The following is a 247,493-nucleotide window of genomic DNA, read 5'->3' as shown; positions in this document are numbered from 1 at the left end:
ACCATGTAAAATGACAGAGCAGAGTCAGCAGATGCTGATGCGTGTAGTGTGCAGAAGTCACCAACTTTCTGCAAAGACCTCCACGCTTCCAAAAGACGCTTTTCCGTCTGGCAATCTGATGGATGACTGGGTTTGGCATGGTACTTGTCTGACTGTATTGTGCCAAGTATAAAGTTTGGTGGAGCGCCCCTTAGTTCCAGTGAAATGAACTCTTAATGCTTCAGCAGACCAAGAGATTTTGGACAATTTCATGCTCCCAACTTTGTGGGAACAGTTTGGGGATGGCCCCTTCCTGTTCCAACATGACTGCACACCAGTGCACAAAGCAAGGTCCTTAAAGACATGGATGAGCGAGTTTGGTGTGGAAGAACTCGACTGACCTCAACCCGATAGAACACCTTTGGGATGAATTAGAGCAGAGACTGCAAGCCAGGCCTTCTCGTCCAACATCAGTGTCTGACCTCACAAATGTGCTTCTGGAAGAATGGTCAAAGATTCCCGTAAACACACTCCTAAACCTTGTGGAAAACCTTCCAAGAAGAGTTGAAGCTGTCATTTCTGAACAGAGTGTGTCGACCTACTTTGACCTACATACATTTACAGTCAAATTCAAATTGTGTAGTTTCAAAACTAAACAAAGTTATTTAAATGTAAATTTTCATATTCAACCATCTTAAAAACACAAATTTGTTTTTTGGAAGCCTGTATCATTGTAAAGATATCTGCTTGAGGTAAGTTTCTCTGCAATAACCCATTTTTTATAACCCAGAATTTTATTTTGTCACAGTGCCTATAATCAAGATAAATCTTTAAAGGCCGTAGTCTATTACCTTTGTGCTGGTGTAAAAGACTAAAGGGAGATGCATTTGACCAAAACATTTCCTCAGTGCTCTTTTGTTTCAGTTATTGTCATGATCAGTGGGTCAGGCCAACTTGTCTTCTGCTGATTTTAGCACTGATAAACGTATGTAGATAACCTGTTATTCTGGTAGATTTCAATAGTTTTGTTCCTTTACAATCGAATAGTTTCCTGTAAGTGATTTTATTAGTGTTGTCCAGTTTCCCAGTGCAAACGTTCATTTTGCCTGCAGGAGCAGCTTGGTTATGGACTGTTGAGTCGATTCGAGTTTTCAGGCAGGAAAACACTAAAATGTGCAGCGCATGAGGATTCCATGACAAGGTTACAAATCTAGGGAAAGTGGCTTATGGGCTATGAATGCCTTAGTGTGTCTTAATCTACACTGCAAAGTTTTTCAGTAGTTTGTAAATTTATATACACTTCTGTGCAATAAAGGAAAATCTTTCACATACAAAATTACTTTCTCTGAGCATTTAATCCTTGCTAATGTACTGACTAATGATTTGTTATGAAGACCATTAAACGCTTCATGTTTTGCCATTTTGGGCTTGGCCCCTTTTTTGCATGGGAGTAGAGTGTTTAAGCCAGTATGATACTTTACATGATTTTTACAGTTTTATGCTCCAATTTAGTTTTGTTTCTTAGTTTTTGGTGGTTTAAACTTTAAAGGGGTAAGCTGGTGTGCATTAATATCTGTAAACCAGGGTAAATGCAACAAGTTCATAATCTAATGTGAAAATAGTTTTTAACGTTGGCCTAGCTAGCTAATGCTAGCTAGTTAATTAGCTGTCTATGACTGTTCAAAATGTATTTAAGATGTGGTTTAACTATAATTTTAAAACCGCTGTTTTAGCTCATTTTATATACATAATGTATAGAAAAGATACTATTGATAACAGTAATGTTACAGTAATGCTGTCAAAATATAGTTTTGTATTGCATTTAAAACACAGTATAATGTCATTACTTATATATGTCATTAGTCTGCAAACAGCCTGACCTGTAATATCTAATTTAATATAGTTATTTAAGATATGAACACAGTGTAAAAATGTATGTCTTAATGTAATAAATTTGTGGCGAGTATAAGTGAAATGTAAAAAGCTCAGGATCATTCATCACTAAGTGTGTATATATGTATATGTATATGTATGTATGTACGTGTGTGTATGTATATGCATTTTATATATATATATATTATAAAATATATATCAGAAGGAGTGGAGGACAGTTGTTGTTTATATAAATGTGATTTGACTACAGCAACACTGGTAGATGGTAAATTAATGTGAAATATTTTAGGCAATGTTCATGTAGCAATCCAATTCCAAAGGGTCACAAACATGTTAGTATTACTCGGGTCCCCTTTCTACTACAGGTGATTTTAACACAGTGAAAAATGTGCAGGGTTATTCATTTACACAGTGAACAATCAGAAAAGCTGGAAGTTTTTTTTATCTCTTTACAAGACATTGTATGTCTGTATATGTACAGGTGAGATACAGTAGAGCAGAGGTGCCCAATCCTGGTCATGGAGAATTCATATCCAACACACCTGGCACTAACAGATGCAATGAAGGCCTTCATACCTGGATCAGACATGTTAGATATGGGCTGAAGCTGAGCTTTGCAGTTTAGATCTCCAGGACCACAATTGAGCACTCCTGCAATAGAGAAAACTGTACCAATTGATATTTTGAGAAACTGAAAAATGTACAAAAATGGTAGGAGGTCATTCTGATTGATTCAATTGCTAATAAAAATATCTGTAAATTGAAATAATTAATAGCCATGACACAACAGGTGTTTTTCATATTAATTAGGTTGAAAGAAATTGATATTTTGTTGTATTTGACTTGATTTAGGTCTATAAATCTAACATTTAATACCAATGACAGAATATAAGCTATGTCCTACATAAATACTCATTAAAATTCACCAAGTGGACATTTTGTAAAACTTTGTTGCCTTGCAGGAACCAATCTTTTTACAACATTCAAGAGATTTTGATCTTCTTTTACATAGATTTGTAGTAATTAATATTTTAATGACTGGCGGTCTCTTAGTGACCGAAACACCTGTGATCTGTTACTGTACCATTTTTTTCAGCAATGTTTTTAAGAGAACATTTTGAGGTATGTTTAATTGTTGTTTACCTGTCTTGAAAACAAACAGTCTTGGACATTTCTGGATGTTTATTTCCTGAGAATTAAGAGAGAAAGTCCAACACTCAGTGTCCAACAACTAAACAGCAACAAAGTGTAATGTAATGTTTGATATTAAGCACACATGCAGCAGAGATGTAGTAACATGTTTTCATATTCAACATTTAAACAATAACATCTAAACAACATATTTTAATATTCACATGTACTTTCAGTATCTGAGAAAAGCAGTAAAGCACACTTTCACTCAGCTCAAATGTCTCACTTTTCTTGATGTCCCACTCAACCTGAACTCGCCCTTTTTTTTGTAGGCTGTTTTTTTTTTCCCCAGACACCCCCACCTTTCGCTTACTCACCTTTTGATTTCAGAGTGACGACATCCAGTGAATGAACTCCTGACCAGTTCACCTGCTGACGCTCTCGCCCCGCCCCTACAAGCAAGGCGTGCCCTCAGGAAGCAAAACCGGTGAAATCACACACAGCCAACAGGATCTTCCTCACGCCAGCATTGGGAATGCCACACAGGACATCCTGAGCACTCACGGTACGTTCCCTTTACACTGGAAACCTGCCACCTTTCATTTCATTTTAGCCTCAAAATTGAACTACTTAGGCCTACAGTTGGGTACTGTGAGAGGTTTTTCAGTTACAGGTTCAGGTCATTATTGTGCTTGGGCAGAGCTTTGTGGTGGTTTGTTTGAAGCCCTTTATAGACTATTTACTTTTTCAAGATATCTTCTTCGCTGAGCTCATACCTACCTGAACAATCACCTCTTTCATGTCTGCTGATTGTTTTCTGCTACTGAGCAGTATCTGTATAGTTACCCTTAATTGTTCTAAGAAAGCCAGTATCAGTCTTGCTCCAGGACAATGGCTTTATGAGTCTCACACTTTCTGTTTACCTTATTGACGAAATGACATCATCCTGTAGAACTGTGAAACGTACTTCCATTCAGTTTGTCTGGGAGGCCTAAGCTGACTACCTTCTGACCTCTATGAAGAATGAATTGGCTGCAGATCCTGGCAAACTATCAATTAATTGTATTTCTAAAGAGCTCCTCACAACATGCATCGCCCCAGATGAGCTTTCCAGGAATACAAGATTAATAAATAAGCTGAGTGCAGGAAAACTTCTTGAGAGCATGAGGAAGAAACACTGAGAGGAAGCCGAGACTCAAAAGGTTAAATCATCCTCCTTTGGGCCTCCCTGAATAGTGGATGTACACGTTCAGGTTTTTGTGCCTATACAAAGTCACCTATCAGTCTTATACATTGTTGAAAAAAAAAAATCTTTTTGTGGTATTTTTCCTTTTTTTGCCACCTGTAACCTTTACAATAACCTGCTACTGGAGGTTCAATGAACTTAAACATTTATGGCTACTTTTTAAAGTTACATCAGTTTTTATAGTGCTCCTTTATCAACTGCCTTTCTTTGTGAGAATGTTGTAACCTTATAATTGAGTAACCTCATATTCAGATTTAGAATATGTATTTCATGTTTAGTCGCTGTCATAACAAAACCTTGTATCTATGGATTGGTAACCTTATAGGAGAAGGGGAAAAAAAAGATTCTGAACTTTAACATGTGTTATTACAAGATTTAATCCCAAACAATTTTGAAGCATTTCTACCAACCCACTGGTCACATAATATAAAGGCCAGCTGGGAATTTTCACATTATGTAAAACAAGCAAACAAAAACATAAAAAGGAATTACATAATTTTAATATTACACTGATTATATTTTTCCTAAATGTGTATGCAATGACTAAACAACTAAAATTACATTCAATCTGGTGGTGATTTAGAAAAGGCTGTTTGGTCAGACGTGGTTCACCAATTAAATGGGACTTTAACTGATTTTTCAAAACTTCAGGGAAATTCATTGTTCACAGTGGTGGTGATGAACCAGACATCTCTAGAAAGCTACATCAGGGAATGCTATTACATGTAATTACATTTATATAGGGTAGATTTGCTATAGATTTGCTGTTTGCTATAAGGTTTGGGCCTAAAACATCTTCAGATCCATTCAACGTGGAGATGTACATGCAGCCAAAATATTCCCAAAGAACACATTTTTTCTGCTTTAAAACCATCAAATCGTAGATGATGTGTTTGTTAACTGGAGGTTCTGGATTTTAATTAAAATGGCTATATTTGTGGTGTAGATGTTACAGTCCCATGGTTCCTACCACCCTCACTGTGAACAGTTCTGAAGTGCAGAGTTTCCTTAGAAGAGCACATTTCACATCAAATCACTCTGACAAATTTGTTTAAATCTTAAATATTGAATAATACTGAATTTTGTAAATAATTGGAATGAAATCCACTATATCCACTATGATTAGAGGCATGATGGGTGTCAGTACCATGGCTGATATCAGCAGAAAATTCTAGATTGGATATCAGAGGGGAAAGAAAGAATGAATGTGATCCTGTCCTGTAAGAAATCTGCCCTGAAATAACACACACTCGCACTGTGTGATGTGGTGTATTTCTTGCTCTGGGCTAGTAGAGTGTTTGAGTAAAGCATAATAGTCTGTTTTTAGATATTCATCTTAAGTAAAGCAATTCAATAAAACATTGCTCATTTTAAAGCTTTGTAGCTTTTAAAGATGAAATATTTAGATCAGTGTCAGCCACTACTCAAGGTTTCAGTATCGGTATTGGAAAAGAAAACATAATATCGTACCATCTGTAACTGTGACTACTGAGATGAGACTGATGAGGATAGAAGATTTGTTTTTGTCTTCCTGTCAGTCAGTAGTTACGGTCTGTGTCGACATCGGTCTGAGTGTGTTTGTGAGATAACTTGTTGATGCATCACTGTGCGTGTGTGCCAGTTTCCTGGTGCACTGCTCAGTCACCTGGCCTGATTGGACTGTCTGGTTGGCTCATGTGATTTTCCGTAGCGTAACCTTGTGGGATTAATGACAAACACTCCAGCAAGGTGTGACTCCTGACACACTCGACTGTTGTTCTTTGCGGAGAGTCTGTTTTTCTTGTTTTGATCATGGATCTGAAGTGTGAAACTATATCTGAATGATTAACTTTTGCTGAACTTTTCAAGGAAACAGAAGAAACATTGTGCTTGGGCTGCATGATATGGGAAAAAGTACCAGTTATTGAGATTTGATTGCTTCATATTACGATTGCAATACAACTAGCAATAAGGCCTGGTTCTCCGAGGGTGCAAAAAGCATACATTGCAGAGGGAGGGCAGATTTACTAAGAGACTTTTCCGAGTCTTTTATTACACTTCACTGGTGGGACTGGCCAATTTAGTGGCTTATGTGCTAAAAACTTTAATGAAAATGACCATAACCACAGCTTCACAATTAATGGATGACCAGCACAATAAAACCACATGTTTTGCTTGTGTGCATTTTGTTTCAGGTTCAAAGCATGGCTTTGTAGTATTTAAGACAATAAAACATTCTTTTGATGCGATACATCAGAAACTTCTGTTTCCAGCAGTGTTTTGGGATTTAAAAAGGAAACACTTATAAATGCACGTACAATGAGGCATAAGAGCAGCAAGGGTCCTGTTGATCTTATAATTTGTACTTAAGGGCCATTCTACATAATTAGTAAAGCACAACAGACAATTTTTTTAAACACCAAAATAGAATTAGTGGCAGAGCAAAGCCTTGGGACATCTGTCCTGTACAGTTTGTTAGAATTTTTGCACTCTTAGATAAGCTATGGGAAAAATTTGAACTCCTTCCTAAGACCAATGCCGCAGTATGCCATAGCTTGTGTGTAGGTACGTAGAACGGCTCTGGTGGGGTAGTATAAAGATTTATTAACCTACATAGTGACAGTGTATTGTGCTGCAGTTAGCATCATCTGTTGTTACCATATTGGAGGTTTGCTAACATAAAGGAAATTAATCTAACATAGCAAGCAAGCTAACTGTCATAGACAAATATCTTAAACAAATACATGCCATTGTGTTTATTCATGAGAAACAACATTCCTTCATGCTTTTTGTGATCATCTCCACAGTATGACGTATTGCAGTAGGATCATAGACTTTTTGTTTTTGGTTATATAGTCATATATAATATGATTACATATCAAAATATTATATTTTTAAATAATCACACACTTTTCTAGCCCATTTATTTTTTATTTTGTTCTGGAACCAGGCCTGCTTGAAACTATTATTATTATGGGCCCATATTCTATACTTTTTGTGCTAATGATTTTTTTTACAACCTCTCTTTATCCCTTATAGTTAAAAAGACTGTTTTTTGTTTCTGTGCTGTTAAGGCTAATAAATGTAAGTGATCTGCTTAGCAGCACTGGATTATAGGATGAAACACTCTTTATAACTTCTTTGTGAATAGGCGAAGCTAAACTGCTGGGTTTAGTGTCACTAGAATATGTTTGAGAAGAAAAGCACTAGCTTCTCCTTTTCTAATCAGCATCCTAAAAAGCAGCATTGAATTATTCTTTTCAATATGTGAAATTCAGTTGGAATGAGCACCCTTTAATCATGGCTGGTCAGTGCCAGATGCAGTCTCACAAACAAAAATTTAGCCTAATTTTCTCTCTCTCTCTCTTTCTCTCTCTCTCTCTAGAGTCTGTAGAGTGATGCAGGTGGGCCGCCGCTGGACGGAGGTTTTCAAGGACGCTGTGGCTGAGACAATTGCAGAGACGAGCCAAGAGTGTCTCCAGCCAAGAGTGCCCTGATGTCCGTGCATCAATTCACACCACGATCACGGCCCCTGGCCATCAGGAACGGCCTCAAGTACTTCTCCTCCTGCCCTTTTTTCTTTATTTAAATAAGTACATTAATGGCAAAGGTCAAAATTTTGTCTTTGTTCAACCTTCACTTCATAGAACCAAAACAAGCATTTGGTCAAAAAGTTCTGCCATAGCCTAAATAAGCTAAGACTGGTCTGATGTCTAATACGTTCCTCTTTAGTTTTGTACTGGAGTTATGAGGTGAACGTAGGTGACAAGTCATGGAAGTTTATATTAGAGAATGTGCAGTGAAGAGAACAGCCACTCAAAAATGTCTTCCAAGATGCTAGATGTTCCCAAGTGAGTCTAAATGTATATTGAACAAAATCATAGTCTGAAAATGATTAATCATATTTAGATGGAGAACAGCATAAATATTCCAACAGTGCTGTTATATTTTTAAGCTAAATTTGCACTTCAGTCATAGGACTTTCTAACACTTTCTGCACTTATTGTCTTATTCGTGACATCAGTCAGTATGAACCATTGTATTCAGCCAGTGAGCTGATCAGCTCGCCAACCAGTCAGAACTCGATAGCAGTGTTGTTAGCATCCTGCTGCCCAAAACATGTTTACAGTGTAAGAAGCTTCACACCATTTATTGAGGACTTGTTTCTGGGTGCCTTTGGCGTTTTGCAGTCATATTTTTGGTATAATGGGAGAGATACGAACTGGCCTGGCTCCCCTTAATCTAGCTCTGGAAAAAAACATAAGGTGCACACCTGGACCGTGAAACCACTGTTGTACCTATGAGGGCACGTTTACATTGTTTGTCACTTTATGAAAAATGTCTCTGCACAGCACATTTATTTCTAACAGTGTAGCATCCCCCAATCTCTGGGTATTTGTGTATTTTACTAAGTAATTGTTATTGTTGAACATTATTTTTCTTTTTTTTTCTTTTTTTTTACAGCTCTAAAGGAGAACTCAGACCTTCATCTATGCCCTCCATACCTAATCCCTTCCCTGAACTCTGCAGTCCCTCCCACTCCCCAGTTCGGATTGGCTCCCTAGTGGGAAATGCCACAACCTCTGAGGAAGACACTCATGTAAGTGGGCCTTGCCTTTTACAGACAGTTTAGAGACAGTACAGACATTTTGGTAGCTAGCTAGCTAGATAGCTAGACAGACAGACAGATAGATAGACAGAAGGAGCGAAAGTAAGTCTTGCTACATGAGACATAAACAAATCTATAGATTTAAAAATTTCCGTTTGAATGTGTTTCTGTTTGAATATTTAAATCAATATTTACCTACAATGTAATGTAAAGTAGTCATAAATGGGAATTTAAAACTGTGTATGCCAGTGAATGGCAAAGGATGTTCAGTGCTTTGGAAGTGATTTACTGTGCTTTGGAAATGATCTGGGTAAAATTCAGGTTCTTAAGTTGTTAAAATGTTCTTTTGCTTCTGTTTTCAGTATCTCATAAGAAAATCTCTCTGAATGCTATCCAACAAATTGTGACAAAAGTAAATTATTTTATGTTGATAAATTCATGATTATAGGCTAATTTTAAAGCAAATGGCTCCAGTGATGTTTGGTAAATACTTTAATACAGTTTAGAGGTGACCTTATAGTGTAGCTGCAAGGCAAACACACACTTACATGCAGCCATACATACATAAACAGTCTGTGGTCTAGGTGAGCAGCGGTTGCCCACGGTAATAAAAGTCGACAGTGGGCACAATAAGGAGACTGTGCCAGGTCAGCCTTTGGGCAAAACAAACTGTTCCAAGCACACACATACACAACCCAAGCACACACACACACACACCCCTGAGGGCATTGTTTTTTCTGCACTACTTCTCTACACACACTCAAACACACCCAGCATGGCATTAAATATAAATGCAACCCTTAAATCGCACGAAAGATGTCACTCAGACACACGCAGACAGTTCACTCAGCCGGAGGAACTGGTTAAGTTTTAGTGTGTAAGTGTGTACACAGGCATGTTTGCCTGAGAGTGTTTGACAGCTCAGGAATACTAGTTCATCTAGTTTGAGCAGGGGAGCTTCTTTCTCTCTCTCAAACAAAAACAACAGCAGCAACAACAACAGCAGCGCATTCATATGGCAGCTTTTAGGCATTGAACTGTACATCAACATGCTTTAGAACAAATAAACAACAAACATGAGAGAACAAAATATAACACTAAAAAAATTTAATTTTTAAAAGTAATATCCAAAAAAGTTTTACGATAGAAAAGGAAATAATTGTATTACATTTTACATTTTACTAAGTTAAAATTTGTATTATTACAATTAAATGTATTTATTATAGTTGATTTATTATACAGAAGTATGTTATTATAATAGAAATGTTTTTATAATAATATAATTATTTTTATTCCCTTTATAATAGTTTATTACAATTCAGCATATAATTTTATTGTATTTGTCATTTTCTTGTAAGAATTTAAAAACTGTAATGATAACATATTTTTATTATAATAAAGTAAACATTATTATAAGATCAAAGGTATTATTAGAAAAATTCTTATAAATGTGAAATCATTGGTAAACCGATTGCTTTTCTAATAATAAACATGCTTTTATTTTAATAGTAACTCCTAAATATCTTATGATAATAAACTGAGATTTGTTATAGTAGAACTTGAAAGAATAATTTTCTTATAATAAAAATAGTTTTATTATAGTAATTAAAAAAAAAATATATATATATATTTTTCTTAAAGTAAACAAGTTTGTAGTTCAGCAAAGTATATTCTCCAAAAGTTTATTTAGGTTTTTGCTCTGAAATCAAGGACATTAATAAGGGGTTTGTCCCTTTGTGCTGCAGTAACAGCTGCTATTCTCCTGAGAAGAGTATAGCTACCAAAACTGCCACTCCAGGTCATCCCAGAGGTATCAGATTTAGCTCCATCACTCCACACCCTATGCTGGGGGGCTTTATCCCCTTGTAGCTGACGCTTGCCATTGGTTATGGTAAGCTTAGGCTCATGTGCAGCTGCTCGAGAGCATCCCATTGTGTTAGCAATGCATTAGAAATTATATTATGGAGATTATACAAGCTGTGTGTGCAGTTGAACACCTGTGTCAGCAGTGGGTGAACCTTAGTCACCAAATTCACTAATTAGAAGGAGTTTCTGGAGACTTTTGTACAAAAGCAATTAAAGAACCTCAAGAAAAGATAAACTAAAAAGGCTATTTTTTAAAAATAGCATATTGCTGTTGTCGGAACAAACCTTGTATCTTCATTTTTGCCATTTTTCAGTTTTTCTCGTAATGTGAAAATGCCTGTTGGCCTTTACAGTACGTGTAATTTACATCATGAATGGACCAACAGAAGTGACCCAAAATGACTTGTAAAAAAGTCTTGTTCCATTGACTTACATTGAAAGTTACGTCTATTTTTTCCTTCTCCTGTAAAGTTACCATTTTGGAGATACGAGGTTTTGTTCTGACAACAGCGATATGTATCACTGTAAGTAAAATGTATTTAGCCTAAATTACCCCAGTAATAACGAACAATCATGTACATGCACAATATACTGTATAAAAGATGCTTGTCATTGTCTATCACAAGAAAGTCCACAAAACATGTCATGTATTAAGTGCCGTTATTAAGTAATCATCTCACTGAAAGGCTCAAGACAACAAAAAGATTTCCCATCCACCCATCTCTCTGTCCTCTTTTGTACTCATACATCTTGTTACACAATAACATACAAAAGAAATGAGACCGAGGCATTTCTGTCTCTACGTCACAAAGAGGACAGAAAACAACGAGGTGAAGAGTGTCAGACAGAAGTTGAGCTTGTGATTTTTTGTAATTCTTGAGTGTCTTTAGAAGTCATGTTGACTGATTCTTGGCTCCTGTTAAACATCTTGTCTTAACTGATGTCTTGTCAGTGATGCAGTCAAAGATTTTATCTCCTTTAACTCACTGAATTCCATTTAGTGAATTACATTCAGAGTGATTTGATGTGAAATGCTCTAATATAGAGAAGCTTTATGAGTCAGAATTATTTGCAGTGGTAGTAACAGAAATCAGACATCTGAAGCATTTGATATCTGTAATAGCTACATTACAAAAAAGGTTCAGAAGTTGGTTATGAATGCAATGCCTGATGCTTGAGGCATTGAGTTCAAATAGTTGTAAGATAGGATTTTGGCTTAAAGTATATTGCCCTATAATTGACGATATAAGACAAAACACTTTCCAAAGAAGTCGTATTTTATCAACATCACATAAAATGTAAACACTCAGATGACAAATAGATTCACTGGTAGTTTTACATAATAAAACTACCTGTGTCTTTCTCCACACTGAGCCATTCCACATCAAAGCAGCCTAAATTAGTTTACATCTCAAATACTGAATTGGGCAGAAATGTTGAAAAATCGTTGGACTTCTCCTTTAAAATCTGCCCCCAGAGTAGTTGTCATTCATGCATGTTCTTTCTAGTTAAATTGTATCAATGTGTGGAACAGCTTTGTCTGATACTGTATTTTCTATCACTATTTAAAAGAAGCTTCATGTTGCTGTTGCTTTTACTACTGCACTGTAATATACTGTGATATACTGCACCGTGAGTTCTGTGATCATTTCTGAGTAAGTGTATGTGATCACAGTCAGAACTCAATTCAGATTATGTTCTTTATGTAGCTTTGTTTGTGTGTGTAGGTGGTGAGAGTGTTTGGAGAGGACACTCATAGTCGTTCAGTGCTGGTATCATCGGGGGCAACGGTGCGGGACGTGTGCCATATTCTGGTGCAGGCAGCTCATTGCACAGACCAAGAAAACTGGGCTTTAATTGAGCAACACCCTTCACTGGGACTGGGTAAGTCTGGATCGCACTGTTTCTGCAATACTGTTATGTCTTAAAGTGCCTGGACATCTCCATGTCTGCTGCAAATCAAGGGTTTTAAAGGACACATACCCTGTATTTTCGCCACATCATTAGAAACCCCTAGCTCCACCTTGCTGGTGTACAGTTTACACCATCACATTCTACAGTCCACTTATGATTGGTGCTCCAGGACACATGTTAATGCCAGAGGTATACAGTGCATATGTTGTATCTTGGATGCTGGTCAGCAGCAACATAAGCTATAATGTTGTTGACCAGGAAAACTGGCATATGTCACGTTTTAGATACTTTATGCTGGTACCATGCTGGACCAGCTAACCCTACACTAGCAGGTATAAACCAGCATAAACCTGGAACTTAAGCTGGTCTGTACTGATACGGTACATGGACTGCATAGTGGCCAGTGAATGGAAATTTTTGGTGCATCGACACCAAATGTGGACAGCCAGTGTAGGTCAGTGGCTCTGAAACAGCACGCATCAGCTTTCATTATGAAAAAACCTAAAGGAACTGCCCAAAATTGGAAAAAAGTCTAGTTCCATTGACTTACACTAAAAGTAAAGCACATATATATAAAATGTGTTTTTGTTTGTGTGTTTATGTGCTCATGGGGCTCATTGTTTTGTTTTAGAGCGCTGCCTGGAGGACCATGAAGTGCTGGTGCAGGTGCAGTCCTCCTGGCTACAAGGTGGCGACACCAAACTGCTCTTTCGCAAAAACTACGCCAAGTACGAATTCTTCAAAAAACCAGCGGTATGAACAGAAATGCTCCTCTTGTTGTTGGTATTATTAACCTTTCACCATATGGAACCACAGATATAAATATCTGCTTACATCATTGCTGTTACAATCACTACAAGTGCATTCTCTGCCATTAACTTCAGAATAACACGCTCATTCTGAATAACCTTGAGCACTTTCACACTTCACTGTACTTCCACGTAGGCAGTCGTTTCAGTTATTTCAGTGCTCTCATGAAACGTGACAGCCCGTCACCTCCTCTTTGTCTCCATGATCCTGTCAATCCTGTCTGTGGGAAGGGGGAAGGGGTTTGGATGAGTCCAGCCATGCCTAAACTTACAAACCAAAACTGTGCCATAGACACCAATACATAAGCTACACATATCTATATTGGAGTTTTTCCAAATTTTAACATGAATTTGATCAGACAAAAGGCTGTTTTGTCACAGAGCTGGCTTACAGAACATAAAAAGCCCAACTGAAATTGAAAAGGACCTTGTTACATTCTTAGTTCAAGTCTCTGGTCAAATTAATACTTCTCAGTAGTCATAAAATAGAGTTTCTTCCACTTTGGAGTCCTATAAAATAAATTTATTGTATGTATACACTCAAACAGGGTCTCAGTTAATCTGATAAAATAGTTACAAGCAAATGGTCTGAGTTGGTTTGAAGATTCTGCAAAAAGAGGCTATACATGACAAAGCCATCATACAATGCCAATTTAAAGATAAAATGTGTCCATATTACAGTGACCTTGTGTGGAATATGTTTCCATTATTCTTAGCTACATAAGCCTCATAGCTCCTATGCAAAACAAAAGTAGCAAACTTCAGACACCAAGCATGTCTTGGCTGATTGATTGTGTTTGGTATAAGGGGAATTCACTAACAAATTACTTGTCTGTACAATGCTAATGTGCATGTGGCCACTTTTGTAACAGCTTTCCTTGTATTATTTATGCAGCAATATTTCCCAGAGAGCATGATCTCGGACAGCACTGACGCCAAGGCAGAAATCAGCTCGTCTCAGCTCATCCAGGTTGGTATTTGGAAAACATGTTAAATAACACACTTAATGTCCCTTTTCTGAAAGCACTATGTTGACTGTGTGTGTCTGTCACTTTTGTCTGTGTGTAGAGTATGTTGAAGTGCGGTTCATGTCCAGAAATTCAGGGCTATCTACATGTTAGAGAAGCAGGGAAGAAGTCCTGGAAAAAACTTTACTTCATTTTACGACGATCTGGACTCTACTGTTCCAGCAAGGGGTCATCTAAGGTCTGAAAACACACACACACACACACACACACACACACACACACACAAACACACACACACACCTTGTACAGTTTCACTGGGGTGGTCTTTGCATTTGGCAAAGGTCGGCAGGGGGGGGCAAAGGGCCCAAGGGTCTGGGTTTGGCGATTGCCAGGAGAACGGCACTTGTCTGACTGCATTGTGCCAAGTGTAAAGTTTGGTGGAGGGGGGATTATGGTGTGGAGTTGTTTTTCAGGAGTTGGGCACGGCCCCTTAGTTCCAGTGAATGGAACTCTTAATGCTTCAGAAGACCAAGAGATTTTGGACAATTTCATGGTCCCAACTTTATGGGAACAGTTTGGGGACGGCCCCTTCCTGTTCCAACATGACTGCACACCAGTGCACAAAGCAAGGTCCATAAAGACATGGATGAGCGAGTTTGGTGTGGAAGAACTTGACTGGAGTCCTGACCTCAACCCGACAGAACACCTTTGGGATGAAATAGAGCTGACATCAGTGTCTGATCTCACAAATGAAGTTCTGGAAGAATGGTCAAAAATTCCCATAAACACACTCCTAAACCTTGTGGAAAACCTTCCCAGAAGAGTTGAATGTGTTTCACACTATATAGTAGTCTGAAGCACTACACCCTGCAACTTAAAAATTTTCAGCCGTGAATGCTTTTTCAAAAACGCCCGATCGCAATTGCTGGGAAAACCCCAAACTTGGCAACCCTTTGTTTTAACATATTTTCGCTTAGAAGATAAATAAATTATGTAATTTCACTGGGGGTGTTTAAACATTTGCATACATACTATATACTATATATTATACATATGTGTGTATGTGTGTTCAGGAACCTCGGCATCTTCAGTGTGTAGCTGATCTGGAGGATCTCAGTGTGTATACAGTGTCCAACAGTCGAAAACTCTACAGCTCTCCTAAAGTGCACACCTTTTCCATCAAGGTAACTTATTTATGTCACCAGTAACATTGATTGAATATGATGTTTAGAACAGTGAACAACACGGTAGTTAACCGTCCAAAACAAACAGATTGACAGTGCGAAACCTACAGTGATTATTATGTTTATGTTCAACACCTTTCATCTCCATTTACATATTATTTCAAGATATATTACTTATTCTCAAAAATCATGATCTCAAAAAATGATCATGTCACACCCAATGGGTAGGGGTTTCTAGTCAAGTCGTGGAGTAGGTGCACTCTGTGGCTGTGTCTCAAACCACATGTACAATACTAAAAATCATGTTTAAGTTAGCACAACATCATTGCAAGAAAAAAACAGCTCCAGACTTAAATTTTTCCACCTCCTTTAGTGCAATGTGGTTTCTTAAATTGTACAAATACGTTTTGGGGCTACTGTACTTGTCTTCATGTGTTTTGTTTTGTGTGTTTCAGTCTTGTAGAGACAGATTTCGTCCTCAGGATCTTAAGCTGCTGTGTGCAGAAAATGAACAGTGCAGAACCTGCTGGATTACAGCCTTCAGAGTGTTCAAGGTAAAGACACAATATTGTAGCAGTGTCACCTGGTTTTATTCATTTTCTTATGTAATGTTGAATACATATTGCTGTAATCTATTATTTGTACTCTCACTGTCCATTTTATTGAAAACACCTACCTTGTACTTCTCCTTCAACCTTATAGGCGGTGGTGTAACCATAGGTACACCTGAGTGGGCCTGACTAATCAAGTCAAATGGGGACAGGACATTCATTAAGCTGCCCTTTTAAGACGATGGCCAATCAAATCATTATGTTTTCCACCAAGCTCCCCCTTCTTTTTTCTCTGTCCTCTATTAGCAGCTGCTGTTTCAGCCAGTGTTTTAAGTCAGTGTTTAAATGTTTTTAGTCATGGTGAAAAGATGTAATAGAGTATGTCTTTTTCAAACCTTTTCCAAAGCCAAAAACAAATTTAAAAAACGTCACCAGTTTTCTGTGAATTTAGTACCTATGATGGCAGAATGTTCCAGGTAGATCTAGGTGTGGACTTTCAGCTACAGCGTCATAACATCTACACATTTGGTTTGTCTTAATGAAAATAAAACTTTGTGAGTTGGGATCCAACATTGATGTGAAGAGCCATCAGTGTCAGTGTCACCGCTAGGCTGAAAGTGGCCACCACCCAAAAATATCCATCCAAGAGATGCTCTGTGGTCAACTGACTGCTGATGAAGGGACAGTTGATGGCTAATATAAACTGTGCAACAACAGATTGGCTACACTTTCTAACTGTACACCAGCAAGGTGGATCTACTATGTGGGAGTTTCTAATAAAATGAGCATAGATCAGGGGTACCCAGCCCTCTCTGGGAGCAGGATTCAGTACCCCTGGTGTAGATAGTTTTTAACTGTCTGTTTTTTGTGTGCATTTGTGTTTCAGTATGGGAAGCAGCTTCAGTGTAATTACCTGTTATCACAGACAAGTCCCAAACTGCAGATCCCTCCACGAAAAGACACCAAGGTACATACATACACAAGCAGCGCAAGCACAGATTCTAAATACAAATCTCACCACAACAAATCACCAAGGAACAGCATCATTTCCCACCCTGTTTTGGGGTGGGACACCCAATATTTGGAAATAGGCACACATGCTTGCTGCAAAACTTCACACTCTTAACAGTTATCCTCCACAGATCTGACATGTTGACAATTGTGCCGTTTTCTCTTTTCGCAATATTTTTCCCCATTTATGGGTTTGGTCAGCCTTTTAAAATTCTGTGTCCTCTTCCACTCAACTGTTTCTGATTTATTCATCTGGGCTCACAGTGGGAGGAGGGTGAGGAGTCAATGGTAGCAATGGATTTCTCAGGGAAGAGTGGAGGACGAGTGATCCTGAACCCTCAAGAGGCTCAGAGTGCAGAGCAGGAGGAAGGCTACAATTGGAGGGTGAGTGTGTGTGCTTGTGTAAGTGTATCTTACTGATGGTCTTCCTAAAGACCATCTTCTGCTTCATTTAGTTCATGTGCAGTCAAAAGGGTCATTAGATACGAGGTCTTCATTTTTCAACAAATAAGATTTCCATGCAAATTTACAGACATTTCAGTAACTAAATATTTTTTAAAAATCAGTAGTTAGTATGTCCACTCTTCACCTTTATAACCGATTTTATTCTTTTCAGGAGATTTGCTTTAAATTTTTCAAAGAACTCTGCAGAGAGATTTTCCCACACCTTCAAAGTTCAGTCTTAGAAGCTGGCTGTATTTTTTGCTTCTCAGGATCCAAGTAATCCTTACATTCAATGATGTTGAGGTCTGGGGAAGTCAGTCCATTGTTCTGAGAGCACCAGCAGCTGCAGATCTTCTTCTTTTTTTGCCTATTTCCTTTTCTCAGTAACAGATTCTTGATAGATACACAACTTTTCAGACTCATAGTGTTGAGTTGTCTTCTCACAGTGAAAGGATGGACAAAAACACCCGTGGACTTTTTCAAATCTGAAGAAAGAATGACTTTCTGACTTTCTATCAAAGATGAAATCTTTTGCTGTTTATCTGATAGTGACAGTTTTGGTGGTCTGTGGGGTCTTGCACAGTTGTTAGGAGTTCCATTTCCTCTATATCTCTTATTTTCCATATCATGAAACTCCTATTTTCACTTTTTTCACTTGACTTTTCCCTTCCTTATGCAACTAGATTATCTTACATCTAATCTCAGAAATATATCCTAAAAAAAAACTACTTAATGCCTGGTTTGACTGGAAATTAAGTTAATGGAGAGGGTCTCTGACTTTTGAACAGTACTGGGTATATATACAGTGGTACATACACATACACTTGTACCTGCAGCACACACACTACCATGAAGTCACTATCGTGGTGAGAATGGTTTACTTTTCAAATAATATAAGGTAAAGCAGTTCTGTGGGCAGAAACTGACCAGTGATCATTTGGGGTAGAGCAGGGTTTCCCAAAGTTGGGCATTCGAGCCAACGTTGACCCACAAGAACATTTGATTTGGCCTGCCTGTAGGTTGTATAACTCTAAACATAGGGCACATGCTTTCATACAACTTTTAACTTTTCATTTTTATCCTCTACTTTTTTTAATTTAATTTTTGCAGTACTTCTGGTAACAAAGCATGTATTTTAATATTAAGAAAATAAAATGAAATAATCAATAAGTAAAATAAAAATGACAATGAACATGAGACCCTATCTTTTTGCTGAATTGTTATCTGAAAGGTACAGGCACATATTTCATTTATTGATGAAAGAGTTGTGCACCTCTGAAGTAAAGGGTGGCTAATGAGTCGTGCAGCAAGAGATAAGCTGCAGTCTGTAACTGCACATCTGTATAGTGCAGCTAAAAGGTAGGTAGCTGTGGTCAGTAAGTGGAGGTACAAGGTAGGGGCTCCTAATAAAGTGGATAGTATTTTTTGAACAGTTTCAGAGACATTTTTATGTTGTTTATAGAAGAGAGAGGCGCTACGCTACAGCCTACCAAGCAACAGTCAGGGATCACGAACTACTGGTGAGTCTCACTAGCCGATCACACAACAGCACTGCAATACAGCTGTGGAAAGACAAATCAGAGGCTTTCAGTTCCTACATAAACGCCCAAAGAGTTCTGAGGGCAAGCACTATAGTTTAATGTTGTGTTTTAATATTGTATTGTGTCTTGTTTTTGTCTGCAGCTGTGCATCATATTCAACCTTGGTTCCATGGCGGCATATCCCGGTCTGAAGCCGAGAGGCTTTTGGAGGAGCAGGGTCAGGTGGATGGGTAAGAATGACCTTTAACCCATCGCCCTGGTGGTCAGCATGCAGAACTTTACAGCGATGTACAGGGATGATGGGATTAGTTAATGGATGTAACGTCTACCATGTAGTCCACTGCAAAACTTTTGGGTGCCCCTGATCAAATGACATGTTTTGTTGATTTTATGAGTGAAAATAAGTTAACCCATCCTCTACAGAGAACACAGTTCTGCACATTTTAAATGCATGATTACTGTTTATTTGTTGAATTTGTGCAAACATTATGGCTCATTTTTTGTATTTTGTATTTTATGTTTTATTTTTTCCAAAATGTTAAACTCAGCAAAAAAATAAATAAATAAAATAGAAATTATGCACTAAAATTAGCTGAAAAATACATGGTAAGTGTAAGTTTGTTCCCTGTAGAGGATTTGTTGGCTTATTTATTTTCAGTTAGAAAATTAACAAAACATGTCATTTAGTTACTTCAATTGGAAAGTGTTAAAAATCAATTTAAAATCAATTAAATAAATAAATAAATAATAGTAAGTTACATTTATATAGCACCTTTCACAAACCCAAGTACCCTTCACATAGCAATGAAAAAACAGTAAATAAAACGTAAGCAGTGGAGGAGGAAGAAAAATGCTCATTAAAGTCTTTAAGTCAGAATCATTCAGGTTTATTTGTAAGTACTCAGCTAGTCATCATTGTTTGTATATCCAAAACTGGTTGAAGTCGGGTACCAGTGTTTGTCATTTTCGTGAGAATAACATTATTATTATTATAATATAATATATTATAAATATAATTATAACTTAGATTCCTTAATGATCGCTCAAATTTCCAAATAGCAAAGAAAGTCCATAAACTTTGGTTAGTTAGCATGACAGTGGCTAAGAAATGATTGGTTCAGCGCTGATTTGCACCTCACAAACTCTCAATCAGACAAGGGCTACAGATTCTTCTTTATAATATTCATCTAAAAGGGAAAATCAAGCACAACATGCTACTCTTTGGATGTGGAGCGGAAAATAACAGCTCTTAAAAACCTCTTCAGTTAAGCAATCACCTCTTTTTGTGTCTAACCTATGTTCATGTTTAATCGGATTCTCTTTCTCCTATGAGGGCTGTGTCTTAAAGGGGGTGCAGCAGGAGGAAACAGACTTTTGGCTCTACTTTCAAAGTCAAACTTTGTCAAAAACTTTGTAAAACTGTAATATAAAAATATTTTTTTAAAAATCAAATAAAAAAAACAACAACAAAAAAAAAACCATTGAATTATGAAAAAGAATTTTACAGTGATGCATGCAGCTCTGTGATTTTAATACATATGTGAACCCCCCTCTCTCCCTCTGTCTCTCTCTTTCTCTCTGCAGGATGTTTTTGATTCGGGACAGTCAGATGCATGCGCAGTGTTTCGTGTTGTCTCTGTGTCATAAACTAAAGACCAAGCACTACCTCCTCATTCCTGTGAGTTCAATCTGTGAAACAGACACTGTTAAAGGAATGCTCTGGTGATCTGCCACGTCTGCAGTGTACAGTTGAATACCACAGACAGAACATGTCCAAAAGGTAGCAAAGCAATCCAGGTGCTTTCACTGACAAATCAGAACGAAATGATACACAAAAAGAGAATTAATAATGTAGTGGTCACTGGTTTATGTAGATCTATAGACTGCAGTAGTGACAGTAATGACTGTAAGAGTAACACTATCACTAGTTGTTAACAGTGACTGGTCTTCATAGATCTATTTCTCATTTGTTATTCTGACAGGCTTCCAACACTAATAACACTATTATTGGTTAATCTGAATATCTCTGTCCAATGACAGGCCCATTTATTTTCGCTCACTGTTCTCATTCTTTATTGCTCTGGTTGTAAAATAATTTTAATTGGTGTCGACCAGAGGATGAGGGGTTGCCCTCTTCTTCTTGCTCTCAGGGAATTTTTTCTTCCACCGTCACCCTCAGCTTGCTCATTTGGGACATAGGGTGCCCCTGGTGTTTTAAAGAGAACTATATGAATACATTTTATATTGAATGTCAATGTGAGTAACTAAGCCAATGAAAAATAAGATGCTTTCCTCACAAATATACATAAGGAGAAAGAAAAATATAATTTGAAAAAAACTCAGAAGTTCCTCCTACCTTCAAAACACACGGGAGGTTTTCAGAATATCTCGCTCTACTGCTGCACCACTGTAGGATGCATATAGGCATCTCTACAACAGACATATCATATGCTTAAATGTTTCATTTTGGCTTCAGTGTCTCTTTAAGTGAAGGTTCTCTCTTTCCGTGCCTGACACTCTCTTTCTCTCTCCAGTGTGAGGAGGGTGGCAGGCAGTACTACACAATGGACGATGGCGTCACTCTTTTTATGGATCTGCTGCAGCTGGTGGAGTTTCATCAGATTAACCGCGGAATCTTTCCAGTGTGTCTCAAACACCCCTGCATACGTATTGCTCTCTGACCCCGACCTCTTCAAACTGTGCCTTTTGTGCAATTAAGCATTATACACTTAAAATTCCAAACTACTGTACGCAAACTGTTCTACATCCCTGCCCCAGAGGTGTGGTCAATTTTAAACAAGTTTTATCTGTTCCTTTTCCACAGCTGTAATGAAAGCTATGGTAAACAGCTACAAAACCTAACAATGTTTTTTTAGCACTTGTTCTGATCATTTCCAGTTTGCAGGCTCTTCAGGCAAGTTTCTGTTCACTTTCTGACCACTAGGTCATGCTCTAATGCAGTGGTCACTGACACTGGCCTGGGGTGTGTGTGTGGGGGGCGAGGGGGGTAATTCCTGCAGATTATAGTTTCAACCGTATTTGGCTGCACCTGTTCTAGTTTCTGAACTTCTTCAAACGTCCCTGATTGGTGGGATCAGGTGTAGTGTAGGTAAGGAAGGAGCAGCATGTTACATGCGGGTTAGAACTAAAATATGCAGGAAGGAAGATCTCTCGGAAGAAGGTTGGTGACCAATGTATTAATTGTGTAAATAGAGATTGTATATCCAGCTCCAGTACTATGTAATAGTACTGCAAACTGCTGCACAGTTTTATGTTTTAGCTGTACCTCAGTCACATCATTAACTAAAGATCAGGTCCCTCTGGAGCTGAATCAGATGTTAGAACAGGGCAAACTGTGGATTGCAGGACTGTAGTTGGGAAGCAGTGGGCCCACAGAATTGAAGCATATGTTGCGTGAAGAATTTTGCACAATGTTTTGGATATCAGAGAAGGAAAAAGCTTTTCTCTTTAAAAGGTAATATTTATGAATGTTGTGTTGTCTATTGTAACTGTAGACTCCTATGAACAATTTACATTTATTTTATAAAAATGTGTTTTACCATCTTAATCTGCAGGCAGGTATTTAAGTCAGTCTTCCATTGTCTCTTGGTTTTGTTTTTTTTTTTTTTCTTTTATGTAATGTTGTGGAATAAATTTCAGTTTTCTCTTACATACACGTTTACTGTCCACTTCAATGTAAATACTCTTATTGTACTTCCACTAGCTATTAGAGTGTACAGTTACACACTAAAGGTCACCTACTGATGCACAATTTGTCAGCCAGCCTCTACTCCATTTATTACTGGTCACTTTCTGACCACATGACCACTGCTGATATTATTTGGGTGGTGGGTGATTCTGAGCACAGCAGTGACACTGATGTGGCAGTGGTTTGATAATCTGTGTGGTCGTGTATGAGGCAGTTTTTATACATCAGAGTCACTGCTACATTGTGAGCGAACCTCCACCCAAAAATATTCAGCAAACAGCAGCTCTGTGGTCTGACTACTGATGAAGGGCTACAGGATGGCTTACATGACGTTTTAGGTTAAAAACCCAAAAAATGAAACGTTTACTCTGTTTCTTTGTGATGAGCTTTTTTCATGTGTTTTCTCAAGATCTTGAGTTATTCATATCACCTTGACACAACAAATGTTTTCTTGAGACTTTAAGATATTTATGCCATTACCACAGTTAATAATTAATGTTCTCAATAATACAATGTTATGTTGTGATATAAATAACTTGAGATCTCAAGAAAACAACATTTGTTGTGACAGTGACAAAGATCTTGAGATCTCGAGAAAACAAACAAAAATATCCATCACAGAAAAACAGAGTTTAAAAAACAATCCACAGTCTTTTAGGGCTTTTGTAAGTTTGGGTATTTTGATGTAGATACATAACCCCTCTCAAAACCACTGAGACAGCAAAAAATTTTTTTTTTATTGCTTTCTGTTGTTTTCCCTCGCAGCTGGATTAAAGAGTAAATATACAATAAATATCACAATATAGTACTTTTTGAGTATGTATGCAACACTGTTTAAGAATAGTCCCTTTCTTTTTAGAGAATAGTCTCTTTCCCGTTGGGCTGGAGGGGGACTATTTTGCCTGCATTTTTGCAAAATTACCTCTCCGCCATGAATAGCTGTTGTAAAATGACAAACTCTTCGAAAAACTACCACAAAACAATGTATCTAGCATCAGGCAGCTATATAATCATTTCATGTGATGTAGGTTTGAGAGGCATTATGCTCCTCAAGCATCTGGGTCCCATCACATTTGGCACTTATCGCAACCGCTCTGTGTTCGAAGAGATTTAGAAAGAAATGTCTGAATGCGGCCACAGGAGAACGTGGAGTGTCAAAGGAAGGTCAAAAGACTGAAAGCAAAGTTTAAAGAAACCAAGGACACTAACCAAAGAAGTGGCCGTGGCCGAATAACGTGCCCCTTTTACAGTGAGCTTGAACGCATTCTAGGTGATAAGCCCCGCTGACAACCATTGGAACCTCTTGATAGCTCCTGTGATGCTGCCGAAGATGAAACTGATGCCGCAGACTCCGGGAGCAGACCCACATCCATTGGGAGTAGTGAAGATGGCAAGACAGGTATGAGAAAGACGTGCTTGTCGGCTATTCATAGTTGTCAACTTTAACTTCAGTTTACATTACCTAAACACCACAGCAAGTTACTGTAATTGATGAGGATGGCTAGAACATAACAAGCAGTGTTTTTCCTGTTGCAAGCCAGCAATGTTTCATGTTTGCTCACAATAGTTGGCATGTCTGAAGGTGCTAAAATCTAGTTTTGACTGCACATACACCCACCGGCCACTTTATTAGGTTGCTAGAAAAAAGGTTGGACCCCCTTTTGTCCTTCAGAACTGCCTTAATTCTTCGTGGCATACTTTCAACAAGGTGTTTTAAACATTCCTTAGAGATTTTGGTCCATATTGACATGATAGCATCACGCAGTTGCTGCAGATTCGTCGGCTGCAAATCTATGATGCGAATCTCCCATTCCTCCACATCCCAAAGGTGCTCTATTGGATTATCTGGTGACTGTGGAGGCCATTGGAGTACAGTTGTCATGTTCAAGAAGCCAGTTTGAGATGATATGAGCTTTGTGACATGGTGCCTTATCCTGCTGGAAGTAACCATCAGAACATGGGTACACTGTGGTCATAAAGGGATGGACATGGTCAGCAGGTAGGCTGTGTCACTTAAACGATGCTTAATTGGTACTAAGGGGCCCAAACTGTGCCAAGAAAATACCCCCCACACCATTACAACACCAGCACCAGCCTGAACCGTTGTTACAACGCAGGATGGATGCATGCTTTCATGTTGTTTACACCAAATTCTGACCCTACCATCTGAATGTCGCAGCTGAAATCGAAACTCGTCAGACCAGGCAACATTTTTCCAATCTTCTATTGTCCAGATTCGGTGAGCCCATGCGAACTGTAGTCTCAGTTTCCTGTTCTTAGCTGACAGGAGTGGCACCCAGTGTGGTCTTCTGCTGTTATAGCCCATCTACATCAAGGTTTGACATGTTGTGCGTTCAGAGATGGCATTCTGCATTCCTTGGTTGTTATAAGTGGTTATTTGAGTTACTGTTGCCTTCTATCATCTCGAACCAGTCTGCCCATTCTCCTCTGACCTCTCATATCAACAAGGCATTTTCATCCACACAACTGCCGCTCACTGGATATTTTCTCTTTTTTGGATCATTCTCTGTAAACCCTAGAGATGGTTGTGCGTGAAAATACCAGTAGATCAGCAGTTTCTGGAATACTCAGACCAGCTGATCTGGCACCAACAACTATGCCACATTCAAAGTCACTTAAATCCCATTTCTTCCCCATGCTGATGCTTGGTTTGCACTTCAGCAAGTTGTCATGACCACGTCTACATGCCTAAATACATTGAGTTGCAGCCATGTGATCGGCTGATTAGCTATATGTGTTAACAAGCAATTGAACAGGATATCTAACTAGAAACGCAGGATAGTTGCGCAGCGGATACTATGGAAGTCGATACAAGGAACGAGAGATGATAAAACTACATATGGAAGAGTGCGGGTCAGTAACACGGTGGATTTGATCTTGTGGACCTGCACTGAATGAGTACATGTACATTTGTGGTTGTCGGGAAAAAAAATAATAGAGTTTGAGTGGTGGTGAAAATGAATTGGAGTCTATGGGAGAAACGAGGGATGGAAGAAAATGACAAACGGATGCGTGCGGGTCAGAACAACAGTGAATTCGTGTTTCGGGGCCTGCCCTGAAGTAGTGTATGCGAAACGGTGTTGTTCGGGCAAGCAGAAATACAGTAGATTATCATGCAATTTTTCACTCAATTAATTGTCCATGTAAACTCAGTGCTACCTTTTAATTAAAGTTCCACCTTAAATTCTGTGCCTCCTTTAATTTTGTGCTATGTTAGCTGAAGTTCCACCTTAAATTTAGTGCTACCTTAAAGAGAGTTCCATCCTAAATTTTGTGCCTCCTTTAATTTTGTGCTATGTGAACTGAAGTTCCACCTTAAGTTCTGTGCCTCCTTAAAAAGGTTCCACCTTAAACACTGTGCCACCTTAAATTTAGTGCAGTGTTGTTTGAAGATCCACCTTAAGTTCTCTGCGACCTCACAAGAAGTTCCATCTTAAAATCTGTGCCACCTAAAATTTATTGCAATGTTAATTAAAGTTCCGCCTTAAACACTGTGCCATATTTATCCATCCATCCATCCATCCATCCATCCATCCATCCATCCATCCATCCATCCATCCATCCATCCATCTATCCATCCATCCATCCATCATCTTCCGCTTCTCCGGGGTTCGGGTCGCGGGGGCAGCATCCTAAGCAATGAGGCCCAGACCTCCCTTTCCCCAGCCACTTCCACTAGCTCCCTGGGGGGGATTCCGAGGCGTTCCCAGGCCAGCTGGGCGATATAGTCATGCCAGCGTGTCCTGGGTCTTCCCCGGGGTCTCCTCCCAGGTGGGCTTGCCTGTAACACCTCCCAAGGGAGGCGTCCAGGAGGCATCCTAACCAGATGCCCGAACCACCTCAGCTGGCTCCTCTCGACGTGGAGAAGCAGCAGCTCTACTCCGAGACCCTCCAGGATGACCGAACTTCTCACCCATTCTCTAAGGGAGAGTCCAGACACCCTGCGGAGGAAACTCATTTTGGCCGCTTGTATTCGTAATCTTATTCTTTCGGTCATTACCCAAACTCATGACCATAGGTGAGGGTGGGAACGTAGATCGACCAGTAAATCGAGAGCCTTGCCTTATGGCTCAGCTCTTTCTTTACCACAACAGACTGGTAAAGAGCCCGCATCACTGCTGACCCAGCACCAATCCGCCTGTCAATCTCCCGCTCCCTTGTACCATCACTCGTGATCAAGACCCCGAGATACTTAAACTCCTCCACTTAAGGCAAGAGCTCATCCCTGACCCAGAGAGGGCTCTCCACCCTTTCCCGCCTGAGAACCATGGCCTCGGATTTGGAGGTACTGATCCTCATCCCGGCTGCTTCACACAAACAGCAGTGATGTGACCTTGAGGTCACCAAACCGGACACCCTCCATCCCCTGACTGCGCCTAGAAATTCTATCCATAAAAATTATGAATAGAATCGGTGACAAAGGGCAGCCCTGACGGAGTCCAATTCTCACTGGGAACGAGCCTGACTTACTGCCGGCCATGCAAACCAAACTCCTGCTTTGTTTGTACAGGGCCTGAATGGCTCGTAGGAAAGAGCCATGTATCCGTACTCCCGAGGCACCTCCCAGAGAATACCCCGGGGAACACAGTCGAATGCCTTCTCCAAATCCACAAAGCACATGTGGACTGGTTGGGCAAACTCCCATGAACCCTCCAGAATCCTGGAGAGGGTAAAGAATTGGTCCAGTGTTCCACGACCAGGGCGGAACCCACACTGCTCCTCCTGAATCTGAGGTTCGACTATAAGCTGGACTCTCTTCTCCAGTACCCCTGCATAGACCTTACCAGGGAGCCTGAGGAGTGTGATTCCCCTGTAGTTGGAACACACCCTCCGGACCCCTTTTTAAAAAGAGGCACCACCACCCCAGTCTGCCAATCCAGTGGCACCGCCCCCAATGTCCACGCAATGTTGAAAAGGCGTGTCAGCCAAGACAGCCCCACAACATCCAGACCCTTGAGGAACTCGGGACGGATCTCATCCACCCCTGGAGCCCTGCCGCCAAGGATCTTTTTAACTACCTTAGCGACTTCAGCCTCAGTAATGGAAAAGCCTATTCCCATGTTCCAAAGTATTCCTTCCACCGCCCAATGACGTCTTCAGTTGAAGTCAGCAGCATACCATCTCCACTATATAGTGGCACACTGCTTTCCCCTTCTGAGTTGCCTGACAGTTTGCCAGAATCTTTTCGGAGCCGACTTAAAGTCACTTTCCAAGGCCTCACCAAACTCTTCCCACACCCGGGTTTTTGCCTTGGCAACAACTGAAGCCGCAGATTGCTTGGCCTGTCGATACCTGCCAGCTGCCTCTGGTGTCCTACAGGCCAACCATGCCCGGTAGGACTCCTTCTTCAGCTTGACAGCATCTCTCACCTGGGGTGTCCACCACCGGGTTCGAGGACAGGCACCAACTACCTTGCAACCACAGCTACAGTCAGCCGCTTCAACAACGGAGGAGCGGAACATGGCCCATTCTGAGTCAATGTCCCTCACCTCCCCCGATATCTGGTCAAAGTTCTGGCGGAGGTGTGAGTTGAAGATCAATCTGACAGGTTCTTCTGCCAGACGTTCCCAGCAAACCCTCACTATACTTTTGGGTTTGCCTGGTCTGACCGGCATCTTCCCCCACCACCTGATCCAACTCACCACCAGGTGGTGATCAGTTGACAGCTCAGCTTCTCTCTTAACCTGAGTGTCCAAAACACATGGCCAATACAACAAATGTTCAATACAGTTATTCAACATAGTTATGGTTTGTATGTTTTAAACATTTACAGTTGCAGTCCCTTTAGACAAATAATTGTGTTAACATATTTTAACTCTTCTTTTTCAAGCATAGCTGTGGACACTGCCAGGACATCTTGGTGAGACTGTCAAGAGCAGAACAGTTCATTTGTATAGAATACTGTGGTTACTCTGGTCATAATTCTGATGCTGCATAATTTAGATTGACCTTACACAAGCGTTTATTGAGAAACAAAAATAGAGATTGTAAGGAAATTCCTTCAAAAGAAAACTTTTGTTTTAAACGTGTTTACTGCCAAAATAAAAGTAAACAAAAGTATTTAATGTTTGCAGTGTTTTACATAAAATGGCAATAAACTGTTCTGTCACTACTGACATTAAGGCTGAATAGTGCCTGATATCTTTTGTAACCTGAAAATAAATCTTTATTTATTGCCATCACCAAAACCTATCTGATAAAGAATAATTACTTTAACTCAAAAACACTTCTAAATTAAATATTTCCGTATAAAACAAAGTAACGTCATATTTATGTATAAAAGGGTTTTGTGCAGAGTGTTACATTAGAGCAAGAACCCACTCAACGTTCATAAAAAAACTGTGCCAGTGCATCTCTGATCAGTCTGCCCAGGATCCTCACAGGCCTCACCATGCTTTTCACACACATTGTGTAGTGTGCAGCATGCACTTATTATGGAGGGGACTTTAAAAATGTCTACATCCAGGCGTTTCCCCAGGCATCTCCACCGCCCCTTTAGTCTGCCAAACCCACACTCCACTGTCATTCTGGCCCCGCTGTGTTGCTCGTTAAAGAACTTCTGCTGTTCTGTCAGGTTTCCTGTATCGGTGTACCCTTTGAGCAGCCAGCTTCGTAGGGGATACGCTAGGCCACCAAGCAGCATAGTTGGTACTTTGATGCCATTAATCTCTTCTGTGTCCTGAGGTAATGTAAATACGACATGGGTTACATTTGGGAGGATTAAATATGCTTTCACATTTCATTTTCTCTACCAAGTAGAAAAACAGTACACAGTATGATACACAGTACAACTTCAGCTGGGCAAAATTGGAAAATGTCTGTCATAATAATTTCAAATTATGAGAAATTAATCATTCAATTTCACATCCTTAATGGTTATAATCTACTAAGAGGATCAATGCTGTATTTATGTGAAGGGTATAGAAAAGAAGACGTACTTGAGGGAGCAGTTCCCTCCTCATTCTGCCATAGCATAGATTCTTGAATTTTTAAGAACCCTAGCATCATGGAAACGGCCAGGCCATCCAACATATATGTTGATGAAGCTGTCACGCGCAGAACAATTAATATCTAAGTACAAGTAAATAATTCTAATTAAAATGATTTTATGATGGGCAGCATGGTGGCACGGTGGCACGGTGGGTAGCGCTGTTGCCTCACAGCGAGGAGGGTCTGGGTTCGATTCCCCTGCCGGGTCCTCTCTGTGTGGAGTTTGCCTGTTCTCCCTGTCTGCGTGGGTTTCCTCCAGGTTCTCTGGTTTCCTCCCACAGTCCAAAGACATGCAGTCAAGCCAACTGGACATGCTAAATTGCCCCTAGGTGTGAGTGACTGTCTGTGTCTGTCTGCCCTGCGATGGACTGGCGACCTGTCCAGGGTGTATCCAGCCTTACGCCCGATGACTGCTGGGATAGGCTCCAGCACCCGCCCCTCTGCGACCCTGATGGAGAAGCGGCTTAGAAAATGGATGATTTTATGATCAAACTTAAAATCAATGTCTAATAAAGATGATATTGTACAGCTATATATTTAACTGTCCTTTTTACTTTTAAATGGCCTGCCTAGGAAGTGTAAAGAGACAGACTTTGAAAATAAAAGTGCCCTAACAAGACATTTACACAGAGCCTAAAAACTAATCTACAATGAAAACATACTGTAGTACCACATTGAGCATGCGTTTTAATAATGCTGGAATTACACGGATTCTCCACTAGAAAAAAACAGCATAGACCACCATATGATGTGTGTGACACTGGTGTGCTGGTCACCAGCTGGATGATCAGATACATCAGCACCAGACCATCACAAACTAGCATGGACTAGCTTAGAATTCTTGCTGCTCTAAGCTATTTGAAGACTTGTTGACACTTTAGAGTCAGTTAAAAGCAATATAAGAAAAATAGGCTTACCAGAACTGATGATCCACGAGTCTCTGCAGACGAACTGAATGGTATCCCTTACGGTTGAAGTAGTCGCAGTGATTGTTCTCAGGTGCAATTATGGGAATATGAGCCCCATCTTGTTCGAAAGCCTCGAAAGATGTCCTGGGGTAGGCTGATGTAGTCAGGCATGAGAACATAGCGCACAGCCTTGCAAAAATCACGGATAATCAAGCACACAGACGCCTTGCCGATGCCAAACAAGTTCGACAACGTGCGGTAACCCACGCCGGTTGCCAGACAGTACAACGAAGTCATGTGAGATACTCATTGCTTCTGTAATACACAGGACAGTCGCTGACATATGTAGCTGAAAGTCACCCGCGACATCTTGGAATTCTGGATGAATTCCACTTCTACGTCCCGATCCCACCACTCCGGCTCCAGATGTTCCTTTTCAACGAAGTAGCTGCCGTCAGTCCACTGTAGACCGATCAGTAAAATCTTGGCCCGTTTGCGTTTCCTCGCTCTCATGATATATTGTTTGCGCATTTGCAGCCGCCCTGTACTGCACATTAACATGGGCAAAGACGTTCGGCTAGTTGCTGGAACTTCTTCTTCTTTCGGCTGCTCCCTTTAGGGGCTCCCACAGCGGACAATCTGCCTCCATCTTGCCCTATCCACTGCCTCCTCTACTTTCACACCAACGGCTAGTTGCTGGTACTGCTGACTCCATTTTGATTGTTTACCTCTTAAGGAGCGTTCCGTGTTCAGCGTTGTGCGTGATCTGTTCAGACTAATATCGGATATAGGTCACATTAAAAGGATAGTGTGAACAGCCTGACAGAAAAATCGGATTTGGTGAAAAAAATCGGATTTGGTCCACTTTTACCTGCTGTGTACGTAGCCTAATGAATGCACTTCTTATAGTGGTGCACTGGTTTTGACACACTGTTTAGTGCTGTAGTGTGCGGTTTTGGACGCAGCCGTTGTCATGGGTAATCCATGCACTGTATTTCAGTGAGAGAACACTGATTGGCATCAATACTATATCTATCTATCTATCTATCTATCTATCTATCTATCTATCTATCTATCTATCTATCTATCTATCTATCTATCTATCTATCTAATGGAGTGATATATGAAGTAACGTTAGATCAGGGTCAGCTAGTAGCTACACAGTTACATAGCTAATGTGGTCCAGTCGTTTTTATTCATTACCTACTTATTGTTAATTATTCCTATTTCATGCATGCTCATATTTCTATTGATTCTAGAATGATCTGCCTGACATAGTTTTAAAGTGAAGCTCTTGCTACTTTGCTTATTATCATAAAATATTAAATTCAAATATGGTTAAATGTATAATTACATACAAGTGTAATATGCAGTAGTTCTGATAACTACATCTAAAAACAGACACTTTGGGCTTTCTCAAGAAGTGTTTGGATGGGTGACACATTGTACTGTATTTTTTTGGTACAGTATCTTTATTTTTACTGAGATATGGCTTTTAGTTAATTTCTCTGCTAATGTTTTGGTGAGCATTGGGAATAATTAACTTAAGCTGTTAAGTAGATCAAGCCTGTGACCTAATGACATGACTACTCATCCAATGGGCTTCTCTCTAGATGATTTGCCAAGTCTTATTAGTGCTTATTGGAATTGAGTGGCCCTCAGTTTTATTCATCTTGATTGCATGTAAATAGTGAGTTTGATATAGCTCATCTAGTTCTTTCAGATCTTTTTTGTCCTTTGGTTTCCTATTAAGCTGCGTGATGCACCATTCAGCCAGTCACCTTCGCTCAAAAGCATGTTGTATTATCAGTAGACGGGAGAGCCTGGTATATTTGCGTTCTTTGCTGAATAGTGCAGTCTGTGTAATTGTGCAGTTGAAGTCTTCTGTGTTCAGTAGCTTCTGTGCTCTGCAGGTTTTTCACAGGAGTAATTTCTCTATTGTCAACTGACGTAGTTTTCCTCAGCCAACTGCATAGACTTTTTCTGTAGCTTTTCCCCCTTGGGTTTCTTTCCTTTTTCTTCTTTTAAAAGGGTTTCAGATAGCTGAATTTGCTCTGGCACATTCTGTGCTCAGGTTCAGGCTTGAGTTTTCCCCTCAGTATCTAAATTGCTTCTTCTTTTTTAATTTCTCAGGTTGTTTGTTGTATGTTCTACGAAATCCATCTTATACTTTCCCAAATTCCATTTTATTTTTTCCCCATTTTCAGCTTTTCTGATTATTATCTGTGAGATAGTGGGCATAAAAATATCACAAATAAAAGCAATAATTAAATTATCTTTGACTCTTTTTATAAAGAAATATAGTAAATACTAAAACATATTATTAAAATTACATTCAGTAAAAGGAAAAAGGGATGTTTAGGTACAAATTACTTTACTCATGTGGAGCAGGCTTAAAATTCTCCGCAAGGAGGCGCTGTTAGCTTCCATCTACTTTCTGTGCAAACAGCAACAGCATTTTTTTGCAGCCCTGTGTGTTATGCAAGACATCATGTTTCTCTGCCCTGTAGACCTTTATGCTGTTCTTTACTGGACATCTGTCTCTAATGGAGAAGAACACAAGCCTATGTCATGTTCATGGGACATGTTGTAAGATCATGCTGTTAGTAATTTTTCAAAGACAAAAGTTGGTTGGAGAAAAGGTTGGCTAATAGGACTGGAACCCTGTGTGGTCCTCTGCTGTTGTAGCCCATCCACATCACAGTTTGACATGTTGTACATTCAGAGATGTTTTTCCGATAACCACTGCTGTAAAGATTGATTTGTTGTGTTACTGTAGCATTCCTGTCAGCTCTAACAAGTCTGACCATGACTCAGTGACCAGTGAGTGTTTACCTTAAATTTTACAGAATGAACCGCATACAGTACTGTGCGAAAGTCAGAGAGCATCCTTCATTTGATTAATTTTCAGTCCAAAACAGCTGTTAAAGTACAAGTTATTCATTTTTCAGGAGATATTTCTGAAAAGATTAGATACAAGACAACCCACTTGCATAAGGAAGAGTAAAGTCAAAGGAAAATAAGTAGAAAAACAGAAGTTTCCAAAAGGTGGAGTTCAAAAAATTATTAAAAGATGTAGAGAAAATTAGGAGCTGCTGGCATTCTCAGAGCAATGGACTGACCACCCCAGACCTCAACATCATGTCTTTTGAATTAATTGGATCATGAGAAACAGAAAGTGCAGCCAACTTCCAAGACTGAAATTTGGAGGTGTGGAAAAATATTCCTGCAGATTTCTTTGAAAAACCGAAAGCAAGTCTCCAGAAAAGAATGGAATCTGTAACAAAGACAAAGTGTGGACAACTAAATACTGAAAAATGTCATGATATATTTAGTAGTTGAGACACTTGTACAGTTTTATTTTAAATATACATTTTCTGCTTTTTTTCCTTGATGAAGAAATATGAATATTGTGTACTTGGGCAGTTTTACTGTAAATGAATGAATGAAGGATGGATGGTACTGTATACTCAGAAAAGGTTCTGATATTTTGTGCATTCTTTCTGCCTGTCGCTCAAGCTAATTCATCATGCCAGAAAAATGAGCGTTTTTCCCTCTTTGCCTCAATATCTTCAGACACGTGCTCGTCTCGGTCAGCATAAGCTTTTGGCATTCCCCCTGTCAGGTCTCCATGACGATGTCTCCATGGAGACAGTACTCTTTATTTTTGAGCAGGCCAGCTGTTCAGGTAAAGAAACCTCGAAAGTGGTTTGTGTGACGTGACATGAGGCGTCATTATCAGTAAGTTGGTGATATATTCAAATTGAATAGCGTACTATGAGTGATGCGATATTGCTTATGATAAGCTTCTTGTCATGTTACTGTAGTGGTTACTGATCTTCCGTAGAGCATTCAGTGAGTCATAAAGGGTTGAAAAGAGAATGAAAGTGATGAGGTAGGGCAGTTTATTAAGCCAGTTATTACATTTGTTAACAGAATACAGAGTGAAAAAAACATCATGGATGATATTTGATCATTATGGCTTAATGACATCTGATCATTAATGATTGCTGGTTGTGAGGTTTATGATGTTTTGGTCAGTGTGTATTGGCTCTGCTTTGTGAGTACAGTTTTTATTTTGGCCTGAACAGCACATCTTACCAGAGTTACTCATCTGGTCACCCATCCTCATTAAACATTTATGATGTATGATTTATTAAAGACGAAATGTTGCACACGTGACTGTACTATTGTTGTTGCACACATAAAACCCCACAGTTCTATTGCTGTGTTTGCAAAGCCTTTATGTTTTCTTGGGTCAAATGTAAATCTGCCACAACAAAATAGTGAGGTTTTTGGATCTTAATGCATGTAAACAAACGACAACCAGCGAAAAATTTTAGAGGTCACATTTTATTAGGTCTGTGAAGCTATGTGATCTGTCACCAAAACACTGCCCCCACACTCGCTTCCTCTCTCTCTCTCTCCCTCTCTCTCTCTCTCCCTCTCTCTGTCTCTCCCTCTCTCTCTCTCTCTCTCTCTCTCTCTCGCTCTCTCGCTCTCTCGCTCTCTCTCGCTCTTGCTCTCTCACTGTCTTGTATTATGTGTCAGTGGGAAGTAGGGAGTGTCGCTGCTAGTACAGGTCAGACATACACACAGCCAAACACATTCCTACGGGCTACAGCAAGGAGCAGCAGGCTACAGCTACAGTACTGTGAAAAAGTCAGAGACCACCCTTCACTAATTAAATTTTCAGTCGCAATGACCATTAATTCACTTGTAATTATTAATTAATGAGCTGATTAAAAGCTGTAGATAGAACGGGACTCCTAACACCCATGCAAGACCTGGAAGACCACCCTAACTGTCACCATCAGATTTAATGTTTTCATCTTTGAGAAAAAACAAACCGGTGTTCTCAGAATAATGGACTGGCAACCCCAGAATCCAGACCTCAACATCAGTAGAGCAGGGGTCGGCAGCCCAGATGTTAGAAAGAGCCATTTTGTCCTTTCAATAAAAATCAAACCACCTTGGGAGCCACAGCGTTTTATATCCATTTCACCATCTTGGCTGTAAATATGTCTCGGTATGTGCTGATGTACCAATAAGGCTAAAAATACATAATATAAATGAAATCACAGACTTACTTTTCTTTGCTTTAAGCTTTAGCTCAGCTGTAGTTGCCTTTCTTGCATCTCCAGCAGGACACTTTTCCTCAAAAGTTTAATATTTTCTTCAAAATGACTTTTTACACTGCTTAAGTTAGAAACTGAAACTGGCAAACGAGAAGTGTTAGTGTTTTTAGTGTTAGCATTTTAGTGTATCAGGAAACCAGTGTTAATAATGACAAATGAGTCAGTTTGTCTCCAAATTATTGATGTTTATCTTAAATCTTTCTCTTTGCCATTTTGTTAGCTGCTAGCTAGACTAGGCTTTTCTACCAACCTTTAGGGTTAAAGGGTGAATTAGCAGTTATTCATTAACTCCAGTTTTTAAGACCATTTATTGTTAAAACTGTGTTAGAACGATCACTAGAGCTTTATTTTACTGTAAAGGAAGATAATTTTTTTTACCTAAAAGTCTAAGTCTGCTGTGGAGCTGCAACAGGGCCATAAAAAAGCTGCATGTGGCTCCAGAACTATGTGTTGCTGACCTCTGAGCTAGAGCTTTTTTTCATGACGCAGGACTGCTTGTTCTGTGAGTTATGTATATTTGGTCAAGTGAGGGCTTGTGTAATTGATTATACAATTACTGTGTAGTTTTCTGTTAAATATCTGTATTTATCTGATGCTTAAAAAAGGTGTTGACAGGAAATTCAACGAAGAAAGAGAAATATCTGACTTTTACACAGTACTATACTTGAACTGTTGGTGAACAAGCAGACTACTCCATATTTTAACTACATAATTTGTGCATATTTTCACTGTACAATAGCACAAGCCTAGAGTTACATCATCTAGCTTGGACACACAGTTCAAGACACCCAAACTGTATAGACAAGCTGTGCCAGCAGAAGGCCTGCATTTCATTTTATGTGTTCCATTCCTGAGGTCACATACAACCGTATTCCTTACTCTGTCGTCCAGGTGAAATATCACCCTGTCCTGAGGAAGCACCACGTGGGTCATTTGTGACCTTCTGAGCAGATTGAGTTTCGGGTACAGTAGTAATACGGTCTGACTGATCTACCTATCTGAGTTATTTCTCCCAGGCCAGACAATGAGTCTAGTGTTCAGATCCAATTAGTTTGTGAGTTTGTACACTTTACTGTTTTAGTGAGTTTAGATAGTGGGTCAGTAATGTGATCAATATGGGTATAATTTTTGTTTTGCTTCTTGATGATATTCTATAATGATATACATTCATTGGTCACTTTTTAGAAATCCCTACCTGGTAGCTCCACCTTGCTGGTGAATTGAATCCATCTGTTGATGCACAGTTTTTGTTAGTCCTCATCAAGTGTATAAAAACTCAAGCTACAGTCCTGTGTCTGACCAGCACCACACGCACTGCCATACCACTACTATGTCACTGTTGCTGTTGAGTATAGTCCACCACCCAAACAGTATATGATCAGTAGTGGTCCTGTGGTCAGAAACTGACTGGTGAAGAAAGTGGCTGATAAACTGTGAATCAGTAGGTGAACCTCATGAAGTGGACAGTGAGTGTTCCGGCCTGTCTCATACAATAAGTCAACACATCCTCTGAATTAAACATGTTGGGGACAAATAAAATGTGACATGAAAAATTAAACTGAACATGATTAAATTATATAAATGGAAACTGTGCAATAAAATTTGCAAAACAAATGCCACATTATCTTATGTTCATAAACCATGCATATATTACTAATAGGCAATATTTGTTCTTTAAAAGCACAGCCAGAACGCCGTACAAACATGTGACGCAAACAATTTAGGGCCGCACTGGCCACCTAATTGTTTCCTAATTGCTTGCTTTAATGAGAGTAAATGGATAGACTAGAAAAACTTGTTAAAAATGCATCTCATTTTTAAATCTTTACACTCCATGGAATTGTTCATTTCTAATGGAGCCATAACTCAACTGTTATCATCCATGCACTTAATTCATTTCCTATTCTACTGTACTTCATCAAGATGAGGATGTTTATGTCTATAAAGTCTTTCTGCCCTGCCAGTCTAGCTAATCTGCTGCAATTTTCTCATCAGCTACCCCCGCCCCTTTTTTACTGACTGGTTTATTCCTTCTTTTAACTAGGCTGTGTGTGCTGAATTGAGGTTGCTGTAACTTTAAGAGAAGAGTGTGTGTGTGTGTGTGTGTGTGTGTGTGGAGGGGGTGGGGGTGGTTTGTGGGGTCTGCATGAATATCAGATGAAGTCTAGCTGTGCCATGCGGAGCTAAAACCCTGCACCAGCATGTGTTTTACGTGCTGACACACGCACACACACTCACATGCGCTGACCAGCAGACGACTGGTGCTCACCGTTTTTCCTCAGAGAGAGAGAGAGAGAGGGAGAGAGGGAGGCAGACGGATCTGAGGGACAGATGGAGGAAGAGAGGGAGAGGGACAGGGCGAGAGAGAGGGATGAAGAGATGAAAGGAGAGAAGGCGGCTGCGTGAGGGAGTGGAGAGCAAACTGGGCGCTTGGATAAAAGGAGAGAAGAGAAAACGGACAAGCGGCTTCGGGTCGTTGCGGGTACGTAGTGGTGCAGTACTACTACACCTCCCGGTAGAATATGGGACTTGATCTGTCTGTTTGCTGATCTTAGATGTTGCATGAAAAACTGCCAAACTGTTCTCAGATCGGCGTAAAGAGGGTGACTTCTAGCACTGCTTTGACCGGTATCTGTATGTTCTCTGTGTTTGTGTAAGTGTTTGGCTCTGAAACACTCTGAGACGGTTTCGTTCTCCACAGTGTCTGCTTGGCTCAGAGATGGGAACCCAATTAGGTTCAAATACAATTAGTATTCATAAGCTATTGTATGCTATGGCATGCGGAAAGAAAGAGAGGGAGGGAGAGAGAGAGAGAGAGAGAGAGAGAGAGAGAGGGAGAGAGGGAGAGAGAGCAATGAATGGATACTGTACTTATTGGGTAGATGATGTATGGCTACTATGGGCTTTAATGCACCCTAATGGACCCTGAATATGACCTGAATGTGTGCAGTAGATATGTGTATAAAGGAGAGAGATATATAGTGAGGCAGAGAGAGAGAGAGAGAGAGAGAGAGAGAGAGAGCGGGAGAGAAAGTAGGATAAGAGGGCTGGCAGGCAGTAATTGCTCTGCAGACGAACATCAAAGAGGTGATGGAGCGATATTTGAGGAGATGGGCAGAAGAGAGACGAATAGGAAAAAGGAGAGCAGACCTATTATAGATGAGAAGAGAGATGGGGAAAAGCAGGATGAACAGGATGGGGTGATGCAGTTGAGAGGAGGTGAAGAGAGGATAATGGCAAGATAGAGAGGGCTAAGATTTTGAAATAGCTATGTATTCAGAGTGGCGCAAAAGTGGCTTGGTGGGCTGGACTGGAAGGCTGCAGAATCTAATGACCTTCTCTGATCTCAGCAGTGAGCTACTGTGTCCATGAGTTCGACACTGAAACCCTGAGACTGTTCCAGGGGTGCAGGAACATGCTCCTTACCCCACCACTGGGGCATAAGAGTGGACAGATGAAATGATAGTGGGGCAGAAGATAGGATGGAGAAAAGCAAAGCAGAGAGGTGATTGGAATGTTACAACTGACAAGGGAATTAGAGGGATATATAGTGGAAGTTATTGGAACATGAGAGAGAGGCCTGAAATAAGATAAAGTAGTCTGGCCTTTCAATGAAGGCACGGTGGCTTTCATGGGCAGTGAAGAGGAAGAGGGGGAGGAAGGACGCAAATGAGAAGTGAGCTTCCCTCGATAAGGACATAATTGCAATAATAATGTCTGAAGTTATCTACTCATTGATTCACTCAGAGCTGGTGGACTGCAGCTGAATTGGACAGAGAGGACATGGGGAATTGGCTACCCTTCAGATAGTGCTTCTGGAATCACAGGCTGCCAGTGGAACCAAATGATGCCACAGTGATCAGATGAGGCCAAATTACGTTGTAGGGATCAGGTGGAGTCACTCGGAACAAGAAGTGCCATTAGGACTGCATGATGGCTTATGGACCAAGTGATGTCACTGGGATCATGTGCTATTCAAATGGCAAAGAAATCAAGTCATGCCACTGGGATTAAATGGTTCAAGTCAGACCAAATGATGGCATATGACTCTGGTGGTGTCGCTAAGATCAAATGATTTCATAGAGACAAAATGACAGCGTATGGATCTGGTGATATGACTGGGATCAGGTGGTTTCATAAGGATCAAATAGTTCCTTTTGGCACCAAATTATGGCATAGGGATCTAGTGGTGTCAATAGGATCAAATGGTTTCATAGAGACCAAATAATGGCATAAGCATCTGGTGGTGTGGCTAGGATCAAGTGGTTCCTTTGGGACCAAATGATGGCATAGGGATCTGGTGGTGTGACCAGGATCAAATGGTTCCTTTGGGACCAAATGAGGAATAGGGATGTGGTGGTGTCACTAGGATAAAATGGTTTCATTGGGAAAATTTATGGCATAGAGATCAGGGGATTTCACTGGGATCCAGTGATTCCATTGGGACCAAATGATTGTATAGACGTTTATTGACCCTGTTGATACTATTTTATATTAACTTTCGTAAGGATGTCCTGTAAGTTCATATCTATGAGATATCAACTCCCCCTTTGCATGTAATGTGCTCGCCATAACATTCTCTGCAACGCTGAGACAGCTGCAGCACAGTGGCAATCCAAGGGATTGACACTAGCTGTAGGACACACTCCTGTGTCATTTGCAGTGTTGAAACTTGTTTGGATGTAGTTAACATGAAGGTTTGTTACACCCCTTACTGCCATAACAGGATTTTTTTTCACATAAAAACTATTTAGGGGCTCTACTGTGTAAGCATAGACCCCATCATTTGGAGATTGCAAGTTTGACACATGGTGATGGGGAGGAGTCCATAAACAGCCCGATTCTGTTTGAGTGAGAAGGATAGCCCTGCCTCTCCCGCTCTCCCTCATTCAGTGTGATGCTAGCCGATGTAGCTAATGGAAAACGACACTGGCAGTGTTCTCTTTCAAGGATGTTGACCTGCCCAGTGATAATGTTAATGGCAGTGTGAGAATATGCAGTTGTGCTTCATGTGTTTTTGAGGATGCTATCCCTCAGCCTTTAAAAATTGTATTTCTAAGCTGTTTCTTCACTGACCTTCACTGTCCAGCTCAAGTCCAATGTACACCAGAGAAACCAACCCAGTGCTTTTCAGTCCTGTGGATATAAAGCTAATTGGATCTATCTGATACAACTGTGGGAAACGCACAACCTGAAATACACCAGTGCAGCCTTGTTTACCTGTTTTCCAGCCTGTTTTTGTTTGTTAATGATATGCTTCATCCCCTGGAAAGCTGTTTTGCATCACCTCCATGGCAATTAGTGGCGGTGTGTGTGTGTGTGTTGATTCTGTTTTACTGTCTGTGTGGAGGCAGAATGTTCCCATTGTTGGCATTGTGATATTTCACTTGTCCACATTTTCTGAATTCAGCAGAACATTGTTGTATAAAGTGGCTGAACGCAGTGTTCAGCTACGCAGTGAATTTTTAAATTTTTTTGTGGTTCAGAGTAGATCATACTTTCTTCTAAACCGCATCTACGAGTGTAAGTGTAAGTATGTTTTCCTTATGGAAAACTTGGATGCTGGTTTTGCTGAGTTTTGGGGACATATTTCCAAAAAAGATTTGAGCAACTATTGAGGTCTAGTGTTTGTTGTACTATAGCACCAAAGCTAAAGTTAAAAAGCAAAATTTGTACACCGAACATATATTTGCTGATGTGGAAGTGGAAAAGACATTCCTATACACCGCCATGCAGTATGAAAAACACAAGGATAGTAATTCAAGCGAAAGAGTATGTGTGTTTGTTTGTGCACACTTTTGTCATACACACTTTTGACGCTCCTTCTGTCATACATCTGTCACCCTGTCTTCTTGCCACGCAAGTTTCTAGAAGAAAACTGGATGTGAAGCTTCAGGTATCCTAAGGGAAAAGGGAGAGGGAGAGAGCGACGGAGAGTGAGAGAGAGAAAGAGAGCGCTTTCTGATTAGATCTCTCAGGCATGTTTATGTTGCATGCACACCCACACACGGCAGTTGGTATTTCTGTCTTTTGTGGATTTCTGTGGGGTCTGCATCTGTTGCATGATTGCATGACTGTTGCATTCTGTATTACTGTATGTAATATTGTTGTGCTCCACTTAACTCAGCTCTAACCCTAAAGGGCAATTGTGCTGATTCTGAAAAATCTCTCCCTAATTAAGTTGTAGAGCAAAGTCATTCAGTGTGGTTTAATAAGAAATGGTTCAGTGTAGCAAAACTTACTGGCTTGGATTTTTTTTACAGTGGTGGTGGATGCCTACAGTGATGGACCTACATGTCATCTGAGTTTTTGTATGTATTGTTGAGGTAGCTCTGGGGAGTTTTATGACCACCTCTGTGAACAATTCTGACTCTATGTTTCTCTAGAATAGAACATTTCACATCAGACCACTCTGAATGACTTGCAACGTACTCCGAATTATAGCTCAACCATTGAAGTATGCTGAAAATGGGAAAGTCAGCAGAATTTCCCTTTTACCTCAGAAACCAAAAGAACACATTTAGCCTTTTTTTCTAATAAAAGCTGCAGTGTTTTTGGGGAAAAAAAACATGGAAAAAAAAGGAATTTTCGCACATGGAGAGCAGCCAAACATATCCACACTGTTCATGTTTTCTGTTGTCCTTGGGACATTTGACACACAAATACAAACACATGTAGTCTGACCGGAGGTAGATGGAGCAGTACTCATGGTTATCATTGCTCAAAGTCTTTATTCTGCTGTGCATTTTACTTTTTCCCCCCAGAATGAAAATAATGGGTACTAGCAACTATTTATACGTTTGTCTTACATTATTTATTTCATCTCTCTAACACACTCTCTCTCTCTCTCTCTCTCTCTCTCTCTCTCTCTTTCTTTTTCTCTTTCTCCTGTGTCATGTGGGAGCTTATACGAGAGTGTAAGTTCTGTAGAGGAGTCAGACACAGACCCGCTCATTAGAGAGAGAGAGAAAGAGGGGAAGAGAGCGTCAGAGGCAGAATGAGTGCCAGGAGAGATGGGGTGGAAAAGACAGATAGAGGAGGAGAAGAGACGAAGAGAGACAGGCTCGTTTTCCGTGCATCCCTCCACACCACGCGGATTAGGAAGAGACACACACTCACATATACACACAGCGTCCACAGTGGAGTGGATTACTGCATGCCATCATCCCTCCACATCCTCACAAAACACAGAGTTCTGTCAGTGCAGGAGTACAGTACAAGTGTGCACAGTCAGAATGCAGCACAGATGCAATACAACACAGCACAGTCAGAATACAGCACAGATACAACATAGTACATTCAGAGTACAGCACAGGTACAATACAATATAGTACAGTCAGAATTCAGCACAGATACAATATAGTACATTCAGAATACAACACAGATACTATACAATACAGCACAGTCAGAATACAGCACAGATACAATATAGTACAGACAGAATACAGCACGTATACAATACAATACAGCACAGTCAGGATACAGTAAAGTCAGAAAACAGTACAGTTGCAACACAACAGCCTGCAGCACACACACACACACACACACACACACACACACACACACACACACACACACACACACACAGAGCAAGCGTAGGGATTTGGCATTCTGTTCACTAGAGTCAGGCTTTATGCTAATACATAACAAAGCAAACCCTGCGCTCTCTCTCTCTCTCTCTCTCTCTCTTTCTCTCTCTCTCTCTCTCTCTGTCTGTCTGTCTGTCTGTCTCTACCTCTTTTCTATCTGTCTGTCTGTCTCTACCTCTTTTCTCTCTCTCTCTCTTGCTCTGTCTCTCTCTCTGGCTATTTCTCTTTTTCTCTCCCTCTCTCTTTCTGTCTTTGTCTTTCTTTATCACATTGTTTATTTTTAATAATTTAATGTTTTTGAAGAATACTTGATGTTGTTTTTGTAGGTAGTCCAAATAATATTACAGTAAGCGAGGTACAGATAAATAAATGTATAATACAATTTAAGAAGTATTTTTTGTGGGAGGAATTTGATTCTGCTCAAAACACCAATATTTTGGCTAATTTTATATTAAGCTGCATGTGTGCACCGATTTTGAATGGCGCTGAGGACGACATGAGACAAAACATCTCCACCTTTGTACTATTGCTGAGTGTGGGCTTCGGCATTCTATATATATATACTGCTCAAAAAAAATAAAGGGAACACTCAAATAACACATCCTAGATCTGAATGAATGAAATATTCTCATTGAATACTTTGTTCTGTACAAAGTTGAATGTGCTGACAACAAAGTCACACAAAAATCATCAATGTAAATCAAATTTATTAACCAATGCAGGCCTGGATTTGGAGTCACACACAAAATTAAAGTGGAAAAACACACTACAGGCTGATCCAACTTTGATGTAATGTCCTTAAAACAAGTCAAAATGAGGCTCAGTATTGTGTGTGGCCTCCACATGCCTGTATGACCTCCCTACAAAGCCTGGGCATGCTCCTGATGAGGTGGCAGATGGTCTCCTGGGGGATCTCCTCCCAGACCTGGACTAAAGCATCCATCGCTTCATCCACCAACGCCACGTTGTACCACAGGCTGTCCTGGAGCATGACATGATGTCCCAGATGTGCTCAATTGGATTCAGGTCTGGGGAACGGGCGGGCCAGTCCATAGCTTCAATGCCTTCATCTTGCAGGAACTGCTGACACACTGACCCACCTGTAGAACCACTCCTTTATTGAGTGTGTCTTGCTAATTGCCAATAATTTCCACCTGTTGTCTTCCATTTGCACAACAGCATGTGAAATTGATTGTCAGTCAGTGTTGCTTCCTAAGTGGACAGTTTGATTTCACAGAAGTTTGATTTACTTGGAGTTATATTGTGTTGTTTAAGTTTTCCCTTTATTTTTTTGAGCAGTGTATATATATTCTATATAAGAATGCATAATACATTTGGTAAAATATGCTCTTTCTCGTGTGTCAGGATTTCTGTACAGAGGACTGTACAGACTGGTGGAAATGTGTCAGTGCCTTTTTTGTGTGGTTTGTATTGCATAATATGTTAGATTAATTGATGATTTTCTTCATCAGATAGACAATAATGGCATCATCAAACAAAATAAAGCATAGATTATTTGCAAAAAAAGATCATTAACGTATTTTAAAAACAAAAGGGGTCCCAATATTGACTCTTGAGAAATCCCACATTCTGTTCTCTTAAGACTCAAAAAGAGCTCTGCCGAGATACACACTGTTTTCAATAGCCATTTACATGCAGCCTAATAATATGTTAATAATCTTAATACTAAATATCTTAATTGGAATAGACTACATCCATGTATACGTCTCAGTCAGAATAGACTTGTTCAACTGAGGCCATTACGAATGCAATTTTTATTCGCTTGAACGAGGTGGGTAGTCCTGTAAATAGTCTGTTAAATAGAAGAGCAATAGCTGTGTAAATGCCTTATTACATTCCCAGCAATGTTTAAGTACGTTCCGCGTTTGCGTCATAGTGAAAGTTTATAAGGTTCAACATGGCGGGAGCAGAAAGAAACTTTGTCTGCAGAGGAGACAAGGTTTATGTATGCTTTGAACTTTAGACAGGAGTGGGATGAGCATCCAGCTTATGTGTCTCAGAGCATGATGTCTTTCTCTCGTCCTTCTTAAATAAGGACATGTAAAGTTTTCCTGAGTCCTACATCATTTTAAAGTAATTAAAAACACACATGTGCCAGCTGAAAATTCGTCTCACTCTGACTGGACTCACGTGATCCTCCCACGGTTATATCTACACTAAGCGATTGTCTATGAATGTGTGAACTTTTGGATCGAATTACTCGTCGTGAGCATGTAAACAGAGCTGTATTTGATCAGATTGTCCTTGCATGTAAACACAGCCAATGTGATGAATATCTTTTCTTCTCTGTCTCTCTCTCATTCTCTCATTCTATTTTTGTGGACAGCTATGGCCCATTTGGACCCCTTTTTGACCTTCACACTGTTAATGACCCGTTTCATAACTTAGGCGGCACACACACACACTCTGAGCTAATTGAGCCGTGGCTGTTTAAGCAGACCACTGGAGCATTTCTAATCTCATTTATCAGACATTATGTTATAAATATCATCATCTCATAAGCGGATCTGACCTTCTGTTTCATCTGCTTTCTGATCTATCTATCTGTTTATCTATCTATATATCTATCCATCCATCCATCCATCCATCCATCCATCTGTAGTGTCCAATCATCTATCCATCTGTGCATCCATCTATAGTATCCATCTCTCCATAGCATTCATCTATAAATTCATCCATCAAAAGCATACATCCATCTATTACATCCATCCATCCATAGTGTTCTTCCGTCCATAGCATCCATCCAACACATTTCCTCCTACTCTTACTCTGCACCTGCCTGTTTGTGTCTACCACTTAGTCCACCAGTCTGTCTGTCCATTAATCCGTCAGCCTCATGGTGGGTGCTCTGTGGATGCAGTACCTTTTACTTTCTCTCAGATTGAACTCATGATTCAGCTGTGAGTGAGTGAGTGGGTGAGTGAGTGAGTGAGTGAGTGAGTGAGTGAGTGAGTGAGTATTGCGAGTGGAGCTGCTCACAGCCGCGTTTCTCCACTTTGTTTCCTCTGAACATTCCCTTTCGTCGAGACTATTATCCAACACGACACGTTCCACTCCCACGAGGCCCTGCGTTTCTGACTGCGACGACGGCAGCCCAGAGGAGAACTGAGGCATTCTCTCTCTTTCTCTACCTCTTGCTCTTCCTCTCAATCTCTCTCTCTCTGCTGCTGTCTCTCACTCTCCCTTTGTCTTGCTCTCACTTTTTCTTCCGTCTCTCTGTTCCATCTCTTGCTCTCTCACCCTCTTTCCTACTTTCTCCCTCCCTTTCTCTCTGTCTCTTTCTGTCTTTTTGTCTCTCTCTGTCTAACTATCTCTGCCCCCCCCCCCCCCCCCCCCCCCCCCCCCCGCCGCTGTCTCCCTCTCCCTCCTTCTCTCGCTGTGCTGCATGGATTATGGATTTTCATATCAGCGCTCAGTTCCTTTTCCACTTTTTGAAGGCGCCTGCAGCTGCTGATGAGCGTTGTACTGTACCCATGTCACCACTGCTTCTCTCTCACTCGCTCTCTCTCTTGCCCAATTCACTTCATCCCAATTCAAAACGTTCAGCTGCGGGATTGCTGAGGCGCCATCAGAATGACAAATAATCTCTCACTTTCTTTCTTTCCTTCTTTCAGTCATGTTCTTTGCTAGGCTGTGTCTTTCTGTGTCTGTCTATCTCTCTCCCTCTCTTTCTCTTAGACGTAGCGGAGGCTCAGGCTTTTTCTTGCCTCTGGATTGTCGATGTATTTTTAAACACGTCTCAACACACACAAAATGCATCTACACACACACACACACACACACACACACACACACACACACACACAGACACACACACACACACACACACACACTTCCTCATCCTCACGCAGCCTTCTTTTGATGTCAGCCAGATGCAAGGATCCAAATCCAGAGAGAGAGTGAGAGAGTGCGAGAGAGAGAGAGAGAGAGAGAGGCTCCAACACTCCTCTATACATCTTTTCAATACGTTCATTCTCTTTCTGGAGTGAGTGCAGCTTCATTAGCATATCTATCATGCCTTGACTGATGTAGCGCTATTTTATTCGAAGGCAGCTGATTGGTTGTGAACGGTTGATAGACAGCTGCAGGAAGTCATAACATTTCTCAAATCCTCTTCTCTTCATTTTGTGTGTCATTTTATGTGTTCAGTCTCCCCCCATGAGTAGCTCTCCTTTGTGGCCTAGCAAATAATTAGGCACCTGAATTTTGCAACAAGCTTGAATGAATTGTGTGTGCACATGTGTTTGAGTACACATTATCAATGTGTGGTTTAAAAGTCAGAAACCCTTCATTTAATTTCATCTCCAGTCAAAGCTACCATTAAGTTTAATTTGTCTGGGTATATTTTAAATGAGATTAGATTAGATGAGAAGACTCACAGCTACTCAATGAGAGTCTGACAGACCCTGTGGAGGTGTCAAGTGGAAGAGCAACATTTTTCACAAAAGAAGCCATTATTGAGAGAAGAAAATAGACAAAAAAAAATGGAATTAAACACCAAAACTGGACATCTGGTATATAGAATAAAGTTTTATGGACTCATGAGTCTTTTCAGATCTTTGGAAGTCACATAAGGCAGTATGAGTGCCACTGAAGTAAAATAAGCCTCTCTATGGTCTTTTCCATCAATCAAGCATAGTGGAGTGTCAGTGCAAATTTTTTTTTGATTGAAAGCATCATGAATACTGATTAGCACAAACACATTTCAACACATAATGCAGTGTCCCATGGACAATGTTTGGCTGGGAATACTGGAATTCTAGATGACGACCCCACAAAGTCTGCAGATTTCTTTGAAATACTGAAAGCAAGTTTCTCAAAAAGCATGGAAGCTGGAATAAAGGCAAAGTGTAATTGTGATTTAGTTGTTGTGGTTCCTGGTGTACTTTTCTGTATGTTTTCTATTTTTAACTGAAGCTGGAAAATGAATAACTTAAAATAACCACTTTTTACCAGGTATAAAAAAATGAAAGGGTGGTCTCTGACTTTTGTTAGAAATCTATTTTTATCATATACAATCTGTGGCTCCAACTCCTTCATACAATTTGTACATGCAGCTTATGTGCTACAGTGGAGGCTCTTGAGAGGGAATGTAGCTTTCCATTTTGCTGTTGCAAATGGTCCAGTGTAGTGTCCAAAGTATTGCTTAAAAAGGTGCTTTTGAATGAGAGGGCAATAGTGGGTTTTACCATGATAATATATAGCACGCAAGCAGCTGGACTTCAGCCTGGACTACTAAAGATAGTAGTGGTGTCAATAAATAACTTTGATAGCCCTGATTTATACATGCAGACAGATGCTGATTGTGTGTCATTTTTATATGAGCCACAGTGTTTGTTTTGGGGAAATACTGTGTGCATATTTGGTCCTTTGGTATTTTTATTTTTTCCAGTTGCAAATTTTATTAGAAGAAGTTCAGGAGACTGGACATCAGGTGGCAAACTGGTTTAATCACTATGCTGTTTGAAATTCTTCCTCAGGTATGAGTTTTGGCATTACTGTTATACAGATTCACCACAAACAAGCTCCGATAACACATGTACAATGTTTGTTATGTACAAACAGTGCAAACCACACTAGCATTTGCCTGTTTAGTTCAGTGGCTCAACTAAGGGAGTCAGGGATGTTTCAGTCACATATTTTTCAAATGAAAACACAGCAGACTCTCAATGACCTCCCACTGTCTAATCCCTTGCATCTGAAATAGTCCACATGGTTTTCAAGGCAGCAAACATAAAGGCCAGTCTTTTGGTCTTAGCCTTGGCCTGGCATAGACACCAGACAGACACCAGGTTTCTCTCATACAATCTGAGAAGCTGCGTGACTTGGTCAGCAGCATCAGACGAAATCAGTGTGCAAAACAAGCCGGTGACCATTTTTTTAAATTCCTCTGCTGTCTGACAGTCGAGTGCACAGGTATGTGGGACACACATATGAGACAAATTCTTAACTTATTTAGATGAAGTTGAGGTTGACCTCTTGTTCGACATTCCCTTTCCACTTTACATGATATAGCAGTTACATTTAGGTACCTGTACAACTGCTGTAAAGTAACTTCTGCTAAATTTAAGGTGGAATGGAAAATTTGAACAAAAAGCCTTGTAGAAATGAACATTTAGTCCCGTTTTTGCTGACATAAGTTTATCTATCCATCCATCCATCCATTTTCCAAGCCGCTTCTCCGTCAGGGTCGCGGGGGGGAGCTGGAGCCTATCCCAGCAGTCTTCGGGCGGAAGGCAGGATACACCCTGGACAGGTCGCCAGTCCATCGCAGGGCAGACACACAGACACAGACAGTCACTCACACACTCACACCTAGGGACAATTTAGCACACCCAATTGGCCTGACTGCATGTCTTTGGACTGTGGGAGGAAACCGGAGAACCCGGAGGAAACCCACGCAGACACGGGGAGAACATGCAAACTCCACACAGAGAGGACCCCGGTCACCCGGCCGGGGAATCGAACCCAGGCCCTCCTTGCTGTGAGGCGACAGCGCTACCCACCACGCCACCGTGCCGCCCCAAGTTTATCTATAGCACAATAAATGTATTCCGATTTACTTTGGTTATAAATGGTTTGTGGCAAAAATGATTTTATATGGAAAAAAATGGTCATGCAGCAGAGCATGAAAACCCCATAAAGACAGCACTGTACACCAGTGTGTATATGTTTGTGCGTGCCTGTAATTGAGCTGTGTCCTTGGGACAATTGCTTTAGTGTCAGCCTCTGTCCAATCGGATCCCTCAGCAGGCCGATTGTCATCAAAGTCAAAGGTTAAAGAGATGTTTTCCTCCTCTGAGGGAGAGAGAGGGGAAGAGACACAGTGGATGATGAATAGTGTGTAGCCTTGTGGTCCGATGCATTGTGTGTGTTTTCAGTTCTTTCATAATTTGCTGGTGGAATACCTTTATTTCCCAGCACTGTGATTTCACAGACCTTTTATTACACAGTTTGTTGTTGGAACAAATGAAAAAATCTGATAACAGCAGATTCGAATATGAACAACTACTTGTTTGGTTTCTAATCTCTAATAGTTAGTGCTTTAGCAGTCTTCTTTCTCGGCGAAACACTGGGAGACCAAAAGCCCCCTGCACAAAGTCTGCATGTCCTGCTGTTCTGCTGCTGATGCTAATTAGAGGCCAGTTTGCCATTTACTCTCTACCAGCTGTGCCTTCTTGTCATCTTCATCATCACTGGCCCCTTTTCCATGACGTCATTGGCGTAGATGTTCATCTTCAGTCAAGGCTGTGAAAGTATGTCATGAATGTGTCATAATGCACTAAAATGAGGCAAGAGCTAATCCATTTTTGATATGTTGTGGTAATTGATTGAAGTCATAATTATATAACCTATGATATAAAGTCTTGCAGCCTCAGTGTCTTCCTTCCGGGCAGCGGGTTTTTGTAATCTGATTCTGAATATTTGCCAGCTCGGCACTCCATGACTGAGACTTTCGGAGGTAGCTAGGTAGTTGTGTGCAAAATTTGGGTGCCCCATTTCAAATTACCTGATTTTTTAAAATGAAAATATTACACTTTCCTTACAGAGGAATGCACAGATAATGTTTATTTGCTGAATTAAACATGTTGGAAAAAAAATAACATTTTGTTTATTATTCCACATTGTATGTTTGTTCTGACGTTAATAAATTGAAAACATTCACTAAAATTTGCATATAAAATAGCCCACTCATACAGACAGAATCAGCAATCTGTAATTTGTTATTTTGAATGTCAGTTAAATGGTCCTTTTCTTTAAAAGTGCATGGTAAGCTAACAAATGCATCCGACTCTTTGATAATAGGCAGTAGTCTGGCATGTGAGAATAAGGTCTGGCAAGTATCATCAACATGTAAAGTGATCTTTACAAAAGCTGGCAGAGAAGGAGGACCAGTTTATTAAAACAGGGAAGTTTTAAAGTTTTAATGTTGGCAATTGATTTGCTGCTTTGGGGCAGCAGCTATTCTCAAACTGTCTATTTTAAGACATTGCAGATTTCTGAAAACACACATTGCTTGGAGTTGAGTGTTATCTTTTGATCCCAATAAAACGATAGTTTTCTTTGACCATGACTATGAATCATTCCATGCTCTCACTCAACTGGCCTCTGATCAGGTATCATCAGACAGACTGATATTTATGACAGGTCTTATCTCTGTGACGCCATGTATTTGACAGTGTTTGGCCTGGATGGCATTACCCGAGCCGTTATGTCATCATCTCATCTTTACAACTGACTCTTCTCTGTGATGTTGTGTCTGTGAATGATGGCCCAGTTCGACATCGTCTGTCATCATTCCTTTTATGCTGCAAGAAAGTGAAAAGCGTGTTGAATTGTTTTTGGATTCTATGAAGAGGACCTTAATTTCACATGTTCATCTTAGAGTTTTAAATTCATAAAATGTGAGAATTTTAGCAATCAAAATGTGTCCCTATGAACCAATATCTGCACTTCATATTATAGTATATGTGTTCAAAAAAGGGTGAAACATTGCTGTGAAGATTTGATTACATTCATCTACAAGAGCCTTGATGAGCTCAGGTCTTAGATAATTAGTTATGGATGACATCTGTCACTCCTGCTGATGCCAAAGATATTGGATGGAACTCCACCAATCCAGTTCTACTGCTCCACAGCCCCTTCAGCTGCCACTTGGCATTGTGACCTTGACATGGTGAGCTTAGGGTCACGTGTGGCTGCTCCACAGCATCCTGTTCTATTGGCAGTGCTTTTCAATGGACAGTATACTAGCTTCAGGGCAAACCTCAGAAAAATGGAATATCATGGTATATTATGTATTGTTAAAATGTGTTGTAGTATCATGATGTTATATTTTTGCCAAATTGCCCACCCCTAGGTCGAATGACTGAAAAAATAAGAGCTGGCAAGGAAAATGCAATTTAGTTTTGCTGTGTCTCCCTTAATTGGTCTTCTACAAGTGCTTTTCACTTCATAATTGTGTGTGCTAATTGCAAATTAAGCTTGAATAAGATAAGGGGCTCTTTTTCTGATATACACTACTATGCAAAAATCAGGGACCACCTTTCATTTGTTTCATTTCTAGTCAAAATGGCAATTACATACAAATTATTCTAGTTATTTTAGGGAGAATTTCTGAGGAGGTTAGATATAAGATTGGCTGAGAAAGGAAAAGGTTAAAGGAAAATAAGTGGGGGGGAAAGTTAGATACAGAACAAATGGGACACAACTGTCATCAGTTAAACAGCGCTTAAAGCTTTTAACACACTAAATACTGAAAAACATAATATAACAGTTAGATATTGAGGCTTCAGTGTAATTGGCTGTTTTGACTGGAAATTAAATAAATGAAGGTTTTTTTGTAGAACGCTCTATTTAAGGCATGCCTTTGTTCATTTCTGACCTCCAATCGTCATTTTAACCTTCCGCTCATCGTACTGCTGTAACTCATTGGGAGAGCACTATTAGACTGAGGTCATGTCACACCACAGTAAACACTAAGAAAGGGAACTCTAGTTAGGTACCTCCACAGGCTAGTTACTGCTGTTGTAATTAGAGAGCACTGCCACTGGCCTTGGGAAATATTGTGATGGTATGTTATTAGAGTTCAAATGACCAAATTGAATGAAAAATGGGAAAAATGTACTGTGTAAAGGTTTAAAAAGCTGATTTGTGTCTGAATTGTATCTGAAGCATTGGTGAATGCTCGTAATTTAGTCAGGGTAAAAATGTTCATGCAGCCATTTCGAGAATGGATTAGAGTGATGAGTTTTTGCGATCTTCAGATTTCAGCAGTGACCTCTTATCTCCATGTTTCAGTGTTGATTTTGCAGCAGTGTTCATGAACAAGTAATGTAGATTGGACACAAATCCAGCGATACTCTGCCTGGCGGGTGGGCCCTGAGTCAGCAGCCATCCGTAATTAAACTCTCATAGCGATGATGAATCTCTTTTAAATTTACCTATTCATTAACCCAGCACTAATAATCCTTCATCCCTGTCAAGAGTCGCCATCGGCCCTCTTCTCCTCTCCTCTTGCTCGTTCTCCTAATATCTCTCTATCTCTCTCTCTCTCTCTCTCTCTCTCTCTCTCTCTCTCTCTCCGTTTCTTATTCCTCTCCTCGTCTCCCTCCTTCTTGTTGTCTGAGGAGAAGAGGATGTGTATACAGTGGTCTTGTGGATTTATGATGGTGAAGTCATTAGTAAGCACTGCTCTCCGGCTAAACTATGGCCTTGCGTAGAGTGATGTCATATTTCAGCGCTGCTAGAACCTTTACAGCTCAAGGCTGTGAGGACATTTCTCATTACGCTATAAGACCATGGCCAACCCAGAAAAGCTCTTATTAAAACATTTGTCCATCTTCCCATCTCGTAGGCCATTCCACCAATCTGGGCAGCTGTCTTTAAATTTGCTTTTCCGTGTTGATTTGTCTTACACTTTTTCTTCTTTCAGCACACTGAGAATAACCGGCAGGCCTCGCGATGGGGTGATGTAATCAACTCTCGGTGATGATGTCGGCGGCATGTACTCGATCACAAATTCAAATGCAAAGATTGCCAGTTGACAAAGAAAGCTATAGAAGGTTAAACTAACTTGAAGCTGCTTTCAAAATAGTGCTAGATAATACGTACATGTAATATTTCAGTTATTTTACTGTTAAAACAATAGATTTTTACAGTTTCAAAAATAAAGCTGCCAAATGTGTGATGCCATAAAAGAACCATTTTTGGTCCGTTAATAAATATTTCAAGCCTATAGAGAACTGAGATATGAGTGTGGAGAACCTTATTAAAGTTTAAAGAACTGACATATAATGTATAGGTTCTAGGAAGAACCCTTAAATTGTTAAAGAACCATGTAATAAACATATAATCAATAAAGAGTAATGATGTGCTAATTATTTTTAGAAATTGCCCAGGCCTAATCTATACCTCATGATTAAACTTCAAGTTTCCCTGAAACCATAACATGGTGTGCAGCACTTTTAAAAGAGCTAGCTAAAGAGTGTAAAGTGTTTTATGTGTGCCACACTACAGTGCAGATAGTCTTTTAAATTAAATTCTCAAATAACAGTCAAGTAGTCTGTTTCTGGGAAATGCGTTTATTGCAGGCACATTGAAACATTTTTTCAGACCAGTGTTTTAAGAAACTCTACAGATCATAATTCATTTTATATTCTTTTACTTATGACTCAAGACTTAAAGAGTAAGAATCCATTGTTTTAAACACTGGAATACACAAGCTTACAGATGACCTTACAGATGTAATAGTAGTTTACAGAAATGTTTATTTTTTTCAAGAAAGTCCTTAAATGTATTAGTTTTAACAGAAGTGGATTTTCTTTTTATTTTCTAGTATAAATATACTGTATGCACTATATAAGTGAAGGGTATTAACAGGTAGTTTGTCCCCGTTTACAGTAAAAGCCTCTATTCTTCTGAGAAGGCTTTATGCCAGATGTCGGAACATTACTGTAAGGATTTGATTGCATTCAGCCCCAAGTCAGGTACTGATGGATGATTGTCTGGATACTTTTGCACATACACCACACTGAGTTCAGGTGATTCTTTAATTTCAGTTGAGCCTGATATGTTCTTGTAACTTGTCCCACACTGTGCACTGCAACTAAAACCAGGCAGTGATGTACTGGGTAGGAAGGTGCAGTCCCTCTACAGCCTTTTTTGACAAATTCATTTTTTAGAATTACTGTATTAACATTTGTACCTTGCAGTTCTATTCTGTGAAATAGAAGCATATATGGACTTAAGGACCACAGATGTCAACTTTTTTGCCTCCGTTTTGCTAGCCTACCCATCTCCACCCATATTTGGGAAGTGGTGTTGATGGTGTGTGTTTTAAAAACAGGCAAAATTCACACGATAGTCCTGGTAGGAATATACCAAGGCGGAATGTTTAAAGTGACCAACACTTGTATCCGACTACCACGGTGTCAGAAACACTTCACAGTGCCAGCAGACCCTTGTTCACTGCCAGCTTGAGTGTTGTGCATTAGTGTGATAGTGTACACTAGGCTTACTACACATGGTATCAGCTGGTTTCGGATGTTAGTATCGGTGGATTTTTTGTAATAAATGAGTATGAGTATAAATAAATGACCATGTTATCGGGATGTTCCCGTATCGGTATTGATGCATCCCAACACCACTGTGATGTAACTATATTTGTAATAATCTTCGACCACTATGAACTACATTGCCAACATTGCACTACATTGTGTGGCAAAAGGATTATTTATAGCAGTTATTATCAATAATAATAGTTAAATGATTTGCTGAACTCTTACTGAACTCTGAGCTTTCTGTTTCATGCTATGCCTAACAGCACACCTTAACCTTAAATCCACTGCAACACATGACCTGTTGTTTATTTTTTTTACTGATATATGTAGTCAAAAACAAATGTTTCGTAAGCTCTGTCTCACTGCTCCTTCATCTTCTGTGAACTGTATCTTCATCAAAAACCATCAGAAACCCCAAGGCCACCTCTCAGGTACCTCTGTCTGACTCATACTACCATAATCCCCTGCCATTCACAGCCCAGAGTAAACACCTTCAGAGTGGTTCCAGGAATGTCTTGCTAGTGTAGTGTAGTGTGTAGTGATGATCACAGTGGGCCTGATTTATTTCTCTGTGGGCAAATTTTCTTAAGCTTCCTGAACGATATTCAAATTGTGATGCTGATTCATCTTAGGAAATATTTCTCAAGCCAGGGCTAGGTGTAATCTATGTCCACCGAACTAGAGCGCTCTGTAAGATGAGGTGAAACTGGGAGGACCATCCGTCTCCCTCTTTCTCCCACACACACATGCGCACACACACACACACACACAGGAGATTAGATGGTTGGGGTTCATTTTAGCTTTCAGCGCATTTATCATGCTCAATCTCTGTCAGATATTTTAGGGGCCCTGTCTGATGGGATGGAATTTAACAGGGAGGTGAGAGAAAGGAAGCCCTATGATGTATGACATGGCTGATTGGTTATTTGAGATGTGGTAGAGATTGGCCACTGTAGGAACTGTCTGGAATTCTGTGATATTGCTGACAGGTGCTTTTTTGAGTAGTTAAAACGGTCTCTGGCAAGTGAGACAGAAAGAACAAGCATGTCATTCGAAGTCCAAATGGTGCAGAATGAAGTACCTCAGTACAAAGTACAGTACTTTAAAATAATGGAAAACTGGAAAACAGTATTCAATATATAAACAAATCAGGGCCAAGAGTAGACCCTTGTGGTCCCTGTCCAATTTAAACATTAAATATTAAACATTAAAGGGTGCAACAATTTTAATATGTATTATAAAATTAAATTTGAAGCAGCATATCAAAATTTGAATTACGGTTGGGAAAGTTATTTTTGGATAACCTTTGTTATGTTTTATAAACATAAAATCTGTACAGTGCAGAATTAGAGATCCATAGAATTTTTTCATACAAAATATCAAAAATCAAATAGATTCTTTACCTCAGAAAACTGTTTCAAACCTGAAAATATGTACATCATTACACCCCTAGTGTGCAAGCATGTATGCTGCACACATGATGCAAGCATCACTTCATTAATTACATCTTCCTGTATCTACATTGATTGTTCATTTTATCAGCTTCACTTACCATGTAGGAAGTTTTACAATTACAGCCTGTTGTCCATCTGTGTCTGGACATACTTTGTTAGCCCCCTTTCACACTGTTCTTCAATAGTCAGGCCCCTTACTGTTAGAGACAGTAGCTCATTTGTTGCTGCACAGATTGTGTTGATTCTCTAGTCCTTTATCAGTGATCACAGGACGCTGTTGGCGGGATATTTTTGGTTGGTGGACTATTCTCAGTCCAGCAGCGACACTGAGATGTTTAAAAACTCCAGCAACACTGCTGTCTCTGATCCACTCGTACCAGCACAACACACACAAACACACCACGACCATCTCAGTAGTGTAAGATTAGGTCTAAAACCTCATTACTACTCTAGATGCTTTCTCTGGACTGTAATGTTTTATTCATTTAATTGAATTGTCATATAAATGAATCAGCTTTAAGAGGAGGACTACAATATCTTCTTTGTTAAATGGCAATGTATGTTATGTTGTTTGTTTTTCCCATAATTTCATCAAGTTTCATAGCAAATATCTTTCACAATGTTTTTTTTTTCCATGATTACGTTAAGATATCTGTTATTTCATCAACGTTCATAAATAGCTGTGATTTTGTATTCTGTAACTGTACTGTGAGAGTGCTTTCCTGACAGGTTGTTTGTTGCTTTTGTTGTGCAGTGTTACGAATAAAGGATTTCTCATTTGTTTGCAATGATGCGGCACCAGTTTCTAATTTGTATGTAAGTGTGCCAGTCCGAAAGCTGGTCTCCAGTCTGCCCTTGTGCTGCGAATATGTCTGGCACAGCAGGAAAACATGTTAACATGCACACGCAAATACAAGAAGCATGAGAGAGGGAGAGAGGGAGAGAGGGAGAGAGAGAGAGGGAGAGAGAGAGAGAGAGAGAGAGAGAGAGAGAGAGATGGAGAGAGAGAGAGAGGATGACGCATCTTTGGACACGTTGTTGGGATAAGCATCAGTCCAAACAAATGCTAATAGATACAATGGACTGCTTAAGCTTAACAGTACGACAAACTTAAAAACTAGCACAACACATATGGCACATTTGATCCCTTGCTAATCTAACAGTATACAAGAAATTGGAGTCCACGCATAAGCCCACAACAAATAATTTAAGAAAAAATGTTTGGGATTTGAGACAAACTACAAGTAAATGTTTCCTCAGCAACACTCTAGCATTGATGATAGTAATATTTAAAGGTTACTTTTCTCTTTTATTATGACTCTAACCAGCAGAGCTGATTCATTCATTACAGGGCATAATTAATAAGCTGAGTCCTGTGGAGTGTCTGATTTTTTTAGTTCCATTGCATATGACAGACATGCTAATTAGTCAGTTTGCTGCTGTGCCTCGTATGACCCCTAGATGTCCCTAGACAGAGAAAAGGGCTGCACATGTGGTGCCAAAGCTGAAGCACACTCTACGTCTACACCTCTACGTCCAAAGATATGAGGAGAGGGTTGGGCTGGGTAGCTTTTTGCTTGAATGCTCTCTGTTTGGATTTGTGTGAGTGTGTGTGAGTGTATCCGTTTTTGTATGGTTGTTTCTGTATGGGTATCATGGCATGCTTATTGATGGATAGATGCTTCTGTGTGTGCATGCGTATGACTGTGACAGAGAGTAAAGCAAAGACTAGAGTACATAAAATGATTTGCCATACGTGCATGTACATTGTTATTCTTATTCTCACTGATCTCTGGGACATACAGTGGGTTCCAAAAGTGTGAGACCACTAGTGAAAATGCTTCCATTTTGAATGACTTCATTTGCACGCAGGTACCAGACACCTAGTCAGCCCGTAAGACACTGGGCTGATAACAAGATTAGGCTCAGCCCATACATGACGAGTGACAGGTGAGAAAGACAAGATCATGTAGGGATAAACAAGAATAGATAGATGAGATGGTATAAATACAGTCACAGTACAGGCACACAGTCCTGAATATAATGACATGTAACACAACACTAAACACATTACAGAGCAGTACATTTCTACACTTTCTAATTTAGTACAACCCCATTTCCAAAAAAGAATTGTGAATTTTTCTTTCATTTGTCACAAAACGTTTCTTTGTTTTAAAGTTTTTAAGATTATAAACATTTCTGTCCAGTTTTAAATAAAAAATATAGCATATGTATGTATGTATATTTTTTATGGTACATATTTCCACTAAATATTGACAGGAAAAACAAGTTCTATCACAAAAGTAGAGTCGAGGCGTCCTGTATTCCCTAATGACAATAGTTGAAGCTTACAAGGTGTCCTAGGGAGCAGTACATCAACAAGCAGTGTGTATTTGCTAGACTGAAAAAGGAAATAAATTTGCTCGCTGGCATGGAACCCAGACACTTGATTTCTAGCAATGCCAGCCATTGCATATTCTTGAACTGCCTCTAACATAACGGCGATAGACAGCTCAGTGAACTTGGAGGAGAATGCTAAATGCCAGGTCTGTGATGTTACCTAACGGTTGCTAACATCACACAGAGCAATGGGTGGAGAGGGTGGGCCATTCCACCACACTCCCCTCCAGAGCCTCCCAGCCACAGATGTCTGTGAAAAATGTCATTTTCATGCTGTTCATAACATTTGGAATGGAGAATCCCTTGGTGTGGTTCTGAGAAATGCTGCAAATATCTAAATTAAGAGCCAACAGGACTGTACATTTGGCTAATAACATGCAGTCAACTTTTGTCAATTTTGTGCCCCAATAACTTTTAACATGGACAGTTCTACATGTGAAGCTGATCCTGCATGAACATTGCGTCAGCTTTTAACAACTGATTTGACAGCAGCTGTTCAAATTGGATGTCTGATATCTGATAGACTGTATGGGCCAAACGCAAAGATGATATGCCGTATGTGAAGTTAGTGTCTTTTTAACTGTATCTGTTATTATGTCAGAACAGTATCCTACTGTTGCGATCATATGTGACCATGTTGAAGAAGAATGTTTGTGTATACCTTTTGTTCTCTGTACCCCACACGTTAACATGTCTTATATCTGGGTCTTATTTTGATAAAGTTTAACCTGTTTCCATTTTATTGTCACTAAAATGCCCCAGTTTGACAATGAAATCTGATTTTGCATAAAAGCACACCGACACATATGGCATTTCCATTTGACCTTTGTTTATATTTTCTCCTGTAAGTATTTGACAAACATGGTTTGGACACTTTCATTGTACCAGAGGTGTAAGAAGGCTGTTGGTCTGGGGCTAAGTTCTTCTATTTTGATTTCCTTGTTTATTCTTTCTATAGCTAGTCAGTGCTCGGGACATTTCCACTCACGTAACTGCATACTGATGGCAGAAGCACATTTCTTTTAAACTTGTGTTAAATGTGGTCAAGATCCATCTCTGACCATATGTGATTTGAGTGATCCACACAGCGTGTTCTGGCGGGTGTTTACACTTGGCTTTTCTTGTGTTCAAGTGAAATCGGAGCATGATCCAATCACCAAAAATGTGTTAATGCAAGGTGTAAACAGGCCTTATAAAAATAAAAGGTGTCAGATCAAAATTACAGTATGTTGTCTAACAGATTTAGTTGTTTATATGGTCTCACCATCCCTCCCACTGTACTGTCCTGGAGATGGGGCCGGGTACAGACTGACAGATAGGGAGAGAGTGAAAAAAAGAAAGTATGCCCACTGGTGTCTATAGTAGGGGGATTATGAGGTGGAAGGGTCAGTTTGCCTGCAGTCCTTGCATTTGATAGGGCAGAGCTGGTGTTATCTGACATGTTGATGTCTTGCTGTCATATTGTTTTATCCTCAAGTCTCACACATGCAGAGCAAAACTTTACTACAACATGCAAATGTGCACAGTTTAGATTGCAGCAACGGCAAAAGTTCAAACCGTGCTTACTTATCACACACTTATCAACTTATCAGTGCTGTGAAACCAGTGAGGCTCAACCTGGAAATTTCAGATTTTATCTCATTATCAGACAATTTAAACCAGATTTTTCACCAGATCTCTTATCTCTTTCTCTCTCTATCTTCCACCCTCTCTGTCTTCCACTCCCTAAATCTCAACAACGTCAAGGCATCTTCGCCTTTTTCCAGCCCAGATACTGACCTAATTGTCATGCCACTGTAAAGATGGCTTTACCTTAGCAATCAAACTACACGTTACACCATATGGCCTGCTACAGGCAACACTGTATGACTTGTTTAACCTACTATAGGTCACATTGTATGACCTGTTATGGACAACAATGTATGACTTATCTCAAGCAGCACCTTATAACCTACTACAGGCAACACCGTATGACCTGCTAAAGGCAAGAGTGTATAACTTACTGTATGACTTTCTGCAGGCAATGCTGTATGACATACTACAGACAACACCTTATGGCATACTGCATGCTGCAACGTATGACCTGCTGCAGGCCACACCATATGATCTGTTACTGTCAAAACCAAATGACCTGTTACAGGTGACACATATGTCCCTTCCAGTCAACTCATCTGACCTACTAGCAGGCACCAATAAATGACCACACAGTGACACCAACACTACATTTGTGGGCAATAATCATGCTGTCTTGCTGTTTTTCTGACCTACGATTTTTGATCGTTGCCTCCACAGATTCATTGAGAAGGAAAGAGGAGTGAAGAAGGAGGTATAGAGGAGAGGAAAGGAGGTACACTGTGATGTTGCGGGGGGATCATGCCGATTACCAGCGCCAATACCACACTTTGGGCAGCACCCCACGTCGCTTCTCCAACCCTGACATGGAGGCACTGGCCAAGCTGCATAAGGGCGAAGCAGAGAGGCAGCGTGGCAAATACCCACCCCAGCACGCTGCCACACTCGTCAACACCAACTGCTCACGGCAGCAGGTATGTTCCCCTTTGTATATATGTGTTTCATGTGGAATAGCTGTGGGAAGAACTTGGTATGTTGTGGTTGAACAGTCATTGTCCTCTTTATTCAAAAACAACATTTAGAAACTGTTGCAATGCACTATATGTGCTGCCATCTTGTAGCCTTTCATTAGTGATGGGTTTCTGACCGCAGGATATTGTTGAGTGGTCGGACCCCAACAACAAAGCTTGAACCAGCTCTACATATATTAACCTACCAGTATCACTCTGTTGAGAATGTTCAACCTCCGAAATAATACCTGGTCATCAGCAGTCCTGTGGGCAAATGCCCAGTGATGAATGGGGTAGAGTAGACCATGACAACAGATGGACTGCAGTCTGTAATTGTACTCCTGTGAGGTGGATGGACCATATAGTGTAGATACCCAGTGGCAATACAAGGTGAATTTATGCACATATTCTCTCATACAGGGTGACAATAAAATCATAGATGTGGTCCTTCCTTCTCTTTTTCATTCTTTTCTGCTGTTTTTTGTGTTTTCTTTCTACATTTGTGCCTGTCATCTCTGTATAAATTCTCTCTCTCCTTGCATTGAGCCAATCTCCTTCTTCACTTTCCGTTTATCTGGTACTCTCCTTTTCTACCTCCACTTCTCTTCTCAACCTCTCAACCTTACTTGCTCTCGTTTTCTCTCTTTTTCCCCTCTTTTACCTCTCTCCTTGTCCCTGTCTCCTCTTCTCTTTCTGTGTCGTCATCTATCTCTCAGTGCCAGTTCCCCCCCTTGCTGGCTGTTTGCTCGTCGTATTTACCCTGCTGCAGCCGCTATTAGCAAGAGTGCCGGAATCGGAGGTGGAGTGGTGGTGGTGTTTGAGGGTTGGGGGGTGGTCAGGTGGAGTCTGCCGTTTCCATGACAACTCCAAGCCCATATAAGGCGATCAGTGATATCACATAGCAAGCTGGCATGAAGCGCGAGCCGCTGAGGAACAGGGACGGAGAGAGGGCGAGGGAGTGAGAGAACGAGGGAGTGGAGTGGAGAGGAGAGGAGAGTCCATAGCGAAGAGAGAGACAGACACAGAGAGAGAGAGAAGCGCTCCTGAGGCATGAGGGGATTTTCTGTGATCCGCAGTCCGTAAATGGAGAGACGGAAAGAGGAAGAGAGAGCACGAGGAGGAGGAGGAAGAGGAAAAGAAGGAGAGGAGGGGTGGAAGGAGCCGGCGTGAGGAGGAGCAAGCCGGTGGTGGAGCTAATTAATTAGCAATGGTACGGTACGTTCATTAATCAATGAAGACGTGGACAATTTACACTGAGCAAACAGAGAGAGAGAGAGAGAGAGAGAGAGAGAGAGAGAGAGATTGATCGTCTACCTGACTGCTTGTTGATATGGTTGAGGTGGAGGATGCTGCTCGTCTAACCAGGTGAGGAGCACTGAGATTTGGGGAGGCACAGCAGCTACCTTTTCGTGGCAGGTTTTTTTGCATAGCTTTAGAGTGAATGCTTGTGTGTTGTCATAACTGTGCATGTTTGGGACACGCAGGTGGGAAGCAGGTGTGGCCAAGAAGCCTGCCGCAGTGAGTGTGTATGTGTGTGTGAGAGAGAGAGATGGCAGAAAGAGAGCACGCGGGAAGGGAGAAAGAGAAAAAGCAGACGGATGAGCAATTATGCATGTGTGTGTGTTTGCATGCTCATAAGGGGGACAGAGAGAGAGAGAGAGAGAGAGAGAGAGTGAGGGAATGCCAGCGGAGAAGAGAGCGGAATGGGTGGGCATACTAGCCTGCTTGGCATGCAGATCATACTGCAAATTCATCTCTCCCTCCTCTTCCTCACACGCACACGCACACTCAGAGCGAGCCTTCACTACAACTAAAATCTCTCTGATGTGCATTTGGTTGAGTGTGCATGGTTAAAATACAGCAGGTACACGCTGTGCTAGTCGTGCCTGTTAACTGCTCTCTATGGACGCATGTTTATTGACAGCCGATGCTTTCTCTCCTCAGAACACAGAGATTTTTTCTGCCTGGGGGGCTTACGTCATCCCTCAAGGAGCAACGAGTTCACACTTTAAATGGTCCATATGATGGAAAGCTTTTTTGAGCCTGAAATAAGATTAAATAAGATAATTACACGTTGTTAAAGTTTCATAATTTACCGTCCACTTCCAGTACATATGGTCCACACAGGGAAACTAAGCTACAAAAACAGCTTGTTTTGAATTCATTTCATTCGTTTCTGTGATGTCACAAGAATCCATATATCCACCTGTACAGCCTACAGTAGTTTAGCTTGCCCACAGAGGTAGATATTCTATGGCGTGTTTAAGTTCTGAGTTATTGAGCTAACAAGCAATACCAAACTGAGCTCATTTACATATATCAGTCTTAAAAGCACAGTTACAAAAACAGTTTAATTCTAAGCGATAAAGAGATGTTGGAAAATGGTCATATAAAAATAACATGACTGCTTTTGGTGGATATAAAATCACATAAATATTCTAAGTGAACCACGAGGGAAAAAAAACAATACAAGAGAAATGTAGGATGTGGGCCTTTTAGCACTTTTCAAAGGGGAAATCCATAAATTGTTTTAAAAAAGCCTAATTCATTCATAAAGATGGCAACAATGTAGGGCTGTGAAATAATTAAAATTATTATTATTTCATGTACTTAATAAGGATTAATCACATTAGTCTTATTTGCTTAAATTTGACCTTTGTATCATGTAAAAAGCAGTGCATCTTATTATAGCTATTTGAGTGGGCAAAATAAGCTTATATAGAATGTTTTTATTACTTTCATTCTTACATACACATGATTACTTCATGTGAATGTGAAAATCATGTGATTTCACTAGTGTGAACACAGTTGATGTCTGCTTGTAAATGATAATTCACAGGACTGTAGTAGCTGGAAGTAGCTTTGACCTAGACATTCATCAATGAGACATGCTATTTAAAAGGTGTATTTAAACAACAGTGCTACATTCAGAGTCATATAGTGCCTGAGCAGCTGGGCTTTAGGCTGAAACTGGATTGTTGTGGATACTCAAATTCAAACTAGGAAAATGCATTAATGGCTTAAAACCAATTAGTGGTGTTAATTAATGTCATTAATGGGCTATTAACATGTTAACCTTGAAACCACTAAAACTGATGTGAAATGCAAAGTTCTTACAGAGCCAGAATTGTTCACAGCACTGGTGATAGGAACCAGATGTCCAAAGAGACTCTAAAAACAACATCACAGAAAGATATTACATGAAATGGTTGTGAATATGTTGTGTATACATTGTTTTATGATGGCTTTATATATATATATAAACTATTATAAAACAATGTGTCAACACAAGTATGTTTACTGGATGTTTTAGATAGTAAATAAAATGGCTATATTTGTGTTGTAGACATTATGACCCCTGGTTCCTGTCAACACCACTGTAAAGAAAATCTGAATCATCATCAAACCACTCTGAATAACTTTATTCATATCTTCTTTCTTCTTCTTTCGGCTGCTCCCATTAGGGGTCGCCACAGCGGATCATCTGCCTCCATCTTGCCCTATCCACTGCCTCCTCTACTTTTACACCAACCATCTCCATGTCCACCTTCACTACATCCATAAACCTTCTCTGAGGTCTACCTCTTCTCCTTCTACCCGGCAGCTCCATCTCCAACATTCATTGACCAATATATCCACTATTCCTCCTCAACACATGTCCAAACCATCTCAACCTGGCCTCTCTGGCTTTATCTCCAAACTGCTCCACCTTCACTGTCCCTCTGATCTGCTCATTTCTAATCTTATCCATCCTTGTCTCTCCCAACGAAAATCTCAGCATCTTCATCTCTGCCACCTCCAGCTCAGCCTCCTGTCTTTTAGACAGAGCCACAGTCTCCAAACTATACATCATAGCAGGATGCACTACTGTCTTGTAAACCTTCCCTTTCACTCTTGCTGCTATCCTTCTGTCACACATCAGCCCTGACACCCGTCTCCACCCACTCGATCCTGCCTGCACCCTCTTCTTCACCTCTTTTCTACATTGTCCATTGCTCTGGATGGTTGACCCAAGATATTTGAAGTCATCCACCTTTACGACCTCTACTCCTTGAATCTTCACATTTCCACCTGCCTCCCTCTCATTCACACACATGTATTCCGTCTTGTCTCTACTGACCTTCATTCCTCTCCTCTCCAGTGCAAACCTCCACCTCTCCAGATTCTCTTCCACCTGCTCTCTACTCTCACCACAAATTACAATGTCTTCTGCAAACATCATGGTCCATGGAGCCTCCTGCCTGACCTCATCTGTCAACCTTTCCATCACCATTGCAAACAAGAAGGGGCTCAAAGCTGATCCCTGGTGTAACCCTACCTTCACCTTGAAACCATTTGTCACTCCAACTGCACACCTCACCACTGTCTCACTATCCTCATACATGTCCTGCACCACCCTAACATGCTTTTCAGCTACACCTCACTTCCTCATACAGTACCACAGTTCCTGTCTTGGCACCCTATCATATGCCTTCTCTAGATCCACAAAGACACCATGTAGCTCCTTCTGACCTTCTCTGTACTTCTCTACCAACACTCTCAACACAAAAATGGCATCTGTGGTACTCTTTCTGGGCATGAAACCAAACTGCTGCTCACTGATCTGAACCTCTCGCCTTAGCCTTGCTTCAACAACTCTTTCCCATACCTTCATGGTGTGGCTCATCAACTTTATACCTCTGTAGTTACTGCAGCTCTGCACATCACCCTTGTTCTTAAAAATGGGGACCAGTACACTGCTTCTCCACTCATCAGGCATCCTCTCCCTCTCCAGGATTTTGTTAAACAACCTGGTTAAAAAGTCAACTGCCTTCTCTCCTAAACATCTCCACTTCCTGATCCACTATCTCTCCCCCCGTTGTCCTCCTCTCTCTCTCGTTTTCCTCATTCATTAGTTCTTCAAAGTACTCCTTCCATCTACTCAACACTCTCTGTTCACTCATTAGTACATTTCCCTCTCTATCCTTTATCAGCCTAACCTGCTGTACATCCTTTCCAGCTCTATCTCTCTGTTTAGGCAAATGATACAAGTCCTTTACTCCTTCTCTACTGTCCAGCCTCTCATACAGCTCATCATAGGCCTGAGCCTTTGCCTTTGCCACCATTCTTTTTGCTATGCGACTAGCCTCACAGTACTCCTGCCTACTTCCTTCATCTCTCTGGTTATCCCACTTTTTCTTAGCTGCCTTCTTCTTCTGAATACTCTCCGGGACTTCCTCATTCCACCACCAACTTTCCTTCTCTTCTTTCCTCTGACCAGAAGAAACACCCAACACATTCTTACCAGTTTCTCTCACCACCTTAGCTGTAGTTTCCCAGTCCTCAGGTAGCTCCTCACTGCCCCCAAGGGCCTGTTGCAATCCCTGAACTGCCTGCAACCATCCTCCTCCTTCAGCTTCCACCATCTAATCTTTGGCTCTGTCTTCACTCACTTCCTCTTCTTTGTTTCTAATCTCATTCTACAGACAACCACCCTATGCTGCCTTGCTACACTTTCCCCTGGTACCACTTTACAATCTCCAATCTTCTTTAGGTGGCATCTCCTGCTAAGGATATAATCCACCTGTGTGCACCTCCCTCCACTCTTGAATGTCACCCTGTGTTCTTCCCTCTTCTGAAAATATGTGTTCACCACAGCCATTTCCATTCTCTTTGCAAAATCTACAACCATCTGACCTTCCGCATTTCTGTCTTTCACACCATACATACCCAGCACCTCTTCATCCCCTCTGTTCCCTTCACCAACATGTCCATTGAAGTCTGCACCAATCACTAATCTCTCCTCTCTAGGGACAACATCTACCACTTCATCCATCTTACTCCAAAATTCCTCTTTCTCCTCTAACTGACAACCAACCTGTGGTGCATATGAACTGACCACATTCAAAATTACACCATCAACCTCCAACTTCAGGCTCATGATCCTGTCTGACACTCTCTTTACATCCAGAACACTTTTCACAAGCTGTTCCTTTAGGATTATCCCTACTCCATTTCTCTTCCTCTCTACACCATGATAGAACAGTTTGAATCCACCTCCAATGTTCCTGGCCTTGCTTCCTTTCCGTCTGTTCTCCTGGACACACAGAATGTCTACCTTCCTTCTCTCCATCATGTCTGCAAGCTCTCTGCCTTTACCAGTTATTGTCCCTATGTTCAGAGTCCCTACTCTAACCTCCACACTCCTGCCTTTCCTTCTCTCTCGCTGCCTTCTAACCCGCCTTCCTCCTCTCCTCTTTGATGGTCTTCGACCATGAACTTTATTCATATCTTAATGACTGAAATATACAGGAATTGTGAAAAATGACTGGAATATTAAACTGCCAATTAAATAAAACTGCCTACCTTGATGCTACATCCAATGCTCAATTTATTAGAAACAATTTACAGTTACTGCCTGTTGCCCCTTTGTTGCGCCATTTATCAGCCCCCCTCTAGCCCATTCATGAATGGAACAGGACCACCACTGTCCATATATTATTTGGGTGGTGGCTCATTCTCAACCCAGCAGTGAGACTGATGTGGCAGGGGTGTGGTAATGTGTGTGGATCAGTTTATCAGACACAGCAGTGTTTTAAAGCCCTTTTAAACACCTCAGTAACACTGCTGGGTTAAGAATAGTCAGCCAATCAGAAATATCCAGCCAAGAGTTGCTCTGTGGTCAGAAACTGACCACTGAGGCATGGCAAGAGGATGACTAACAAACTGCACATCAACAGATAAGCTACAGTGTCTAACTGTATACCAGCATGGTGGATGTGTTGGCTGTTAAACCTCAATTGCACACTTTATAAGAATAATGTTTAAAAATGTTTGAATTACTTTTCTTGCATAACATGAATCTGTTGAACTATGAATGATACAGTGTCATATGAAAACCAGGATTTCTTTTAAATATTCAGAACTAAAGGTTTTTTTTTTATCTTAAATACTAAAAATGCTTAAGGGAAAAAACAGGCACTGATGCATATTGTTTACAAATAAACCATGTTAACATAACAATATTGTGAAGGAAAGTTTTGATTTCTCTCATTCCAAAAAGTCATTTAAAACCAAAAATAATAGTAATCACAAAATCTGTCATTTTCAGGCAATCAGATCTGACTTTTATTGTCTAAACAAAGCTGATGACACTGCTGAAATGTACTACATGCAAAAGCTTGTCATCTACAAGATGCTCCATACCCAAAATAACCCCCAGGAGAAAATGGAAGCCTGTAATTGGTTCCTTTAAACTCCTTCCTTTGTTTTTAACCATTTCATTGTCATTAAATAAGTATCATGTCACTGAAAGGTGAAAAGCTAGGAAAGCGGGTTGTTTACCCTAAGGCAACACTGTGCATTAGAGGGTTAGATGCCTTCAGCAGGTCTTCCAACGTTGACATTTGGTGTCTGAGAGGATGATGACATAAGGTTTACATCCTTTTCATGCTTGACAAATCCTTTGTGTCTTGAGGCTGGGTGGCACTATTATCCTGGATATCATTTCCGTTCTGATAGAAATTCTTTGAAATAGGATTTTATACATCCTGAGCAGGATGGAGCATTTCCTTAGCCAGCAGCTTTTAAAGAACATTTGGCCTTTGTTTGAAGACGTGTTCCATCATTTTGGAGGTTTCTTGTGGGCTTGAAACTTGCTGTTGAAGTTTGGTTACACCTTTGAATTTACTCGTTCTACAGATTCCTGCATCTTTTGCAGTAGTACTTGCCACTAGGGTCTAATCTGGAATAGCATCTGTATAACACATTGCTTTCAAATGGAAATACCCCAGTGTTTGTGTTCTGTAGGCTGTGTGGCTAGTAATTCAACTCTCGCTAAAAGTCATTGAGTCTCTCAGTTTTCCAAATCCCTGCTGAAGGTGGAACAATATGCTATTTCCTGAACCATGACTATGTAAATGCTTATTGGTACCGTCATGTTTTGAGTTATTGGCCCATTTTGAGATAAGCAGAAAGTAGAAAGTGTTGTGTTTTTGAATGTTCCAGGAAAACTGACTTACTGGCTGTTCCTTGAGAATGAACAGCAACCCTACTCTCAGCATCCACTACATCAGACATTATCAGTTTATTTATCATCATTCATCAGTTTTAGTAGTTTTCAGCAATCCTTTTTTTGGCTACAGAACTGCACTTGGCTGTACATGATAGATGTTTCTTAGTGGATTGAGTGTATGGTGAATATACAGCAGTGTGCAAATGTCTTTATTATTTAAAGCCATTTATCTTTGCAATAAGTGTGTTTTTCTTGTATAATCACCATATAATCATTAAAATATATGCAGATATACAGAAATCCAAAAACCTACCAACATTTAAAAACAAAAACATTTAAAAAGTTGATATCTTTTGAGGCAGTTTGTAGAACAAAGTATGGTTCTAGATTTCTCATTAATGCCCCTAGTCATTGCATAAATTTGTTCAAATCCATCACCAGCACTGTTAATTTAACATAATAAAGCTGTAATTAGACAAACCAGGTATTGGATGATAACTACAATTAATACTGGACTGCTATGAGAAGAGGTTTGGAAATGGTTAAACAAATGATTATTAATGTTTATTGACTGGATCAATAGCTTTTGAAATGTTTTTTCTCTTAGTGCTTTTGCTTTTGCATAGTACTGTATGACTGACTTTCAGTACTCAATTGTCATGGACTGCTTTCTTGGATAGGTTTAATAAAACTTTCCTTGCAATGTTCTCCAGATCTCTTAAACAACTTCTAATATCTTTAGAAAGTAGGGAGCTTATACCAACACTAAAGTCATATAAATTCTTTACTTTGTTCTAGCACAGCTGTTACTGTTCCCCCATAGGAACGGTCAAATAATCATGGTTTGGTGAGTGTCATGGATATGTCAAGGTCCTGCAAGTCACTAAAGGCTATATATATGCTGTGTTAGCTTTCTCACAGAGAAGCCCATAATGGTTCTCTTGCAAACCTGTTGGCAGGGGTGGGAATTGAAATCACCAAATTGTTCAGGACTTCAGCCCTCGGATTCTTCACCCCTGCTATTAGGGTGCGTGATCTTTGAACAGACGTTTTCTGCCTGTTTCAATTCTCATTTTAACAGGCCATTGGAGGGGTGAAAGACCAAGTAAACACAGCTGCAGAACTTGCCCAGAAATCATGGCCAACTGACAGACAAAGCCATTTTTAAGCCATAGTACTACTATACTTAAAATGCTTAATATATAACCTAGAATATTCGATTTGTGTTCTTACTGGCGTTTTAGTAGCAAACTCCTCCATCTGTTATTCATGACTACTGAAACAACATCATTAAACTGCTAGCTTGTGCATCATCTTCAACAGTAGTGGGCTAAAATTTACAGGTTCTAAGAAAAAAAAGACAATTAGTGCTAGTGTATGTTTAGAACCCTGGGTTCACAGAGTTCCACCAAAGTCCTTACATTATGAAGGAGGAGGAGACAGCTCACTAGCTGGTCCCGCCCCTCAATGAAAAATTCTGCTCATTATAAACAACATGAAAACTTGTTTTTTGTATCATTCGAGCCAAAGGCTTAAAACTGTTTATGTGATTTTTGTCAGATTTTTACCAGCGATTTCATTTACTGTTTTTAATTGTTAACATGGCATTGGGTTTGCAGCTCTCTCCCCTTTCAAAGTAATAGAAGCTGGTTTATAAGATTGGAAATAAAATCCCTCCTTATAATATCTAATTCTTATCAGAAAGCAGGCTTTGCTAGCTGATGTCTTTTAAGACCATAAAATCTTAGTTTAGCAGGGCAGCAGTAAGAAATATTTAGTGACATTTAGTGAATTTCACAGTATGGAAACATAAACTGTAGCCAGGTGTATTAGTTTATGCATTGCAGTAAGTACATTTCACTAAATATGAAATTACAAAGGTCCCAGTATTTGGGAAATGTCCTGCCCCCAGTCTTGAATAGCTCTCCGTCTTTTTATGACTATTAGTTTTTATTTTGATGAAAGCACGAGGAGCGCAATAAAAAAAAGTTATACTTTGAAAACGGGGGTCTAATGCCCACTCACTCCTATGATTCAGTCATTTTATGTTCAGACTTCCAAATTCAGAATTCCATTACAAAGTTAGCATGGCTGACTGATTAGCACACTGAAGCTAACCTAGCAGAGGTTAGCATATGTGTCCCAATTAAGGATCCCATCCTCCCATTGTGCTAGGAGTGGCCACTTGTGTAACATAAGTCTCACTGTCACTATTGGCCCCTCCCACTCCTCCATGTGCTTTTATTTACCTTTTAGTCCTGTCGTGTGCTTTTGTTTTGGTTTTGGTCTGGTCCATGGGTTTCTTTGTTTTTCTTCCTGGTCCTGCCCCCTTGTTTCCAGACCCTGCCCTTGATTGTATCCACCTGTGTTCATCACCTGTGTCTTATTAAGCCCTTCGTTGTCTCTGTATTTAAGCCCTGTGTTTTTCCCTAGTTGTTTGCTGGTCTTTGTGTTGTTTTGTATGCTAGTGTGGTGTTTTGTTCATTTCTGGCCTGTTTGGATTTCTGTGTTCATTTTTGTCATGTCTGTCCCTTGTTCTCTTTATGTTGGCTCGTTGACCCTTAACTGTCTAGACCCTGATTTTGGATTTGCCCTTAATAAATCTCGCTCATCTCAGCTTGTGCATCCGTCTCATTGCTCCCTGACGTTACAAGCGCACTTCCCAGTTGTGAGTCAAAGTTGGGGAGGGTGTGTTAAAAGGTGGGCTGGGGCTTTTTTTCCCATAAGTCAAGACTCTACAGTAAGTTTGACAGTACAGTACATTAACAGTGCACTAATTGTTTATTTCAGCAGTAAGTGTATCTTTGTCATTAAAACATAGAACATAAGTATAAGTATGCATATACATAAGTAAAATTAAACATATTTATTGTTTTTTGATGGGTTTTTAAATTGTATCAGCAGCACAACTGATTCAGTTTATTGAAGGATTAATTAGTTGAAGCAGGTCTTGGATGGTAACTGTCTCTTTTCTCAAGGAGAGGTTTAACAGTTGTAAACAGTTCATTTGTACCTATTGTAATGTTATTATTTTTTATTTTTATTTTTAACAAACACTTTCTGCTCAGGTAAGTAGCTTTTGCATATAATGTTCTCAGATGCTGTTTAGTCCTTTTATTTTGGTATATGTTGTTTTATTCATGCACTAGATCAAATTTGTGTAGTAGATTTTTAATCATTAATTGGGGTTGCTTTTTCAGCGCTAGCCCTGACTTTACAAATGGTGTTATATATTTTAGAGGGTGTGAGCTTCCAGCATTCCTTTGGTTTTAGAGGCTATGTTGCCACAGTAACGGAAACTGGCCAGCCAGTCTGTGCTTCCTGATTTGGTTTTAACGTGATGTCAGAGAACAGATTAATTTTTCTGTTTTAGTGGCTCTTTATTTAGCATTACGATGCAAATGATTGAATTCAGCAGCTAACTTTCTGGCTCTATTTCATCCCACTAAATCCATATAAACCCACCATAAAAGCAAAAAGAAGCATTAGTGAAATGTTGCTCCCCAGCAGGGAAAGCCTATTGATTTTTTTTCTTAGCAATCGCTAATTCATTTTAAAGGTACACTAAGTCATTTTTTTCACATTAGTAGCACATTACAGGTCTTTATTTCTTCGAGTTGTAATGGTTACATCTACTTAGTGAGTCTTTGAATTCTGGTTCTGGGATTAAATTTCTAATGCAGGCTGCTATAAAAGTCCTGCTTTTCATATGATAAATGACTCAGAGGGAATGATTCAGTGCATGTTTGACCCTCACTGGAAACTCAGGGATGGTTGTGGTCAGAGACTGTGTTGTTTTCAGATCAACTTTAAAGTACTTGCACCTACTGGATCAACTGATAGATCAGTTTATTCCACCAACCCTACCTGATTCTTTCTCTACACACTTAAAAAGATGGTTCTTCAAGGGTTGTATTTCATGCCTAAGTGGTTCTTTGCTTGGTGAAATGGTTCTTTAGATTGTTGGAGAATGTGATATATGTATTTCTACAGCCCCAATTTCAAAAAAAGTTGGGACACGTAAATAAATGTAAATAAAAACAGAAGGCAATGATTTGTAAAAATCTGATAGACCCATATTTTATTCACAATAGAACACAGAACACATATCAGAGGTTTTTGTTTATTTATTTACATTTTACACAATGTTCCGACTTTTTGGAATTGGGTTGTACAAAGCAACAAAAAGGATTTTTCCAGAACTTTTTTTTTAAGTATATAGAACTATTTTAAAAAGGTCACTATATAGAACCATATGCAGCCTATTCTCCATCAATCAGAAGACAGATCACAACCAGACCTCACTAATGCTATTATAGCTGAATGCAATCATATCCTCACAGCAAATGAATCTAGTGTAAAGCCTTCTCAGAGGAGTGGAGAGACTTATTGCAGTTAATGGGGGACAGGCTCCCTATTATTTCCTGGCTACAGTGGCTTAGAGTGAAAATTATTTGTAGTCTTTTTGACACTTTTTGTTGAGGGCCAATTCAATATTTTTCCTTATCACAATTTTTGGCCTTTTTTCTCTTTAAATCAAAAGAGTACAAGTGCTGTTTTTGTTTTATTTGAACATTTTCAGTTATTAGATGCTGTAAATTAAATCAAGTAAATTCATATTAAGGTTGCCCCTTTTTTTGGTTAAGAACAGACAGAACTATTGCTTTTTTCTAGTATACACTTACTGTTTATTTGCTGAGTTTAAAATACTAGAAAGCATAAAACATTAAATATAAAATGTGGTATAAACAGCAAATAAACAGTACTTGTGCATTAAAATGTGCAGAAATGTGTTCTTTGTGTTCCCAAAATTTGTACTGTTTGACAGAGTTTTGGAGACCCTCTCAAGTGCACCAGTGTATGAATGGATGATAGGATGAAGCCAAAAAGTTAAAGAATGAATGCATGCATGCATGAATTAATGTGTGTGTGAAATAAAAACAGGAAAATAAAGGGATGGAGAGAGTTCTGACCTGCAGATGATCCCGAGATTTACTATAAACACCAGACTCTGTGCGCATACACACACACACACACACACACACACACACACACACACTACGCATTCAGCCGGACAGCCACCGGAGAGCAGACACCCACGCAGGAAACTCTCGCCCATGGTCTTTAACCCTTGGCTAGTGGAGCCGTGCCAAAACTCGCACTCAGTGTGAGTGAAGATGCAACATGTTGTCGCTGTTTGAGGACCAGCTGCCTTTTATACTGCGTGAAAATTTCAAGACTAATGTTCCAACAGACATTTTGGAAAGCAAACCAATTCTGGAATGACCCATATTCTACATTTATTGCTGATTTCTTATGTTTTAGGCATATTTATAATGTTTGCATGGTTTTATGTATAAAAAATAATTGTAATTTCGTGTGACCAGTGGTCACATATAGCTCTTTTACTGCCCTGTTGTGGCTCCCCAGCAGGATTAGTTTTTTAGGTAAAAATAAAATAATCCTCCTTTGTAGTAAAATAAAGCTCTGCTGGTTGTTCTAACAGTTTTAATGAAAAATGAATTTAATCAATGGAGTTAATGTAGAACTGCTTATTCACTGTTTAACCCTGAAGGTTGTCACGCAGACTGCTAGTCGCACAGCGACACAGACAACAATCTTGCCTAGCTAGTAGCTAACGACATAGCAAAGAGAAAGATTTAATATGAACATCGATAATTTGGAGATCAGTTGGCTTTTATAATGTGTGTATAATCACTCCAGCTGGTTTCCTAATGCGTTTAATCTGCAACAAGAAACTGAAGCAAGCAAGGAAAGTTTATTTATATGGCACTTTTTACAACAGGTGTCATCACAAAGCAGCTTTACAGAACAATCAGTATTACAAAAGAAAAAGAAAAGAAAATCCAGGTCCAAGACTCCATGAGCAAGCCAGTGGCGTTAGCGGCAAGGAAAAACTCCCTAAGGGCAAGAGGAAGAACCCTTGAAAGGAACCAAGACTCAGAAGGGGAACCCATCCTCCTCTGGTCGACACCGGGTAGCAAACATTGTTAGTATAAAGTATTACAGTATTATAGTACAAAGCGGGAAGAACAGGTGGAGCAGTGGTTTATGGTTAGGCAGCAGCGACAGCAGCATCTGAGCGTGAGGATTGCACAGCGTTGTACAGCAAGAAGCTCAATGGTGGTCAAGCCGGTCCAGAAGGCTGGTGAGCAGTGGCACCCGATCAAGGCAGAAGAGGCAACAGCATCAGACGCACAGGATGGGCAGCTGTTCAACTCAGCAAAGAAAGAGTCAGTTCTGTGATGAGTGACTGATCACAGATTACAGTATAACAGAGCAGCAGAGACTCCGGCAGGTCTAGATCTGACAGGGAAAATTAATTACCAAAGGCTTGACTATACAAGTAAATTTTTAGACTAGACTTAAAGACTGAGGCTGTGTCTGAGTCCCGAACATTAACATGAAGATTATTCCAAAGCTGGGGGGCTTTGCATGAGAAAGCTCTCCCCCCAGTGTAACTTTACTAATTCTAGGTACTAGTATTAATAAAGCTTCCAGCTCGTCAGCTTCCCGCTCGCCAGCTTCTCGCTTGCCTGCTTGTTTGAATTTTCACATTCCACCTTAAATGGTGAAACAGTTAGCTACAAAGTTAGCAACATTCTGGCACCACTTAAAGTGGAATGGGAAAATTCAGACAAGAAGCTGGTAAATGAGAAGCAACTTCACCTTTGTAAAATGTCAAATGTTAAGAGGCATTTTACAAGAAACTGTTGTACATTTGTGGAAAGGTTTCCTTTGGAAGATGCGAGAAAAGCAGCTATAGATAAGTTAAAGCTTAAAATAGAGCAAAGTAAGTCATTTTCATTTAAATTATAGTTTTAGCCTATACTAGGACATTAGCTCATGCTGAAACATACGTACAGCCAAGATGGTGAAATGTTACTTCAATAAAATGGGCATGAAATGCCGTAGTTCCCAAAGTGAGGCCAAATGTCTTTAGACTGAGTATATGGATCTGTGTAAATGTGCTGGTATTTGTGACATCACAAAAATAATGAATTCAAGAACATGTGGACCATATGGACAGAGGAGCGTCCATAATATTTACTATTACATACTGCATCAAATTCTTTTCTCTGAACAAAGCAAGTCCAGTTTGGTTGACATTAACAGATGCTGAGGTTTCCTTTTATAAAATGACGGTCTGTTTGGAGATTTTTCTTTAGGACAGTATTGATTTGTTCGAATCTTTTTCTGGGTGTATTTGTGTCTTGACTCACTATACATTTGTCAGGATGGTAGTTACAGCATTTGCCTCATTTCAGGTAGCTAAGGTCTGGCAGACAACCGTCCCCACCATCTGTCTGTGTGTGTGTGAGTAAGACTCAGTGGAGGCTGTTTGTTTTTTTTAAGGGGATTGTTTGTAACTGTACAAACTCATGAAAAACTTTAAGGGACATTTGTACATTAAAATCTCTGCAGAGTTAAGTCTTCGATGTTTGCTCTGAGATGCATTGTAGTGACACTGACTTTTTTTACAGTGGTGAAAAGAACTGGTTGCAATGTTTGCAACACAAATAAACCATTTTTGTAAACATTTTGTGATGTCACACATTCTGTTTTGGGGTTAAAAAGTGGCTGTTGCAATTTGCTAAATAAACACAACAGCCTTTTAGAGCTCATCAACAGATCACTAGGGTTGAAGCTGATCCTTTATGCATAAATCACTTATGCATTTATAAGAGTTTGCCTCTCAAAGCGCAAAATACTAGGAGGAGATTATTATAATGAAGCACCTACTCTGATTTACTGTGGCTGATAGTAAATACTGACTGTTCGCTGTTTAACACCTTTGAAAAGCTTGTCTTATTTTTATTGCTAACATGGCAGCCATTGTTTGTTCTCAGAGAGAAAAGTATCTTCTAAATTATGAGACTGTTAAGGAGCCAAAATATGAGAACTAACATTCCTGCGCACTGAATTATCATCATAAGACAGGCAAGTGCACCCAAGTACCCTAAACAAAGCCTTGTCAAGTGTGCTAGTTATGTTGCTTGGGCGATAGTAAAGTACATTAGGTGAAGCTGACTTTATTATGGTATAGTGTTGTTGTTTAATTGCTGCTTCCATGCAAATAGTGAGCCACCACTTCTACGCATTGACATCGTGTCACATGAAAACTTACAATTAAACTTAAATGCTATTGAAGCTACTGAAAGTAAACAGAAAGTCAAAATAACCAATTATTTTCTTAAGTTTCTGATGTTTTATGTCACAATATCTAATTTTCTCTCAAAATAGGTAGGCTGTTGGTAATTAGCAACTCTCTTAATAAATGTGCCACTTTCTTTTGTTAAAAAATTTATTTTTAATTATCTGAAGCTGATCTCAAAACTATCATAATACAGTGTCTCGGACATCATGCAGCACATTGATAACCATTTCAAGCAATAACTTTTCTTACGTTAGCTTTTAGAATTAGTGTCTGTAGACATTTGGCTCCTATCACAGCAGTTGTGAAGCATTCTGGGTCAATAAGTTTCTCTATAATGGTGCAGTTTATATTAAACCACTCTCAGTAGCTTTGTTCACATCTTAAAGATGTAATTATTCAGAAATTGAAAAAAGCCATGGAATTTTCCTTTAACAATGCATTGCAAACCTCCCCTCCTCTCTCTTTCTCCCCCTCTAGTCCATCTTTTGTCTCAGTACTTTTCTCCACTCATTCTTTCTCTCCATTAGTGTCGTGGTTGTCTGGGTGAAGACACTTATTTGCTTAAAAGGATGGGAAAGGTTTAACTCATTACTCTTTTTTTCTCTCTCTTTGCCCCCTAGCAACCACATTACTGGAGTTTTAAGGTCAGTACTGCAGCTATGTGAACTGCATGTTGTGTGTGTGTGTGTGTGTGTGTGTGTGTGTGTGTGTGCGCATATATTCTTATGTGAGTGTGTCCTTATGTGTGTAATGTGTCGGTGTCAGTGATGGGTATGGTTTTGTTCATCAAAATACAAACAATTTGACCATGCAGTCTTTCACAGAGTGTTGAACCCCTCCTCATCTTTACTGCTGGACGACTCTCACTAGGATGCACTTTTTATACCCAGTCATGTTACTGACCTGTTGCCAATTAAACACCAGGTGTTTTTTAAGCATTACACAACTTTACCAGCCTTTTGTTGCCCTGTCCCAACTTTTTTTTGGAACATTTTGCTGGGCCTCAGACAAGACTGCATTAAAAACAGACATTGTTCTCTAGTGGAAATCACTGCATGGGCTGAGGAACATGTCTGAAAACCAGTGTCTGAAAACAGCTCATAACTGCATCCACAAATGCAAGTTAAAACTCTAAAATGCAAAGAAGAAACCACATATAAACAGGATCCAGAAACCCCACCACCTGCACGGGGCCCGAGCTCATTTAAAATGGACTGAGGGGAAGTGGAAAAGTGTCCTGTGGTCCGACAAATCAAAATTTGAAATTCTTTTTGGAAATCATTGATACTGCATCCTCTGGGCTAAAGACCACTCAGCTTGTTATCAGTGCACAGTTCAAAAGCCAGTATTCATAATGGTATAGAAGGCCATTAGTGCACATGCCATGGGTGATGTACACATCTACACTGTGTGCACAATTATTAGGCAAGTGTTATTTTTGAGGATTATTTTTATTAATGACCAACTACAGTGCTCTCGGTTAATCCAAAATGTTAATAAACCTCAAACATGAATGCTTAAGGAAGTAAAAGTGAGGTTTTGGCTTTCTTAGGAGAATATCTATATGTGCACAATTATTGGGCAACTATAATTGTGCAGAATTATTATTTTCATCTGTTCAAGTGAGAATTATAAACAAACAACTCAAAACTTTCCAATAAACATTTCTGATATATAAAAAAAAACAGTGACCAATATCGCCACCCTTCTTTTCAATATCAGTGATAAGCCTTCCATTCGTGGAGTCTGTCAGTTTCTTGATCGGTTGACGATCAACTTTTTGTGCAGCAGCAACCACAGCCTCCCAGACCCTGTTCAGAGAGGTGTACTGTTTTCCTTCACTGTAAATCTCCCGTTTAAGAATTGCCCACAAGCTCTCAATTGGGTGCAGGTCAGGTGAGGAAGGGGGCCATGTCATAAGTTTTTCATCTTTAATGCCTTTACTGGCGAGCCATGCAGAGGAGTACTTGGATGCATGTGATGGAGTCCTGCATAAAAATCATCGTCTTTTTGAAAGATGCAGATTCTTCCTGTACAACTGCTAAATGAAAGTGTCTTCTAAAAACTGGCAGGAGGCTTGGTAGTTGATTTTGAGTCCATCTTCAACATGAAAAGGTCCTACCAGCTCATCTTTAATAATACCAGCCCATACCAGTACCCCACCTCCACCTTCCTGGGGTTCAGACTCGAAGTGGAGCTCTGTGCCTGTTACTGATCCAGCCACGGGCCCATCCATCTGGTCCGTCAAGAGTCACTCTCATTTCATCAGTCCATAAAACCTTTGAAAAATCTGTCTTCAGAGTCTTCTTGGACCCGTCTAGACACTTCATCTTATGTGTCTTGTTCAGTGGTGGTCGGGTTTCAGCCTTCCTTACCTTGGCCATGTCTCTGAGCGCTGAACATCTTGTACTTCTTGATACTCCAGCTAGGTTGCAGTTCTGGAATATGACAGAAATGGAAGATAATGGGTTCCTGGTAGCTTCATGCTTGATTCTTCTCAAATTCTTGGCAGTTAATTTGCGTCTTTTTTTCTCAACACGTTTCTTGTGACCCTGCTGACTATTTGCAACAAATGATGGTTCTGTGATCACGCCCCAATATCTTAGTAATTTCAAGAGTTCTGCATCCCTCTGAGAGACTTTTGGTAATTTTTAACTTTTCAGAGTCAGTTCAATCTCTTTTTTGGCCCATTTTGCCTAAAGAAAAAAGCTGCCTAATAATTATGCACACCTTGATATAGGGTGTTGACCTCCTTAGGCCACACCCTCCCTCATTACACAGATACACATCACCTGCTATGCTTAAAACCATTAAGTTTATCTAGCTTGGAGTTAGAAAATGTACCTAAAAATCATAATATGGTCAAAATACTCATTTGCCTAATAATTGTGCACACAGTGTGTAATTTTGAACAATAGATACATGTTTTGGCAACATATGCTGCCATCCAGACAACGTCTTTTTCAGACTCATTCTATATGTATTACAGCAGCATGACTCCGTAGTAAAAGAGCCTGGGTGCTAAATTGGCCTGCCTGCAGTCCAGACCTGTCACCACTGAAAACAGTTGGTGCATTATGAAATGAAACATACAAGAAAAGAGACCCTGAACTGCTGAGAAGCTGAAATCCTGTATCAAACAAAACCAGGAAAACATTTCACTTTCAAAACTACAGCAACTGGACTCCTCTGTTCCCAAACACTTACAGAGTGTTGTTAAAAAAAGAGATGATGATACACAGTGGTAAACATGCCTCTGTTCCAAAATCAAAATGGGCCAAATGTTTTCCCCCAAAAAACAATAGAATTTCATTATATTTTTAATTACATTCTGCATCCTAACTTTTTCGGAAATGAGGCTGTATATATTGTTCAGTTTTGTTTCTAGTTTTTTGCACAATAAAACAACTTCAGATTTACTTTAGTTGTTAAAAATCGATCTTGTAAGCAATGAATACCGCGATACATACAAATAATATCTGAAAATTCTGTTATACTGTGACATACATTTTTGCCCATTTACTTAAATTAAAACAAACTAAAGTCCTTTTGACTGAGCGCTGTGCTACACAGTTTTACATATGGCCTGCTTCTTCTCCTGTATTTGAAAGAACAAACAACAGAAAGAACACAGAAGAGGTGAGTAGACAGGAATAGCAAAACCCATTACACTCCAACAATCTTAATACACACATGCCCGCACACACACACACACACACACACACACACACGCACACAACCTCAGCCCAGTACAGGATATGTGTATTAGAAAATTACCCCCCCCCCCCTTTGTCGCATCATCACATTCAGATGGGCTGAAAGCAGCAGAACAATTAATTTGCCCAATGAATACACCACATGAATAATTCCACAGTTGAAGAGAGAGAGAGACAGAGAGAGAGATAGAGAGAGAAAGAGAGATACTAATTGCTGAATATGCAGTGTGTGTCTAATGAAGAAACGCATCACGGAACCAGACCCACACAGACACACTCTGTACAGTGCTGCAATGTTCATTTAGCTCTGCATAGAAGGTTTAATTGTCTTCTTGACTTGGCATGTCTTTTTGAAGTAGTTGCTAGGTTACTTTATGGGAAGCTTTAAAACATCTACAGTTTTGAGGCTTCTGTCCTGCTCTCAGTTAGCAGTTCTCAATGTATACTCCAGATAAGAAACACCCAGGCATCTTACAGAAATGTTGCATCAGATGCAAACATGAATATTCATTAAGGCCTGAGATCTGCCTTTTCTGTTCAGGGCAGAAGAAGGTCTAGGTATGCAAAGACGAGGATTGATGTCACACTGTAAAAAAAATCGAACTTAAATTTGTTGAGTATAAGAGACTGTCTTAGTCGTCACAACACATAATATACTTGATTACAAAAACTGAAATGTCCAAGCTTTGCAATTTAACTTGAACTGATTTGAATTTATTTGTGCTTGACCTACAATTTTGAGTTAATTGAGCATCAAGTAGAAGATTAACAAAGTGACAATCTGTATCTTCTGTTACGTAAACTTATCATGGGTTCAAACCTTAGTGATGGCACAGCTGTCCTGAACTGGAAATGCCTCTTGGCTCTGTGTAATGGCAAGTGTCCCACCTGGTGGTGAAATTGAATGAAAATCTAAAACAAACACCCACTGGCTACTTAGTTAAATATATCTCTTTGAATCTACACTCATTGTCCATATTATCAGGTCCACTTAACATGTGGGTGCTCTTTGTCTCCTTTACTACCATTTGGATAGTGGATCATTCTCATGGTGGTAATGTGTGTTGCGCTAGTATGAGTGGATCAGAAACAGCAGTGCTGCTTGAGTTTTACTGAATGTTTATGACAACAACCAGCTACCACAATGTGAAGTTTAGCTTGTGAACTTTCTAGCTTTGTCAACCATTTAGCAGTACTCTCTTAGCTAGCTAGTAATAACCAACATTAACAAATTCATAAGCCCTGTTTAAATACACTATATAGGCACTGCTGAGTTCATGAAGGTATGACTTCTACACATAAATAATGCATTATATGTTTACAGAATGTGAGGTGCTTTATGGCTGAAACACAAATGGCTTTAGAATTTGCATTATTTGTGGTGTAGATTGTGTAATTTCATTACCTACATAATGCGCCACATAGGGAGTTTGGAACCATTTCAGATTCACCCAGTGGTAGAAAGTCAGCTGGCAAAGTCCTCCTGTCACTGTGGCAGTGACAAGCAAGTCACAGAAAACTTTCAAACATTTCTTTCAAAAACACGTGTAACGAGTGACCATGCTATCGACTCGTGAACAATGCAACATGTGGATACCTGCATCTGTCTCATCTCACTGTCAGTGTGATGCCTTGATGTGTAATGCTGTTCATCTTGTCATCTTGTCACCTCTGCTGCTATTTCATCCATATAGACAGCAAAAATATAACACAGCTCATTGTTGTTACATGTGCCCAGTTGGCCTACTGGCGGACACTGCACTCTTTAGAAATGTTAAACAGCTTATCTAATAACTATAAAGTATATGACATCATTCTCACCGTGGCAGGGCCCCACTCAGCAGGTGGGGACCCTATGTAGTTTGCTTAGTTTGCATATAGAAAGAACAGTATGGCTCTAGTATCTTACTGATATTTATGCTAGAGGGACTTGAATATTCCCATTGGGAATCAGTTGTTGGATCTGGTGTCACTTCAGCCTTCTAGGTCCATCTTGGTGGTGTACAGTTAGAAACAGTAGCACATCAGTTGTGTTAGTCAATCTTTGCCACCCAAATAATATTAGTAGTGGTCTTGTGGTTAGAAACTGTCCAATAGTGAATGAGCTTTGAGCTGTCCAGTGACCACAAAGCTCAAAAAGATGCTGTGACTAGTTTCATGTGACTCAAAGGAAGCATGTATTAGCCCTCCTAGCCTTGTATTATCCTCCTAGCTTTGGAGCTATGATTGCACTAGGTGGTAGAGAATTGAGTAGAAATTGTACAGTACAATATGCAGAAGTCTGTTCTCTGTAGAGGATGTGTTAACTTATTTTCACTTAGAAAATCAACTATTTAATCATGTAAAATGGGTGTTCAAACTGCGCCTTCATTTTTTTTCAATTAGACCTCAAACAGAGAAATGATAGAATGTGGAACATATACACCCTTAAAAATACTATAAAACCTATTAATACAGTGATTTGCGTTAGTGTTTCACATTCTGCACAGCACTAAATTCAGTTCAACATTATTATGCTCTCATTTTAATAAAGCATGCAGTCAGTCAGTGTTCTGTATGTATTTGTTAGCCACAATATGCACAGAATAGCATTTTGTGACATAGTGCATCACCATAATGAAAATATATTGTCAGTTTGTCAACCCCTAATTTGCAGCATAATGTTGAAGACATTTTGCCACTCATTTGCAGCAAGACCATTGTCTACCACCTACACCTTTATGGATAATTCACATCTGTGATGTTATGAAACTAGGCACCTTGACCTATTACTGCTTGATACTTTTGTTGTCAGGTTTCATGAAGTCCAGTTGCATAAATAAATTGAAAGACAGTGACAGAGGTGGATGCAGCCTTTCTCAAAGGAGAGCTGGGTCCTTGTCCCACTTGAGTTGTGCGGTAAATTCAGTTCTGAAGGTCCAAGTTCTCATGGGAGAAAGTACTTATGAGTTCTTCAGAGAGGTTTCAGCAGTAGTGGAATAAAAAGAGTACCACTACTCTAAAAGTTCTCCAGTCTTTCAGAGAAGACTGTGGTTCCATTGTTGCTGTTTTTTTTTAAAGCGACCTTTAATTTGGACTAGAAATACTTGTCCAACACACCAGGACATCTTCCCTCTTACCTTCTTTTTCAGAGATCTGCTCAAAGAGGTGTTGTGGTACAGAGGGGACAACAGTTGGGTTGCCAGATTTCGAATAAAATGCTTTGGTGAATGAGTAAAAGAGGCTTGGAAGATACACAGACAATCTATAGGTCATGTTGGCTTTAATATTTTGGTGTCCAAGGGCCCTCAAGGCCTATAATGTCTCAGGTCTAACTTTGGGAGTTCAAGGTAGTCCAAGGTTTGAGGCTGGATGTCTCAGGTTTAACTTTGGCTGTCCACAGTGGTCCGAGTTTTGAGTGCAGTGTGGGAGAACAAGGCTTGAGGCTGGAAGTCCAAGGTTTATGACTGGGAGTCTAAGGTTTGGGGCTGGGAGTCCAGAGGGTGGCAATCAAAGACATTAAAGCTGTGAGTCTATGCTTTGAGCTGGGAGTTCAAGACTTAAGGTTTTACAGTGAAAGATATTGATTGATTGATCGATTGATTGATTGATTGATTGATTGATTGATTGATTGATTGATTCTTTGCTTGCCACACAATGTGTCAGTGGTAATTGTATCTGGTGCATCAGTATGTACACATAAGCATACTATGTAACACATGTACAGTAAACAACATACAATGCAGTATCCAATATACAACATTTAGTGGGAATCATGGTAACTTACACAGTCATTTCATCTGTGCATTCATACAAAGTCTGGAAATCTTTCGTACAGATTATAATGATATGTGCTACTCAGAGAAGTTTAGTAACCTTATTGCATTAGGAAAAAAGCTGTTCTTGAAAGGCTGTCTAGGTTTTTAAAGATCTGTAGTGCCTACGAGAAGGATGTGTCTGGTAAAGATGGTTTACTGAATAAGAAGAATCTATAATAATATAATCTATAATAATTATTCTCGCTTTAGAGTTTGCTGAGTCAACTGAAGGACGAGGTGTATCCAGGGGCTTTAAAGCAGGAGTTCTCAACTCCAGACCTCTTGATCCCCTGCCCTGGACAGTTCCATGTTTCCCTTGCTGCGGCTCACCTGATCCTGTTCATCAGCTAATTATGAAGACTTTCATTAATGGATCAGGCGTATTGAGGCTGGGAGTGTTTGAAACAGTTTGGGGCAGTCCACAGGACAGGGGTGGTTTTAAAGTTTATAGTAATATGTTTTAAAGTCAATGTCTTAAGAGGCCACACCAAGTGACCACACAAATCTCTCAGGTTTCTCCTTTTGGTGCAGTTTTCCTTTTAATCAAAGTCTCTGTCCTTTTGACATAGCCTTCCTCTTGATCAAATGTTGAGACAGAAACACATCGGTCAACAGCAGGGGTTACAAGGTCATCTACTTTAAAGGTGATGACTAGAACAGGCTGCACCACAGTAGTCTGCACACATCTGTATAAACTTCATTGTGCACACGATGGGTTGTCATCTCATTGTGTTACTCTATGACTTTGCAGCATTTTAGCTTCAGGACTGCATTCATCTATTCTTAATAATGAGTTTTTTTAATGGTCTCTCATGAAGATTCATGTAGCTAGGCTTGGAGTGGGAAGAAATCCCTAAACTACACCACATGTCCATTGATATGATGTTCTCACTCATTCTCTGCTGAATGCAGTGTTTTCTTGCTGTGCAACAGGACTAATTTTCCTTCACTTTTGATTAATCTGTCCACAAAACCTCTTTGAGTATCTCCAGGGACATCAGCTATAGGGCATTTTCAGACAGACACAATTTTTAACTTAGCAGAACCTTCACATCCAGTATGATGCAACATTCTCAGAATGCAGGAAGAAAACGGAGGAGGAAGCAAAATTGGATGAGTGAGTAGTAGTAGTATCTTTTTAAAGTGCTACAACTAAAAGGCAGACACACTGAGTATGCCCCTGGGTTCAGTCCATTTAAATAGCCTGTGAAATAGACTGAGCGTGAATTGTTTGGTCTACACCTAGATAAACAAAAATGATTATGCTGTATCAAGGTCTGACCTTCATTACCCCCACTCAGCCTTTCAGCTGTAGTCCGCTATATATTTTCTTTAACCTCTGTGTTTTTACACTAAATGTGTTGCTAGTCATATGTGCTTTTGTGCTAAAGAAAGATAGCCGTTCTGATGCCATTGTGATGCCAAACATGACAATGGAGCTCTGCCCTGCTTGTAGTGTATCTGTACAACACAGAACTTAAAGCTGGCTCTGCAGAGAAATGTTATGCAGAAGTACGTAACTTTCAGATTTGATGTGAAAAATGTCATTATTATGCATGTATTAATTTTTATAACTTGACACAGATTTTGTTTTGCCTGCAAAGGTCAGCATGAGTGAGCATGAATAGGCCTGTAAGCTGCCAGTTCCAGGACGAGTGGACTGTTGGTAAAATGAAAGTCAAACAGCTAAACAGCTAATGTTGGTGTTTCTAAAATATAACTGATTTGGTGATGTAAATGTTTAATCATTTGGTCATTATGGTGGTTGGTTAGTGTAGTGGTTAACACCTCTGCTTTCTATGCCATAGACTGGGGTTCAATCCCCCACCAGGGCAAGCACCCTACACTATACCAATAAGAGTCCTTGGGCAAGACTCCTAACACCACCTTGGCCTCCCTGTGTAAAATGATCAAATTGTAAGTTGCTCTGGATAAGAGCGTCAGCCAAATGCCATAAATGTAAATTTGCATTAATCAGCATCATGCCACAACAAACCCTAATGATGATTTGCTTTTAATTTCACCCTGAAAATTGTTTCCCATGTTTTTCTTGCAACCCAGTGTCCTGTGCTGAGTACCACTGACTGATTTTTCAAAATGTCTACATATATCAGTGATTGATATGTAAACAGAGTCATTCAGGAACCTTTGATATGAAATGGTTCATTGTAGTGCATCTTATTCTTCTCAGATTTCTTTACAGTGGTGGTGATTGGAACCAGGTGTCACAATGTCTGCACTTCAAATTTGTCAGTGAAACTGTAATGTTGATAATGGTAAAACAGTGGTAAATCTGGCAAATCTTGGGGATTATATTTTCCATGCCCAGCATGTACCTTGAATGGATGATTGGATAACAAAAATGACATGTTTTAGACCAGAAGCTTCTGAAAACCATTGTAAAACAATGCCTCAGACATCAGGGAACATTTGTAACCATTTTGTATAATGACTTTCTGTGAGGGAGCTCTTAGGCTGCATTCACATTACAGCAAAGCGGTACAAACATGCAGAGAGAGTGATTAAAAGGTTTCGTTCTTTCAAAAGTTTCAACTTTATGTAAATATGAGTTGAGTTTCGCCAGGCAGCAGCCAGTCAGATTGCATAATGTTATGTCGCATTCACTTTTAACTTCATGCTGATGATCACTGTTGATGGAAGATCCAGAAACCTCACTTCATCAAAGCACTGAACTAGCCTAAAACCCACTGGGACAGCTGAACTTTGTCACATTTTAGCAGCATTCTCAGAAATTGGCCAGCAGTTGACGAGGTATGTGTTGGAGGCATTTAAAGCTTCTGATCTCTGGTTAATTTCACTGTGAACAACTCAGTCAGACCACTGTGAATTACTATTGACTACTAGAAATTTGGATATTTTAATTTGAATTAACAGTTTGAATCTGTATCATAATCTCTGAAATTGAATTCTGAACTGAAATTGAAGGATCCACTTTCAAAATAACGTCGGTGTCTTGCAGGAAAAAGCTATCAAATGCCGAATTTCTTCAGTGATATGTAATAATGTTGTTTTATAAACAAGAATGGCTTGAGTGAACTTGAGTGTAAAACGTTGAATGAATATATATGTTTAATTTTTATTATAAGTCTTGATTATTGGATTTAACCTAGATATGTTGTTGGATCACTGACAATGACACATCAAATTGAGATAGAAAAATAAAAAAAAGAAAGAAGACAGAAATATAGTATATAGACACGACCCCCTAAAAATATTTCCATAAATACATACATACATTCACATATATATGTACACATGTATATCTAAATGTATAATACAGAAAAAGATACATCCGTTATCTTTTAATACAGTGGCACCCAAAGGGTCCAGTGTTATAATCCTCCACCAATTTCCTAGAAAGCGCTTAACCAGCTGAAAAAACTCCAATTAGAATATCTGTAAAGTTGGTTTTATTATATACTGAAAAATGGTCCCCAGATTCTGCAGGATGAAGTTATCTAATTATCTAACGATCTACTTTTTTCCAAGCTCAAAAAATAGAATATTCGTAATCCAGTGTGAGTGGGTGGTAGGGGGCACTGAATCAGAATCAGACATCTATCTATAAATGTAACAAAAACTATGATTTCTTTTTAAATGCAGTGAGATAGAGGTGAAACCAAACATTGCATTAGGCTCAGTTTTTACAATAATACAATAAAATAATGTCTGAAATAATGTTAAAGCATAATGTATTTTCTACACACCATGCCTGTCAACTAAACTAACACTGACGTACCTAATACAGCCGAGACACTACAGTCACCCAAAATGTAGGTGCAAGGTAGAGGGGCTGGGGGTGGGGGTGTGAGAGATTCAGTGGTCAATGGCATTTGCCTGCAAGGCATCCAGATATCTGAAAATATGAATTAAGAGAGAAACTGATTTTTAAAAATCCAATTTGAGATTTGTACATTTGAACATCATCGTAAAATCATGTGAAGTTCAGTTTCAGATTTTATATTTCTCTCTTACAAACCTTCAAATTTAATTTCAGTTCACATTTTAATTTCAGATGGTATGATTGAGACCACATTCAAATTCAGATTTTGGCATTCAATTTTCTAATGGCTGTTTATTGATGCAGAAATTTTCTAGAATTTGTGGGAATTCCCCTGTAAGTGCAGTGACCATCGTTCTGATGAATCAGCCATTCGCTTTTTCTGACTTATCTGTAATCGGATAGTTGGTCATTCTTTCATGCTGCACACCCCCAACCCCTCTCTCTGGCTGATGTAATATAATCCCCGCAGCAGTAGAAGGGTCTCTTTGATGAGCTGAGAATTTCTCACCCACTGTCCCTGACACGCTCACACACCACCACACCCGCAGTACAGGGCTGCTAGCCTGAAACACGCTTCAGTGTTGTACAAACTGCGCTTTCCTTTGTGCAAAACACACACACAAATGCACACACTGGAGACAAACAGACACACACAAATGCAATCACTCAGTCTGTTTGCTGGTCCCAGCTCTGGGGCTGGTTTCAGACAGTAATTGAAGTCTTTTGTCTTGTTTTTTCACCATTCTGTAAAATGAGAGAGCGCGAGAGAGCAAGAGCAAGAGGGAGAGCGAGAGAAACAGACAGAGAGACCGAGAAATGGGGGAAGAGCGAAAGAGACCCACTTTGCACAAGCCATTAGCCAATCTGTTTGCAGCTCTGCACATAAGCCTCACGGCTTCAGCAGTGACATCACTGTCCTGTTGCTCATTTTCAACGCCGCTCAGAGCACTTTTCATTTTTCTGCTCTTACTGTTTTTGTAAATATTGACGAATATCAGCAGAGAGGGAAGGAATCTGATCCCAAATTAGCACTCAACCTTTGAGGCTAGCCATCTATTAGGCTTCCACTTTTGAGACTGAATATGAGAGTTAAATGCGCTTCAGCTGATTCAGTTCTGTACTTGTGCTTTAGTGTGATTATTCAGTCCTGCTCCACTCACAGACAACTCAAAGCTGCTGTTTGCAATATTACAGTGTGACTTGCCCAAGTTTTTTAGCACAATCAGTTTTCTTTAAATAATTTAACAATTAGTGGGCATAAATGCTACCAAAGTGTTAAATATATTATCACGGTCAAAGTACAGTAAAATGTATTGGTTAATACTTTAAGCATTTCCCCTTTTCAAAAAAAGGTTAAATGTAAGTAATCCATAAATATGCAGTTTTCAAAGAATACTGTTGCTAATTTGCAGAAATAGAAGGTAAATTCACTTACAAATGCATTTAGTTGTTGCATCAGTGAATTACAGTAAAAAGCTGTATCTCTAAAAAATGAAAACTGTAATTTTACAATTTTTACCGTTACTGAGAAAACATACTTTTGTTGTGAATTAACAAGTTTTATCTGGTACAACTACTGTTACTGTTTTGTTTTGTTTTTTGTTTTGTTTTTTTACTTATTACAGTGCAGATTAGCACCGAGGACCATACACTTCTGAAAACATGGATGCATAGAAAATAAAACAGTAACTCAAGACAGGAGGGGACTGCTTAGTGCAGTCAAAAGAACTTTTATGTTGGCCAAATAGATGAAAAGTCTATCCAGACAAAAACCTTTTGGATTTTGGGAAAGCACTACATGAGGAATAAATTTGGAATTGAATGATGGAATTTAAACTTTTGGACAGCTGCTTATTTTATCATATTATTTTTTCCATGATCTAATGACTTCTATTCGATAATCTTTTCAATAATTGACACAGTAATTGAACCAACACTATCATTAGAAGTACAAGACTTTACTCAACAATTTGGAGCATGATGTGACTTCAGAAAAAATATCCTGAACTCATCGTGATGTGCTTCAGGTCAGGCTGACTCTGGACAAAAGTTTGTTGGGCTCTGGTCAGGTTTGGACTCAAAACTATAAGGCAGGTCAGGCCAAAGTTTCAGGCCCAGTTAAAGTTTTATATGCCAGATATGACAGGGTTTATTTGTAACAAGAATATTTCAGTGTTGAAATGAAATTTGTTGAATGTGAGCTCCTGTAAGTCATACTGTGATAGAGACACACAGCTTTGAGGCCGTTGACAAGCGAGTCTCATCATCATGGTACGTTATGGTATGTTGTAAATTTTGGGATCACTTTATTCTGATTTGCAAGAACCTGGTAGTAATTTTCAATTGAAGCTGTATTTTCTGAAGCATATAGTGGGCTGAGTTTTCCAAAGCATTTAAATGGACTTGCCATCTACTTTATTAGAAACATCTACCATGTACTTGCACTACTGAAGTGCTTTTTCACAAACATGAGATGAGCATTCAGGTTCTTTTCAGTCTCCAGTGGTTTCCACAAGCTCTGTGCTGCCAGTTCCACTCTAATGGTTAAGGAGTGTCCTTTTGGTACTAAAGTAAACTAGCTAATGAGCAAACAGAGCAATATGGTAATGTCGATGGAGCCAACAGGCACTCACTTGCCACTTCAATAGAAACCCCTGTCTTGTAAGTACACTTTGCTGGTGTACAAAGACTGCAATTTATGTTATTCATCCTCTAACCATATGCCAGTGGTAATTTTTTGAGAATAGAACTGTTCTGGGCTGGCAATGACACTGAGGTGTAAAAACAATAACCTAGCATGACCCAGATTTTTATCGACGCTCTACAATGGGACAAAATCTTAGGAGGATGTGTCACACCAGTTAGAGTCAAGTCCAGTTTAACTACAGTTGTACTCAAAAGTTTGGCCACCCCTGGTTAAAATTCATTGTTTGTTAATTTTCTGAGTGGCAGTAAGTTAACACATCCTCTACAGAAAACACACATCTGTACGTGTTAATGGAGAAGTAGTGTTTATTTAATGAATTTAACATGTTAGGAAAAACAACATAAAGTGTGGCCAGTGCAAAAGTTGGCACATTTTATATTGTATGTAACGCCACATTTAATTCTCTATAGAGATTGCGTTAACTTATTTTCACTTAGACCATCATCAGAACATGTAATTGGACCAGGGGTCTTTAGTTTTTGCATATGACTGCAGGTTTACACTTACAGACTGTAGCCCATTTGCTTTTGAATTTCTACTCAGTTTTCTTCCAAAGGTAATATTTTATGTTACCCCCATTATGTTAAACTCAGCAAATAAATTAAGAAATCTGCACAAAAAAAGTAAAATAATACATTAATATTTATATTGTTTAGATAGATGATAGAAAGAAAGAAAGAAAGAAACAAACAAACAAACAAACATACAACTTTACTGACCCTGGAGGGAAATTGCAGTATTTCAACAGCAACACATATACTTACATATACTATGCAGAAAAAATAGAAATAAATCTATACATTACTTAAAGTACAAGAGAAATAACAGTATATCTATTTACATGGCATATAAGATTCGCTTTATTTACAAGACAGCAGGCACTGAGTGGTATGAGGTAGTCTAACAGCACTTATTATAGACATGACCAACTCTCGCATCAATATTGTAGTGTAAAGTAAAGTGCCTAGTGAAAAGTGTCATAACAGTAATTGTTGTGATATATTGCACAGTGTGTATTAATTGAAAGAGGAGATACAGTGATGTGGTTCAGCACAGATCAGTACCGTCTCTGCAGTAAGGAGAGTTGTTGTACAGCTTTATAGCAGCAGGTAAGAAAGATCTCACACAGTGCTCTTTAACACAGTACAGCTGTAACAGTGAATGTGCTTCTCCGTTCATCCAGTGTAGCATGCAGAGGGTGTGAGGTGTTGTCCAAGATGGCTTACAGCTTGGTGAGCATCCTCTGTTCTGCCACAACCTCCAAAGAGTCCAGCTTGACTCCTATAACAGAGCCAGCCTTCCTAATAAGCTTGTTGATTTTGTTCAGAGCACTTTTGTTAATGGTGCTGCCCCAGAACACAACAGCATAGAATAGAGCACTAGCTACAACAGACTGGTAGAATGTCCATAGGGGCTTAGTGCACACACCAAAAGACTTCTGCCTCCTCAGGAAGTAGAGATGGCATTGGCCACTCTTGTACACAGCAAGAGTGTTACAGCTCCAGTCCAGCTTGTTGTCCAAGTGCACACCCGGATATTTGTATGTCCCAACCACCTCCACATCAACACCATCAATAGCAGATCAAGGCAGATTTGGACTTTCTAAAGTCCAGCACCATCTCCTTCGTCTTACTGATGTTTAGCTGCAGCTGGTTCAGCTTACATCAGTCAACAAAGTCCTTCACCAGCTTCATGTATTCCTCCTCCTGTCCATTCCTTGTGCACCCCACATTGTCCATGTCATCCGAGAATTTTTGCAGATGACATGACTCTGTGTTGTACCTGAAGTCAGAGGTGTACAAGTTGAACAGGAATGGGGCTGATACAGTGCCCTGGGGGTGCCCCAACACTGCACACAGCCTTGTCTGAGACACAGCCCTGTAGTCACACATCCTGAGGTCATCCAGTCAGATAGTCCATTGTCCATTAGATGATGGATTCATCCACCTGCATCAGCCGTAGTTTCTCCCCTAACAGCACAGGCTGTATAGTGTCGAATGCACTGGAGAAATCGAAGAACATGATCCTCACAGCACTGCTTGATGTGTCCAGGTGAGAGTATATTCTGTCTAGCAGTTAGATAACTGCATCATCCACTCCAATGCCACCCTGGTATGCAAACAGCAGAGGGTCATGAGCTGTTTTGACCAGAGGTCTCAGATAAGCTAGCATCAGCCTTTCAAGTGTCTTCATTAAGTAGGATGTCAGTGCAACCAGTCGATAATCGTTCAGTGCTGTTGGTTGTCTTTTCTTGGGGACAGGAACCACACAAGATGTTTTCCACATAACTGGGACGCTCTTCAGGCTGCAGCTCAGATTGAAGACGTGCTGAAGAATTCTACACAGCTGCTCTGCACACAGTTTCAGCACCCTGGGTTCAGTGCCATCAGGTCCCGCTGCTTTTCTCTGCTTTTTTCAGTTCAACCTTCACCTGATTAGCAGTGAATGTAATATCACTGCACATTCCAGTTGTGGGGGAAGGGTGAGAGGTGTCCATTGCAGAGAGTGGTTGCTGATGGTCACAGGTGTGAATGGCTGTAGTGGAGGAAGCTGAGGCTGTTTAGGATTGTAAGGTTGTACTGTTTTTCTGTTTTTTTTTAGTTTAAGAAACATGGAGAACAGTTTGTAATACTTGCCAAAACTAACAATCATATCAGTCTAAACGGTCATTTAACTAAAGCTTTTGAAGCATAAAATGAAAGCTTAAAATATAACTCATAAGCTAATTTTATCAGTTATTTGAATTTTTAGGCCCTTAAAATTGGTATTGTATCATCCACAATTTTTCTTTATTAATGAGGCCATATTAGTCCTCAGCAACACTGCTGTGACTCAGTACACTCAGAACACACACTACCATGCTATGAGCATTTCAGCATCACTGCTGTGCTGAAAATAGTCCACAGACGTAGTGATGTTTATTTCCGTGACAGCAATGCGGATAAATGTCTATCATCATCACCATGCCATGAAAAACCATATGGAGGTTTACTTTGAAAATAATATCCAGGATTTTCATTGCCTTTGTGTTTAATGGTGAAATATGTAGATTGGAGGCTCTCAAATGTTTCATGTATTCCAAGTAAGGAAAAGTTTGCAGGTGGGTTTGGGTGCTGAAACGGAATTCTTTTTTTTGGTGACCACAAGGACTGAATCAAAAGCCTTGTCTGTATCAATGGTTTTACACCAGAGTAGGTCTTCCAGTGCTAAGAAGTCCAAAGAAATGTGAAGTTTGGTTTAGTGAGTTTCAGTGGAGAAATGTAAAGAGGTTGGGGTCACAACCTTTTTGAGTTATGATCCGAAAAAATGTAAGTTAGCATTTGAAACTCATTAAGGTGGAGAACCACTGGTGTAAGTGATGAGATTCTCTCTGAGTAACAAGAAATCTTAGACTAGATCTCATATCTAATGAGCTTGGAGCCTCAAGAAAACATAGCTCTGGAGGTTTGTAGTGTAAACTTTTCTTTTACCGCCAGAGCGTTCTAACTGCTATTGTGTGACGGTTCATCTAAGGATCCTGCAGGATCGTCTCAGAGTAGACACGCTCTTACGAAACCAGTGTAGCTTTTTTGCTTCCACTGATGAGGATGAGGGCATCCAGCAACAGTCTGACAACGAATCAGCAGTGCCACAAGGCCAAGTTTATATCTGGCATTAAGATACATCCTAGGTAATCTGATTATTAGGGGGCAGGTATGAACAGGGTCCAGTGTGCCGCAGGGAGGAGGTCAGCGACGCACATGACCACATGGCATTTGTAGGATGAACACTAAAGTGACTCAATGTGTTCCCAAAAGCAATGAAGGGCCTTCTTAATTGACTGCAGAGATGAAAGGACCTGTGTATCTTCTTTCTTCTTCTCCTTTTCCATTTGTTTGTAAGTTGTTATAGCATTTCAATTGATCTAAACAGTCCATACATGTTCACAAGCACAGACTGACAGCACATTTTGTGGTGACTTGTGTGTGCACCATGTATGTGCACAGATAGACCCCAAGGGGGGCTTAAGCCCCTGCCCTTCTTCATTCAGACTTTAGTGCCCTCTTGGTCACCATAATATTTGTCCATAAGCTTCCACCTTTTGGTATAGTACCAGCACCTATAAAGACTTCCCCTTAGTAACACTGATGTGTCCTGGATGCACTCATCATCAATAGTGCTGGAAATCGATTGATAAAACACTAATCACTTTAAGAAAGTGTCACATTCTCTACTGTTTCTGAACAACAACCAAATATGGACAGAGTTAATAACTCACTAAACGTAGTTATTTTGTCCAAATTATTGTATCCAAGGCTTGTAGTTATTAGGTGACATTATTTATTATGTTACAGCTATGTAAACTGATTGGGGTTCAGATTGGAGTTAAATGCCCTTTTTGTAAATAAAGCCAGTGTTTTTGGTTGCTTTGAAAAAACTCGTAACACTATATTTGGTTTCCTCTGAGTATCTGCAGCACTTCTGGCTCAACTTATCTAGCAACATAAGCAGCTGCTTAAGGCCACGTGGACACCAGGGGGACCCCTAACAACTTCTGGATCATTACTGTACCATTATGTTGGCCAAGATGCTCAAGTGAAGAAAAAAATGCTGATTAATCTGGTCTCAAAATGAACGTACGTATCTGGACGAAAAAAGGAAAAGTTGTTAAAATTGAAAAAAGTATTATTACTGAGTCATGAAAAACATGTTAAATATGGTAAACAGTATCTGGTATTTGGTCACAGCTATAAAAACACAAATAAATGAATTAATTAAAGGACCAATTTGGATTATAATGTTATCATTTTTCCTAACTCTTCCCCTTCTTTTCCCTTTTTCTCTTCCCTCCTCCCACACACCCTTCCACTCCCTCTCTACCCTCCCTCCATTAAGTTTTCCCTTTCACCTTACCCTTACCCCTAGTGGCACCCAGCTAATAACCCCAATCGCCAAAGTCAATTTTACATTACTAAACAAACAGCCCAATCAACCCAATAAATGAATCTGAGAATATATGATTAGACAATTGGGATAAAGAGGATAAAAATCTAAATAAAAATACATAAATAAATATGTACAAAAAAATACATAATAAAACATACATTAATAATTAAATAAAAAAAAGGGGGGGGGGGTCAGTCATCTGGCATGGTCTGAAGAGAGTTGAAATAAGAAAGGAGGAGATTCCACTTCAAGTGAAATGCAGCAGTATTGCCTCTCAGAGTAAACCTTATCCTATCAAGTTTAAGAAAGTGCATGACATCCCGAAGCCACCTTGAAATTAAGGGGGGTTTTGGAGATTTCCATAACAACCAGATGCAGCGCCTCGCTAATAAGGATGTAAAAGCCAAAATGTCTAATTGTCCACTGGTGAGCAGGGGTAAATCTGTAGAAAGGCCAAATATCGCTAAAGAAAAGTTCATTTCGATGTCCACGCCTAGAACTTTTGACATAGTTTTAAAGTAAGCTAGCCAAAACTTGCATAAAGCGGGACAGAAAAAATACATATGGCTCAGATTATACTGTGAGGTATGACATTTATCACATTGGTCATTGGTGGTGTTCGGATAAAATTTAGATAGCTGAGATTTAGATTGGTGAACTCTGTACAATACTTTAAATTGAATCAATTGTAATCTTGCACAAGGTACACTTACCCGCACCTTGGCGATAGCCTTATCCCACCATTGGTCTGTCAGGGCAATGCCCAGATCATTTTCCCACAGTCTTTTAATTTTATTCGTGGAACATGGGTCCAGATTAACAAGCTTCGAATAGATGTTGGATATACAACATTTTTGAAAGGGATCTAAAGACAAAAAAGTCATCCAAGGGATATCCAACAGGTAAGTGGATGTAATCCAAAAAAAGAGCAGAGACACAGTGTCTAATTTGCAAGTATCTAAACAAGTGGGAAGGGGGCAGGTTGAATTCAGCTGATAACTGAGCAAAGCTACAAAAAACACCACCTTTATAAAGTTCATGAAAGGATTTAATACCCTTGCTGTGCCAAGTAATAAAAGCAGTGTCATTCAGGGCAGGTGGGAATAAATGGTTTTCCAATATAGGCAAAGATGATGAAGGTGACATAAGTTTAAAGTGGCGCCTAAATTGAATCCAAATATGAAAGGTAGAGAGGACTATGGGGTTGATGGTAAAATCTTTAAGGAGGAAGCTACAAGTGCAGATACTGAAGATGAAGAAAGGGAGTGAGTTTCAATTTGAACCCATAGCAAATTTGGGGAATGGAGCAAACACAAGATTTTTTGAATATGAGCTGCCCAGTAATAGAATAGAAAATTAGGAAGGGCGAGCCCCCCATCAAATTTGAATCTCTGCAACAAGGACGTCCTCACTTTGGGAATCTTTCCATCTCATATAAAAGAAATGATGAGCTGATCCAAAGTTTTAAAAAAAAGATTTAGGGAGAAGTAGTGGAATAGTTTGAAACAGAAAAAGAAACTTAGGCATAACATTCATTTTTACAGCGTTAATTCTCCCAATAAGTGATAAGGGGAGAGACTTCCATCTTTGTAAGTCCAGTTTCAATTTATCAATCAAAGGAGAGAAATTGGTATGGAAAAGAGAGGGCAAAGTTCGAGATATATGGATCCCTAAATAAACCCAGCAGGGGCATATTTAAATGGAAAAGTGGATTGAAGTGGAAGAGTGCCATAATAGGAGGAAGAGAAATTACTGGATCAGTCACATATAGCAACAAGTCATCGGTATACAAAGATAATTTCAGTTCAATTCCAGAACAAAAAATTCCACGAAAAAGATGAAAGAGATTTCAATGCAATCGACAGGGGTTCGATAGCGAGGGCAAACAACACCCCTGCCTCATCCCGCGTGAAAGTGGAAAGTATGTAGAACGGACACAGTTGGTGTGAACACTAGCCATGGGGGAAGAATACAACAATTAAACCAAGGAATGAATGTCTCTCCAAAGCTGAATCTACGCAAAACTTCAAATAGGTAACCCCACTCAACCCGATCAAATGCTTTCTCAGCGTCTAAGGAAATGATCACTTCTGGAAAAGAGGAGGAATGCTCCGTAAAAATCGTATTTAAAAGGGTGCGGACGTTAACAAAGAGGTGGCGACCTTTAATAAAGCCATTCTGGTCATAAGAAATTATTTCAGGAAGAAATATTGCATTCTCCAAATGCAAAGCCAATAATTTCGCCAGGATTTTCAAGTCCACATTTAGGAGTGACAAAGGTCTATATGAAACACAGGAGGTGGGATCCTTATCCTTCTTCAGAAGGAGAGATATGGATGCTTCCATAAAAGTAGGAGGGAGAGATCCAGATAGTAAGGATTCATTATACACATCGAGATGAAGAGGAGATAACCTATCACTGAATCTTTTAAAAAATTTGACGGGAAAGCCGTCAGGACCAGGTGCTTTATTAGTTTGCATAGAATTGATTGAGAGAGAAATCTCTTCCAAGTCTAAGGGCGAATCAAGAATGTGTATAGCTGTAGTATTGACAGAGGGAAACTCCAGACTGTCAAAGAATGAAAGCAACTCGGTATCATCAGAGAGGGATTCAGATTGGTAGAGAGTAGAATAAAGGACTTAAAGACAGCATTTATAGATGGTGAATCAGAGCATAATGCACCAAGTGAATCTTTAATTTGGGAAATTGATCAAGAAGAAGTTTGTCTTTTAAGTTGGTGGGCTAAAAGTCTCGAGGGTTTTTCCCCATGTTCATAATAACTACTACGTGTATGCAATAGCAGTTGTTCACCGTCAGTTGTGGGGAGATCAAATTCAGTTTGTAACTCAAGGCGCCGTTTCAATAACGCAGGTGTTGGATTTGTTTAATTGAGTTTATCAACCCTAGTTATTTCAGTCATCAAATTTTGCAATTTAAGTTTATGTGATCTGTTCAGATATGCTGTGTATGATATGATTTGTCCAGGTAGGTAGGCTTTAAGAGATTCCCATAAAACAGAAGAAGTAACGGAGTCATTCTTGTTAATAGCAATAAACTCGTCAATTGAAAACGAGATAGAATTATTAAAAGCCGGGTTATAAAATCTCCAAGGGTCAACCAACCCATTATTGGACATGAAATCCAATACTGCTTGAGAAGTCAAAGAACGTGACAAAGTGTGAGTGCCTGATCTGTCTAAGAGTGGGTCAGTTGTGCAGTGGGGGTCTCCGCCCATAATTAAAAGATGAGTGTTTAAAGAAGGAATAGAGCTAAATAACTTTTGCATAAAATTTGAATCATCAAAGTTAGGAGCACAAATGTTTACCAACAAAACAGGGGTATTACATAAGGTGCCGCGAACAATCAGGTATCTGCCGTTCCCATCTGTAATCGTTTTATCTGGGATAAATTGGATCCCTCTCCTAATCAACACTGCTACACTGCTAGTCTTGGAGTTGAATGTTGAATGAAAACATCCGTGACCCAGTGGCATTTTAGCTTAGCGTGGTCGCTATTTCTGAGATATGTTTCTTGTAAGAAAATTACATCTGAATTTAAACGTTTTAAGTGGGTTAGTACCCTAGAACGTTTGACCGGATTGTTTAACCCCTTCACATTCCAGCTCAGAAATCTCATACTAGACCTATCTTGATTAGAGTTAGACATAGTGCTTATTTACAGAGTAAAGTTGTAATGTGAAAGTAAAGAGATGTACCAGATGACTGAAGGGAAAGAGGGAGGAGAAAGGAAAAAAAAAAATAGGAAACTGCCCTCTAAACCCAACGTGAGTGCTAGTGTAGTAGCTCAAGTCTGAGCTGATTATGAACAGGCCATACCCCCGATAGCACAGCATGAGAGCCAGAAAGAGCCCCTGCAGAGTAGATGAACTGTAACAGCAACTATAAAAGTGCATGTGAAACCCATCCATCCATCCATTTTCTAAGCCTCTTCTCCGTTAGGGTCGCTGGGGGGATGCTAGAGCCTATCCCAGCAGTCTTCGGGCGGAAGGCAGGATACACCCTGGACAGGTCGCCAGTCCATTGCAGGGCAGACAGAGAAACACAAACAGCCACTCACACCTAGGGGCAATTTAGCATGTCCAATTGGCCTGACTGCATGTCTTTGGACTGTGGGAGGAAACCGGAGAACCTGGAGGAAACCCACGCAGACACGGGGAGATGCACACAGAGTCCACACAGAGAGGACCCCAGTCACCCGGCTGGGGAATCGAACCCAGGCCCTCCTTGCTGTGAGGCGACAGCGCTACCCACCACGCCACCGTGCCGCCCGCATGTGAAACCCATACCTGTAAATGTGCCCCCACATATGCTACTGTATGGAGAAATACATATAAAGTCAAACAATGTAAAGGAAATACCTTAGAATAAAGGGTGAGCTTAAAACGTCCCCTTGCCTATAATAAAAACAACAAAGCTCATAGGATACCTAACAAAAGTGAAACACCATTACCAGGATATACCTTTACAAAAAATGCGTATAAACTCAGATTGATGCAGCCCGACCAAGGTGTTCATCGAAATGTCCTGTGGGGGCACAGTAGCAAGACCCAAAAAACAAAAAGAAAAGAGGAAAAGAAAGAGAAAGGAAAAAAAGTCCAGATTCGCTTGGTGACGGGATACAGACCCGAATACAGGTGGAATTTACAAGTTCGCTTTAGAAAAATAGTCCAACATGAAAAAGTAGAGCTCAGAAACATTGCTCCGCACATCGAGACATGATAAGAAAATTAACAGTTTTCACTACTATCACCCAAAAGGGGTGACTTATAAGGATAAACAGATCGTGTGACAGAAAGGGTGAAACGAACATACCCGGTCCACACTTTACTTAGCTAAAGAGGAGATGAAGCCTTTGGCTTCTTCTGGAGAAGTGAAAATGTGCTGCGTGCCGTTATGGGTGATCCAAAGCCGGGGGGGAATAAGAGGCTGTAGCGGACCCCTTCCACATCCCGCAGCAGCCTGCGTGCCTCATTGAATGCTGCACGCGCCCTCGCAATTTTGGCGGTATAATCAGGGAAAACCGCGAACCTCATGCCGGATATAGTAATCCACTGCCGTTGCCTGGCTCTCTTTAAAATCTCAGCACAGTCAGAGTAACAGTGCAGCCTGGCCACGATGGGACGCGGGATGTCGCCTCTTTTTGGAGCTAGAGATGAGAGCGATGAGCGCGGTCAACTTCAGGAGCTTTGTCCAAGTCAAAGGCCTGCCACAGCAACTCTGACACTGAAGCGAGAACGTCTCCCCCTCTGGGACACCGACGATCCTGATGTTCTGGCGGTGAGACCTGGACTCCAGCTCATCACATTTAGCATCCAGTGCGCTCACTTCTTTCGTTAAAGCTCCACTTCAGCCTGCAGTGCTAACACATCCCCTGAGTACGTGGTCAACGAATGCTCCATATCCGACACCGTGGATTTCAGGGTTGAGACCTCAGTTTTTAGAGCACTGAAATCGCGGAAGTCATGGTTAATGACTTTTAATGTTAATCCAGGTTTAGATACTTAGACTGTGATTAATCTTCATGCACATGAAAACATTCACTTGTAGTGAACGGCCAATTATGTGAAACATGAGACATGAGATGGAGTCTCAAAAGAAGCAAAAATAAATCCAACTACTAAATGTGCAGAAAGCAACACTCACCACCACCACAAGGGATAGACTGAACTAAGCTTAAATTTATCTGGATAAGCAAGAGGTACTGCATTGTGTAATAGACCACTGGATGAAGAATGCTAAGGTGATCTATAATTTAAATTGTGACTTAATAGAACCCCAAACAAGCATTCCATCATCAGCAGTTCACAAATTAGCCAGTTGTATATTATTGAGGCAGCTTGTGGGCGTCATTGTTATTAGTTAGCCCCTAATTTAGAGTGCATCATCTAGCAAGGTGGGAGGACCCCAAAGAATGCTGCTGTAGGCCCTGGTCTGCAGTGTAATGTCAATTAAATTAAGTTTAATTCACATTAATGTTGAATTTTCCCCCTTGGGTCTGTGTTTGGTGCACATTCCAAATAGACATGAATGGCTATATGGCTGTATATCTCACTGTGCAGTTGCGATTAGATTATGCGAGATGGATTTCTTATGAGAAGATCAGGCGCATGTGTCAGACTGGCAGGTTTCAGCAGAGGGAAATTGTTATGGGCTAATCTCACTGCCACGAAATGACGGAGAATATCACTGTATAATAAATATGACACCACTGATAAAGCAATCACACCTTTTCTTGCTGATGCACACACACACACACACACACACACACACACACACACAGCCCGTGTCTGAATCAGTTTTCTTTGTCATGTTGACATTGTCACTGTAATTAGTGTATTAATCATTAGAACATGAAGTTAATTCGTCAGTTACACACTCACTTTGACTCCATTAAACTGTTTTAACCTCTCTGTGTGGGTGTGTGTGGGTGTGTATGTGTGTGTGTGTGTGTGTGTGTGTGTGTGTGTGTGTATGTGTATGTGTATGTGATGCATCATTCTTGATCCAGGAGTCTGTGTCCCAGTGCAGCATTTCTTGCTTGTTGGAACCCTGTGGCTGTGATGACAGCATGACATTTTTTTACTTTTATAGATGCTTTGTTAGTTAAACCTGCTTCATTAGACAGACCCTAAATGCACCACTTTTTACTGAAACAAATGACATAATATTAACACAGCAAAAAATATATCCTTAATCTTTAATGTTTTTTTTCCTCATCTTCTATTTTTTTTCTGTTTTTCAGCTCCAGACCCATATGTAGTTTATATTAACCAGTTGCTTTTTTCCCCCTCACTCAAGCATCTTAGGCTATATTTACAAAGCAGGTAAAAGTCCGATTTGAGGCGTTTTCATATGTGGTACTGAAATCCATATCCGTATCCGATGTGGCAGTGCGACTCAGTCTGAACAGCCAGATCGGAATTCATTCGACTTTTACATCAACCTGACATTCATCAGAATTTCATCAGAAGGCTCATAAACATTTAGGTTGATGTTTCTGTACCAAACAATAGAAGAAATGCGGCTGGAGGAGCCCGAGACTGCAGTGCCAGAGAACAGTTTAAAGAATCCAAGGACACAAACCAAAGAAGTGGTTGTGACCGAATAACGCACCCTTTTTACAGCAACCTCAAGCACATTGAGGGTGATGAGTCCAGCTGTCAACCACTGGAACTTCATCATTGCTCCTGTGAGTGCTGGCAAAGACGACACTGAAAGCTCCGGGAGCCACTCGCGTTCTCTGGCCGTCATAACTTTTTACCTGTTTGCGCATGCGGAGCTGATCTGTTCAGACTGATGTCGCATACAGATCACATTTAAAAGATAATGTGAACAGCCAAACAAAAAAATCGGATTTGGGGAGAAATTCAGCTTTGGGCTACTTTTACCTGTTGTGTAAACATAGCTTTAGCCAGCATAACAGTACAGTAACAACCAAGAAGTTGTTAGGGAGGCTCACTGGCAGCTGCAGGGCCATAAGCAGCTGCTTGTGTTGCTTATTAGGTAGAGCCAGCACTTCATGTGATGACCGTTCATACAGTGTGAAGGCCTGGTATTTTCAAGCACGCTTGAAATTCTGTTAGATGAGTCATGAGCATTTCTAAGAAAAATAGTAGAAGTTGTGATGAGTACCAACCAGTCAGAGTGTGAGAAAACCCTTAGAGTTACAGGAGAAAAAAATCTGCATACACGCAATACGGTATGCATATTTGCAATACGGCAAATATTAATTGAAAATTAAATGAAAAATCAGTTGCGTCTTTAAATAACATGAGTCAAAGTGCTACATTAAAAGTAAGAAGTAACTGGCGGTTTAGCACAGTGTGTCATGCATTTTGGTAAAGGTGTAACAGCAGCATTCAAATACAGTGCGGGTGCACTTACCTGACTTATGTTATTGAACATCAAAAAACTGCAACACAGCTCAACCAAAATCAAAATAATAAACTAGCCAATGGCCACTTACAGGTTTGGAGCAGAATCTGCTGATTCTGACCTTGGCTGATGTTGATTATGTACCCCTAGTATGGACCCAAGCAATGAAGGAAAGGAAACAGGGTTATGGAAAGAGCATGGTAACTTATTTGAAAATTATTGAAAGTTCTTTCATTGCCTTTTTTGGTGTGTCGTGTACAGCAGTACGGTGATCCAGACATTTTTAAATCATGTAATATTTGGGTGGGAGTAGGTTTCAGTGGCAAAGTGGGTAATGCAAGTTTACCACACAACGTCTATAATGTTTATGACCAATTTGCATGAGATAAGAAATCTCAGTATAAATTACTGAGACGGGAGTGGCTGCTCGATTTACATACTATTATTATGTGAGAAAAGAGTCGTAAACATATTAAAACATTTTATTAAGCTGTTGTTTGTGATGTCTTAAATCAGTGCACTGTGTCATTAGCATATGCTTCTTTGAGTGGCCCATACATTTGAGACTCCTTTTCCACATAATATTGTAGCGTTTTTACAGATGATCTGCAGTCAATCTGCAGAGATTAACATAGCCCCAGGCTATTTCTGATGTTCATTTTATAGAAGGTAATGGCACTGGAGTCTTTACTGACACAGGAGCATGCATTGTGTAAAAATAAAGCAGGGGTCATTTGGAGGGGACTAAAATCTTTGAGAAATGCTGGTAAAAAATACCTCACATTACCCCACCTATCCACCACTAATTACCACTAATCCTGTCTGAATAATTCTATATAGTGTCCACTGGGCATGATATTTTTGCAGTGGCAATCTGTGATTTGTAGAGTTAAGCCTTGAATTTGGATCATACATTTTTATATCAAAACTCACTTGTACAATAATGCTGATTTCTGCTAGTGCTCCTATGGGATTATAGTAGTAGGCTAGTGCTGAGCTAACAGCAATGCACATGAACATTTGTTGGGTGCTCTAGATTACAGATTTGAAGCTTATAACATGTTTTATTTGAAGTTTGCAACAGACATATTAATGTATATTTTACAATGTAGCATTTTTTTACAGTGACAGTAAAGAGCCCTGGCAAAGAGCAGTGGTTAATCTAAGATGTTAGGTCTTCTGTTCAGCTCCTGAAGTCCTAACAGCTGGGGCAGCTCTACCTAGACCCCACTGAAAAAAATAATCCTGATTGGAAAGTTTTCCATCAGGCTTTCAGCCTTTTAAACCCTTTCATAAAAACCTACAATTAACAATGGAATTAGACTATTACTATGATATTTTGCAAAGTTTTAATACAACAAGCATGACAATAACATCGAAATGAAAGAATTTTTGAGTATTGAGTATTTTTTTGAGAATACATTAAGTTCCTCACTGTGTGTGTGTGTGTGTGTGTGTGTGTGTGTGTGTGTGTGTGTGTGTGTGTGGGAGAGAATGTAGTGTAGACTCTCCTGATTATGTCTGTCAGTGGAACGGTATGCCAGGACCACTCATTTCCATTAAATCTGGCCACAGCTGCGAACATTTGTCCTGTCAATCATTCGCCCTTTCCGTTGACTGGCCAGGATGTTCATCACTCAGTTTAATTGGGCCAATCAAAGAAGGAGAGGCTAAGTGTGTGGGGGGAGGCTGAGAATGAACATTTAATGACGTTTTGCACCCTCTGACAAAGGATAAAACACATACTCAAACTACTACACACTGCAGAGTGAGCCAAATAAACTTTGTTCAGGAGCTAGACGTTGGCTGAAGACATTGGTATGAAACTTTCTGCTTGTCTTTGATCTCCATGATGGGAAGTGTGTTGATATTAAAAATTGTTATTTTTTCCAGTGTTGGGACTGTAGATGATTCTATAACGTGGCTGACAGGAATGTGGCTGTGTGTGTTTGGCAGATCTGTACAGATCTCTCTGTAGCTGATGGTTTTTTTGTGTGTTTTAAATGAACATTTTTGGTGTTGTAGGGTCTAGTAGTGTAGCCAAAATTTCATTTTGTGGGCTCTTGTTATGCTTAGCCGGGGCCAGCTTGGAAGCAGTGTCACCTTGCTGTAGTGAAGTTGACAGCCGTTAACTATTTAATTGTAACTTCCATCACCACAGGGACAAACATTAAGATGACACTTCCCATTTTGATGGGACACTGTAGATGCTCAGTCTGTATTTAAGTTGCATTGCACTTAATATCTATTAAATGCAACTGAGCGTGAAGTTGCGTGTGAAAGATTCTATGAAATGTAGCCCTAACCCTGAGCTTAAGTTTGAGCTTAAGTTTGAGTTCTAACCAGTGAAACTGTAAAATCTTATGTAGCAACAAATAAGAATAAAGTTTACTGCAGTTTGCTGTTTGCATTTGAATGTAATCTTGCTGGAATTCACTCTTTTTATAATGTGTCTTTTTACTGTAACTGTGATGTAATACAGTTACCTTTTTTATCCTGATTACTAATGGCATCGTTACATGTATTACCTCACTGTGGTGATTTTATTTTATGCCAACACAAAAATGCATAAAGCTGTGTGTGTGTGTATTATGTGTCTCAGTGAGTGTCGCATTAATTTACATGAATATTGAGGAATGCTTTACAAACCTGGTGATTTGGAGTTGAGAGAGAGAGAGAGAGAGAGAGATAGAGAGAGAGAGGTTCTTTGCATGTTTTAGCCTCATTAGTTCCCCTTCACTACCTAACAGCAACATTGACTTGAGGGAACTCCAACATATGCACACACACATCTCAATTTTTCCCAAGACAGTCCTCCACCTTCCCATCAGACATCAGGGAGGATCCTGCACATCTGTTACACGCTACAGTGCAACTCATTACAGACCTATGCTATACCGTTTGAGGCCTAATTGGTGAAAGTGGAAACTTTTTCGCTGCTCCTTGGTGTATTTTCCCTTCAAACTAAAAGCGAATGTGTATGTACATTTACTGTCCACTTTTATTCTTACACTTGCTTGTCATTTTTAGTTCCACCTACCTTATTAGGCAACTGTATACAGTATGCAAAAGTCTGGGCACTCTGGCCAAATGACACATTTTGTTGATTTTTAAGTTAAAAGTAAAGGGAATTAAACACAACCTATGCAGTAAACTTAAAAAAACTGTTGTGGCATATGAAACAATGTAGACACTCTTTTACATCAGTACTTAGTACTATGGCAGAAATTACAGCTTGTAAACACTTTTTGTAGCCAGGTAGCAGTTTTCTTCCACTCTTTGCAGAATACTTTTAATTCTGTGATATTCTTTAGTTATTGGTGTGTCTAAGATCTACCCACAGATGTTTTTATTGATGTTCAAGTCAGGGGACTGAGGGCCATTGCAAAAACTTTTTTGATGGTATGTTTTGAACCATTGTCTCTTTTCAGCTTCAGTTTCTTAACACTAGCATGACTGAGATTTCAGGATTCTCAGGACATCAACCCTCCTTCTTGCCAGCAATTAGCAGGACCATAAGGCAACATTTATGTTAATTCACAGAGAAGCACTGAGGCAGCTCCTGTGTCAGATTTTCAGACAGTGGAAATTGGGGGTTGTCCATGTTTGCACATGCCACAATTACTTTTACATTTTTTGTACACTCTTTATTCAAATGTAATGTAACTGTTGTTAACATTTGCAGAAAAAAAAAATTTATTTTAAAATACTTTGCTGCACAGGTTGAGTTTACTTCTATTTACTTTAAAAATGAATAAGATATGTAATTTAGCCAGGGGTGCCCAAATGTTTGCATACAACTGTAGGTTGTTATGTTAGAGATATTATGTGATCAGATAATATGTGGACTGTGGTCCCTTCTTAGCACAGCAGTGACACTGACATGGTAGTATGTGTAGTACTGGTATGAGTGTATCAGACTTTACAGTATTAATAAAGTTTTACATGCATCACTGTCACGGCTAGGTTAAGAATGTTATGCTGACCTTCTGTAGTCAGAAACTGACCAGTAATAAAGGGCTAAAGGATGAATTAGACAAATTGTGCATCAACAAATTGGCTACAGTCTCTGTACACCAACATGCAGGGTAGGTAGGGTTACTCCAGTACAGATTACTGATTACCTGTGTTTTAAATCTTTTCTGTACCAATGTAGAGAGTCAGGACAGCAGGGTTTGCAGAAAAGATGTCTATTTGATGTGTGCTGTCCGTCTGCTAACCCAGTATGGCCAACAGGTCTCCATGCAGGAATTTATACTAAGTAATTGTCCTGCAAGTTTGGTTCATCTTTTAAGGATTATGTCAGGACAACATAAATTCCATTGTGAGAAAATACGCAGCGTATTAAGAAATGTAATGTGTAAAGTGATGAGTGGAGAAGCAGTGTACTGGTCCCCATTTTTAAGAACAAGCGTGATGTGCAGAGCTGCAGTAACTACAGAGGTATAAAGTTGATGAGCCACACCATGAAGGTATGGGAAAGAGTTGTTGAAGCAAGGCTAAGGTGAGAGGTCCAGATCAGTGAGCAGCACTTTTGGTTTCATGCCCAGAAAGAAGAGTACCACAGATGCAATTTTTGCATTGAGAGTGTTGGTAGAGAAGTACAGAGAAGGTCAGAAGGAGCTACATGGTGTCTTTGTGGATCTAGAGAAGGCATATGATAGGGTGGCAAGAGAGGACCTGTGGTACTGTATGTGGAAGTCAGGTGTAGCTGAAAAGCATGTTAGGGTGGTGCAGGACATGTATGAGGATAGTGAGACAGTGGTGAGGTGTGCAGTTGGAGTGACTAATGGTTTCAAGGTGAAGGTAGGGTTACACCAGGGATCAGCTTTGAGCCCCTTCTTGTTTGCAATGGTGATGGAAAGGTTGACAGATGAGGTCAGGCAGGAGGCTGAATGGACCATGATGTTTGCAGATGACATTGTAATCTGTGGTGAGAGTAGAGAGCAGGTGGAAGAGAATCTGGAGAGGTGGAGGTTTGCACTGGAGAGGAGAGGAATGAAGGTCAGTAGAGACAAGACGGAATACATGTGTGTGAATGAGAGGGAGGCAGGTGGAAAGGTGAAGATGCAAGGAGTAGAGGTCGTAAAGGTGGATGACTTCAAATATCTTGGGTCAACCATCCAGAGCAATGGACAGTGTAGAAAAGAGGTGAAGAAGAGGGTGCAGGCAGGATGGAGTGGGTGGAGGCGGTGTCAGGGCTGATGTGTGACAGAAGGATTAGTGAAAGGGAAGGTTTACAAGACAGTAGAGCGTCCTGCTATGATGTATGGTTTGGCTCTGTCTAAAAGACAGGAGGTTGAGCTGGAGGTGGCGGAGATGAAGATGCTGAGATTTTCGTTGGGAGTGACAAGGATGGACAAGATTAGAAATGATCCTGACCTGCTAGTGATCACTCTACTTTTACCAGTAATCTGATTACTGTCTTTTATTTCTGCAGGTTTGAAGTTTGAAGGTTACATATTACAGATTACTTGTTAAAAACTGCCAACTGTAACCTAATCCAAAGGATGACTATATTAAAGTAATGTAATCTGTAATGTAATTAGTCCACAGAAATTGTGTCCTAGGAGTAATAAAAGGATGAAATGAAAGTAGGATCTTTGTTTGAGTAACAAAATCACATACACCAAAAAAGAAGCTTTATTACTTTATGATACTCATGTTTATTGCCCTGTTGCATGTTGCACATTATTGCACATTTAATGTTAGCTCACTTCAGCACATTAACAAAATTTAGATTCATAGTGAGTCAGACAGTAGAACTGTGTGTGTGTGTGTGTGTGTGTGTGTGTATATATATATATATATATATATATATATATATATATATATATATATACATACATATATATATATATATATATATATATATATATATATATATACACAATTCTACTATATATATATATATATATATATACACTGCTCAAAAAAATAAAGGAAACACTTAAAAAACACAATATAACTCCAAGTAAATCAAACTTCTTTGAAATCAAACTATGCACTTAGGAAGGACCGCTAAGCAGCAGGACCGCTACCTCCGCCTTTGTGCAAGGAGGAACAGGAGGAGCACTGCCAGAGCCCTGCAAAATGACCTCCAGCAGGCCACAAATGTGCATGTGTCTGCACAAACGGTTATAAACCGACTCCATGAGGATGGTATGAGGGCCCGACGTCCACAGATGGGAGTTGTGCTCACAGCCCAACACCGTGCAGGACGCTTGGCATTTGCCAGAGAACACCAGGATTGGCAAATTCGCAACTGGCGCCCTGTGCTCTTCACAGATGAAAGCAGGTTCACACTGAGCACATGTGACAGACGTGACAGAGTCTAGAGACGCTGTGGAGAGCGATCTGCTGCCTGCAACATCCTTCAGCATGACCGTTTTGGCAGTGGGTCAGTAATGGTGTGGGGTGGCATTTCTTTGGAGGGACGCACAGCCGTCCATGTGCTCGCCAGAGGTAGCCTGACTGCCATTAGGTACCGAGATGAGATCCTCAAACCCCTTGTGAGACCATATGCTGGTGCGGTTGGCCCTGGGTTCCTCCCAATGCAGGACAATGCTAGACCTCATGTGGCTGGAGTGTGTCAGCAGTTCCTGCAAGATGAAGGCATTGAAGCTATGGACTGGCCCGCCCATTCCCCAGACCTGAATCCAATTGAGCACATCTGGACATCATGTCTCGCTCCATCCACCAACGCCACTCCGCACCACAGACTGTCCAGGAGCTGGTGGATGCTTTAGTCCAGGTCTGGGAGGAGATCCCTCAGGAGACCATCCGCCACCTCATCAGGAGCATGCCCAGGCGTTGTAGGGAGGTCATACAGGCACGTGGAGGCCACACACAATACTGAGCCTCATTTTGACTTGTTTTAAGGACATTACATCAAGGTTGGATCAGCCTGTAGTGTGTTTTTCAACTTTAATTTTGTGTGTGACTCCAAATCCAGGGTTGGTTAATTAATTGGTTAATAAATTTGATTTCCATTAATGATTTTTGTGTGATTTTGTTGTCAGCACATTCAGCTTTGTACAGAACAAAGTATTCAATGAGAATATTTCATTCATTCATTCAGATCTAGGATGTGTTATTTGAGTGTTCCATTTTTTTTTTATTGAGCAGTGTATATACACACACATAAAATGATAATAAGAGTTCCTGATCAGTTTGTAGAAATATTCATTTTTGGAAATACGCTGCAGATCTCATGTCTACAAATAAAATACCTCCTGAAATTCCAAAGTTACCCATATACCACACTTAATATGAAAGACTGTGAACCGTAGCTTGTGAGGGGGATTCTTCTTCAGATTTCACTACTGACAGCAGCCCCAGCCCCTTAGCAAAATAAAAAACTAATAAGACACATTTATTATTCCAAATGTCAAATTTTGATGAAAGGTTAATGTTTGCATGTTTGTTTAAATGGTGGCATGTAATCCTGCCAGTGATCACCTCATTTTTCATAATGTATGTTTAATCAGATATATTTTTTCACTTTAAATGTTGCACAAGGTGGGGGTTTCTGATAAAATCTCCATAGTCTTACCATGACACTCTCTTTTCCTCTGTCTCCTTCTCTTTAGGCAAGAACTCCACGGGCCGGTGGTGGTCAGCAGTCTCTGAGTGAACAGGTGGGAGGCCGGGCGTTCTACGCCTCAGCAGAGAGTTTAGACAGCATGGCCGACGCTGACCTGCCTCTGGGCTTCAGCCGCACCAACCGCCTCAGACAAAGTCTCCCACTCGCACGCTCTCCCAGCCAGAGCAAACTCCGAGCACCTGGTATCACCCAGCGCCCTCACACACACCACACTGCACACACATTCAAGTACACACACTCTGTCACTATTACACTTCATATGCAGTCAATTCTCATCTGTTATGTAGGTTTCAAATTTCATTTTCAATTTCTCGCAGTGTCTTACCTTCACTGGATTTGGGCCTGCATTTTCTTAATTTTATTTATTTATTTATTTTAATCTGACCACTGGAGTTATTCATGATAATGCAATGGTGGTACAGAGATCCATGATAACAATCTAACTTAATAAGTGCTGTCATTAATAATGTGTAGTTTCATTCAGTCTCCCGTTTGTAGGTCACATTCAGGTTGGGTTTAGACAGAATTTTAATGGACTACACACAGGTTCAGACAGAATTTTGTTGGCTACCAAGAGTTCCATCAGAATTTTATCAATTAACACTGACATTTTTCAGCCTACAGTCAAGTTCTGCCAGACTTTTCTAGAGCTCTAGGCCAGTTTACAGTTACACCCGATAAGCAGGGCTACAGTCAGGTTCCACCACATGTTTCTCAGACTAAGTTTGAGTTAAGCCAGAATTTTGTTACATGGTACATATGGGCTCTGTCAAGCTACTGTCAGGTTCAAACACAGCTTACTGGACTGTAGTCGAGCTACACACAGGTTCAAATACGGTTTTGTCAGGCTTCTGTGAGGCTACAGTCCGGTTCAGACACAGTTTTGTCAGACTACAGCTGTGCTATTGTCAGGTTCAGACATAGCACCCCCAGGCTTCACTCAAGCTACGCTACAATTTAGACACAGTACTGCCAGGCTTTTGTTGGCTACAGTCATGTTCAGACAATTTTGTCAGGATATAGTCAGGCTCTGCCAGAATTTTTGCTGGGCTACATTCAGGTTTAGACACAATTTTGACAGGTTACACTCAGGCTACGGACAGCTTCAGACCCTTTTTGTTAAACTACTTTTGGGCGGCTTCAGCCACAGTTTTAGCCAGATTTTCATCAGGCTGGAGTAAGGTTTAGATGATATTTGTTAAATACTTCTGAGCAATGTGGACACTAACGTCTGGACTGGCTTGATGCTGGCAGTGCCTCAGTTTTTGGTCCTTCTTCCCCAATACCTCAGCACAGCATTACCAAATGTGGGCATCTTAATGTTCTCAGTCAATGACAGTTAATATTCTGCTTTAATGTTGAGCTGTCCAGTGATGTTGCATTTAGGCAGTTAGACAAAATGCAGTGGCTGGTTTAAGGGGGGAGCATGTATTAGTCTTCACTCTCCCAGTTGGGCTACCACATAATTGGTGGGAAAAATGGGGAAAAAATTGTGACTATGGTCAGGATTCACAAGACGTGTGCTGGGCAGCAGTCACATTCAGATTAAATTTTGATGTGCTACTGTTGAGTTCTACCAGGGTTTTCTCTGCCTACAGTCAAGTTCAGATGGAATTTCATTAGGCTACAGTTGGGTTCAGATAGAATTTTGTTTAAATTCTACAACCTTGTTTCTAAAAAAGTTGGGGTGCTGTGCAAAATGTAAATATAAACAAAATACGATCATGTGCAAATAATTTAAACCATATATTTCATTGAAAATAATACAAAGACAACACATCAAAAGTTGAAACTGAGAAATTTTATTGCTTTTGAAAAATACATGCCATTTTGAATTTGATGCCAACAAGTCAAGTCAAGAGGCTTTTATTGTCATTCCATCAATGTACAAGTACACAGTGGAGTGAAATTACATTCTTCCAGGAAAAAGGTGCAACATGGAACAAAAGAGTACAAAGTGCGAATGTGCAGACATAGTATAGAATTAAACTAGAAACAATAAATATAATAAATTAAACAGACAGTCACAGTGAACTGACAGGACTGTGCAGCGCCGACACAGCACTCATTCTGGACATTAGGTAGTGGAATAAGGTGCAGAGGTATTAACATGTTGTGATCTGTGAGTCACGCAGTCAGTTGACATACATAAAACACAGCAGTTACTGAGGTAGAAAAACCTGAGTAAAACAGTGAAAACACAGTGTAGCAGCAATGTTCCAGATAGTGCAAGTAGAGCATCAAAAGAGTTGTGTGTGTGTGTGTGTGTGTGTGTGTGTGTGGAGTATGTGTGTGGGGGGGGCGGGGGTTAGTTCACTCCTTGTGAGTTTAAAAACACATTCCAAAAAAGTTGGGACAGGGGAAACAAAAGGTTGATAAAGTTGTGTAATGCTAAAAACACCTGGTAGTTAATTGGCAACAGGTCAGTAACATAATTCAGTATAAAAAGCATCCCAGAGAGGTGGAGTCTTTCAGAAGTAAAGATGAGGAGGGGTTCACCACTCTGTGAAAGACTGCATGAGCAAATAGTGCAACAATTCAAGAATAACTTTTCAACATAAAGTAGCAAAACTTTTGTTTTTCATCATCTACAGTACATAATTACATTAAATCTCTGTATTAATGCAACTGATAAAACTACTGATAAAACTTTTAAGTGTGACAAAATCATGACATGTCAATGCAACACAAACTAATGCTAGTTAAGTAGGTGAAGTTCTTTTAGCATTTCACACTGCATACCTGCTTGGATATGTCCTCATCCTCCTTAAGTAGCTTTTTCATACTTGTTTTCTTGGTGCCAAGTTGTTTTTTTTTTTTGTTGTTGTTTTTTTTTTTTTTTTTGCAGTTTTGCACTTGAATGTAACTTGATCTGAACATTTTTGTGCTTCCGTATGTTAGTTTATATTTCACATTGTACATAAAAGTGTGATGTTTATGACAGACAGTCAATCACATGACACAAGAGAAGGAGTCACTGAAGAAGGAAGAAGAAATCATATATAGGTATATATAGAAATAGGTTACGTCGAATTAAGTTATCTGGATGAGCTAGAACTACTGGCTAGTTAAACACAGCCCGTGATCAAGAATTTAGAAAAGATTATCTGTAGTTTAAGTTGTAACATACTGGAACTCTAAACAAGCTTCAAATCATCAGTATTACACAAATGATCCAGTTAGAGATGTATGTAATTTAGACAGCCTGTGGTAGTCGTTATTCCAATTTTTCTGCCTCCAAATGTTCAGTGCTTCTGATAGCAAGATTAGGGACCTCTGACGAAATCCCTCTGTCTGCCCCCAAATTCTAGAGTTGGCCTTGTGCCCAGGCCCCTCCCCCCCATAGCTATGGCCCTGGCACACACACAGGCTCAGTGCATAAAGTAAGGACACACAACGACACATCACACCGTAAACTCCTTTTTTGTATGCACACAGCGTACACACCTAATGCGTAGACATGCATACCCAACTCACTTATGCCCTCTGGTTTTCTAACTCTTACTTCTCTCTCCGCCTTCCCATTCTGACCCCTGCCATTATGCTCCCTCCCTCTCCCTTGCTCTTTCCTTTTCCCTTACTCTCTTGCTCTCCCTCACTCTCTCCCCTTCTCTCCGTCTGCAGGGGTCCTGTTCCTGCAGTTTGGAGATGAGACAAGACGCGTTCACATCACACATGAGCTGACCAGCATGGAGACGCTGCACGCTCTCATCGTGCATATGTTCCCGCAGAAGCTGACTATGGGGGCTTTGCGCTCGCCCAGCACAGCAATCCTCATCAAGGATGAGGCGCGCAACGTCTTCTATGAGCTGGAGGACCCACGAGACGTTCAGGATCGCTGTGTCATAAAGATCTACTGCCGCGAGCCTCCACTCCGGGACACACCCTATAACGCACCCCACCACGGACACCACGGACACATCGCCAATGGAGATTTGCGGGTTAGTGTGTGTTTTTTACACTGTGCTAACTGTTACAGGTATAGAGGTACATCTGATATGGATTGTAAATGGTTGTGATGGTGAAATTAGTCACATGTAGCGTACTGGGTGGTGTAATAGTGAAGTGATGCTTACATTTAGCACCATGCCAGCAAAGCCACCTGTAAAAATTACAGGTACCTGTAAAAGTGAGCTGCCCTGTGGTTATAAACTGACCAATAATGAATAGCATAGAGGGAGGCCAATAAATTATGCATGACAACGAATAGTATACAGTCTCTAGTAGTACCTGTAGTACTGTGCTACTTCATACTTTAGGCATTTAAAATCTAGTCTAGTTAGAAGAACAGAGGTTTGGCTCCAGATGCCTCCTCAATGCCTCCAGCTATTACATAAATTTCTTCAGTTCCACCACTAGTACACTTTAATGTAAATTTAATATAATTTAAGTACTGATTAGCCAAAACAGCTGCTGTGTTCTGATAACTACAGTTAATACAGTTAACTGTATAAATGCAGTTATCTGTTGATGTGATTCTGAGATCATTGTGCATCCCTGAATTAAATCCACATTATGTACAATACAATGTGTTCTTACTGTATATAAATACTAAACGGTAGTGTATTTTTTGATAAAGTGGATGGTGAATGTAGGCTTGAACATCTAACTAAGCCTGTTAGTTAAGCCTGTTACTAACTAAGCCTGACTTGAAACCCAATTAATCCCTTCCAAAAAAAACAAAAAAACAATCACTATCTGAAATTATTTTCCTCGTCACGAGCTCGACTGGAAGTGATTGACAGTGCGGATGGTAGTGTGAGAGGAAACATTATCTTTAGCTTTTTGATTGAGCTCTGGAGTGATCAGAGGGCTTCTGATGTTTTCAAGCATGTTTCGTTTTCATGCCTCTAAGCATTCACGAGTCCCATGATGTGAGTGGTCATCGATGAAACTGAATAAGTGATTGAGGCAACAGCCAGAGAGAGTAGTAGGAGAGAGAAAAAATGCAGAGTGTATGTGTTCAGCAGCAACACAGGCAAACAATAACTTTCTTTACTATTTCAATACAGCTGTCAGTTCATAGTACATATTTTTCCAGCTATCTCTCTCTCTCTGATATCTGTGTTTCTCAGCTACATATTCGGCCCCAGTGTGCGTTTCCACTACGCTTCCTGTGTCCAGTTAATTTCTGGAAATTTTTCTGTAGCGTAAACTTGTGTGTTTGATCCATTGTTTTTTGCCTTCTCATTTAAAGTGCTGGCCTCCATGACAAAGAGACACTTTTTTCTAAACCTGTTAGGATATTTAAAGTCGTGTGCTGTACACCCACCCTTAGCTAATGAGCTGACTCAGGTGTTAAATGAGGCAGAATGCTAAAGTCTGCATTCTGTCATATTGTGGCCCATCACACTGCAGTTTGACACTCCTGATGTACACCTAGACAGTGAGTGAGAAGGAGTGAAAGAATGAGAGAAAGACTTACTGCTACTCCTCTGCTCTGTGTGAATGTTGTGGTGTCTGCCTGAGTGAAAACTCTTGACACATTTCCTGCCGTGTGACATCGCTGTGACACTTTAACTTTGCTATGCGGTATGTAGTGTCAGTCACTGAAAGAATTTTAAAATGCCACACATTTCTCTCGCACCCTTTCTCCTCCTTTTCACATTCATATAACCTGCTGCCCTCCCTCAAACACCCCGATACCAGAGAGAGCTGGTATATGCCTCGAGGGAGTCGTCTCCTACTCGCCGTCTGAACACCCTCCCTTCCTCTTCGTCCCCATCGGGCTCGCCGTCCCGCTCACACTCCCGCCTCTCCTACGCCGGGGGGCGGCCCTCATCCTACGCTGGAGGCCCTCCGCCTTCCCCCCAGCCTCACCCCTACCAGCACCAGCACCATGTCCCTGGGCAGGGTGCTCACGGGCAGCCAGTGTTCTGCCCCTCACCCAGCGCCATCCTGGAGCGGCGGGATGTGAAACCAGATGAGGAGCTGACGTCGACATCAAAGAGTGTGGTGCTGCTGAAGAATGAGGCCATCTATGCTGACCCATATGCGCTGGTCCACTCACCTCAGGCCCTGGCCTATCGCCGTGGTTCTGCTCGCTCTCTGGGGCCCTACCCTGCGGCTGCACTGCACTGCGAGTTGGAGGGTGCCCTCTACAGGCCTGGAGGTCCTCTCTATGCTGACCCTTATGCTGCTGCAGGCTTCCGCACGCTGCCCCCAGCCTCACCGCAGAAGCTGCTGGATGCAAGAGACCCGTACGGACCGCAGCCAGGCCGGGGGTCACCAGGCAGGCAGGCATTCAGAAAGGATGGGACGGTGTTTGTAGAGAGCCCCAAATCCCGGGGTGGGGGGCCACCGCTGGACCAAATGTGTGTAATAGGAGGACCTGGAGCTGAAGGTGTGGGATTGCCAGGATACACTACGCCATTACCCGGCAATGAAACGGAGACCAGGTAAGGGGTTATTCTGCTTTGACTTTTACAGGGCAAATTACATTACTTTTTGTGTGTAGTGAGTTTTCTATGTATAAAAGGTTTTTATTTTTATTATTGTTATAGTTGTTATTATTATAGTAATCCCTGTTTTGCAGGGAGCGAATGGAGGCAATGGAGAAGCAGATAGCCAGCCTGACCGGTCTGGTCCAGAGCGTTCTAACCAGGGCCCCTGACAGTCCGTAAGCCACATTTTCACTTTCAAATAATATTTGAAAATATTCAATAATATAAGCACTACTAAATACTTTTAACACAGAAAATTTGCTTAGACCCCAACGGCAGGTAAGAGGTAAGACGGTCCATAAAGCATAGTTCCTCATTCTCAATAAAATATTGTATAAAAAAGGCTTTCTAAGACTCGTGCAAGACCACATGCAAGATGTAAGCAAAACCTGGACTACACCAGTGTACATATAAATATTTAATATTTTGCATGTATTTTTTACATTTTGGGCTTCTAAAAGCTTCACACTGGTAAAGCTGTGACACAAGGATGAATATAGTGCCAGTCAAAAGTTTGAACATAATTTATCATTGTCTTAAAGACATTTTGATCTGAAGGCTTAGGCATAAGTGCTTGAAGTTAGTGGAGTTGCCTCTGTATGAATTAAATACTCTCCCAACAAGTAGTTGGGTCATCATACAGAAACGTCCATTTTTGTGTCCCTAGCGTTTACAGATATATTACACTTAAAAAAAACATGTTAGGGTTACAATTTATTTACATTTTAAAATGAAACAATACGTTTTTTTTAAGAATTACACAATTTTTAGCATTAGTTTAACAGTGTTGTTTTAAAAATCACACTGATGGCCTCACTTGAAAAAATCACATGGTCAGTCCATTGTGTCTTTCAGTTCTTAGAAATGTTCTTCAGTTCTTTAGCTCTTTAGCTTTAGATTTCATATGAAGCTTTTAGTTGACGTCACTGGTGTAACTTACTTTATTCTTAGGTAATTGTAAGAAAATAGAATTGGCAACATGTGGTTTGATGCTCCATAACAGGCACTTTGTAAAATTTATTTTTCATTAAAAATGTCATTAATGTTATTGTCACTGGTGTTGCCTTTTTTATGTGTAGCACCAATAAGGATTGGTAACACCAGTGATACCTATGGATAGATAATAAAGTGGACGTTTCTGTAGAATGACCTGGCAGTCATTGGCTGGAGGTTAGGGAACTGGCCCTGTGACCAGAAGGTTGCTGGTTTGATCCCCAGTGCTGACAGTCCATGACCTTGAGCAAGACACCTAACCCTAATTGCTTCCTGGGCGCCATGGATAGGGCTGCCCACCGCTCCGGGCAAGTGTGCTCACTGCCCCATAGTGCGTGTGTATTCACTAGTGTGTATGTGGTGTTTCACTTCACGGATGGATTAAATGCGGAGGTGGAATTTCCCTGTTTGTGGGATTAAAAAAGTATCACTTATTTAAAATGTTAATAAAATTTAGAGTTGAAAAAAAACATTTAGTGCACAGGCAATCAGCATTGCAATCAGCACTCTCTCTTTACCTTTATCAGCCAAGTCATGTTGTTGTCCGAAGTTTGCTTTTTTTAGTTTTGCCCTAAACCTACAAGGCTAATGTAGCTACAAGCAATGAAATAAACGAGTATTGTTAGTTTATACTTGAGTAGAGTAATTATCGTTGGCGTAAGCTGCATGCCTAAATCATCAGGTCTCTTCTACTTCTAAATAGACTTGTCTTTGTGATTTCTGACACTTTATGACAGGCTACTTGCAACTGAAAATTGAGCAAATGTATCATAAGAATAGCCACGGCAGTGCAAGTGCAGAATTTGTAGCAGGATGCCACTCTGGCCCTTGACCAATCGGAACAAAATGGGCAAGCAACCATAAGAATTCTAACAGCATTTTAGATAGCGGCTGAATAGAGTGTTTTTGAAACACTGAAGCATGTAAATCTATTCTAGTAGACCCCCAAAATAAAATTCTGAACATTGAAAATGAGCATGATAGGTCCCTTTTGAGATAAAAAGGTATGAAGTTCCCATATACCCACCCTCCCTCCTGCCCCTCTATCGGTAAGCAAGTCTATTTGAGCTATTTTGAGCAAGTCTTCTCAAACATGATTTGAGGTAGGGGTGTGATGATTTAGGCATGCTGTTAACACAGTGGGTCTGATACAGATTTAAGATATTAAACATATTTTGACTGATATTAAACATATTTTGACTCGCATTTAATGTGTTATCTTTTTTTAAACAAACTATTTCTTTAATGAATGCAGGCTGGGCTCTAGTGTGAGAAATCTGTCTTTCTTTTACAGTGACAAGGCTGAAACGGCAAGCGACTGCTCAGCTCCTGAGAGTGAGTAAACTGCATATGTTTGTGTGTGTGTGTGTGTGTGTGTGTGTGTGTGTGTAAGTGAGACACTTCTCTGACATTCTGCCTCACATCACCTGCATTCATTGGGTGAAAGGAGACATGCTGGCCTATGATTGGGACGCTTAACCACTGACGTGTTTTGTGTTTCAGCTGGCAGGTTTAGAAAAAGAAAAGGTATTTCTGTGTGTCTCTCTGTTGTTCTGTCTCTCTCTCTCTCTTCAATGTTCCCCAGTGAAGGTGTTGTCCAACCTGATCTGTCTTTCATCAACGTGTGGAATGATTTCAGGGATTCCTCCACCCTGAAAATGTCTGGATGCTGGTGATTTGGGGGTGAAAAACATGGATCCCTGAGTTTGGAAGATCCTTCTCTGTGTGTGTGTGTATGTAGGTGTGCCCAAGAGTGTCGGGTTGAGTGTGCGTGTGTGTATCTGACCCTGGAATGTATTTGTTGTATCCATGGTAACCCCTCCGCATTCCTGGAATGAACCCTAGAAAGCGGTTTGACTCTGCGGCATGTTCTGTGGCCCTTTTTTCCCCGAAGAGAGCAATAATGACAGTGGATATTGCTCCGTTGCAAGCTGTGTGTTTGAAATATTAGTGTTTTGAAATATTACTGAGCGTGTTTAACAGGTTGAGTGGACTGTTTTGGATAACCTGATTGTGTGTTGCATGTTGTGTAGACTCAGAAGTTGTGTATTGAACTGATGCAGTAGAATTCCATGTTGCTGTTTTTACCTGGAGGATAAGTGCTTTGAAAAAAGCAATATATTCAGTTTACTTGATTCAGATGTGTACATCATTTCCACTTGAATAAAATGTTATAAAACAACTAGAGATGGCCACAACCTAATACTGAGGTATTGAATCAATATCAAGAGCAGATGCTGGATTGGATATCAGAGGAAAAAATAGAATTAAACTGATCAGATTGTATCACAAATCTAGTCTGAAATAGCACAGAATTACTTGCAGTGCCATAAAGCAAGGTAAGGTAAGCTAACATCAGCAGACATATCGCTGTTGTCGGAACAAAACCTTGTATCTCCATTTTTGTCATTTTTCAGTTTTTGACATAATTTGAAAATACCCATAGTCTTATATATTGTCTGTAAATTCCATGATGAATGAACCAAAATAAATGACTTAAAATTACTTGGGGAAAAAAAGTCTGGTTCAGTTGACTTACATTAAAAGCAGAGTATGTTTTTTCCTTCTCCTGTAAAGTTACAATTTTGGAGCTACAAGGTTTTGATCTGGCAAGAGCGATATGATGCCACCCTTTATATAATTCCGTCAAAATGGCCATTAAGCACAGGTAATTCCCAAAAATTATCTTTCCACATTTATCAGTTAAAAAAAAAATGTTAAAAGATATAAAGAAAACAGAATTCATGACTGTGCAAGACCTGATGAACCACCTGAACTGTCAGAAAAAACAGTACTTATAGCTTTCATCTTTATGAAATAGGAAAATTAAATTTTACTCTTGCTTTACATCTGAAACAATCCTCAGGTGTTTTCATCCACTGTGAGGAGACATCTCAACACTGAGTCTGAATAGAGGTGTAGCTGTCAAGAAGCTGTTACTGAGAAAAAAAAAGGCAAAAAAAGAAGATAATTGCACTAGCACATCAAAACTGGGCATCTGAGGTGTGGAGAAATGCCTTATTGACTAATGAATCTAAATTTGTAAGTGGAATGAAAGCAAGTGATTTTTTTGTGTGGAAATGATGTAGACACTTGAATGAAGTAAATTAAGTGCATCAATTTTTTTTTTAGTGTGGAGGATGTGGTGAATACTGAAGTATGTGGATGTAAATGGGGGGTCGGGTATAGGCCTTGACATGTTGAAAATGGCAACTTTCAAGAAATAACACCAAATATTTTATATACACCAAGTGTTTTCAAATGATAATATTTTTACTTCTACTCAAGTACTTCTTATGAAGGACTACTCATAGAACAGACATGATACGCTTTATGTGTAATGCAGGCATTAATAGACCATCATCCACTTTATCAGAAACCGTGTAGCTCCACTTGCTGGTCTAGAGACTATATCTGCCGATGCACAATTTTTGTGAGACATCCTCTATTCCTTCATCACTGGTCAGTTTCTGACCACTTGTACCAGCCTGATACACTTAAATACCAGCTCCATACACCATGGCAATACAATAGAACTATGCCATAGAAAGCATTGCCAATAGACTACCAGAATGCCAGTCCTCTGGTCAATGTCAAGCATCGGCAATGGGGTTTCAAGTATAAAACCCCCAGCCCTGAGCTGTGGAATAATGGAGCACCAGCTAATACCTTTGTGATGAGCTCAAGTGGAGAGTTTGTGATGCAGAACTAATCATTTAACATCATTACCTGACCTCATTAATGCGCTTGTGACTAAATGTAATCAAATTCTCACAGCAATGTTCCAATATCAAGTGTCAAGCCTTCCCAGAAGAGGCTGTTACTGCAGCAAAGGAAGGCAAATTTCAAAAACTTGATTTCAGAAGAAAATCAAATGTCATTTCATTCCAGTGTATATAATTTATATTGAGCAATGACAATAATGACCACTTCACTTCACTTGGGTGAGCAGGTGTCTACAAACATTTGGATTTATAGTGTGTCTGAATAGTGATGAATGGGGAAGAGTGTAGTTGTTAAACTGTGGGCTACATTGTGTGATTGTACACCTGTGTAGTAGACTAGTGGACTGGTTTTACATGCCAGTACAAATAGTGATTAGTTATACTGCATAACACTGACATACTAGTGTTAGCTGTCTCCAAATACAACAGTACAACTGAGTACAACAGATGGCGTGAGTTGTCATTAAGTGATGTCAGCAATAACACTTTACTATAAGTTATTACTTATAAGAATGCATGACACCTACATAATCCCTTCATGAAAACTGGCATACACCTACATAAACATTTATAGACATTTATTCCAGTAGGCATCATTCATCATAAAGGCTGTATATTCCAACTTGTTAAGTTTTCCTAACATCACTGTCAAGTCAGTTATTTCCTGTCAGTAGCTTTTGTCATGACACCTTCTGGGGTGAAATGATATAGATGTTGTAGCTCAGTGTATGTCACAGTGACATAATGATATATATAGTATTTTCAAATGATAAAATTTTTACTTCTACTCAAGTATATTGGAGGAGTAAAGGAATCTACTTTTTACTCCAGTTCTGGAGCGTTAGCATTGTATTTTAGACCAAAATCGAAGAAGCATAGAGACGTATAGTCTTCAGGTACTATACTGACTAATGCTGGATGGGGCAGTCGTGAGCTGGAGGTTAGGGAACTGGCCCTGTGACCAGAAGGTTGCCGGTTTGATCCCCAGTGCCAACAAGTACATGACTGAGGTGTCATTGAGCAAGACACCTAACCCCCACCTGGTCCCCGGGTGCTGTGGGTAGGGCTGCCCACCGCACTGGGCAAGTGTGCTCACTAGTGTGTTTGTGGTGGTTCATTTCATGGATGGGTTAAATGCAGAGGTGAAATTTCCCTGTTTGTGGGACTAGTAAGTATTAAACACTTTACTGTAGGGTGCTGTTCTTTAGGCTATGACAACTGACATATCCCTACATAACTGTACATAAATGCTTATTACAATAGGCATCATGTGTCATAAAATCTACTTACTGACTTTGATCAAAATTGCCCAATTTAATCTTCATAACAAATGATGTGTTTTGGAATAAACATTTATAAAAGCTTATCTAGGGCTATGTAAGTGGTCATGACAAGCTTATGTAGGTGTCATGTAGCCTTATGAACGGCACCCTACAGTACAGTGTTACCGCTGGATGTACTAGAGGTACCACTGCAGTTCTATAGATTACTTAGTACTTGAGATTTTTCAACCTGCTACTTCTGTATTTCTACTCAAAGTGATTTTGGAAGGTACTTTTACCTGTGCAATTATTTAATGCAAGCATCAGTATGTTTGATGAGTACTGACTTTAGTTACTCTACCCACCTCTGGTTGAGTTTCATTTTAGCATTTATAAGATTTAAACTCTCATATCATCAGTTTTATGTGACTGTGGTATAACTAAGCTGTGAAGTCAGTTGTTATAACATGCTGTGTCATTTCACCCAAAAACCTAGTGTTTAACCTTTAATTCGAACATGAGGAAGTCAAGTACAAGCTTTTTGATGCAGGCCGAGTTGTGGGGGGAACAGAACCATCAAACACAGAAAATAATCAGACAAACTATAAATACATTAAATGGTGACAGTAAAGTAAATTAGTCATGTACAGTTCAACCACATTTCGTAGTAGTTCAAAACACCAGCAAAATAGACTAAAACCAATAGATGCCAGCTCTCTAATGAACTAAAACATCTACTTCACAACCTCAGCGTTCTGTTTGTCATACATAAACGCGCATGTGAGGTGAACAGGTTAGTCTTCCGAGAAAATGACCACCCCTCTTGCACTTGAAAGCAGCTTGAGACTTTATGGTCAACAAGGTGCCATGTTGCCTTATGGACACTGCCCTACAGAATAGTGTTATCCATCCATCCATCCATCCATTTTCTAAGCCACTTCTCCGTCAGGGTTGCAGGGGGATGCTGGAGCCTATCCCAGCAGTCTTCGGGCGGAAGGCAGGATACACCCTGGACAGGTCGCCAGTCCATCGCAGGGCAGACAGACAAACACAGACAGTCACTCACACACTCACATCTAGGGGCAATTTAGCATGTCCAATTGGCCTGACTGCATGTCTTTGGACTGTGGGAGGAAACCGGAGAACCCGGAGGAAACTCACGCAGACACAGGGAGAACATGCAAACTCCACACGGTCACCCGGCCGGGGAATCGAACCCAGGCCCTCCTCACTGTGAGGCGATAGCACTACCCACCACGCCACCATGCCGCCCCTAATAGTGTTATCATTTTGGTTAACTTTGAAATAGAGAATGAGGCCAGTTTGCTACTGAAAGAGACAGCAGCACTTTATGGCATTTGATGCCAACAGAGCAAAATGTCAAGTTATTGTTACAGTAGCAGACAAACGTTTGGGCAGTCCCTGGTCAAATTACATGTTTTGTTGATTTTCTTGTGTGAAAATACACATCCTCTACAGAGAACATGCTTTTTGTTAAGTTAAATAAATGAATAGAGATTTAATACTAAAATATATAAGTTAATTCCCTGTAGAGGATAATGTAAACTTGTTTTAACATACTTCTTTTAACAAAACATGTCATTTGACCAGAGTTGTTCAAACTTTTGCACGTGACTGTCATGTATGTGTTTTGAATGGCCCTTCATAAGACATGTTGGAATAACTCTGGATAGAAAAACAGTGGAAAAACATTGGAGTTGCATGAATTCATCCTTGCCATCATGTGACCTGGATTCTTGTCTCTGATTGCCAGCTACGACTCCCTCAGCCCCTCTGGCCCTGATGCCACCTCCTCCCACTGGTTTGTCCCAGCCGATCAACATGTCCCGCTCCCAAATGCAGCTTCACCTAAGTGAACTGCAACACAGCACAGTTGAGCTGAGGAGGCAGCTGACACAGTTACGCAAACTGCAGGTATGTATGAGAGAAACCGGTAGTAGGTGAGTGTGTGTGACTTACTATAGTGGTCAAAAGTTTGGACTTATGATGGAATGTGCCTTTTTTACAATATTAAAGACATTTAAATCTAAAGATTTATAATCTCATCTTCTTAAAAAGCACAGAAATCTCACAGTCCGATAAATATGTATTTTATTGACGGATGCAACTGGCCAACAAAGAGACAGCACTACATGCAGGGCAACCACTGCAGCACTGTACTCAGCTGACATGAACGTTTGCAGTCTTTATACAGAAGCTGTAAAGTGTCCCATTCTGACAAATGGTGGCTAAGATTACTGGAATTACAATCAAGTAGACTGCCTGATATTCACTTAGGCTACACCCTGAGTGCAAATAATATAAGTACATTTAACAGAATTTAAAAGTGGAATTTCACTGATATTTTCTGAATTTTTGCATAACTAAATCATTAAACAAAGTCATTCAGAGTGGTGTGGTGTGAAACGTTCAGTTCTAGATAATAGTTCTAGATTAGTCGAAATGGTCGTCACTATGTTGCCTGAAGTCTGAGTCACGTATTATAGTTTTAAGATAAGATATTTGCTTAAAGTATATATTGTTAAAATCCAGTGATTATAGGGTGATTTTTTTAGGGGAAGATTTTTTGCTGTAGACAGAACACAAAAATCTAAGAGTACCAATGTACATCAGACCACTCTTAAAGTCTTTATTTGCTACATGATGACTGAATTATGCAGACATTTTAAATTTCCTTTGAATATAAGCACAAAACACAGAATCTGACATGTCTTGAAACTTGTTTCTAATACAGAATAAATACATAAATAGTTAATGTTGATGCCTTTGTATACATTTGCTTCCAAAACAAAACATCCAGATAAAAATATTCTATTTAATTCTCTCCCTGATAATATAGACGTTGAACTACAATCATTATGCTATCCTGACTACTGCTTATACCTCAATTAAAGTTGATTAGTGGAATATCTATCCTCATTAAGTTGAGCAAATAAACTGTTGTGAAGTAGTGTGGGTGTAATTATTTATAAAAACCCACAATTTTGATTGTAGAAATTCTCTTGTTATCTCTTAGTTTTAATGTTCACTGTTATTCTTAAATGAGGGAAGCAATAAACATAAGAAAAACCCTTATACGAATAGCAAACTTTTGACTGATACTGCAGCTCATGCACAGAATCATGGTAATAAAACCTGTGTGTGTGTGTGTGTGTGTGTGTGTGTGTGCAGTTACAGAATCAGGATTCAGTGCATGTGTTGCTGAGACAAACAGAGGCAGATTTAGGTCTTTGCTTAATTGAAGCATCCCGGACGCAAGAGGACCCCCTTCAACGCCAGCGCCTCCTAGTGGAGGAGGAGAGACTGCGCTATCTTAATGAGGAGGAGCTGATTATACAGCAACTGCAGTGAGTTAATAAGGACACAAAATTCACTGTATTTAAATCCAGACACTGGTTGCATTTTCTGCTTGCTACAAACCAAGTAATCCCAAACGCATTCACTGATGTTGAGGTCTGGACTCCATCCGTCCATTGTTCTGAGAAAATTAACTTCCTTTTGTGTATTTCATTTTCTCAGCTTATTTACAGCTACACATCCTTTCAGACTTTTTCAGCTTTGAGTGTTCTCACACTGAAATATTGAATAGAAATACTTGAAGCACAAGTACAGCTTGATTATCTGCTCTTTTAAAAATGACACTGTTTATCTGATGGTGACAGTGTTGGTGTTTTACCATGATTGATTGTTATGAATCCGTATCTTTTAGTAATTTACTTAAAAAAAAAAAACAAAAAAAAAAAAACTCTGGGGTACATAAAATCCTGCTTACACCACTTGGACACCGGTGTGCTTATCATGTGTATGCGTGTGTTTCATCATGATCACAGTGATCTGGAGCGTTCAGTGGAGGAAATGAAGACTGGGGCAGGGCTGAATCATCGCTTGGTAACTGAACAAGAAGTAGAACAGAAAAGTCAGGAGCTCAGGAGACTGGGAGAGACTCTGACTGACCTTAAAAGTGAGTGATGAGCACAGCCAATCATAACACAGAAATGAAAGGACTGTCAAGTTTTCTGACTGTATATTGTGTATGTGTGTGTGTGTGTGTGTGTAGATCAGTTCCCAACACTGCAGAGTAAGATGCGTGTAGTGTTGAGGGTGGAAGTGGAGGCAGTGAAGTTTCTGAAGGAGGAGCCTCTGAGGCTGGATGCATTGCTGAAACGCTGCAGGAACATCACAGATACACTCACACTGCTGAGAAGGTAACACACTTTAGCTTTAGTCAGCCCTGAAATTTTGGGATGAACATGAATGTGGAGAAATTTCTGACACTGCACACAGCACCTAGATTTCAGTCCGAACCAAACCCAAGCCAAACCACATCTAAACTGGCCCATCATCTCTGAAAATTCCTGCAAAAAACCTCCTTATTCCATAAACTCCTATTCCTTATAATAGCACCAGGTAAATAAAAAAAACGGTGTAGTCACAATTGCAGACGCCAATTAAATAATAGATAACAAATAAAATAATATGATAAAATATTCAGGTGTCTTATTGGATTTGCAGTTTTTGAGCTCTAAATCACATACATACACAGGCCCATAGATAATACCTGTGGTGAGCCATGAAAATTAGAGACAAGCCTTTAGTTTGACTATAAATGGAGGAAAAAATTTCTGCTAGCTGGGATTTCTATTCTAATTTTATTCATGATTTAAATGTTAGATGTCAAGTTGTTTATGTTCATATCATGTCATAACAAACATTGCTTTCCTTAAATAATACAGTAATGTTCCTGAGATTATACCATTATCTTGAAAAAGCCAAGTGTGGTTTATTCTAGATAATGATTCTTTTGAGATGTCGCAAAACAAATTTCCTTTAATTTTTTCTTCAGAATTCAAATAGTTTTATAATTAAATGATCACAGGAAAGGAAAGTGAATAAAATATGTAAATCCATGGGCTTTTATTGCTCCCAAAACTATTAAGAAAATCAACTAAAGATTTTAGCTCCCAGAAATCATTTGGTCTTTATGCCTTGAGGGTTCTCTACTGGTCGATACACTGTAGAAACATCGATGATACACTTGCCCTAACACCTACAAATACAACCTTAAATAAAACCAATCTGTATGTCTTTGCATGTGCCCTCATGCAGGCAGGTATCAGAAGGCATGTGGAAGACTCCAGAAGACTTTAGCAGCTCCGTGTCCAGCTCCAGTGATGCTGACTTTGCGAAGAGCTGCGATTTGGACATCCTGACCGGTCCCTCTCTCAGCAGCCTGCCTGACCTAGCGGCCACTTTATCAGGCACGGGCAGTCTCTCGGCTTCATTGGCGACCAGTGCCAACCTGGGGACTAGTCCCAGCATCACCAACACTGCCAGCATAGGTACCAGTCTAGCACAACAGTGGGCTATCCCTTGAATGACTGGTCATGATGCATGGAGTAAAGCATTTACATTTACATATATGGCATTTAGCAGAGGCCCTTATCTAGAGTTTATGCTTAAGCTAGAGCAGACAGGCTAGAGTATAATGATACTGTCAAGCTAAGACACTGCCAGAAACAGGAGTCACTGCCGCTGACTAGATACAGAGATACACAGTGAGCAGAGATTACAAGCTGCAAAGGATGCCACTGTGTGACAGACTGATTTAGTAACTGCTTGATCTGTTCATTCCAGGGGCCACTGCTAGTCTGTCCAGTGCTCTGGGCACCAGTCTGGGGTCAACTTTAGGTGGAACTGCCGGTTTAGTAGGCACCACCACGCTTGGGAGCTGGCTTGCCAGCACAGCAGCGATGGACAGCAGCATGCCAGAGCAGGACAACACCTCAGTTAGTGCAGCAAAGGGCCGCAGCCTGGAGGACATGCCAACACGCAGAGACCCGGACAAAGGAGTATCTGTAGAAGTCCGCCTGGTAATTCCTCTTACATTGAGTTATTGCTCTGTATGTGTACTCACTCTGGAAATGTTTGTTCTGTGTTCAAGCATAGGAAATGTGTGTTTGTATTTAATAATAGGTTGGTGTTGAGATTAAGGACTGTGACTGAACAGAAATGAGAATTAGTGAGTGTGCAAGCAGAAGTACCCAGAGATATTACCTTGGAGTTATAGCAAGCTAAGCATATGAACCCTGTCTTTATCTGTGTGTGTCTAGGCAGCAGAGCGAGACTGGGAAGAAAAGCGGGCTAGTTTGACCCAATTCAGTGCCCAGGACATTAATCGTCTATTGGAGGAGACCCAGGCGGAGCTAATGAAGGCCATTCCTGATCTGGACTTTGCTGCCAAGCAGATCACCAAGCCGGCTGTGCCCCCGAAACCCCAGCTTTCCTCTCTGCCCAAACCGGTCACGCCATCCTCCACACCCTCCTCCACCCCTGAACACCAGCCTGGAAAAACCCCACCCAAACCAGCCAGTAAGGAAGCAACCCCACGCAGGGAATCAGGTAAGACTAGACTTCAGCAGAACCAATACAAGTAACAGCATGTTTAACTCATAAGCTATTTGAGGGTTTTCTGTGTTCCAGTGTATTCTGGTCATTAAGCTACAACCCCAATTCCAATGGAGTTGGGACGTTGTGTAAAACATAAATAAAAACAGAATATGATGGTTTGCAAATCCTTTTCAACCTACACTGCTCAAAAAAATAAAGGGAACACTTAAACAACACAATATAACTCCAAGTAAATCAAACTTCTGTGAAATCAAACTGTCCACTTAGGAAGCAACACTGACTGACAATCAATTTCACAGCTGTTGTGCAAATGGAATAGACAACAGGTGGAAATTATTGGCAATTAGCAAGACACACTCAATAAAGGAGTGGTTCTGCAGGTGGGGACCACAGACCTCTTCTCAGTACCTGTGCTTTCTGGCTGATGTTTTGGCCACATTTGAATGTTGGTGGTGCTTTCACACTCGTGGTAGCATGAGACGGACTCTACAACCCACACAAGTGGCTCAGGTAGTGCAGCTCATCCAGGATGGCACATCATTGTGAGCTGTGGCAAGAAGGTTTGCTGTGTCTGTCAGTGTAGTGTCCAGAGGCTGGAGGTGCTACCAGGAGACAGGCCAGTACACCAGGAAACGTGGAGGAGGCCGCAGGAGGGCAACAACCCAGCAGCAGGACCGCTACCTCCGCCTTTGTGCAAGGAGGAACAGGAGGAGCACTGCCAGAGCCCTGCAAAATGACCAGCAGGCCACAAATGTGCATGTGTCTGCACAAACGGTTGGAAACTGACTCCATGAGGATGGTATGAGGGCCCGACGTCCACAGATGGGGGTTGTGCTCACAGCCCAACACCGTGCAGGACGCTTTGGCAATTCGCCACTGGCGCCCTGTGCTCTTCACAGATGAAAGCAGGTTCACACTGAGCACATGTGACAGACGTGACAGAGTCTGGAGACGCCGTGGAGAGCGATCTGCAACATCCTTCAGCACGACCGGTTTGGCAGTGGGTCAGTAATGGTGTGGGGTGGTATTTCTTTGGAGGGCCGCACAGCCCTCCATGTGCTCACGAGAGGTAGCCTGACTGCCATTAGGTACCGAGATGAGATCCTCAGACCCCTTGTGAGACCATATGCTGGTGCGGTTGGCCCTGGGTTCCTCCTAATGCAGGACAATGCTAGACCTCATGTGGCTGGAGTGTGTCAGCAGTTCCTGCAAGATGAAGGCATTGAAGCTATGGACTGGCCCGCCCGTTCCCCAGACCTGAATCCGATTGAGCACATCTGGAACATCATGTCTCGCTCCATCCACCAACGCCACGTTGCACCACAAACTGTCCAGGATTTGGCGGATGCTTTAGTTCAGGTCTGGGAGGAGATCCCTCAGGAGACCATCCGAGGCGTTGTAGGGAGGTCACAGAGGCACGTGGAGGCCACACACAATACTGAGCCTCGTTTTGACTTGTTTTAAGGACATTACATCAAAGTTGGATCAGCCTGTAGTGTTTTTCCACTTTCATTTTGTGTGTGACTCCAAATCCAGGCCTCCATTGGTTAATAAATTAGATTTCCATTGATGATTTTTGTGTGATTTTGTCGTCAGCACATTCAACTTTGTACAGAACAAAGTATTCAATGAGAATATTTCATTCATTCAGATCTAGGATGTGTTATTTGAGTGTTCCCTTTATTTTTTTGAGCAGTGTATATTCAGTTGAATACACTACAAAGACAAGATATTTAATGTTCAAACAGATAAACTTTATTGTTTTTTGCAAATATTCACTCATTTTGAATTTGATGCCTGCAACACGTTCCAAAGAAGTTGGGACAGGGGCAACAAAGGACTGGGAAAATTAAGGAATGCTCAAAAAAACACCTATTTGGAACATTCCACAGGTGAGCATGTTAATTGGAAACAGGTGAGTGTCATGATTGGATATAAAGGGAGCATCCTTGAAAGGCTGTTATTCACAAGCAAGGATGGGGCGAGGTTTATCACTTTGTGAACAACTGTGTGAGCAAATAGTCCAACAGTTTAAGAACAACGTTTCTTAACGTGCAATTGCAAGGAATTTAGGGATTTCATCATCTACAGTCCATAATATCATCAAAAGATTCAGAGAATCTGGAGAAATCTCTCCAAGTAAGCGGCAAGGCAGAAAACCAACATTGAATGCCTGTGTCTTCGACCCCTCAGGCGGCACTGCATTAAAAACCGACATCATTCTGTAACGGATATTACCACTTGGGCTCAGGAACACTTCAGAAAACCACTGTCAGTGAACACAGTTCGTCGCTCCATCTACAAGTGCAAGTTAAAACTCTGCCATGCAAAGCGAAAGCCATATATCAACAACACCCAGAAACGCCGCCGGCTTCTCTGGGCCTGAGCTCATCTGAGATGGACTGACGCAAAGTGGAAAAGTGTCCTGTGGTCTGATGAGTCCACATTTCAAACTGTTTTTGGAAATCATGGACGTCGTGTCCTCCGGGCCAAAGAGGAAAAGGACTGAGGACTGTCCGGATTGTTATCAGTGCAAAGTTCAAAAGCCAGCATCTCTGATGGTATGGGGGTGTGTTAGTGCCCATAACATGGGTAACTTGCACATCTGTGAAGGCACCATTAATGCTGAAAGGTACATACAGGTTTTGGAGCAACATATGCTGCCATCCAAGTAATGTCTTTTTCAGGGACGTCCTGCTTATTTCAGCAAGACAATGCCAAGCCACATTCTGCACATGTTACAACAGCGTGGCTTCATAGTAAAAGAGTGCTGGTACTAGACTGGCATGCCTGCAGTCCAGACCTGTCTCCCATTGAAAATGTGTGGTGCATTATGAAGCGCAAAATATGACAATGGAGACCCCGGACTGTTGAACAACTGAAGTTGTACGTCAAGCAAGAATGGGAAAGAATTCCACCTACAAAGCTTCAACAGTTAATGTCCTCAGTTCCCAAACTCTTATTGAGTGTTGTTAAAAGGAAAGGTGATGTAACACAGTGGTAAACATGCCTCTGTCCCAACTTCTTTGGAACATGTTGCAGGCATCAAATTCAAAATGAGTGAATATTTGCAAAAAACAATAAAGTGTATCCATTTGAACATTAAATATCTTGTCTTTGTAGTGTATTCAGTTGAATATGGGTTGAAAAGAATTTCCAAATTTTGCAAACTTGTGAGGGAACTGGTGAGAGAAAATGGAGCCCGTTGCATTGTGTTTGAAGCTATGATAGTTAATACGCCAACAAGCTTATGTAGTATGATAAACTACATATATCCAAATACTTCTGATTAAAATGCAATATACAGACAAGTTCTTTAGTTATTCAGTTGTTTTACACTTTATAAGGTCAATTTACAGACAATTTCAAGGTTGTGAACAACTTTTTAAACATTTTTAAACAAGCTCTGCCCCAACGGCTTTGTTTTTTGTCATTTTCGTGATGCAGTTTTTTTTCTTTGTGTCATTCGGACGCAGAGAACTGTAGGTAACTGAAGGCTGGGAAGGATACATCAGTTGCCTCCTTGAAATCACTCAGAACGTAGGCTGCATTTCTAGGGTGTATTTGAAGGGTCCTTCACTTTGGAACAGACTTCTATGACATTGTGGCTGACAAATGCAGCCTAGCTCAGCTGCAGCCTAGGCTTAGGAACGTAGCTTTTGAGTCTTGGTTCCTCTCAATGTTTCTTCTTTATGCTCTTAGGGAGTCCTGGGTCTCCCACACTGACTCGTATTGATGTCTGAACCTGCATGTCTGGATAGCAGCGATTGAATTATATGTGTTGTAAAAAGCATCATACAAATAACACTGAACTGAAAAGAACTGTTTTCATGACAAGTTTGCAAGATTCCAAGTTCAAAGATTTAAAGGTCTGATTGTTATCTAACTTGGGTCAACTCAGAACTGTGGTTCTCGAATATCAAATTCCTTCAGAACATGTTCAGAGCTAGTCTCATGGTTCTGTTTATATAACTCATGCTTGGGGCTTTAAACTTTTCTCCTCCAAAACATTATCCAGTACAAATGGAGTTCACTTTAAAATGTTCTATTTATAATCGCCCCTGCACTCCATGTTGCTTCTTTCACATTGATTGTGTTATTGATTTTGCTGCATTATGTGCGGCGCTGCCTTTTGTGAAAGACTGCAATTCTGTTTGAGTGCAGGCAGATTTGAATGGACTCCAGCTGAGAGCTTTGTGTGCTCTTGTGTGCATGCGTGCCTATTTTTGCACGTGTGTGTCTGATTGACTGACTGATGACAGGGGAGTTGACAGTGCCACGGTATCGAACGGAGAAGCCGTCCAAGTCTCCACCCCCTCCACCGCCGCGCCGCAGTTTCCCATCAGGCCATGGACTCACAACCAACAGCAGCGGAGAAGTTATCATCGTAAACAAGAATGTGAAAGTGAGCAACACTGTTTATGTATTTTATTTGAGCCCACGGTTTAAGTGTAATTTGAAATAGGCCTTTATTTCTATTCCATTATTTGTTTTGTAAAAAATATAGAATGGCATTTCAGTATTATTATGAGAACATTGCTTATTATTTAAATATTGTTGTTAGTGTAACTCAAAAGATGCTCAAAATGTCCACTTTATTAGAAACTCCTACCTTGTATTTCTGTTCAGTGTCCACTTAAGCTAGATATCCACTATAAAGGTGTATTGCAGCTGCACAAATTATCAGCCACCCCCCATTTTGGTCTTTTTTAACTCCTACATTCTCCCACATTTTGTTGCTAGCTAGGTCTTTACATGGTACTGCCAAGCTGGGAGGGCAAGGGCATGAATTTACTTTTTCTGGAGGTAGAGGGACTCTCAACCATGGCTGGCTATGGATTTAGCTCATGGATTTAGCATTTCCTGATGGTTGTGCCATTCTGGCCAGTTTCTGACCATAGGACCCTTGTTGAACAGATATCATTTAAATGGTGGACCACTGTCAACACCGCAGTAACACTGAGATGGTAGTGGTATGGTACTGGTTTGGTGTGGTGCTGGTATGAGTGTATCAGCAATGTTGTCAGGTTTTTTACACATTCCACTGATTGAGAGTGGTCCACTAAAAGAAAAACATCCAAGAGTGATTCAGAACTTGGTCACTGATGATTGTTCGAAAACTGAGACCAACTGATTAAACAAGTGGAATCAGGTGTGCTTTTGCCTGACTGAAGTGAAAATGTGCAGCTAGACCTGCCCTTTGTGAATAGTAAGATTGCAAGGTGGAGCTACGGTAGGGGTTTCTGATAAAGTGTCGTCATAATAAACACCTCCTATGTCTGTAAAAACCAACATGCCCCCAAGGAGCAAATAAATGCTTATTTCACACTCTTTCTCACAAGTGTAATACACATGCACAAACATGCTCACAGACATGCTCATTTACACAAACCCTCACACACGTTCACCCCTAACTGGCACACCTGCGCTGTCCCTGCAGAAACTGGAGAAAAGTGAAAACTGCGAGGAACCAGACGCACAGACTCCATCTCAGACGCTACCCATCAAACTCAGAAGACCTTCCACTTCGGATGGGCCCCGCCCTTCCTCCACACCACCAGTTATCGCAGCCTCTGGGATGAAAGAGGATGAAGATGAGGATGAGAAAATCATGGCAGAGCTTGAGGTAAAATATGGACAAAATGTGCAGAATGGAAATGTGACAAATAGTACAAGTGAAAAGTTTGGACACACCTTGTCATAGAAAGAGTTTTCATTACCCTCACTATTTGCTACAACAGTGGAGACATACTATGAAGTATGAAGTAATGTATTTTTGACAACACTTTATTTGAAGGCTACCTACATAAGGGCTTCATAACACATTCATAAGCACTGAATAATGTGTTTATGAAGCACTACTTGAACATTTATTAAGTGCTTATGTCAGTTCTCGCAACCTGACATAAGATGTTTTATGAAATAAATGACATTGTACGGACATAATAAGAATAAACGTTGAACATATTTACAGCACTAAACATATTTAAAACACTATACATAATTGCATCAGTCATCTTATCCATGCCATGGAGCGAAGAGGGGGTGGTTTCCAGGCATATTTAACCTGATATCAGTACAATGACGTCTTAAGAATGCTGACATAAATAGTTATGTATAGGGTTTAAATATGTTTAGTGCTGTAAATATGTTTAATGTTTATTTTTATTATGTCACTACAATGTCATTTATTTCACAAAACATCTTATGTCAGGTTGCAAGAACCGACATAAGCACTTAATAAATGTTCAAGTAGTGCTTCATAAACACATTATTCAGTGCTTATGAATGCGTCATGAAGTCCTTATGTAGGTAGCCTTCAAATAAAGTGTTACCGTATTTTTATATACTACTGTTCATTATATAAACTATGTATAGAAACATATATATATATATATATGAAATACATAACAGTGTTAAACAGTTTGGCTGGTACTAAGAGAGCCAAAGGGCCATTGCAGATATACAACAGGAAAATGCAAGCGTTCTGCAATTATTTTTTTGTCTGAGAAGGTGCTTAGAGTTTTACTACCTCATGCAGGAGCTGAAACTTTGAGTGCTTTTGTTAGCAGCATGTGCTCAGTCCGAATTGCTTTTGGACAGGCCAGTATAACATGTGGCAAAGCAGAAGACAAACTAATCATGTCAATTTCTCCACGTACGCATCCATACACACTCTTGTGGCAGATCTTCCAGCGTGCACCAGTAAAGGTGACCATGACTCCCAAGCCCAGCACTCTCCCACGACCCTCTGGTCACACCAGCAGTTCTCCCTGTCTGGGTCAGTGGACCATCAGCTCTCTGTGGAGAGAGGTAACACATTAGCTAGACCCTCCAAGCCTCTCTTACTCTGGGGTCGACACCCATTCCTTCTTCTTTCCTTTGAGAACTGGTGCTCTGTTCTTACAACTCAAGCTATAAACTTGCACTCTTCCTCTCTCACTTTCTCTCCATCTCTCTTTGGTGTGCAGTTACAGTTTGTAATGAGGCTGTTGTAGGTCAGTTGTATCTGTGGCACTAAGCAGACAAAAACAGTGCCAGTGAATCGATTCAAATGAGCACAGAGTCTTTAGAACAGGAGCTTCTCCTGTTAGCCAACACAAAACACCAGCATTGCAAGGCTGCTACTGTTTCTGCATCGACTCCGTGTCCTCTTTACAACACAGCTATTATTTATTTTGTTGTTTTATGGTTAACGTCATTTTTATGGTACGAGGGAGTTCCAGCAATGCTACATCCTTGTGCCACCTATACCATTGGTCCAAACTATGTTTTAATATTCATACGGGTACAACCTGTCTAGAGAGCAGAGGGCTTTTTATCATTAATTGATTTGTTTTAAATAGCCTAAAATCTAACTGTTTTATCTAAAATCACATTTTGATTGATTATATTGGTCTGCCACAAGCATTTGCCATTTCTTTCCAGAATAAAAAAGTGATTTATAATCCTATATTCATCGTGTTCATAAGCTCATATTAGCTACTTTTAACTGTTATTGACTGTTTATAGCACATAATGGGGGTGCCACAATGTCTGTGTCGCTGTACTTTCAGACCATGGATTTTAACTTTAAGAGCCAGATTTGTCTTGTCTTATTTTTATCAATATCATTTTTTTGAGCAATCCCTTTTAGCCCAGGCTTAGGTTTAATCTGAGTCTGGGAAATTGGCCCTGTAACATTTGCTAAACTGCTACTTAATTGCTCGTCTGGATTGATATAGCTTGGGCGGTTCATTTAAGAGTGTTTTCATTGCTTTCTTGCTGGCTGGGGTAATTTACAGGAATGCCAGTGTAAGTGTTTAGACAGCTTGCGAGTGGGCGTGCAGAGCATGAAGTGTGTGCTTTCTGTTGTTCACAGAAAGCAGTAATATGCTACGGGGAGCTCCCCCTGTGCCCTGTGTGTCTGTCATAACAGAAGTGCATGTAGGAAGAGAGAGGGGGGAAAGAATCAAATGTCAATTTTAACACACACTGGGTGACAATCTACACGCCATGCTCTTCCCTATACCCTCTCTTTCTTACCTTATATCTTCTAATAATTCTCTTTGTTTTTCCCACTGGCTACCTTTGCTCTTTGTCTTTCAGCAAGGCAAATAGGACACAGCTCATTTTAATGATATTTTGTTAATACCAACCCTTCTCTCATTCTGCCCTCTCTCACTGTGCAGTCTGCCGGTACCCCTCCTGGGTCCGCCAAACTGGCATCGTCGTCAGCAGCGTCCCGCCTGAAGCACCTGCAGCAGAGCAGCCTGGAGCGGAAGAACAGGAAGCAGCGTGAGGACTTCCCCAAACTCCAGCAGGGCCAGCAGCAGGTATTCCACTTCTAACAGTGGCTGCGCCCCTTCCCCGCCCACCACCGCAGTTAGCCATCGTTGTCCCTCACCACTTGACCTGAACCTCCAGTCCTGAGCCAGAACTGAGCCTCGCCTGCCGCTAACTGCTACGCTACCAGCCTAGCGAGAACTGCTGCTCTAGTTGATGACTATTACCTGTGAAGCTCATGGCTGAATTTCAGCAGCAGCTGAGCATTGCTCATAAAGCTAGCTATCTGGTTTGCTAGCAGCTAAGTCTGTTTGACAGCTAAGCAGTAATTATTTCAGTAGCAGATAAGTGTCACCGGTAAAGCCAGAAGCTAAATATTACCTGTCTTGGTAGCAGTCGCGCACCAGTGGTTCTGTTAGCTGCTGTGTATGGACTCTGTTGCTAACCCGTCTTGAGTCAGCAACCTGCCAGCGACCATCGCAGCTGCTCCACATATGCTGCGACACACGAGTGTGTGCTGCATTGGTGCGTGCAACATTGCGATGTCTACCTCTCTGCAGGGGGTTTCAACATGCCCCATCTGTCTATCCTGCCTCATGTTTGCTGTCTTGCCTCTTGTAGTGTGGAATTTGATTTCTTCCTTCCTCCATATTCTTCCAAAACAGAAGCATTGCATGCTAATGTAATCACATGGTCACAGCTCATGGGAGCTGCGCTCTTACATCTTCATATCTGCTTATATCTGCCAGTTCCTCAAAGATGGAGGGTAGTGCCACATTCTTCACTTAATGTACTGCCTCTTTGTCATTTTCTGCACTTATCTCTGATTGCAGTCCAACAAGGCTGGGTCCAGTACGGCAGCTTGACATTTAATTTTCGTAAACATGTGCATTACCCCAAAGGCTTGTTTGGCATCTTGCTGTTGTTACTACAGCTAAAAAAGCCCTGTTTGCGTTCCACCTTCCATTCTGGCTCCTGCAAACACACAGCTCTTTCCATTGTGCTCTGAAATCTGTAAGGCATTATTTCAGCAATAGCGACAAAACTGAGATTTGTATTGGTTCCACAAGAAATACAGTACTCTTCTATTCACCCATATCTTTGGTGGTTGGATATGACTCAAAGTGATTCTGCACCCACTCAGTCCTCATTGCAGGTGCATCATCAGGCCTAGATGCTCTATGACCTTATCTTATTTGTCACACCCTTCGGGGCATTGAACATGCAGACGAGGGTGAGCAGGACCAGAGGAACAGCACCTTGTTTTTTGGCAAATAAGAATAACAAATCCATGCAACCCAGTATTAGCAGTGTTTTACCCAAAGCTAGCTTTGATAGTCTTTAAGACCTTGTTAAGATAGAAAAACAAAAAGGGAAAAAAGTCTATACTGTAAAATGTAAGCACTGTTAAGATTAAACTATCAAAAAGATCGAACAGTAAAAAGTGGTATTTAGTAAAGAACTTCTGATTTAAAGAAAAATAGCAAGGCTGGTTAAAGAACCACAGCTGAAGACCTTGGGGAGATAAAAAGGCAAAGCACTCTAGAGATGAGGAAGCACTCCAGAGTCTCTTGGGTGACTCTTATCTATGAGGGCAGCTTTGCAAAGTCACGGCTCTTTCCTCAATCCAGCCCAAAGAAATGGGGGAGCAAAAGTGAGAGAGAGAGTACGAGGGTGCATGGAAGCCCTGAGGGAAGGAGTAAGAGAATGAAAACATGAAAAGGAGGAAGACAGAGATAAGACAGTGAGGTTTCATTTCTCTCCAGTTAACATTTGGGCCAGCCTCTCTTTCTCTCCTTCCTGCAGGAATAATCTTTAGGCCATTAGCTAGCTGTGAGCTGCACAGCTAGCCGGCTCAATGCAGTCCGCTGGGCCTGGTTATTCCCCCATAACTGATCCAAGGACAAACTGACACTCAGAGAATGAACAGGAAGGGGTCTCTCAATTAGCGATGTCATGACAGCACTCAAATCCTTTCTGTTTGGATGATAGCACGGTGAAAGGAGCTACGCACTATGAAATAGAACTAAAAAGACAAGTTGATATGATCCAATATCAAATTGCAAAGCCCACGTCAAATATCTTGAATGTGGATGTGCTGTACTTGTAGAAGTAAATATGTTTGTATAGGTGGTCTCCTTTGATTGGACACAGACAGGAAAGTCAAAAGAGAGAGCTCCTCCTGCCAATCACTTTCTACTTAGCAGTTAGATTATGGAAGTCGAAGTGCTTTGATAGTTATTTGTCACAAAGAAGCATTTCCAAGCTCTTAAGTGACCAGACAAGGTGGATTAACAATCCATCACTAGACAGAGGTTGCACTTGCCAACACTGCCATTCTTCAATTTGATTGGTTTCAGTCAAATACCTTTTAATGTTTCTAAAAAGCAGGTCGCCTGGGACGTTTTACTTATTTTGACCTTTGGAAAATCGCGCTGGAAAATCACCTAAAATATAAAGTCATGTAATACATAAAACACAAGGTATTGTGTTACATACCTTTTAGGGATCTTAGTGATTCTGTGGTTCTCAGTGCAGGGACTATGATGGATGTGATGATGGTGCTTTCCTACTGCACCGATGCCAAGTCTTACCAAGTCTTCCACAAATCTTCACATCTTATTGTTATCGTAGAATGGTTCTCTTCAGAATAAAAGATCCCCCATAAAAGAACCTTTTAAGAATTCATTTTGGAGAGTGCAGGGCAGGGGCATAGTTAAGGAGGCAGATTCTGCTAAAAAGAAATATCCTTTGATGCCAATGAAATATCAGTCATCTTGTGGTCTTATAATACAGGATGAACCCAAAGGCAGTGATTTCTTGCATCCTCGTGACTTTTTTCACCTTAAACAGGAACATCAATAAAAGTAACAGACAAAGCTCTCCATTTGTCAGCCGCTATTACCATAACAATGGCTGCAAGCCACTATTGGTCACATACCATCATGGCTGTACACTGGCTCTACAAAGAAGTAAACACAGTCTAAAACTCCAGCTTATTAGTTATGCTAACTAGTTCATGTACATAGTAACGTTGACCCTAGTAAAGAAAAGTTTCAGTACTGTGCTGAAACAACAAGAAAGTCTTCACAGTCTTTGACCATTCACCCAAGACGTCTAATGCTGTAATTTTGGTAAACCCCTTGTTAATTGCTGTGTTATCCTTTGTTAACTAGGCAGTTAAATCCAAGGTCAGCAATTGTGTCACGTTTAAATTTTCCATTTTTCTCAGGAAGCTACAATGAATTAGGCTAGTTGGTGGTTGTCAACCTCATTATAGTGATGTCTCTGGGACATAAGGGTCTTGCTAGTTGGTGCCTCCAAACTGTAATCAGGCACCACTAAAAGGATAACTAAAATGACTTAAAAGACAATTGTGAAGATTCAGAAGAGTGTGAAGGCTCTACATGGTCTGTCATTTGTAAACACTGCAGTTAAATTTGGTGAATATTCATGTGTGATAATATTTTGACAGATTTTAAAGGCAGACCTGCCAACCTTGGGAAAATATTTAGCATAGCACAATAGTGTACAAATAAGAATGCTTAGTTCACATGCTTCCACTTTGCTTAGCACATGATTATTTTTCCACTCACTGCCACATCATCAGTTCAGTTATTCAACTGTTATTGAGTCTGCTGCTCTCTGTCTTTCCCTGTCAGTGTCCTCTTCATCTGATATGTTTACATTAACTGCAGTGCTGAGTGGTGCTCAGCTGATGATGGCATGAAGCCCTGCAAACATTGCCATGGTGACTGTGTTACCAGCAAAAATTGATGACTATCAGAAGAGAGCTTCAGCAGTTTAGATTGCTTATTTAAAGACAAAAAAGGTCCATACTCTTTTATCACTGTTGCATAATACTGAGTTAGTTTGGAATTCAAGAACGAGATGTGTGTGTCTCCAATGGCTCCCCAAAAAAATCAACATCCAGTGTATTCCACTGCTGTGATCAACAGAAATTTTTTTTTAAAAGTTGGGAAAAGTAAACTCTTGATGGAGTATTCAGCAGAACACAGGAGTAAGCGGAAAGCTTGCTGTGGTTCTGATGAAAAGAATGGAATATGTAGTTTGTTGTTGTCCATCTACCACACCGTCTCCATGAGACATGCACATCCACACACACACACACACACACACTGGTAACTTTCTAGTTAATGTGATTTCTGCAACACGTACACTTTTTTTTTTTTAAAACCCTGATCTCCTCCTATCGCTGTGGTTACAGGTTTGGCTGTTGGCACAATAATTATTGTGAATGCAGTACTGTGCAAAGTCTGCGACTCATTTCACAATTTCAACTTTCCATTTTCACCCCAGGCTTGCAAAGGAGTTAAAAGCCCCTTCCTAGCCATACGGAGTAAGGTGGGGGAACGAGATGGGTAAAATCAGTTCATGTTAGTGCTGATTTGCAGTTTCTTGATATGACTGACATCACACATATTTCATCCCTGCTTGATATGGGGGGGGGCGGGCTGATAAACCCACTATTCTTCTTCTTTTGTTTCTTGCAGGGCTAGAAACTGCTGCATCTTGCAGTTAGATTTTGCATAGTTTAGACCGACAAATCACACCAGCATACTTTGATGTCAAAATACATACCTGCTATGCAAAATGACTAATTTAATTTAACTGACTAATTGATTTTTATATTGGCTTCATTAATAATTAGACATATTATTAGCATTCATAAATAATTTGTGCAAACATCTTAAACTGTGCTTGGAAAAATATACAGGAGTTGTTATTGCTAACTAAGGGCCTGATTAACAGTCATCTAGATTTCCCCAGTCTAACAGTTATCTAGATTTCCCAGTCTAATTTGGAATGGCAGTTCTCAGTGACCTAGCCAGCCATCAGCCCAGTCACTATGCTGAGTGCTGTGACCACCATAGACTGACCCACAGCAGGGCATATTTGCCACCCATCTGTCAGACAGCTGTTAGAACCAGACAGCTTCTGCTTTGTGTTCAGCCAAAGGTCAGGCTAATTTGGCACACTAGGATGCCCGTGCACCGCCCCTTCCCAGCAAAGCATCTTTATCTGGTCTTGTAGCTCAATAGGACTCCTTGCAGTAAATTCAAGATCGCTGTCTGGTGACCCCTCTGACTGTCTGCGGTTTTGGCTTAGAAAGTAGCCTGATGTGTAAACCTCTGTGACAGTTAAGCAGATGCCTGTGGAGATAAAATGGCTAAAGAGATGTTTTATTCATGAAGGGTCAAATGGTTTGTAATTCCCAAACACCAGGAAGGGCTTGATTAGTGTCTGTATGTGCCTGCAATGGGGATTTTGGCCTTTGCCAATTGTTTTTTTTTTTTTTTATCTGCCACATACTGACTAATGTGTGTGTTTGTGATTACATGGCTGTATAAACACCTTTGCCTCTTAATTCTACCACTATGATCTTCATATAAACTGGCAGATACGGCAGACTGAGACAGTGTTGAAAAGAAAATACTCTAAGTCTGAAGGAAAGTCACTTCACTGATTAACGGTTTAAAAAAAGTTCCCTCAGTGGATAAGCCAAGAAAAGAAAAGAGGGAGAAGTGGACATGAATAAAGTAGAAAAAATGTTTCATATCAAAAATAATGATCAGAAGAATATGTAAAAAGTGTTGGGTGTTGAATTTAGCAGCTTTTTGCAAGACATTTCCAAAAGCAGATGCTTAAATTCCCTTGAGAAATGACTGTTCTTAGCGTTTGCCTCAAGTGAACCCAGTTTTGTATGGTGCTGTCACAGAAATTTCTCTCTAGGCAGTTTCTGGGGCAAGCTAGCATAATATCTTTACAGGTAAAACTGTAGTTTGATCTGATGCCAGATAGAGGAGTTTAGAGCCTCACTCATGCTTGTTTAGGGTCAAGGTATTTCTGAGGAACAAATGTTAGCTTTTACTTCAGGGTGGAAAAAAAAATTATAACAAGTTTCCTTCTAAAAGCACAGCTGAGCTGGCTGAAATACTGAAGGGCTGCCACATGATCTGTGCTCACTATAATGCATTAGTAAGAATAAAGGGGAGGTGGGTGTAACATTTAGTACTGTGCAAAAGTTTTAGGCACCTGACAAAATAAGAATGATAAAGGTATTTATTTGTGCAGTAAGCATTTATTTACTCAGAAAAAACATTTTAAAATGAAGGCCAATAACATTAATACAGTAAGTAGTGTTTTTCCGTATGTCATAGTGCTGGTTGAACCATTTGCAAGCCTCTGCTCAAGGAAGCCCAGTACCTGGTTTGGCTAATCAGTGCTTTCTTTAGTTAAATAAAGTTGACAAAATAAATGGTTAAAATGTGTTTAGGTGCATAAGACTTTTCCACAGTACTGTACATACTGTATAGACCCTTTGCCGCCAGGGGTTATGATTCCAGCCTATCATCTTGATTACCAGGCTCAGGTGTGTTTGGGAGCTAGAACAAAGTGTGGACTAGACTGAAAAAACTCAGTTTGACCCAGTGCATTTCTAAGTGTTTCTGATTGCACATCAGAGAAATCAGTCTTTAAAGTAAAATCCAGTTAACATTCTGCTTCTTTCTTCTTTTTTTCCTCACTTGCCTCTCCTGACTTGCTTGCTTCATGCTTGCACTTTTTCCTGATTAATCCTCATTCTTCCATTTGCCTGACTGATATTCAAAGGCCAAACTAGGACAACGTGTTTGTTTTTAACTACCCATCAGGCAGAAATATGGCTCAGCACAAGCATAGCTCATTTTATAATTCCCTCAGAATGCTAGGAGGGTTACATTGCATATTCTTCGGGCAGTGTGTCAGGAAAAAAAACGCTGGAGACCCTTTAGGCATGCATTAGAATACAGTTCTACATGCACCATAGAACAGAAAAGGTCCAGATTTAATTGTGCTCATTTCTAATGTAGTTGAACTTAAATGACTTCATCATGCTGGGTCTTCTTGTTCTTGCGTTCCTCGGGCCTGCCCTACTTGACCACTGCATTCTGACACACTCTATACATGTCTAAAAGATAAGGCATGACCCTCTTTGCAAATACAACCAACTTCCATATCCCTTTTGCCCCGTTACCTCTCTGTGGCCAGTCACAGCCTCTCCCTCTCTTTGTCTCTCTCTCTCTCTCTCTCTCTCTCTCTCTCTCTCTTCCTCTGGCATGTTGGCTGGCATCATTTATAGCCAATCACTGTCCTTCGCTCTCTCCTCCCCTGAGATCTGATCCTATCTTAGGTGATTATACCAAGCAGAAGGTGACAGAAGTCCATGAGGATGATGGACACAGTGGACCCTGAGTAAGATACTGAACGTCAAGCTTGCATGTCTTACAATATGTGTAGTGCGTTAGGGTAAGTTTAAATAAGGTCAGATTTTTGCTAAATGTAACAATGTAAGTATCAATATATGTACAATAAAATAACATCATACGGTACATTAATGCTGTAACTATATGCAGGTACTGATTCCCAGTAAAGTGAACAAAGGTTATTCATGTGGAGAGTGGCCAAACTGTACGTCACATGGATGAATCTTAAAAAAAAAGCAGAAAAAGTAATAATCATATAGCACTTAATAAGAGACTTCACTATATTCTGCTATATAGATCCATAGCACCACATGAAAAAAATAAAAAAGCTAAGTAACCGTGAATAATTGTGATAGTTATTTAATACCAAAAGGTGTTTATGGAATATAGTATTTCCTACAGTTAAGAGTCTTTTGTATTTTTATACTTTTGAATGAGAGGATTGTACTGACAAGGTCTGAGAAACTGAAACATTTGGAAAAGTCCGTTCACCTGCCAAGTGACATGTGCATTTGATTACAGTGTTCAAAACTAACACCCCATTTATATTTGGTTGTTTCATGTGTCTTGAATTTCAGGATTATATCCATTTAAAATTGCAGGTGTAAATGCCACCAAGATGAAATTGGATCGCTCAAACCACTTTACATGGTGGTCTGAGATGCATTTAAATGCATCTGTCTCTAAAATTCTACATTCAACAACCAAATTCCCTCTTAATACTGTGACACCGCCCCCTTTATTGCTCTGCACATGAGTAAAAACACCCTTTGCACTACCACCACTAAACAGAGGCATTGCTGCATTTCCAGTTTAGCTCCTCTAATTTTAACTAAGAAGCCTTCAGTGGACCAAGCTAATGTAAATAAGGTCCTGTTTGATTAAACTTCATCAGTATATCTCACCTCAGTACACTGCATTTTATTAGGGCTGGAAGATGAATAGTTTTTATATAAATCATTTTTATTTTATAAATCACAGTTATCAACAAGTTATCAACATTATCAAAGAGTTTAAATAGTAGATATTTAGCCTCTGGGTTCACAACACACAGTAATTGCAATTAGGTATTTTGCCCGAAATGTCCAGCCCTACATTGTAATGCACATGGTACATGACCATGATGACTAAAACAAGAGGCTAATTATTCTAAAGAGCCCTCTTCTGGTGTTCTATAGCTGGTGTACGAAAATAAATAACACCATGCAAATTTGTGATTTTCGAGGCAGCAACTATTTTTTGAATAAAACAGGAAAGTGCAGAACAACAGAGCAACCAGTTTGCTGTATATGAGCAGATTTGCATATTACATGCCATAAAGAAATCAGATTTGAATCTGACTAATTAGAGACATGTTTGATCACCAAGTTTAAATGCATACGGTCAAAATCTCACCAGGTTACAATCAAACAATGTCATTCCTAAATGCTGCATATCCATTTGTAACAATTTTGGATATAAAGAGTTCTACATAGAACAACAACTGATGTTAAAGGAAGATGCATTTTGATGTCTCTAATAAAGTTGGTATTAATCATAATATAGCAGTGATATTTCTTGTATATGAAACGCCAACTTCTAACAACATCTTGCAGGAAAAAAGAACATTTTTGAAAATGGACTATAATGTGTCTTGCAACAAAGCCCTTAAATCCAGATACAAGTCAGATGAAATAACCACGTTTAAATGGGCTCCAGTAGTGCGAGAATCTAAGTGGTCTCTCTAATAATGTTTGTTTGGATAGAAAATCTATGCTAATCACTATTTTTTAGTAGTTTTGTTACTTATTAACAGTAAAAGTTGATCATATTGTGGCTTTTTGATGCTTTTTTTTTCATTCATTGTCTTACTGAGAAGTATGATCTTTTGTTGCAGTTCGTATGTTGACTGTGTACGTCTCTCTGTTCAGCTGCCATTATATTTCTGTTCAGCTAAACATACAAAGGTAGACAATGTAGGAGTTTTCTGTCAATATTGTGTCCTAAGACAATCGTGAAGATGTTTTACACACTACATGCGACTTGCTAAGTGACATTTATCATCCAGTCATTACAGTTAGTTTTTCTGAAGTGGATTTTAGACATGTAGCCCTAACCAACTCAGACTAGTTCAATTTAATGGGTGCATTGAACAGATGGTAAATGACCACTGAGCCAGTTCTGCTTGCCCTTGGTATCAGTGGTTATTTCTGGAATTGAAAAACGTATTCTTTTTACTATTGCACTTTGAAAACAATGTTTTGCTTTGTTGGTGCTGCCCAGCAAAGACAAAAGAAGCACATCGCTGAAGCACAGTTCTCTCGGCATAGATCTCTACAAATAAGCAAATATTCTAATCTAAGATATGTTGATATACAATTGATAATGCACACATAGAGGCCTCTGAATGAAAGTGTGAAAGATGGGAGAAAAAAAAAACTACTAACACACTAAAGTGTGGGGGAAAAAAGGTTTAACTGTACATAGACTGTGCTATCACAGTATATTAACTTAGTGAATTTGTATGTAAGCTTTTTTTTAAATAAAGAGATGTTAGTGCTAAACTGCATGTACAGTATACCTTAAAGTCTGCATGCAGAATCAACTATGTAAGCTCTGTTTTTGAGTGTAAAATAGATTGAATTCTGTATAAAGAAAATATTTTTTTGTTAAAGATAGTTCGATATGTGTAGGTGGGTCAATCTGACCCGTTTTACTGTCGTCTGTAACCTTGTAACAAAAAACGTTGTTTGAAACGGGCAAACTGAGGTCCTGTAACTATGAGCAATGTCGCTAGCTGTAGGAGACATAGCTCATCCATGTTAATGAATGTGTGGAGTGTTTACAAAATGAAAAAGACATTTTTGTGATAACAATAAAGTGAGAATGCACACTGACCAATATAAAAATATCTATATGAAGAAATTATAATGCTGCTCTTGTGGGGAAAAAAATCTAATGCTAAAATCTATGTACCAGAGACTGTTGGTTTTGTATATTCTTGTCGTGTTTTTTGTGGGTATTAAAGTGGATATCTTGTACTAAAGTCTCATGCAGTTATTGGAATATTTGAATGTATTAGTATGTGATACTAATGTTTAATATTTTACATTTTTTAAACATCCCTTTATGTTCCCATACCAGATATACACAATGAAATACAATCTATGTTTAAATATTTTATTTATTTTTGCTACATGTACATGCTAAGCGGTATAAAATCACCATTAGTTCAAGTCAGTAATTAAAGAGGAGTAGTAGGCATATACCCATATGAAAAAAATAATAATTTACATAAACACCATCAGGACATTCTTTGTACAATAGAATTTTGCAAGCATTTGGATCACTTTACAGTGAGTATACAGTATGAGTTAAAAATCAGGCAGCAAAGAAAATTATTGTCCATCCGTCTCGGACATGAGATTTTGCAGTTGTTTTTTTGGCTCCTTGTAGAGTTAAATAGTGCAAACTGTGTTATTGTTTGCATAACATACAAAACATTGCAATACCGTGTATATCTGGATGCATATGAGTTACAGAGAGATGTCTGAGGGCACTTGTAGCTGCTGTGTTGGTTTCCACTTGGTGCTGCGTCGGCCACCGTCTGCTCTTATGTAGGGTTGATTCCTCAGACCTACATATACACATAAACAGAAAATCACATACAGATGCAGAAGATGTCAAGGAACTAAAGTCAGATTAAATTCAGGCAGTAGGGCCGCACATTATCATTTATTTACTGTACATATTGGAAATAAACGTCATTTTGAAATTTGCACAGGCAACATTTTCAGTTTTTACTATTTTTTTTTAATTCAGCAAATAAACAGTAATTGTGTATTAAAATGTGCAGACATGAGCTCTTTGTAGAAGATGTGTTAACAAAAACACCAACAAAACATGTCATCTGAGCAGGGATGCTTTTACATACAACTGTGTTATGTATGGCTTCAGCACTGGCCTTTTAAAATACTGATATCTTTAGACTGCAGTCTCTAACTGCAGTGACGAGAAAGACAATGAAATGAAAATTCAGGCTGAAACCAAAAACTAAAACTGAAAAATTTGACAATAAATAAGTTTACAAAACAGAAACATATTAAAATCCATTGTCCTCAACAACAGAGAATGGCTGGTCATCTGAGGCAGTGAATTCCATTATTTTTTAGCTGTGCTTTCCTCTTGGGACTGTGGTTTGTGAATTGTTTATCACTTCAAAAACTGAGGCTACAGGTCACAGGGTCTTTCTGTTTGTTGCTTCAGTTGTTTTGCTGTATTCCTGTATTCTGAGATCCTTGACATGAACGCTGATTACAAATAGCTTTCTAATGTGCCTCATAAAATAATTCCACATAGCTCACATTTTCACTGTTTCACTGTGCCCTGCCTGATAAAAAGACTGTTTTAATCGTTATTTCTCATTTTTATTACCATAAAAAAGATCGATTGGTTGATTGATTTAGACACTTTGTAGCAGGCCTATTTAATCTTTTTCTCTTTAGCAATTTCAGATGATTTTCTCTTTCAGATAAAAACTGAAAGTGCCATCAATATGGAATTCATATCATGCAGGCTTATGGGATACAATTGTTCATGTAGACAAATGCTGCAAAGAAAAGAGCATAAAAAGGCAATTATACCTCCAGCAGAAAAGATGAAGACCGAAAGAAAATCTATGAAGGACTCAGGTCAGTGAAGCCAGAATCTGAGAGCAGACGTGAGGAACGCTTCCCCGAACGAGCCGTGAAAGGAACAGCCTTCAAGGCTGACAGAGAGAAAAAGAATGTTGAACAGCTCAGAATTAAAAAAGACATGCAGTCTGATAGGAAGAGCAAACAGGAAAAGAAAGCACAGCATTTAATCTACATTGAAACCCTGTAAGCGGTGGCGAGTGGTCGATTTCATACTGTATTTCATACTTTCATACTGTATTTCATTCACTGATTTCATACTTCCACACACACACATATATGTCAGAAGAAAACCTTGTATAATCCATTTTCGATGTTTTTCAGTTTTTGACGTAATTACATTGTGTGTATATTTAATGATGAATGGACTAAAAGAATTGGCCTAAAATGTCTTGGGAAAAGGTCTAGTTATATTGACTTATATTAAAAGTAAATTAGGTTTTTTCCTTCTCTGGAGATGCAAGGTTTTCTTCTGACAACAGTTATATACATACACACTACTCACAAAAGGTTTGGCTTTTGGGTAAAATTTTAGGATGAACCTAAAAAGCACCCTAACCTTTACAGGTGAACTTAATGTGACCTTCTCTAAACTTTTGAATGCACATGTCCAACTGTTCAATGTTTTTTGCACAACTTGCTGTTCTGTAACAAGAAGCTTAATGGTAAGGTGGTGGTGGTGGTGGTGGAGTTACAGTGTGGGCAGGTGTGTCTAGTCAACACAGAACTGCCCTACACTTTGTGAATGGTACAGTGACCAGCCCATACTACTTGAAGAACATCATTAATCCAGTCATTGTGCCTCTGCATGAACAACACAGACCTAATTTCATCTTCATGGACGACAATGCTCCAGCTCATCGAGGTCGCATCATTAGGGAACGGCTGCTGGAGACTGGGGGACTTCAAATGGAGTGGCCTGCACTTTCTCCAAACCTGAATCCCATAGAAAACCTATGGGATCAGCTGAGTCGCCGTGTAGAGGCTTGTAACTCTGTACTCCAGAACCTCAATGACCTGACGACCGCCCTTCAAGAAGAGTGGGACGCCTCTGCAGACACTAATTCGACTTGTGAACAGCACGAGACGTCGTTGTCAAGCTGTAATTGATGCTCAAGGGCACATGACAAGTTATTGAGAGATTGACATTTTTTGTTGGGGTATACCCATCACTGTTGTTGGCTTTTGTTTCAATAAATTGTTTGAGATGAGGAAATCACCATTGCATGCTTCTACTTAAAAGCCCTACTTTCATGTTACAACCCCAATTCCAATGAAGTTGGGACGTTGTGTAAAACATAAATAAAAACAGAATACGATGATTTGCAAATCCTTTTCAACCTATATTCAATTAAATACACTACAAAGACAAGATATTTAATGTTCAAACGGATAAACTTTATTGTTTTTTGCAAATATTCACTCATTTTGAATTTGATGCCTGCCACACGTTCCAAAGAAGCTGGGACAGGGGCATGTTTACCACTGTGTTACATCACCTTTCCTTTTAACAACACTCAATAAGCGTTTGGGAACTGAGGACACCAATTGTTGAAGCTTTATAGGTGGAATTCTTTCCCATTCTTGCTTGATGTGCAACTTCAGTTGTTCAACAGTCCGGGGTCTCCGTTGTCGTATTTTGCGCTTCATAATACATCACACATTTTCAATGGGAGACAGGTCTAGACTGCAGGCAGGCCAGTCTAGTACCCGCACTCTTACTATGAAGCCACGCTGTTGCAATGCTTGCAGAATGTGGCTTGGCATTGTCTTGTCATAAGCAGGGACGTCCCTGAAAAAGACGTTGCTTGGATGGCAGCATATGTTGCTCCAAAATCTGTATGTACCTTTCAGCATTAATGGTGCCTTCACAGATGTGCAAGTCACCCATGCCATGAGCACTAACACACCCCCATACCATCAGAGATGCTGGCTTTTGAACTTTGCGCTGATAACAATCCAGACAGTCCTTTTCCTCTTGGGCCCGGAGGACACGACATCCATGATTTCCAAAAACAATTTGAAATGTGGACTCACCAGACCACAGGACACTTTTGCACTTTGTGTCAGTCCATCTCAGATGAACATAGGCCTAGAGAAGCCAGCGGCGTTTCTGGGTGTTGTTGATATATGGCTTTCACTTTGCATGGCAGAGTTTTAACTTGCACTTGTAGATGGAGCGACGAACTGTGTTCACTGACAGTGGTTTTCTGAAGTGTTCCTGAGCCCATGTGTTAATATCCGTTACAGAATGATGTCGGTTTTTAATGCAGTGCCGCCTGAGGGATGGAAGGTCACGGGCATTCAATGTTGGTTTTCTGCCTTGCAGCTTACTTGCAGAGATTTCTCCAGACTCTCTGAATCTTTTGATGATATTATGGACTGTAGATGATGAAATCCCTAAATTCCTTGCAACTGCACATTGAGAAACGTTGTTCTTAAACTGTTGGACTATTTGCTCACGCAGTTGTTCACAAAGTGGTGAACCTCGCCCCATCCTTGCTTGTGAATGACTGAGCCTTTCAGGGATGCTCTCTTTATACCCAATCATGATACTCCCCTGTTTCCAATTAAGTTTTTTGAGCATTCCTCAACTTTCCCAGTCTTTTGTTGCCCCTGTCCCAACTTCTTTGGAACATGTTGCAAATTCAAAATGAGTGAATATTTGCAAAAAACAATAAAGTTTATCCGTTTGAACATTAAATATCTTGTCTTTGTAGTGTATTCAATTGAATACAGTTTGAAAAGGATTTTGCAAATCATTGTATTCTGTTTTTATTTATGTTTTACATAAAACATTCTTCACTGGAATTTATGGAAAACTTTTTACGTTTTCCATAAATTTCACCCGAAAGCCAAATATTCCAAACTTTTTGTAAGAAGTGTGTGTATATATATATATATATATATATATATATATATATATATACACACACACACACACACACACTCATACATATTTTACTTTGCTGCTATCTGTACAACTGCCATTTCCTGTTTCTCTGAGGTGAGGGTTTTCTCTGAAGAAAACAAATTTTCTAAAATATCTCAAAAAATATTATGCACTTTCAAATGGACACAGATCGTCCAATTATAGCTTAGCAGTTGTAACTAAAGCCCAGCACCTCTGACAAGCTGTTTTAATTTATTGATACACTGTAATATTATGTGTGGTACTTGTACATCAGTTACCCAATAATTAAGAGTTTTGATGGGGGTGTGAAATATGAACCAGGTCCTTAAACCCGAGACAGTAGAGAAGACGTGTAGGATGTGGATAAAACAGCATGGACTGTAATAGCTAGAACAGACATGTCAACCTGGGGACCATCTGGGCCAACGTGCTGCACAAATTAGCATTACCCTCATCTAACACTTTGAATTCAGTTCATGAAGTCCTTGTTAATTAGCTGATGAGCTGAATTAGGTGTGTTTAATGAGGCAGTGTGCTGGAGTCTGCAGTGTTGTGGCTCAGATTGGAGCCCGCCACATGTGAGCTAGAATATTGAATATAGAAAAACTTTAGAATATAGAATAACTTTTATTGAATATTGAATATAGAATAACCATTAATATAGAATATAGAATAAATATTTTTATATTGAAGTAGTGTAACTTTACTGGAGTTACATTTTACAAAAGGTTTTTCTACTTTCACTCAAGTAAACATCTTTGTGTACTTTGTTCTCCGCTCCTTGTAACTTAATGGTGCATGTCCACTTGCAACTTTGTCTCGCCACATCCTGTTAATTTCAGTGGAGACCTGTGCTGCATTGCGTGGTGCATGATGACAAAATCTGCCCTTTTATTTGAATTAAATTTACTAGTTAAGATCTGTAAAAAAAAAAAAATAATAATAATAAAAAAATAAATTATAGTAACATTCACTGAGTGGAAAACCACACTGAAAGTGATATTAGTTCTAGGGTTTTTTTTAGCACACTGTTTACAGTTGCTTGAGCTTTGACCCCTGACACCAGACTGACCTGTGATGATGTCCTCAATGGCTCCATCTTTGCCCTCACGCACCAGCGGAGACACCTGCCTGCGCTTCAGTTCTGCAATCAAATCAACCTGTGGAAGCCGCAGCAACACGGGCACCTACACACACACACACACACACAGGCGAGACGTTAGAACTGTCCATGTGCATGTACACTCACTGGCCATTTTATGAGCTCTTATAGGTACATTATATAGTTATACAATTAAAGCCACCTACTTAATTCATGATTAATTTATGATTGACCACTTTGTGACGACAGGACTGCTGCTGACTATAAATTATTTGGATAGTGGATCATTCAAAGCCCAGCAGTGACATTAGCATGGTATGGCAGTGTGTGCGCTGCTGGTACAAGTGTATCAGGCACAGTGTCGTTGCTGAAATTTTTTAAAGAGTGATTTACCACCCAAACATATCTAGCCAAGAGAAGCTCTGTGGTCAGAGGTGCTGGGATTCAGTTGATGAAGGACTAAAGTGTTCAAATAACCAAGAGTTTCTAACTCACACATCAGCTAGATAGAGCTAAAGGTGAAAGACTGAAAATTGAATGTTGAACTCAAATCAAATATTTGCTCTTTTGTACCATCCCTGTCAGAACCTTGTCTCTGTTTTTTTCCATTTTTTTCCATTATATGAAAACACCAGCTGCCCTTTAAATTTCATTATTATTTACAAATCCAAACTTACCAACTTAAGTTGGTAAGATTTTATTTTATTCTATTCTATTTTAAAGCACCTCTCTGTATTTTTAGGCCTGCCTTTTTGTACCTTGTTTCCATTTTGCTCATTTTTGGCTGGGTCACATTTGGCAGTGTCACCACCAATGATACTATTCCTTGTCCTCTGCTTGTTCTCTTGTTCAGCCACCTAGGGAGAGAAGGGTGTGAGTGGTATGTATTTTAGCAAATCCAACCGTTTTAATCATTAATAAACACATGCCTGGTGTTCTATTAAAAAAATCATCCATGTACACATGAAGACAGCTTAAAGTGATAATTCAGCGAAAGTTGAATTTACTTTGCCCTGAATGTAGCAGATCAGCCTGCACAACTAAAATGTAAGCTTCACTATTAAATTAACCTTTAAGTCCACCAATTTTTCAAAAGGTCTGCATAATTAATTTAAGCTGTAGACAGCCAGTCAGAGTAGTTTGATGTGTGCTCCTTTCTAGAGAAATTGACTTAATCAGAACTGTTCACAGTAGTGCTAGGAACCAGATGTCTGAAGTGATTGAATTATTAAGAAATTATGAAAAAACTGATGAAATTCCTATTTAAACCCCATCATTTAGCATACTAATGCTATCTTGACAAAATACAGAGAAAAGTCTGACTTCTTGATGGTCTCTATTTTATTATTTTATGTATGTGACATATTTCTGTCCATTTTAAAGGTAACACGGTCAGAAACCATATAAGCGAGTCTTCTGATGTTCCTGAACATGGTTTGAGGTGAGTGTCTGATGATCCAGCATGCAGGTTGCACAGAACTCTTTAGCTACATTAACCTTGTAGTTTGAGTGCAAAAATAAAAAAAACCTTCAGAAAAAAAACATGTCTTAGCTCAATGAGAACATTTTTGGAAAGTAAAAAAATGTGGACATTCGATTTTTAACTGATGTATCACTTAAAACAAAGCAGCTTAATGTCATAACAATATTAATGGGCTTTAAACAAACATGCAATTATAAAACATGTTAACAAAGAGTTACCTTATAAGCTTTGATGAACCTAATGAATATGGGGAAGAACACAGAGGGGGGAGTGGTTTTGGGATTCTCCCCAAAATATGTCACTACTGATTCATAAGCTTCCTGCAGAGACAGACAGATCAGTTATTTCAACCCATTTGATTCAATACCATCAGATTAATTAGCCTGCTACTTTATAGGTCTATTATATAGGTACACAATTACAGATTGTAGATCATCCATCACTGCACAACTGATCAGCCACCCTCTAACCCATTCATCAGTGGAAGGGGATTATAACCAGGTCTCAGGAACGGAGACAAGAAGGGGTTATATCACGGAACACAAACCAAGTCAACACATATGTCTTTCTTCTCAGAGGAAGAATATTGCCGGCATTGTGCTCATCTTTCTCTTTTCCTCTCTACTCATCCTCTCTTCCTGTGTCCAGTATAACCACATCAAAAGGCTTATACTGCAACAGATTTGAACCAGGAACCTCACAAACATGAGATCAGGCCTTTCCGAAGTCCCACAATCTTACACCAAACAACTTTGTTTTTCTTTTTTTTTGGGGTGGGGTGGGGGGATTTTAAAGATTGAAAGAATGTGCAGATGTGTTTTCTGAATTATCATCCCTTCATCAGGTGAACATTTCACTCAGATCTTTGTCAAGGGAAAGTGAGATATTGATTTGTCCTTTTCTGCATCTATAGGGGTTGATGCCAGTGTCCGGTTCTTGGTCTGCCTGTTGGCTGACTGTGTGGACAGAGTGAGGCCGAGTATATCTATGCCATTCCTGGAGAGGACAGTTCTAAGGTGAAGACCAAACCTTAAGCTAGTTACAGAAACTTGTGCCCAGTGTTTGTGGTTTTAGTTGGAGTAAATACCACATGATCTATCCATTGCATTGATGTGTTTGATAGGCCTTAGTCTGACCTGGAGCTTGATAAATTTGTGCAGTTATTTAGGCAGGATTTTATTGGGACAGAATCAGGCATCATTTGTCAAGCTTGGGTAAGGTTTAAATTTCCCATTCAAGTTTCTTATAGCCCATCTCCCGCATTTAACAGATCAGATTTTGGCCTGCATTTGTCCCTGATTTTCTCTTCCTCCATACTTATATTGACTAAACCTAATTTATATTCTGGTACATTGGAATCACTTGCACTGTTGGTAACTTCTTTGAGTTTATATGTGGGATTAGTTACATACACTAAGGTTAAGCATAATGTAAGGATGTTAGCTACACACAGATATAGAGTCCTTGTAATGATATCTGTAGATATTGTAAATACAGTACTTTACACAATATATTTTATACCACATGGTTGAACCAAGCTGCTCAGCTTGAGGCACTGTAGCAGGGTTCTATGTTGAATAAATGAATGAATAAATCAATAAAATAAGAGATGTTATAAAGGAGACAGGGCACTAGTTGAAATATGAAAGGGGAAATCTCCTAAAGCACAGCATGACGTCTGTTTATAAGGAAAGTCTTTTGATAATAAGGATAATGATGATAAGTCAGTTGGCTAGCTGTTTAAGCCTGGTCTTGTGTGAGTGGACATAACTGCTCAGGGGCATTGACAAGATGGCTGTTGAGTGGACAGACTTTCCTATATGGACTAATATTAGTTCCCATAAACTGCTAAACTCTAATGGCATCTATACAACTTTACCTTCATGAGGCTCTGCAAAGATATGTGAAAATGCATACTAAAACCACCTCCATGTCCTCCTGCCATTCCAGCCGAAGGTTTCGAGACCTTCTTCTTCAAGTGGGTGTGTTTATCCAGCTCTAATCTTAGTATGTAAACAGAGCGGTCACTGAGCATGAACTGTCTGACCGCTGTTTGAGTAAGATGGAGAAGACACCTGCATCTACAATAGTGGCTTTAAAGAGTGATGAAAATGTTCATTAAATAAGGATTTGATATAAATTTTTGGTCACAGTATTATAACTGGTGGGTTTGAATAACCTCAGCTAAAGCAACCTTACATTACAGACTAAGATAAAACTGCTAAACAAATTCTCATGTGCTTAAGGTAGATGTTTCTGTGCAGGTAAAACTAAATTACTGCATGGAAAAAAAAACATGCTATGCTAGAAGCAGGAGTGTACATAATCAAATAGTACTTAGTTTCACTAAACCAGAGAGCAAGAAACACATGATGTGCAGGTGTTCCTTGCTAGACTATATTCTTCCTCATCAGAATAAGCTGTCCAAGTCAGCAGATATCTATCAGGCTAATGGGCAGAGTTTAAGTAATATTTATATATTATATATTAGTAAACAAAGTAAACAATGAAAGTAATCCATATATTATAGCCATTATACTTATAATTTCTTTTCTACTTTGTGGTCAAAGATACATTTGTGTAACAGTGGCCTTTTCACTAATGATATTTTTTAGTTATGATATTAATATCTAAATACATATATGTTTACATATTTAAGTTGACAACTAAATATATATTTTGAAATAACTTTACATAATTGTGTTTGCATTTTTAGAAAAGCTGTGTAGGTTTTTTATTAAACAAACTAAAACTTTTAAAAAGTTTTTTTTTTATTAAAAGCTAAAATGTGTTAGGCTGTATGTCAAAGTGTATGTGTAACAAAATTATTAAACTATTGAAAAACTTTACACTTACTGTAAGTAAAATAATGGAAAGATGTACAGATTTACACTGTAACTTCACAGTACAGTAAACTACTACTTTACCTACATTTACAGTGTACTGGTGTGAAACAGTAAACTATGGGTAATACAGAGTATTACTGTATAGCACCAATAAGGGTTCTGCTATTGTTTTAGACAAATAATCTTTTATGGTACTGTAAAGAAGTCTTTTTTCCTGAGAGTATCGAGTACTAAGATATTTTTTTTACCTGGGCAGTCTTTGCATCTTTAACCACAGATTCCATAAGACTGCTGCTGCTACGTAAGAAGTCTCTGAGGACGGGGCTGTCCTTTTGCTTGTCATACTCCTTCTGGGTCACTCCCATTCCTTTCTCCAGTGCATGCACATCTATTAGAATGCTGTCCAGAGACACTAAGGGGGAAAAAAGATGTTAGAAAGAGGGACAGCCAAGCACAAGGAAAGAAATACATCATAGTGGGTTGTAATACACAGCCCTTACACACACTCCAAACTCTAAAAGTTTAAATATACACCTATTTATCCAGTGTTTCTTCTGAAATCAGTGGTATCAATGGGGACTTTGTCCTCCTTTGCTGCAATAACAGCATCTACTCTGGGAAGGCTTTACGTTAGATGTTGGAACATTGCTGTGACAATTTAATTGCATTCAGTCACAGGAGCATTAGTGAGGTCAGGTACCGATGTTAAATGATTAGTCCTGGATCACAAATGCCAATCCATCTAAAGTTACTGAATGGAGCACCATCCCTCCAGTGTTTTATTAGATAAAAAAAGAGATAGCTAGCAACTTATTAAAATTAATTCATGGAAAGCTTATGCAAATAATGTAAACTACATAAGTTCATTTACAACACACTGTCACTACTCATCACAGTGAATGCATATTTAAGGAGGGAGTCAGGCCTAAGACAGTGTTAACAGGCAACAAAGGGTATAGCTTGCTGAAATACTTTAGTGTTACGCTCTGTTTCTCTTTGCTTTCTTTGAGGGGGTCTTTATTGACCCCCCCCCAAACCAGTTGATCCTGGCTGTTTACATGGTTTAAAAGGAGCAACTATTCAGTCTCTCTGTGTGTGTCTGCACTTTTGTTTGTTTAAATCTCTTTGTGAGGGCCAAAGTACCCCTGAATGGTAAGAAAATTAAAAAATTGTGACAATATGGGGACATTTGGCTTAATGCACAAAATACAATTTGAATTTCAAAAAGTACAAAAAAATAGCTATTTGCTCCTAAGATTATGTTAGGGCTGGATTAGATGTAGACCTGGGCATGGCAATACATCAGCAATACAAATGGATCACCCTCATAAGATAATACAAGCATGTGTGTCTGTGTATCTGCATTTGACTGCACTCACCCATTCCTGCCTTGTCAAGGAAGTGGAGTTCTGTATTGAACATATGTAGCTGTGGGTATTTCTCTTGTATAATGTTCACAAGGAAGTGCAGAAGGGTCTGTTTACGATCAGTAGACTTTGTGTCCAGCAGCTGAGAAGACAAAAGTGACATGTAATGTAACAGTAAGATTTTCACCTGAAACTGAAAACTATATTCAAACTTGCAAATGTATTGTACAATTGTGAAAATGCATGGTGCACGCAAAAGAGCACATCTTGCACAGCTGTATTTTTACAATGTTCCTGCCATCAGTCACTAACACACAGCTACTCAAAAGTCTTTGTATTTTTCATTGGCTCTATTCACAAAAAGGATTTTGTATGAAAGCATAGAGGGTCAGTCCAGCCTGTACTGTAGTAGTGAAGTGTAGTAGTGAACAGTCACAATGATTGACTGTTGCCCTAGCAGTCTCTGTAGTGGTTGGCATAAGAGCAAGTTAACAATTTTACTTATATCAGTAGTATCTGTTTCGGCTTCTCTGGAGCTTTTTTTTTTTGAGGGGTGCAGAATGTTTGGTGCTAGTATGAGTGCATCAGCGGTGTTGTGGAGGTCAGTGTCACCTCTAGAAGGAGAGTGGACTATCCCCAGAAAATATCCAGGGAAGAGCAGGTCTGTGGTCAGATATTGACCATTGATGAAGGACTAGAGGATGGCTAACATAAATTGTGCATCATTGTGTGTCAGGAGATGAGCTACAGTCTCTAACTGTACACCAGCAAGGTGGAACTATAAGGTGTAGGTGTTTCAGTGACAGTGATGCATCATACAAGAGTTTCAGTGGTTACTTTGACTACATAGAACATCATTACACATAGAACTCTTTTTTTTTTCTCTTACTAGATCAAGACTCTGAAGACGAAAGCCATAAGCTGCTCCTCTTTTCCCACTGTTCATGTAGTTCCCAAATGCTAAAACAATCTGGACACATCAGGACTTTTTGTTAATTCAGAGCAAATCTGCATAACAGTGAATAAAACCATTCTAAAATATGCAAAATAAATCAATAAAGCACTGTGTTGTGTGCAGAATCATGCATGTCCCCCTACCTCCAGAATCTTCTTCAGTTTACTGGAAGATTTAATGGACATGGAAGCAGCAATGATGGCATTCAGTTGCTGCAAGATAAGAAAGACAAAAAGAAGTGTGAATGAGGATAATTTATCCACTGCTTCTAAACCAATTATCTAATCAAAACAAATAGATGATAAGCCTGAATAATTTACATTTACATCACTGTGTTAATGCGGAGATAAGCGCTGTAATTAAGCGCCTGTCCAAATAATTCAATGCTTTATGATAAACATATTACCTAACATCGATTTTGTCGTTAAAGCTGTGCTTGCTTATTTTGAAAGATGTTTTTTAGGTAATTACAATTTGTCTTGCTACCTGTTGGTTTGAGTGTTTTACGGTTCAGCACACAAATGGTTTGATGGTGTCATGCCTCAGACGGACTCTGCCAGTATTAGGAACTCCATTTCCCAGGAATCGTTGGAAGAACACTGCTATCAGCGCTTTACGTCACCAGATTACTGTTATTATTTGCACTGTAGACTTGGTCGTTGCGAAGTATTGTTTCTGGTATGAACTTGCTGAGCGTTATTTCTGACTGCCTTTTGGTTTTGACCTGTTTCTTGTTTTTCTGGACTCTGATTTTTGTCCTGCCCTGTTATGTCTGGTGTGATGATCACAGTAGTTTACTGGCTTTACCACTGCATGTACATTGACGCCAATTCAGCCTGAAATAAATAAACCTCTCTTTTTCATTCACTTCCACGTTCGTCTGGATTTTGCTGAAACCTCACAGATGGAGAGTTTATCCAGTGTAGCCTACATACATTCAGTGGCCACTATATTAGAAACACTACATTTTACAATGCGGATTATCCAGTTAACTATTAGTGTTGATTCTGGAGTTATTAGTGTTAATAAAATACTGAGCCTGGCATTTTAAGAGTAAACACATCGCTTTTGCATGGAGCCGATTAAGCTTAAGGTTGAAGTTCACCACTGTACACAGAACTTCCCAGCAGTCCTTGTAGTTTTGTTTCTGATAATTAGCATTTATTTATCCAGCCATCCATCCATGCACCCATTTTCTAAGCCGCTTCTCCGTCAGGGTTGCGGGGGGGGGGGGGAGGGGGGGGGGGTGCTGGAGCCTATCCCAGCAGTCTTTGGGCGGATACACCTTGGACAGGTCGCCAGTCCATCGCAGGGCGCATTTATTTATTTTTGTTATAATATATTTTTAATGCTACTGATTAACCTGGAATACATTTGTTTTGTTATCCCAGGGCTTGTTACCCCAAATGCTAAGAGGCTTCATTTTGTCCTTGCAGCAAAAATCATACTACCTTAGGAGCCACAATATTTTTATGTCCGTTTTACCATCTTGACTGTAAATATGTCTTAGCATAGGCAACAAATTTAATATAAATGAAAACAGACTTAGTTTGCTCTGCTTTTAGCTTTAGTTCAGCTATAGCCACTTTTCTCACATCTCCGGCAAGAAACTTTTCCACAAAAGTGGAGCAGTTTCTGGTAAAAAAAAATGTTTTTTGAGGCCGAAGTGAGCTTTTCATTTACAAGCTTCTTGTTCAAATTACTTTTGCCATTTCGTTAGCTATTAGCGAGGCAAGATGTGTTGCTATGTGACCAGATGTCTGCATGACAACTGTCTGAATAAAAGAGTAAATTAAAAGTTATACATATCCACTGTTTAAGACCATTTATTGTTAAAACTGTGTTGGAACGACAAGCAGAGCTTTATTTTAATGTAAATGCAATCTAATTCTGCTGTAGAGCCGCAACAGGGCAGTAAAACAGCTGCATGCCCCCTGTTTTATCCTAACTATGGTTGTGTTTTATGTTACAATGCATTTTTGGGCAGACTGCTGCACCATTTCTGAGTAGCCTCCAGTTTATGGTAGGGTTAAAACTAGTGGTGCAGTCTTTGTGTTAACTGCTAAGCTAACTGCTAAGTATTATGTGCAGTAAGAGAGATCCAGCTTAAGAAATAATAAAAATAAAATAAGATAAAATAAAACAAGCTTTTCTGTCAGCAAGATGTTTATGATGCCACATGAAATTAACACTAGTGCTAAGAACAGTACACAAGGTAAAAACTGAGAAAGTGTTAAATTTAACATCCCAGCATTTGTTTAACATGAGGAAATTTGTCAATTTAAAGTGTGTTAAATTGAGTATTACTTTTAACACATTTCAGTGTCTAGTTAACACTAGAATATCAACAGTGAGATCAGTGTACCTTTTACATTCAGCTGAGTGGGAACATTATGTTAAAATGGACTCTGTGTGTGTTGACACAACACCACCGGTGCACCCAGTTGGCCTCCAGTAAGAGTTAATTTGTGTTAACTATCCTCTAACCCTTCATCAGAGCTGCTCTCAGCAGGATATTTCTGGATGGTAGATCACTCTATTAAAACCCAACAAAACTACTGCACCTGTCACACATCCTGTCCTACCACTACTATGTCTCTGTCACTATGGGTTGAGAAATGTCTACCAGCCAAACAATATCTGGACAACAGGATGAATGGGGTAGAAGAGTAGAAAACTGTGCATGACAGCAGACAGGCTACAGTCTATAATTGTACAGTACTATACAATGGATCATAAGCAAGTGACACTCTCAAAATGGTCAATGAATGGAAGTACAAGGCAAGAGTTTTTAATACAAAAGACAGTGAGGAAATATTTCCAACAATTTTTTTCAACTATTATTTTCAAGCATTATTTAATTATTGATGGTGAAATGATGCACTGTAGGGAAACCTACTGACTCAGATTTCTTTACAGTGGTGATGAGAGGATCCAGGTCTGCAAATATGTACAATGCAAATATAGCCATTTTATTTAATATCCAAAATGACCAGTAAACCACATGAGTTTTTATATGTAATGTTGAAGATGGTAAAACAGCTGAAATCTGGAAGGCCAAAGCCTTAATATAATTTCATATCATAGCTTTCGAGAATACTTTAGATGAAAAATTCTGATTCAGTAAATTTCTCTAAATGGAGCAGTTTAGTAAGTTAAGTGATCCTTTTAGTCCCACAATTGGGAAATTTCACCTCTGCATTTCACCCATCCGTGCAGTGAAACACCACATACACACTAAAGGGCAGTGAGCACACTTGCCCAGAGTGGTGGTCAGCCTTATCCGCAGCACCTGGGGAGCAGTTGGGGGTTAGGTGCCTTGGTCAAGGACACTTTAGTCATGTACTGTCGGCTCAAGGAGTCAAACTTGCAACCTTCCAGTCCCAAAGCTGGTTCCCTAACTTCAAGCCCATGACTTATTTATATAAAACATGAATCTCTGAATGACTTTGTTTATATCTTAACCATTTAGCTTTGCAGAATTCTCGACAGAATTTTCTTTTAAGGATCATTTGGGTGCACTTGCACGCTCCCGTCAAGTGATTCATCCGTAAGATGTCAGTTAGTACTCACTGGCTGCACCAGTTTGACACTCTCGCTGAAGTTGCCCATGAACGTGAGCGTGCTGATTCGCTGAGTGAGGCGTGGGATTTTGCCAAAGCGCACCATGAACCTGTCCTCCTCCGACAGCTCCATCAAGGACCGGCCCTCGCGTTCGTAATTATGGATTAACTTCAGCTCATAATCTGACGGGATGAAGCGTTCCAGCAGCTCCAGGAAATCGAGATTTAATGCATCTAGGTTATACCTGCAGAGAGAGAGAGAGAGAGAGAGAGAGAGGGGGGATAGAGTGATAGGGAATGAGCATGAGAAAGAAAATAAAGTTCATGCAAAGTGCCACAATTGTAAAGTCAGTGGAATATTAGACTGTTGTGCTAGATTCAATGATCTACGATTGAGATCTATGACTGAATGTATGTTTTTCATACAACCCCAATTCCAATGAAGTTTGAACATTGTGTAAAACATAAATAAAAACAGAATATTATGATTTGCAAATACTTTCAACCTATATTCAACTGAATACACTACAAAGACAAGATATTTAATGTTCAAACGGATAAACTTTATTGTTTTTTGCAAATATTCACTCATTTTGAATTTGATGCCTGCAACATGTTCCAAAGAAGTTGGAGTGTTACATCACCACAAGTGTTTGGGAACTGAGGACACTAATTGTTGAAGCTTTGTAGGTGGAATTCTTTACCAAACTCGCTTGATGTACAACTTCAGTTGCTCAACAGTCCGGGGTCTCCGTTGTTGTATTTTGCGCAACACATTTTCAATGGGAGACAGGTCTGTACTGCAGGCAGGCCAGTCTAGTACCAGCACTCTTTTACTATGAAGCCACGCTGTTGTAACACGTGCAGAATGTGGCTTGACATCGTCTTGCTGAAATAAGCAGGGACGTCCCTGAAAAAGACATTGCTTGGATGGCAGCATATGTTGCTCCAAAACTGTATGTACCTTTCAGAATTAATGGTGCCTTCACAGATGTGCAAGTTACCCATGCCATGGGCACTAACACACCCCCACACCATCAGAGATGCTGGCTTTTGAACTTTGCGCTGATAACAATCCAGACAGTCCTTTTTCTCTTTGGCCCGGAGGACACGATGTCCTTGATTTCAACAATTTGAACTGTGGACTCGTCAGACCACAGGACACTTTTCCACTTTGCGTCAGTCCATCTCAGATGAGCTCAGGCCCAGAGAAGCCGGCGGCGTTTCTGGGTGTTGTTGATATATGGCTTTCGCTTTGCATGGCAGAGTTTTAACTTGCACTTGTAGATGGAGCGACGAACTGTGTTCACTGACAGTGGTTTTCTGAAGTGTTCCTGAGCCCATGTGGTAATATCCATTACAGAATGATGTCGGTTTTTAATGCAGTGCCGCCTGAGGGATCAAAGATCACAGCCATTCAATGTTTGTTTTTCTGCCTTGCAGCTTACTTGGAGAGATTTCTCCAGATTCTCTGAATCTTTTGATGATATTATGGACTGTAGATGATGAAATCCCTAAATTCCTTGCAACTGCACATTGAGAAACGTTGTTCTTAAACTGTTGGACTATTTGCTCACGCAGTTATTCACAAAGTGGTGAACCTCGCCCCATCCTTGCTTGTGAACAACTGAGCCGTTCACTTTTTCTCAACTTTCCCAGTCTTTTGTTGCTCCTGTCCCAACTTCTTTGGAACGTGTTTGGAACAGGCATCAAATTCAAAATGAATGAATATTTGCAAAAAACAATAAAGTTTATCCGTCTGAACATTAAATATCTTGTCTTTGTAGTGTATTCAATTGAATATAGGTTGAAAAGGATTTGCAGATCATCATATTCTGTTTTTATTTATATTTTACACAACATCCCAACTTCATTGGAATTGGGGTTGTAATCTTAATGACAATTTGACCTAAAGGCTCATGCATAATTGAAATTAGTGTTAAGTTTGAGTACAGTAAAGCCTAGATCAGGCTCAGGCATAGCACATACGTCTCGATGGCAGTGCAGATTTGGTTGGCGTCCAAGCCTCCTTTGCGCAGAGTGATGGCAAGATTTTTGGCCCGGTTGGGCTCCAGTAGTGAGACTTTGCTAGAAGCTTTGTGAGCCACTTTCATCTTCAGAGTTCCAATATCAGTGGGAGGGGACTGAGCTTTGGTCTTGAACAGCTCTGCAAACACATCCATGTCCAACTCCTGGAGAGAGAAATGTGATGAGAAAAGTGAGATGTAAATAAGAGCAGTACAGTCTTCATTTGAAGGCTTTCAGATCCGTGAACTGCAGTGTAAGGGTCCTTCAGCCCCCAGATGCCTTTGGCCATCAAAGATTATATTAAGTGACCCTTATTAGTCCCACAACGGGGAAATTTCCTTCTGTGCAGTGAAAAACTACATACACACCAGTGAACACACACTAGGGGAGGTGAGCAAACTTGCCCGGAGCGGTGGGCAGCCCTATTCACGGCACCCGGGCAGCATTTGGGGGCATATCCCACTGTTTTAGGATTTATTTATGGCATCTGTCTAGATTTAAGTACCAAAAACACATGTAATTCATTTCTACCTGAAAGATTTTTCAGCCTTTCTTTATCCTATAGTATTGAAAAAGGCTGTTAAGTGTGTATGAGTGGGCTAAACCGTTTAAAAGAAACTGGCTGATATTGCAGCTTAGATTTAATATATGGACTACTTTGGTTACTTTGGAAACTTTGGTTTTCCTTGATATGGGCCCTTTAGGTGAATGGCTTAAATAGAACTTGTAAGAGTCTCTTACCCCTAACACATTGTTGTCATCTAATTCAGTAAAGATGGTTCCAGCAACTTGCTCTGCTTTTAAAGCCTGCCAGTTAAACAGCGGCATCCGATACTTCGTCTGGATTGACTTCTTACCTCTTACACCTAATGCAAACACATTCGAACACAGACAAGTGACAATTTAAAAGAACAGACAATGTATAGTGTCTTAGTATGGTGTTGCAAGACCACAAGCTGCCAGAACAGCTTCAACACACCTCGGCATAGTTTCAACAAGTCTTTGAAACTGTACTGGAGGAATGGAACACAATTCCTGCAGAAAAGATATTCCCTAGTGTTTTGATGATGGTGGTGGTGAGCTGTCCAACGCATCAGTCCAGAATCTTGCATAGGTGTTCAGTTGGGTTGATTATTCTTTATTATTTTTTAAACCGTTTATATTTTTATTTACATCATTTTCATACTCATTAAACCACTCAGTGAGCCCCTATGACCTGTAATTCTGGAAGAGACCACCTTCGGGATAGAAATGGTTTATCATAAGAAGCAGGTGATCAGTCAGAATAATTTTGTACTGATTTGTGGTGACACTTCTCTCTTAGGGGCAAGTGGATCTGCAAATGGTACTATGGACTACTTCATTCAGGCCTATACTATGTTTCCTTTTTGCCACCTTAATCCAAAATCAAGGGCAGCTGAGACTTCTTAGCATGTTATACATGCCACAGAGCATGATAGGATGTTAAATGCTTAATCGTATAATGCAGTACACTGGAACCATGAGCACTCATTGTCTTTCTCTATGCTTTTATTTATTTTTATATATATTTTTTTTCCTTTCATTTGTCATCCATCTGTATGTAAGGAGAGAAATCCATAAGGTAGATACACGCACTGGATATTTAATGTCTCTTGAGGTGTGCAGTTAGATATGGTGAGCATATATTCCATCACCAAAAACTGCAGAAGTTAAACTCACCTGTAGCAAAGGCACCTGAGCCAAGTGGTGGAGGAGGAGGAGGAGGTGGTACATTGCCAGGAGGGGGTGGAGGAGGTGGTGGTGGAGGGGCAGGGACTGGGAGTGGAGGAGGGGCCGGGGGTGGTGGCTGTGATTGTGCCAAGGATGTTGTAGTAGAACCGTCTGGTTCTGTGATCGCATCTACAAAAGAAAACAGAAAAAAAAAAATCACACATGTATACACAGTGTATTCACTGAGAATATTTCATTCATTCACATCTAGGATGTGTTATTTGAGTGTTCCCTTTATTTTTTTGAGCAGTGTATATATATATATATATATATATATATATATATATATATATATATATATATATATAAAATCCTGCTGTTGTCAGAATGCCTTGACATAACTTGAAAGTGCTTGTTGCCCTTTACATTGTGTGTAAATTTCATGATTAATGGTCTAAAAGAAACTGCCCAAAATGACTTGGAAGAAAGTCTGGTCCACTGACTTACATTAAATCTCCACTAAAGTTACCATTTTGGAGATACGAGGTCTTGTTCCGACAACATAAATATATACATATACAGGTATTATTTGTGTGGTAGATCATTCTCAGCATTTCAGTGTCACTGACATGATAGTGGTGTGTTGCACTGGTAAGAATGGGTCATACACAGGAGTGCTGCTGGAGTTTTTGAACACTGTGCTGGTCTATCTTGTCGATGTAAAGTTAAATATCCCATGTATTGCTGCACAGTTTGTGTTAGTTATCCTCTGAACACTGAGGTGAAACCTCCAGGCACTGCTGTGTCTGATCCAATCTTAACAATGCAGCCATAGACTGTATATAAGAGATACAACACTGTGGCGCTGTCATTGCAATGCTGAGAATGATTCTACATGCAAATACTATCTGCTCACTCTGTGATGGTCCTGTAAGGTGCTTTTGTGCTGATGGAAATGATTCCCAGTAATTAGATTTAATTGAGAATTTTTGGTGAATTTTAGAGTTGGAAAACATTGAACCATACAATGGCATCTAAAATATATATATATATATATATATATATATATATATATATTTAAAGCTATTTATCTGGTCAGTAGGCATTTATTAGTTCAGAAAACACTATCAGAATAAATATAAATAAATAAACAATGCACTGTGTGCGAACAATGGAGTTTTATTTATTTATTTATTTATTTTTTCACATATATATATATATATATATATATATAGGGGCCCTATTCTTTTGTTTACACCAGGGCCTAAAAGATTGTAGTTATGCCAGTGGTTTGATATTAACATACAATATTATTGCAAAATGTGAAGAATAAAGAAAAAAAGGAAAGAAAAATAAGGAAAACCACTTGAACATGCATATGCAACACACACGCTTTCAGGTGTGCTCTCACCTGTGTGAGGTAGTTGTGCATTCTCTGTGCTGGCTGTATCGGCAGGTATGATATCGAGGTCTAGTGAGCCAGACGATGATCTCTCCATTCGAATGAGTCCCTGATCCACCAGCTGCTGCACCTTCTGCTCCAACACAGTCAGAGCACTCACTGACCGCTCCCTATCCCTCTCCCTCTCTCTCTCTATCTCTTGTGCTATCTCTCGCTCCCGTTCCCTCTGCTGCAGGCTAGAGACCTGCGCACATGATTCACGAAGACTCTCCTGCAAAAGCACACACAGGAATAGATAACTGCTGTAGTACACTTTAGATGCAGCACTGCCTCTAGGTCACTTTGCACAGTTTTTGTTTTCACGCATACCAGGGCAAGCACTGCCCGAGGCAGGTATTTGTGTTTATTTTAGGTGAGAAAGGCTGTGTTTTTTGGAGTGACTGTGTGTGTGTGTGTGTGTGTGTGTGTGTGTGTGTGTGTGTGTGTGTGTGTGTGAACTGTACCTTTAGTAGCTCCACTTCCTTAGTGGTCTGTATGAGCTGTCTCTCCAGTTCAGACACTTTCTCCATTGCTTCATTCTCACACTCCTCCAACCTACTGCTCAGCTGCAAAAGATGACATGAGATCATGATTCTTTTTCATGACGTTTATGATTTTTTGATCCAAAAACAAAACAAATTACTATGAAAAATACAGCAGGGCTAAGAAAAATTGCCTATTGGGTTGACTTCCAATTTTAATGAAGCATGCAGCTGTTCAGTGTTGCAGAAGTATGGATGACACTCAATGTCTACTACTACAACCAGGGCCTGAGCTGAGGGGGAGATATGAGTGGAAGCTATTACTCCAGTCAAAAAAAAGAAAAGGGAAAAAAGACAAAAGCCGCTCCTTTGAAAAACAACCCCCTTTCCTACTCTTTGGATTAATGTGATTTCACTTAAGATGTCGACATGATATTTTCATTCCATCTAAATGGGACTTTTACACACTATAGGAGTTCCTTAAGTCAAACAAACAAGATCAGTCCAGAGCACACGTGCACCTACAAAAGAGGCCATAATGTTATGTACTTTTCATTGCTTATGCTGTGGAGCGTTTTGTTCAGCCCACACACTCGCAGTCGGGGTTGGCAGGTTCGCAGTGCTCCTGCTACATTGGAGTAGTTAGAAAATGCAGTTGAGAGAGAAAATAATGAGGTTTCTGCTTCTGGTGGGTGGCTTTTAAGCAAACCTTTGGCTGGATTTTTGTTGGACCTGGCAACCCTGCCAGCCATAGGGAATGCTAAAAATACACTATCTATCATTTAAAAAAGGAAAGAAGGTATGATAACCAGCATTAGCCACTAAGAGATGTAAAACTGAAAACTGGAACGAACGTATAATCTTTGAAGATGGTATTAATATTAAGCAACACTGCAACACTATGCTACCCATTCGTAATATTCAAATAAATAAAATGTAATGTAAATGTTAAATAATAAAGAAACACTGGCATCCTGTATCCATCACCCCGCCTCCCCCCCGGGCCCACCCCGAACATTTCTGGTGACACTTTATCTTGAGTGGTCCTTTTAGAATAAACTCTTCTCTCAGCAACATGTCGAAAACATATGAGGCTTAGGATTAGGTTTTGGGTTGAGGTTAAGGTTAGGATTAGTTAATGTATCATCACATGTCTGTGTGTATGTGTGTGCAGGGCCATGGTAGTCATTTTAAAAGTGAGGGGGGCACAGTTGTCAGTAAGTTTACATTAGCCAACTGACTTATTAGTATTTGCTATATGATTTTTATACCAAAACACAATCAGATCTACCTTTTATGTCAAGCCAAATCTGCTAGCCAATTTGATCCAATCTCAAACTTCCACTGACTGTATGTAATGCATTTGGTTCCGCTTACACTGCTTAATTATGATTGGCTGGGTCGCCATTTAGTCCAAAGTATTATCTTAAATGTGTGTTTTTTCATCAGTGATTTGTGATTGCCAGTCATGATTTCAATTCAGGAAATGTGCTGTGTGAATACATGAGAGATGGAATCATCTGACTGTGAGACTATGGGTATTGACCGCCCCCAACCCACATGTTAGCTATATCCTTGTCTGTGGGTTTGTACCTGTGTGTTGTGCTGCTGTACTTCCTCTAGATGTTCCAGCAAGGCATTTTTTGTCTCTGCATCCTCCAGCAAGGCACCAACATCAAAGACATTATCCAGATATGCCTGAATCTGCACCTGCAATCTCTCACTCTCAGTCAGCTTTAAACTCTGAAAACATACATAAAACACCTTTTACCTTCACATCTACAGTACTGCACAAAGGTCAGAGCCCACCCTTCAATTATTTAAGTGCCAGTGCAAATACAAACAGTACAAATGAAACAAAAATGTTATAGTCGATATGTTTTGCTATACAGACATTTTTCCTCCAAATGTCAGCAGGTCCTTTGAATTACAACGTTGTTTAAGGAGCCAAATTACAAATACTTGCTGCACATAAGCTAACACTGCCGTGCATTGACAGACATCATAAAACTGGCAACCTCACCAAAATGCCCCACAACAACTAGCAGGCTTTGTTAAATATGATAGTTAAGGCTAACAGTAGTAGGCTAGAATTTGAGTAGCTGGTGTTGGTATATAATAGTGCTGAAGTAAAGCAGTAGACTTACTTACACACGTTTTCATGTCAGTGCGTAGGAGCATTAGCTTGCTTATAGCATGTCTGTATCATTATTCATATTTTGACAGCTAAACAACCTCATAATGCAAAATATCCAAAGACACTCTTATATGTACACAGAACAAAATGTATCTAGTTGCAAAAGTACAGGACTACTACATTCACTACGTGGCATGCTGGAGAATAATTTCAAACTTAAATAATTAAATTTAAATTAAATAAACGAAGGGTGGTCACTGACATTTCCACAGTGCCAAATATATTAAACTTACTCGCTTCTGTTCTCTGTATTTTTAAAAACCCACTTTTCAATAGGAAAAAGTAACACAGAATAAAGCTGTTTTTTTGCAGGTTAAGGGTAGAGCGGAGTTATGAATATGGAAATATCCCACAAAGACTTGAGCATATGTGCGTGTATGTGAGTGTCTGTGAATTTCCTTACCTCCAGGTAATCGTCCAGCCCCAGCTGTGTGAACTCATACTGTAGATGAACCCTGAAGTTCATGTTCTCTACTGAATGCACCACAATATTGATGAACTGCATACATGCCACCTAGTGGATAGACAGAATCAAATACTTCACATTGGTAAATGATGTTTTGTACATTTTCTAAGTGAAAACAAGTTAACACATCCTCTACATAGAACAGACTTATGCACATTTTAATGTGCAGTAACTGTTTCTTTGCTGATGTTAACAATTTGAAAAAAAAAAAAAAAATATATATATATATGGCCTGTACAGAAAAGTTATGGTATATTTATTATGTAAAGTTTTATTTTTTAGTGTAAATAAAAATTGTGCACTGAAATCTGCCGTATTAAGTATGCTTACAGCAGAGGATTCATTTCTATTTTTTTTGTTACCTTATTTTCAGAAAATCAAGAAACCATGTTGTCTCCAAACTTTTTCAGTCTGTGTAATCCAGCTCTATCATGCTTGCCTCATTATGAAGTCCTTCATGAGGTTATAGCCAGAGTTTTCCTCAAATGTAATCCATCAACCAAGACAAGTTGGGTATCTGAAGTTTGCTTCTTTAGTTTTGCACTGGAACTACAAGGTTTAACAAGTGTTGTGGTTAATTCTAATTCTGCTATATGTTTATTCTGTCTATCAGAATAGACATTCTGTATCTAACGGCCTGATCCTCTTAGGCCATCTGAGAATGTTCTGTCCTATTCTGTGCCTCTCTATCACGGGTACATAACCTTGATACATAGGGGTGGAGGACTGTTTGGGCCAGTTGAGGGAGATAACACTTTGTACAATTGTTTGCTCTCGCTCTCTGTGGGAGAAGGAACCGAATTGGGGATCTGGTGATAAATAAATCTAACCTTCTCCTCAAAAGTGCAGGACTCCGTCTAGTTAATTCTCAATACCTTCTACAACAAGCCAACACAAGTAATGATAGTTAATAAATAATGCTAGCTTATACCTCACCAATTACATTCTGAGAAAACTGCATGTCTAATTCATCCCACACTCACCTTGAACAACGTAAAATGATTACATATATTGTATTATAGAGACATGGATTTCGACACTGCCACACTCTAAACATGCTGCACAGCAGAAACAGTAGATGCAGCCTTATTGATGCATGATTTTTACTCTGTACTGATGTTAATTGTTGCTTCTATTCCTGGTTAAATAAACCAAAGAAACAAACTTTAGACACTATACATGTCTTGGCTGATAAACTACTAGCAACAGAATATTTAAATGCGGAGTGCAGAGGGACTCCAGCAGCATAATTGAGAAACACTGGTGTAGTGTTTCTTACCATAAAGTCGATGTTACTGTCTTCATTACGAAAATAGTCCATCAACTTGTCAAATCGGCACTTTTCACCACATACCTAGAAAAAAAGGATTTCACCTTATATTACAAACAGTATTTAGCTCAAACAAAACTGCCCATGCTAATGTTATTCAAGTCACTTCAAAAACACTTTGATAAGTTTGATAAGATAACTAGCATGTACTTTACTGCCTACTTTATTAGAAACACCTATGTTGTTCTTTGACTTACTTTCTACTTACTTTCTCCACCTACCTTTTAGCTTCACTGTATAAGTGCATATTTACAAACTGTAAGACCATCTACCTCATTCATCACTGACCAGTGGGCCACTGTCAGCCAGATATTTGAGTGGTGGACCATTCCCAACATTGCAGTGCTACTCATGACATCAACTGCACTATCATAGATAGACACAGGGGGGCAGCACAACTCATATGAATAAGATATTTCAGAACATGTACTCCAGTTCTTCATAACTCAGGATACATAACTTACTGTTACAGGAACCACGCAGGGTCATAAGGTCACAAACAGTTGCCCTTAGCTACATTAATAATATTCTGTATACATTCACAATTGACAAACAATATAGTTAGGTAGGTAGTCAGCTAGGTTCTGTAGTGAGGACTCTGGTAGAATTCTTTCTTCTCTTTTCTTAATTGTCATGAAAAGTTGATAGAGAACTCAAAACTGACTGGACAGGAGAGTTTCCGGTTGCATAATAGAGAGAAAAAAACAGGCATTGTAAGTGCCTGCAGGCAAGGGCAAACTTTAAACTTACTCTGATAAACAATTATTAGCGTGTCTGGTATTTTGTCATGCCAGTGACAGATCAGAGACTAAAGACATCCCTGTTCAGAGTCCTGAATAATGTAAAAGTCAGTCTGCCACTCCATGCCCAAACAATACCTATGTCACCACCATGTGACACCAGAAACCCAGCACACACCATCAGATACACACACACATGGACAGAGAACATACAGTCATTCTTCATCTGTCTCCTAAACAGCTGAACTGCAGAGCTACTGGGTCATTACAATCCAGAGGAAAAAGTTGATTAGCATCAGTAGAGTGCATGTGTGTGTGAGTGTTTGCGCACGTGCGACAACACGGCAGTATGCATGTGTGTGTGTGTGTGTGTGTGTGTGAGATAACATCTCTGAGCATGCAGTACGTGGTGAATTAGAGCTCAGTGTCTAAATATTTGATTACATTGTGTTCATTGTTGAGCTGATGGTCATGAGGATCACATTACCAGCCTTTAAAACCAGCACTGACAGCCAGCAGTGCCGCTCACTGTATCCCACACTTACACCCACACAAGCACTGCTACTAAACCTTTTAACACGTCTAGTGCTCTAAATCAGTAAGACCAACAATGACTCAAAGGCTGAGGAATCTGACCTGCTTGGTACTTGTTACATGTTTCTGCACAGGTTCTTAACCCTGGTCCTGGAGTCCCCCATGCACCGCACATTGTAGTGTTAGTGGCTCCCAACACAACAACTTCAAGTCATGAAGGGCTGATTACTTGGATTAGTTGTGTTGGGACCCAGCAACACTTAAAAATGTGCAGGGTAGGGGGTACTCCAGGACCAGGGCTGTGAACCCTTGTAATACTGAAACTGCAGGTGGAGACATCTTTAAGAGCGATTCCTCAAAATTGAAGTCTGATTTTCAAGATGTATGAACAGTCAGAGTGGTTTGATATGAAATATTTAGTTCTAGAGAAACTTATAGAGTCAGAATTGTTCACAGTGGTAGCGACCAAATGTCAATGTCAAATGTCACCTCAAACATTACATAAAACGGTTATGAATATAGTTCCGGATGCCTGAGGCATTGTTTTATGATGGTTCAGAGATAAGGTTTTAACCTTTAAAAGTATTTTTTAAATGCTTGTACAAATAATGGTACATACAAAACTATTTTTTCAGATTTATGTCTATTTCATCATCATCAACATTTAAAATACCTATATATACAGGGTGAGTCAAAAGTCACAGAACAGGTTTTATTCTATTTTATTTATTATTTTATTATTGACTTGATCTCTGGGGTTATCTCAGAAAAATTGTGTATGCTGAGAAAATCTGACAATCTAACAAACACCGCCTTCAGCACTGCATCGTGGATGCTTGTGACAGCATAAAAAATAAAATAAAATAAAACGGAGTCCTGTGACTTTTGACTCACCCTGTGCGTGTATGTATGTATGTATGCTAACATTCACTGAAACTAAAAGAGAGCAGGCAAAGCTAAATCAGGGAAAGTTAAAGCATTGTGCTTCACAATCTAATTCTAAAGCTACATTTTTGAACTACGAGCAACACTACTTTTGAACAACACTACTTTTGTCATGTACACATATGCATCACATATTTTTGAACATAGCACAATATACACATTCTCATAAAAGATGTTCTTCCCTGCCTAACCTTTGTCTGTGAAGCACTTTGTGTCTACGATTTGAAAAGGTGACAGAGTTTGATACAGTGTAAATAATTCATTTAGAGTTCATGCTCAAGGTCAGCTTCCAGTGTTATTGTCTCATTTGAATGATGGGGTAGCATGGCAGAAGTTTCTAGGTCATGCTCCAATGCTGGGCTTAAGCAAATAGTAAAAAAGATTAAATTACAGCACAGTCATCTTCATGAGTAACAAGTCTCAAGAGCTGGGACGGGGACGCAAATACCTCCAGAAGTCAGTAAGTCAAATTTCATTTTACAATTGTGGTCCTGGCTCCACCACAGAAAGTATTAGAATGGAATGCAATGGAATGAGGAAATCATGGTAACTAACATGAGATTCTACCTTCTTTTACTAAGTGGCTCCACCTACCTCCACTATATATCTACACAATTACTGTAGCCCATCTGTTGTGTATTAATGGTTAGCTGTTTTCTACTCCATTCATCACGGGTCAATTTCTGACTGACCTGATGTTATTTATATGATAAATTAGTAGACCAATCACCATCACTACTGAGGCCTCAGAACGAACAATGCAGTGATTAGGAGTTCTGTTTAGCAAGCAGTACACACTAAACCATATAAACTCAATCCTCAACACCAGTTGTATTGAAACATCATTTCCGTTTGAAATATAGTGCTGGTTTTAGGTTAGCTAGTCTTAGATCATCAAGCTCAAGTGTTCTGAGTTGCTCCAATGGCCAAGCTGATGGTCAGCATAGCTGGGCTCTTAATCCCAAAGAAATTTAAGATTAGGGAAAGTATTCATTTCTGCCTTTTAATCCACTGTTCACCTTTACTAATGTTATTTTCTCAGTGTTGCCATTGCATTTATTTTGATTCCTAAAGAACATGATCTTACAGAGATGAAATTTTATTATTTGTCACATCACAAACTAATAAGTCCTCAATGTAACTGATCTGAATTCCACTTTGATTGTTTGCACATACTATCACAACACTTCCAATAGCGAACATAGTGATAGACAACAAAGACAAAATTCTGCATTTTGATACATTTTTCCCTGACCAACATGCTGTAATAAGGTAAAAATGTCAAAATATCTGAATATGTTGCTGATTATGCTATTAGAGAATATAGATCTTAAGGCCTTCTCCGACATCCTAGCCTTTTGGCCTAGCTTTATTTGTCATAGTCCAAAAATATATGTATCATGAGGGCTAAAGTAAATCATCACAACCCTTACATTGCCTTTGTGTTTGTGTTGGAGAAAGATATTATGGCATTACTTGAACTAAAATTACCTCAGTCTCCCCTTACCTCTGTGCATGTGTGTGTTTGGGGGGATGGTATGAGTTTGAAAGTGTATAATAGTGTCCTATACGCATGGTCAGCTGCCCCTTTACTCTGTTCAAATGGCGTCTTAGTTTTCAGGAAGGGTTAAAAAGAGAGAGAGGAATTTGAGGGCCACACCCCATCCACTGTTTTATCTTCCTGATGGACAACTGGTTAGACAGCAGCTGCTCTTGGTTTTAAGTGTGAGTGTGCATGTGTGTGTGTGTGTGTGTGTGTGTGTGTGTGTGTGTGTGTGTGTGTGTGTGTGTGTGTGCATGTGTGTGTGTGTGTGTGTGTGTGTGTGTGCGCGCATGTGTTTCAGGTGAGCCGGAAACATTTTGAGCTGGTTACTGTGGGTTTACATACATGTTACACAGTCCACACATATAAACAGGCAAAAATAATGCTCTGTCATACAGTAAACACTGCAGTCATGTCTATGTTTGTAGACATTTACAAATGACCTCAAGTGGTACAAAATCGAGTGGATAATTGTGAAGTGGTCAGCTGTGTAGAGTAGGTAAAGATTAGTTAGTTTGAATGCACTGCAGTGATATGAATCTGGGGCTGGTTGACACAACAGGCAGTGTTCTACAGAGTGTAGTACAACCAGAATTCCAATGAAGTTGGTACGTTGTGTAAAACATAAATAAAAACAGAATACGATGATTTGCAAATGCTTTTCAACCTATATTCAATTGAATACACTACAAAGACAAGATATTTAATATTCAAACGGATAAACTTTATTGTTTTTTGCAAATATTCACTCATTTTGAATTTGATGCCTGCAACACCTTCCAAAGAAGTTGGGACAGGGGCATGTTTACCACTGTGTTACATCACCTTTTCTTTTAACAACACTCAATAAGTGTTTGGGAACTGAGGACACTAATTGTTGAAGCTTTGTAGGTGGAATTCTTTCCCACTCTTTCTTGATGTACAAATTCAGTTGCTCAACAGTCCGGGGTCTCCGTTGTCGTATTTTGCACTTCATAATGCGCCACACATTTTCAATGGGAGACAGGTCTGGACTGCAGGCTCTTTTACTACGAAGCCACGCTGTTGTAACACGTGCAGAATGTGGCTTGGCATTGTCTTGCTGAAATAAGCAAGACGTCCCTGAAAAAGACGTTGCTCGGATGGCAGCATATGTTGCTCCAAAACCTGTATGTACCTTTCAGAATTAATGGTGCCTTCACAGATGTGCAAGTTACCCATGCCATAGGCACCAACACACCCCCACACCATCAGAGATGCTGGCTTTTGAACTTTGTGCTGATGACAATCCGGACAGTCCTTTTCCTCTTTGGCCCGGAGGATGCGGCGTCCACAATTTTCTCGTCAGACCACAGGACACTAATCCACTTTGCATTAGTCCATCTCAGATGAGCTCAGGCCCAGAGAAGCCGGCAGCATTTCTGGGTGTTGTTGATATATGGCTTTTACTTTGCATGGCAGAGTTTTAACTTGCACTTGTAGATGGAGCGACGAACTGTGTTCACTGACAGTGGTTTTCTGAAGTGTTCCTGAGCCCATGTGGTAATATCCATTACAGAATGATGTCGGTTTTTAATGCAGTGCCGCCTGAGGGATCTGTTTCCAAATAACCTGTTCACCTGTGGAATGTCTTTAACAGGGTTTTTTTGAGCATTCCTCAACGTTCCTAGTCTTTTGTTGCCCCTGTCGAAACTTCTTTGGAACGTGTTGCAGGCGTCAAATTTAAAATGAGTGAATATTGGCAAAAAACAATAAAGTTTATCCGTTTGAACAGTAAATATCTTGTCTTTGTAGTGTATTTAATTGAATATAGGTTGAAAAGGATTTTCAAATCATCCTATTCTGTTTTTATTTATGTTTTACAAAATGTCACAACTTTCAATGGAATTGGGGTTGTACATTTTGTACAGTCTTTTGTACACCAGCGTAGCAAACGTCATGTGTGAGTCATATAAAGAGCAATAGTAGTGGCAAAGAGCAGAAAAACCAATGTGGAGCTGAGAAGGCAAGAATGCACCTGAGGAGGATACAGTAAAAAAAAAAAACACTATCCATCCATGCCAGGATGCTGGAAAAAGCTGTTAGCTAACCTAATGTAAACGCAGTGGGTGACTAGCCTTTCTCTGCTAACTTAACAAAGATAAAGTACATAATATATTTCTTACCTCTTTGAAGTTGTTGAAAGCTGAGATAATTATTTCGTGACCTCCTCGGACTAAACACACAGCAGCCAACAGCTCCAGGACCAAGGCTTTAGTTCTAAATAAAGAGTGTATGCAGAGTTGTCTTTTCATCAGAAACACCTACCATATACCTGAACTGAACACCCCCTATTTCTACACTCATCGTCCATTTTATCAGTTCCACTTACGATATAGAAGCACTTTGTAGTTCTACAATTACAGACTGTAATCCATCTATTGCTCTGCATGCTTTGTTATCCCCCTTTCACCCTGTTTGTCAATTATCAGGACCACCAGAGAGCATTATTTGGGTGGTAGATCATTCTCAGCAATGCAGTGACATGTGGTGATGTCGTGTTATTGTGTGTTGTGCTGGTATGTGTGGATCAGAACTACCACCATAATATCAAAAATATCCAGCCAACAGTGTCCTGTGGGCAGTTTCCTGTGACCACTAATGACGTACTAAAAAGACATAAACATGAAACAGCAGTTGAGCTATTGTCACTGACTTTACATGTACAAGGTGGACCAACAAGGTAGGAGTATCTACTCCAGGACCATTGATTTGTCTGATCCACTCATACCAGTGCAACACACTAACACACCACTGTCAGTCTCACTGCACACACACACACACACACACACACACACAAAATTCTTACCTGGCACTGTTGTTGTTCAGGCTTAGGGTAATCTCATTCACACACTGTGGATGGCTCATCACTTGATTAAACCCTGACTGAGATAGAGAGAGAAGAAGAGACAAGACATAATTATTCACAGATTTATTTTGTACAGTGTCTTACAGAATGATTGGCAGTTGGTAAGAAGAGAAAATGCTGTTGTTGTGGTCTGGCACAGGAAACATGAAATCATTTTTTGAAATAGATTTTGAAGAGTTTAATGTGATATTTACACTGTCAAAGTTTCAAAACTGTCCCCTCCCAAACAGTCAAAAACTAATTTACTACTTTGAATTTACTGTTTTTGTAATGCTATGAAAAAACAAACCAATCTGGTCTATTTCGCCTACAGCAGTTTAGCTCTGTACACTTGTGCTGAAGCTGTAAGGAGTGTTTCAGCCTGGACTGCTTTTTAATTGAAACACAATACAGTACAACCAATCAGAACAGAAGTCATTTACACATATCCATCACAAAAGCACAGCAGCAAAACAGCCTGTTTAGTTCTAAGGAATAAAGAACAATTAAAAATGTTCATGTAGAAATGAAGTATAACAAGAAAAAAAATCATATTGGCCTGCTAAGAGATCCAGGACTAGGCTTAATCCCTACCTATGGTCATGCCCTATAAAATGCAAACATCACACAAGTAGCAGAAGATGATAATTTCAGACTTCCTTCAGACTTAGGCGTGGTTTAAACAGAAGCAGACTGGTGATATATGATAAGTACACTTTGTTCATAAGAATTTCTAGGAGTGTGAGTAAATGTGTATGAAGTGAAACCAATTTGCTCATATTTAGCAAAAGTACCAGTAATTCTGGAGGGCACTGTCATTCAACTGACCAGAAGAGAAGAGAATAAAGTGAGAACATCTGTGAGGTTGTGAGTGTTTGAAAGTGCATGTGTTTTGTACCTGGTAGTTCATGATGGCCCTCAGACACATGATGCAGAGATGTAGATGATCCTTCTGGCTGAGCAGACGTGAGTTCCTCTGAGCCTTCCTGTAGTGGAAAGAGTTCAGCCTGCAAACGTCACACATGTGGAGAGAAAGGAAAGGAAAACGCACACAAACACACCATTTATTCACCCATCATCAGCGCTGATCATACAGCATGTGATCAGTGGGGGCTTCAGATGGAAATGAGAAAATGGAGAAAAGGAGAAAAGGGGAATATGTAGGAGTTGTGGGTTATCAGACTAATGCAGTATTCCAGCTGGATTTTTTGTGATGTCATTTAAGGATCTGGAGTGTAACTCCCTCAAATACACACTAATATCTCAGATGTTCACGTTAGCATTATGTGACATGCGCCACAAAATGTCTGCTATCAGGTTTCATAATGAACGTGGGGTGGATTTGATGAGAACTACTGTTACTGATGGAGCTCTGGGTTGAGTCAAGCCCAAAAGACCGTTCACTCCATGTTCATTACTGGTTACTGACTACAAAACAACTACACACTGCATTCTGGATTAAAGTAGCTCTCATTTGCAGTCACAGATAAAACTAAACCAGCAAGATATGGGCTTAAGGCTTTATTTCCCTACTCCAGTCTGGCAACCCACTTGTACTGGACAGTTTTGTGTTTTCCCTGCTCTGACATACCCCTTGTAATGCCCTTTTTTATCATCAGCAAATTATTTCACTCAGGTGCAAGGAAAACACAGCCATGTACTACGAGTGGACTAAAGAATGTTGGAAACATATACACCACAAAACATGCAGGTTTTTCAGCATGCATCAGCAGAAAGACATGGGTGTGTATCTGAACGTAAATCACTTGCAGAGTTACAGCATTTGCCCACAAAATCCAACACTTTTTTCATTTATGATGAAAGACATTCCAGAATCATCTGCGTTCTCATGAAAAGACAAATAACTTCATACATCCTAGTAGTTCCAGTGAAGATTGCCTAACAATTGTTTTCATTTTGAAAAGCAAAGAAGAGAATGTACACATGTTGTGATGTTATAGTCTATTTAGCAACTGCATCAGTTAGGCCTATACTAGACACTGACAGTTATAAAAGGTAAAATATATTATGATCACATCATGTGCCTGTTTTTATTCCACAGATCATTTTGAGATGTGTCCAGATGTGACTCACAACATCCAATTGTAGCTCATTCATACGCTAAGATCTTTTGAATAAGATTGTTTAACTAATATCTTTTAAAAGATAAATGGGCCCTCATTTAAAAAAATACCTTTAGTGAATTAAAAAAATTAATGTTGTAATTTGCTTATTGCTTATTTCTGTAAGTCAACTAAGTTGGTGCTCTAATGTAGGCTAATGAATGAAGATTTTGGCATTCAGTGGCATGTGTTTGTTGAGAATTTGTCATACAAACAGTAATAAAGTTTTCATCCATAATTAAGCAGGCTGCACGCAAAAGCCTTTACAGAGAGAAAGTCCATGTAAATTAGAAGAAAACCAGTTCAGCTCTATCACAAGGATTTGGTGCACATTACAATCATACATCTCACTGTCACCTACAGGCACAGGAATGCAACTTGTTCTGCAGCCTCCACCCTTGAGGAGTATGTTCATTCACACAGAGCTATGAGGTTGAAATGTATGGCATTTTAAATGTTAATATAATGACTGTTATTCACTAAAGTTGCATACAGTCAATTTTGAGCATAGTTAATAGTTAAGAACTTTAAAAAAAATGCTTGTTTTATGGTTGATTCATTATCCGTATCATCTATTATACCAATAATAAGAATAAACATAGAAAATAACAATAATTTGTTCACATGGCAGTACAACACAAAAGCACATGTACTTATTTTACATGCACACTGGTATAAAACAGCATCTTATACACTACAATAAGACAGCATTTCAATCCATTATTGCAGGAAAGATTTTGTCTTTAAAAAACTTTGACATTTGTTTATTTCACATTTTATTCTTTCAAGCCGTCTTAATTACAAAACTATAAAGGGTATTCATTGCACTCACTGCGCAACCTCAAACTCTGTCTATGAGGGCAGCCATTGGCTCACAAGCTACTGAAGTCTATCATGTATTTGGCTCCCTACTGAAACCTCTGCATGATTTAGGGTGTGTTGTGTAATTCATTTTTAAACGAGGCGCTGGTAGGCTGGTACTTGATTTCACGCACTGAAGCTGATTTACTGTTTGCGTTCAGATTTGTGCTTGTTTGAAAGTCTTACAAAAGTTTTGTTAATCAGACACAGAATAGTCCACACATCATTAAAGGTGGTCGCATGTGCACAGCCTCGGTGAATAAGGGTCAATGTGTTTTACTGTGTGAAAGTTCTCTGCGTCTGTGGCACACACATTTACGAGTAACTTTCTCTGGTTCTGAGTTGAGTCTCGAGCCACTAGGGTGTAAGTGGAGTGTTGAGTTCTGGGTCTGTAGTAGAAAGCAGTTGTTAAGTCTTGTTATTAACTGTAAGCTTTACATTTTACAAAAATAAACCACTAATAAAAACCTATTACTACCACACTAACCACTACTACATGCATGCTATCTAACTAGTGTAATAGCGAATCCAGCTGAAGTTTAGCTGAAGCTTAGGTTTAGAATGATCAAAACCTCAGCTAGATTAGCTGACAACTTCTGAAATAGCTTCTGTGCTTGCCTGTTTCCTTTAAATATCATATTTACTGAATGTAGCACTTTGTTCTGTCCTTTTACACTCAATGCTTTTCTACAGGGTGAGTCAAAAGTCACAGGACACATTTTATTTTATTTTTTATTTTATTATCGACTTTTATCTCTGGGGTCATCTCAAACCACTTATGTATGCTGAGAAAATCTGCAACAAACACCTCCTTCAGCACCGCATCATGGAGGCTTGTGACAGCATAAAAAATAAAATAAAATAAAATGTGTCCTGTGACTTTTGACTCACCCTTTATAATGAAAGGCTCATCATTTGAAGCTGCATTGAACCTGATGTTACTGTGAGCTATTGGAGACTGGCATTGGAGTAATGACAGTAGTGAAATTAAGTCACAAATATAATGTGGAAACTTAGGGTTTTATTCATTTACCCCATTAAGGATGGCAGTCCTAATTTAATCAGTTTTGTTTGTGTTTTTCTTTGGTGTGGGATGCCTGATGTCAGTGTGATTCTCTGAGTAAACTAATCATTTAGTCTCACAACTCTGAAGACATCCTGTAGTCCTGCTGAGTTTGTGATAGGACCAGCATGATAGAAAACGCACACACACACACACACACACACACACACACACACACACACACACATATGCTCATACAGACAGGAGCATCCCTGTACAGCACTAGAACATGCAGTGAGGGACTGACCGTGAAGTGAAGGAACGGTTAGAGCGTGAAGAATTGTGGGTAGGGGAGTTTGTGGCACTGGAGGTCAAATCTTCCGCTGATTTGTCTTCAAAGCTGCTATTATCAGTGCTGTCCAGATCATACCTGCAAACACATAGAAATACAAAAAATAGACAATGTACATTCAACAGCTGCTTTATTAGAAACCCCTACCCTGTAGCGCCACCTTGCTGGTGTACAGTAAGAGACTGTAGCTCATTAGTTGATGCCCAAATGCTGTCCTCTAAACCTTCATCAATGACCAGTTTCTGACTGGGTACTGTTCATAGGTACGCTCAGCTGGATATTTTTGGGAGTTGGATCATGTGTAACCTTCCAACTGCACCATACACACATGCTTCCTACTGCTGTATACTTTTAATCTACTTCAGCAGAAACAGCAGTTGCCAGTCACTAAAATGGGGAGTTTGGGAATTTTCAAGTTGTTGTATTCTGTGTTTAATTACAGTTTTATTTACAGTAGATAAAGACACTATTCCTGCAGCAAGTTCTGCACAAAATGTTTAAAAACACCTGGACATTTAGTCAATTTTTCCATTTCATCAGTTGAGCAAAGACTCCATGTTGTCATGTTGGACCTGTTGGGAAGTCATGGGCTGGAAGTTAGGGAAGTAGCCTTATGACCAGAAGGTCGCAGGTGTGATCCCCTGAGCTCACAGTACGTGACTGAAATGCCCTTGAGCAATGTATCTAATGCCCAACTGCTCCCTGGGCTCTGTGGATAGGACTGCCCTCCAGTCTGGGCAAGTGTGCTCACTGCCCCTAGTGTGTGTGCATTCACTACTGTGTATGTGGTGTTTCACTGCATGGATTGGCTAAAATGCGAGGTGAATTTTCCCCCTTTTAGGGACTAATAAAGGTCACTTAACTTAATGTAGTGATTTTGGTTTCCTCAGCTGTAATGCACATTTTCTCTCACAGTAGTCTTCATTCCAGTCTCTACAGACAGCTGGAGGAGTGGTGGAGTAAGCAACGCTTATCCAGATATTTTATAACTTAAATGTGAAACTCTGAATGCAGCCTTTAAGTTCACCTCATATAGTTCTGCTATTAAAGCAGTCAAAAATCTAGGTATCACTCTACTGATTGATACATACGGGACAGCGCGCTGGGCAAAAGACAGGTAATCAACAAGAACGTCCAATCCCTTATTCTCTTCATTCAGAAACTCTTGAGCCCAGCTAGAGAGAGAGAGAGAGAGAGAGAGAGACAGAGAGTCAGGTAGACAGGTAGAGTCTTTTGACAACATAATTTCCATTGTAATTATCAGCTGGTGATGACATTTCAGACATTTCTGAAAAAGATCCTTATCAACTCTCTGGTGAAACAAGACCGACATTTTACTGGAAACACCCAAAACGCCCACAACCTTGGAACCTCGGAACTTCTACAGCTTTGAGCCTACATGCCTTGTCACTCCCTGCCTGCTAATGCCTAATCACTCTCACAGGAAACACAGAAACAAATGGGCAGAACTGATTAAGATGTCGAGCTTTTAATTTCTTGTTATTAGAGGGTAATTAAACCTTATTTAGATTCCTGTGTTGGTTTGTGGTGTTGCTACTGTATTTGTTTTCCTCCATATATAAGCTACAGAGTGCAAAGGCTCACAGTAGCCCCTGTTTGTTGACTAACGTGTTGGTTCCATACATGTATCTGTAAGGAATTCCCCACTGTTGCTCTTCCCTCTACCGTTTCTACTCCTGTCTTTGTTTCACCAACCATCTTTCTGGTTTGCTCCTTAGTCCAACCTTTCCATTCCGTGTTCCGTAGCTGTCTGGTTAATCTGTGTGTATATGTGACCCTCTTTCATTTTTTCACTGTTCCTGGATCAATCCTTGCATGTTCATGTGGATTGCAAGGCTCTAATCATGTGCGTATTTTGTTATCTTAACTTGGCTCTTCATGTGGTTATTCATTCTGTCCCTTTGGTTTTCACTTTTGGTTTATTACAAATGTTTTGCTTGAATTTTAACCTTATCTAGCCCTCATCGATCTTTCACTGTGTTAAAACCACTAAAAATCTCAAGGATGTCATTTTTAGTGATGGGTGCTAGGGTCCAGACACCTTCCTTTATTGCTTATCACTAACCCAGCTGTTCATCTATAATAATGTGATATTTGTGTTTGAACCACACCTTGAAGCAATATTTCAGAACATCTGTGCTTCTAAAACTTGGCACAGCATTTAAAAGTAAGTATCAAGTTTCCCATCATTGCTGTTTTGGGAAATACTTTGGGAAAAGTATTGTCTTGGCAATACTTTTAGTGTCAAAACCATTCCCAGTCCCAAACTTCTTTTAGTGTTAAGGCCAGTGCCAGTCTCATACTGTGCCCTAAGCCCTGCAGTGCTCCTCAAAGTCCACATGCTTTTTTAAATGAGCCACTTGTGGCTCTATTCAGATTGCAAGCATATAGCATCTCCATGGCAGGTTAAATCAATGAACAAATGGAATTGTATCCATGTTGGCCACACTGTAAAATCATCTACTCTGACTGGTCCTCACCTGAACCTTAAGCATTTGTAGATGACAGGCTGCATTGCTGTGCTCCTTGCAGAATGCTGCTGTAATGATGCATACAGTGTGCTTCTCAGCAATGTGAAATGAACACCCTCCAGCTTTTGAATCTTTGCACGCTATGGACTGCAGGATTGTGAACATGCTTTTTAGGACTGGCCTTATCTGTGCACTTGCTTGCATGAACATAAACGTGAAAAACTGTGTCCTCAGTAGGGATGGAGATTTCTGTCAAATTTTATATTTGATTTTTTACCGCATTATTCAAATAAAATCAACAAATATGATAAAACATGCTGTGGAATACACTATGCTATTTATGACTGCACAGATGTAGTTGGCATGCACAAGTAGGCTCTTGGTAGCTGGGCTATTTGCTCTCATTCATTTTCCACCATATCAAGGCATCTATGTGATGAAGCAGGCAGATGTCTTCACAGTAGTGGTGAAATTCTGCTTGACACAATTCTGTTGTTTTTGTGTTGGAATCTTCACTGAACAGGACTGCTATGGTAGACACATTGTCATTTTGTAGTTTCTTGGCTACTGCTTCACTTGTTTTGCTTGGGGTTTTGCTTGGGTGCAGAGGTCTGGTCCACATTAGCACAGCTGAAGGTCTAGCACGTTTGTTTCTACGGTGAGTTTATATCTGTATTAAACCTCAGATATTCATGCTTTGGGTTGAGAAATGACTACAGACTAGAGCTTTCAGTACTCTCTGATAGAGTACAGAGTGCAAACAAATAACACTAAAGAAAGCTAATTTGAATGTAATTGAACACCCCAATTCACTAATAGATTTTCTGAACTTTTGTGACATGTTTGAATATTCAAAGCTACAAAAGAATATTCTGTCTCATTATAGTAGTTTGAAAACATGAAGTGGCAGGATCCACTCAAACTTAAGGCCCAGTTTGGATTCTGGTTGGCTGTGGTAAGCTTACTTCCAGTGCTTATGGTCAACTCAGCCCTGATGTTTCACATAATGTCCTTCTGTATGTATGAATGTGCATGTGTGTGCCCTTACCCAATGTGATTGGTTCTTAAGGATATCTCCAGCTCTCTCAAGACTTGTGTGGCCTCTTGGACACGTCGCTTGAACTGATATATAGTTACAGAGGACAATTAACACTTTCTTTTCTCTCTCATGCCCCACACACACTTTTAAAACTGTCACAAATAGCTTAAAAACAATTATGTCTCCTCTCTCTGCCTTTCTCACTCTCTCTTATTCACACTCACCTTCCTGCTGCCCCCCTGCTCAATGAAGCTCTTAAGTTTCTGCAGGTACGCTGACGGAGGATTTTTCACCTGAAAACGCTCCTGGGGAGAGAACACACACAGCAGGCTGCTCAGCTTGATTAGGCAGAAAATACAGTGAGTGAGAAAGTGTGTATGTGGGAGTCTGGAGGGTTGAGGGAGGTAAGGAATAAAACACTGCAATTACTGAAACAGTACACGTACACACTGATATCTCAAAAACAAAATCTCTCTATTTCTCCCCCTCATCCATGACAATACCGAAAAGGAAAGAGTGCTGTTAGCCTTTTCTGGCATTGATGTTTTATTGTATACACAGGCAATTTTGCTATTTATGGTTTCAAGTTTAATCATAAACTTAATTCATCATTTTGACTTGGGTTTCCACAGCTAACACAACATTAATGGCTGCATTGACAGATTAGATGCATAGAGCACCAAGCCCTGTCAAATTGTTGAACAGTAGTATACTCTTCTAACCATGGTCTCACGCTTGTAGAGTGACTTAACCATTCTGATACAAAGCCGAAGCACATACAGTATGTGCATAGCTCAAAAACTATTGTACCCTTAAATAACTAACCTGTAAAATACAACCCCAATTCCAATGAAGTTGGGACGTTGTGTAGAACATAAATAAAAACAGAATACAATGATTTGCAAATCCTTTTCAACCTAAATTCAATTGAATACACTACAAAGATAAGATATTTAATGTTCAAACGGATAAACTTTATTGTTTTTTGCAAATATTCACTCATTTTTGAATTTGATGCCTGCAACACATTCCAAAGAAGTTGGGACAGGGGCAACAAATGACAGGGAAAGTTGAGGAATGCTAAAAAAAAACACCTGTTTGGAACATTCCCAGGTGAACAGGTTAATCGGAAACAGGTGAGTCTCATGACTGGGTATACAGGGAGCAATCCTGAAAGGCTCAGTCATTCACAAGCAAGGATCACCACTTTGTGAACAACTGCGTGAGCAAAAAGTCCAACAGTTTAAGAACAACATTTCTCAATGTGCAATTGTAAGGAATTTAGGGATTTCATCATCTACAGTGTATAATATCATCAAAAGATTCAGAGAATCTGGAGAAATCTCTGTTACTAAGCGGCAAGGCAGAAAACCAACATTGAATGCCCGTGACCTTCGAACCCTCAGGCGGCACTGCATTAAAAACCAACATCATTCTGTAATGGATATTACCACATGGCTCAGGAACACTTCAGAAAACCATTGTCAGTGAACACAGTTCGTCACTCCATCTACAAGTGCAAGTTAAAACTCTGCCATGCAAAGCGAAAGCTGTATATCAACAACACCCAGAAACGCCGTCAGCTTCTCTGGGCCTGAGCTCATCTGAGATGGACTGACGCAAAGTAGAAAAGTGTCCTGTGGTCTGACGAGTCCACATTTCAAATTGTTTTTGGAAGTCATGGACGTCGTGTCCTCCGGGCCAAAGAGAAAAAGGACTGTCTGGATTGTTATCAGCGCAAAGTTCAAAAGCCAGCTGTTGATGGTATGGGGGTGTGTTAGTGCCCATGGCATGGGTAACTTGCACATCTGTGAAGGCACCATTAATGCTGAAAGGTACATACAGGTTTTGGAGCAACATATGCTACTATCCAAACAACGTCTTTTTCAGGGACGTCCTGCTTATTTCAGCAAGACAATGCCAAGCAACATTCTGCACATGTTACAACAGCGTGGCTTCGTGGTAAAAGAGTGTGGGTACTGGACTGGCCTGCCAGCAGTCCAGACCTGTCTCCCATTGAAAATGTGTGGTGCATTATGAAGTGCAAAATACGACAACGGAGACCCCGGACTGTTGAGCAACTGAAGCTATACATCAAGCAAGAATGGGAAAGAATTCCACCTACAAAGCTTCAACAATTAGTGTCCTCAGTTCCCAAACGCTTATTGAGTGTTGTTAAAAGGAAAGGTGATGTAACACAGTGGTAAACATGCCCCTCTCGCAACTTCTTTGGAACGTGTGGCAGGCATCAAATTCAAAATGAGTGAATATTTCCAAAAAACAAAAAAGGTTATTTGTTTGAACATTAAATATCTTGTCTTTGTAGTGTATTCAATTTAATATAAGTTGAAAAGGATTTGCAAATCATCATATTCTGCTTTGATTTATGTTTTACACAATGTCCCAACTTTTCTCACGTCCCGGAGGAGGTAGGGGACATGGAGTCTGAATGGACCCTGTTCAAAACCTCCATTGTGGAAGCTGCCAGGCGTAGCTGTGGCCAAAAGCTTTGCAGCTGAGTGTGAAGCGGTTGGTATGCGGATCAGCACCTCCAAGTCTGAGTCCATGGTCTTGGCCCGGAAAAGGATGGCATGCCCACTCCAGGTAAGGGGAAAGGACCTGCCCCAGGTGGAGGAGTTTAAGTATCTTGGGGTCTTGTTCACGAGTGACGGGAAGAGGGATCGTGAGATTGGCCGTAGGTTGGGACAGGCGGCAGCAGTAATGCGATCACTGTACTGGACAGTAGTGGTGAAGAGGGAGTTGAGCCAAAAGACAAAGCTCTCTGTTTACCGGTCGATCTACAGCCCAACCCTCACCTATGGTCATGAGCTGTGGGTAATGACCGAAAGAACGAGATCGCGAATACAAGTGGCGGAAATGAGCTTTCTTCGTCGGGTGGCGGGCTACACGCTCTGCGATAGAGTGAGGAGCTCGGTCATGCGGAAGGAGCTCAGGGTAGAGCTCCTACTCCTCCACATTGAGAGGAGCCAGCTGAGGTGGTTCGGGCATCTGATCCGGATGCCCCCTGGACGCCTCCCGGTGGGGGTGTTCCAGGCACGGGACAAGACCCCGGGGTCGCCCTAGGACCCACTGGAGGGATTATGTCTCCAAGTTGGCCTGGGAGCGGCTTGGGGTCCCTGGGAATGAGCTGGAGGAAGTTGCGGGGGACAGGGTCATCTGGGATTCTCTGCTCTCCCAACTGCTACCTGTTTGGACTAGCGGTCAACGATGATGGACGGACAACGTCCCAACTTCATTGGAATTGGGGTTGTACTTTAAACATGGTGACTATTCTCATTATGTGTAAAATGTATGAAGCAGTAATGTCTGCTGTCACAAAAAGCTTGCATCACCACAATGACCATTTTAAGGACATATATTGCAAAGAATATATGTGTATATTAGATTTTTCTCAGAAGTTCATTGACATTGATGTAGTGGTGGCATTAGGGTGTGTTGTGCTAGTGAATGGATCAAATACAACATTAATAATGACTTAGCACTCTTGCGATAATATGTTGTAATTATGAGTAAGCATCTTATAATAATCAAAATCCTACAAATAGAAGAAATCAAGAAAGTGTCTCACAATTTTGACATAGCATCTCATAATTATGACTTACTATCACATTATGAGATATCTTATAATTATGACTGAGTTTCTCATAATTACTACCTAGTATCTCATAATGACTTCCTTTCTCATAATAATGAGATACTATGTCTATTATGACTTATATTATTACGACTTGGTATCTCAGAATTTTGACTTAGTATTGTATTATCATGATTTACTGTATTATAATTATGATGTGTTGTCTCATAATTTTGACTTGGTATTATTTAGGCTTTTTTCAGGTAGCAGAAATGGATGTCCATACAAATCTATATCACATAAGTAGAAAAATGCCAGATTTGTGCCACTATTTTTACTGCAGTGTGAGCATAGCCACCAGGACACATTATACAATATTAATGAGACTCTGCAGGATGTAGGTGTATATGTGCACACTCACCTGGTCACAGACTAATTCCCACTTCTTCTCGTTGTCATACTGGCAGAGCAGTTTGACTTTATCAGGGGGAAGATTCATAGAGTTCTGGACACACATATACACACAGAACAAAGGAAAGAGAACTTAACAAAGCGTTGTTTTCTATTATTATTTTCTTCTATTTCTAGAAACACAATTCCTTGGATACTAATAACAAGATTTATGGCATGTGTAGTCATATTTTATCAAACATTATGACCTTCCAGTACAGCAGTAAAGTTTATGTAGTCTGAATCACAAGATGTGCTGGGTCAGTTTCCTGGGTCAGTTTCACCCAACAGCTAACGGTGACTGATTTCACACCTAGCAAATGTTCAACTTAATGGAGACCTATTCCTTTCACATTTACCCAGAGGAAAATTTTACTGCTCAAATGTTGCCCTTTGATGGTTCAGGAAACACAAGAGCCTCCACGAGAGCCTGAACAGCAGGAGACTTCCCAAGAAATTTTACTTGCATTTCCATCTGATCTCATTATTGATTACTGTCTAAGAGAAACTAATTATTTTTACATTCTTTAGTCTGTCACTGTACAAAATGCATATCTATCCTTCAGACGTGTTTGTGAAAAAATGCATTACAAGCACACACATTTTCTCCTGAACAACTTCTCCTTCTGGGTAATGTGGTGGGGGAGTTTGCTGGTCATTGGGCAGAAGACAGGATGCACCCTGGATAGGTCACCAGTGTATTGCAAGGCAGACAGACATATCATTCACACTTAAGGGCACTTTAGTGTGTCCAAATGGCCTGAATGCATGTCTTTGAACTGTGAAAAACATGAAAAATCACACTCTGGTGTTATTCCCAGGTTTTGGTGCAGGTCTTCAAAAAATGTGTTCCACCAGAAAACACAAACATAGGTTACTTGGACATGATGGGCAGACTAGGTTCAGTTCAGTTTCCTGGAGTGCTCATACCTGCCAAAACAAAGTGAAGTAAAGAAAATGTCTGACAAACATGGTAGGTATGAAAGTACTTTCAGACTGTTTTGGAGAGAGGAAACCTAATCTGTCTGTATTTTACCAGCTCTAGTAATATTAAAAGTAATATTACTCTCTACTGAGGCAGTGTATAAACTGGGATTCTCTGTTACTGTGTGGGTATGGCAATGTGCTAATGAGGGAAACCTACAGTTATTCAGTAACACTGGATTCTGATGAAGACATCATCTTCTACAGGTGTTTTTCCTCTCCAGTGGAAGATGTGCCAACATGTTAGTTTTCCACATGAATAGTTTTTCAGCCTTTTATTTTTTCTGCAATAAAAGCCACACTATCTCAGTCTTCTCAGCAGAGCTGGTCAATTTAAATATGGTTATTTTGAGGCAATATGCTTTTCTGAGCATTGTGTGGACATCATCAGTACTTAAAAATCACATTCCAACTTCATGTTTGATCAAAAGATAAAAAAAAGCATCATTTTTTTTTTTTTTTTTTTTAGAAAGGTGGAATTATTATACATCTTGCAAGAGAGGGTGAAAGAAAGAGAACCTGCAGAAATGTATAAACAATTGAGCCAACCAAACTGACTTCATTGTTCAGAAAAAAAAAAAAAAAAAAAGCATCATTAGTCCTGTTTAACTGGGTTTAGTGCATGAAATATTAAATACAAACAATGTATTCACAGTGTTTGATAGAATTTGTAAAATGTGGCATTACGTTGTCCGTCATGTCGCCCACTACTGTTTCTCAGTCATCCTTAACAACACATCCTTGGCAATGCACCTGCATTAAGGCATGTATTTTGTACATACGTAATCAAACCAAAACTTCCATGTTTTACAGTTTTCTTAAAATGTAAAATCAGTTTCACCAAATAGTTGATCTGCATATTTATTCCATCTTCTCAAGATTTAACCTAATGAGTACCCAATTTTCAGTACTTCAATACTGGCACCTCGAACATTTTACTGAGTACTCAAATACCTGTGCACATCCCTTCTGTGCAGTATATAAATATTGTTATATACTGCTAACTGTACTTTTACCACGTACTGGAAAAAAGCAGTCCTCATGCCTTTGTAACTAAAATATTTACTCACATAGCAAGAAATGAAAGTAGCAATGCAAAAATGGAATCTACGTAACTTTATGAAAGTGAAAACCATTTAGGGGAATATATGTTGTTTTTAAAACTGCCTGTTAATATGTCATTTTCAATTATTAACTAATGATCAGAAGAGTAAAAACTTTGATGAACAGTCAACAAAAACAGTTTTTTGTGATCCATTCACTGCTGTTGGCCAAAATCTTGGGCATGTGCTCAGTGTGTTTATGTGTGTTCAGCATTTCTAGCATTACTTGCTGCCACTGAGTCATGAAGATCTTCTATAAGGCAGCATTGTCCACTGTTGTGTATGAGAGTGTGCAAGTCCTCCTGCCATCCATGCATTATTTAGCAGGCTGTCATAGCAACAGGTCATGTTGCAAACAGAGCTAATCTACAGGTGTAAATGGGCTTTCTTGGAGTTAGTGACCATACACTCTGGCTATAGCACTAAAATTTATAGATATATAATAATATATGCTCTAATAATACCTCATTGTACTGTATCATGTGCATAAAGCTGTCGAGTTGACACCAGAAAAAAATTGCATCTTGGCAAGTAGAATAATCTTAAATATAGTCTAAAATTTTGAAAATCTCATTTTGAGAATGCTGTAATAATATTAGAAGATTTAGCTTTTTTCTGTTTATTCTTGTTTTTTTTAGTTCACACACACACACACACACACACACACACACACACACACACACACACACACACACACACACAGGTTAAATCACCCTATAATATTCTATAAACAAGCTCACAAGGGCAAATATTTTTAACTGTATTTAAAATTATTTCATTTACCAAGATATAGTTTAACCCATTTCAGGGCCTGGTGTTGCATTTGTGACACTGAAGTCATGATGACGTGTGTCCTGTATCAAAACACAGGTGCACATCATCTCCACAGGTAAACCGTGACATGCAGACACTGAAAACATGTTCTCTGTGGCTGACTGATGGGATATTTGGAACAGAGGCTTTGAGGTCTGTGCTCAGAAATTCTCAAGATGTTTTGATAATACCTTTCTCAGTTGTCTGGGCATGATAACTAAACACAATGTACCTCTAGAAGATCAAAAACTGATAAGTTGTAAGTCTTCTCTGATGTCATATCTCTGATGATCTGCCACTAGAAATCTAATAGTAGGCTTGTTTTCCTGATGGCTCCAGTCAGGGCTAAGGAGCATGCATATCCCTTGTCCTACAACACATTCATGAAAGTCAGTATGCTTATATCATTACAGTGAAGTGTGGGACTGCTTAATATCCTCAGGGATATTAATAATGATTATAATGTAATACATCATATCCCACACAACTGTCCATGGAATCTAACGTAGGTGAGACTTTCAAGCATGTCTGTGGGAGGGTTGCATTTGTTTGGCAGCTGTTTACTTTCACTGTAGCAGGTAATGTCAAGACAAAGCTATAGCCAAGCACAGAAAAAGCTAACTTAAATCACTGTCTCTTCCAGTCCCACCTTACATTTTATGACCAAATCAGAAATCACCTAATAACTGCATGGCTGGCTAGATGAGTATTTCCTGAAGCACAATTCAGGTAATGGTATTTTGGTGTATTTCTGAAGTATATACTTTACTGACCAACAGTGCCCTTTCTAGGAGCAGCACAGCGTTGCCAGGTCCAGCTGGGACAGTGGGGCCAAGCTGGTCATATCCTGGATCTTGGTACTAAAAGCTAGTGCTACTCCTGGGGTATGCAGGGCCAGTAGGACAATGTCAATATACAATTAAACAGAAAGAAACAGCCTTTCTCTGTATCTTTAAAATAAGGTCTGTAATTAGGTTGACTAATGAGGAAGAGAGTCACTGCTCTCCTTATTCTCTCTTCTCATGATCTCCTATAATGTATTGCTATCTTGTGGCAAAGTTTTAGGGGAAGATCATCTTGGTGCAAAATAGAATGCTATATTTTTCTGTTGCATTCTTACTTTGAAATAATACATAAAATAATGTTTTTACCTTCACATTTTTTAATGAACCAGTAAATACTTAAATATCATTGTATGCAAATATTTGTGCAGTTTAATGTAAAAAATGTAACATAAAATGTGTCTTTTGTTTTATTTTTCCAATATGTTAAGCTCAGCAAGCACATACAAATTGTGTGCTAAAGTTTATAGAAAATGGCATATTTTAATTTGTTCCATAAAAAGGATGTGTGTCATATGACTGTATAGTGCATTCCCCATGTAAAAATTGATACAGAGGATGCAAGAGCTCAAAGCTTGGCTTTTTTTTACTTAGAAGCTTCTAAGGCTTCATTTTGTCTGGGTCTCTTCACATTTTTTCTGGTCACAACAGGATTTTTTAATAATAGACTTACTTCATATTCAACTTTTAGAAACACATTCTCCCTCTATTCTCCTGGGCTGTACTTTTCTGTCCTCAGACCCTTGCTCTACCTGTTCTCCTCACCCTTCTTTCTTCTCTCTTTCTCTTTGTATTAAAGTTAAACGAACAACATACTCAAATAATGCATGCTGCCAAAATAGTCCTTTCGATTGGACAGAGTTTTTGAATTATGATCAGTGTAGGCATATTCAGTACCTTATAATCAATAATGCTTTGATTCAACAAACACTAGGAATCACACATGAAAACAGCAACTTAAATAGCAGGGAATTAAACCCATTCATTTGCTTCATAAAGGACGCAAGAGTATTGATTTAAGATCATCCAAAGCTCAGTGCTACTTTCAATGAATCTAACATTAGCTAACAAATAGGAATCTAAACAGCACTGTGAAATGCAGTAATAGCAACATACAATATATGTGCCAGATGTTCATAAGTCACATCATCCATCTGTGTCGGGTCTCTAGTCTTTAGATGAGAATTTCAGTCGTAGAAGCTGAACCTATCAGGTTCAACATGGCGTTAAATAAGTAAACTTTCATTACAGAAAAGCCTTTAGTTTGAAGGACAGAACTGAAGCTCTACACAAAGTAAGATTAAATATGGTACTTAAGAAAGGAGGCAAATCAACTTGAAATTATTGATTAGTCTGTGTTTGTATGCTTGCTAGCCAGCGTAATAGCTGAACCCCCTAAAGGCTTCTGTAACTTACTTATCTTCAGCTAAATGAGTTAAGTACTCGACACCACTAGTAACCAACAGATACTGTAAACTGTGTCTATGAGGGTAGTAACTACTGTCTAATGCTGCTTTAACACAACAATAACATGTTCAGAACGAATCAATAAACCTGTGAACAAAGAAGTGTGGTGGCGGTTTTCTCTGACTTTTTGACCTGGAAAAATATGCAGTATATTGTCTATTTATTCTTTAATATTTCCAACTAAATGTGCAGCTTTTTAAATTGACGGCTTCAGCTCATCTGACATGACAGCAGCATCACTTTAGACATTTCAGCAGCTGCTTAACTAATTAACAATTCAATGTTTTGTCTTTTTTGTGTTGTACCTGCTCAGGGGGAGGTGTAAATGTTTAGTAGCTGCTAAGCTCAATGTTTTAATATAGTAGTGTGTAAATCTGAACTTCATTATAACTAGCCTACATTTGAACTTCTGTACAGCTGGTGCAGCCACCCCTGGACTTCAGGCTTGTCAAGTTAGGAAAATAGTGGTGTTGATAATTTACCCCAAGTAGAAACATGTAAAACGTACTTTAAATTGGTTTGAAACCCACTTCAGCTCACATCAGCTCATGCACAGACACACTCTCCCCTGAGCATGGTCTCATTAGCATGGCGCTGTGGCCTATATTACACATCAGGTCTGTGGGAGGAGAGCTACTGATCTGCAGTAATACACCCTTAGGACACATACACACACACAGACACACACGCACATACACACCCACACACACTTTCTCCATTTCTCTCTCACACTTTTTCTGGATTGAAGAAATATCCATAATATCCACTTTACTGCACTAACCAGCCGGCACACTATGTTTTTTTAAGTATCTCCTAATCTCTAATAATAGTACTGTTCCTCTTCCCTAGTAGGAAATGAGGGTAGGCAGCAGGCGACAGAAGCTCAAGGACAAACACTTACTCTATGCCACACTGCTCATTCTGTACATGTCTTTCTGCCTATTTCCTTGTTGTTCTCTCTCTCTCTCTCTCTCCCTTTCTTTCTTTGTCTTGTCATGGGACAATTACAAAATATCATTTCAATGAGTAACATTCAAGGTTAGTATTGTTTTGCTACATCATTCCACCAACAGTCACCTAGTTGCTTCATAGCAGGGGTCTCAAACTACTGGCGTATACACTCACACATTTACAATTTATCCTTAAATCTGGCCCAAAACTTTTTTTCATGGCTAAATATTTACATTTGACAGGCAGATTGTCTAATATAAACTATATAAAATAGCTTAGGCTGATGCTAACATTATTAAAAGACAAAATTGTGCACTGTATCCAAGATGACATACACAAAAACTGGGAGCAGACCTAGAGCAGGCATGCACAACTGGGCAACTACACTAAAAAGTCTGCATCTTTACTGCAAATAAATGTGGCATTTGTCTGTAATGCTACTCCAGGTGAACCTAGTCTCAACGCCTACATTTTCTAAATGTCAATATAAATAAATAAGTTACTCTATTCCTTATTTAGATCAAAAGCTAACCAAATCTGCCTCTGAGGTTTCATGATGTAGAATTAATAAATTAATCAAATTATTAAACAAATCCAATGAGAACACAGATATATCTGCCTTTCTCTGTCAACACTAGATGATGTTTGCATTGCACTGCTGTCAACATAAGAGTCCTATTAAATTCTACTGTAAAATGTCAGTTTACTTAATATAATTTAACACCAAAGAGTTTATCAAGCACTCTGTATATTTATACTACTACTATTACTACAAATGATAAATAAAAGATGTTTTTAGAATAATAACAAATAATAGAAATTATATATATATTTTTTTTTTTATTAGGATGCACCTAAGTGAGTGTATAAATGTTTATGTTTTGTAGTTAAAATTCATACTAAAAATGTTTTTGGAATGTTTTGCTGTCAGTTTATCATCACAGTCCTTTCCCAGAATGTGTCATATCATTTTATATAAACTGTGCTCTTTCTGCTTCTGCCACTTTGAAACTTTTTTGACTTTATTAAATGCGGAATCTCAAGACTCCCCTCAACTCCAACTGTCTTAGCACAGATAATGTGGCCAACAATGAGTAGAAGCTAGGAATCACCAATCACCATTGTATAATGCTAACCAGGAGCTGTTAACTTTCATTATGTTAGCATTTTTGACTCAGATTAAACCCTGACGAGTAGCAGGTCTGCTGCAGCTGCGTGTTGACATCTGAGATCCGACCTGACACTAAAAACAGGTTTTCTGTGGCTGACTGACAGGATGTTTAGACCAAAGCATTGCATCTGCTTTTGTTCTTAGAAATTCTTAGAAAGGTTTTTGATGATAGTGTTTGCTGTTGTCGAGGTGTAGCAACACGATGCATTTCAAAAAGATCAAAGACTGATAAACAAGCCTGTATCTTTTATAAAACAGGCCTATATCTTCTGATGCCCTTTTGATGTAATGGCATACTGCCATGTAGAATTACAGTGTCTCCCTCCCATAAATTAGTTCTTGTGTATTTGCTGCTTGTGTGTATATTGGGGTGGGGGGTGCTACGGTTACACAGTTAGCTGCTCTCATTGATCATTCTCTGTGCGTGCAGCTGATGATAGAGTCGGATAAGTGATGACAAATCTATACACAGAGATCAGAGCTGTAGGGCTGAGAGTTATTTTCGGTTCTACACACACTCACACAGTTTATATATTTGTCTCTGTGGGGTGCAGTCATCTTTTGTATGACTGTACAGAAATGTTTAACTCAGCCCTAACCTTAACCACCTTAACTTGCCTGTGGTTTAATTCATGATTTAATTTGAAACATGATTTGATTTGATTCCCTGTATAGAGACATTTACAGACTCAGGTTGTGATAGAAACCAGAAGTGTTTAATGCCTCTAAAAGCTCCCTCACAGAAAACTATTATATAAAATGATTATGAATGCACTTACTGATGTGCTTTTGTGTCCTGGGGTCTTCTATGATAGTTTTGAGAAAATGATGGCAAAAGTCAGGTCAAGAGACTTATTGTGATTCCATTTATGTACAAGTACACAGTGGAGTGAAATTATGTAAAAGAGCCTCCTTTTTCCATTATCAACATTACATATGCTCTTAAAAATAAAGCTGCCAAAGGTTCTTGTGCAATGGCATAGAAAAAAAAACATTGATCATCTAAGCCACTTATACTCCTGGGTTGCCACTCCCAACAGGGAGAAGGCAGGAAACATTCTGGACAGGCCACCAGTCTAACAAGTTGCAGACACACAGACATACACATTGGGGCCTAAATCACCTGCTGCATGTGTTTGCACTGTGGGAGGACACAAACATAGACAGGGGTGGGCTCGGGTCACCCAGCCAGGGAATCAAACCCCGGACCTGCTTTCTTTGAGGAAATGACACTACCCACTGTGCCGCCCCAAGGTCCTTTACAACTTTAAAAACCTTACAAAACGTCATATCCCAGTTACAAAAATGGTTCTTTGGTAAAACCAAAAAAGGCTCTTCAATGGCATCACTTAAAGGACTGTTTCGGCACCTTTTTCAGAGCCTATAGGTTCAATATTGGTTTTGGAAAGTGAATAAAATGGCTATATTTGTGATGTCAGACATTGCGACTCCTGGCTCTATCACCACCATTATAAAGAAATCTGACTCAGTCTCTCTACTGTTTCACTCTCGGTGGTGTTGCTTATACATTAGCAATTGAATTATGCTGAACTTTTGAAGAACTTCAAAACTCTCATTTATGAATGCAGTGAATAGAACACTTAACCAAGAAACCCATCTTCTCAAAGACATCCACCTTAGAAGCCAGCAGTATGGTGGGGCATTGTTTGTAAGGAGGCCATGTGGTGTTCACGCAATTTGACTTTTGGCCAGAGGTAATACAGCAGGGGGCTCAACTCTGGTCCAGAAGACCCAGTGTCTAACATAGTCCCTCCAGCATCAGAGCTGAACACATTCAGATACAGTGGAACAGCATTCAGATACTTTTGACCTACTGTTTGATGAATAGTACTGTTTTGGACACCCATATTGGACACAGATATCTGAAAAATGGTACATTTTTACAGGAGAAGACAAAAATGTTCTATACTTTTAATGTATGTGAATGTAATGAGATCTTTTCTGTTCTGTTTTCCGTTCATCATGAATTTTGACAATATATTCAAATGATGTAGATAGCAATGTTTCTTTGCTTTACCATTTACAACAGAAGAATGTGATTTTTGACACTGTATACTGAAGTTACAGATCAGCTTAATGGAGATTTTGGAAATTGAACACTTCCAAAATGACAAGAAATGCAAACCAAGCTTGAACTAAAGAAATACCACTGCCTCTTCGAAGACACATAAAATGTGAAATTGTATTTATGTACATGTTCCTTCCAAATAGATTCCCTTATTAGAACACTGGGAACAAGAAAGAACATGTATTCAGTAATATGCAGCATTTAAATATTGCATATATATTTTTGTTTAAACTTCAAGATATTAATATTAACTTCTAACATTGCATAACAAATTGGCATTTGTACTAACAGTTGAATCTTTGAGTACATCCTCAACAACATCTACCCTTTATTTGACTTAACTGTTTTTACCATGCCCTCATGAACTTACCCTCACTATTTCCCTTTATACTGTCTCAAGATTGTTACTTTACTCTGCTCACTTCCCAGTTAGCCTAGCTAACAAGCTAAGTGCTGCACAACTGACAACAACAAAAGATAAAAGCATGCACCACATTTAAACCAGGCACAGCAATTATTCACAAAGTTTTTGTTAATGAATGCTACACTCTCTAGACTTCTCAAAAAGTAGTATATTGTGCAAAGTTTGCATAGCTAGCTTAACGCACCAGTGAGAAATCATTACTTAACCATCACAAACTGTTGAAAGCCTTATGAGTGCTTCTCTGCACTGGGATTGAACTCTTTCCCACAAGGCACAAGTAACTTAACCATTCTTTTAAACAATCAATTACAAAACACACATGTGCACAACTCAAAAACTACTCCATTCACTGACCTATTAGCCTGTAAAAACATTTCAAACATTAGGATTGTTCTCGCACCCAGTATTGAGCAACCAACGTATTTGATAACTAAGCAAATAAATAAATTTGTTCTTGTGTGCCTAAATGAAATAAATATATATTTATTTGTTTTTGTATCCTTTTTAAGAAAAAACTATTGAGGTAATGCTGACTGTTTTTAGGACACAAAAAATGGGCTTGCAATTGCTGATATATGTAGCTGTTAGCATTTTATTTCTTTGTATTTTGCACAATAGTAAAAGTGAGATTTCATCCTGCAGAGAAAGCGAATTTGGCATTTATTGTTACTTTATTGCATCAAAACATTTTTCATGCCCATCCTGTTAATATGTTTTCGCACTCGGTCTAGTTTTGTATCAGCTAAGAAACTATTCTCAATTTCTGTTTATGATCTGAAAGGAACAGTGAGGCTGGAACTGGCTTCCTGTTCACCAGCTTCTTGTTCCTATTTTCCCTTCCACCTTAAATAAATAAGCAAATAAAATGCAACCAAAGGTGCAAGAATGTAACTGAGGCACCATCTAAGGTGGAGCGGAAAATTCTAAAGAGAACTTGGTCAATAAGAAGTTAACTCAGCTTCGTAAGTTTGTACAGTAATGAAGAGATGATGAATGGCTGTGCTGAAAGAGGTTTTGGTTCACTGTGGCTAACCAGACCCACAGGGCCCACAATCACCTGTAGCCAGAGGGCCCACAGGCAGATTAAAGTGCCACTAGCTCTCTAAGGCAAAGTATGTTCTTATTGAAAAATCTGCTCTTTTTTATGACATTAACACCTTGAAAACTCTTTCATAAGTTCCCTTAGTGCATCATACTAAGATCTGAACAATCAACCCTGGGAACATAGAACCCAGGAACATTCTCTTGGAATCCTGGAAACACAGATAGGAAAAATAATTCACATGACTTGAGCCCAACAACTAGCTTACCCACATCTTTTGTTTTATCTCGCTGTCCCAAAATAATGAAATATGCAAATTTATTCTACAGAATCTTCTCAAACCTCAAAGGAAACTGTACCAACGAGTCAGCTTTCGTTTGTGAAAATGTTCCTAGCCAGTGCTCCCATGTTTGACTCCATTAACTGATTGGCCCATTTGGCTAATTAAGCACCTGTCTCTGTAAGATCTTCCGAAGTCCCTCTGCTCGACAAGGCCAATAGGACCCTATGCTAATCTTTAATGAGATCCTATTGATTGCTAAGCACAAACATGAAGGTCTAAGCACAAAACTCCTCCACAGACCCATGAACATTCATGTTGTAGTTCTAAGACTCATGTACTCAAGTTCGGTTCTCTCCTTTTTCTGAGTGAACAATCAATGAGCAGGAAATGTTCTATTGCTTTCACATCACTGTCTCGGTGCACAACAGTATGAACAGTCTTACTTTTGGTTTGAGCTTGTTTTGTATATAGACAGTAAAGCATAAACGTTTCAGATGAGGTTGCTACACTATAACCTGATCCATTTCACTTTTGGTTTGAGCTATATGGAATGCAAAATCAGCCTACGCTAGACAGTCATGCGTTGTTCACAGTTCACAAGTGAGATGGCAAAATTAGTCCTACATCCCTTGATCCTTGTCACAGAGTTCTCTCTCACTGGAATGTGCAAAGGTAGAGGTTCAGGTAATCTTTGCGTTTGACAAGGCTTCTTTTACAAAAGTTTGACATGTTATGGTTACAGACACATTACCTGATCCCCAATACCTGGTTTTATGTAGTTTTACAACAAGGTTTTGGCCTAAAATGCTGTGATCCTATGTTCCCTGTCTGTTGTAGTTACATGCTAACTGCATTTCACTGGCTTTGTACTTGTACTCTACAAAATGACAATAAAGTTAAATCTAATCTAAAATGTACTTTTTAAATGTCTCCAAAGGAATTTTTTTTTTTGATTTACCATTTTTTTAAACCCTTTCGACAATACATACAAACCTCATAAGAGGTTTACAGGTCATTTTAGATTTTAGAAGATACTTTGGTGTTTGGGCTGTATTAAACAGTGCAAGCCCTGGTTTTATATTACAGTTAGATTCTGTAGTCCTGCAGTGACAATTTACATTAGTCATCCACTAGTACAGTGGTTGTCAACTTGGTCCTCAGGACCCCCTAAATTGTCCACATTCTTCCTTCATTCTGACGTTGTGCAAGAAAAAATGTGGACTATGTAGGGGGCCCGAGGACTGGGTGGGAAACAGCTGCTGTACTATTTTCTAATTAGAGAACCACTCTTGCAAGCCCCACACCCTCTACTATATGGCAAAATTGGCCAATAGTCATAAAGTGATATCGTAAATGATAAGATTGGTGCAGCTCATAAAATAGCCATTGAGTGGGCCTACACGGTAGTTGTTTCTAATAAAGTGGACAGTCAACGTTCAGTGTGATAGCAGAAAATACGGCATGTACAAAGAGTCAGTTATTGTTGATGCACAAAAATGACTTGAATGATTGTTGTTTTGGAAGTTTGGAAGTTCTCAAATGGGAGGTGAGATGTGTGTCTGAAATGAAAAGTGATACATCACTTGAATCAGGTTTGGTGTATAAGAGCAATATGGTCAGTAAAAATATTATGAGCTAGAGAGCACAGAGTCTGCTTGATTTATGTGCTGTGGTTAGCACTGGGACTGGCTGAATTGATTAGTATGGAAAGCAGCACAGAAAAAGCCCTGCAGTAACTGATTCTGAAAGCTCATATCTACCTCAGCCGCACAGCATTACCAACTACAGTCTAACTGGTCGTCAGTAGCATGAAGCAACATTAAAACAACTGTCAAATTCACATCTGCCAAACTAAAGCAAGACAACATTAACAAAACTGTTACACGAGATCATGTCTGACCAGCTATTAAAAAGAATAAACAATAAACAAAAATAAAAGGGCAACACAGTGGTAGCACAACCATCTACATCTACCAGTTCATTCCAGAGACACGCATGTTTACTATGATCTTTGAGCTTTGTTGGTAAAAAGCCACCCACTGTCCACTTTAACAGAAACCTGTGAGAAACTTCCACTCACTAGACACTTTATGAGTTCTACCAACATTATAGTATACAATAGGTGTACAATTACAGCCCATCTGTGCCAGTTTTGCACTGCAGGGCCACTGTTGACCAGATATTATTTGTAATGATGCACCAAAATAAAAATTCTTCGCTGAAACCAAAATTGAAATACAGGACACACTGGGCTGAAAGCCAAAGCCAGAAAATAGCTGACAACAATCAAAAGCAGTTTACATAAAGCAAACCTACTAAACTTTACAGTATAAGCACCAAAAAACATAATTTAACAACTACAGAAAGTGATTGGTCATTGGTCATCTATGGCAATGAATTCTGTAAATTTCTTGCCTATACTTTAGCACTTTAGCACTGTCATTTTTCTCTGTTTTAGTTAAAAAATTAAAAACCTGAGGCTGGAGATGGTGTAGGTGTGCTAACTGGGACATTTCGTTCTCTTTCTGTTGTTTTACTGTGTTTTGCATATTGAAGTAGAAAAATATGTTTTGAAGTGGCAACAAACCTGTGGAGAGGTTCTTGGACATTGTACCCCCTAGATATTCAACAGGAACAAGGATCACACATCACTTGTGGAATGTCCCTCATTGAAGCTGTGAAATAGCTCCACATGGCCTACACTTCCACTGTTGATCTATTGCTGGTCAAACTGTTTGAATGTTGTTTGAAAGCTGGGAGAATAAACAGCGGTTTTTATTACTGTTTCTCATTTTCATTACCATTACATTAATTTAAGTCTTAAATTTGACACTTTGTTGTAGTCCAGTGATGAAGGGATAGAAGCTACAATCTCTGTACACCAGCAAGGTGGATGTTTCTGATAAAGCAGCCAGTGAGTGTAGATATTTTTTAAAGCTCTCTGGAAGGTTTTTAAAATTCTGCTACATCAGCTGTTTCATTGTTCAACAGACAGACCAAAGTTTATTGTCATGGTTAAATTATGAACCATGGCAACCAGCATGACACTGAGGTAATTCAGTAACCACATGTATTCTAGCTCCTGTAAACATGATTAAAGTTTAATTAATGGTACTTTTTGCTGAGAGTGTGCTCACACAGACACACCCACTGTGCTGGATCCAGACTTTGGTAGTTCATCTCCATAGCTGTCCTACTGTTGCATATTCATAGAATATACAAACTCTGCTTTATGATATTTGGTATGTAAGGGAGCAAAGCACTGCTATAAAATCACTCACTCACTGACAGCAATGCTGCCTTTAGGTGATTATTAGTGGTCATTTACAGAACAAAATTGTCTTTCTCGTTCCTACACTGGAAGGACTACTGTACACAGTATCAGTCACAAGGCTGAACAAATTCTTTTTTTCATATTTTTCACATTTTAGGAAAATAGTGGATACAGTAAAACTATGAAATGTACATGTATAGAATCACATATGGGATAAAACCTGTAAAAAGAAGGACTTTCTACTTTTCACTACTTTCACTTTCTACTAAATTCATTCAGAGTGGTTTGTTATGAAATGGCATCTCAAGCATTGACACCATGTTCATTAACATGTAATATATTAACCTTCTGTAAGGTAGCTTTTAGATGCATTTAAACCTTTAGACATCTAGTTCCTATCACCACCACTGTGAACAATTCTGAAATGGTAAGTTAGAACACTGAACCACTCTGAACAGCTCTGTTTATATATTAGCAGTTTAACTGTGCAAATTTTGAAATTTTTCTATTTTAGATTCATGTTGCACACTATTGCAATTCTCTGAAGCAGCTTTATGAGGAGCCATCTGAGATGCTTTGCCAACAGGATTTAAGAATACATTGGTTGCTGCAAACTACTAGCTGGATGAACAATAAAAAATGTCCTTTGGATTTAAAACAGACATAATATTCACTTTTTATATTTGTCATATAAACATATTTCAAGCATTTAAGCATAAGCCTTTAGATCGTATTGAAAAAAACCATACATTCAATCAAGTATGACTGGAACTGTCAAAAGTCAAAAGGACTGGAATTGCTGGAACATGCATTTAAAGTGGAATTCCAATACATTCTTCAGATTTATGTGAAATGTTCTAGAGAAACTCTAGTGTAACTACATTCTTTAGAGTGGTGGAGCTTCATCCAATAACTTTGGGATGAGTTGGTATGAGGTTTGTAATCCAAACCTCACTAATGCTTTTGTAGCTGAATACATTCAAATTCTCACAACGGTGTTCCAACATCTATTGTGAAGACTTTCCAGAAGAGTGGAGGCTGTAAATGCAGCAAACTGCGCATTAGTATCCTTGATTTTCCAGGAAATGTTGGGTAAGCAGGTGTCTACAAACTTTTGGACATACAGTGCAGGGTGTTATAGGCAAAACAGTCCTAAAGAAAACTGTTTTCTATTTTCACCACACTAAACATTACATAGAAAAACATACATTGTGACCTTGGGTTCCTATCACCACTACTGTAAAGAAATCTATGTTAGTGTGTTGTTCTACAATGCACCATTGCACATCTCAATGACTGAATTGTGCAGAAATGTATGAAGAACTGAAGCAATTTTCTTTTATATCCTGAAATTAAAGCTGAAATTGAGCACCTTCACCTCATTGTCATTGTTTCAGATCCAGTGTGCTGGAGAACAGATGTCACTGTCTAATTATGGACTGCACCGTATACGCAGACACAGTCAGAACTCGTAAATCGTATCTCTGACGAGGCAATAGCATGGGCACAAGCCTTCCCTGGTATGTCTGTAAAGATAACGATGCATCTGACTTACCATACCGCATATTGGACATACTTAGGCAGATCTTTGCTGCTGATCATCTTAAATCTAACTGTTCAGAGTTTTTTTCTCTTTTCAGCAATCACACATGCTTTCGTCTACATAACGTATTTATCTTTTGTGAATGTTTCTACATTCATTGTCCATTTTATCAGCTCCATTTACCATATAGGACCACTTTATAGTTCTACAACTATAGACTGTTTCTGTTTCTTTGTATACTTTGTCAGCCCCCTTTTACCCTGTTCTTTCACCCTGATCAGGACCACCACAGATATTATTTGGGTGGTGGATCATTTTAACACTGCACTGGCACTGATGCGGTGGTGGCATGTTAGTGTGTGTTGTGCTGGAACAAGTGGATCAGACACAGCAGTTCTGTGTGAGTTTTTGAATTCTGTGTCCACTCACTGTCCACTCTTTTAGACACACCAACCTACTTGGTCCAACTTGTAAATGTAAAGTCAGAGACAACAGCTCATCTGTTGCTGCACAGTTTGAGTTAGTCATCCTCTAGTCTATCATCAGTGGACATAGGATGATGTTTGTTGGATATTTTTGGTTGATGGAGTATTCTCAGTCCACTGGAGACTGTGAGTTGTTTAGAAGACTCCAGCAACACTGCTGTGTGTGTCCACTCTGTGTTGTCACTACCATGTCAATGTCACTGCAGTGCTGAGAATGACCCACCACCCTTATAATACCTGCTCTGTGGTGGTCCTGACCCTTGATGAACAAGACTAAATAGCACAAAAACTAGCACAAAATAATATGAATGAAATCTGAGGGTAGGTTGAGTAGGAGTAGGTGATTAAGTAGGATGTTGTTTAGACCCCTTGGTTTTTTGCTATATTTTGCCATCTCTCTCTCTCTCTCTCTCTCTCTCTCTCTCTCTCTATATATATATATATATATATATATATATATATATATATATGGGTCATTCCATGGAAATGGCACATTTTGAGTCCTCATCTCCTCTTTAGGTGTATTTTATCTACTGGGTCATAAAAATCTAAATTTTAACAGCTTTACATATACATTAAAATATCTCCTTTAATACAGTGTATTTTTTTTTATTTGATCTTTTTATGAGAACTTTGTTTATTTATTTATTTTTGCTGACACCACCTATTTTGTCATGTCCCTCATGGCCTTCAATGAAAGTATACTTAGAATATACCAAATACAACTATAAAAAAGTCCATATATTTTGATGTCAACCTAAACAACTGTCTGTGTTTAATTGTTTGTGATATTATTTTTCAAAATTAATTGATAATTATTTATTAAAATCACATTATTTAGTTCTGTACCTAAGTAACCCCTCAACCCCGTAACACAAATGAATCTCCCCCACAAAAACAATGGTCTGCTGAAGCAATAAGAGTTCCTTTCATTGGAACTAAGACGCCGAGCCCAACTCCTGAAAAACAGCCCCTAATAATCCCCCTCCGTCAAAATTTACACTCGTCCATTGGATTGCCAAATGGAGAAGCATGATTCATCACTCCAGAGAACACGTCTCCACTGCTCTAGAGTTCAGTGGCAGTGCTTTGCATCACTGCATTCAAAGCTTTGCATTGCGCTTGGTGATGTAAGGTTTGGATGCAGCTGCTCGGCCTTGGAAACTCATACCATGAAACTCTCTCTGCACTGTTCTTGAGCTAATCTCAAGGCCACATGAAGTTTGGAGGTCTGTAGTGATTGACTCTGCAGAAAGTTGGCAACCTCTGTGCACTATGCGCCTCAGCATCCACTGACCCCGCTCTGTCATTTTAAGTAGCCTACCACTTTGTAGCTGAGTTGCTGTCATTCCCAATCACTTCCACTATGTTGTATGACGGTTGACTGTGGAGTATTTAGTAGTGAGGAAATTTCACGAAAGGGCTTATTGCACAGGTTGCATCCTATCACAGTACCATGCTGGAATTCACTGAGCGACCCATTCTTTCACAAATGTTTGTAGAAGCAGTCTGCATGCCTTGGTGCTTGATTTTATATGCCTGTGGACATGGAAGTTGCATGAATCTGAAGTACAGCACTATTATGACAACAGCGTAAGTGTTGCTATATTATTATCAGCAAAATTAACTTAACTGCTTCTCTCAAACACACACACACACACACACACACACAGAGCAGGAGGACCTGGGATTATAATTGGGATTTATATTCAAAGTGAGGGACAGTTGTAGAAGTTAGGAACCAGGTGGAGATTAAGAGATAAATTTGCTGTTTTTCAACCCAGACATTTCTGGATTTGCTCTTTACCATCATTATAGCATAGCACAAGCTTACTGTTAGCTTTAATACTGAGAAACCTTCATGCTGCCAATAAGCATTATCTAATGGGCAAACAAAAATCAATCAAAAACATTTGACAAAACATAATGTTAATTAAATATAATGTTGATAAACTAAGGTTTAGTACTACATACCCAACTAAAGGCCTGAGGTGTCCACAAATGTTTGACATGCAGTTTTTGTAAGTCAAAGTAAAAATAGGTGTGAAAATTAGGAGTTTCCAGAACTGGAGTTCAAAAAATTATTAAAATATATAGAGACAACAGGACTCCTAACAACCATGCAAGACCTGGTAGACCACCAAAACTGTCACCATCATATATAGCACGTTAATCTTTGAGAGAGTGGAGGAAATTGAGCTCCCCTCTTATTTCATATCTGAAACAATCCACAGGTGTTTCTGTCCATCCTCCTCTATGAGAAGAACTCAGCACTATGGCTCTGAAAGGTTGTGCACTCCAGAACACAAAGCACAGAACTATATCAGTCAATATGTCTATGATTAGTTGGATCATGAAAAGCAAAAAATGCACCTAAGTTGTAAGACTCAACATTGGATGTATGGAAAAATATTTCTTTCAAAAATTTAAAGCATGTCTCACAAAAAAAATAAACAGAAGCTGTAATAAAGGCAAAAGTGGACACTGAAAATGTGACATTATATTTAGTTGTTGAGGCTTCTATGATATCTTCTGTTAAATATGTTTTCTGGTTGGTTTCCTGATGCTGGTCTCTAACTTTTGCAGTACTGTATGTGTGTGTTGGCACTACCTAGCACTCACCAGAACCACGGTGAATCTCTCCTCTAGCTCCTCATCTGGAGGCAAGGGCAGCTTGGGGCCAGGAGGTTGTTTAAGGCCCCCAGGGCTGAAAGAGCTTTGAGGCCCTTTTAACTCTCGCCCAGGGGACACGTCCATCCCGCCTGCAGCATTCCCCATGACTCTTTATATCAGTGATGCACACAGATTCACTCAATCACCTGAACATAAGCAGTCTTCACATTAATCCATATACACACTCCTGAGTTATCCAAGGCAATCACAGAGGGTGACCAGAATGTGACGGTTTTCCAAGAAGACTTTGGGCCGTCCCGTAAAGTTTTTACTTAGAGTGACCTAGTAACAGCAACCTTGGCAACAAAGTCTGATTAATTTCAACCAAATCCAGGTGAGCAGAGGTTCATCAAGAGTCAATACTTTCAGACAGTATTGTAGAGTAGCAAAAATTAAAGTAGCAATTTCTTAGAATTGTATTAGTTGCTCCTCCTCCTTCTGAAGTTATACTGGATCCAGGCAAAGTTGGTTCAGTGAACGAATAGAAATGAACTTGAAAGCATTAAGAGGTAGACAAGGTTTACCAGTGATGCAGGACAGGTTCTGAGAAAGAGAGAAATAAGGAATCAAAAAGAGTGTAACACCTGTAGTCCTCACTGCAGCTGTCACACACAAGTTCAACCTGAACAACCCTTCTGTTCCCAGCTCATCTGGCATCCTGGGTTTGGCTCTTCTCTGACAGGGCCCCGTGTTCCATCCCAGAGCGAGCAAGAGAGGCAGGAAGGTGAGGAGAGAGAGGAATAGTGGTGAAGAGTGGTGGAGGAGAGCCAGAGCTCACTCTAAAGCGCATGCAGAAGGCAGCGCAATAGCAACTGAGCAGCTGGGTCCTAATGCTGTCGAGTTCACCTCGCTCTTCTGCTTCATGCCTGTGACTGCGACAGGCAGCTGGTGTAGATTCCTGTAGTGTTAACGTGACTTTAGAGACTGAATGGGACTACATATGTACAGTTGTATGATAAGGTTTAGGCACCCCTGGTCAAATGACATTTTGTGGCCTGTGCAAAAGTTATGGCATGTTTTACGTTTTATGTTTTTGTTTATGTTTGATTGATGGTTTGTTTTTGTTTTGTTGGACTTATTAATAGCAGGGAAACGCCATATTTAGAGAGCCATATTATAAGATTGTGCCCTTAAGAGAATGTGTTTACTTTTTTTTCACTTACAAAATCAACAAAACATGCAGTTTGACTATTTAAACTTTTGCACATAACTGTAGCTGCATTGCTATCTTTATTATCTTTATCTTTAGTTTTCACTGAGCACTACTGTGGCTAAATAACAACTAAGCCAAATCTTACTCTTTAGAATATTTAAATAGCTTTTCCAATTGAATGTTTTTTCAAGTGGAAGTAAGTGACAAAAAAAGAACAAAATGTCCCACAATGTCCCCCCAGTGTAAGTTGAATGTGTGTATTTTCTGTCACTGTGAGGACATTTGTACCTGACCAGCAGGGTAAACACACACACACACATTTAATTGTTCCAGTGGCACACACACACACACACACACACACACATTTAACTGTTCCAGTGGATGCTAAGCCAAACAAAGTCTCAGGTTACTTATGTCTATTACAGCACTAGGGAAATAACCATCACCATAGTGATACTGCCTTACATAGAAGAATATTATCTAGATCTCAGCTACCCAACATTCTACTTCAAACACCAAGACACAAATACTGTAAGCTTAAGGCAACTGTGACACCGTAACAGGGAACAAGGCTTAAAGTACATGGATCTAACAAGCACTTTGATGCTTGATCTTCAAAATAAAATGTTCAAAGCATCATAAGCCCATGAAATACATTACCTGTTATAGCATTACACATATAAAATATATTACTGTAGTGTAGTTATGCTGTTTTACAGAACAGAATGTGCCTTATCATTCAAGTTTTAATATGTTGACACAAGTGGGTTCATTTTCAATGAAACTGGCACCATCTAGTGTTAGATTATAGTAACAGATCATTCCAAGAATGAGGCTCAGCTGATTAACTGTCCTGTTTCCCTGTAATTGTGCATTCAGGAAGAAGTGGAAAAATACTCAGACACTCCCACCCATTACACATCATGCCCCCCTCCCCAGTTTTAGCTGTCTAAAACTATTTTGACAGAGTAATTTGAAACAGTAATTGAAAAACTATTGACTGATGGCAAATAATTTAATAAGCTGTACAAAGATTGACATATTCAGGGGAAAGTAGAGGAGAGAGTAGAAAACTATCTTTAGATAGAAGTTTAATCACTTACTCACTTGTTTTACAAAATAAATTGCTGACATATGATTGCTAGAAAAACTGCATAGATCACCAAACCAGCATTTGTGTTCTGTGGAAACTGCCGCTGTAAGAAATGGTGTACTGGTAATATGTCTAATCTAGATCCTTTCCAACATCCACTGTAGACTGATGACACTCCCCTTACCATCACCGCACACCTGCATTTTAAATTCTCTGAATCTTTCTGTACAGTTTACAGCTGACATTTGCACTAGATCACTTACATGCTACTTTTATGCCAACCCATACGCGTATATGTATGTATATGTAAAAATACATGATGCGCATTCGTATATATTGTTTTGTTGTCCTTTGTCACGTGTATTTATTGTTCTGTGTACTTACCTGCCGGTGGTGATACCATGTGCATGAAGTTGGCTCACCCAGGGCGAGGATCTGTCAAAGCACTTTGGTTGTGTTCATCCTTGCAAATTCTCCAAATAAGGGAATCTCAACTGCATAATTTCCGGTAGTGGGGGACTGTGTTCCACTCGCTGGAGGTTAGGGAACCAGCCTTGTGACCAGAATCCCCTAATGGTATGTGACTGAAGGGCCCTTGAATTAGGCACCTAAACCCTAACTGTGGGTGCTGTGGATAGGGCTGCCCACTACTCTGGGCAAGTGTGCTCATTGCCCCCTGCTGTGGGTGTGTGTGTGTGTGCCTGTGCATGCCTTCACTAGTGTGTATGTGGTGTTGTACTGCACAGATGGGTCAAAATGTAGTGGTGAGATTTCCCCATTGTGAGACTAATAACTAAGTCATTTAACTTTATTATATATACTGTCAGTGATGTTGAACTGCAAGTAATGATAGACCTGACTGCGTAGGGAAATGCACCATGGGGCCTGAAGAACAGCATTTTACTGCATTATATACAAGTTATATTGAGGAATGACAATAAAACCCACTTGATTTGAAATGATCTCATGTCTATTGAATACACTTCTCGTGTTGTCATAAGCTAACTATAGCTTTATAGCTAACTATTTATAGCTGTTTTTCAGTATGGTTAAGTTTAGAGTTTACCATTATAACATACCCAAAATCATAAATGGACATTCTATGAGGTAAATGTTGTTGATCCCTGGATGGATCTTCTGATTGGGTAAATGTTGGCTACTGAGTGGCAAAAATAAATAAAGCAAGCAGACACAAAGGCAGGCAAAGTTGCTGGATTTTATTTGCAAAATGATTTCAATTAAAAAGCATTGGATTTATCACTGAAATCCATGAGATAGTTTCTCTCTTGTTTGCCTTTCAATGAGTGAAATGTGTGTGTACACATGCATAATGACTGATTCAAATAATTTCCTGAAGCCACCAGGCTCTCTCTTTAGGCTTATAAGAGAATCTATTTTTAATGCCTGTCCAAGCATTAATGTATTGTTTTTGAAAGAGCCACGATATAACTGACTGGAGTTTCCTTTGAAAATTGAGAGTGCTGGAGTCGCCCCTCTGACCTGCTCCTGTGATTAAGAATTTATTACTCCTCATTTTTTCCTCCACCTGCAGGTGAGAAGGTGTAAGACCAGAAGGCATGAAGCACTGCCTTCTGAGGTGACCATTTGTTGTAAAAATATACGAATATAAATCATCACAATTGCAAATTGAACCAATGCGGCTACACAACCCTTTGCCCAAAGGGGTGGCATTGTCAAGCAATCTGATGAAGCACTGATCTTTATCCAGCCTTATACACAAGAACAAATTCTGGCAAGTGTAATTGATTACTTACACTGTGTAAAGTAGTCATGACAAACCCATTTCCATAGTAGAAACCATAACTGGACACTCTGCAATACCTGCTGGAAATTTTTATTACACACAGTGGTTCTGTTGTTAATCTGAAATCTGCGATGTTGAATTTGACCTTTCCCTTGTGGTAAACATGTGAGTGCCTCATAGATTTCAAACAATCTGACACATCCAATGGTCTCATGCAGGGAACAATAAACCCCTCATTCACAAAGCTTACTTCTGAGCTACAATCAGCATCAGTGGACGTACCGCTCAGATCTGACATTGTTACCTGAAACAAACAAACAAACAAATACAAGAACATCTCAATAAAGGAGTATTCCACTGTTGTAAAAAATGTATCATTCGGTCATTGAGATCTAACCAATGCCATTCTTAATATTTCAATATGAAATTTATTGCAGATAAACTTAATCACTCTGATTTCTTTACAGTGGAAGTGATAGGAACCAGGGTTCATGATGTCTACAATGTAAATGTAGCCATTTTACCAAAATCTAAAAATGACCTGGGAACCTTCACATGTCTTCTGAGTTCTTTCTTATTTTTTAATGTTGGTAATGGAAAATTAGGGCTAAATCTGATATAAAAAAGTTTTCTTTGGGGACTACTTCACCTTACAAGCACCCTTTCATGTATGCCCACCATGAATGGATTTAAAAATACCTATATTTTAAGTTAAACTTGTCAAACATAAGTCTTACAATGTCTTAGGTTTAAAGCAATATATTCACCACCATTGCATGTATTTAGTTTGTATGAGGGAGCTTTTAAATACATTAAACACATCAAGACTCTGGATCCTATCACCATGAATAGTTTTCAATAAATTTCTTCAAAATGGATCATTTCCTATTTAACCAATCTAAATGACTTTTTTAACATCTTAACTGTTTATTTATGTGGAATTTTTGAAACAATGGTGGAAAATGGTGAAAAAAATCTCAGTACCTGTATATATGTCACTGTCAGAACAAAACCTCATATCTCCAGAAGGACAGAAAAAAGGGGAAAGCATCATTTTAATTCAAGTTGATTTCACAAGACTTTATTTCAAAAGCCCTTTCTATTAGTCCCTTCTATTATTGATATTAGTCCCTTTTTCATGAAATTCTCATGCAATATAACACAAAGCTGGTGTTTAAAGAAAAAATAAAAAATGAAGACACAAGGTTTTGGACCAACAACAATGAAGAGAAGTCTGGAAATGGTTAAATAAAAACACCTGTAAAATCACTACTTTTTGTATTAATGTTATTTGTATTTATTGAAACATTCATGTTTTGTTATAGAATAAATGCTTGGTGCCCAGATACACAGCTTTTAAAATATAATTTTCTTGGGTGACTAAGACTTTACTGTATGTACACAAAAACTTTTCTTTTTTTGTTCCATTCTGAACTTTCTGTGGACAGTTTTTATTCCTGTATATGGCATTCGCTTGTGCCCCGGGCCCTAAAGTCAGCTGTGTGAGTCAGCAGGAAGGCAGGGCCCAAACTCCGAGTGAAGAAAGTGCCCCGCGTGGACAGACGAGCAGCAGCAGCAGAGCTCAAGTGAAGACTGAAGCATAGTGCACAGAGGTCGCCAACCTTCTGCAGAGTCGATCGCTACAGACAGCCAAACTCCATGTGGCCTTCAGATTAACTCAAAAACAGTGTAGAGAGCTTCATGGAAGAGGTTTCCATGGCAGAGCAGCTGCGTCCAAGCCTTACATCACCAAACACAATGCAAAGCATTGAAATCGAGTGACGAATTATGCTTCTCCATCTGGCAATCCGATGAACGAGTCTGGGTTTGGTGGTTGCCAGGAGAACGGTAATTGTCTGACTGCATTGTGCCAAGTGTAAAGTTTGGAGGAGGGGGGATTATGGTGTGTTTTTTTTTTTTCAGGAGTTGGGCTGGGCCCATTAGTTCCAGTGAAAGGAACTCTTAATGCTTCAGCAGACCAAGAGATTTTGGACAATTTCATGCTCCCAACTTTGTGGAAAAATGGCCCCTTCCTGTTCCAACATGACTGTGCACCACTGCATAAAGCAAGGTCCTTAAAGACATGATTGAGCAGGTTTGGTGTGGAAGAACTTGAGTGGCCTGCACAGAGTCCTGACCTCAACCTGACAGAACACCTTTGAGATGAATTAAATGGGAGACTGCGAGCCAGACCTTCTCATCCAACATCAGTGTCTGACCTCACAAGTGTGCTTCTGGAAGAATGTTCAAAAATTCCCTTAAACACAACCTTATGGAAAGCCTTCCCAGAAGAGTTGAAGCTGTTAAAGCTGCAAAGGGTGGGCCAACATCATATTAAACCCTATTAAGAATGGGATGTCACTCAAGTTCATATGTGTGTGAAGGCGGACAAGCAAATACTTTTGTAAATATAGTGTAGGTTGAGTGAGAAAAGGACTGAAAAGTCTAGGGTGAAGCCACTGAAAAGTCGCCAAATTAAGTTTTTGATTTTCTTATTTGTGTTTGAACTTGAAATTAAAGACTAAATGGCTGCTACAACCTTGAACTCTGCCTCCAATGTCCTCCTTGAGCCTGGAGTAGCACAGGGTGTGCTACGCAGTACTGTTGCAACAGTCCATGACATGACAGCGGGAGCGGAAACAAAATGTGGCTTAATCTTTGTCTACTGGTGAGAACTGGAACAGAATTCCAATTGTCCAAGCAGGCAGACTTTAACCACATTACTCTTTATTAATGTTATTTAACTCCTCACCCCAATTATCGTTAGCTTAAAACCAACTAACTGATAACGAATAATCTCATGAGATTTAAGTTACACAATAATTTAAGTTTTCTATTAACAGATTATATAACAGCTGATGAAAATCTCATGCAAACACCAAGTACCGATCATAGCTCATTTTATCAGGGGTTAACCAGCTTCCTGATTTTTTGTACCAAGATCAGCTAATTAGATTGATAAAAATGAAACATCAGATTTTAATGAGAAGTAATAATAAGAATCACAGAACGCAGCCCGTCACCTATCTTTGACTGTCTTCTTCTGAAAATGAATATGGCAGTGCCCTTCTTATACCAACCGCTGCACGTTGTCCAGGCCGCCACTGGTTAAAAAATGCAGGAAATGCAAAACATGAAAAAGAACAGGGGCAGATTTGTACCTTATGTGACTTCTGAGACTCTGACTCAGCCTATATTAACAAACGATGCATAAATAATATATTTGCGGTTAAGGTAAACTCAACATTGAGCTCTGGTGCCATCTAGTGGTAGTAACTTTAATGTCAGCAGAATATTACAACTTCCATATTTTCATCAGGTTTCTGAAAAAGGACATAGTTAAGAAAGAAAATGTTCTATTGATTTTTGAAGTGAAATGAAGTCAACACTGTGACAAAACAGTTTTCTGCAAATGGTAATGCGCAGTTACTTTGACGAACTCAACAAATAGAACTGAATATAATAGTAATTGTGGCATGCACAAGAGTTTAAACTCTCTTTCTGTTGCAAAGTCTCAGAACTTCATTAACTCATTATTATCACGCTTCCTAGCTCTCAAACTTACGGACTTCAATGCCCAAGATGCATCAGCCAGTCATATGACTCACCCATCCAATCATCAGTAAGCTGGCAGATTCCAGTCACCTGAAATGCAATGCTAAAATGCCAGAGTGAGAGTGAGAGATGAATTTCATGGCAATATAGATGTTATGAGCACAACATTAGGAAATGAAATACAAAAAAAAAGGAATTATTATCTGAACATGAAAGGCTAAAGTATAACTGAGTAAAAAAATTGATTCCATTGCTCACTAATGTATTTGAGCGATACTTGAAAATACTCATATTTTAGTTAAGTACATATACTTGAGTCAATGTAACTAGTTAATATCTACCTTTGGCAGTGGGGAACTATGGAAATTGAGGCAAGATCTTAGAGGAAATCACTCAGACAGAATAGGCTGGCATGAAAAGTAAAGCAAAACCCCCATTGCAAACATGATTTACATGGAACGTTCACCTGAGGATATCTTACATGTGATGCCATTATAAAAGGTAAATATGCACATCTTATAAATAAAATTTTAGATAAAATGGAAAACATTCACCCATAGAAAAATTATTTTGGAATGTGTTGTCCACCAAGGTGTGAAATATATGAGGTCCTGGAAGTAATTAACCTCTAGGACCCCCTGAATGCCTCAAATTCGAAATTCTGAAAAAACACACGGTGAAATACAAATTCAGGGAAAGGGTGTTGTTTAGGTTTTTCACCCACAACTGAGCATCTGTCTTGCGTGATTGGTTAGTGTAGTGGGTAACACCTCTGCCGTCTATGCTGTAGATTGGGTTTCAATCCCCACCTGGGTAAGCATCCTACACTGAACCAATAAGAGTCCTTGGGCAAGACTCCTAACACCACCATCACCTACCTGTGTAAAATGATCAAACTGTAAGTCGCTCTGGATAAGTGCAAAATGTAAATGTCTTGGATTTTCTTCACTAACTACGGCTGTGGCGCTGTAGTTATAGTTTTTACAATATTTCTATCATCAAAGACAAGCATTTAAGATCAAGTTCATAGTAGAGTTCTCACTTTATAATCACAGAGAGATAAAGACAGTTTCTGTAATGTTGTTCAAGACAAGTTACAGTTTTTTATTCCTTTATTTAATTAATTATAGTTTTAAGTCAAGCTTTACATAATGTTTCTTTACATTTACAATCTTTATTAAAGTGATTATAAAATTATTATTTTCATATATCTTTTTCAAATGAAAGGTCCAGAATAAGTGTCATTTCCATGATGTTGCACAATTTATAAATTTAAAGTTTTCTACCAATTCTATAACATTTTTGTTAAGTACTGTGTTAAATTGGGTAATAGATAAACAGATTCTGAAACGTTACTTAAAGAAATGGGAAAATTACATACATTTTCTAAAACATTCTAGAAAAATAAATCCAGTATCCAGTGTCTGGGTTTGGACTTGGGCTCCAGAGTGCTTTGCGCTCAGGTTTTGTTTGGCTGTAGGTCCTCCCCTTTCCAGGTGAAGCCAGAGCACTGATAGATCCTTCTCACCTAAAGGGTAAACAGCTATTCACTGTTTTCATCTCTGATTACTGGTACATAATCTATGAGCGCCTCCCCAGAAATCACAACCTCCTTTATTTCCGAACCTTACTCTTTTATAACCCGGCAACAAAAAAACATTTACATACCAGAATAATTTTGATTATTCTTTTAAACTAAAAGTAAGGGAAGAAATGCAACCCCAATTCCAAAAAAGTTGGGACATGGTGTAAAATGTAAATAAATACAACTAAAAACGATTTGCAAATCTCAGATTCATATTTTATTCACAGTAGAAAATAGAACACATCTCATGACAAAAGCCAGTGACTGAACTACAGATAGACATCCACTGTGCTTCTGTTGTGTTGCAGGTGAAGAACCTGCGCTACATGGCAGCTTGTAATGCAAGGTCCTGGAGTATGGAATAAGATTGCTGTCAAAAAATATTTGTGCATGCCCATCTACATCTGTACAGAAACATATTTGTTGTACACAAAAGTTTTCTATGGAGCCCCGCTGGTAACATCCTGTATAAATAAAAATAATGTGTGGCCATGACTTAGTAAGGCATGGGAACGAGATAATTAAGGTGTAGCCACTACTTAGTAAAGTGTGGGAACGAGATCTTAATGTGTGGCCTGTGAACTCATTCCCACACCTTACTAAGTCATGGCCAAGACTTAATCATCTCATTCCCAAGCCTTACTAAGTCGTGGCCACGCATTATTTTTATTTCTACAGGATGTCATCAGAGGCGCTTCATAGTTTTCATACATTCACGTACAGATGAAATCACATATAAAAGGCATAATGTGATGCTGTGTGTTGTCTGTGGGAATACAACTGCAAAGGTTGGGCTGGAGGTTAGTGAACCAACCTCATGACTGGAAGGTCACCGGTTTGATCCGCAGAGCCAGAAACTCCTCCATTATTGGTCCACCTTATTAAGGTAGAGACATCAGCCAATCTTGCACAATGCATAATTTGTGTTAGTCATCCTCTAGTCCTTCCTCAGTGGTGAGTTTCTGACCACAGGGAGACTGTTGGATGGATATTTTTAGTTGCTGGTCTGTTCTCAGCCTAGCAATGACACTGAGTTTACTCTAGCAACACTGCTGTCTCATCCACTATGTGCAGGACACACTAACGTTCCACTACAAATCATGTCAAAAATGTATAAATGCTTTTTCAAATAAGTGTCATTCATTCAAAATTCCATTTGCCAGAATTGATCAACATTAGCCAAAGTAGCCTTTACAACAGATGACACCTAGTAAAATGAGCATTTTTAAACATTTATGGAGGATTATATCAACTGCCATGAGATGCTTGTGTAGGTGTCATGTAGGCTTATGAATAGTAACCTACAATAAAATGTTAAACATTTCATTTTAATTTCTTGTAGTTTTAAAATGCACTTCTAATTTATTTTAAAAATTAAAACAAGTTCCCCGAACACAATTTAATTTGATTTTGAAACCACAATTAACACACCTTTCTTGAATATACATCAGTCCCTCCAAATATGGCAATGTTGTACCTTGAAAGCAAAAGACAAATCATGTAATATAGTTTGTGCTTTTAAACAAATAATATTGATAGTACAAGAGTACAATAAACTCACAATTACCTCATTAGCTTGTGATTTGTGTCCATGAACTAAGGACAAGGGATGCTGTACAAAATAAGTTCTCCTGACAATGCACCCCAGCTCTGTCATCCTTTCCAAAACTCCAGCAGTATCTACTCTGTAGGGACTCCTTGATGCGATTCCATTGTACTTTGTGCCCATCTGCTTGCAAGAAACCTTTTACCATCCTATATCTTGCACGGGGTATTCTTCTCTTAATAGACCTCACAGCGTTATCCAAGTCATGGAAAGAGAGACTGGTGTATATGGATCTTGTAGACAATTCCCGTTCACGCATATGGAGGATGGTCGACTGGCTCCTATCAGGTTTGCAATGCAAGACACCGGTAAAGACATGTCAATGAGTCTGATCAACAGTTCTTCAGAAAAAAAATTTTTGGTTGGCCTCGTCCATGGGCCCCATCCTTAATAAAAACTTTGGGTGCCTCTTGGGAAGTTTTCAGATGGTACATCAAATACAGTACTGGCTGATGTCAGAATAAACACCTCTTGGTTTAAAATGTAGTGAAAACAGTCCAAATCCAACTGTGGTCAGTTTAAGGTCTCACTTATTTTTGATCTAGGACGTTCCAGTAGGTGTGTAATCAGAGATGCCTGTGAAGACAAAATAATACATTTTAATGTCAAATACTTTTCTTAAAATGGGCTACTGAAAATAATGTTCACATTTCTTAATGGTTCTCAAGTTAAACAGTCAAGCATTTTCTAACCCTGGTCCTGGGAAAAGTCTGCCCTGCACCCTGCACATTCTAGTGTTTTCCCTGCATCAACACACAATCACTATTCACAATATCACTAATAAAAGGAGCATTGTCGCAGCTTTAACCAAAAAAAGTCCACAATGAATTAATAAGCAGGAATAAGCAGTAAAAAAATGATCAACAAGCAGATTTTGGGTACACCTCAATACTAAAAGCATAAGATAAGAGGTTAACCTGAAACCAAATGACACCACTGCGTTTAGCCAGCTCCATAAAACACTGCTGTCCTCAAAGATTACAACGGCAATGTACTTTATTATGCTATTAAACTATCTTGATAAAGCATTTGAAATTAATCATTGTTAAACAACTGTACTGACCAGAGAGAAGAATAAAAGCTGTACCTGAGACGTAGTTACTTAGTCCTTCAGCCATCTTGCTGCCCGCCAACAGTTGAGAGTGGGACGCTGGAGAGTTGATTGGTCTCCTACTCGATGCATTTTGCCTGTGACCCCAATGACGTATTTGTGACAGTTTTTTCTCGGTTTTAGATCTGTATTCATAACTAAGAATGTCCCATAATAATTAAATTGTTCCATAATAATTAAAGTTGTGTACATAAATCGTTATAGTTGTAGATTCTGCAGCTGTATTCTCACAGACCACACACAGCATCACATTGTGCTCTTTATGTGTGATTTAATCTGTACGTGAATGTATGAAAACAGACTTTTGTGTACAACGAATATGTTTATGTACGATGTAGATGAGCATGCACAAGTTTTTTTGACAGCGATCTTACTCCATACAGCAGCTGCAGAGTGAGTGCCCTAAAAAGCTCATCTGACTTTTAGTGGCCAAGATAAGCGGAGGCTGCCTTGGAGAACAGCACTTCAACAGTCCACATGCTCACCTGTGAATTTGTGGACACGAGTTTGTGGCAGCTCCATTTATCTATGCTGGCCAAGAAATGCTTACATTGCACCTGGTTGGTTCAAGTATTTAAAGAGTTCTAAAAGTCTTTGTTTATTAGTTAGTAATTAGAGCAGGAATGACCAACAGAATTAATATGCAGCATCACAATGAACAACATAAAGTTCATGAATGGAAAGGATTTCTACTGGAAATGAAAAAATCTACGATATATAGAACAGATCGTTGGCACTTGTATATAAGCAGCTTTATGTGAGAATGAGCACAAATATCATGAGAATGACAGCAAAGGGATGAGAATACTTCAGATGCTGTGAATAATAAAAAAAATGTATACATAATTCTAGGGAGCAAGAGACTCAGATGGAGAAGCCTAGTGTGGCAGAGGAGTAGACCAGTAGTAGCTGATGTGGAGCTTGCAAGCAACAGTACTGCTCCTAAATTGGTTTGATTTAGTCAGAAGAGGAAAACAGAAGCCCAGATGGAGCCTGCAAGAAAAAACGCTCCTCTAAATGTGTCTGTGCATAGATGAGGTGAAGCTGATTTGGAGGCTGTTAACAACAGAGCTGCTCCAAAGGTTTTCCATGGTGTCTCCTGCAGTCATGAACACTCTGGCCCACCTGCAGCCTCCACCCTCTTCTTCCCAAACAATGTGGAAGTGGCCCTCAGCAAGATGGTGCAGAAGTGCTCGCCTGGCTGGGTTTTACGCACTCTGTGACTGGTAAAAATCACATTACACATTTATTATTAGACTTAAATTGTAAATGTAAATAAATAGAATAGATAAAGAGACAATATATATAATATAATATAAAGACAACTTTAGTAATACACACACACACACACACATATATGTATGTATGTATATAGACCCCGGGGAAGACCCAGGACACGCTGGCGTGACTATATCGCCCAGCTGGCCTGGGAGCGCCTCGGAATCCCTCCCAGGGAGCTAGTGGAAGTGGCTGGGGAAAGGGAGGTCTGGGCTTCATTGGTCAGGATGCTGCCCCCGCGACCCGAACCCCGGAGAAGCGGAAGATGATGGATGGATGGATGGATGGATATATATATATATATATGTATATGTGTACATGCAGTGTGTGTGTGTGTGTGTGCATGACAGGCTATTCATACGCTCTTTTCTTTAATTTCATGAGGAATATTTTCATAAAGCTTGATTTTATGTTTCTCATTTATGTAAACTCTGGATGTGTTTGTCTCACTGTTCACTCTCCAATCTCCAGCCGCCACAACGATGCCATGGCATCATCAAAAACATAATCACCAAGATTAGTTACAAGACAGAACAAGTAAGTGACATGTAAACGAATGAGCAGAACAGTCTATGACATTTATATGAGCTCACATTATTATTAATACAGTTGTTTGTGTCTCCTTTTATATATACAGGTAAAGATGTCCAGAAGAAAATCTCCAGAGTCTTCAGAAATTCATCAAGAGTTCATCAGTAAATCTTTAAACTGGCCTCACACTGGAACAAAGGGTGACAAATTCCAACAAAACAAAAATAATGTTCTCTGTCTGGTTTGGAAATCATATCTGAGAATGGCCAAAGTACATATTAAAGGAGGAGTTCAGAGAAAAATGTACACAGTTTTCCTCCAAAGGTGTTGAAGAAAAGCGCTGCTATCTCCTGTCTCTTAGAAAAGCTGCAGGTCATCAAAACTGAAATTGGCCTAGCAACAATCCTGACATAGATTAACTATTTTTTTCGTTGTTGTTTTTTTACATAAAGGTTCTTATAGTTTTGTCTTTGTTATTAGCTTCTGAGGAACTACAGTTTTATATCACACATTTGTGAAGAAGCTGCATTATTACCACAAGTAAATGGGTACTGTCACCTCTACATTAGTGGTTTATCCCAGGTATAATGTAAAACTTCAGCACTATAAAATAACATATATCTGAGGGTCTCTTACAAGATTGCCTGTGTTTAAGCCCTGATGCTAACACAACATTAGAAATCCCATCGGGCTGTGTTTAGTGTTTTATACAAGTATTTCATTGTTAATTGATTTCAGTCAATGAGCATAATGTGTCATAATCAGCTGATTTCTGTGTTTGCGTGGAATCCAAAAACATTTTAACACAAAACAAATAGTGATACTGAATCTCCAGAACACATCTGAAAAAACAGTATACTCTGAAACTCTATATTGATGCTTGGTGAAAAATTGTAGCCAATCCAAAGCCTCATTCATCAAACAACCACATGACTGCTTTGGTAACTGATTAAAAACAAGCACAGACATCTGCATTGGTTTTCATGTTTTCAAGACAATAGCTTGACAAAACACTTGTGTGTTGATTTAGAGTTTATATGAAATCAATAACTTGCCTGTAAAAGAATGTGAAACACAACATATGACAGTTGCACTGCTTTCAATGCAAGAAGAAATAAGAAATAATGCTTTAAATTCTCATCTGGAGGAAGAAAACAGCACCAACACACACAGTGATTCTTATTAATTAGCTCAGCCATCATAAATCAACATTATATTTACTTGTTTGTTGGCTTTCAGTGGAAACTGTCATTGTATGATCATGGAATTTTGGGCTCAACAGTCCATACAGCCAGATGATTGGCTAAATGTGTATTCTAGAACTGATCCAACATTCTGTAGAATATTGATAACAGCAACCGAGTTCAAACAATCACATTAAATTCTATTCTGAGTGAGATATTGCGCTGCTGAGCCGCTGCTCTTCAAAACTTCACTGCAACTACATTCATCTGAAAAACTCTTCTACCTCTTTCTGGAAGCTCTTCTACACATTCTACAGAAGCTATAGAAATGGTAAATTTGATCAATTTTCAATTAGACAACATCATTTTATTTTGAAAAACATGAAGTTAGTGATGAGAGATTGTGCATCATATGAATGTAAGATAATGATGTGAGGTGTGAACTGTTGTTTCAGGGTAGGGAGAACCATGGCTCTGAGGGTCCTTATGGACTCAGAAGAAGGATTCTCCCCTCAAAGCGACTGAGGGATTACATCCTTGGTGGAGAGGCTACATCTGGGGCCACAGGTCGTAGGAGAAAGCAGGCCAAGCTTCAGCAGTTGGCAGAGACCAGAGGTGGGTACAGTAGCCTAACGGTCCTAGCAGCTCTTCCATAGCAGCCCTGGAGCATTTTAGACCCTCATCTCCCCAACCTAGCACAGTCTATACTAACATAAAGCGTGAAATATTCCACAAGGATCATAAGCTTTTTGTTTTTTTGTCATATATGCATAAACATTTCATTAAATAGAAGTATTTAATGCAGAAACATTTACTTTGTAAGTAGCATTTGTTGTTCACTAACATAAAGCTAATTTCCATTAGCATGCTTATGGTATGTTAGCACCAAGCTAATGATGATTTTCCACACTGGATTTAATACAACTTATGGCAGTGTTGACATTTGAAGCTGGTAAGTCATTGATTTATAATATTCTTTTCTTTATATGTTGCAGTTTTACAGTCTGTTAAGTTTTTAAATTTAGAGTCTAATTCTGAACGTTACTGAATTAGCCTGTTGGCCTTTGAGCTGTTTGTTGAGCTGGTTGTTAACAAGATCACTTTCTTTCGGAGGGGGTTTAATACTGCAAACATTGATGCATTCTCTAATGTTCTACAGTAAAATGTGATTCCTACTAGAAATGACTCATCTGATATTTTCTTATAGGCTATACCAACCATGGAAATAGAATGTTGTCTGTAAAAGCGTAGCTCTAAATGCTTTGTCTGAAGTGTGTGTTAGGACTGTGTGTTTCATATCAGCATGTTCATTTAGTGTCATAAACTATTGCCTGTTGTTCTCAACAGAATGAAATGAAACACAAAAGGATATGAAACACAAAAAGGATTAAGTAACTTAATGTCAATGTCTAAAGTAGAACCAAGTAAAAAGTAGATCAGTTTCCTCACAAATATAACTGAATAGAAGTAAAACTGTGACTCACTGAAGTACAAATCAATCAAAAGTTTACTTATGTACATGTAACTGAGTAGGTATAATTAGTTACTCCCACCTCTGACAGGGCAGACAGAGGGAGGAGACGGTGACCGGACAGCAGAACCCAAGAGCCCTGCAGGAACTGTTGAACCCTCCTCCTTCCGAGCAGAGGTACAATCATAGCTAACACATCAGAAATGCTCATACACTACTGATCAAAATCAGTGTTTTCAGTAATATAAAACAGATTTACTGCAGATAAATTAATAAAATTATTCTTATATGCTGATCAGTGTAACAAATAAAAGAATTTCTGAATGACTTTGTTAAAAGAGCTGCTGTTAAACATCATTGTGCACCATCACTACCACTACCATAGAACTAACTCAGTATATCAACATGTCTAAAGCTAATGGAATTTAACTTTATTGTAGCAGTGATAATTATAGAAATAAAGGCTGCTTTTAAAATATTTCTATATTTATCATTGCTTTGTAATGACATGACTGGCACATGCTCAAAATTTTATAACTATGTGAACAAAATTAACATTATATTTCATTTAGCACACCTGACTAATCTCATGATCTAATTATGATCAGTGTTTGGTCAGTGTTATTATTATTACTATTATTATTACTTTTTTATAACTTCTCGTTGTTTTCTAAATGCTTGCAACTTTGAATCTAAAATATATTTTGGTGTCTGTAATAAACTTTGACATTTGTATTAATAATAATGATCTATTAATGTGCTCTACTTCAGTAAATCTAAAACAAATTAATACTGTATTGTAGTTCTTAGTTAAGATTTTACATTTTTGATATATATAAAATAAACTATGTATGAATATTATAAGGGATTTCAAACTTTTTTGTGTACATTCAATTCAGTCACTCAGTTCTAGAGTCCCAGTGAACAGGTGTTGATTCTTCTTGTTTTTCCTGATTCAGAGTGCAGAGAGGACAGAGAGGGAGGCAGTGCTGCAGGAGAGCTCCATCCCTCTGCTGATCCATGGTCACACCACAGACGAGTACCAGACCATCTATCACTCTGTGGTGGACTCCATGGTCAGCGCAGCCTCTGGACAACCCCGTCCATACAGCCTGGAGCTTGGCCTCAGGATCAAGCAGCGCCTGTGGGAGACACTCCGCTGTCCCACTCTGAAAGAGGAGGAGCAGCCTGATGGACAGCTCGGTGTCACTGAGGGCTTCAGCACACCAATGCTGAGAAGCTTCGCTCCTCTTATTGAAGTGGACATCAGTGAAGAGCCCGTCCCTAAACCTCCTAAGAGGCCATGACAGTGAAGAGACCGGAACTCTCTTTACTTTTTTATCGTTGTTATTATTATTATTATTATTACTGTTATTAATATTAAGTTACAGTATAAACTGGAACCTGTTAAGTTGTTACAGTTTATTTTGATTTTATTTTAAAGTTTTTATTTTAAAGTTTTGCTTATTTTTAAGTTTATTTTACAGTTTATTGCCCACTGTAGATTTAAATATATTTTAAATTCATCCCTAACTTGTGTTATATTTAACACTTGTAGATAATCTATTGGGTTCAATTCACATAAAATGGAAGTTTTTGTGCCTTTTTGCTTCATGAGATGAGTAAAGTGCATATGTATATTTGTATCTGTATATCTGTAAAATGTACTTTGATGATATTTCAATTTGCAGTGTCTCATCACTCTTTCTGTGTTTTTTGCAGGTCTCCCACTGGATCGGTACTCTCCTTGCTGCTCTTCATCAAAAGCTTTTAAATATAATTCTATGATGATTTATAGTGTGAAATTTTGGATGTGCCCAGAATGATGGACAGAGCTCTATAATGAGCTGTAGAACTGAGATTTTAAAAATTAATTCTCCATATTTGTAAAACATTAATCAGATCTTGAGACTGAAATGACTATAAATAGATGACCTTGGTATATTTTCCTTTAATAACTTTAATAATAAATAATTCCCTGAATGGAATGTTTAAAAACACCAGTTAGTTTGATTTACTTTATTTACATCTACATTGTTTAAGTTTTCATCAAAGAAAAAAGCTTTATAACAAATAATTAATTATTAATCATTTGAATAGCTCTTAAATTATTTTTTTCTATCTGATGTCAACCAGAGGAGGATGGGTTCCCCTCTTGAGTCTTGGTTCCTCTCAAGGTTTCTTCCCCCTGCTCTGAGGGAGTTTTTCCTTGCCACTGTCACTGCTGGCTTGCTCATCTGGGGCTTGGACACGGAAGTGAAAACATAAATAGCAAAATAAATGTGATTAGAAGAATCTAGTAGATTAGTAGAAATTAGTCGATTTGTCGAGGAAACAGCCCAAGCCTGAACGCAGAAAATGATTATTATTGATTCCCAGTGTAGCTGTCTACTTACTCCTTTTTAAAGGGGTGTTTCTGATGTTCTGATCATAAGCTGATTCATTGTTAAACAGTTCAGTGTAAAGAGTTATGACTTTCATCAAAAATTATTATCATTTTACACAATAAATAACACTGTTTTGTACACTATTTATTTACTTGTCTTTTTTCAGTGATATTCTTCTTATTCTTTAGTGTGGACCAAAGAGTAAAGAGGGGGATAAACAGAACAGAAATGGGAAATTAACACACACACACACACACACACACACACACACACACACACACATATATATATATATGTATATGTGTGTGTGTGTGTGTGTGTGTGTTATATACAAATATATATAACACACATATATAGTTACTAGAAGTGAGAATTACTTGAGGTTCCACAGTAAATTATCATGATATCATGATATTGGAGTCATTTTATGATTCTACTGTGTGTTTAAGAGTTCTCTGCAGTATATTAAATATTGAAATTTTGGCTGGAAATTATGCTTTTAAAAGAAAACTTTCTTTGTTTTGTGCAATAAAATGTACATTATGTATCTCACTTTAATATTTGAATTGAAATAAAGCAGAATGTTAAAGTAGATAAGGGAACATGTTTCTATGTTATGGTGAAGCTGTTATGCGCTACACTTTCTCGTTGAAATGAATGCTCCACAATGCTTGCTTTTATAGGAAGTAACTGACACGGGCCTCATGTTGGTGTAGTAGCCCTGTAAAAGGGAAGATAATTAAAGGACAAACTCTCGGTTGCACTGTATCCTCTCTGTCTTTATGGCGAATGAAGAGATGCACGGCGAGAGCGCCCCCTCTTGGCTGGCACAGGGATGAGCAATCGATCATCGATAGCCTTTTCAATCCGATATGTAAGCCTACACCCAAAGACAGCAAATCAGTTTTTTTACAGGTACCAACATGCTTTGATAAAGGCCAATAGACTTTAACCCCAAATCCTCTCTTTTAGCTAGTTGCCACAGACATAAAGAAAATACTGTGTCAAACATGAATAAGAGTTAACGCTTTAAACATTTCCTATTACCAGACTTTCTCACTGCACACAAATACCTGTTCTTTAAATATCCATTAAAATGCGTAATTCTTTAAAGAAATTAGTCAATGTGCTGGTATACTTGCTTCTTTTTAAGATACATTTGTGCTTTATGGGTGGGGCTGCCTGTACTTACACTTAGTGTCTGTTTGAATATATGTAATTTGTAATGTCTGATCTCTGCTGTCCAAACACAATGTACAAATGGTGCAGACTGAAAACAAATTTCCTCTTTGGAGGACAATAAAGAATCTAATCTAATCTAATCTAATCTAATCTAATCTAATCTAATCTCTGTAACCATCACTGGCCTTGCTCTCACCATAAAGCAAAAAAGAAGTCTCAGCTCCATCTTTTGGATAAAGAAAACAACGCTCTGGCAAATGCCAAGCATCCTGCACGGTGTTGGGCTGTGAGCACAACCCCCACCTGTGGACGTTGGGCCCTCATACCATCCTCATGGAGTTTCTAACCGTTTGTGCAGACACATGCACATTTGTGGCCTGCTGGAGGTCATTTTGCAGGGCTCTGGCAGTGCTCCTCCTGTTCCTCCTGGCACAAAGGCGGAGGTAGCGGTCCTGCTGCTGGGTTGTTGCCCTCCTGCGGCCTCCTCCATGTCTCCTGGTGTACTGGCCTGTCTCCTGGTAGTGCCTCCAGCCTCTGGACACTACACTGACAGACACAGCAAACCTTCTTGCCACAGCTCACATTGATGTGCCATCCTGGATGAGCTGCACTACCTGAGCCACTTGTGTGGGTTGTAGAATCCGTCTCATGCTACCACGAGTGTGACCAAAACATCAGCCAGAAAGCATAGGTACTGAGAAGTGGTCTGTGGTCCCCACCTGCAGAACCACTACTTTATTTAGTGTGTCTTGCTAATTGCCAATAATTTCCATCTGTTGTCTCTTCCATTTGCACAACAGCATGTGAAACTGATTGTCAGTCAGTGTTGCTTCCTAAGTGGACAGTTTGATTTCACAGAAGTTTGATTTACTTGGAGTTATATTGTGTTGTTTAAGTGTTACCTTTATTTTTTTGAGCAGTGTATTATTGTAAGATTGTGAAAATGGAAAAATTGTCTGTTGTAATGTAAAAAAAACAAAAGTCCAAAAGGAGTTTAGCCAGTTTATTGGAAAAAAAATGCTGGACAAAACAATTTTTATGATAATGAAGAAAATATGAAAAACAGAAATCAAGACAGAAAAATTGTGATTAATATGAGAAGTTTAAGAAAAATGAGATAAAATGGAAAAAATAGGCTTGAGAGCCTTTAGGGCACCTATCACCCCTGTAAACCTGAGTGCGGACTCGGGCTCGCTCTTTCTCCCATCTCCCAAGACAGCTAGTTCCCGCTTATCTCTCCAAATCCCAACACTGTGTGCTCCTGCCCGAACTAACCGCTAAGGTTTTACCAAAAGAATTTATAACAACCCTGAGTATCTGCAGTGACCTCCTTCACCCAATCAGCATTAGCCAAAGAGACAAGCATTCACTGTCAGGGCCTGCAGAGATGAACAACCCGACTGCACACTTACGAAACATACATTGTAATATTGTCGCCATGGTACTCGCCAGCTCCTTTTATCTTATAAGAGAAAAGTGGAATTTGTCAACCACCTTCCCCTTCTTAAGCACCATGGACCTTGATTTGGTCAGCTTGAAACTCATCCTTGCCCAGGTAATAAGTTTCTTGACTCCTTGTAGGATCCATCTGCTCCCTGGGACTGATGTTGTTGTGATAGTAATGTCGCCCATGAATGCTCTTATTGGGGGCTGAGGTACGCCAGACTTCGTTAGGGGGCCTCTGCGTCCCACCTCAGCTGACTTGACCACCATGTTCATGGCAAGGGCGAAAAGAATAACAGAGATGGTACAACCCATTATTTTCCCTTTTTCCAGCCGATGCCAGACTGATGACTCTGACCCAGAGGTGACCCTCAGCCTGAAACTGTCGTAGTAATCCGGGATCAGTTCCTGGGCTTTGCTGGGAACATTCAATTCAATTCAATACAAGTTTATTTGTATAGCACTTTTTACAATGATGTTGTCACAAAGCAGCTTTACAGAAGTTTGAAAACATACAGGCATAACATATAACCCCCAGTGAGCAAGCCAGAGGCGACGGTGGCAAGGAAAAACTCCCTCAGTCTGGAGGAAGAAACCTTGGGAGGAACCAAGACTCACAAGGGGAGACCCATCCTCCTCTGGTCAAACAGTATTTACAATTTAATAAGCTAAATATCAAATAGAAGCTAAGAGCATCTGTGTTTGAAGACTGGATGGTAAAGCTTGAGAAACTACACTGGTAGAGGCAGTCGCTGACTGAGGCAGTTTCTGACCATGCTCCAAACACACCAGTGCATTCACAGGACAGAAACCATATTGCTGTTCAGAGCGTGGCAGGAACTCTCCTCATGGGGATTGTCTCCGGATACACCAGCACATTCACACAGGAGAGAAACCGTATTAGTGTTCAAAAAGAACCATCTTTTTAGGTGTGCAGTTGGGGTCAAAAACTGGCTGTATTTCAGGTATTTGTTTCTCTGAACACCTCCATCATGGCATACCCCCTGCTGAATAAGGCAAAGCTCAAGACAGTGCTGTCACTTATCTATGAGAGTCCTGAATTCAAAGGCTGCTATATCAGTGCACAAATATTGTACAGTATATAATGTAAAGATGAATATTTATATGTATATTTATATTTCAAATTGGCTAACTAGCTGTTTTTTTATTTACCCATTGAACAGGTCACCTTGGCTATCATCACAATTGCCCCCGCTCCCGAGATATTTGGCAGGAGCCGCCACTGGAAGTGCACCTTGTTGGGTGAAGTTGCCACCACCTATTTTTTAAATTATGATGACCAAGATAAAAATTCAGAAATGGAGAAAAAACACCAATTCATGAAGGTGCATGGTGATATCTTAAATGCAAAAAGTGAAGACCAAAATTCAAATGGAAATATGCAAAGTTTTAGTCAGTAAATCACTTTTCATCATTACAACAAACATGGGGAGTGGGGAAACTCACCCCTCTCCTCACAAAACTGTAATCATTTAATGCAAATGACAAAATATGTGCTTCTGGTGGGTGTGGATAATGTAGAGACATAAGAAACATCAACTTTTGCAACTTGGAAATATAAAGACAATGTCCATCCCAGTGCCATTTTGGTCTTCAAAGACTTGGTAACAAACAATGCCCAGTCATACACTGCACTGTCCTATCTGGTAGGATAGTTTGGGGATTGGCATCGGAGTTATGTTCACGAGTGATGAGAAGAGGGATCGTGAGACTGGTCGCAGCCTGGGACAGACGGGAGCAGTAATGTCGTGGTGAAGAAGGAGTTGAGCCATAAGGCAAGGCTCTTTGTTTACCGGTTGGTCCACATCCCAACCCTCACATATGGTCATGAGCTTTGGGTAATAACCAACAGAATGAGATCGCAGATACAAGTGGAGGAAATTAGCTTTTTTCATAGGGTGGTGGGCTACTCTCTTCTTGATGGGGTGAAGAGCTCGGTCATCTGGGAGGAGCTCAGAGTAGAGCTGCTACTCCTCAAAATTGAGACCACACACATACATTTTCTAAGTCACTTCTCCCTCAGTGTCGTGGGGTGGGTGCTGGAGCCTATCCCAGTGGTCATCGGGTGGAAGGCAGGATACACCCTGGACAGGTTGCCAGTCCATCGCAGGGCAGACAGACAGACATACACAGTCACACACACCCAGGGGCAATTTAGCATGTCCAATTTGCCTGACTACATGTCTTTGGACTGTGGAAGGAAACGGGAGTACCTGGAGGAGACCCATGCAAACACAGGGAGAACATGCAAACTCCACACAGAAAGGACCCTGGTCACCCAGCTGATAGGAAAATGGGAATCACTAATCCTTAAAGAGGCCCAGGGGTTTATCACAGGAGCAATTTCTAAACAGCGGCCATACTGTTGTTCATTGCTCTCAATGGAGAAGATGCCTCTATATGTGCCCACCCACTTCTCGTTACAGAATACTGGTGAGCCACTGTCACCATGTCTGCCTGCTTCTGACACTACAAATTCAGAAAGAACCATTAGGGGCTTCATATGTGAATTTGGACTCATGACTTTGCACTCCAGCTTTTGGAAACATTTTGAGTCTGTTAATGTATAAAAATGTACATGGTCATTTTCATTAACTTTACCAGTCTGGTTTTGTAGACCATCACCCAGAGGACTAGTATTTCCAAGTAGTTTAAGAAAGGCCAGATCTCTGTCTTGGAACGTCTTGTAATTTTCTGTAAACACAGCTTGGTAGACTAGAATACCATCTGAAATAGGGAAGATAACATATATTTCAGAGTTGAATTGGTCTTCAAGAACATGCCAGGCAGTCAGGATGTGACCGTTCCCATAGAAACATCCAAGACCCATGGTTATTTTTTTTTTTTATAGTTACTGATTTCTATGTGGCAAGGTGTTTCATTAGCTAATAGTAGGCCTTCAGGAAAACATTCAGTAATTGTTCCGCTTCGATAAAACACTGGGCCAAGTATATTACGCAGCCTTTCAATACAAGTCTGCCTGCAGTCAGGCCAGGTGGAGATACTAAGTTGTGAGTCCATGTGTGAATGTGGATGATGAGTGAGTGATTGTCAACTGTGGTTGAGATCCAGCAAATCTGTAAAAGAAGAAAAAAAGACTTTTTAATCACATGATTAGAACAATACTAGTAATAACTACAGCCTCAACTCTACCAAAATGACTCAAAAGTGAATGTAGGGAAATAAGGAGGAAAATATTTGATACAATAATAAAATTCAATACGCTTTTTCATGATCCCACAAAGTGTCAAATATTTTGTGACAGGCTATACAGAATCAAAAATAAACGCCTATTCTGTTTTACCAGACACTTGAAGTGAATGTGATTGTGAAGCAGCACGCTGAAAATAAGCCTTTATCTTGTCCAGAAGTCCGGGGCAGAAACTCACAAATAGAAGGTACTTAATCTATCTATGGAAAAAAAACATGCTAAAAATTGGAGTAGAGTTGTAAATAGACTATAACTATCCCATTTAAAAGAAAGTAAAGCTACCTAAATTACAAATTCTATTAAAAAACAAAGAAAAAAAAATTGTTTTGACAAACTTGTTCGGAATCTAAACACTCCTACACTCCAGTAAATGGCCAGGATCCACATTTCTAAGATCTAAGAATAACTCAGCTAATTTGCATTGTAGTCCATCTAGTTACTGAATCATAAGCCTTAGTATGTCATCAGCCTGGGATTTTAAGGGGTTAATAAATGTTTAGTAATAATGCACTTGTTGACTTAGGTAGCAGTTTTTTACCTAAACAACAAAAATTGGTTAAAAATATTGATTTAGTCCAACTCAATCTGCCTTGGTACTTGAAAAACATAAAATAGTTGGTAAGATAAAGTAAAATGTCCAAGTTTTGCAATTAAAGTAACATTTTGACTTTAGTGAACATCAAGTAGTGAGTTACCAAAACCATCTGTTTTTAAAATTATTTGATGTTAGAACTCTAATTTTTTTAAGTACAAACTTTTTTTTTCCTTAAACACTTTTAGACACAGAAATTTACCCATTTCAGGGGTCCCCAAGTGGTAAAACCCATTATCAAGAGATTGTGGATTCGAACCCCAGTGTGTCACATCTAATGTCTAAAATCTATATTCATTCTATAATGTTCACCTAACTGAAATGCAGTACAAAACTGGGAGTTAGGAGAGCTTTAACTAAACTGAGAAGTTTGAGTTCCATGTGTGTGTGTGTGTGTGTGTGTGTGTGTGTGTGTGTGTGTGTGTGTGTGTGTGTGTGTGTGTGTGTGTCTGTGTGCAGACATCCCAACTTGCAAAAATGAATTTCAGGGAGACACCCCCCCCCACCCCCAGGCCACTGCAAAAAAAAAAAAAAATACAATACTTATGCAACAAACATAACTTTACTTTAAGCTCCTCAGACTTACAGAACTTCTTTTTACAGCAAAGGCTTCGACATTAACCCCCCTACATCACAATTCTGAAATCAGTATTACAAACTGTACAGCGGGCAAGACTGTCATTGTTCTTTAATTTGACCAGACATGGATATATTTTAGAGTAGTCAGAGGTAAAATGAGTTTTATTTTTCTTCTTTTTGGAAGGCCCTACATCCGCTTTCCCTCCCTCCGCCTTGATGCTCCTTCTGTCACTGAACGCATCCCGTCCAGGAGGGGAAAAAACACTGCCCGCCCACACTAAAAACTGATTGGCTGACTCACAGACTCTTTGGAGAGAACAGGCCAATCAGAACCCTCTGTTTTGCATGCGCTTCATGAATATGCACACGAGGGGAGCGTCGCTCTCTCCCTCTCCCCCTCTTTCCCACACGCGATTGGGGGAAAAAGTCTGTGTCGCCTGCGCGCGCGTTTGTGTTCACTCTTGGGCCACTACTTCCGGGCATCAGGGAGACACTATTGATATGCGGGAGACTCCCGCGACTTCCGGGAGACTTGGTATGTCTGCTGTGTGTGTATGTTTATGTGTGAGTTGCGTGAACTCTACAGCTCTCAGGTTGTTAATTCAAAAGTCATGGTGTGATCAACTAACTTTGAACTGACTGATTGAATTTTTTTACCCTCACACTGGGAAAAAACTGCATGTAGACAAAGTCATTACAGTGAAGTCTGTCAGCGCCCCTGGGTATAAACCCCTAGAAAAGCCACATTCAAGTTTCAAAGACATATTTTATATCAATAATAAAACATCTGACACAAAAATGCTGAGTCAAAATTTTCCCGCTTGTGGCTTTTCAGCAAGCCTATTGGCTCTTTTCACTGAAGGGCGGGACTTTCCCATAAACAGACACTTCACTGTTAAAAATGCATCTATTTCACCTAAAAAACTAAATACCTGGCTTTCGGAATTTTTAGCTCACTGAGCTGGTAATATTATGTCAACTAAGAATAAATTGTGTTTTGCATTTGTCACCTTATTATTTGAAGTTTAATAAACTCTACCATTCACTTTAAACTAGTTAATTACTTTAAGCTTAAAAGTTTCATAGTTTAAAATAATTTTTGCAGTGCATGTTGACTTTGAATTTAGAAGTGAGTAACCTGGTTAACTTAATGTAAAATATATACTATGAGGGAAAGAGGTGTGGTCATAACTAACAGCAGCAGTTAAATTGGCTAACATGTCATTAAACTGATAAAAAATTGAACGTATTACATTTTAATGAGAAGCAGTAATAAGAATAACAGAATACAGTCAGACAATTACCTGAAGAGGAATGTGGTGACGCCCTCCTTACATCACCCACTGCGTGTCCTGTCAGATCACCATTGGTTCAAAAAGGCGGGAAAATTCGAAGCGATTTGTTGCCTTCAAAACAGTGCGGCGGGTGTGTGCTTGGCTGAAGTTCAATGACTTCTCTGACACAGCCTTTTATAATCAAGCATTCCTGCGTAACAATATATTTGCAGTTGATGTGAACAGCGTTCAGCTCTGCTGCCACCTACTGGTGATAACATTAATGCCTCCAGCTATGGGGAGGATGACTGAACCTGTTCATCTTTATTAGTTTTCTGAACAAGCCTCTGCTGCAGATGTTAATATGGTTACTTTTTTATTTACTTTGTATAATATTGACTTGTATATATAAATCAATTAAAAATAGTAATAATGGCTTGTGCAAAAGACACCCTTCCTCTCTAACTCCAGAACCCCCCCCCGCGACCATGAGAGAGAAGCGGCTTGGATGGATGGATGTTGCAATGAGTGAATTAATCAGTCCTATTTAACTTAGAATTTTTTTCTAACAATTCTTTAATACAATGCATTTTTTATTTGAATAAAAGTAGTTAATTTGCTTGTTACTACATAAAGTCGTTTTTTAGGTTGATCTAGTTGAGCCAGTTTATACAGTGTATTTGAACTTCATGACTATACAGAGCTCTCCTGTTTTGCGTAAAAAGTGTATTTCTATTATAATGTGGTATAGATGAATGCTAAATATTGTTTAATATTAATGTTAATATCAATATGAACTCTTGTATTTTAAGATCAGTTCATTGACGGTGAAAGACCCAATTTACATGGGACACACCCACTGTGGGGTGGGTGGAACGCAGGTAGGGAGCGTATTGATTCCCGGGGGAAGATAAAGGGGAGCACACCCAGGTGAGTCTACTTCTACTTGGGTCAGACGAGGGGGCGGCGGGAGTTGTTTGGTGTGTCACTGTCGCTGTTGGAGGAGCTTGGTCTGTGTATGTGCGTCGGCGGGAGTAGCCAACCAGGCGGGCGTCAACACTGACTTAACAGGGGCAGGTTCAACGCTGCCTACATATTTATTGGGTTACAGCTACGGAGCAAGTATGCGGAGCAGGTACTTGTGTTGACGTCAGCAGTGTCTGTTACGCTTGCGGGCCGCTGGTTTCCCTCCACAGTTTTTATTGTATTGTGTGCCATTGTGAGTGGTATAGTTTGTAATTGCGCCGTGTTCACTCCGCTTATAGCCAAGTCACCTCTTGCTGTTTAATTAAAGTTTTTTATTAAGGATGCTGTGTTGGGCTTTAGATTTTAGATGTTAGTTATCTGTAAAACATTGTAATAGCATATGTTTATGTTTATGTTTATGTTCAGTTGCACCATGGAAGGTGTTTTTGATATTTTTATTCTTTTCTTTAGGCTGCCTTGGTGCTCTGGTTGTGCCATTTTGGGGTGTCTTATTTTTTGGTTGTGTAATCATTCTGTGGGCGGTCTTAGCTGGTGAGGCTGGTTTGTGTTCTTGGTGTTATCGATCAGTAGTAGTTTGGGGTGTGTTTTTTTTTTTTTTTTTTTTTTTTTTTTTTTTTTTTTTTTTTTTTTTTTTAATTGTGGGAGGGCTCCATGGGTTTGGGCACTTTCTTGGCCACACTTATTTTTTGGGGGCCTGTGCTATGTTAATTGTCCTCTGTATATTTAGCTGGAATCTGTTTATTAATATCATTTACAATATTAAAGGTTCTTTGTACTTGATGCCTTTTTTGTTAATTACTTGAAATGTAGTGTGAATTAATATTCAGATTTGCATTACTGGCTGGCTCTTGCACCCTTTCAGTTGTGAAGGGGCCCCCTTCCCCATAATATAGGGGTCATGTAGTCAATGCTCTATATACTTTAGGTGTATACATAAGTGCAAATGTTGGGCACTTTTAATGTGCAAATATCACACCTAATACCAGTGAACATCACAAAGTCACTTCCGCATGAGGTTATTCAGCTTATGAAGTCACATGTTACATAAAGATGTGAGGAATGAGCTTTGTGTCCAAGGCTCCAGATACTTCAAGCAGCATGATGCAAGAACTAGTAGCTTGTGGGCTCCCCCTACAGTTGCAGAGTGCATTTCAGTTTTACACCAGATCGTGCTGTGAGACCCCCTCACTGCCAGCTGTACAAGTGATCTGGTTGAAGAGCAGAAGGATACTGTAACGTCTCCCGCCGGCTCAGCAGACTAACACCCCTCACTCCATCCAGAACTCCAACTCCCAGAATCCTCTGGGGATCACATGACCAGATTCTCCACCATCTACCTTTCCATGCAGTGATTGTTGTCACCTGTTCATGTGGCCATGAAACCTGTTTGCTTCCATAGCCTCATTGGGAGTGATTGTATCAGTCTCCTGTACGTTACCAAGCCTTTTGTTCCAGTGTTTGATGTCCCGGGTTGGTTTCTCGCTCACGATTCCAGCCTGACCCCTTTTGGACTTGACTTGCCTCTTCATGTTCTGACCTTCACTCATGTCTTCCACTCTGATTTAGTTAAGCCTGTATTGCCTGTTTTTGTCCTTCGTTTTATGGATGCTTATCAAACATTTTTACCTCATCACAGATACAGAATCCGATTTCCCTTGGCGTGCACACGCGTCATGCAGGCAGACGCAACATATTACACTCGCGATTTCCATTGCTGTGTGTAAACAACTGAAACTGCCAGCGTCCATGATCCAGCGTAACGCACGTGCATGTGAAGGGGAGTTGGATTCTGTCAGTTGGAATTCGACACAACACTGGTAGGAGAAGAGAGAGAGAGCCATGCCAACGTACAAGGTAGTATATTAAAGCTTTATTACAAGAGGTTGTGCAAGACCGTCCAAGCTCAATTGGTGTGAGATCCACAGACTGACAACTTTTTGGTGTGAGATGATTTATTTCTTTGCACGCTTGCCTGAAAGGCGATGAGCTTAGATGAGTTTTGGCATGTGGAAAAACTACAAAACTCCACAAGACAGTGGTGGAGCCAGAAACTATGATTTTGTTTTTTAAAGATTTAATTTATTAGAGCTGGAGTTGCAACATGTGCCGGTGAAGTATCTTGGACTGGTTAGAGAGGTTCATCATGAGGTAAAATACACTTTAAGGTACGTGCAAAATAATGTTAAGATCAGGTAGATAAGGTTCAGTTTACTCAGGCAAAATAATGTTCTGTTTAAAATGTACCTGTAACTAAGTACATATACACTCATGTGCTGTACTTAACCCTTGTGTTGTCTCAAGTGAAAACCCCAGCAATGAGCTTTATTCAACATTAAATTTGATGGCTTTTTCTAAACTGACTCCAACCTTTTTTTTAACTTGTACTTTTACTTTAGTATTTCATTTTATGCAGCTTGCTTCCATGCTTTAAGCTACCAAGTGGCCCTGATGGTCAGTGCTACAGGAACAGGAAACTGTTCCCATCCATAATCCTGCAGGCTGTTTATGACCATCAGGGCTGCTTCATTGACGCCTACGTTGGATGCCCTGGCTCAGTACACGATTCCAGAGTGCTCCTCCACAGCACACTGTACAGGTGTTCACTCTACCCTCCTCCAGGGCAACTTGCTTCCATGTCACTACATTTCAATGTCAATACATTTCCGAGATATAGCTATGTTGCTAGATAACTGACGGCTTAATGCTTTTGAGTCTAGGAACTACTATAGGTAGTAACATACTACAGTTCTAAAAACGTTGACTAGTTAGTCAGGTCATTCTTGTACCACAGCCTTTTCAACACAGAGGGAAACCGTGAAAGTGGAAAAATGACATTACGTGCATGTTCCATTTCAGGAGCGCTGGGATATATGAAACTACCCAGGAAATGACAAAATAACCCATAGATTCAGATTCCTTTATTGATCCCAGGGGGAAATTGCAGTTGTTACAGTTGCAGCCATTTATGTAAAAATAAACACTTTACTAACAATTTAAGACAATATAGAGAATTTACAGTATGAACGCCAGATTTAAGTACTTAAGAATATAGTAAGGTGGCAGTGATTGTGATAGTAATGTGAAACATCAGGTATAAAGCAATTACAATTATTTAAATTATTTAAATTAAGTTAGTGTGTGTGACCCAATTTCAGTAACGTAGCCACTGAGTTGTTGAAAAAAACCCAGCATTTTTTTTCCCAGTGTATCTTCAACAATAAAAAATGGTTTTGTCGTAAATTTTGGGTGAAGGGGGGGGGGGGGGGGGTATCAAATCGATAGGCTTTAAGCCATATTCAAGTTCTGGCAAAGCTACTGGAGCTTTTCAAGCAAGGTTGGTGGCATGGATGGGGTGCCACAATTGACACCATGGTATTTCTGTTATGGCTGGTAAGTGAGACATTATACAGGGTGGTCTCCAGCATGTTTGGGATGCATCGTTCTACTGTCCATCGCATCGTCCATAGTCACAGTGCGGGTGGTGGCCATTCGACTGTCATCCACCTCCCCAAGACTCCAGAAGACCTGGTGGAAATATCCCATTGATTTGCAGGGCTGGAAAGACGACAGGACCTTCCAGGAAGCAGCTGGATTGGCTGCCATGTCTGCTTTAAGCTACCAAGTGACCCTGATGGTCAGTGCTACAGGAACAGGAAACTGTTCCCATCCATAATCCTGCAGGCTGTTTATGACCATCAGGGCTGCTTCATTGACGCCTACGTTGGATGCCCTGGCTCAGTACACGATTCCAGAGTGCTCCTCCACAGCACACTGTACAGGTGTTCACTCTACCCTCCTCCAGGGCAACTTCTCCTTGCAGATGTAGGAAACCAGGTGTCCAGTGCCCTCCCTGATCACTCCCTACAAAAGGTAAGTACAAGGTGTGTGAGCCCAGTGCTTCAGTGTTCACCATTCCAGAGTATGCTCCTTTTAGAGCGTGCTTTTAGGATGATGAAAACCAGGTTTAGGGCCATCTTCTTACAAGCACTGGTGCTGCATCACACATTTGTACCTCATATAAGTGGGTCATTCGGCAGGATTTTTTTAGACTACTAAGGACTACAAATTTCTTTTTTTATTAAAACCTTTTTACCATTTTATTTGATGTAATAACAGCCTGTATAATACTATAATAATCCACAATATCTGCCTTGGGACTGGTGACATTGTGGCCCCAGGAGATTTGTTTTTCCAAGCAGGAGGGCACATGTCCAGAAGATGAGGAGAATGGCTTGGGGACAGTCTGCAGAGGTTAACAATTTATTTTAATAAATGTAATTTCTCAATCATTTTCTCAAGGACAGAGAACAGCCTGTCAATTCTTTCCCTGCTGTCCTATGCTCTCATCTTCTCTGCCTCTTTCTACAGCCTCATACTTCTTTAAAAAATTAGTGTCTGTTTGTTTGTTTATTTAATTATTTTAGATCACTGCTACACTGTGTTAAAGGGGGCCTATCGCTCTGTTCCCTGTGCTGCTCTGGGCCTCTCCAATCAACCCTCCTCCTTCTAACCTATAGGCAGAAGCTCAAGTGTGCCAAACCTATAGTCAGCTCTGTGAAGAAGTGGACCAACAAGGCTAAAGAAAGTCTTCAGGACTGCATGGAATTAACAGATTGGAGTGTGTTGGAGGACTGGAGGATGCTATAGGTAGCCTGGATGAATATACGGATACAGTGACCTCCTACATCAGCTTTTGTGAAGATACCAGTGTTTCTACCAGGACTCGTATTAAATAATAACAAAGACAAGCCCTGGTTTAATGCCAGACTGAAACAATTGCGCCAGTGTTAAGAAGCAGCGTTTTGGAGTGGCAATCGGGCTCTGTACAATCAGGCTAGGAACACACTCAATAAAGAAATCAGAGCTGCAAAAAGAGCTACTCAAAAAAGCTGATTAGTATAATGTCCACGAATGAGCCATCAACCATCTGGAAGTGCCTGCAGAACATCACCAGCTACAAAAGACTGCTTCAAACGCTCCACCATTATACCAGTTCCCAAGAAAGCAACCATCACAGGATTGAATGACTATAGACCCGTTGCATTGACCTCTGTAGTCATGAAATCCTTTGGGAGACTGGTGCTCTCCCATCTGAAGAACATCACAGTTCCTCTGCTAGACCCCCTGCAGTTTGCATACTGGGCAAATAGGTCAGTGGATGACACAGTAAACATGGGACTCCAGCATATTCAACAGCTTGAACACCCAGGAACATATGCAAGAATTTTGTTCTTGGACTTTAGCTCAGCCTTTAATACGATCATCCTCGGTCAGCTACACAATAACCTACTCCAACTTGTGTGCCAAGCCCCACCTGCCAGTGGATCACCAACTTCCTCACTGGCAGAGAACAGCAGGCGAGCAGCCACAATAACCTGGTGCTGAACACAGCAAAAACAGTGGAGATGACAGTGGACTTCAGGAAGAGCCCTCCAGCCCTGCCAGCACTCACCATCCTGGACAGAACTGTGGTGGCAGTGGAGTCCTGTAAGTTCCTGGGCAAAACAATCACCAAGGACCTGAAATGGGACAGCAAAATGAGCTTCATCATCAAGAGAGCCCAGCATAGGATGTACTTCATGCGTCAGCTGAGGAAGTTCAACCTGCCCTAGGAGCTGATGGTGCGGTTCTACACAGCCATCATAGAGTCTGTCATCACCTTGTCCACCACGTTGTGGGGCAGCTTAGCCACCAAGTATGACCTCCACAGACTGCAGCGCATCATCATCTGCAGAGAGGACAATTGGGGTAAAGTTGCCTACACTGCTGGAACTGCATGCCTCCAGAACTCGGACGCATGCAGAGAAGATCTCCACAGACCCCTCTCACTCTGGACACTGCCTGTTCCAGCTCCTTCCCTCAGGCTGGCGCTTCAGCCAGATGAGGAACAGGACATCCAGGCTACAAAGGAGCTTCTTCCCACAAGCCATCACTCTCTTGAACAGTTAAAATATTACACATAAACAACATTCCAGCTTCAAACTGCACTTCAAAGATACTGGTACATATAGTATCAAGTTAAACTCCATCCTCTGGAACTGCCATCTCATACCAGTGTTTATACTGCATCTTACTTACCTGCCATATTACCCCACTTATCATCTCATTGATCCTTTTCTCTGCCATTATACACCCCTTAACTGCTGCTGCACTCAGCACTTTAACTTTAGACCCATACTTTGTAAATGTAAGGTTTACAGGTATGACTGTGTCTGAGTGAGTGATGGTAGGAATGTTTTGTTTTATTTTATTT

General features: G+C 39.7%; 3 protein-coding genes and 1 non-coding gene across 13 annotated transcripts; 3 read left to right on the top strand and 1 right to left on the bottom strand.

Annotated features, from left to right (window-relative positions):
- Nucleotides 1-7,626: 7,626 nt before the first annotated feature.
- On the top strand, nucleotides 7,627-22,795 carry grb7 (growth factor receptor bound protein 7). Its single transcript, XM_037536693.1, is given in 15 exon segments — nucleotides 7,627-7,675; nucleotides 7,678-7,783; nucleotides 8,693-8,828; nucleotides 12,431-12,587; nucleotides 13,249-13,370; nucleotides 14,322-14,396; nucleotides 14,495-14,632; nucleotides 15,468-15,578; nucleotides 16,034-16,132; nucleotides 17,016-17,096; nucleotides 17,405-17,524; nucleotides 19,047-19,104; nucleotides 19,268-19,355; nucleotides 20,710-20,803; nucleotides 21,660-22,795. Coding segments are annotated over 15 exon segments (1,581 nt in total). The 3' UTR covers nucleotides 21,807-22,795.
- A 15,236-nt stretch (nucleotides 22,796-38,031) lies between these two features.
- zgc:114120 (uncharacterized protein LOC619267 homolog) lies at nucleotides 38,032-150,026 on the top strand. 8 transcript variants are annotated; one of them, XM_037536735.1, is made up of 20 exons: nucleotides 38,032-38,373; nucleotides 61,710-61,963; nucleotides 78,792-78,815; nucleotides 112,611-112,806; nucleotides 116,249-116,565; nucleotides 118,274-119,022; nucleotides 119,160-119,243; nucleotides 121,355-121,395; nucleotides 121,564-121,587; nucleotides 126,822-126,982; nucleotides 128,240-128,415; nucleotides 128,899-129,029; nucleotides 129,126-129,273; nucleotides 130,175-130,326; nucleotides 130,703-130,938; nucleotides 131,179-131,467; nucleotides 135,739-135,881; nucleotides 136,917-137,102; nucleotides 139,648-139,791; nucleotides 146,883-150,026. In XM_037536735.1, the coding sequence occupies exons 2-20, from the start codon at nucleotides 61,775-61,777 to the stop codon at nucleotides 146,913-146,915; spliced, it is 3,423 nt and encodes a 1,140-aa protein (XP_037392632.1). In that variant the 5' UTR covers nucleotides 38,032-38,373; nucleotides 61,710-61,774; the 3' UTR covers nucleotides 146,916-150,026. The 8 variants fall into 8 exon arrangements, with proteins under 8 accessions (XP_037392632.1, XP_017556236.1, XP_037392631.1 ...); XM_017700747.2 differs by having other exon boundaries at nucleotides 130,175-130,407; XM_037536737.1 differs by lacking the exon at nucleotides 38,032-38,373 and adding an exon at nucleotides 94,458-94,586 and having other exon boundaries at nucleotides 61,849-61,963; nucleotides 130,175-130,407.
- A 157-nt stretch (nucleotides 150,027-150,183) lies between these two features.
- fmnl1b (formin-like 1b) lies at nucleotides 150,184-213,960 on the bottom strand. Of its 3 annotated transcripts, none has more exons than XM_017700748.2 (26): nucleotides 213,182-213,960; nucleotides 194,060-194,143; nucleotides 190,268-190,348; nucleotides 190,053-190,126; nucleotides 187,604-187,687; nucleotides 186,468-186,590; nucleotides 183,072-183,180; nucleotides 182,135-182,211; nucleotides 181,452-181,545; nucleotides 175,495-175,569; nucleotides 174,153-174,263; nucleotides 173,146-173,295; nucleotides 171,535-171,636; nucleotides 171,041-171,302; nucleotides 169,639-169,818; nucleotides 168,679-168,803; nucleotides 167,899-168,101; nucleotides 165,920-166,154; nucleotides 162,490-162,558; nucleotides 162,281-162,361; nucleotides 161,404-161,533; nucleotides 160,273-160,436; nucleotides 157,397-157,498; nucleotides 156,454-156,552; nucleotides 155,666-155,780; nucleotides 150,184-150,622 (listed from the first exon to the last, which is right to left on the bottom strand). In XM_017700748.2, the coding sequence occupies exons 1-26, from the start codon at nucleotides 213,335-213,337 to the stop codon at nucleotides 150,522-150,524; spliced, it is 3,186 nt and encodes a 1,061-aa protein (XP_017556237.1). In that variant the 5' UTR covers nucleotides 213,338-213,960; the 3' UTR covers nucleotides 150,184-150,521. The 3 variants fall into 3 exon arrangements, with proteins under 3 accessions (XP_017556237.1, XP_017556238.1, XP_017556239.1); XM_017700749.2 differs by having other exon boundaries at nucleotides 183,072-183,159; XM_017700750.2 differs by lacking the exons at nucleotides 162,281-162,361; nucleotides 162,490-162,558.
- Nucleotides 213,961-215,854: 1,894 nt separating this feature from the next.
- On the top strand, nucleotides 215,855-216,017 carry LOC119263153. Its single transcript, XR_005130159.1, has one exon. It is a non-coding gene; the product is annotated as a U1 spliceosomal RNA (small nuclear RNA).
- Nucleotides 216,018-247,493: the final 31,476 nt, after the last annotated feature.

Source organism: Pygocentrus nattereri, chromosome 3 (genome assembly GCF_015220715.1).
Source record: "Pygocentrus nattereri isolate fPygNat1 chromosome 3, fPygNat1.pri, whole genome shotgun sequence".
Taxonomy (NCBI): domain Eukaryota; kingdom Metazoa; phylum Chordata; class Actinopteri; order Characiformes; family Serrasalmidae; genus Pygocentrus; species Pygocentrus nattereri.
Note: the sequence above shows the minus strand (reverse complement) of the source record. Positions and strands in the feature narration are given on the sequence as shown.

Excerpts from the sequence above, each read along its gene's own strand:
- zgc:114120 (XM_017700747.2), top strand. The coding sequence starts at position 61,775 with ATGTTGCGGGGGGATCATGCCGATTACCAGCGCCAATACCACACTTTG. Across the intron at positions 128,416-128,898 it reads CTGATTATACAGCAACTGCA|TGATCTGGAGCGTTCAGTGG; the intron begins GTGAGTTAATAA and ends TCATGATCACAG. Across the intron at positions 131,468-135,738 it reads AACCCCACGCAGGGAATCAG|GGGAGTTGACAGTGCCACGG; the intron begins GTAAGACTAGAC and ends GACTGATGACAG.
- fmnl1b (XM_017700748.2), bottom strand. The coding sequence starts at position 213,337 with ATGGGGAATGCTGCAGGCGGGATGGACGTGTCCCCTGGGCGAGAGTTA. Across the intron at positions 186,591-187,603 it reads TTTGCCCAGCGCGCTGTCCC|GTATGATCTGGACAGCACTG; the intron begins GTATGTATCAAT and ends ATGTGTTTGCAG. Across the intron at positions 162,362-162,489 it reads AACTGAAGAAGATTCTGGAG|ATTGTTTTAGCATTTGGGAA; the intron begins GTAGGGGGACAT and ends TGATGTGTCCAG.